Here is a 225,012-nt window from a genome sequence, read left to right as displayed (position 1 = left end):
CCTGAACACACCGATTCCATATTCTACTAACAGTCATTGGATCTCAACCAAGGCGAGCAGCAATGTCGTGATATGATAAACCGCAATCACAATAGGCTACAATACGACGTTTATCAACGTCGGAAACGTGGTGGTACGTATTTCTCCTCCTTACACGAGGCATCACAACAAAGTTTCACCAGGTAACGCTGGTCAACTGCTGTTTGTGTATAAGAAATTGGTTGGAAACTTTCCTCATGTCAGCTCATTGTAGGTGTCCCCACAGGCGCAAACCTCGTGTGAATGCTCTGAAAAGCTAACCATTTGCATATCACAGCAACTTCTTCCTGTCAGTTAAATTTCGCGTCTGTAGCACGTCATCTTCGTGGTGTAGCAATTTTAATGGCCAGTAGTGTATTATTTCAAATGGTTCCCCACCGGGTGCTACAGGTGTCTAAAATGTGTTTTAAGAATCTTAAATTTCTCATTCAACTACATAACAAATATTACACGTATTGCTATGACATAGTTCTGTAAGATTTGTTGACATTTTTGAAAATGCAGTTGGATCAGACGCGACGCAAAAAATTTCTGTAATTAGTATTTTTTGCTTTAGGGCAACCGAATTTATTGATTTGGTATGGTTTTTGCCGTATTGCTATAAGTCGAAATCAGTTTGGTCATGGGCTACCATACTACGAGGTAGGAGTGGCCCAGATATGGTGTCTGTTGAGTGGGCGGAGGTTACTATTTGTGCTGCTACTACCTCCATAGGCTGTCAGCGGTAGAATATTAGAATCAGTTTTCTGGGACCCATTCTATGGGGCTGACGTACATTCATCCTCTGGCCCACTCAGCAGAGTACATCCCTGGAGGTATCCTTGAGGTGGGTTTTGGGTCATAGATCTGTCTTTGGCCTCATTGCCTTCATTTATAACATCCCTGTTCTTTTTTTTCTTTCTGTTCCACCGGGAGTACCGCATATATCCTCCTCCCTTGCGCATTCTGTAATTTACGCCGCAGAAACCCTTCTCTCGCCAGTTTACTTACACCTATTATCACAGGATTGCTAGAGACATAACATACACGCCAATAGCTTTCACAGAAAGTTCAGGCAATCCTCGTTTATAATACTAAAAGGTGGTGAACTGTTGGGGGGGGGGGGGGGGGTTACGATTTTGTCCATGTACATTGGCCTGGCTGGACACAGAACGTCTCCAAGGTGGAACGCCAATGGCAGTTTTGCTACGTGTTCCGGTACCTGTTGGTTGAGCAATTATTTCGTGCTACAATATCCCAGCTCAGAGAAGTGAGGCAAGCAATGGAACAGTGCATACTGTGCCAAAGGAAGCAGTGTCACAGATGGAAAGATGTAGCTTAGCTTTTAGATAGTTCAAAGCTGTAATTTTTCCTTGTCATACAGATTCAATTCCACAGCAAACTGATAAACACCAACAAATTTACACAATGTTTTAACTTATTGTAATTGAAGGACCATTATAATCATAGTCAGAAAAAGGACTTTCTATTACTGGTAGAAAGTTTAAGTTATATAACAAGTTTTCAGGTTACAGCACAGGAGAAGTTGCATCTGAAAAGAAAAGTTCACCTTAAAAATAATATACAGTATCTGAATGTAGAATCAAAAAGCAGCAGTTCACAGTAACAGCAGTCATAATTTAAATACACTGTTGTTTCACGGAAGTTAAAAACATTTCAAGCTACAGTAAAATTAACCAGGCTTCTGCTGAGGAACATTGACAAACTTTCTTCACGCCACTCACAAATGAAAAGGAAATTGGGATTAATTATTGTGGTATGCTGTGTACAATTCACTGCACATTACACCATGGCTTGTGGAACACAAAGATAGGTTTGGTTGTAATCACATACGGTTATGCCTCACACTGGACATTGTCTTATGATGGTCGATTTTTTTACACAGAAGTCATCCATGGGTCTGGCTACCCTTTAATAGCAGTACTCACCACTGAGACTTCTGCATTTAATTAAAATCCTGATAACGCACTTCAGTAACCTCACTTATTGATGCTTGCTAGTGTATACACACTCTAGTACCCAGTTAAGAGTCCTGAAGAGATTTTATCACCAAAATTTAATTGGTAGTGGGTGGTATAGTTTCTGGTCACCAGACTGTGCACCAGTGTTCTGGATAGCACCCCAGAACTCTTCACAGTGCACATTGGTGTGCGAGTGACACTGTTGAAAATACATCAGCTGGAGAAGGATGAATGGCTCCTTGTTGCTACTAAGTTGTGGGTTATGAATTGGTACATTGCTTTGGGCTTTCCTTCCATTCTCACAGTAACAAACAATACTAATACATTAGAAACAAAACTTATCACAGTAAACCACACGATGTTGACACACTACTGACGTTCCATTAACATGTATTATGATGACACTTACAAACTTTCTTTGCTAAAAACTTATTGCATGGTTATCTCAGGACAACTGCAGTTCTGATATTACATTCTACTTAAAGATAAGTTTTTGCTTCACTATGTTCACTTGTTTGTCTGCCAGTCTCCCTAGCACATCCGGCATCCTTGTTCAGCATCTGACAAGAATGGTAATAACTAGCAGTGATTTTTTAACTCAATGTTAAGTATAATTTAAGTTATGTGAAAAGAGAACTTCACGGTGTCAACAAACTAATGAATCATATCAATTCATATCCATCATACAGTATGGGATCCAGAACACATGTTATACCTGAGTTAAATTACACCTAAAACACAAGCTGATTTAGTATTTACGATCTGGATAAAGGAAAAAGATTTCTGTTGAACTCATTTAAATCATAATAAACTTATTATATGTATGCTGGCAACTTCATGTGTGTGTTAACATACTTTTAATTGTCTAGTATATCAACAAAAACAATCAACTTTTGAAAATATAATGTAATTGGAACATAAAAAACTTATGCTCACCAAATGGCAGCAAGAGAAAAAACATATAAAGGAACTAAAATCTGCAAAAATTTGGAGCTAATGGCTTCTTCTTCTGGCAGAAGGATTGAAGGGGAAGGAAGAATGGTGAAGGAGGATGACTGGTGAACCTTAAGAAATGGGGAGAGTTCAAAAGAGTCATCCAGAACCCCATGTCAGGGGAGGCATCCCATCAGTAAGTCTCTTATCAGGCTACAGTTTGGTGTATCAACTCCTTTATTAATCTATTCCTTTCTACAAACGGAACATTCTGAAAACATCTCAATCAGAAGCATTTAACAATCATCGCATATAACGTGACTCATGGTCCATGATCTTTTTGAAGAATCAGAAATATGCCAACACTTCCTCGTACTTGTACAAGGAAAAGAACTAGAACTTTCATCTTGATTCTGCAACATTGCTGCTGCCTTTATTTCACCTAAGAAGTAACTTCATGCACAATCTCTATAATGATGCTCAACGTACCAAGTGAAACTGCTTTTCCAGTCTACTTTGGACATACAATGTGTCACAATTTGTTATACATCTTTACTTTATTATTAAACAATGTAATAGTTAAAACTTCATTAACAATGTGAGTGTGACTGGTAAGTATTGTCGGAAAGCCAGTAACTTGAAGCAAACAACATAATAAGATGAACCATAAAAGGAGAACAAGAAAAATGTTCTCTGTAAAAATGGGTCTTGATCCTTTAACTTCAGCACCAAGTGGACCTTGATCATTTTTCACAAGTGCATCAACACTTCAGCACAGACTTTCAGGCATCTAGATCATTTTTACAAAAAACAAACTCATTGTAGTACTGACATTCCTCTATAAGATGGTGGTATTAACCAAATTTCAAGTATTGATGGACCTTTATCATTATTCCCATGTACCCTTCAAATCTATTAATTTATGAATATATTTCACTGGTTAGGTTGTATCTAATACTATACTGCACAGCCACCAAGCTGCGCAACAGTTTATCACTTTGGTATGCCTGTATTTTAGGTGTGTAATGATTTATGTTTTTCATTAGATATATCAAATTAAATGTACCTTTCAAAATACATGATGAAGTTTTTTGTAACATCCTGTGTTTCATTCACATTTTCTGAGTAAGAATTTATAACCATACCTACCTGCACAGTGAATGGCTGTTTTTCCCAATACTATTGATTACATTAAATCCAGGATTTGCCACTATCACATTTAAATTATAAAAATGTTGGTTCTTTCTTCTCATTTTATTAAATCAACAAAAACTGTTTATATTTTCATACACCTACAAGAATAATAATACGAACATTGCACCAAGATTTTTTGCTATTATCTGCACATTAATGTTTTTGACATATTAAAATGGTATCGAATAATTTGTATAACGGTTAAATATACACTAAAATACAGTTTTCTTTTCTTCTTGTAAACTCATACTAAAATTTTTGTAAAAGGATGTGTAATATGCTGCAGTCTTCCATTGCATTGACATTATAGGACAGAAAATTTACATTTACAAAAGTGTTACACAATTGTTACTGAAATTATTTGACTCAAAAATATGAAAACAAGTGCCCAAGTAGATCTGTATTCACTGAAAATTACTTCATTGTCACTACCATTATTGCAACCACTTCCACATGCAGCAACACTGGTCTACAGACGTAAAGAACTTATCAATTTCATTACAAATGTAAATGCATACAAATTTCTTTTTCAGTATAAGAGACCAGTACTTTAGCAATAATAGCAAAGGCAATTAAACCCTTCTTGTTTTCCTCTTAGAAATAATATCAAAATTTTGTTAAGTATTAATTAGTACAAAATTACTTGATACAGGTATTTTCCAAATTCAAGCATCCAACCACGATTTCAAGAAGGGTAAAATGGTGTGTAATGTTTTCAGCACATTTTGAAACCATTTGCATTTCTAATTGTATTTGCTTAACAGACTTACAATTTCATGCATAAGAATACACTCACTGTAAAAACAAATCAGTTTGAAATGAGGGTGCATTATTTTATATTTAAGTCAGATCTTTTTCCACACAGTCTCAACATCAAAGTTTGAAGGCAATATGACAATTGTGTGTTACTCAAGAAACATTTTGCAAAGTAGGTGAAGAATTATAACCCTGTAAGAAACATCAGAGGATGTTATATAAAGACGCATAGAAGTGTCAGATACTAAACAGATTTTTATACAACTTGCATCATGGAATTCCCATTTCAGTAACTTTTTAAGGAAAATTTTCCATCTTTCCTCTCCTTACATCACAAAATGAAAAAAATAACAATTTACAAAAAGTTTTTTTTGTATTTATTGTGAATAGGAAACTGACTGTTACAGCTGAGAATGTTAAAAATGATAATATCCTTATAAAGACAATTTTGTACATTTTGACAAATAGGTGAAATTAGATAAATGTCCTACAGTCATTTATTTGAAGTTCCATTATGTAGCTCAGTAATAGTCTGTTGATTGTGCTCCATAAGTTAAGTTTCACAGTGAGGAATTTCATGTAAAAACAACCAGTTTACACAAAGCCTAACTCCTGACTGACTTGCCAAAATGGTCCGCTTCGACAAGTACAAGCATAAGAACAAAATTCTATATGGCCCCATTTGCTTTTTTCAGTAGTTTGTAAAGTCCTCAACTTGCCTAGTCAGTTGACAATATGGAAAGCGATAAGTTATGAATCTTTTTCATAATTCAAGTGCCATTGTTCACATAGTAAAAATGTAAATATTGTTTTAGGAAAGTATTGTCAGCCACATAATTTCTGATATTTAGAAATTAATTCTGGTTTAATTGTAAGTTAAGGCCTGTATCCTCTTCATATTTTTGTGGTAATGCAAATAAGCAAGATAAACACAAGCGAAAAGCTACAATGCTTATTCAAGATGTACAAATTACCAAATATAAAAAGCACTGCAGCAAGCCTATCAAATCACACTGTGTGTAATGGGCAGTGTATAATTATTGTGCCACGTTCCAGTAAAATAGGGAGCACTACAGAACCATCAATGCAACTCTCATGTGGTCTGTCATGCACAGCAATAATTTATCCTGAACACATGCAGCACAATTAATATATAGAGAAAGAGAGAGGTGGGGGGACCAAGTATGATGAAGATGAGATTTGCTTACTCTGGACAATAGAGGGAGCTCTTGTTGTGAATAACAATGAATATAACTTTGCAGCCAATGAAGGATGGCCATGTCATAGGCTGGAAGGGAGCAGTTACTGCCATTCAGTAGTCTTGACAGTAAGTGTCCAAAATGGGACAAGCTCACTGGGCTGCTGCTTCAAAATTGTGCCCTCTTCCAATGTGATGTGCAATACAGTCACAGTGAAATGCACACTGTCATGACATTAACTTCAGATAGGTAAGCACAGATTTATGAAACTCAACTGAGAGCTTTTACGTGTAAAAAATGTGTATTGCAACAAGGGAAAATGTGGCAGGTACTTCAGCTAACCACAGTCAAACCACTACTACTTTCACAAAGTACCAATCAAACAATTAATCATCATCTTGTCATAAGGCTGTTTCCTTCTCTTCTAGCAATATCAGCATAAGAGAAAATAATAAAAAGGTAATTAGGTTAGAGTTAACATCCCATCAACATCTAAGTCATTACAGATACTTACAATAAGGCAAAAATCAAGCATGAAACAAGTTCTGCCTAGCTGGAGGAATAATCCTGATATTTCGTTGAAGTGATTCAGGAAAACATGGAACTCTAATCTGAAAATCTCAGCTGGGTGTTTAATCTCACTTCTGAATATAATGTTCTACATTAATCACTGCACCTTTTACCAAAGGGTAAGACAGAACATCCATCTGTACATATATTGTCCACAGATAAATTTGCCCTACCCACTCTCCAACCACAAAATCTCGTCATTGATGCGCGCTCCTGCGATACTGTCCCAAACAAATGTAGCATACTGGCTTTCATGGGTGGAATTAAGGTTTTTGAATTTGTAACTGCAATAATAACTTATAAGATGGAAAAAAATTAATCATTTCTTTCAAGAAGCCTGAGATCTGTACCATCACTTTTGTGTTATTGTAATTCATTTATGAATAGAGTACATTGCAGTCATCAATAATTATCTGCAAAAGGCTTGCTTAGTGACTGCATTCATAGCAGTGGCCCTTAACAATTTATACTGCCACAGATGCAATAAATCCTATAAATATTCACCCAAAGTTTCTTTCTACATCACGTTCCACTTTCTTGAACCCTTCCTTTCCTCCTTTTGATAGATGAAGGATATACATTTGTAACATCAGTGTATCTACGGGCTTCCATTCCCTTTGTACATGTCAGTTTACTGTTACCTGGTAAAACTACTCTTTTATCCTTATATACTTAAAAATTCTGACGTTGTATTATACACATTAAGAGTGAAGTCAAAAAGACGCTTCCTCAGACTAATGTTTTAACAACTGCATAGAATAAAACACTTCAATAATTAAGAATTTAAATCTCTGCACTTGCCATGAAAGTCTTTGTTATCCAACAGGAAACTAATGTATGTTTTAATTTCGCACAAACAATTAGGATTAACATGCTATCAGAGCTTAAAGTAGCATCAAGCAAGCATAGGAACAAAAAGAAGCACTATACACGATAAATTTCAAAAATAGGCTACTGTTAATGAAGTGATGGACACAGTGCTCCTGATGGCTCACAAAGCTCAAAATGCACTGTTACAGACGAGGTAACTGACAAGAGAACCTCCCCATCACACCCCCTCAGATTTAGTTATAAGTTGGCACAGTGGACAGGCCTCGAAAAACTGAACGCAGATCAGTCGAGAAAACAGGAAGAAGTTGTGTGGAACTACGAAAAAAATAAGCAAAATATACAAACTGAGTAGTCCATACGCAAGATAGGCAACATCAAGGAGAGTGTGAGCTCAGGAGCGCCGTGGTCCCGTGGTCAGCGTGAGCAGCTGCGGAACGAGAGGTCCTTGGTTCAAGTCTTCCCTCGAGTGAAAAGTTTACTTACTTTATTTTCACAAAGTTATGACGTTCACTGACTTATCTGTTCACTGTAATAAGTTTAGTGTCTGTGTTTTGCGACCGCACCGCAAAACCGTGCGATTAGTAGACGAAATGACGTGCCTCTCCAATGGGAACCAAAAACATTTGATCGCAAGGTCATAGGTCAACCGATTCCTCCACAGGAAAACACGTCTGATATATTCTATACGACATTGATGACGGCATGCTGCGTCGTGTGTTCCGATGTTTGTTTAGTTGTAGGATCCCCATACTACGGCGCAATCACCTCGCATCGGACGGACGGACAGATAACAACTGTCTGAAAATAAAAAAATAAACTTTTCACTTGAGGGGAGACATGAACCAAGGACCTCAAGTTCCGTAGCTGCTCACACTAACCACGGGACCATGGCGCTCCTGAGCCCACACTCTCCTTGATGTTGCCTATCTTGCACGTCGACTACTCAGTTTGTATATTTTGCTTATTTTTTTCATAGTTTCACACAACTACTTCCTGTTTTCTCGGTTGATCTGAGTTCAGTTTTTCAAGGGCTATCCACTGTGCTAACTTATAACTAAATCTGAGGGGGGTGCGATGGGGAGGTTCCCTTGTGAGAAGGGAAGGATATTCAATTGATTGGCAACAGTGAATTGAGAATTTTTTGGTGACCAGGGAGAGAACATAATTTGGTATTTTGAGGTACCACTACTGAACTGTAACAACATCAATTCTTGTATAAACTGCTTCTTAAGTAATAGTTTTGACAATGCTGTAGAATTATCATTCACTCCAAGGGAACATATTAGATGATTTCCTTTTTAATGCCTAAGATAGTATCTACTTCTGCCAGACTCTCAGAGCCAAACCCTGTCTGAACATGTACCAGAATGCTATGCCATAGTACTAGATTCATTAAGGCTGAATTTTCACATAATGTTTTTCATAACACAAATGTAAACTGTCAGTGATAATAATTTATATATCAGTCTCCAATATCAGAATGTTTTTCCAGAAAAAAAAAAAAAAAAACAATCCTTGTTCTACAAGACAGATGTAACCGCTTGCTAAAAAGACATTGTACTGCCACTTCCCACAACCCTTACTTAAATCACAAAACTTATTTTCTTATGATACAGTATGTTGCCAGTCTGTGAACAGAAGGGCAGAATTTCAGATATAACATTCATAAGAAACTCATTATTGCAGATGTTATCACTGACAATCATTTATAATAAAACGAAGCTACACTATATGCATTGGTTTGAAGTCACTAGCTCTCTTGCATCACAATCTTGAATAATGCTATCATAAGCTTCTCAAACAATCCACAAAACACACACACAAATAAGACTGCAAGGTTTTCAATTGGAGTAGAATGACGTGTGTGTGGACAGACACACACACACACACACACACACACACACACACACACACACAAAGAGAGAGAGAGAGAGAGAGAGAGAGAGAGAGAGAGAGAGAGAGAGAAAAGGAAAAGGAGAAGAAGAAGAAGGAAAGAGACTGTGGAAGGCACATGTGGATAATGTGGAAAAGTGCAACTTCTTGGTTTCCCAAGATTCACCACCTGTCTTAAAGGGTAAATCATATGCCAGTGCAGCTAAATGGTGCCTTACAAAACAATGTTAAGTTCCTAAAAGCCATGAATACTGTGTACTTTTTGTAATTCTATCTGGGCATTTTACCATGTAGTGTGTTGCACATGCTAGTTAAATTATGGCATTATAGAATGAAACTGTTGGCTTTACTCTTAGAGATAGTAAACAGAGTGTTGCTTTATAGTTAAATTGAGGGTACAAATCTGACGGTGGTTAATACAATGTAAGAGTGGATTAACGTAATTGATCATCTCTGTTTATGTATTATTACAAAATGGTTTGTAATTTTCAGATAAACTTTATGTAAAATTTTATGAAGTAAGAACTTTTATTAAGTTAGTTTTTTATGGCCACGGTAAAGGAAGCTCACATTTAAATCCATTTTTATTGTCTTCAGCATTACATGGATGCAGTACAATTGGAAACTTGGCATATGGTTGGAAACATTGTGAAACCAGTTTCTTTACGAAATCATTGTGTAATAGCCTGAGGTAACTCAGTTTAGAACAAATGTGGTTCTGCATTGCAAAAGAAATAAGCCAGTGAAAATGGGGTACTGACTGCAGAGCATTTGTCAAGTTATGAAGTGATAGTGACATTTACAATGAAATACGTCAACACCTGTAAGCAGCTAAGGGTGTTCATTTCATTGTAATTTCATTCTAGCAAGCTGCATGGTCACCGATGGTATCTGTTCTTTCGGACATGTCTGAAAGAACAGATACCATCTTAGTATATAGATAGTGACATTGTAACACATTAATCCTTTTACAAAATTTGTTACTATGACAAGAAATTTCCCAAAAAGAATGGTATGCACATGGAGTTACATGTTTAATTCTGGTAATGTGAAGATTTTTCTTATCACTTCTTTTGGGAAGGAAGGTTCGGAAAAAGAGACAAATCAGCCTACGAAGCCAAATGAGGAGTATTTTGATTATGTATGCCAGTGCATTTGCATATTTAATGAAAATAATACAGAACTTCAGTGCCTTGGATTCAGTAGGCAGCTGAACTACATTTATAATAAATACATTACAGTACATAAAAATGAATATTTCTTGGCTTGTGCAGAAATCACACATCGAATTATTAAGCTCTGTATCAAAATGAACAATTAATCATACTTAATAAAAGAGGATGTATATCATACCTAGCAGCCTTGATTTCAGTTAAGGACTTTGAAGTAGCTCTAAGTGCAATGATTGTTACAGCCATTATCGCAGTTAAATGACTCATTTTTAACCAAGACCTTATAGTTTCCCTTATTTTCCCCATACAAACACAATAAGAATCACAATCACAGGCTCACAATTATGGAGAGGATTGGATTAGGTGAACAAGTACAATGAAATCACAGAAGGAGATGCCAGGAAGAGCATGCATTAATCAAAAACACATCTGATGAACAATGTAACTGCACGGAAAAAATTTAACACATGCAAAGATATAAGTATGTCAAAATTTGCTAATGAGAAACAAACAGAAATAAAGAATTTCACACTTTCTAGAAGTGACTAGTGAGTTAGGACTTTTTTGTCATTTGTTTGAGTGTTGTGTAAGGTTAAGCAACATAGGTTTCCAATTAAAATGATATTTCCATCTCTGTACCGATTACCAGCAAACAGAGAAATAGTTTGTTTCATTAAAAAATTAACAGCATGCTTGTAGTTTAGCACTAGTTTACATATCTGTTGGCAAGCTACTCTTTATAAGCTACAGAACAACATCTGCTCTAGGTCATTACTAAGCATTATCTGAGGCTTGGGAAAGTTCCAGAATTATTTTTTGTTGTAATACTTTGTGTGTCTTACATTGTGTTGTTCTCCTAATGAAAAACAGGAGCCAAATCTTTACGAAAAATGACATGAACTTCAACCTGATAACACACTTCCATCAATAAGGTTTATAACAACAACTGAAGTTTATAACAATTCAAATTCTGCACATCTGATTCACCAGTGGTTGAAGAGGTGCAGAGAGGATAAAGGGTGGGAAGGATTTAAACTGCAGAATAATCAAAGGTTCACAAAAGCAAGCAAGTCATAATTCAGTGTATATCTGTTTACAAATTGAAGTTCAGCTGCGTTAGGGGGCTGAATGTTCTTTACAGTATCAATCTGATAAAACTCAATTATTTTAACTGTAAAACAGGCTAATATTTTAAATTTCTCAGCCTGTAAATAGATGATAACTATTTGTTGTGCGAGTAACTATTCATTATAAAAGTAAGCTAACTGAAGGAACTACAGATCTATGCTAATGTTTCAGTAAGGGAAATTGTAACAAGCAATTTTTGTCTACAGTACACACACTTCAACTCACACTGTATTTTATGAAAAATTACATTTTATCTCCATATCGTTCACACCTTTCTAAAACATGTTAACATCGCAAGAAGTTCACAGCTGTATGTTACTTTATTTTGTATGTTACACTAATACTGGTAGTTCTATGAACACATCACTCTAAGTGCAATTAATAATACTAGAAAATGTCAAACTACACAGTTCATTATGGAATAAACCATGCGTTTAAGACATTTCAACAATGTCTTTGTCTGGACAACATGTGCAAGGCACTCCTGTACTGGTATTGTGAGATATGTTGGTGTCGCTGGTGGACAAGCGCACATGAGAAATTGAAGTTCTATAACAAAGATAAAACATTCCGAACTGCTTCACACTTTGCTGCTGGCTACAGAGCAATGAAGTTACATTTAATATTAAAGCCAAGATTATTTAGAGGCAATAATGCATCTATTTATCTGCATCAAACCATTGCTTCAGTATAGCAGATTATGAGTAAAAGGGAAATTAAAACTTCTTTATTGGTTTCTGACAACTTCATATTCTCATGTGCATCATGCAGTGACATTTACTTTTTTTACAAAAGTGAATAAAAATTTACAAAATAACATAAATTCATATTATCACATCGTTACTCTTTAAAGAGTTAGTTGCATGTTAAAAATGTACAAAATTATTACAAAATCCTATAAGATCAAGTAAAAACTATTTTCACATGATCCTAAGGCCTCTGTTAGGCGGCAGTAAAGAAGCAACACCAAATGTGAGAATGCAGAATTATAACTCTGACATTGTCTCACGAATATCTTTCAACATCTTTTGGACACAATACACAATGTTATAAAATTTACATTTACAATTATTTTCTGGCAGGTAAAATGTCACTGGTATACAAAGTAATCTACAGCATCCATGACAAGGATGTACTTTAAAAGTACAGTCATATGACACACACAATTCACAAATTTACAACATTTAATGCACACAATTAATAGATTTAAAATGGACAGGTGTTTCTCTGACCAATTCACATTCACCACTAACGATGTACACAGATCGCAAAACTAATGTACTCTATATAATCGACACTTGGCAGTAATGCTACATAGCTTCAGATTTAAGTCTGATGCCGGCAACACGAAAGCGATATAAAACAAATAATGGTCATTCCAGATCACACAGTTTATATCACAAATAAGTGGTAGTCATTGCCCAATATCCAGGTAATGACTATGAACTGGACGGCTGGGGGGGTTATATCCCCAATTGCTGCTGGGAATTGTTTCCTCACACCTGTACTACCAGGACGGATCCCCAGGCGCATTCAGCCTGACTGCCAAAGACATTCACATTCTCTGCAGCCGAGAATAAAGCTAGCAGCAAACTGCTACTGGCTATACTAACTGCAGGTAACTAACTTAAAAGCCGTATAAATCTCTCAGAGATTCAAAACTGGTAGTAAGATAGCCCTCTCTTTTCTCATGTGAATTATAACACTATTTCACTGACAGACATATCAACCCAGAAGCAATAGGGTGGCACACACTTTAGAGGCAGCTACCCTAGAGGTAGTGGCAAATTGTTACGTAACATAAAGTATAAATATTTTGTATCAAATTACGAATAGTATATCTCAAAGGTACAATCTCACACCACTTCAGATTACTCTGTCTACAGTGAATATAAGTACAACATTTATCTTACTCCAAGCACCTCACCTCTGAAATTCTTCTAAAGGTTTGACAAGGCCTTCGCTATAAGCTCGATGAACACTCTCACAAACAAATCTATACTGGGCCTGCAAAGAAATGATAAACAAAAACAGTTTGTTTCATTTGAGCAACTGATATTTGCTTGCAAGGAAAAAAATCTTCATATAGAAGTAGAATTTACAAATTAATGACTACAAAGAGGAAAGGAAGACTGGGAAATTAGTAGCAGCACTATAGTAACTGGAAACAAAAGCAAATCTCTGCATACTGGCCCTGATGGGCCAATCAGGACCAACGGATCCCCGTGTGTCCTCTGCCAATGGCATCACTGCATGCAGTATGGAGAGGCATAGAGTCCGCACACCACTTTCCCGACCATTATCGGCTTTCTTGACCTTGGTGCCACTACTTCTCATTCAAGTACCTCCTCAATTGTTCTCACAAAGCAGAGGGAATCCCATATCAGTCCTCCCACTAACAGAAAACCCCTGGCAGAACCAGGAATCAAACCTGGGTCCTCAGCATAGCAGCCAGACATACAAACCACTGAGCTATGAGATGCACATAATAACTGGAAGATGGACATTAAACAACAGTTATTGCAATCATGTAATTTCCTAATCAGTTCTCTACACATGAAATGTATATAAACAGTGCAACAGGGTAATATGCCGGTTATTTAACAATAAGATTTAAATGTATGTTTATATTTGAATCCAAGTAACTAAATATACTTTTAGAAGTTGGAAAACACACACACACACACACACACACACACACCTACCTTCCTAGTGGAGATGTTGAAGAACCAAGCTCAGCTATCAAACCTGGCAAATTCGTTTGTGTGAAAATAGTTTTTTCTCTAGTCACGATATTTGAACTTATTATAGTCCATTATAGTACCACAAACAATCCTAGCATTGTACTAAATGCTTCAGTTAGTGATACTACCCCTTACAAGATTGACTGGACTGCAGGATAGCATTTGAGACCAGTCATCAACAGTATGAGCTATGTCGCACAACCTGCCCAAAATCATTAGGTTACAAAATAAGATCTACTCAGCACTAACATTCTCCATAGTTCACAGTACTCTTTCACCTCAGATTACATGTCTCATTTGGGCTTAACTCAGCTTCCTGTGAAGGTCAGTCAAGAACCTCTATTGTAGCCTGCTCAGAAAATCCAGAGACCTCATGTGTACTTGTGCAAATAATATGGAACTGGATCACAACTAGATAACATCACACGCTCAACTACATAAAAATCTAATAACTTCGAGAGTACAGATCAATATTACAAAGAATGCCAGCTTCTACAGACGGTGTCTACTGACCACCTGAGCACAAGATAGAACCGAGAACATTCCACGCCTATGGAGAAATGTGAAGTGGGTAAAAACGAGGCTCCTGAATATCTAGCCACAATCAGCTTCACTTGATTGTTGCCAATCACTGGTACAAAATCAAATTACATTATATGGACCAGATTCACAGCAGTTAAATGTTCAAGCTGAGGGAGGCCCTGTAATGGGATGGGGCAGTTGGAATGATATGGGACCCCTGATATGTCTAGAAAAGATTCTGACAGGTCACATGTACATAAGCATCCTGTTTGATCATCTGTATCCATTTATCTCCATTGTGCATTCCGATGGACTTAGGCAATTCCTGCAGGACACATCCAGAATTGCTACAGAGTGGCTCCAGGAACACTATTCCAAGTATAAATACTTCCACTGGCCACCAAACTCCCTAGACGTGAACATTATTGAGCACATCTGGGGATGCCTTGCCATGTGCTGTTCGTAACAGATCTCCACCCCCTTGTACTCGTACAGATTTATGGACCGCCCCACAGGATTCATGGTGTCAGTTTCCTCCAGCACTACTTCAGACATTAGTCAAGTCCATGCCCGTCATGTTGCAGCACTTCTGTGAGCTCGCAGAGGCCCTACACGATATTAGGCTGTGTGTGTGTGTGTGTGTGTGTGTGTGTGTGTGTGTGTGTGTGTGTGTGTGGTGGTGGTTGTTGTTGGGATGTTTAAGGGGGACTAAACAGCAAAGGTCATCAGTCCCCCATTCCAAAAACAGGCGAGCCGAAAATTTGCGGAGCAGGTAAAAACCAAAGGGGGGGAGGAGACTCCCCCCCAGGCACTAAAAGAACACAAATGCAGCAACAAACACTACAGACAAGAAGAGTACAGATGAACACCAGACAGAAAGAAACAGAAGAAAAGAAGATGGCCGGAGACTGGTTGACTGACCACGAGAACAAAAAAAGAGGGAAAGAGTCAACCATCCGACTACACACCAAAACAGCAACAAATTTTGAGAGACGCGAGGACAAAAGACACAGAAAGGGAAAGGTGCAGGACCTCCCTAAATAGAACCATAAAAAGGACTACCACGGATAAAATTTAAAACGTCATCAGCCATGGAGGCATTGTCGCATAAAACCAAAGGCAAATTGCCCGGGAGATTAAAAGACTGCTGGAGGGTGCGCAGTCGGTGACACTCCAACAAAATGTGGGCGACCGTCAGCCGGGACCCACACCGACACAGGGGGGGATCCTCCTGACACAAAAGATGGCCATGCATCAGGTAGGTATGGCCGATGCGGAGCCGACACAGGATGACTGAGTCCCTGCGAGAAGCCCGCAGGGAGGAGCGCCACACATTGGTCGTCTCCTTAACAGCCCGCAGTTTATTCGGGGATGTCATGCCACGCCACTCAGCAGTCCACATCCCAAGCACCTTACGGCGTAACACCAACTGCTGATCGCGAGCCGTGAGGCCAATCTCCAAAGCTGGGGCGTCGATCGCCCCTTTGGCCAGCCTGTCAACACGTTCGTTCCCCAGTATGCCAATGTGACCTGGCGTCCAAACAAAGACCATCGAACGACCAGAACGGGTAATGGCGGAAACAGACTCCTGAATAGAGGACACCAGAGGAGAAGAGGTATAGCAGCGGTCGATGGCCTGGAGGCCACTCAGGGAGTCACTGCAGATGACGATGGACGTACCTGAGCAGGAACGCATATGCTCAAGAGCGCGCAATATGGCCACCAGCTCTGCAGTAAAAATACTGCAGCCAGCCGGCAAGGAGCGCTGTTCAACATGGGCAGCGTGAGCAAAAGTGTAGGCAGTGCGACCATCAACCAGGGAACCATCAGTGTAGACAGTCTCACAGCCCGAAAATGAGGCGAGGAGCGCAAGAAAACGGCGACGGAGGGCCACAGGCGGAACCAAGTCCTTGGGTCCCTGTGCCAAGTCCAGACGGACGGACGGACGGCCAGGGCAAACACCAGGGAGGCGTAGGTGCACGGACCGGGAAGGGAGGCAGAAGAGGGAATGACCCCAGTTCCGACAGCAGGGACTGGACGCAGACAGCTATGGAAAGCCCAGACCTAGGTCGCCTTTCGGGCAGATGGAGAACCATGGCAGGGAAAATCAGGCGACGATTGGGATGGCCCGGCGAGCAATGCACTTGGACAGCATAGTCGGCAAGCAGTCGATGGCGGCGAATCCGCAGCGGGGGAACCCCGGCCTCCACCAGTAGACTATCCATGGCGCTCGTACGAAAAGCGCCAGTTGCAAGCCGTACCCCACAGTGGTGTATGGGGTCTAACAACGTCAACACGGAGGGTGATGCAGACCCATAGGCCAGGCTCCCATAATCAAGCCTGGACTGCACAAGGGCCCTGTACAATTGCAACAGCGTGCAGCAATCCGCACCCCAAGATATGTGGCTCAGGCAGCGGAGGGCGTTGAGGTGCCGCCAGCACTTTTGCTTCAGCTGAGTAATATGAGGAACCCATGTGAGCCGAGCATCAAAGACAAGTCCTAAGAAGCCGCATGTGTCCACCGCTTCAAGCAGGTGGCCGTTGAGGTAAAGTTCAGGAGGAGTGTGTACTGTCCGACGCCTGCAGAAGTGCATAACTCGAGTCTTGGCTGCAGAGAACTGAAAAGCATGAGTCAGAGCCCATGATGCTGCCTTGCGAACGGCTACTTGCAGCCTGCGTTCGGCGACTCCCGTAGTCGTGGAGCAGAAGTCATCGGCATACAAAGAAGGAGACACCGACGACCCCACGGCTGCAGCCAGACCATTAATGGCCACTAGAAATAAAGAGACTCTCAACACCGAGCCCTGCAGGACCCCATTTTCCTGTGTATAAGAGGAACTAGAGGTGGCACCAACTTGCACCCGGAAAGAGCAGCGCAATAAAAAGGTTTGAAGAAAATCCAGGAGCCGACCACGAAGACCCCACTCATGCAACGTAGCAAGGATGTGATGCATCCATGTGGTGTCATACGCCATCCGCAGATCAAAAAAGACAGCAACGAGATGCTGACGTCGGGCAAAGGCCGTACGGATAGCAGATTACAGCCGCACCAAATTGTCCGCTGCAGACCAGCCCCGACAGAAGCCACCCTGGGATGGAGCGAGGAGACTGCGCGACTCAAGGACCCAACACAAACGCCGCCCCACCATATGTTCGAGCAATTTGCACAAAACATTGGTGAGGGTAATGGGACGATAGCTGTCCACTGACAGTGGGTCCGCACCGGGCTTCAAGATGGGGACAATAACACCCTCTCGCCATTGCGACGGAAACACACCCTCGCTCCAAATGCAATTAAAGATGGTGAGGATGTGTCTCTGGCAGTCCCTGGAGAGATGTTTCAGCATCTGTGCATGGATGCAGTCTGGTCCTGGTGCCGTATCAGGGCAATCGGCGAGGGCAGCGAGGAATTCCCTCTCGCTGAAAGGAGCATTGTATTTTTCAGAACGACGCGTGTGGAATGATAATGGCGTCTGCTCGGCTCGCTCCTTTAGATAGCGAAAGGCGGGGGGATAAGTTGCAGTTGCAGAGCTCTTAGCAAAGTGCGCAGCAAGGCGTTCAGCAATGGCGACAGCGTCCGTGCAGACAGAGCCGTCCAAGGAGATCCCAGGGACACCCATAGGGGTCTGGTATCCATAAATCCGCCAGATCCGGGACCACACAAGCGAGGGGGAGACACGGGAGCCCAAGGATGAGACATACCTCTCCCAGCACTCCTGCTTACGCCGTGCAATAAGACGACGGACCAAGGCACGGAGCCTCTTAAAGACGATGAGGGTCTCTAGAGACGGGTGCCGCCTATGACGCTGGAGGGCCCGCCTACGGTCACGAATAGCCTCAGCAATCTCCGGCGACCACTAGGGTACAGCCTTCCTCCGAGGGAGTCCAGAAGAGCGGGGGATGGCAGCCTCTGCCGCCGAAATGATTGACGTGGTTAAGACACGGACCACCTCGTCAATGTCACCCTGTGGGGGAGACTCGATGGTTGCAGCGGAAGTAAAAGCCGGCCAGTCAGCCCTGTGGAGAGCCCAGCGGGGCAGGCGCCCAGAAGAATGACACTGGGGCAGTGACAAATAGATGGGAAAATGGTCACTACCACACAGGTCAGGATGCACTCTCCAGTGGAGGGATGGGACAAGTCCGGGGCTGCAAAGAGAGAGATCGATGGCCGAGAACGAGCCATGGGCCACACTGAAATGCGTGGGAGCACCGGTGTTCAAGAGGCTAAGGTCGAGCTGAGCCAACAAATGCTCCACGGCACGACCGCGGTCATCGGAGCCAGTCCCACCCCATAGAGGGCTGCGGGCATTGAAATCGCCTAGTAACAAGAAAGGTGGCGGCAATTGGGCCAGCAGCGCAGGCAGCTCATGCTGCGCGACATCACCATCCGGTGGAAGGTAAAGACTGCAGACGGTAATAGCCTGTGGCGTCCACACCCTAATAGTGACAGCCTCTAAAGCCGTTTGTAGAGGGACAGACTCGCTGTGAAGAGAGTTAAGGACATAGATGCAGACGCCACCAGACACCCTTGCATAAGCTGCTCGGTTCTTATAATAACCCCGATAGCCACGGAGGGCGGGGGTTCGCATTGCTGGAAACCAAGTTTCCTGCAGAGAAAAGGATGAAGGCCGATAAGTTGTCGGAGCTCAGCTAGATGGTGGAAGAAACCGCTGCAGTTCCACTGGAGGATGTTATTGCCCATGTCTGAGAGAGGCGTGACGGGACTTGGAAGGCAGATTACGCCGCTGGGTCACCTGCTACCTCCAACTGAGCACCGGTGCTAGCGCTATCCATGGCGTCTGAGGGACCGGTGAGATCGAGGTCCTCAGCGGATGCCACAATCTCCACCTCGTCCTCAGATGCAGAGCCTGTAGGAAGCGGTGGGACGGGTGCCACTGCAATGTCGGTATTCTTGGGGACTTTCTTCTGCTTCTGTTTCTGTTTCTCGCATTGTGCCTTCGGTGGGTCAGGCTTGGAGGGCTTCACAGGGTCAGTCTCAGGGACGGACGACGACCGTGAGGCCCTACGACCAGGGACTGGTGGTTGTTTGAGCCACTTGCGGGTGTCTGCTGTGCCGCTGGTCGGAAATTGCGAAGGGAGGTCCCCAAGGGACCCCTTCCTTGCGAGAGGAGCCGAAGAAGTCTTACGCTTCTCCGGCTGGGAAGGGGGAACTGATGTCCCCGAGTGTTGGGGGGGTGTTGCTCCTGAAGTAGATGGAGCAGAAGCAACAGGTTGTGAAGGGCCCCCCACAAGCAAGGGGGCTGGTGGATTCTGACCGATCTTAGAGTCGATTCGGGACGATGGGAGAACCGTCGTGGCAGCAGCGGCGTAAGTTGACGTCATTGCCACAGGATGGAGCCGCTCATATTTCCGCCCAGCCTCGGGGTATGTCAGGCGGTCCAGGGTCTTATATTCCATTATCTTCCTTTCTTTCTGGAATATCCTACAGTCCGGCGAGCAGGGGGAATGCTGTTCTCCGCAGTTAACACAGATAGGAGGCGTGGCACATGGAGTACTGGGATGCGAAGGATGTCCACAATCCCGACACGTGATGCTGGAAGTACAGTGAGATGACATGTGCCTGAACTTCCAGCATTTAAAACACCGCATCGGAGGAGGGATATATGGCTTGACATCACAACGGTAAACCATCACCTTAACCTTTTCGGGTAAGATGTCACCCTCAAAGGCCAAGATGAAGGCACCTGATTATCCGTCGGACCCCGATGGACGCGTCGGACGAAGTGAACACCTCGTCGTTCTAGGTTGGCGCGTAGTTCATCGTCGGACTGCAGAAGAAGATCCCTGTGGAATATAATACCCTGGACCATGTTGAGACTCTTATGGGGCGTGATGCTAACTGAAACATCCCCCAACTTGTCACGAGCGAGCAACCTCCGTGACTGGGCAGAGGAAGCTGTTTTGATGAGAACTGACCCAGAGCACATTTTGGACAAGCCCTCCACCTCCCCAAACCTGTCCTCTAAATGCTCCACAAAAAACTGAGGCTAGGTTGGCATAAAAGATTCACCATCAACCCGCGTACAGACAAGGTACTTGGGTGAATAATATCCACTGCTGTCTTTAGTCATGCGTTCCTCCCATGGAGTGGCTAGGGAGGGAAATGATCTTTGATTGTATTGCTTGCCGTTGAGGTTAGACCTCGATCGCTTAGAGACTGCTGGTGGAGGCCCACCAGCGAGAGATGATGTACCACGCTTCATTGCGGGTCATCCGCCCTGATGCCACCCACTCCGACCAGGGGCTCTCCCCACGGGCGCCACCCAGCCGCAGCAAAGACCACCTGGCAGGATGGCCTTTGCCGGGAGTCCCGATGCCCCAGAGGGATAGGCATCTACTCCTCGGCATACGTGGGGAGGTAGCAGCTCAGGCATCAGCAGTGCGATCCCTGTGTAGTCAGGGGGCTACCACCAAGAGGGTACATGATGACCCCACCACAACGGACCGGCTACCGTGCTGGATGTCGGGTGTCAAATATCCATATGTGTCATGAGTGCGAAGATGGAAGTGGATAATGGAGGGCATGTATGCCACCCGGAACACACTGCAGCTGACGCGGCCAAATGCTCGGTGTAAGGCCAACTCCATGACCAAATCGGTTGTGCCAGATCTGAGGGCAAGATGGATATAGACTGCACCACGTAAGGCGTCCTTCCCCAAATGGTACGCACTAACAGAAAATTTTGAAATCGAGTGGTCAAACCCCTTAGGGGACCATCACATTAAGGCCGAAAAGTTTGAGACTCCTTTTAGTCACCTCTTACGACAGGCAGGAATACCGCGGGCCATTTCTTACGCCCGGACCAGCAGGGTGTGTGTGTGTGTGTGTGTGTGTGTGTGTGTGTGTGTGTGTGTGTGTGTGTGTGTGTGTGTGCGCGCGCGCGCGCGCGCGCGCGTAAAAAATAAAAACTAGGAACCCATTAACAACCATAGGCCCTGTTTACACTTTTAGCGTAGTGCAGACACACTAATTGCACTGTGAAGTCTGAGGCCTGCAAACGAAAATGATGGATCTTACAATTTAGGCATTACTTTCAATTACATTTCTGCAGATTCTTTGTATTAACTGACAGTATATATTTGGCAATGTTTGTACCACAAAAACCAAACATAGTTTTTGTTAATGAGATGAATTTTCAAGGAAATTGAGTAAAGAGAATCTTCCCTGATTCACTTTGAACTCTGGAATGCCAGGTGATAGGCCTGCACACGGTCATTGAGCTACAGGAAGAATGCTATACAATGTCAAGCGTAAGTGGAAATAGATGGAGGGGAGGGGGGCGGGGGGTGGAGAGAGAGAGAGAGAGAGAGAGAGAGAGAGAGAGAGAGAGAGAGAGAGAGAGAGAGACTTGAAAAGATACATATCTATATCTTGTTGTTTTGGAGGATGAGACCAGACAGCGAGGTCATCGGTCTCCTACGATTAGGAAAGGATGGGGAAGGAAGTCAGCCGTGCCCTCTCAAAGGAACCATCTCGGCATTTGCCTGGAGTGATTTAGGGAAATCACGGAAATCCTAAATCAATATGGCCGGACACGGGACTGAACCGTCGTACTCCCGAATGCAAGTCCAGTGTGCTAGCCACTGCGCCACATCGTTAGTATAAGGGCTACAAGGTATGGAGTGGTATTTATAACAGGTGGAGGCAATCTTTATTCTTCTCAACAGTGATGTTATCTATTCTGTAGCAGTAATATCCCCCTTCACTAAAGAGTGAAAGTTTTCCTTGTAAACATCAAACACAAGGGCCATACCCAATGTAAAGTGCATCAAAAAGAATATTCACTAAAGAAAACTAAAATTATGAGATGGCCAAGAGGCCAGTATTGCTGATACACACATGTAAAAGTACAAACACTATGAAGTTTCAAGAACTAACAGTTCGGGAAGGTCAAAAGGGGAGGATAGGTCACTCAGACCCTAGGATGAGGCAGATCCACCTGTTGTGAGCACAAGAGACCCTTTACTTTACTGCAACCCATTATTTTTACACTGAAGAGCCTAAGAAACTGGTACAGCTGCCTAATATCCTGTAGGGCTCCTGTGCGCACAACAGAAGTGCCACAACACAGCGTGGCATGGACTCTAATAGTGTCTGAAGTAGTACTGGAGGGAACTGACACCATGAATCCTCCAGGGTTGTCCATAAACCTAAAGAGTATGAGGAGGTGGAGATCTCTTCTGAACAGCACACTGCAAGGCATCTCCGATATGATCAATAATGTTCATGTCTGGGGAGTGTGGTGGCCAGCAGAAGTGTTTACACTCAGAAGAGTGTTCCTGGAGCCACTCTGTAGCAATTCTGGATGTGTGGGATGTCGCATTGTCCTGCTGGAATTGCCCAAGTTCCTCAGAATGCAGAATGAACATGAATGGGTGCAGATGACCAGACACAATGCTTTTGCACATTTCACCTGTCAGTCATATCTAGACGTATCAGGGGTTCCATATCACTCCAACTGCACACACCCCACACCATTACATAGGCTACACCAGCTTGAACAGTCCCCAGCTGACATGCACAGTCCATGGATTCATGTGGTTATCTCCATACCCGTACACATCCATCCGCTCGATACAATTTGAATTTTCCAGCCGCAGTGATGTCGGAGATTTGATGTTTTACTGGATTCCTGATATTCACATTACAATCGTGAAATGGTTGTACGAGAAAATCCCCACTTCATCATTACGTCGGAGAGGCTGTATCCTATCACTCATGCGCCTACAATAACACCACGTTCAAACTCACTTCAATCTTGATAATCTGCTACTGTAGCAACAGTAACCAATCTAACAATTGCGCCAGACACTCATTGTCTTATGGAGGCATTGCTGACTGCAGTGCCGTATTCTGCCTGTTTACACATCTCTGTATCTGAATACGCATGCCTATACAAGTTTCTTTGGCATTTCAGTGTATTTCACCCAAGTAATTGGGACACATTTAACAAAATCAAGTTATTTGAAAGGGCTACATGCTGACAAAATGCATGATGAGCAACTGCAGCTCCACAGACTTAAAATAACATATGGACACCTCTCAAGCAGAGATTTCTGACTTGGCAACAGTACTCACCCCACATCCAACCCCAGAACAGTAAAACAGAAATGGATGCAGGGTCACATTATCTTCTATGTATGAATCAAATTCAGATAAGTCTGAAATTTTTAATACTGCACACAGTGTTATCGTCTCCTGGCGGAGCCTTAACCCTACAGAGCATATCACTAGTTGGTAGAATGGGATGTGTCAGCAGCAGCTGCCTGTTGAAGTATAGAAGGGAAATAAAACACCTCCTCTGCTGGACCAAAAAAGCTAGGTAGAAAACTACAACAACAAATCCAGCTTCAATAGGCCTAGCAAACCAGTAGTGGATAAAATACACAGTTTCAAACATGGAACAAGTCTGAGAAACAATGGATATAAAGGCTGATACAGTTATTCCCAAGGATTAATATTTAGCACAGTGAACATACAGGGGAAACGGGAGGGGGGGGGGGGGGGTGTGCTGGACTTTAGGATCAGGAGGAGACTGGATATTCTAGCTTTGTCAGGAATCAGGTGGAAGGTTAAAGGCAGTAAGGAACTGAAGAGTCGGTATACGCTGTACTAGAATGGGAATGAGGAAAACTGAGGACATGCAGTGGCAGAGGAACACTGAAAGAGGAGATGACGAGAATATGTGACAGAATGATTGTCGTCACAGGTAAAGTGAAAGGAAATGGAAATTCTTCAAGTACATGCACAGACAACTGGCTGGACAGATCACGATATTGGCAGACCTAAATGCACATACTGACAAGGAAAGACAAGAGTATAAGGAAGTTTTAGAAATGGCACGATGGGGAAGGAAAAATGAGGGAGAATGAAAACTGTTAGATTTTGTAAAAGGAATGGACTAGCAGGCCGCAATACCTGGTTTAAGGATGAAAGTCATAACGTAACGTGGTACAGCAATCAATTTGTTGAATAAATGTGTGGTAGACTGCATAATATGTGAACAGAACACAGGACAGTCACTGATGTCAAGGTAACACCTTCCAAAGCCCTAGATGGCAACCAGTATCTTTTTGCAGTAAATGTTGTAAGTATTAAAGAGGAGAAAGGAGGGTGGGGTGGGCAGAAGACAGAACAGAATGTTAAGGATGCGCAAATTGAAAGAAGTGAAATGCAAAGAAAATTTCAGACAACAGTAAAGAGCAACTTACAACAGGACGAAAAGCAGACAGCAGAGGAGGATTGGGAAGGTTCAAAACAAAGATTATGGAATCAGCAGAAAAAGTGTGCAGAAGAACCAGAGATTAAGAAACAAGGAAGTTGCACAGAAAAAAGCACTCTGTATATGGTTTCAACAGAGAATACAGAAAACAAGAAAGGAATACACTGAGAAGAAGGTGGAAGGGGAAAAAGAAGAAACGATGGAAGACAACATTATTAGTAAAGCCTGCAACAATTTGAATGATTTTTTTTATTGCGATTCAAAAAGCTGATAAGTCAGAAAAAATAGTCATTAGATGTTAATGGAGCTGCTTTATTTTCATAACGCTTTTTGGGCATAGCCCATCATCAGATGACCTGCTAAATATTTTATGCCATAGTTTGGATAAAAAAATTTGATACATTCAGTCATGCAGTTGTTAATAGCATTAGATGTGGGTTCCGTGACAGTATTTAAATAAGCCAAATGGAAACGGACCATGAAAGAAGGAAAAGATCTGGACTGGCGAACAGTAGGGAAATAAGGGAGGACCACAATGACTGGAAAAATGGAATCATACTGTCAATTTTTAAGAAGAGTTGCAGGAAACTGTCAGAATTAAAGGGATATTACACTGACGTGTCATGCTATCAAGGAATCTGGCAAGGTCTTGGAAAAGAGAGTATGGAAGATGATAGGAAGACAGAGAGGTAGACAACAAAGGCTGTCAGTGGATCTACTTTTTACCATAAGGCAGCTGCGAGAGATACATTAAAAATATGATAAGGACTTAGTATTGTTGTTCCTGGATATTGAGAAGGCATGTGATAGTGTGAGGAGAGGCACGATTTGGAAAACCATTCAGGAAAGGCAAATTTGAAGACTATGAGAAGAATGAAGGAGATGTGTGAGGTGTGTAAAAGTAAGAGAAGGGATGACAAACTGGTTAGAAAAGAAAATTGGGCTGAAGCAATGGAGTGCACAACCCCCCTGTACTTTTCACCACCATTAAGGATGGCATAATGGCGTGAGCGGCACAGAATGAAAATATGACAGCAATGGTGTTTGTAGATGATGGAATAGTGTGCGGAAATGGAGAGGCAGAGGTATAAGAAAGGCCAAATGTATCAGTGGTGGGACATTATGGATTGAAATTTAATGCAAAGAAGTGTAAATTGAGGGTGTCAATGACAAATGAGATGATAGTAGTAATGGATATAAATATTAGAGGCCAAGTACTAAAGAAAGTGGGAAGTTTGAAGTACCTGAAGAACACAATTGATAACAGTGGGAGCAATGATTGGAGATTAAACGAAGTGGAAAGCAAGTACACGAGTTCCTGTGGAGTATATGAAGCCCAGTATGGAGTAAGGATACACTGCCAAAAATTAAGTAAATTCTATACTAAGCATGTTCTTCTCCAATATTCACATATGCAACAACAACATTGATTTTGTTTAGGCTTACAAGATGAAATTTCAAATATGCAGAATAGGACATACTAGAATGGATAGAATAAGGAGTTGGACAGAGAGAGAAATAGTGAAAGAGGACCCCATGCAAGATACCATAGAATAGACAAGATTAAAATGCAAAGGGCATGTTAAAGGAGTGTGAGCCAGCAATATACCGAGACAGGCTCATGAAATGACAATAGGAGGCAAGAGATCTAGATGAAGACCAATAGATAGATGGATCATTTGGATGAAGGACTGTGTGAAGGTGAGAACTGGGAAAGAGTGCAGAAACAATTTGGGGGGGGGGGGGGGAGATTAAGTTCTAAACTGATCCCGTCAAGAGTGTGGGAACTGTGGATGATGTACTACAGTCACAAAGACTGCTTTGGATTGATCAAGAAACTCTCACCCTGTAACATCATGTGACCAGAAGACATATGGAATCCCTTCAAGAACACGTTGCGGTACTGTGATAGATATGAAGCCTCAGAGCAGGGCAGAATCTGCATCAGTAGCTTATCAACTGTATACATATCGTACATGTTTATTTTTGCGGTATTCTTACATATTTCTGAATAGAGATGAGCAGTAGCTGATTATGTAATAGTTTATAGTTGTGCTATTTACTTTTGTGGTTAAGAGTTTGCATATTTTTTGATTGCTTGCGTTCAGTGAGTTTAATTTTTTCCTTTACTGTTGCATCACTTGCAGTTCAGACAATAACTGATCAAAGATGGATAGGGACTGTGTCTGACGTGCAATGATGCTGGGGTAATTTACCACTGTCATCCTTGGTTCCTGCAGGCAGCTGGCCGACTTGGTGAACATAGTTTGCCTCACCCGTAGGGTGGAAGCAGAGCTATCATTCTGCAGTAGCATTACCAAAACCAATCATGATCCTCTGGTTTGGAGCAGAGCGGAAGATATAAACCAGAGGCTCAAAACGATTCTGCCCTCTGCTGTCGGGTGGAGAACTGTCGTGTTCTCCTTAGTAGGTCAGACATGAACTACAAGCAGGATGTATATGTGACTGTAGGCTTTCCCAGCGTAAACTATTGATGAAGGTTTCTCGGGTCTCCAGCCAGATAGTAGCGTTGATATCTCGCGACATTTTGGGAAGTGTCATACTACCCTTCTTCTGGCGAAGTGTCAAGATTCGCGGAGAGCGGGCTATTTATATGCGCGGTCAACCCCCCTCCACTAGACCTCGGGTGGTTGCAGTGGACCAGCAGCGTGCGCGCGGTGGTGGGGATGGCGGGCGCCCCCGGCGGCCGCGTTCGGTGCTCGGTGTAAGCATTCTGTCTGCGTCCGCAGCGGAGGACGTTGACGGGCACGCTCCCGACTGATTGCCGCTATCGCAGGGTTCCATGCTGCGCTGAGTTGGTATCCCTCATCTCTATTGATCAGATTGTCGGTAATCCTTATTTCTATGGATTCTTTGATAACGCTTTCCCAAAAGCCAGATGCTCGGTACAGTACCTTCGTGTTTTCGAAGTTGAAGGTGTGTTCTTCATTGATGCTGTGTTCTGCTGCGGCCCACCCGCAGCTGCTCAAACGAATCTAATGTAAACAGCTGCCACCCACATCACACTCATCGGAAGAAATTTGTTGTTAGGAAGCATTGCATAGTCTTCTTAAAGCCTTTGAGACCCTTTGCTGTTGGCAAACGCTTGTAAGAGTACTGTGTTTTGTTGTTGTATATGGCACATTTCTTTTGCGACTTAAGTTTTATTTTCGTTTTTTTCCCTCTAGTTCATTTTTTGTTGCTGCAGTATTATTCTGCATAAGCAGGATACAGTAATATCCTTGGTAGAGTATTGGTTTGTACCAGTAAAAATTACAAAAATTTAATTGAAAACTAAAACAATGAAAAATTCCCGGAATTCTAAAAAATTCCCGGGTTTTTCCCAGATCTCCCAGTTGTCCTGGGTCGTATACACCCTGTATTAAACCTGGTAGCATGTCAGCAGATAACTGAACTTTCGATGTATAAACATTTCAGACACCACACTGAGATCATTTGCAAAATAAATAGAAGTTCTGATCACTCATCATTCACTGTGAAATAATCAAAATTGTGACCTACAACTCAGTAGTTGAATCCATTAAACCGACTACGAGAAACATTGAGCCCGTGACTGCAACTGAAAATTTTCAAAGTTCATTACACGCAACAGTTCACACTTTTTTTTCCAATTTGCAAGAAACATTCAGCAAATCCGAAATAGTGTCCACAAGATCTACTGCATAAATATTTCTAAGCCTATGAAAACTGTTGAAGCCAAAAAACATGGTGCCATTCGAAACTTCAACACTGAGAGAGCGACTGCTAGGTCACATTTACACTAAGTTCTAGTGACTGTATGCATATACTACTTCAACAAGTGCATATGTAAGACTGCTCTTAGCAATATGGCCACTTCTAACTGTTGGTGCAAAACTTTAAAGTAGTATTCATTGTCATTTTGCTACTCGCAATATATTATCTGATTATATCAGACAAATCATGTTTAGGTGTTGATTACTGTGTAATCAGTAAATATACTGTTTTCATTAACATTATCAGTGAATTATTCTTTATGAACTTACACACACTGCCAAATGACTTTTTAACAAATAAGAACTACACCCAGACTTATTACTACCATATGTATTATATTAGAACCTGAGGAATTCACCGAGTTTTATGCTGTGTTCTCAGTTTTCAACTGGGCCGTTTGGTTTAGGAGTTACATGTTATTGTGACTGATAAGAAGAAGGGGAAAAAATTAGCATTACTCTTAATTAATGTCTTAACTTAAGGCAGTTCACATAGCTGCAGACAGTTACTGCTATTTTGATATCTTATTTCATGCTGTCATGATAACTATTGTTTTTTTTTTTTTTTCAACTTATATTGACTTAAATTAGTGATTGGTCATCAGAATCAACTTTCTGGTTATTCAAATTATGATCATAAAAACAGAAAAAAGAAACAAGTGCTGTCAAAGAATGCTGCATGAGGTAGGCAGTTCCAGCTCAAGAGCTCACTTGGGGGCAGCCGAGCAACAGCAGGTAGAGATAGACAAGAATGAGGAAACTGCTCACATGTAGCCAGTCCACACTTTGTACACAAGAGTACTGGCTTGTGAAATGACCAAGACTTAGCAAATGCAATTGTAACAGGATGTGTTTAACTGAAAAATTCTACCAAGCAATAAATGCTAACATTTTATTACATTTGTGAAACACATTTCTTTTCAGTCAAAAGTGACAAAAATTCTGCTATTGACCTCTGGTCTGGATAGTCTAGTTAAATGTGGTGCACAGTGATCTGTACACAAAGAGCACCCACATATCGAATGGTCCTCTTGCCGGAGCAAGATGCCATGCATCAAAGGGCTGTGCCCTGTATGAAGAACCTCATCCTCTCTGTGCGGTGAAGAGGAAGTACACCGCGGGCACGTTGTGAGCTTTACCAGATGCAGCTTAATGTCTGTCACTCCAGTCATTCTTCTTCCCACCTATGTGTGACTCTGTATCTCAACAGTTAAGTGATAGCAAGTACAGCTGGGGCACACTGAACTAATTGAGGGCCATGACATGCCTCCTTGGCAGCTGCATCTGCCATTTCATTTCCTGCAATACCCATGTACAATTTCATCCAGCAGAAAGACACCTTCTTACCCAGCCTTTGTAGTTGGAGAAGGCTATCCTGGAAATTCTGGACTACTTTATCTGTCGGGGATAAGTGTTGTAAAGAATGAAGGGAACTCAGGGAATCTGAACAGACAAGGAATTTAGCACTCTAAACATGTCTCATCTGCTTCAGTGCCTGGAAGGTCATGTAAAATTCTGTGTTGAAGACAGTAAAGTCTTCAAATCCTGAGGACACAATCAGATAAAACAGAGCAATCAACAGCGTCCCCTGTTTAGACCTATATGTAAACACAGCCAAAAGTTGGGGTGTTCACTTCAAATGTCATAAATAAATGTACTAAAAACACATGCAGGAGTTCAACCTCTCCTGTGTTGCATTAAATCAAAAATTACTCTGGGTTTCAGCAGCAAGCAGCATGGCAGGTGGCTGAAACCCCAAATTTGGTGTGCCACTTTATTCACACCAAGGGACTTCAGCACACAATTTGCACAGATCCCAAATGGCCTCGTTGCCTATCGATGTATGGTAAAGGGCATTATACAGCTGGACAAGCAATGGTGTGACATGATGGTGAATTGGGAGTAGTGAGAAACTTCCAGGTCTGACGCACCATTAGGAGCTGCCACCCGACGGTAAGTGGTGATTCATCAGCCTCAGCACAAACTGGGGTTAAGGCTTGTCCTGTAATCGCCCATGACCAGTCTAATCCCCTAATGGTGTATAGGGTCAATGATCTTCATGTAAGACTGTCTCGCTAACCCGTACACTGTGCACCCATAGTCCAGTCGCGATCACATGAAGCCCCTATAAATCAGGGGCAGACATGCCATGTCCACTGCCCAAGACCTGTGGCTAAGGCACTTCAAAATATTCAGCACATTCTGGGCCCTGGTCTTTATGTCCTTGAGGCGTGGTAAACGCAACAGTTTGGGGGTCAAAAATGAGGCCCAAAAACCTCAGACAGTTTTCAAAAGGGGGAATCGTGTTCCAGGTATATCAAAAAGCAACCCTCTTCACTGCAAATTGCTTCTGATAACTCACTGCTAAATGCTGCAGTACTTGAGGAAGAGCAGAAGACCACAAAATCATCCACAAATAATGAGCACCGGACACGACTCCTTACTGTGGATGTTATACTGTTAACAGCTATGGCAAAATACAGCTCTGTGGAACACCACTCTCCCGCACAAAACTATCTGGAACACCACTCTCCCACACAAAACTATCTCTCAACATATCACCAACTCTGTACCTAAACAGGTATATTGACAGAAAGGACTGAATAAAGATGGGGTAATGTCCATGAATGCCCCATTGACGTAGCTGACTGAGAATACTGGGCCTCCAAGTAGTGTCATACGCCTTATGATGTCAAATAGTACATATACACAATGCTGATTATGGAGGAAAGCCTGCTTGATTTCTGCTGCCTCTAGCAGGGTCAGGTTCTTGACAGTAGATTGACATCTCCTGAATTCACACAGACAGTGGGTAAGAAGCTTGCTGGTCTCTAATAGTCAAACTAGACAACAGTTGAAAATGCACTCTAGGGTATTTCCAACATAGCTCATTAAGGCGATGCTAACCACTCAGACTTGTCTGGTCCTTTCCTGTTAGAGGAGAGGTATCAAAAAACTGCCTCTCACCACAAGTTGGGAAATTGACCTGTCAACCATATTGAATTAAAACATTGTAAGAGGAGTTTCTTTGACACAGTTTGCAAGTGCTGCAGCATGCTGCACCAGATATGGTCATGACCAGGTGCCATACCATGAGCATCAGACAGTCTACTTGGCAACAGTTCAATATGAAGGAGCAGAGCCTCCCCAGTGTATTCAGGAAATCAGGATGAATGCTGTCCTTTGCTTTCATATCTTTCTTTACAAAATACATAATCACTGCTCCAATCTCTATTTTTTTCCATTTTCGCAAATCACTACACAGGAACAACAGCACGTCACCGCCACAGCTCTCTTCCAAGAACACTGACGTGGCACATGTTTACAGGCAACAGCCCACTGAATATCACTTTAACAACTCGTTGCACTAGTGTTGACCTCTCGTGGCGATTCCGAGAACTTTTCAAACCACCCTCGTATACTGAGCAAAGCAGTAATCCTCTAACACACATGAATTTCAACAGCAACTTTTTGCAGGTCAGTAGCTAGGAAAGGTGAGCGAGGGAGTAGTGTGCATTATTGATAAATATGGTAACCACTCCCTGGGCTCTTTCCCCAGTCAGGTCATGTTTGTGATAGAGGGTACAGCCCCATAGTAAAGGAGCATCAGATGCTTTACAATGACTTTCCTGCAAACACAGGCACAGGGGACAGGGGACTTTTCTGTTGTAGGAGTTCCAATTCCTCCACATGTGTCCTGAACCCATCAGTGTTTTGCTGCTGTAGAAGTGCTCTCTGAATTCCATGCTGGGGGTTGCTTTTGTTACAGCTGTACTTCTCACCAAATGCTGGTCGCCAGTGCTTAAGAGACGGTGTTCTGACTGAAATGCAATACCTATCTGATTTTGAAAAAAACTATTAGGTGAAGAAATTAGATGTTTGTACATCTTACAGTCTCATATCTTCACTCAGTAAAAATGTGAATTTCTCTTTGTTATCCATCATACATACTGCACTGCATCAAATTAAGTATAGCACAGCAAGAGAGCTTACAGAGGTGAAAATGCACTATGTAAACTTTGTGTATAGATTTTAGCTCATACATTGCAGTGCATGAAGTGTGGATAAGCTATCAAAATTTTATTTATAACTGAGAGCAGAAAAATCTCTCATTTCATTCTTGAGTTATCGTATTTTTTATCTGACAGGCAGCCGCAGGCAGCACACCCATTCACATTCTTGTGAATCGCAAATCATTGCAAATGAGGCACATATGTTGCATGATAAATACTCGAGACTGTTTCATTCTTCAAGGTATGGAATTTGAAGGTACAAAAACATGAATATAATTCGGGAGTTCGTAAAACACCTGTGTCAATATCAGGTGATATTATTGAGAAATCGTGGTTACTTGGTAGGCAATTATGTTTAAGTTTGGTCATTAGGGTTAGTTCAAGTATACAATTCTAGGTTTGTTGAGTCTGGAGTTTTTGTTGGAGGTCCTCCTGGGGTGTTGTGTGGTGGAGAAATACCGTCTTACAATGAGCCCGTCTTACAATGAGCACCATAGAACCCATCCATGATGAAGTTCCACAAGATGGTCAATGCTGACCTAAGAGTGTTGAATGAAATAAAGAAGGATTCTATCAAGAGCCTTGAAACAGTTCAGTCATGCTAATATTACTAATGAGTTGTAACTTAAGTTGCGAATTCAAGCATTTTTGAAATGTTGCAAATAAAACCAGATAATCTTCCAGAACAGTTGAATTTTTGTTCTTTGTAAAAAGCAATTTTCAGAAGGAACTTCTGGAAGAAGTTGGAAGTTCTGCTAGCTGAAGTTTTACCTTCAGCTTTCAAGATTGTGAAATCCTCCCATGTGGTGAACATGGGTCTTTGATAAAAGAGAAGGGCAATATGGAAATGATGTCTTGAAATGACACTGTAAGACAATAATATTACACAGGAACATGTGTGTGGCAGCCTTTCAAGAGGTGACTGCATTAGTAACGGAACTGATAGAATTGATAATGGCAGTGGAAATTTAGTAAAAACAGAACAAGTGTTAAAAAGTAGAAGAAAGTGATACAACTCTCAAACAAGCATGATGCAGGTGCATTGATACCAGTAACAGTGTTGCAGTATTAGTAACTGTGCAACATTATTAGTTAAGGTTACAACAACTGCATATTACACGGTGAATTATTTGCCTGAACACTGAGTACGAGTTGACCAGAAGAAAAAAAATTTGGCACTAAATACACAAAGTTTCACATGGCAACAGCAATAGAGTTCCCAGGCAAATAAACAAAAAGGTAAACCATTCATACAACATACTGAGAAGGGTTTATGCAAGATTAATTCACTGGACACAACTGAGAAATCTTCCAAAAGATTATTTTCACAACAATAAATATTATAATTGCATTATTTAGTGTGACTGCTGTCAAACCAAATTGGTGATTTTGAATTTGCCAAATTGGCACTATAATACACTATTACAGTGACAATAAATGACTGGTACATTTAGCAGGGGTTATACCTTGACCAAAAGGCATTACTACAGAAAAGCAACCAGACACAGTAGCAGCAGCCAACCTCCTCACCAGAGGTAGCACAGCCAAACCCAGAGGTAGCAGCACACCCCCATAACAGGATGCAGCCGGATGCTGTAGCAGCAGCCCACAATGCCACCAATGAGGGGCAGTGTTACAAGACAGCAGCCACCACCGTTGACACTAGTAAGTTGTCCGGTTGGTCATACAATGTTTTGTGGTGAATAATAGGAAACTTTATTGTGAGTGCTTATTAGTGTCTCGCATACGAAGTGGCAGTAACAAACCATAAAATCATTAACTGTATCAGATTTATTGCACAAAGGAAGAGCACTTGCCATGTTTAAGAATAAGTAACAAAATTTTTGAATAACCTATTTCAGACTTAAGCGTGTACATCCATAATTGTTATTAACAGGTTCTGGAGCAAAGCTGGCTCAAATGGAAAATCAGTTAGCAATTGAAGCTTATATGGATAATTTAATGTGCAAATTTACTCAAATGAATACTAGATTCAACCAGATTGATGAAGCAATGTTCCAAATCAAGAGAAGGATGGATAGGTTAGATCATCGGCTGGACATTGGATTCAAGCATATTGCAGAAATTGACACCCAAGTAGAAAGAGTATAGTATAAACTAGAAAGCAAGCTAGAACATATGCATGCCATTCACTTGATGGAAAACAAACACATTCAACATACTAATGTGTTAGCAGGAGAATTTACTTCACAAACAAACTATGACATCACACTTACTGCCCTGCCGCCGTTGGATAAGCAGCTGCAGCAGCAAGTCGTATACTCCTAGCTCACTCATTTGTTACATAGTTTAATTCTTAATTTCTTCGCGTGTTTTTGGTACTTGCATTGTTTAATTCATAAATTTCAGGCGTATTATAGTATTTGAGAGTTGTAGCATTGCGTTTTAGTACCTGAATAGCGTAAAATCGCGTAGTCTTCTTCCGCCGCCGAGCAGTGTGTCAGCAGTGCGCAAGTAGCAGCATTACTGCATTTACTAGGCAATCTTGTATTTTAATAACCGTTTAAATTTTGTCAATTTGTATGCACTCTCTGTAGATTAGTTCAGACGTTCTTTGCACAAAAGTTTTTAGCATGGATAGGGACTGCAACTGCTGTGTTCGGATGCAGGCTGAGTTGGCATCACTTCGCTCCCAGCTTCAGGCAGTGTTGGCTTCGGTCACACAGCTTGAGGCTGTTGCCAATGGGCATCACTGTGGGGGTCCGGATGGGGGTTTGTCGGGGGCGGCCAGCTCGTCCCACGCATCCCCCGATCGGACTAAGACTGTGGTTGCCCGGGATACTGCCCGCATTGAGGCTGATCCCTCACCTGTGGTAGAGTGGGAGGTCCTCTCAAGGTGTGGCAGGGGGCGAAAGACATTCCGGAGGGCTGAACGGAAGGCCTCTCCAGTTTGTCTGACGAACCGGTTTCAGGCTCTGTCTCAGGCTGATACTGATCTTCGGCCTGACATGGCTGCTTGTCCTGTTCCAGAGGTTGCCCCTCAGTCTGCAAGATCCGGGCGGTCGCAGAGGGTGGGCTTACTGGTAGTTGGGAGCTCCAACGTCAGGTGCGTAATGGGGCCCCTTAGGGAAATGGCAGCAAGAGAGGGGAAGAAAACCAATGTGCACTCCGTGTGCATACCGGGGGGAGTCTTCCAGATGTGGAAAGGGTCCTTCTGGATGCCATGAAGGGTACAGGGTGCACCCATCTGCAGGTGGTCGCTCATGTCGGCACCAATGATGTGTGTCGCTATGGATCGGAGGAAATCCTCTCTGGCTTCCGGCGGCTATCTGATTTGGTGAAGACTGCCAGTCTCGCTAGCGGGATGAAAGCAGAGCTCACCATCTGCAGCATCGTCGACAGGACTGACTGCAGACATTTGGTACAGAGCCGAGTGGAGGGTCTGAATCAGAGGCTGAGACGGTTCTGCGACCATGTGGGCTGCAGATTCCTCGACTTGCGCCATAGGGTGGTGGGGTTTCGGGTTCCGCTGGATAGGTCAGGAGTCCACTACACGCAACAAGCGGCTACACGGGTAGCAGGGGTTGTGTGGCGTGGGCTGGGCGGTCTTTTAGGTTAGATGGCCTTGGGCAAGTACAGAAAGGGCAGCAGCCTCAACGGGTGCGGGGCAAAGTCAGGACATGTGGGGACCAAGCAGCAATCGGTATTGTAATTGTAAACTGTCGAAGCTGCGTTGGTAAAGTACCGGAACTTCAAGCGCTGATAGAAAGCACCGAAGCTGAAATCGTTATAGGTACAGAAAGCTGGCTGAAGCCAGAGATAAATTCTGCTGAAATTTTTACAAAGGTACAGACAGTGTTTAGAAAGGATAGATTGCATGCAACCGGTGGTGGAGTGTTCGTCACTGTTAGTAGTAGTTTATCCTGTAGTGAAGTAGAAGTGGATAGTTCCTGTGAATTATTATGGGTGGAGGTTACACTAAACAACCGAGCTAGGTTAATAATTGGCTCCTTTTACCGACCTCCCGACTCAGCAGCATTAGTGGCAGAACAACTGAGAGAAAATTTGGAATACATTTCACATAAATTTTCTCAGCATGTTATAGTCTTAGGTGGAGATTTCAATTTACCAGATATAGACTGGGACACTCAGATGTTTAGGACGGGTGGTAGGGACAGAGCATCGAGTGACATTATACTGAGTGCACTATCCAAAAGTTACCTTGAGCAATTAAACAGAGAACCGACTCTTGGAGATAACATCTTGGACCTACTGATAACAAACAGACCCGAACTTTTCGACTCTGTGTGTGCAGAACAGGGAATCAGTGATCATAAGGCCGTTGCAGCATCCCTGAATATGGAAGTTAATAGGAATATAAAAAAAGGGAGGAAGGTTTATCTGTTTAGCAAGAGTAATAGAAGGCAGATTTCAGACTACCTAACAGACCAAAATGAAAATTTCTGTTCCGACACTGACAATGCTGAGTGTTTATGGAAAAAGTTCAAGGCAATCGTAAAATGCGTTTTAGACAGGTACATGCCGAGTAAAACTGTGAGGGACGGGAAAAACCCACCGTGGTACAACAACAAAGTTAGGAAACTACTGCAAAAGCAAAGAGAGCTTCACTCCAAGTTTAAACGCAGCCAAAACCTCTCAGACAAACAGAAGCTGAACGATGTCAAAGTTAGCGTAAGGAGGGCTATGCGTGAAGCGTTCAGCGAATTCGAAAGTAAAATTCTATGTACCGACTTGACAGAAAATCCTAGGAAGTTCTGGTCTTACGTTAAATCAGTAAGTGGCTCGAAACAGCATATCCAGACACTCCGGGATGATGATGGCATTGAAACAGAGGATGACACGCGTAAAGCTGAAATACTAAACACTTTTTTCAAAGCTGTTTCACAGAGGAAGACCGCACTGCAGTTCCTTCTCTAAATCCTCGCACAAACGAAAAAATGGCTGACATCGAAATAAGTGTCCAAGGAATAGAAAAGCAACTGGAATCACTCAACAGAGGAAAGTCCACTGGACCTGACGGGATACCAATTCAATTCTACACAGAGTACGCGAAAGAACTTCCCCCCTTCTAACAGCCGTGTACCGCAAGTCTCTAGAGGAACGGAGGGTTCCAAATGATTGGAAAAGAGCACAGGTAGTCCCAGTCTTCAAGAAGGGTCGTCGAGCAGATGCACAAAACTATAGACCTATATCTCTGACGTCGATCTGTTGTAGAATTTTAGAACATGTTTTTTGCTCGAGTATCATGTCGTTTTTGGAAACCCAGAATCTACTATGTAGGAATCAACATGGATTCCAGAAACAGCGATCGTGTGAGACCCAACTCGCTTTATTTGTTCATGAGACCCAGAAAATATTAGATACAGGCTCCCAGGTAGATGCTATTTTTCTTGACTTCCGGAAGGCGTTCGATACAGGTCCGCACTGTCGCCTGATAAACAAAGTAGAGCCTACGGAATATCAGACCAGCTGTGTGGCTGGATTGAAGAGTTTTTAGCAAACAGAACACAGCATGTTGTTATCAATGGAGAGACGTCTACAGACGTTAAAGTAACCTCTGGCGTGCCACAGGGGAGTGTTATGGGACCATTGCTTTTCACAATATATATAAATGACCTAGTAGATAGTGTCGGAAGTTCCATGCGGCTTTTCGCGGATGATGCTGTAGTATACAGAGAAGTTGCAGCATTAGAAAATTGTAGCGAAATGCAGGAAAATCTGCAGCGGATAGGCACTTGGTGCAGGGAGTGGCAACTGTCCCTTAACATAGACAAATGTAATGTATTGCGAATACATAGAAAGAAGGATCCGTTATTGTATGATTATATGATAGCAGAACAAACACTGGTAGCAGTTACTTCTGTAAAATATCTGGGAGTATGCGTGCGGAACGATTTGAAGTGGAATGATCATATAAAATTAATTGTTGGTAAGGTGGGTACAAGGTTGAGATTCATTGGGAGAGTGCTTAGAAAATGTAGTCCATCAATAAAGGAGGTGGCTTACAAAACACTCGTTCGACCTATACTTGAGTATTGCTCATCAGTGTGGAATCCGTACCAGGTCGGGTTGACTGAGGAGATAGAGAAGATCCAAAGAAGATCGGCGCGTTTCGTCACAGGGTTATTTGGTAACCGTGATAGCGTTACGGAGATGTTTAATAAACTTCAGCGGCAGACTGTGCAAGAGAGGCACTCTGCTTCGTGGTGTAGCTTGCTTGCCAGGTTTCGAGAGGGTGCGTTTCTGGATGAGGTATCGAATATATTGCTTCCCCCTACTTATACCTCCCGAGGAGATCACGAATGTAAAATTAGAGAGATTAGAGCGTGCTCGGAGGCTTTCAGACAGTCGTTCTTCCCGTGAACCATACACGACTGGAACAGGAAAGGGAGGTAATGACAGTGGCACGTAAAGTGCCTTCCGCCACACACCGTTGGGTGGCTTGCGGAGTATAAGTATAAATGTAGATGTAGATGTAGAAGATTGATAGTTGAAGCTACAGTATAACATAACACTACGAACCACACGATAAATAAAGAAACCAGACTAGATCAAGTGGACACTGATAAATAATTTCACCTCCTCACTAAATGGTAAGATAAGTAGTGATAGCAGAGGAACTGATCTTTATAAAGATTTGTTAGCTAATATGTTAATATCTTCTGTTATCGCTATAAATTTACGTCTTTCTATTGCTACTGAAAACCTACCATCATCTGTAACTACTGATACATTACTAACATCTGTTACTACTAATAAGGTACTATCTGCTGTTACTAATGTAAGTTACCATCATACATAACTGTTGCACAAGTTGAGGTATAAACCTCATTGCATAATGATGAACATGGGAGTTCTTTTATGCACTACTCACACAGCAATATTTACTTACACTTTGAATATATCAGACATGAGATAAGCAAACCATTAGAGGATTTAATATTTTGGCACAAGGAAGTGTATGATGCAGATAAAGGAACATTATTTTAAGATTATGTTTACTATTATAAGCAAAATAATGACAACATACAGCCCATGTCATAATAATAAGCAGCCGTTACTTTAAGAATGTAGATTTCAGATAACAGCATACAGTTTAGCGTCTATCGGTTTTGGGAGTTCTTAGCCTAGGGAATATGGACACAAACACTTGTCATAAGTTACCATTTTAAGATGTTGCTTCTTTATTATATCAGAAGCTTGTAAGATTTCATTCCAAGAGGAATACATTTATTGAAATTGTATGGACGACATGTAATTATGCTCTAGTAACTACACTTAGTCCCAAATTACCACAATTATTCAATTATGGGGAGGGGGGGGCAGATGTGATGGTACGAAGACACAAATTGATAATTCAACAACAAAAACAATTTTTTACAGAATAATTGAATTGGATAGATAAAAAAATCTACTTTCCAACTGGCGGCAGAACACACAAACATAAAAGAAGGTTGTCATTGAGCAAGCTTTCAAAGCCAGTGGCGGCTCCTTCAGGGAGAAGGGTTGAAGGGGAAGGAAGAGGGATGAAGGAAATGAACTGGAGAGGTCTAGGAAAAGGGATAGATTTCAGGAAAGTCGCCCAGAACCGGGGTCAGAGGAGACTTACCATATGCAATTACAAGGAAAGACTGATTGTTGGGGACTGCCTTGGAAGAGATTTGAAAACCTGAGAGCTTATAGGTGGAAGACAGGGTACTATGCGGGATATAGGTTACTGTTTAAACATCATGTGTGAGTTAATAAGAGTAAAAAGCTAAGTGCATTGAATGTAACAGAGGTGGGCGGAGCAGTGAAAAATAGACAATGAAGGATGCCGAAAACTAAAATGGAGCGAAGAAAATAGTTACTGTGAAGAAATATTGAGAGGGAAGAAACCAGAACCAAGGACATGTTGTAGTGCTAGTTCCCACCTCCTGAGTTCTGAGAAACTGATGTCTGTGGGAAGAATCCAGATGGCGAGTGTGGTGAAACATGCGCCGAGGTCGTGACTGTCATGTTGTCGAGCAAGCTTTGCAACAGGATATTGCATGTTGCCAGTATACACCCTCTCTATGCCCATTCATCCCAATTGATGATTTAGTGGTAGTCATGCGGATGTAAAAGGCAAAATAGTATTTACATAACAACAACTGGTACATGATGTGTCGTTTCACAGGTGGCTCTCCTTTTGATAGTATTTGTTTTGCCAGTTACAGGGCTGCTATAGGTGGTGGTAGGAGGGTGCATACGGCAAGTATTGCAGCAAGGACAGTCACAGGATTAGGAGCCATAGAGTGGGGAGATGAGTGCAGAATGAGCATAGGGTCGGACAAGAATATTGTGGAGATTGGGAGGGTGATGAAAAGCTATTCTAGGTGTGGTGGGCAAAATTTCAGACAGGATGTATCTCATTTCAAGGCATGATCTTAGGAAGTCATGGCCCTGTCGATGCAGCTGATTAACACATTACAGACAAGGAAAATACTGGGTCATCAATTGTGTGCTCCGAAGCTGTTTTTTGGAGGGATTAGCAGTATCAGGATTGGATGTGACGGCCCAGGAAATTTGCTTTTTAACTAGGCTGGCAGGGTTACTATGTGCATTGACGGCTGGGGTGAGAATGTATTGTATTGCTGTAAGGAATCTGCATCCGAACAAATACGTTTGCCTCAGATGCCACGGCTGTATGGGAGGGGACATTTGACATGGAAAGGATGACAACTGTGAAAATGTAAGTAAGGACGAGATCAACATCAAGGAAAGTGGCACGGGATTCAGAATAGGACCATGTGAAATTTAACCGGGAGAAGGTATTCAGAGATTCCAGGAATTTTAACAGGTCAGTCTCAGCATGAGTCAATATGGTAAAAATGTCATCAACGTATCTAAACCAAAGCAGGGGCTGATGATTTATGGATCCCAGGAAAGGCCCCTCAAAGTGACCCATGAAAAGGTTGGCGTAGGAAAGAGCCATCCTTTCCCATGGCTGTACCCTGATCTGTTTGTGTGTCTGCCGCTAAAAGGTGAAGTGGTAGTTGGTAAGTATAAAGTTGTATAAATAAGTAAGTATAAAGTTATATTTTTCCTACGTGGAATGTTTCCCTCTATTATATCTAAAAACAAAGATGATGTGACTTACCAAATGAAAGTGCTGGCAGGTCGACAGACACACAAACAAACACAAACATACACACAGAATTCAAGCTTTCGCAACAAACTGTTGCCTCATCAGGAAAGAGGGAAGGAGAGGGAAAGACGAAAGGATGTGGGTTTTAAGGGAGAGGGTAAGGAGTCATTCCAATCCCGGGAGCGGAAAGACTTACCTTAAGGGGAAAAAAGGACGGGTATACACTCGCACACACACACATATCCATCCACACATATACAGACACAAACAGACATATTTAATAATGTCTGCTTGTGTCTGTATATGTGTGGATGGATATGTGTGTGTGTGCGCGCGCGAGTGTATACCCGTCCTTTTTTCCCCTTAAGGTAAGTCTTTCCGCTCCCGGGATTGGAATGACTCCTTACCCTCTCCCTTAAAACCCACATCCTTTCGTCTTTCCCTCTCCTTCCCTCTTTCCTGATGAGGCAACAGTTTGTTGTGAAAGCTTGAATTCTGTGTGTATGTTTGTGTTTGTTTGTGTGTCTGTCGACCTGCCAGCACTTTCATTTGGTAAGTCACATCATCTTTGTTTTTAGATATAAGTAAGTATAAAGTTGTATAAATAAGTAAGTATAAAGTTTTTACCATATTGACTCATTGTGAGGCTGACCAGCTAAAATTCCTGGTATCTCTGAATGCATTGTTACTTTCAATGCATTCAACTTTTCACTCTCATTAACTCACACATGATATTTAAACAGTAATCTCTGTCCTGTAACTTACCCTGTCTTCCACCTTTAGGCTCTCAGCTTTTCAAATCTCTTCCAATACAGTCCCCAACAATCAGTCTTTCCCTGTAATCCCGTGCTTAAGTCTCCTCTGACCTGCATTTCTGGGTTATTTTCCTGACATCTACCCCTTTTCCTAGACCTCCCCAGTCCTTTTACCTCATTCACCCCTCTTCTTTCCCCTTCAACCGTTCTGCCTGAAGGAGGAGCCGCTGGCTCCAAGAGCTTGCCTAATTACAACCTTCTTTTATGTGTGTGTTGTGCCACCGAATGGTGAGTAGATTTTTTATCTATCCATCCAATTAAGTTATTGTCAAGAATTAATAATTCAAACAATGGATTAATAACAATAATAATAATATAACAGAATTAATAATTCATAAAACATCTGTCCAAGCAATAGATGATTAAATCATGGTATTTGGTAGGCAATTAAGTTTAGGTTGTTATTACGGTTGGTTAGAGTATTAAACCAAGTCTGGGTTCATTGTATTTGGACTTTTTGTCAGAGGTGTTCCAAGGATATTGTGCGAGAAAGAATCTCATCATGAAACCAAATCATCAAAGATAGTCACAGAGTCTACAGTGCCATGCGTTGCACCATGGAGCCCCTTCATGAAGAAGTTCCATGACAATGGTCAATGCTGACCTAACAGTAAAGGAGAGTTCTGTCAATAGCGATGGAACAGTTCAGTCGTACCTGTATTACTAAAGATTTCGAACTTGAGTTGTGTATCTAACTCTCTCTGTAATCTCGCAAATAAAGCCAGATAATCATCCAGAGCAGTTGAATAGTTGTTCTTTGTAAAAAGCAATTTTCAGAAAGAACCTCTGGAAGGAGTGGGGAAATTTGCCAGCTGAAGGTAAATGTGTGCATCAAGAAGACAGGAGCCTTGCAAGAAGTAACTCATCCACACCAGAGAGATGTCAGCAGCTCAGGACGTATAAAGACATCTGTAGCACTGCAGGAAAACCCAAGCAGTGCACATAATCCACAGTAGAAAAGGGGTTAAGTTTCAATACTGTGGGAGCCATTTATCATGGAGGTTGCACTATCATCCATTCTTTCTGACAGATGGGGGTGCCCACAAGGCTCAGTCTTGGTGCGAGATGAGTGCCCCAGACCAACATAAAGGTCCACTGGTCCAACAGACTAATTGTGAGAGACATCAGGTAGGACATCAACATCATCACACTGTTTACTTTGCTCTCCGTCAGCAGTTGACACTTTACCTTTGATTTTTTGGCCTGGGGAGGCCTCTGAGCTATAACTACGGCCGTGGAAGCGGCAGCAATGGACAGTGGACCAGAATGAACCTTTTGATGGCAACCAAGGCCTTTCCTGATGTGCTGGGAGAAGTTATGGGCTTTGAAATAACTACAGCAGCCAAGTGCATTGACAAACACAAACACTAGTGCTGACACCAGAAACCTCTGTTTGTGTAGCAGCATTGGTTTTCTGAACAGGCTCTGTAAGTGCTGAAGCGAACGAGGTAGTGAATGTGGAAGACAGCACGGTCTTACAGCTCTACACCTTTTTGTCCTCACAAAATGGACTGTGCTGCCAATGGCCTTGCTACAGTAGTAACACCGGTTCCCGCCAGATCACCGAAGTTAAGCTGTCAGGCTGGGCTACCACTTGGATGGGTGACGATCCGGTCTGCCGAGCACTGTTGGCAAGTATGGTGCACTCAGCCCTTGTGAGGCAAACTGAGGAGCTACTTAATTGACAAGTAGCGGCTCCAGTCTCAGAAACTGACATATGGCGGGGCGAGTGGTGTGCTGACCACATACCCCTCCATATCCACATGCAGTGACGCCTGTGGGCTGAGGATGACACGGCAGCCAGTCGGTACCATTGGACCTCCATGGCCCATTTGGGAGATGTTCTCTCTCTCTCTCTTTTGTACAGAAAATGGATTGTGCTACATAGTTTTGAGTTCTTTGTGTCTTCCGTTCTTTAAGATATACGCTGCAATTCCTACTCCAGACAGGGTGACCCCAGAGCAATTCACACTCTTCAAAGGAGGTGAACAAACGACTCCTTGGTGAATGGCCTTACCACATTTGTCACAAGTGGCTTCTCCCTTACATCTGCAAGAAGCGTGCTCAAAGCTCTTGCATGCACTCACATTTAAAACAGCTTATTGGACTGGGGATATAGGGGCAAACATTTAAATGAATTAAACCTGCCCTGACATACTCTGGTATCTTCGTGCTAATGGAAGTGAGAATGAATGAGTAATTTGATCAGACAACCATTCCACCCTTTTCATGATATTCCATACATCAACAAAGCCCATTCAACATTCAGTTCTTCTTTGGTAATGTCCACCAGATCCCTGCATGACAACACCTTTGGTTTAGTTCAAGGTGGTGCGGAGCTCACTTTCAATGGCATATTCCCAAGACTTTTTGTTTTCTCCAGTTTTGTCACTGCGTGCAGTTTTTGACCAATAATGTCCCATTGTGCAACCAGTTGACAGACTTCAATATACCTTCTACGTCCTCTACGCTATCTGGAATGTAAAAAAAGGGGGAACTTTCTCAAAGCTTCCATCCTTTTGTTTAACTATTAAAAATACACTCTGATCTGCAGCATGCATTCTGTTACCAAATGTCGTAGTGACCCCTTATCAGTTAGTTGGCCCACACAACAGACAAGCAAGTTGCCGGCCCTTTATTAGTTAGAGGGCCTGCACAACAGAAAAGCAAGATGGGTTGCTGACCTCCTTTCAAGACCTCAGATCGAGACATCGCCAGTGGATGTAAACAATAACAGGCTTTCCGCATAAACATGGAACTACTTCGTGAAAAGCCCTGTGGCAGTGATCCACCAATTGGAACTCAAGTGACTGCATGTGGCACTCCGCCGAATCGGCATTATAAGCATGCCAGGAGACTCAGACCTGCAGTGTGTACCTACAGCTAGAACAGCTCCAGCCAATACTTACACCAGCTCTAGCATGGTATACATTCACTGTAGCATTCAGTAGAATGTTGTACCTTTGTAATTCCTATAGTAGTATTTTGGTCATTATTTTCTTTTCATTGTTTTGTACTCTTATCTTGTTTTGCAACCACAAGAATTGATGAGTTTCTTATTGTTCTTGCATTTGGGAATTAGTGCATGCCATGAAGGCTTTTTTTTATTATAATAAAGTGTGTTCAAAGTAGATTGTTAGTTTTTTCCTGCTGACCGCAGGTCACTACACTAAAGACTAAAATACCCTGAATAAATCCAGGACTCTTCACATGAGGCTTCTCGAGAAATAGGTGTTGATACCTAACAGCGGCACATCCATTCCATTCGAAGGCGGAGAAAAAAATTTTGACACTACAATTTGTAGAACACCATGCCCTAGACAACAGTCTGGATTTCTGCCTGCTTGGTGCACTGCCACCTTAGTGAAGAACTAAAATGAGCATGAGACAATATATCTTAAACTGTGGTATTACTTTTATTTTCATTGTAAACACTTTGGAGGTGCTGGAAGGTATTAAATTGGCAAGATCAAGTAACTCTTAATTCTCTGGTGTTAATAAGTGTCTTGCATACCACAGTACCAAATACAATAGGAGATATCGGAATGTGAAGTAAATTATTACTTTCTAAAGAAAAGCTATAATGAAAACAAAAAATTGATAATCTCAGCAACAGAAGTTCTACACAGTTACGCAATCTATTAACTTAACAGAAACTGATATTTTTAGTTTCTTACCGCTGTTTGTATCATCATCCCACGTTGATCTCTCATAGCTCGTACAATATCAAGAGGATAAACTGGTTCATTAGCTTCAATGAGGCACATTGCAGTTTCCATGAGAATAAGAACTCCAGTACGACCTATCCCAGCAGAGCAATGGACAATGGTGGGCTCAACCATTCCAGTCCGAGCTTTGCGCACACGCATTGTGAACTCCAGGAACTGAGTGGGATCCTCAGGAACACCATGGTCTGGCCATGCCAAGTACTGCATGTGGCTGATGTGCCGCTCCTCTTCAGTCTGTTGCCAAGTAGTTTCAGTACACAATGATCTATTTCAAAATCATTTATATTCTAAACTAAGTGAGGAACGACATTTTATATTACTCAACATAATGAATTCAGTAATGGAAAACTGTATACGAAATATAAAAATACAATGTCTGGGTGCCTGTCTCATCACCAAATGACTGCCAAATCTTTCCTCTATCATTATTATCAGCATCTTTATTCCATGTAAAAGATTATGCAATTCATATTTGTCTGGTTCAGTTCCTTATCAAATACTTATAAGCATTCTAAATTTGTTTGTTAAGTAATCTAAATACGTTTTATTGCAGGAAAGAACCTTCTAAGGATACATCATAACTCCCTTAATTGCAAAAATTAATATTACAAAAATTATGCACTCTTAAATTACAGCTAGTAATTCCAACTGAGTAAGCATTGTGCATGTGTGTGCAAATGTGTTTTACTTCTATACGGTGATGTAGGTTTAGGTCTCAGTTATCACAACCTGCAGCCATTCACCCTGGTGAGCCCTTGTTTGTGAGTAATCAACAACGTAAATTTCGAAATTTTGCATGATATTCTATGGCTGTGATTATGAAGTATGTAGTACATCAGTTGCACAGCATAATGTTTAAGGTTTTGGCCTCCTATGCAAAAGGTGGTCAGCACAAAACTCATTGGCTGCTATCTGTTTTTATTTTTAAATCCTTATCAAAATGACTTAGTTCATTATTTTTATTCAATTAACTGGGTTAGATGTAATTTTTTGATTTCTATTCCTGTATCACATCATGGTATTAACTTTTTCAATTGCTCATTTTTTCTTCTTTTCATTTTTTCCACTTGGAACCTTTGCCCGTGTTAATTTAATTCTTTCTTATTTACCTATCATAATATTTATTTAAATATTTGAAACTGCCGATGTATCGGTTAAAAAACAAAAGTATGAATTATTCATACCGACTGTGCAATGGTGTCGAAAATGTATGTTTCCTTACAGTATGTACATTTTTTGAATTGCACTATGGACAAAGAAACACATATGAAGATTCATACAAAAGAAATGATTTTAAATAAAACAAAATTAGTAACGCAAAGAATGAGTGATGAACGCAGAGAATGAGTGCAATTACATGGTCAAAAATATAGGGTAATAAAATGGTAGAAATGAAATCTAAAGATTTAAAAATACAAAATTTAGACAGCACCCAATGGGTTTCAAACTGACAACCTTTTGCATGGGAGGCGGACACCTTAATCATTATGCTATGCAACCGATCTGCTAAAATTTACGTTTTCACAGCTATAGAACATCAAGCATAATTCCAGTTTTTTTCCTCCTTTAATTACTAACAAACGAGGGCTCACCAGGTTGAATGGCTGCAGGGAGCAGTCCTTGCATCCTTAACCTTCGCAACTGTAAAGACGATTTCAAAAAGTCTATCACACCACTAGGGACCTCTCCCTTTTAATGGGGAAGTCCTTCACACCAGCAACACCACCATTATCTCCAGTAGACAAGCCCTCTCACCTGATTGGTACACAAGGCAAAATAGTGCAGACTCTGCCACTTCCTCATTGACATCTCAACCTGACACTATTGTTGCTAGTGTACTGCTGACTTGGATTTTCCAATGGCAGCTATTTGGGTCAGCACTTAAACCTGATAATGACATTGTAATTCCCCACGACTTCCCTCATTAAATTTCTGAGAGTGACAATTGTGCTGTTCATAATGACCTGCTTGTTACTGGTTGCACTGTTACTTCTTGTATAACATATTTCTGCAATAACTGGCAACTGAGCCAGGAAAGTTGCAACCACAGGTTATGGAATTCTGTGCATTTGCAACATTAGTTGATATGGACTCTGCTTTGCTGAAGTACTTGGAACGGCAGGCTGAACAACTTTAGCAAATCTAGGCACAACAGGAGCAGTTGCCTAGGCATTATATGGAATTACTACATCAACAGCTGCCTCAGGAACTGGTGCCATGGAGCAGCATGTCCCAGCCTGCATTCCCACTCTTCCCCAAGACATGGGATGTTTTTAACTAGAAGATTCACTGGCAGCACCAGCATTTTGCTGCACTCAAGGTTAACAACCGAAATCCTCAGATAGTGTTTTAACCATGGTTAGATTGCAGTTTGCTTTAGGAACAAACTTCCTTATTGATAGACCCCAATATATGGAATCCATAGCCTGCCACGGAAACACTTTTAGTGAAAGTGCCATGTCATGTTAGACCACCAGCATAAAAAAAAAATAGCCAAGAAATCTTATTTAACCCTCCAGCTGCAGGCAATGTGGATATGTGCATTCAGCACTATTATTTTCGGACAAGTTCACAAGCCCAATGACTTTTGCATTGGATGTAATTTCTCCTGTTTTCACGTCTGAAGTCTCAGTATTCCTGTTGAATACCTTGCTTTTGCTCTGGATCATCCTACACTACAATTTTCCTGTCAAATCTTTTTCTGTTGCTCCAGAACTATGGAAAGTCACCAGAGGTTAAAGGGTTAATGTGGGCAACTGACATTTGCAACCTCAGCCAAGAGGGTAGTTTTCACTGTAAACAATCCTATGCAGAGTGCCTCATTCATGGAATGATTACCTGATTTGCTCTGACAAGGTAATCTGCCACAAAGCATTCTTTTCTGCCAAATCTACTTTCGAATAAGAGTTGTCAATAGCACATGCATTTGAATTAATTATGACCAGAAGTTAGCATTTACAGCTCCCTAAAAATGTAGCAACAGTTCAGGTTTCACAATGTCTGAGTTCAGTTCTTTTCACAGATTCCTCCTCTAATTTAGCACAGTAGCATCTACACACTGCTAGCTCAGGTTTTACCTTCATAACAGAACTGTTTTACACATCATGTCAGAACAGACAGCAGCAGCATTACTCGATAGCCAACAACTGAGTTTTTGGCTTAGATGACTTCTTGTTTTTTTATTTACAATTTACAATTTTGCAAATAATCCCTTTTCAGCCTACAAGTACCCTCTTGAAACAATTGTAAGACCTTTTTTCCACTGGGTCAGGGTTGAGAAAAATTCTAAATGATTCCTTTAATATCTAAGACCCTGACAACTTTTCCTTGCATAGTCCGCTCCAACTTTTTGGAAGTATGAAATCTGAGCTAGACCAGCCTGAACAAGAATATGTTATCAAACCAAGCACGCCAAGAAAGGCGGCACACTGTTGGTTATCATCGAGAAACCCAAACAAACTACCCCTCTCCCCCTGGTGACTTCGAAGCAACTATCAATACAAGCCTGTAGGTGAAAGCTCTTCAAGACCGATCTAACCAATGCATACTTACAAATACCTCTTGATAAAGGTTCACAGTGTTGGAAATGATCAACACACCCTTCAGCCTTACCATTTCTAACAATTAGTATTCAATATTATTAGCACCCATGGATTGTTGCAATATATCTTAAGCAACTCGGCCTGTTTCTTCATGTATCAAGTATATATTTTTAGCCCCCACTCACAACTAGCCTATACCACAGAACTTCTGTCCTCCTCTAAGAAAATAAATTATTGTGCAAAATTCCAGCCACACCTTCAAATGGATCGCTAGTCACACTTTAACTATTTTGGGTCTATTGCAACATAGTAAATAAAAGGAGATCATGTCACAGCACCTACAATTATGAGATTCACTTTTCACCAACCAGTGAACCCACAAATGTTGACACAATGTCACATCTCTTTGTTGCTCCGTTCTCTGCATTCAAGCAGCTTGACAAAAGTTTGTTCGTATTTCAACACCAAGTAAGTTTTCTCATCACTATGGCAAAGATAGTACAGGAAATTAAATAGAATGGCATTCTACTGCAGGTCTTGTGGTTCCTGCCTCATCAAAAGCTCACATGGGTGATATGTGTCATCTCAGGCATAGGTCGTGTTTGTACTTTTTGTATGCTGAAGCCATATCTTTTTCATTTATTTTTCAAGCATAGTAAACTATGGTGTCTATTGGCACAGGTCCATCTGCAATGTCTGAAAAGCAATTTCTGTGCTTGGCTTGTTTGCATTTCTCCACTTGGCAAGAAATATTCTCTTTCACCCAAAACACTGTCCCTACTAACAATCAGAAGTAATTATGCCAACAGCACCTTTCCTTATCCATTCTTTTGCATCTTTTATTTAATATTCATACAAATCAAACTGGATTCTGCCTTACGGATTCCTTCTATTGGTCTTGATGATCCCACAGTATTTTTATTCTGGCCTTCCTCAAACATGGTAACTCATTTAATTCTGTTCATGAACATAGACTGAAAAATTTTCTACCAAATTTAAGTACAGATTATAGGGTAACACATTCAATGCATCTGACATGCACTCACTTTCACATTAAGATATCCTACTATTGTGCTGCCACTGAAGCAACTGGCTAACAAGTGAATGGACAAATTTACTTTACCTCAAGATTGGTGAGTCGAAATTCTCTGAATATGAAGCTGCCTGTAGGTTCAGTCTCCTCTCGTGTACATGTGATGTGTAGATGAGATAATTCCAAAGTTTGTGTTAGGGCAGGCCAGTATTTGTGACACTTTATGCGACCCCGTTCCACAACTGGAGTTACCATTACAATTAGAGTGCTCTGAGCTTCCACAACCATCTGCCAAAAATCAGCAACTGTTCCTGGCAAAGGACCTGAAAGAAATAGCTATATTTAGTTGGTATTTAATGAGACATGCTCATTGTGATTCTCAACTTTCCTATAGTGTGTGAACTGGAGCCAATACATTTATTCTATACTCTGAAACAAACAAACAACAGATAAACAAAAAATTCAGAAATACAACTGAATAAGAATCAATTTTTTGCTGAGCACCTACTTACTTATATAAACAGATGCTTCTACTGATTCAAATGTACAATTTTGCTGATCATATTTTACATTTACTACAATAAACATACTTTTGGTTGACACCATAGAATATAAATTTTGTCATGATACATGCAAGGTAAAATGATCTAAGTCTGTCCACAAAGGTAATCCAAACACCACATCGAAGACTGCAAGGGTACAAGCTCAGGCAACAGTTTTGTGCTCCCAAAATCCACACAGTGGTACAGTAGTTAGTGAGGGTCAATATATTTTATGAACAAAGGGAACTTTTATTTATTTATTTATTTTTTCATCTTCGGTGACAGCTGTCTATTCAAAAAGAACACTACGCATAATCTAAACAGTTAGCCTGACACTCGAATACAGGAGTTCCAGTAATGGAATTTTTCAGTTACAGGCATATAATTTGAAGTTGGGTCCACTAGCAAACTTCTACAGTGAACTAAATGTCCCTATCTTCTGTAAATGAAAGTGAGGTAAAAAATCATCTGTAATTGACACACTGGCCAATAGGCCAACATATTTAAAATTGGTGTGTTTGAAAATGGTTTGGAATACCATCCATGAAGAAATACAAGACAACAATGGCAGCAGGCATGGTTCAAAATTACATACTTAGCATTGTTAGTGGAACTTCAAACACATTTTCATAGCTACAAATTCTTAGACCCTATCGACAAGGAAACTAGCATTCCAGAATTAATGACTATGTAAAACAATTTCAGAGAATTTTTGAACGGACTCTACGAATCTCTCAGGCTGGATCACAATTTTTATGTTATTGTATTCCGTAGTATTTCCTGTCAGAATTAAAGGGGTCCCAAAGCTCTTGTTTTTTCTTTCAAAAATGAGCATCGATATGACTCACATAATTTTACTTTTCTAATCTTATTTTGTCTGTCCTAGGTAGCATATGACCCAGTCAAAATGACTAAGTGGGCTTTTGCAGACAAAAACTGTATTCAACTGAAGAAAGATATCAAAATGAAGTATACCTCTTATCAAAATTTCTCATATTTCATCGTCATTGCTCAAAATGTTTCCTGTTGGAAGAAAACACCACCACGTATTGGGGGGGGGGGGGGGGTTTCTTTCATGTTCTCTTCAAGTGTTCTTCACACTAATCACTTACGATAACAAAAATGAATGTTATGTGATACAGAATGTTTCCCTCATACACCACCAACCAACTACAATTTTGTTTAGATTCAATTTACTTAAAAAGCGCCATTACAGGTTCCTAATTTAAAAATTCATCATCACAGAGAGAATTTGGTTTATCAAAACACATGACCATACCATGTTATTACAAGGCAGCATGAAGGAAAACAGGTCTACTAATACTCAGGCACTGAGAGAAAGCACACACATTTCTCACTGCCAATCCTTATGAAATGTTGTGGTGCAAAACTGAATGAAATCTGGTTGACAGTGTGTGACACTACAATACGACAGCTGGAGGCAGCCAGTGCGAGCCATCTAGCGGCAAAAAGGTGACGCTAAGCAGTAGTATTAATATAAAATAACATCAAGAGAGGGCAGCAGGGAATGGAGACAGCCACAGAGAGGAATCTAGCGCCTTAAAAGAGAAATGGTACTGCTAGCCTTACCCGGGGACAGTACATCCCCCTTTGAAAATGTAAATAGTGTGTAAGGAAAATAGATAATAAGTAAATGAGTAAAAATAATAATTAAGATGTACTGATGGAAGAAAACTAGATCAAAGTAAATAGACTATCAGTAAATGAACCAGTAATTTTACAAGAATAACAAGACAAAGAGGGGATGGAGGCACTGTTCAGCAGTGGAGAAAAACACTAACAAAGCTAAACAAGAAGAAATACAAGTCGCTGATGCAAACTGAGGTATCTGCTACAGAAGTCAATTACTCTAAACAATGCTCAATGCTTCATTATTCATGGCATTCACTGTTCAAAATTATCAATTTTGCTCTCTGTTATCTTTGCTAAAGGAAGCATAAATGGTACAGCCAAATAAACACATAACAAACATTCATTATCTTCTAGGCTATTATGATTTATATCAGTTACAATATCTGAAAATACAATGTAAATGGATACGTAAAAAAAAAAAAAAAACCGGTCACCATGCGGTGACAGGAAAAGTATTAAAAGTTTGGAAGCTTATAGAACCAGTGACTCCTCCTTCCAGCAGAAGGGTTTAAGAGGAAGGGAGTGGGTAGCAGAAAAGAACTGGTCAGTTTTAGGAAAAGAGGTAGAGTTTGGAAAAAGTCACCCAGAACCCTTGGCCACAGGAGGCTTACCAGACGGTACGAGGAGGACAGACCTCCCTTCTCATACCGTCCAGTAATTTTCCCCCGACTCAGGGTTCTGGGCAAATTCTTCTGGACTCTACCCCTTTTCCTAAACCTCACCAGTCCTTTTCCGTCACCCCTCTTCATTCCCCTTCAACCCTTCTACCAGAAGAAGGAACCACTGCCTCCAAAAACTTGCAAACTTTAATAACTTTTGTATGCGTGTGCTCCTCCCATTGCTTGGTGAGTATTTTTTATCTGTCCAATTACATTATAGTTACAATATCCAGTTTCACTTCTTTGAACATGAAGAGTGAAATTCCGAAGTGGGTCAAGAGTGAATAATTTAATGGCTTGACTTTAGAAAAGGTATAGAGGTGTGAAAATTACAAGACTCAGAACAAAAAGTTTTATATTTTCTAGCTCTCCATACTCTAGAATCATTGACTCACATGATACTGGGAACTTCACTCAATTTAATGTATGCGGCAACCTTTAACTTCATTACTGGTAGCACTATGCGGTAAACACTTTGCAGCCCTGCTTAAACAGATAATTGTTTTTTTAGTGGTGCTGATTTCATGGTTGTTGCTATTTTAGGGAGAGTTTAATTTGTTTGGAAGATGCTCTGTGTGTGTTTTATCTTAAATTCATAATAAAATGTGTGTATATTCGTATTTTGGCTGTACAACACAAAACTGCCAACACAATGTCCTGAAGCATGAAGAAGTTCGTTACCGCTTGCCGCGTATCCTCATGTGAGAGGAACTGTTGAAAACTTCAACACTTTTTTTTTTAAGGGACCAAACGTGTGACATTCAGATGGCTAGAGATCGGGGCTACAGGGCTGGCACTCTAGTGTCCCCCACTTGAGGCTCTCCTTCCAGATTGACTGGTGTCTTTTGTCAAATCACTACCAGCATCACCATATCTATATTTCTTCATTATTTCATTATCTTGTTTGCCAGTTTTTTAATGATCCAGAGAAGAGACCCTTTGCGAAGAAAAGTTGTTACTGTATTCAAAAACTGTACACAGCATTTTTCAGGCAGCAAAGCAAGGCCTTAACTTCAGTCATGTACGATAAGGGAAATGTGGATGCAAGAGCAAATAGACCGCATGACATCACTGCAAACTTATTCAGATGACCAAAGACAACAGAAAAGCTACCAGTCAAGATTTGAAGAAGGCCCCAGAGAAGTATGGAGTGGTTTTTTTTTTTTTATTTTTTTTTTAGGGCGCAAAACTGCTATGGTCATTAGCGCCCAGCCCGTGACTTAGGAAACAGTAAAAAAACGAAATTGAAAACCAGCAGCAATGGGAACAAAGTCATAAAATTGGAGAAACTAAAAGCAGAAGGAATGCTTAAAACTCCACTACAGAAAGGGGTTGGTTGTCCCCAAAAAAGGCTTCAAATGACTGACGTCATTTCACTGTCACTAATAAACTGGAGAATGCGGTTGGCTGAGCGCGTGTCATCTGCTAAAATCGACGATAAATCAGGCGATAGCTGTAGACGGGAGCGTAACGGATTAAAATAGGGGCATTCAATTAAAAGGTGTCTTACCGTCCACAGCTGAGAGCAGTGGGGACAGAGTGGGGGAGGATCGCCGCTTAAAAGATGTCGATGGCTAAAAAGACAGTGCCCTATCCGGAGTCTGGCTAAAATTACCTCCTCCCGACGACGCGTTCGGGAGGAAGAGGTCCAAGTGCAAGGAAGGGCTTTCACTTCCCGCAATTTATTATGGGGAAGTGTTGACCAATGCGCATGCCATAAATGAGCAACTTTTCGACATAAACCGCTCCGTAGATCGGTAAAGGGAAGCGACTGAATAGCTGGCCGAGGAAGAGAGACTGCAGCCTTGGCCGCTATATCGGCCGCCTCATTCCCACAGATACCAGCGTGTCCCGGGAGCCAGAGGAACGCCACCGAGACGCCCCCCAGGTGGAGCAAGCGCAGACAGTCCTGAATCCGGTGGACCAGAGGGTGCACAGGGTAAAGAGCTTGGAGACTGAGGAGAGAGCTGAGAGAATCTGAGCAGATGACATACTGTATCCGCCGATGGCGGCGGATGTAGTGGGCAGCCTGGAGAACAGCGTAAAGCTCCGCAGTATACACCGAACACTGGTCGGGAAGCCGAAATTGATTTGGGGTGTCGCCAACAATATAGGCACTCCCTACACCTAACGATGTTTTCGAGCCGTCGGTGTAAATAAATGTGGCGTCCGTCATTTGTGCACATAGAGCAGCAAATGCCCGACGATAAACAAGTGTAGGGGTACCATCCTTGGGAAATCGACAAAGGTCACGGAGCAGGCAGATCCGGGGACGGAGCCAAGGCGGTGCTGTACCCCAAGTTGTCAAGAAGGTTTTATGAAAGCGGAAGGAAAGAGAATGGAGCAGTTGACGGAAGCGGACTCCCGGGGGTAGTAGGGAGGAGGAGCGGCCTGCATACCCTACATCAAAGGACGCGTCGAAGAAAAGGTCATGGGCCGGATTAGCAGGCATGGAAGATAGATGGCTAGCGTAACGACTTAGAAGGACTGCTCGCCGATTGGACAGCGGAGGTTCAGCAGTCTCAGCATAAAGGCTTTCCACAGGGCTAGTGTAAAAAGCTCCAGACACTAAACGTAATCCACGGTGGTGGATAGAGTCGAGACGCCGAAGAATAGACGGCCGAGCAGAGGAGTAGACTATGCTTCCATAATCCAATTTCGAGCGCACTAAGGCGCGATAGAGGCGGAGAAGGACCACTCGGTCCGCTCCCCAGGATGTACCATTCAGGACACGGAGGGTGTTAAGCGATCGCAGACAGCGAGCCGAAAGATAGGAAACGTGGGAGGACCAGCACAGTTTTCTGTCAAACATAAGACCCAAGAATTTAGCGACGTCTGAAAACGGAAGGTGGACGGGTCCTAGATGTAAGGAGGGTGGAAGAAACTCCTTACGTCGCCAAAAATTAACACAAACGGTCTTACTGGGAGAGAAACGGAAGCCTGTTTCGATGCTCCAAGAGTGGAGGCGATCGAGACATCCTTGAAGACGTCGTTCAAGAAGGCTGGTCCGTTGAGAGCTGTAGTAGATCGCAAAATCATCCACAAAGAGGGAGCCCGAGACATCAGGAAGGAGACAATCCATAATTGGATTTATAGCGATGGCAAACAGTACAACACTCAGCACGGAGCCCTGGGGTACCCCGTTTTCTTGGGAGAAAGTGCGGGAGAGGGTAGTGTTCACCCGCACCCTAAATGTGCGCTCTGCCATAAATTCGCGAAGAAAAAGGGGCAGCCGGCCTCGAAAGCCCCAAGAGAACAGTGTGCGGAGGATGCCTGTCCTCCAACAGGTATCGTATGCTCTCTCCAGATCAAAAAATATTGCTACCGTTTGGCGTTTCCGGAGAAAATTGTTCACGATATAAGTGGAGAGAGCAACAAGATGGTCAACTGCAGATCGATGCTTTCGGAATCCGCATTGAGCAGGTGTTAAAAGACTGCGGGATTCCAGCCACCACGCTAAACGGTAATTCACCATACGCTCCAAAACCTTACAGACACTACTCGTGAGAGAAATGGGGCGATAGCTAGAGGGGAGATGTTTGTCCTTTCCAGGTTTCGGAACAGGAACGACGATAGCTTCCCGCCATCGTCTGGGAAAAGTACTGTCGGTCCAAATTCGATTATAAAGGCGAAGGAGGTAATGCAGCAACATTTGGACGTGGATACCATCCGGTCCTGGGGCGGAGGAGCGAGAAGAAGAGAGTGCATGTTGGAGTTCCCGCAAGGAGAAAAAAGTATTGTAGCTTTCGCGATTTTGAGAGGAGAAAGCAAGATGTCGCACTTCCGCTGCACGTTTCTTCGGGAGAAACGCTGGCGGGTAATTTGAAGAGCTCGAAATCTCGGCAAAGTGCTGACCCAACGAGTTAGAAATTGCGACAGGGTCCACTAAAGTGTCATGCGCGACAGTGAGCCCAGAGACCGGGGAGAAACTAGGCGCGCCTGAGAACCGTCGAAGCCAACTCCAAACTTCCGAGGAGGGAGTGAAGGTGTTAAATGAGCTAATAAAGAATTTCCAGCTTGCCTTCTTGCTATCGCGGATGACACGACGGCATCGCGCTCGGAGCTGCTTATAGCGGATACAGTTGGTCAAAGTAGGATGGTGGCGACAAACGCGGAGAGCACGTCGCCGCTCACGTAGTGCATCACGGCATGCCTCATTCCACCAAGGAACTGGGGGGCGCCGGGGCAATTCGGAGGTGCGTGGTATTGAATGTTCCGCAGCTGCAAGAATAACGTCGGTAATATGTGTGACCTCATCGTCGACGCTGGGAAAGGGACGGTTATCGAATGTCGCTAGAGACGAAAAAAGTGTCCAATCGGCTTGGGCAAACTTCCAGCGTCGCGGGCGCATATATGGCTGTTGAGGCTGCAGTCTAAGGACACATGGAAAGTGGTCACTCGAGTGTGTATCATCAAGGGCGAACCATTCGAAGCGCCGAGCTAGCGGAACAGTACCGACCGCAAGGTCCAAATGAGATAAATTTGTCGTGGAGGCAGACAAAAACGTAGGGACCCCAGTGTTGAGGCAAACTAGATCTGCTTGGTGGAAGACGTCTAGCAATAGTGAGCCACGTGGACAAGGATGTGGAGATCCCCAAAGCGGGTGGTGGGCATTGAAGTCCCCAACCAGCAAATATGGGGGTGGAAGCTGACCAAGAAGATGAAGGAGATCTGCTCGTGCCATTGGTGTGGACGATGGAATGTATACAGTACAAAGAGAGAACGTGTATCCGGAAAGGGAAAGACGGACGGCGACAGCTTGGAAGGAAGTGTTTAAATGGATTGGGTGATAATGGAGAGTTTCATGGAGAAGAATCATGAGTCCTCCATGTGCTGGAGTGCCTTCAACAGAGGGGAGATCATATCGGACGGACTGAAAATGAGGGAGAACAAAGCGGTCGTGGGGACGCAGCTTTGTTTCCTGAAGACAGAAGATGACCGGCAAGTAGGATTGTAAGAGGATCGACAATTCATCCCGATTAGCTCGAATACCGCGGATATTCCAGTGGATAATGGACATAGGGTGAACAGAAAATGGAGGAATGTGACCAAGGTCGCTGTCAACTCAACGACTGCTCTGAGCTTGCGACCGACAGCATGGAATGGCAGTCAGCCGAAGGCAGAAGATCCTGATCCATAGGTTGGTCAGGAGCAGCTCCTGCCACCAGCGACCGGCCGGTTGATCGGCCGCCAGCAGTGCGCCTCGGCGACACAGAAGACGGCCGAGGGCGACTTCCGCCAGGTGGTGCTGTAGATGGGACACGCCTTGGCGGAGAAGGAGAGGAAGTGGGTTTCTTTGTAGCCTTCTTCGAAGTATGATGTTTAGAGGAAGGAGGAACCGATGGTTGGGAAGTTGCCGTACGTAAAAACTCTTCACGAGTATGCTCTTTTTTCGAAGACTTGGCGTCCGACTTTTGGGCTCGAGATTTAGCAGAACCCGACGAAGGGTGAGCCATAGAGTGGGCAGGCGAAAGTGGTGAGGTTGAACGGGCGATCTTTGCGCTGGCCGATCTGACGACCGTGGTACTAAAGGTGAGGTCGCAAGTCTGCGTGGCCACCTCCTTTGTTGGCCGATGAGAAGCAAGGACAGCGCTGTATTTTCCTTTCTGAGGCACGGTGGGCTTTCGACTGGCGAATAATTTTCGAGCAGCAAAGGTCGACACCTTTTCCTTCACTCTTATTTCCTGGATGAGTTTTTCGTCCTTAAAAAACGGGGCAATCTCGAGAGGAAGCAGCGTGGTCACCCATACAGTTGATGCAGCGAGGGGATGGAGGTGGACAAGCACCCTCATGGGCATCCTTGCCACACGTAACACATTTGGCCGGATTGGAACAGGACTGGCTGGTGTGATTGAACCGCTGGCATCGATAGCAACGCGTAGGGTTTGGGACGTAAGGGCGAACGGAAATTATCTCATAGCCTGCTTTGATTTTCGATGGGAGTTGAACTTTGTCAAATGTCAAGAAGACAGTGTGGGTTGGAATGATGTTCGTGTCAACCCTTTTCATAACTCTATGAACAGCCATTATGCCCTGGTCAGACAGGTAATGCTGAATTTCTTCGTCAGACAATCCATCGAGGGAGCGTGTACAAACGACTCCACGCGAGGAATTTAAGGTACGGTGCGGTTCCACCCGGACAGGGAAGGTGTGGAGCAGAGAAGTACGCAGCAATTTTTGTGCCTGGAGGGCACTGTGTGTTTCTAACAACAGGGTGCCATTCCGTAATCTGGAACAAGACTTTACTGGACCTGCAATTGCGTCGACACCTTTCTGAATAATGAAAGGGTTGACCGTGGAGAAGTCGTGACCTTCGTCAGACCGAGAAACAACAAGGAACTGTGGCAACGATGGAAGAACCGTCTGTGGCTGAGACTCGGTGAACTTACGTTTGTGAACAGACATAGTGGAAGGTGAGGAAACCATTGCGGAAGAATCCCCCATGATTACCGGCGTCTCCGATGGCGCGCTCCTCCCTTGTGGGGGCCCTCACTGAGGGCACACCCGCCTTAGGTGATTGTTCACACCTCAGGTCACACCTCCCGACAAACGGACGGAGGGACCAATCGGCACTTTCGGAAGGTATCAGCTCGGGTAATCACCCCTCCCTGGGCCTGGCCGTTACCAGGGGGTACGTACGTGTCCTACCTGTCTACCCGGGGCGGGGAATTACGCGTTACCCCGTCACCGGCTACGCATGGAAGTGCGTGGGTCGGCCTTCAGACACGCACAGGGAGGAAAAAAGAGAAAGGGAAAGGAAAGAAGAGAGGTCTCAAACGCCGCAGCGGAGAAAAGGGTAGAGAGAAGAGGTAAGGAAAAGAGAAGGACAAGGAAGGATGAAGACTTACAAGTAAGGAAGGCGAAGAATGTAGTATATTTACAAGCGTCCGTCTCTGGACGTAGGCACAAACCAGAACCCCAGAAGGGGAGAAAGGGAAAGAAATAGCCAGAGGTGAGGGGGGGGGGGGGGGGCGAAGATGGGGGATGGGGAAGGATGCGGAAAGGGAAGGTATGCAGCCCGGAAAGGAAGGAAGGCCACATCAGCTCGGGGTCCCGTGCTCGCTACGCACGTATCCACAAAAGAGTTGTGGATCCCCTGGGGGAGGAGTGGTTGTGCCTCCATGGTTTTCAGGCATATTAGCAGAGAATTAATTAGTTACTCACTTAGGTAAAGCAATGAGAAAACTTTTCCATGGATTGGAAAAAGCTCACACATGAAACTTATGCAGAATCTATAGGCAATTGCCAAGCAAAAGTTGAGGAACAGTAACATTTCAACAAAGTAGCAACTCATCATGCAACTTATCCAAATTCGGGCATCATGGTGAAGGTATCATAACTTCATGCTCATGACTTATACAAAACATGCCAAAGCACGTAGAACTGCTCATGATGATTAAAGGCCTGAACACAATTTCTACTGTATTGTTCAATTGATTAAAAATTGCTCTTAAACTATAAAAAGAGTTAATTTTAAGAAAAAAATTTTTCACATCTCTGAAACACTTCCACATATAATATGGATCATGCACTATCCTAAAGTGTACTACTTTCACATACCTCAATGAATAAAAACGGAACCTTTTCAGGAACAAGTAGAAGTACGAAGATGAAACTGATGTCAAATACTAAGGTCTGTGGTCCTTTGGTGATGTAAAGATTGAGCCATTTATGTTGTCCTCGATGGCAAGTGTTCAAAGACAAGGGTACCATCAAGAGTGCCAAGGGAAGTGTGGTAGGACCATTCTTATTATCTGTACACACAAATTATTGACAGATGGGGTGAGCAGCACTTAACAGCTGTTTGCTGGTGATGCTATGGTGTATGGTAAGGTGTCGTTCAGTGGTTGTAGGAGTCAACAAGATTACATAGCCACAATTTCTAGTTGGTGTGATTAAATTCCAGCTTGTTCTAAACGTAGAAAGATGTACGTTAATGCAGATGAATAGTGTTCGAATACAGCACTAGTAAGTTGCTGCTTGATAGAGCCCCTTCAAATCAATATCTTGGTGCAACTCTGCAAAGCAATATGAAATGGAATGAACATGTCAGATTGGTAGTACATTGGACAAATGCTCGACTTGGTTCTATTGAAAGAATTCTGGAAAAATGTGGCTCATTTGTAAAGGTGACAGCATGTATAATGCTAGTGTGACCCATTATTGAATATTGCTCGAGTGTTTGGGATCCCCACCACGTTAGATTAAAGGAAGACATGGACACAGTTCAGCACTTTGCTGATTGGTTTGTTACTGGTAGGTTTGATCAGAATGCAGATATTATGGAGTTTCTTCATGAACTCAATTACGAATGCCTGGAGGGAAGACGACACACTTTTCACAATATGAGACACTATTGAGGAAATTGAGATAAACCAGCATTAGAGGCTAACTGCAGAGTGATTCTACTGCTGATAATGTACATTTTGCGTAAGGCCCACAAAAGATAAGATGCGAGAATTTAGGGCACATACAAAGTGTTTTAGACAGTCGTTTTTCCCTCTCTCTATTTGCAAGTGGAACAGGAAAGGACATTACTTGTAGTATGTGGTACCCTTCGCCATGTAGGGAATAGTGACTTTCAAGATATGGATGTAGATGTAGATATTTTGATATTCGCAAATTCACTCATCAAAACCTATATATCAACTATCTACACAAATAATTACGTTTGTACGGAACCCTCGGAGCATAAGTATTAAAGCCTACTTGCACTTTGATACCTCCCTCCCCCCCTTTCTGACTGTATCTAACTAAGAGTGAAATCTATATCTAAAAACAAAGATGATGTGACTTACCATACGAAAGCGCTGGCAGGTTGATAGACACACAAACAAACACATACACACAAAATTCAAGCTTTCGCAACCAACGGTTGCTCATTGTCACATTTTTGAAGGGACTACAGCATTCAAACAACATAATAAGGAAAATGAACTACCAAAGAACACTTAGTGGTATCAATTTGAGTTTTTTCATCAGTGAAAATGTAGAATTAATGGTACCCTATTAGGGGAACTTGTGCTCTCTAAATGTCATACTTCATGCCATGCTATCTCAATAAATTATAGTTCAAAATGAGCCTCTTTGGGAACACGTTCAGAACATCCACCCAGCAATTCTCAAAATTGTGTGTTAATATACAAGTAGCAAAAATGTGTTAAATGTGGTGACATTGGCTAAATCCAATGTGTTGGATGCGTGCATTTCTGTCATTGGCCAACTGGAATCCACGAAAGTCACATGATGTCAGAGTGTAGCCTCTAGTGTCCAAAATACAAGTCTGGCCCATGATGTAGGAAAAATAATAATACACTAAACTGCAATTTCAGTAACATTTCTCAATACACATTAATGTCATTCTTTTTTTGCCACTCCATTAGTGAATCACAAATGGTAATAGAACAGGGGTTGCCATTTTAACAAACTATTGGTGTATTGTACATCTTAGCCAAACTATGCCATAATGTAGTACAATACAACACATAGTTCTGTCTTAATAGAGGTTTGAAGAATATAGCAACAGCTGACACTTTATTCTGTCCTAATTTTAGTACAATATTGTCTATCTCATTTAATATGTTCAACAACTTAAAAACTCAACACACATCGCTCAACTGTGTCCATTGCTTCAAAAGCTTTTGATATTGTAAGAACTGGCAAAGGTTATGGTTCATCCTCGTCTTCAATTTCTTCATGTTTCTCTCATTTATTCTAACAAGACTTCATCAGTTGTCGCAGACTGACTGACCTCAACACCTTTGTCGCATTCAACATATGCATAAAAGGTAAGGTAGCTATTATTTTCTTCTTGCCCATTATTTACTGCTACTGTTCAGCTGAAATTCCTTTGTTTTTTGGTGTGATATCTTCTGCAAGTATCTGATGAAAGCTAGCATTCTTGAAGTAGTTTTTGACTGTTTTCTTGCACTGAATCCCAGACATTTTTTACAAAATGCATACCACCCAAGATTTTTACCTTTTTCATTGTAGTATTATGACATTGTTTTGTAATACACTGGTCAAAGGTCTGAAGGTGGTTTGTGCAGTTGGGAGGAAGAAACACTACACTTATCTTAGGTACATATGATATATCTTGGGGATGCACTGCTCATTGGTCAATGAACAGGATGGTTTTTGTAACACCAGGAACACAAGAACTGTTTGAAAAAAGTTGATGTTACCCATAATTTCACATTTGATGTATATTTACCTGAAAATATATGCAACTTTTTAAAGCATTGTGAACTTTTTACCTTTCCAATTATTAGTGGAACAAACCATTCTGTTTCACTTTCATTGTTTCACAGCAACATAATAAGACAGATAGCTTCTCTTTATTAAATCTTATACTGTGTCTTTTCACTCCTCTGAAGTTATGTCAGGTATAAGGTGAAAGAAAAAGCCCTTTTCCTCTGCATTAAAAACATCACTGGTGCTGTACCTTCCTATGACTGTTCAGTCATGGAAAAATACTCTCCATCAGTCTCAATGTTTACACTTCCAGTCTAATTCTGAAGACATTTATACATTATGTTGGTTCTTGAAACTTTCTATCCAACTACTGGATGCTTTGAAATTTGTGGAGTCCCATATTTTGTGCCAAATATACCACTATAGCACAAACCACAGTAGCATTAATTTAAGTACTCTAAGCACAATGTTCTTCTATCAAAAGCATTAATTTAAGTATTCTAAGCACAACGTCCCCCCATGAACCATGGACCTTGCCGTTGGTGGGGAGGCTTGCGTGCCTCAGCGATACAGATGGCCATACCGTAGGTGCAACCGCAACGGAGGGGTATCTGTTGAGAGGCCAGACAAACATGTGGTTCCTGAAGAGGGGCAGCAGCCTTTTCAGTAGTTGCAGGGGCAACAGTCTGGATGAGTGACTGGTCTGGCCTTGTAACATTAACCAAAACGGCCTTGCTGTGCTGGTACTGCGAACGGCTGAAAGCAAGGGGAAACTACAGCCGTAATTTTTCCCGAGGAAATGCAGCTTTACTGTATGATTAAATGATGATGGCGTCCTCTTGGGTAAAATATTCCGGAGGTAAAATAGTCCCCCATTCGGATCTCCGGGCGGGGACTACTCAAGAGGACGTCGTTATCAGGAGAAAGAAAACTGGCGTTCTACGGATCGGAGCGTGGAATGTCAGATCCCTTAATCGGGCAGGTAGGTTAGAAAATTTAAAAAGGGAAATGGATAGGTTACAGTTAGATATAGTGGGAATTAGTGAAGTTCGGTGGCAGGAGGAACAAGACTTTTGGTCAGGTGATTACAGGGTTATAAATACAAAATCAAATAGGGGTAATGCAGGAGTAGGTTTAATAATGAATAAAAAAATAGGAGTGCGGGTTAGCTACTACAAACAGCATAGTGAACGCATTATTGTGGCCAAGATAGACACAAAGCCCATGCCTACTACAGTAGTACAAGTTTATATGCCAACTAGCTCTGCAGATGAAGAAATATATGAAATGTATGACGAGATAAAAGAAATTATTCAGGTAGTGAAGGGAGACAAAAATTTAATAGTCATGGGTGACTGGAATTCGAGAGTAGGAAAAGGGAGAGAAGGAAACATAGTAGATGAATATGGATTGGGGGGAAGAAATGAAAGAGGAAGCCGCCTTGTAGAATTTTGCACAGAGCATGATTTAATCATAGCTAACACTTGGTTCAAGAATCAGAAAAGAAGGTTGTATACCTGGAAGAATCCTGGAGATACTAAAAGGTATCAGATAGATTATATAATGGTAAGACAGAGATTTAGGAACCAGGTTTTAAATTGTAAGGCATTTCCAGGGGCAGATGTGGATTCTGACCACAATCTATTGGTTATGAACTGCAGATTGAAACTGAAGAAACTGAAGAAACTGCAAAAAGGTGGGAATTTAAGGAGATGGGACCTGGATAAACTGAAAGAACCAGAGGTTGTAGAGAGTTTCAGGGAGAGCATAAGGGAACAATTGACAGGAATGGGGGAAAGAAATACAGTAGAAGAAGAATGGGTAGCTCTGAGGGATGAAGTAGTGACGGCAGCAGACGATCAAGTAGGTAAAAAGATGAGGGCTAATAGCAATCCTTGGGTAACAGAAGAAATATTGAATTTAATTGATGAAAGGAGAAAATATAAAAATGCAGTAAATGAAGCAGGCAAAAAGGAATACAAACGTCTCAAAAATGAGATCGACAGGAAGTGCAATATGGCTAAGCAGGGATGGCTAGAGGACAAATGTAAGGATGTAGAGGCTTGTCTCACTAGGGGTAAGATAGATACTGCCTACAGGAAAATTAAAGAGACCTTTGGAGAAAAGAGAACCACATGTATGAATATCAAGAGCTCAGATGGAAACCCAGTTCAAAGCAAAGAAGGGAAAGCAGAAAGGTGGAAGGTAGAGGGTCTATACAAGGGCGATGTGCTTGAGGACAATATTATGGAAATGGAAGAGGATGTAGATGAAGACGAAATGGGAGATAAGATACTGCGTGAAGAGTTTGACAGAGCACTGAAAGACCTGAGTCGAAACAAGGCCCCGGGAGTAGACAACATTCCATTAGAACTACTGATGGCCTTGGGAGAGCCAGTCATGACAAAACTCTACCATCTGGTGAGCAAGATGTATGAGACAGGCGAAATACCGACAGACTTCCAGAAGAATATAATAATTCCAATCCCAAAGAAAGCAGGTGTTGACAGATGTGAAAATTACTGAACTATCAGTTTAATAAGTCACAGCTGCAAAATACTAACGTGAATTCTTTACAGACGAATGGAAAAACTGGTAGAAGCGGACCTCGGGGAAGATCAGTTTGGATTCCGTAGAAATGTTGGAACACGTGAGGCAATACTAACCTTACGACTTATCTTAGAAGAAAGATTAAGGAAAGGCAAACCTACGTTTCTAGCATTTGTAGACTTAGAGAAAGCTTTTGACAATGTTAACTGGAATACTCTCTTTCAAATTCTGAAGGTGGCAGGGGTAAAATACAGGGAGCGAAAGGCTATTTACAATTTGTACAGAAACCAGATGGCAGTTATAAGAGTCGAGGGGCATGAAAGGGAAGCAGTGGTTGGGAAAGGAGTGAGACAGGGTTGTAGCCTCTCCCCTATGTTATTCAATCTGTATATTGAGCAAGCAGTAAAGGAAACAAAAGAAAAATTCGGAGTAGGTATTAAAATTCATGGAGAAGTAAAAACTTTGAGGTTCGCTGATGACATTGTAATTCTGTCAGAGACAGCAAAGGACTTGGAAGAGCAGTTGAACGGAATGGACAGTGTCTTGAAAGGAGGATATAAGATGAACATCAACAAAAGCAAAACAAGGATAATGGAATGTAGTCAAATTAAATCGGGTGATGCTGAGGGTATTAGATTAGGAAATGAGACACTTAAAGTAGTAAAGGAGTTTTGCTATTTACGGAGTAAAATAACTGACTATGGTCGAAGTAGAGAGGATATAAAAAGTAGACTGGCAATGGCAAGGAAATTGTTTATGAAGAAGAGAAATTTGTTAACATCGAGTATAGATTTAAGTGTCAGGAAGTCGTTTCTGAAAGTATTTGTATGGAGTGTAGCCATGTATGGAAGTGAAACATGGATGATAACTAGTTTGGACAAGAAGAGAATAGAAGCTTTCGAAATGTGGTGCTACAGAAGAATGCTGAAGATAAGGTGGGTAGATCACGTAACTAATGAGGAGGTATTGAATAGGATTGGGGAGAAGAGAAGTTTGTGGCACAACTTGACTAGAAGAAGGGATCGGTTGGTAGGACATGTTTTGAGGCATCAAGGGATCACAAATTTAGCATTGGAGGGCAGCGTGGAGGGTAAAAATCGTAGAGGAAGACTAAGAGATGAATACACGAAGCAGATTCAGAAGGATGTACGTTGCAGTAGGTACTGGGAGATTAAGAAGCTTGCACAGGATAGAACAGCATGAAGAGCTGCATCAAACCAGTCTCAGAACTGAAGACAACAACAACAACAACCAACAACAACAACAACAACAATGTTGTTCTATCCACTTCAACAGCAGTTTTCCCCACTTCGAGAAACTGACAGTCGCACAATCCTCCTTCCAAATGTGCTGCTTCATTTACTTCTCAGATCTCCACTATTACATTCATTGTTGATTGGAAGAATGTTCAGTTTAAGCGCAATATCAACACGCTTCACGTGTGAATTTTTGCCCACTTCCTGAATAATGTTTCACTTTTCTTTTGTTAACTGTCTCACTGCATTTTTGTTCATGACATGTAAACCATTCAACACAAAACAATCATGGACTGAGAGTCAGTCAAACACTAAACACGAACGAAGAACACCAATGACTGAGCTATACACCAATAAACATTCAGTTTATCGTCTGGCCACCACAACTTCGCTCCACCCTCCGATCGATACTTGGTGGAAGTCTACTGCCACCTTCATTAACTACTTCCACACATCATAACTACCATAGCAGACAATCTGTGTAATGCATAAAGCTGCCAGCACTGAACAGCACCGTCTTCCTGCATTCTTCCACACCCTGGAGATGCAAATGTCCAGCACCCACCACTCCCAGAACTCCTGGTGGCAAAAATTGCAGCCAAACAGTACTGATAGCGCAAAAATTGAAAGTGCCAAATGGGGAGGGAAAATGTACAAACAAGTCATTTTAACAAGCATTTAATGCAATTGGGACTGGGACTTCCAAAAATGGAGGTACTTTGCAGGAAAATGCTGTAATGAGGGAAGTATTAATGCAATTCCACTGTATGCACATTACTGAATTGTCATTTGATTTTAAAAACTTAGTTTTTAGAATTTTATCTGTACTCAGCTCTGTTTAGCCCAACATGCTCATCCTCTACTGCTCCTGCTCCCTGTAACACCCCCCCCCCCCCCCCGCCCCAGAACAAATGAGAAGTGATAAAACACAACATATTATTGAAGGAGAAAATGGTGATAATATTCAAATTGTATGACCTTCACCATAGGTGGACTCCAGATCAGAGGCAAAAAGAGGAGTTTGAAGAGGAATTAAAGAAGGCTGTTGTGCCTAATTCACCATGCCGGTGGATGTCTTCTGCTGCCACATGCTGAGACAAGTTAGCACCAGCACCCTGAGACAACACGCCGTACTGGGCACTGATGACTATCATCATATTAATTCTGTTAAATAAATCTTATTGTTATTTTCACTGCCTATATGATTCCACAACAGCTGAGGCACTGGTTCATCATACCTGCTGCCCTGTCTACCATCCTGCACGATCATCTTGGCCTGTAACTAGGTCGATAAGACTAGGTATTCCTGACCCCATTTCCGCTTCTAGCACTTTCTCCGAATAATTTGGTCTGAATTTTGAAAAAAAGCCTTATTAAGCTGACAGTCTGGTAATATTCGCACCTGTCAGAACCTGCTTTATTTGGGATGGCATTATTACATTCTTTTTTTAATTCTGAGGTTATTTTGCATGTCTCATATCTTGTACACTGGGTGAAACAGTTTTGTAATGAGTGGCTTTCCCAAGAATCTTAGCATTTCTGTGGGACTGTTGTCTACTTCAGGGGTCTTGTTTCAAGTTGGGTCCTTCAGTGTCTTGTCAAATTTTATTGCAGTTAAGATCTCCTATCTCATATTCATTTACTACCTCTTACATTTCTATAAGCTATGTCTCTTTTCTCCAGAGGTCCCTTTAATTTTCCTATAGGCAGCATGAATCTTTCCACCAGTCAAGCTGGCTTCTAGAGCCTTATATCTGTCTTTCAGCCACAGCTTCTTAGACATTTTGTACTTTTCTGGCAATCATTTATCAGAAGTCTGTACTCCCATTTGTCCACTTAATTTTTATATTTGCTTCTTTCATCAATAAAATTCAATATCTGTATGTGTTTATCCAAGGACTTCTACTAGGACTTACCTTTCTAGTTGATCCCTGCCAGCCCCCCCCCCCCCAAAAAAAAAAAAAAAAAAAATTCACCCGATCATTGCCTAATGCCCCATTTCAAACTATCAACACCTCTTGTTCCGTCTCCTTCCATGTTTATCTTGGCTATGATGTGTTCACTGGTAGCTTACACGCATTACTATTTTCCCATTCATCTTCAGTCCTACTTCTGCAATACCCCTCCTTGATTTTGTATTTGTAACCCTGTATCCCCCTGAAAAACAGAAGCCATGTTTTTCCTTCCACCACACTTCACTAATTCCTACAATATTTGAATTGCTCAAATCAACCAGTTTCTTGACCATCTGAAAAGGAGATCAATAGTACAAATGTCACTTCCATCAATGCTTTATGACCTGTCAATGATACAAAGAAGGAGATCTACTTTACCCCACAGTGAGCAAGCAATATATGAGCTCAACATACTACCTAACAAATCGCCTGGCATCTCTTTCAAGCCCTTTGGTACGTAAATGTGAAGATCACATTCAGAATTCAAAGGATTTTATGTGACAACTAAAGAACCTGTGGCGTAAGCCAAGCAATTTATTAGAGATTTTGGATATGACCCCTTTGTTCACAGTTAATCTGGAAAAGGACATGTTACATCTTTTCAAGGAAGTGCTTCCCTCAACTTACTTTTTATTTAATGACCAATATTTTGAGCAAACTGGCAGTCTTGCTATGGGTTGCCCTCTAATTTTTTATTGAAGACTTCAAGGATAAAGCACTTCATCAGGCAGTTTTGAAACCTAAAGGTTTTTGGAGGTATGTATAGAATACCCTTGTGGTACGGCCATAAGGGTCAGCAACACTTCTTCCATTTTTAGAACCTCTTTACGCCCTTGAGCGACTGCTCCACCATGGAAGTGCAGAAAAATGGAAGCCTCCCGATCCTGGATGTCAGAGTTCTTAGAAAAGATGACGGCTCCTTGGGTTACAGTGTGTTTCATAAACATACACAGACCGACCTGTATCTACGAGGCACTTGCTGTCATCACCCAATGCAGTGGTATATTACATACTCTAATACATAGGGCTCGAGTTATCTTAGATCCTAAGAGCTTATCAGAAGAGCTTATCCATCTCTGCTCTGTGTTTGTCCAGAACTGGTATTTGCAATGCATTTTGACTAGCAAGCACTAAACCTCAAGAGCAATCAGAAGAAATGGGGTACTTCATGATTATTTTTTTTTCTACCCTATGTTATTCAAACAACATTGAATAAATTGTGTCTTCTGCCCTAAACTGTTACTGCAAATGACCTATGTCTACAGAGATCAAAAATACATAAAATTCTGTAACTCTGTGGAAAATCTTACACAGGCCAGATACACTGCACTGTTAAAGACAGACGTGATGAATGTAGACATCACACCAGATGGAGCAGCCAGAAAAAATCTGCTATTGCTGATCACTGTCCTATGTGAGGAGAGAGATAAAAACCAATCCGAGATAAAACTGCATTCTCTTTCACCCAATCTCACCCATGATCACCGGCACAATCACATCACAATGGAAAATGCCTTTAGAAGTGTTCTCATGTTCTAAAACTGCTATGTAAAACTCAGGAATATGAGATGAAAACTAAAACAGAGTCACGTGAATGTGTGGCTGGCTGATCACTTACCAAAAACACAGATGTTATGCAGTGAATTCAGAACAGCGAGGAACTTACATGCCTGACCCACCAGGAGCGGCGGCGGCTGCCGGATGGCGAGAGTAGCGGTTCCCCTGCCCTAACACAGACTGGGTATAGGACTGGTCCTGAAATCACCCATGGCCAGCCTAATCCCCTCCAAGTAGACCGTGACAATAATCTTCAGATAAGAAGGCCTGTTGACCCACACACTGTGCACCCATAGTCTAGCCGCCATCACATGAAATTCCTATAAAACTGGACCAGATGCACCCTGTCCACTCCCCAAGACCTGTGGCTAACGCATTTTAAGTTGTGCGGTGTCTTCTGGGTCCTTGCATTCAGGTATGGGAACCATGACAGATTGTACTCAAAAAATAAGGTCTAGAAACCTCACCGAGACTTTAAAATGTAGAATAGTGTCCCTCTGCAAATCAGGTCTACAGAAATGTGACGACAATGATTAAAATGAACAAAACAACACATGAATGAAACAATATAAAAACACACACACACACACACTTATCAGCAGAAAGCTGAAAACACACCTTTACAGCCCACTCCTCTCACCTCTGCACTGTAACTGCAACTGACACATCATCACTGTAGCAGCACTGGAGTAGGAACAGAAAACTGCATTGTACAGCACTCCTTACACAGATATGATACTGTTTATGGCTATGACAAAGAAGATAACACTTAAAACACTGCCCTGAGAACACCATTGTCCTGCTCATCACAATTCGATAACAAGCATTTAAATAGGAAAGACCTTATGAATGTGGGCAGGTAGTAGGAAAGCCCCACTGGTGGAACTGCCCTGGAAAACTGTTGACTCCAAGCAGTGTCATATGCTTTATTGATATCAAAAGAATATACCAAGACAGTGATGTTTATGTATGAAGGTCGGCTGATTAGACACCTCAGGTAGCCAACAGTAGGTCTAAATCCCCTGAATCCACACAGAGCAATTAAGGAGCTGCCCAGTCTCTAAACATCTAGACCATATGTTTGTTAACCATTAGTTCCAGGGTCTTTCCTACACATTTCATTAAGGATACAAGGTACTTATAATAATAATAATAATAATAATAATAATAATAATAATAAAATAAAAAAAAATATTTAGATTTTTCCACCGTTTATGACTATTAATTCCTATAGTCTTTTCCTGATTACAATATATAACATTATAAGGTTTCAAATGAAAAACGACCTATAGATACCAAATTTTAAAGTTACAGTCATGTATGCCGCAAAGCCCCCTTTATTTCTGTTAATGAAACCAGTATTATTTCAAAAAGAACCGTGAACTTTCGGTTTCCAGCGATTATACTTATGATACATTGTATATGTCGGTAACAGTGCAGGTTTCTAGTGTCTGTAAATGATTATCTTTGCTAGTATTTAATTTTTTTCGCTGATGCAGTTTGTTCACGTGTTACTGAATGTTTGTTGCCCAAGTGCTACATATATTTGTGCGAGTACATATCCTTTACTGTGCAATAAATATAAACTATGCTACACATCAAGAAATTCAATAAAAGGAAATTCCGTGGTAACCAGTTCACAAACAAAGCAAGCAACACTTTTGAAAGTGACCTGTGTATCAGACCTTCAGAGAAGAAACTCCCACATGGCAAGCCTCCTGTTGATTCAAATTTCTGTGTTAACAATGATGCTGTTTAAAGTGGACTTGTTGCTGTTGATGTGGGTATCTCATCTTCTCTGATAAAGGAAGTGGCGAAATGTAAACAACGTGATGGTGTAGGCTGTCTGGAAATAACTGAACAATGAAGTAGCAGGTAGGGTTTAGTGTCAAAATTAGTTGTTCTGTGTAGATCCTGCAAATCTATCTCAAAAATGACTTCGAACAGTGTGCATAATTCATATGATGTGAATTTGAAGTTAGTGTATGCAATGTGTGCAATAGAAAAAGGAAAAAAAGTCTGCTCAAACATTTTGTGGCTTGATGGACCTTCCTCCTCCTCCCAGTAGGTTCAGCAAGTACATAAAAATACTTTTAGGTGCCCTGGTGGTTGGGTCTAAAGCATCAATTAAATGTGCAGTAGAAGAAACTGTAAATATTAGTGGAACCAAGGACATTGCTGTTCCACTTGATGGGATATGGCAACGTTGAGGACATCTTTCCTTGAATGGTGTTGTAAGTGCTACTTCTCTGGAGAATGGAAAAGTAGTTGATGTTGAGTGCAAGTACTGCCACACCTGCCTTGATAACACTGAAGGACATATTGAACATCAGTGTTCTAAGAATTATTATGGTTACAGTGCAGGTATGCAGTGTGATGGAGCTCTAAAAATATTTCAGAGGTCAGTGCCCATTTATAACGTTAGATACACAAAGTACCTAGGCGATGGGGACTCTAAAGCTTTCAATAAAATTAACGAGTTCAATGTTTATGGTGATACCTTGGTAATGAAACAGGAGTGTTGTGGACATGTGCAAAAGAGGATGGGTGCTAGATTGAGGAAGCTACAAAGAGAAATGAAAGGGAAGTTGCTATCTAATGGAAAATCTCTGTCTGTCCTGAAATAGACCTACTTCTGAGTTGTTATGGGCTGGCCATTAGACGAACTGCACCTCTGAATAATGATACAGCAATGAGAATAGCTGTATGGACCACCTACTTTCATAAGTTGTCCACAGATGACCACCCTCTTCACAGATTTTGCCCTAAAGGAGCAGATTCATGGTGTGGTTACCAAAAAGCAAAAGAAAGTGGTCAAATATACCGTCATAAGCATTTTCTTCCAGAGCCTGTTATGAATGAAATAAAATCAATTTTTAGAGACCTGAGTGACCCTGTTTTCCTTAGTAAATGTCTTCATGGGGGCACTCAGAATACAAATGAAAGTTTCAACCATTGCATGTGGGAAAGATTACCCAAGAATGTTTTTGTAGGTCTAAATACATTAAAAGTTGGTGTACTAGATGCAGTGCTATGTTTAAATGATGGAGTGATAGGAAGGTTGGAAGACCTAAGAAATTTAGACATAAAATGTGGTTCTAAAATGGAAGATCAATTGCCTGCATGTGACAGACAATGGGTGCATGAAGCTGAAAGATTCACTCTTCTAGTTACCAAAGAAGCAATAAGTGCTAATAGGAATGCCAAGAGGAAGCGTGAAGATGATGAAATGCTGCAGGATGAAGACTATGCTTCAGGAATGTTCTGAGGCACAGTTTAATTGGACTAACATCTTCATTCGCAATTTCCCGCAAGTTGTATTTTTCAGAATTCAGGTACAAATATTTTCTAAAGTTTATAAAGCATTGCTCTAATTTTTTTCTGTAACTTGCAACAGTCTATACTTATGGTAGACCTTGCTTTATGGCAGAATCAACTGAATTATAGAAAAAGAACATTTTTATTAGGAAAAAAATTTATAAAAATTGAAATGTAAGATGTGGTATTTTTTATCCTTGTAATATATATAATGGGTGGAATTCAATAGGTCTAGTACCTCAGCCATCAAGTCATGCATATCTGGCAAAAATTTGTTCTCCTTCAAATGTATAACATTGGATTAAATGGTATCTCAATTTGAGGAAGCATTCTGTAAAAAGAAATTGCATCAATTTCTTTGTAATTTTTTAATAACCTTAATCAGGTTCAAATATTTTCAAAATACTTCTAATTTGTTTAGAAAATGTGCTGCATTACCTGACATCAACAAAAAATCTGTAAAACATATACATTATAAACAGTGCCTGGAAGAAATAGGTGTTGATTTTTACATAATATTGAGCCACAAAAGTACCCTGTATCCTTAAGCCTACACTCCGGTACCTACTGGGACGTTTGGTCCTTACCTGGTTTGACAAGAGGTGTCAAAACTGCCTCTTTCAATGGGTTGGGAAAGTGGCCTATCTGCCATTGTGTTGTTGTGGTCTTCAGTCCTGAGACTGGTTTGATGCAGCTCTCCATGCTACTCTATCCTGTGCAAGCTTCTTCATATCCCAGTACTTACTGCAACCTACATACTTCTGAATCTGCTTAGTGTATTCATCTCTTGGTCTCCCTCTACGATTTTTACCCTCCACGCTGCCCTCCAATGCTAAATTTGTGATCCCTTGATGCCTCAGAACAGGTCCTACCAACCGGTCCCTTCTTCTTGTCAAGTTGTGCCACAAACTCCTCTTCTCTCTAATTATACTCACTTCCTCCTCAATACGCATCTAATCTTCAGCATTCTTCTGTAGCACCACATTTCAAAAGCTTCTACTCTCTTCTTGTCCAAACTATTTATCGTCCATGTTTCACTTCCATACATGGCTACACTCCATACAAATACTTTCAGAAACGACTTCCTGACACTTAAAGCTATACTCGATGTTAAATTTCTCTTCTTCAGAAACGCTTTCCTTGCCATTGCCAGTCTACATTTTATATCCTCTCTACTTCGACCATCAGTTATTCTGCTCCCCAAATAGCAAAACTCCTTTACTACTTTAAGTGTCTCATTTCCTAATCTAATTCCCTCAGCATCACCCGACCTAATTCGACTGCATTCCATTATCCTCGTTTTGCTTTTGTTGATGTTCATCTTGTATCCTCCTTTCATGACACTGTCCATTCCGTTCAACTGCTCTGCCAACTCCTTTGCTGTCTCTGACAGAATTACAATGTCATCGGCGAACCTCAAAGTTTTTATATCTTATCCATGGAGTTTAATACCTACTCCAAATTTTTCTTTTGTTTCCTTTAATGCTTGCTCAATATACAGATTGAATAACATCGGGGAGAGGGTAAAACCCCGTCTTACTCCCTTCCCAACCACTGCTTTCCTTTCATGTCCCACGATTCTTATAACTGCCATCTGGTTTCTGTACAAATTGTAAATAGCCTTTCGCTCCCTGTATTTTACCCCTGTCACCTTCAGAATTTGAAAGAGAATATTCCAGTCAACATTGTCAAAAGCTTTCTCTAAGTCTACAAATGCTATAAACGTAGGTTTGCCTTTCCGTAATCTTTCTTCTAAGATAAGTCGTAAGGTCAGTATTGCCTCATGTGTTCCAGTATTTCTATGGAATCCAAACTGATCTTCCCCAAGGTCAGCTTCTACAAGTTTTTCCATTCGCCTGTAAAGAATTCGCGTTAGTATTTTGCAGCTGTGGCTTATTAAACTGATTGTTCGGTAATTTTCACATCTGTCAACACCTGCTTTCTTTGGGATTGGAATTATTATATTCTTCTTGAAGTCTGAGGGAATTTCGCCTGTCTCATACATCTTGCTCACCAGGTGGTAGAGTTTTGTCAGGACTGGCTCTCCCAAGGCCGTCAGTAGTTCTAATGGAATGTTGTCTACTCCCGGGGCCTTGTTTCAACTCTGGTCTTTCAGCGCTCTGTCAAACTCTTCATGCAGTATTGTATCTCCCATTTCATCTTCATCTACATTCTCTTCCATTTCCAGAATATAGGTCCTCAAGTACATCGCCCTTGTATAGACCCTCTATATACTCCTTCCACCTTTCTGCTTTCCCTTCTTTGCTCTGAACTGGGTTTCCATCTGAGCTCTTGATATTCATACAAGTGGTTCTCTTTTCTCCAAAGGTCTCTTTAATTTTCCTGTAGGCAGTATCTATCTTACCCCTAGTGAGAAAAGCCTCTACATCCTTACATTTATCCTCTAACCATCCCTGCTTAGCCATTTTGCACTTCCTGTCGATCTCATTCTTGAGACGTTTGTATTCCTTTTTGCCTGCTTCATCTTCTGCATTTTTATATTTTCTCCTTTCATCAATTAAATTCAATATTTCTTCTATTACCCGAGGATTTCTATTAGCCCTCGTCTTTTTACCTACTTGATCCTCTGCTGCCTTCACTACTTCATCCCTCATAGCTACCCATTCTTCTTCTACTGTATTTCTTTCCCCCCATTCCTGTCAATTGTTCCCTTATGCTGCCCCTCAAACTCTGTACAACCTCTGGTTTAATCAGTTTGTCCAGGTCCCATCTCCTTAAATTCCCACCTTTTTGCAGTTACTTCAGTTTTAACCTTGTAGTATTTCCAGGATTCTTCCATGTGTACAACCTTCTTTTATGGTTCTTGAACCAAGTGTTAGCTATGATTAAGTTATTCTCTGTGTAAAATTCTACCGGACGGCTTCCTCTTTCATTTCTTTCCCCCAATCCATATTCACCTACTATGTTTCCTTCTCTCCCTTTTCCTACTCTCGAATTCCAGTCACCCATGACTATTAAATTTTCGTCTCCCTTCACTACCTGAATAATTTCTTTTATCTCATCATACATTTCATCAATTTTTTCATCATCTGCAGAGCTAGTTGGCATATAAACTTATACTACTGTAGTAGGTGTGGGCTTTGTGTCTTTCTTGGACACAATAATGCGTTCACTATGCTGTTTGTAGTAGCTTACCCGCAGTCCTAACTTTTTATTCATTATTAAAACTACTCCTGCATTGCCCCTATTTGATTTTGTATTTGTAACCCTGTATTCACCTGACCAAAAGTCTTGTTCCTCCCGCCACCGAACTTCACTAATTCCCACTATATCTAACTTTAACCTATCCATTTCCCTTTTTAAATTTTCTAACCTACCTCCCCGATTAAGGGATCTGACATTCCACACTCTGATCCGCGGAACGCCAGTTTTCTTTCTCCTGATAACGACGTCCTCTTGAGTAGTCCCCACCGGATGTCCGAATGGGGGACTATTTTACCTCCAGAATATTTTACCCAAGAGGACGCCATCATCATTTAACCATACAGTAAAGCTGCACGCCCTCGGGAAAAATTACGGCTGTAGTTTCCCCTTGCTTTCAGCCGTTCGCAGTACCAGCACAGCAAGGCCGTTTTGGTTAGTGTTACAAGGCCAGATCAGTCAATCATCCAGACTGTTGCCCCTGCAACTACTGAAAAGGCTGCTGCCGCTCTTCAGGAACCACACGTTTGTCTGGCCTCTCAACAGATACCTCTCCATTGTGGTTGCACCTACGGTACGGCCATCTGTATCGCTGAGGCACGCAAGCCTCCCCACCAACGGCAAGGTCCATGGTTCATATCAAATTAAAATATCTGAGGAGAATTTCATTTGATGTTGCTGCCGAACATTGAAACAAGCTGTACTGTGTGTAGTCTTGATCGGATGTATCATCACGGGCCTCAGGCAGTGACAAATCCTGCTCCCACATGGAGGAATGGCAGTTCTAAGACTCAGAATTGTTGGATATGGTCGTGCAGTAGCAGCAAAATGCCAGATCCTGGCTGGCAATGACAACCATCATTGCAAATCGCTCTGCCATCATCTGGCCAATGTCCCGAGCATTGTTTGGAGACAACTTTGTTTCAGCACTGCTGCTACAGTTAAACGACTGTTTACCGGAAATCAACCTAATGGATTCTTATACTTCTGTAAAACAAGTGGAACAGTTGACAGACCCCAGAAACACTTGCCATGATCTTTTCTTGACCCACATTACTGAGCGGCACTCATCACACCACCAAGGTACAGGCTGCCTCAGGTACAGGTTACCTCCTAAGATGACCTGAGGACTTTGGGATGGATAAGTCAATGCCATGGTGGATCACTTGTGTGATGGGGTCCACCCATTCCTGGACGCTCGGTGTTCAAAAACAGCTAGCTTGCTGAACGATGGGAAGTGGTCACTGGAATGAAGGTCATCAGTTACTCCCACAGACCAGAGTCTGCAAGGGAAAGAGCGGAAAGAGAGGTCAATGGCTGAGGAGAACACAGCAGCCAAGAAATGAGTAGGATTGCCGGTGTTGAGCACAGCTCCTGAGACAAGAAACTCTCCAAAACTCAACCCCTAGAGCGAGTTGAGTTCGAGTCCCACAAAACATTATGGACATTGAAGCCACCCAGCAGGAGGAATGGGTGGAGGAGTTGTCTGACAAGGCCCATGAGAGATTCAGAATCTATCGCATCCTATGGAGGTAAATACAGTGAGCAGATACTGATCTTCTGACCCACACAAACTTTAACTGCTACTGTTTGTAAGTTAGTAACCAAGAAGACACCTGAGGAGTGGTGTAAGTTATTGATGAACACAGTAACACTGCCCTTTGCTCTTTCCCCAGGCAGTGGAGGGTACAGCCCCTTAGCATTGGGGTGTCAGTAGCTTTAAAATGTGTTACCTGTAAACACAAGCACAGGGGATGTGCCTGCACTAGGAGTTTCAGTTCCTCTACATAAGTCCTGAATCCACTCATGTTCCACTGTAGTATTGGAGCCATTTATCATGGGCCTTGCACTTTCACCCCGTCTCTACGTCAGGATACGGAGCCTGCAATAGACAGAGGTTCGGTCTTGGGACAAGATGATTGCCCTGGTCAGACTTCACATCAACTGGATTCTGAAGCAGAAACAGTAGAACTGTCAGGTCTAATGACATTGACCTTGTTCAACTGTGTTTTTGTGTCTGGTGGAAGCTTCTCGTTTGCTTTTTTGGCCTAGAAAGGCTTCATAGGATCTACCGCAGCAATGTTAGAAGCAGTGCTGGATTGTTTATCACACTCTGCCTTAAGAGGTGCCAGAAGCTCTGTAAAGTTGGCAACTGTGTCTTTACATGATGTTCTTGGGGCTGGGGGGGGGGGGGGGCTATGGGCTCTGAAACAACTGCAGCTTTACACATGCATTGACAACCAGAGGTGGTAGTGCTGACACTAATAACCCCCTTTTGTGTAGAGGCATTGGCTGTTGGAATATGATTTTTAAAGGATGAAGTGAAAGATTTTGTGAATGTGGGAGATTGCATAGCCTTACAGATCTTTTTGGCTTCACAAATTGGGAAATGTCTCATTGTTGTCAACGGTTGTATCTTTCATTATACAAGGAAGACACGGCAGTCCCTACTCCATACACAATGATCCTGAGAGCAATTGACACACTTCAGGGCAGATGAAGAACCAACTCCTTCGTGAGTGGCCTTACCACATTTGCCACAAGTGGCTTTGCCATTGCAACTGAGAACAGTATGCCCATAGTGCTGGTATTGTAAAAGCTCACTGGGCTGGGTGGAGGAAATCTGCCTTTACGTGTAAGTTTCATGCTGTTGAAAGTAAGAATAAATGAGTCTGATTTGGCCTGATCACCGTCCACCCTTCTCATTACATTTCACATCAACAACCCTTCTTGGGTTCATTCAGCTTTCAGTTCCTCTTTTGGAATACCTACCAGATCTCTGCGTCACAACTCCTTTGCTGTAGTTCAAGGTGTTAAGGCACTTTATTTTAATGTCATTCCCTGAAGCATCTTGCTTTCTAGAAGTTCTTTATTTGTTGGGAACTAACATTTAAACCAACACTGTTCCATTTCACAATTGCTTGGCTGATTTCAAAGTGCCAGCGATGTCATCTAAACCTTTTAGAATATAGAAAGTGGAAATTTTCATGAGGCTGCCCTCTTTCCCATTTACAATCAAAAATCCCTCTTTCCTTTTTATAATCCAAAATATCCAGCATGAGATTTTCACTCTGCAGCGGAGTGTGCACTGATATGAAACTTCCTGGCAGATTAAAACTGTGTGCCGGACCGAGACTCGAACTCGGGACCTTTGCTTTTCGCGGGCAAGTGCTCTACCAACTGAGCTATCCAAGCACGACTCACGCCCCGTCCTCACAGCTTCACTTCTGCCAGTATCTCGTCTCCTACCTTCCAAACTTTACAGAAGCTCTCCTGCAAACCCTGCAGAACTAGCACTCCTGAAAGAAAGGATATTGTGGCACACAGTTTTAATCTGCCAGGAAGTTTCATATCAATGTGGTGGGGGAGCACCACTTAACAAATGGCGATGGCTGAAGAGACAGTGTCCAATACACAACCTAGTTAAAATTACAACAAGAGGGATGAGAGGAGGTCATCCAAGCCACTGGGAGAGGCTTAATAACCCGGAGCTGGTTCCCATGAAGAGAGGACCAGTGGTGATGCCAAAGGGTCAGCACCTGGTGACAGAAGGCAACACAAGAGACCATCGGAGGTTATGTAAGAACTACCAGGCAGAGGTATGAGGACTGCAGCCTTGGCAGCAGTTTCAGCACCCTTGTTTCCTGTCAGACTGACGTGACCAGGAATCCACATAAATATCACAGTGGATCCATCAAGTGTGAGCAAGTGACAGTTATCCTGGACCCGTTGCATTAAGGGGTGGACAGTGTGCAGCAAACAGGGCTTTGTAGCGCACTGAGAATCAGACTAGACGATTCAATTGAAAAGCCTGTGCTGCTGGATGTACTGCATGGCCTGATACAGGGTGAAGAGCTCTGTTGTAAATACTGAGCAGTGTTCTGGAAGCTAATACTGAAAAATGTTGGTGCTCATGATGAAGGTCCACCCAACACCACGGTCAGTCAGAGAGCATTAGTGTACACAAGCGTACTAATGTGGAATCCCATGTGAATGTCATGAAACTTAAGGTGATACAGCAAGACTGGAGTAGCGTCCTTAGGAAGCAAATGAAGGCCAAGGTGAACACAGACCGCCGTGTGGAGCCAAGGTGGTGAAGGATTCAAACCCACTGGAAAAGCTGCATGAAATTAAGCTGCTGGAGCAAAAACTGAAAGCAAACTCCAGGAGGTATCAAAGAGGGATGCGCCCCATACTGGCGATCAAAGGAGTCATAAAAGAAGGAGGCATAGGATGGGTGGCCACACATGGCAGACTCACAGTATGCATATCTTCCAAGGTGAAAGTCATGGCATTAGGACAGTGGTAGTTCAGCAATTTCTGCATACAGACTCTCAACCAGGCTAGTGTAAAAGGCACCAGTGGCCAAACAGATGCCACGATGGTGTGTACTACTGAGATGGCACAAGAGGGACGGACTTGAAAATGCACAAATGAAACACCCATAGTCTTGCTTCGAACAGACAAGGGACTGGTACAAATGGAGGAGCGTGGTTCGATCTGCTGCTCAGGTAGTACCACTGAGGACACGTAGGACACAGACACATACAGCGGGCTGCCATGTAAGACACGTGGAAGGACCAAGGGAGTTTCCTATGGGGCGTAAGCCCCAGCAATTTCATAGATTCAATGAACGGAACAGCAACAGGCCCAAGATGTAAAGACAGTGGAAGAAGCCAATTGTGCCGCCAGAAATTCATAAAGGTTTTGACAGTAGAAAAATAAAAAACCACTGTCGAAGTTCCATGAGCAAAGATGATCGAGACATCGCTGAAGATGCCGCTCAATGAGAAAAGTTAATGGAGAACTGCAATAGATCACAAAATTGTCAACACAAAGGGAGTTGGAGATGCCCAGCAGGAGACAGGCCATTATGGGGTTAATGACAATAACAAAGAGAAAAATGCTCAGGATGGAACCCTGAGGCACACCATTTTCCTGGATAAAGTTGACCGGCGTAGGATCCACACACACCTTGGAAACTCGGTCTTTTAAAAATTCTTGAAGGAAACGGACCATGTGGCCACAGAAGTCCCACGTGTGTAGAGTATGAAGGATACCAGCCCTCCAGCAGGTGTCACAGGCTTTCTCCAAATCGAAAACCATTCATGACATGGGTGGACAAAGTGAAGAGGTGGTCAACTGCAAAACGCCGTGCTCGAAATCCACACTGTGCAACAGTTAGTAAATAGTGAGGCTCGAGTCACCACACCAGCTGGGCAAGAATCATATGTTCCATCACCTTGCAACTTCAGCTGGTGAGAGAAATGGGGCAGTAGCTAGAAGGAATGTGTTTGCCCTTACCGGGCTTAGTTATGGGTATGACAGTGGCTTCATACCAACGTCTGGGAAACATACCCTCTACCTAGATGCAGTTGTATGTATTAAGCAGAAAGTGTTTGCCTGCAAGGTGCTGCAACATCTGAATGTTAATGGCGTCTAGCACTGGGGTGGTGATTGGTATGAAGTGAGAGCGTAATCCAGCTCCCTCATAGCAAAGGCCACATAGTAGCACTTCTGAGCTCAGAAAGTTATCACCTGAGCTGCTTGCAGTTGTTTTCGATGGAGGAAAGCAGGCTGATAGTGGAAGGAGCTCAAAATCTTCACAAAAGGGCAGCCCAAGATGGAGATAGCAACAGGGTCCAAGATGGCATTGTCTGGTACTGTCAGGCCGGAAACTGGGGAATGGATCTTGGTCCCAGAAAGACGTCTGAGGGTGGCCCACATGAAAAAAGAGGGAGTGTAGCTGTCAAAAGAACTAGTGAATGAAATCCATCTAGCTTCTTTGCTGTCCCAAAGAAAAAGACACTCCGCATGCACCTGTTTATAATGAATGCAGCTTGCCTTCATAGGATGATGGTTAAAAACACAGAGCACATCTCCATGTGTGAATTGCATAGCAGCGCACCTCAGTCCACCAAGGGACCGGGACATATTGTGGTAAAGAGGAAGTGTGAGGAATAGAATCCCCTTGGTGTCTGGGTTTTTCTAGCAAGACTGCACATAAATCAGGACACCACAACAGTAATGCATCAGTAGCATCTGATGAAGACAAGCAGTCATCTCGTGGAAATATTGTGCAGTTTAAAGAACACTATCTGACTTAATGCCCAGGATCCAGTCAAGCAGTTATTACACAGGGGAAGCATCAACAACATAACTGGTTTTTCACTGATTTAGTCAGTCTGACATAGACGATAAGAGGGTCTAGCCGCATATGCATTACATGGCAATGAAGTTGATTAGTTTCTTGGTAAATTTACTGGCTAATCTATGCTACTGAAGTAATTCACCAGATAGAAGGGCTATTTCCATGCAAGGCCTGCTGCATCAAGCACGATACCCATAAAATTCTCTCTGTGGTATGTTTAAGGTCTTTAACTGTATTCTTTGTTGACAGGAAAGTATTCCCTCTTTTCTTTTATCTTCTACAAAGGGAAGAAACTCAGCTTCAAGTTCAAGATATTTCTCAGATTTTGTTCCTCTGTAGGATACCCTTGACACAGCAGTTTGCAGCTTATTTTCCAATGCAATACAACGTCACTCATTAGACTGTCCAAACCATACTTTTTGCCACAGCTTCTCTGTTATGTGTACTCTTCATGTAAACAACATTGGAGTTTAAAACTGGCATTTCAAGTGCTCTGGATTCCAAGATTCCTTGACATTCTTTCAATGTTAACACTCATTGGTAAAGATTTGTATGCATAACATTGTATGGACATATATGAAAAGGCTAAAGTTTCAAAATTACAACAACAAATATGTATGTTCTTACCTTGTGTTGCAATATATCTATTAATTATACCAGATCCAGGAATTTCCATATTAACATAGTTGGCATTTATGTAATCACCAGTGGTCCCACCTTGTAAAATTACCCTTGTTGCATCGTCTGCAAGCAGTAAAATATTCAAGATATGTAACTTAAATTACACAATCTACATAATATTTTTTATATTCTACTGTTGCCAACAGAAAGAATGGATGAAAGATTCAGCGATATAAAGAAAATTCACAATGCGGGTTTAACCAAATAACTCTCACTGTTAACATATTTATCACAAATTCAATTAACTGAAGATTTCCTACAACAAAGTAAATTCAATTCACATTTTATGTTTCAAATGGCTTTGTTTAAATCTTTATATAGCTACAAGTGGAATAAGTGAAACAATGTATCACAAAATGGTTTGAAATAGATGAAATACCTGTAAAAGTTGTGCATGTATGAGTAAACCTTCACTAGTTGAACATTTTAACTTTTTGATGTCACATTCACTAAACTTACATCACTCGTCAATGGTCATAGAAATATCCAATGTTACACACATTCATCTTCCATCACTCAAATTTACAGTACAAAATCATAATAAAAAGAAGGATAATACTGATGTGAGATAGTTTTCTGAAATAATGTAAGAACTGGGATGAAAGATACCATGTAGAACAGGATAGGTAACTGCTAACCAAATGGACATGCCGGGCAGCAGGTGCTTGCAGCTGAATGTCGATAAAAGAAAAGTGAGATGTAGAATGGGGAGCAATAGGACAGGTTCAGAGTTATGAAAGATCATGCTGTGCTGCAACAGGTAGCTGCAAGAGGGAGCAAATTAGAGAGTAAAGAGACAGGAGACAAAGATTCAAAGGAGGGAGCAGGGAGTACTGTAGAATGGAGAAGAAACATGGGGAAGTGAGATCCTGGTGAGAAAGACAGGGAGGTGGGATATGGTGAGAAGGGGGAGGGGAGGGAAGGGGAGAGACAACAAGGTTAGAGGAGAGGAGAGGAGAGGAGAGGAGAGGAGAGGAGAGGAGAGGAGAGGAGAGGAGAGGAGAGGAGAGGAGAGGAGAGGAGAGGAGAGGAGAGGAGAGGAGAGGAGAGGAGAGGAGAGGAGAGGAGAGGAGAGGAGAGGAGAGGAGAGGAGAGGAGAGGAGAGGAGAGGAGAGGAGAGGAGAGGAGAGGAACTAATTGAGATTACAATGGGAACAAAAGGTTTGTTACAAGATAAGGTCCCACATGCACAATACGGAAAAGATAATAGTGATGAGAAGAATTCTAATGGCAAGGATTGTGAACCAGCCATTGAAATCAAACTTACATGGTGAAATATCACGGTATCTATTTTTGTTTACATTTTCTTGTTTCCTGGATTCATTTGTTGTCAAACCAGGCTTTTTCCTGTACAACTGCTCAAACTGTGCTATGAGAGCTCCACTTGCAAGTCCATCGGCAAGTAGCAGCATGGATTCAGCCAATGCATCAGCCTGGTCTATTCCATTTGTATGTGGTCGATCAGGAACATACTGATATGGAGGTTCCTCGATATCCTGAGCTTCATAAACCGCTAAAAAAATAGTTCAGTTAAAAGTCAGTACAATTAGTATTAGTATAAAGAAGCACAAAAATTTATTACTGAACATAAATATTTTTGTGTCAGTAATTTCTGAGAACACTTCTCACAGAGATGGACTAAAAACAGTCTTGACTACAATAAAATATTTGCAATGGTAACTGGTTTGTCAGAATTTAGCTCTTCAGATCATTTACACCATGATGGTAGGAAATGGCGGCAAACAGAGTAGCTGTCGCAGCTCCACGAACGTCAACTGCTATGAGCAGTTCTGACCAAAACCAATTACAAATGTAAATAAATATTGTATTGTGGCCAAGACCATTTTTAACCTATTTTTGAAGTATTTTGGAGTCACACTGAATTCACCAAAGAACAGCTGAAAAAAATGCTATCTTCTCCAATTGCAAATACCGCTTCTAAACTGACAGACTGTAGTTACTAAATCCAAATCAAAACAGATAACCTAAATTAAAATAAAGAAGCATTATCTATGAATTTCTTTCTAAAACACTACAGGAGCATGGATATCTGTTGAAAACTTGTACAACACTTTGTGCCAGAAGAAATATAAATTTCCCTCAATGTGAGGAAATGAGGAAGCTCATTAACAGCCTGCTAATAACAAGTGCCCTAGAAATGGAGCACAAGCTACAATACAACTATGACATGAACAGAAATAGGCCACATCCTTTTCAAAAATCATTTTGGCCTTCCTCCTTGGAGCAATTTAGAAAAACTGCAGAAAATTCAAATCTGAATGTCCAGATGGATATTTGAACAGCACTCCTTAATGAATGGGAAACAAGCGTCAGAACCATGGCACCATCCCACTCAGTTCTACTTTCTAGACAAGAAGAAACGTCTTAATTAGCCTAAATCTGGTTGTCATTTCAAACCCACGTATAGCTTTTTTACCTATTCTAAGTGCCCTAATGTTCAAGTGATAGGTGTTAGCAGACTTTAATCAAATACTGTATCTGTGCTCATAATTACTAACCTTAACCTCCACACAGTAGTTTAATATTTTAACAGTAGGAACACAAAATCAGTGTCAAACATCAGTATCTTTAATTTTAAATTTTTGTAAAAAAAGTCTAGCCTCTGAGGCCTGTATGAGCTGTGCTTGCGTGAATATGTGTGTGTGTGTGTGTGTGTGTGTGTGTGTGTGTGTGTGTGTGTGTCTGTCATCAACTTTAGAAGATCTTTTGTCTGGAAACTAAAATGTATAGCAGTCTTTTTGTTATGCCTGCCTACAACTCAAGATCTCCGTTATATGAGCAGTAGCAATCTATCCTTTTTATAATCATGTTTAAAATATTAGCATTACATACATGTTAATTTATGAAGAAAATTCAGTTCCTTCTATACAAAACATGTAGATTTGAGCAACGTGAGGTGATGAACATTATATTTCAAAAGTGCTCTGGACTATTATGAGCTACAACCCTTTTTTTTATAAATAATAAAAAAAAAGAAGCAAAGAAATACAACCCACAGACTCCCAAAAATGAAAATGCCAGTTACACCATGTTGGATCCTACTTTCACTGGAACTGTGCAGGCAATATACTCAAGTATTGTTTGGAGGCATTTCTCAGTGTGAATATGGTGGTAGTTATTGGGCAATTACCTTTCTGTAACAATTAGTGGGAAAGACTTCCCACAGCTTTGCAACACTACTGAAGCAGCTGATTAAGTCCATAAACTATCACCCTCATTTGCTCTTTCATATTGTTCATTGCACGCTTGAATACACAACTGCAAGGCTGTGGCACTCCAGGAGGCTGCTGACATTCCCACTGTGTAGACACACTAGCAGAGAAACAACACTTGTCATTCTGCTATAGGACGAAGTATCTTATGGTTTACTTACTTTTTTTTCAAATTTGTGTCATGAGCCCTCAAACCTGTTATATGATTAACGCAGCTCCAGCTAGCATGTCCGTCCAAAGAGCAGCTAGCTGCACACACACACACACACACACACACACACACACACACACACACACACAACTGTGCACAAGCGCAAACACGCACACACGTGGGCAGCGGTGGACCAACAGCTTACATGTGGGCAATCTTAAAGCTGGGCCATAGCTTATGTGATCACACTCTGCTGGCCAAGTGCCCAAGGGGCAGAGGTGGCTAAGCAGCATGTGCATGCACAGAATACATGCACTATGGCTGTCTGGCAGGTAGACTAAACTACTTCTGCCTGTCAGTGAGCAAGACTATGGGTAAGCACCAGCACCCTCCCTCGTGGGGCAGTGTTAGAAAAGCCTAATATAAACACATACATATGCATAGAAGTGATATTGTAAAAATTACAAATCCTCTATGCAGCCATCCTACACTTGCTGACAAATGCTCTGGAGATCAATGGTATTTGGTATGCTTTTTTTTCTAATCACATGAGAATATTCATGTGAGAACACTCAGGAAAGTTCCATTTTTCTTCTTCTTTTCTTATCCACAAATGACACGTTTTCCTGTACCCTCCAACCTATTAAGTGATTTGCATGTTGCTGTTGTCACACCACCACCACCACAGTAACAGGCATTTTCTGAGTTATGTATTATGTCTTAGTTCTCCATTCTATACTCCCACTAAATTTCTGACCAGCCAATTTCATTCAATACTGAAGTGTGCGAACTTGCACTTAAATCATCTCGTGGGGGTTTGAACTGTAGTTGTGCAGAGTTCATATGTTTAATAGTTGCATAAGTTAGTGACTTGATACAATCTGTTGCAATTGTGTACCCCTAGCTGTTTTGCTTGCAGAAGATAGCCTGTTACACTGTTGCCTTTGTTAGTACCCATTGTATTATTCATTTTCCAAACAAATCTCACAGGGATAGTCAGTCCTTCAGTATCATTTTGAATACAGAAAGGTGCCACTACCTCTCAAGTATCAACTTACCTTTTAGTGCTAATGAGTACATTATGACATACAAGATGCATCCTGTTACAGATTTTAGATGCTATATTTATACTCTGCAAATCCGTGAGAAGCAAATGGCAAAGAGTATTTCTCATTGTACCATGTATCGGACTTCTTCCCGTTCCAGTCCTGCACAGAGGGCAGAAAGGACGACTAAAATGTCTTTATGTGAGGAGTAATTAACCTACTCTTGCCTTCACAGTTCCTATGGAAATCATACACAGAGGGCTGTAGTATACTCCACACTGGTTCTTGAAACTTGCAAATTAGGTTTTTACGGTATAGTTGTCTATTTGCAAGCATCTATCAATTCAGAGTTTTCAGCGCTTCTATTATGCTCTCCTGTGGGTCAAACAAACCTGTGACGATTTGTACTGTTAGTGTAACTTGGTACAGGTCCAACACACTTGAGTAATATTCTGGGTTTGGTTATGTGAATGATTCGTAAGGAGTCTCCTTTTTACAATGAATGCATTTTTCCAGCATCCTACCAATGAACCAAACTCTGCCACTTGTTATACCTATGACTGAGCCTTCGTGTTCATTCTATTTCTCATACCCACAAACTGTTACACCCAGATATTAATATGAATTTCATAATTTCAATTGAGACTCATTCATACTGGAACCATAGCATAGATTTTTGTATTTTGTGGAGTGCTCAATGTTACATTCCTGAACATTAAATGTAAGTTGCTAACCTTTGCACAACTTTTGAAATATTATCAAGATTTCACTGGATGTCTGAAATTATACATACAAATTTTCCTTCAAAGCAGTCCCGTATCAGGCTATAGCCCACCACCCACATTTGGTGCTAGATCTGGACCACATTAGCAACACGAATAATTCATAAATTCTACAATCCATTCATGACAACAGATAATCGTTACACCATTCCTCAATCGGCACAGTTCATAATGGACCCATGAATTCAGCTGACAGTTCAAAAAAAAGCATCCAGTTGTTCATAAACAGCAGTAAAGAAACCAAGTTCCCACAATGGCCACTTTCCCTATCTGTGTATACTGGTGGGAGTTACACATTGCCCTAACTCTTGAAATAAGAAAGACATTATGAACAATATTACATAATCACAAACTAACTGTTTATGTATGAACAGAAACAAGTGGTTGCATTTATTTAACTCACCACTAGGTTTTACAGTCAGTATCAGTTCTCCAGAAGCAGAATCTCTTGTTTCGCGGATCAAATTAACTACCTGTTCATGTAACATACCACTGATGTTTTGGCCATTAATGAAGAGTACCTACAAGGAAATAAATAGAAAATTTATATAAATTTCACACTTACATCAACTTTTAGTTATAGCTAAAAACAAATCAACATAGCAAGTCTCCAACTCCTCAAGAGTAAACAAAATTTCTATGCAGCATACAAGAGACATTGAAGCTTGGTGGCGCACAATCTGGGAGACTTAAGTCATTGTACAGTGCCCGAAATTTGCAATTAATTTATTACTTATATTAAGAGAGAGAAATAAAGAAACTATTTTATAGCTAATTTTTAAACACTACTATGTAGAAAAATCCATTGACCCGTTTCTATGAACAATTCTGTTTAACACACTTTTTATAAGCAAGAAAATGTTATCACAAAATAGACTGCCAACTGATTATTTACCCTGAAAGTACTTACACACTTCTGTTAATATTCAGGAATTATTTTCCTTAACTGTCTTTCATTTATAATATTTAAAAAAGGAACATGTAATACCATGACAGAGGTGATACAAATGTACACCCAGTATGTACACATTCCAGACACATTAATGTGATCACTGCCTATGGTTGACATCAATGTGCAATAACCATTGACAGACGGCTCGGGGCAGCACTAGCAGTGAAATGTGTATAAAGTGAGAAACAGTGAAGACATTGTCATAATGCAGAAACGGAGTGATTTATATGATGTCCAAATGGACATGATCATTGGCTTTTTGCCAAGAATTGAAGTATTTCCAAAATGGCTATGTTTATGAACTGTGCATGTGCCACCATGGTTAAAGTACATCTTGCATGGCAAAATGGCACTATGCCAAACTGGTGCCAAGGCAACTGTGATGCACTACACACCATATATGACAGGGGGCTGACGATGGCTGTGGCAATGCATATAGGCATACAGACGGGTAACTGTGGAGCAACTGACCACCCAGATGAACCAACCATGTCTCCTCAACAACATTTCAGTGAACACTGCAGTGTGTGGGCTCCTGCAACAGGCACTTGATCCATGCATCCATGGTGACTACTGTTTATTGGTGACCAAGAATGGAATTTTCAAGCCAGGACCACAACTGGATATCTACTGCGTGGCGACAGGTGACCTTTTCAGATGAATTATGATTTATGCTCCATCAGACACATTGCCATTGGAGGGCACAAAATGAAAAGCCTGAAAACAAACACCCTGCAACAAGTGAGGAAATGATGTGGTCTGGGGAATGTTTCGTAGTATTCATTGGAATGATCTCATCACTATGGAAGGTACAGTGCATCAACCCAACTATGCATCTATCCTTGGGGCCCATGTCCTTCCCTATAGGAAGTTTGTTTTTTCTCAGCTTGATTGCATCTACTAACAGGACAATGCAATGTATCTCTCAGCTCACAGCATATATGAGTGGTTAAAGAGCACCAGGATGAGTTTACTGTACTCTCCTGCTCACTAAACTTGTCAGATTTAAAACCAATCAAGAATTTGTGGGACCATCTGGTTTGATAGAGTCATGCCATGAATCTTCAACCACGAAATCTAGCCCAGCTGGCTACAGCACCGGGGTTGCCATGGCTCCATGTGCCTGTCGGAACCTTCCATAACCTCACTGACACACTTTCTGTACTTGTGTTTACACAAGATTCTCATATTTTAAATGAATAATTAAAATTTGCTGAATATTATGAGTAACATCAGTCAAAGACTTTAAAATGTAACAGGTTACTGGTTTTATAAAGTGAAGAAATTCTGTCATTTGCAATTTGCACAGGGGCAATGCAGTCCAGCTACTGGGCTATCTACACTCCCCTCCTTCCTCCTGCCTTCCTTATCTTTATAGTACTATTAAGTATTATAAACTATTGTTGCACAGAACTTCAGATGAGAAGCTACTTTTGCCCATATGATGCTTAGGTGCCTAGTAAGAGATTAAACTTTATTTTGAAGCAATTTATTTTGAAAGAAAACAAACTACTGAGTAGTAGTATGTTCTTTCCTAGTGTGATCAACTTTTATTCTGTAGAATTTCTTCAATCTACTTGCCAGAGGTTATCTCAAAGTATGAACATACTCACCAACTAAATATAACTGCTTGCAGAAGTGGTCAACAGAAATCATTTAAACTTGGAAGCTACACACCACATCAAACATCCCTCTGATTAATGTTTGGCGTTTCTCTCAGTATTTTGCCAATGCATAACATGACACACAGTTGACAGTTAAAAGCTAATTAAGAAGGTTGCATTAGGGTGTTCTGATTTACCATTTTATAACATTGTGCACACAAATAGAGAACTCTGCTGTCACAACAAGATGCTACCAGCAATGTGCAAGAAAATAGTTTGCACACTCACGCAATTACGTGGCGCAAGGATGTGGACAACCACCTCACACTACAAGGAGAGGGTTTATGTATTTTCTGACATTTGCAGGCAACCATAATTGCTACAACCAATGAGTTCCACTTTCTCTCTGTGACAAGGTAGCTATATATTTACTACTGGAAGTAATGTGGATAGCATTAATATGTAAAAATATGTGATTTACTTTTGCATAATTCATTATCACCACCAGTTTTCACTATGTGCAGTTTGACAATAATCGCAACATACTCTGGTACCTCGCGCCGTGAAATTTGAATCCGCACCAGACGTCATGGACATCGAAGACCCATAGAGGTCTCTGCACCATCGCGCCGTAAGCTGTGGCGGCACGTACCTCCTGGTCTGCATTTAGTGTGAGGGCGCCACAACGGAACACGTGGTCCCAGCGGCCAATAGCGGCGCCCACGATAGCGTACTTAAGTGCCTGCCTCGCGCTGAGCCAGCGAGACTAATCTCGCGTACGTCTGTTTATAACTCGCTTCGTGCTAGACAGCTTACTTCCTTGTTCTGTGTACGAGTGGACGTGTTTGTTTCCTTGTGACTCCATTGTTCGATTGCGTTGTATTTGTTCTTCCCTTCCTTGGTCGTGTCTGTCCTCTCCCGTTGCGTTGATGTTCGCGGGCCTCTACGCGGGTCCCACCGCACTTTCCATCATTGGTACCCCGTGACCATCCTGGTCGCAGTTACAACATTTTGGCGACGAGGTAAAAGGTGGTCGTTGTTGGTATGGAGGCGAAGTTCTCCTGTCTGCTGGAGCAACAGCAGCAGCTCATGCAGCAGCAGCAGCTCCAGTTAGACATCTTACAAAAGTTGCTGCAGTTGATAACGGACAAAGTTGATGCCGGGATGTGTTACCGCACCGGCTACAGAGTTCTCGGGTGTCCGATGCTTTCCCGCGCCCGCCATCGTTTCCACCCTTTAATGATGCTAAAGAGGACTGGGAAACCTACTTACAACGGCTGAAACAACATTTCACGGCTTTTCAAGCCAAGGACGACTCCTTGCAGCGGTCGTTGTTTTTGTCTCTGGCCTCTCCCGACACGTTCTTTCTTCTCCGCAAGTTGGCACCGTTGTCCGATCCTGTGGTCCTGTCTTTCCAGGAGATCTGCCTTTTGCTGACATCCCAACGCTACCATGTAGTTGCCTCTCGGCTGGAGTTCCACCAGTAACATAAACAGCCTGGTCAATTGTGTCGTTCCTGGGTCACGGACTTTCAGGCTCTCAGCCGTCGATGCGATTTTACATGCACAAATCAGCAGTGTAAGGCTTCGTATGCGGACTCCCTGAACCGGGATGTGGTGGTTCAGCTGGCTCCCGACCCTGAGGCCCATACTGCGGCGTTTAAACTCGACAACCCCTCCTTGGAACAGATTCTCTGCATTGCCCACTCCTTTGAAATTGCTCAAGCGGCTAACGAGCGTCTTATGGTGCAACCACAGGTGGCAGCGATCGCGGCGTCATGGCGCGACATCAACGTGGCCCAGTCGACAGGGGCCTCAAGATAACGTCCATGATCTGCAATCGGTCGTCCCAAACGATGACCCATCAGCGCGGAAGCTTTTACTCAAACTCTGCATTTTCACAAAGGATGTCAGTTTTCAGGCCGACACTGGGGCCAGCGTCTCCCTGATTAATATGGCAACACATACACAGCTGGGCTCTCCTGCGTTGTCGCCTCCCTCTCGCCATTTGGTCGCCTACGGAGACGGTTCCATTCCCCTTCGTGGGCAGTTCGTCATCCAGGCGACGTACAAGCATGTTCCACGGCTCCTTACCCTCTTTGTCATCGACCATCCATTGGCTTCGAATATTTTTGGCCTGGATGCGTTTCAACTGTTTGGCTTTTCAATTTCCGATGAAGTTAAGGTCGTTTCCACGGCTGTTCCCTTTCAGGACTTTGATGATCTGTGCTCCGATTTTGCGTCTTTGTTTGCACCGCATCTCGGATGTGCTTCCGGCTTTCAGGCGCACATCACCCTACAGCCGGATGCACAGCCTCGCTTTTTCCGGGCCCGGCCCCTTCCGGTGGCCTTACAGCCAGAAGTCAAGCAGGAACTTGATCGGCTCCAGGCCGCTGGCGTGCTGGAACCTGTAACTTACAATACATGGGCAACACCATTGGTGGTCATACAGAAACCCAATGGGTCCCTTCGGCTGTGTGGGGACTTGAGCGCTACAGCCAATGCTCAGTCCCTCGTTGACACTTACCCCATTCCCCAACAGGAAGACCCTCTTGCCAAGCTTGCCGGGGGAGAGTATTTTTCCAAGATCGACCTGGCTGAAGCATACCACCAGTTGCCCTTGGATGCTGAATCTCAGAACACCATGGTTATCAACACGCCTTTCAGATTGTATAAGTACAAGTGCCTTCCCTTTGGTGTCTCTTCGGCGCCGGCCATTTTCCAGCGATCCCTGGAGCAGCTTACACAGCCTATCCCTGCATGTGTGAATTATCTGGATGACATCTTAGTCACCGGGCGTTCCCACCAGGAACATTTGCAAAACCTCAGCGCCTTATTTCACGCTCTGCAGTCTGCTGGTCTACGCTGTCAGCTGGACAAGTGTTTTTTCCAACCGGAAGTGGAATACTTAGGCCACTGGCTTAGCAAAGATGGCATTCGCCCTTCGGGTCATAACGTCGCAGCCATCGAGGCCCTTCCTCGTCCAAAGGACTTATCTGAACTGCAGGTGTTTTTGGGCAAGGTTACTTATTACTTAAAGTTCTTGCCCCATGCTGCCTCCATTGCTCAACCCCTCAATCACTTGCGTCGCAAAGGGGTACCTTTTGTTTGGACTCCTGCCTGTGACCAGGCTTTTCTCCGTTTAAAGGTGATGCTGAAGTCCGCCCCTTGCCTTACTCCCTTCTCTCTGGACCGCCCCTTGGTTGTGGCAGCTGATGCGTCAGCATACGGCACTGGGTCCGTCCTCGCGCACTGGGATGCCGATGGCTCCGAACAGCCCATCGCTTATGCCCCTAAGACGTTGACCCCAGCACAACGGAACTACTTCCAGATTGAAAAGGAGGCCCTGGCGATCGTGTTCACCGTCCAGAAATTTCACACCTATCTCTTTGGGGCAAAGTTCACCCTCCTGACGGACCATAAACCCTTGGTTACACTTTTCGGATCCCACTCTCACCTTCCCGAGTAGACGGCTCAACGTCTCCAGCGCTGGGCATTGTTTTTACGTAATTACGCTTACACCATCCGGTATAAGCTCACCGCCCACCATACTAATGCAGACACTTTGTCACATCTCCCAGCAGGCCCTGATCCTGCCTTTGACCAACAGGAGGTCCTCTGCTCCGATTCCACCCACCGGGATGCGCTGGACAGTCTACCTCTTATTGCTGCTGACGTTGCTGCAGCTACCCGCTGCGACCCTGTCTTGCGGCAAGTTCTCAACTACGTGGCCCACAGGTGGCCATCCTATGTTACTCGTCGGATGCAGTCCGATTTCAGCGCCTGGCGCCACCTGTCCCACAGGCTCTCCGTGGTCAATGATGTCCTCCTGTTGGCCACAGAGTCGGATGCTCACCGGGTGGTCATCCCTCTGGAATTGCGGCTTCGAGTGCTCAGTTTGTTACACCGCGGGCACTGGGTTATGTCCCGTATGAAAGTTTTGGCTCGCCGGCATGTGTATTGGCCCGGCATCGATGGCGATATTGAGCGCCTGGTCCGTGGGTGTACTGTCTGTGCGCGTCACCAGGCAAGCCCTCCTCAGTCGTTTGCACCCTGGCCTGTGCCTCGCCGGCCCTGCGATCACATCCATATCGATTTTGTGGGCCCGTTTTTGGGGTCCATGTGGTTACTCAAGGAAGAAGGAATAGGATGATAGAGCATCTGTTAACAGATCAGGGGACAACATCCATGGTACTAGAGGGGGGCTATGGCAGGTACAAACTGAAAAGGAAAACAGATTGGAATACACTCAGCAAATAATAGAGGACTTAGGTTGCAAATGCTACTCTGAGATGGAAAGGTTGGCACAGGACATGAATTCCTGGTGGGCCACATCAAACCAGTCAGTAGACTGATGACTCAAAAAATAATCTGCACAGACTTTCAAAAAGTCATAGTAAAGTGCTTGGCAGAATTTATTTCTTACCAGTGACAGTTGATCAATTTTTTTTTGTTTCATTAACAAACAGAAAAACATTAAAAGTTAGAAGAAACACATCATGAAACTAATTCTATTTATCGTTATCTTACAGGAAAAATAAATACAGAAGATAAAACAATCTTTAATCCTAAATGAAATACTAGTTATCTGAATATATCCGGTTGTCTTGTCACTTTTCTTTTAGCAACCCTCATTTAAGTTGCTCAACCATCTATATGGCAATCTAACGTGTTGTTGGTTGTTACATCACACCTCTGAATTCACTCTACTGGCCACCTTCTCAAGAAATCACAGGATGCATATGAAACGTAACTGATAACTACATTAATAAAGTTGTAATTTCACTTACCTACAAGGTACAAACTCTACAGACATTTACCATAATTACATAACAAAATTTTTTGAAAGTTTGAAAGATATAGACTAGACTTCAAAGCAAACTGCAAAAAATTCTCTTATTAATCCACAAGTAAATTCATTATCTAGCAAAATAATCAATCTGTACTGCACAGTTAAAATCATTTTAGGCTTCTGCATGCCATACAAGAATAGTGAAGAAGGTTAACATTGATGAAATTCCATATGACATACCTGATCTCCCTCATTCAGTTTTGGACAGCATCTGTCAGCTGGTGTATTAGGAACCACTCTGGATACAACAATTGGCATATTTAAATTGGCACCTCCTTTAACATTGAACCCAAATCTTCCTTGTTCATCAGGTGTAATTCTTATAACAACCAGACCTTCTTCAGAAATCTAAGAATAAAATATTGCAAACTTAATATCTTTCTTCAGGTAGTCATTTTATACTTCCAATAAATACTTAAATCCATAGTCCAGACTGAAATTACATGCAACTAAATCCAGAAATACTCACCACCCAGCAGCAGACAAAAAAAAAACTCTACATTTATGAGATTAACAAAAACTAATATGGAGCCTAAGATTCCTCATTTTTTAAGAGCAGGGAACAACTGTTCATTTCTATTTCACCCAGTTTCATTGCATCTAAGTTGACTTATTAACATTAGTTAACTTTCTTAGTGTGGATTTCTTCTGAAGAGCTCTGAAGGCGAGTTGGCGCTTGTCTCATACAACACAAATACTTCAAGAATGTGTCTAGATAACTTGATGGGTCTCTACTTCCAATTCCAGACTGTCTCGTTTAAGTTACCTAGTAATGAAATTTATGAATTTGGTAGTGCCTCAGACTCAATTTTCGTCATTATCACACAGGGGAACTGTGAGAAGTTACAGAAGAAAGCAACTGAATAAACAGCAAGTGAAAAGGATGTCACAAAAAAATAATAATAATAATAATAATAATATCAGTAAAGCTATAATTATCCAAAAGGTAATGTCAACTGCTGGAGATGAAGTATGCAACTCAATATTTTCCAATAAAATTACTTGATCTCAACAGGCTGATAGTAGCCTTCCACGCAAGTAACTTCAATAGAGTGTATCTGCAGGTTTCGTGTACTGTACTTCAAAAAGTATGGAGGTGGTTTAAAAAATGAAATACATTTTAAAATAAATTAATAAAAAACTATGACATACATTTACACTTGAGTTAAGGACATGTGAGGCACTCTTTTACCACCTCTTAGCAGCTGCTCAGGGTGGGGTAAATATAGTGCTGCAATCTGTACCCAGAGAAAATGTCACTATTCCCCTCAAAATGAATAAAATAAACTCTCTGGGCATGCTGACTTCAAGTAACATTCTTCACAGTCCGCACTGCATGTCAAACCTTTTACTTTTCATCATTGGCACAAATTTGATGCTCACTAAAACTGCCACCACAGTTATCAATTCTTAACAACATACAAAAGGTACATTGCTGACATACCATTGACTAAGGTAAATGTAACTGTGCCCTTACTACAAATTATTTCCATCATACTCAAGTTTGTCTGGAAAATCCTAGGCTGCAATTGTGTTTTAAAAACAATGGAGCCAATAGTTTGAAGAAATCAAAAAACTAACTATAATTAGCACATTCTGATAAATAAGAGATCCGACATTAGAGACCAGATACAGTCAACTGCAAATTACCAGAGATATTTTTTGTTAATAAAAACATGACATATCTGAATTAGAATTTGCCCATAACTTGCTGCTGTTTCTGGCAATATATTGTGTATTGGGGATCTTGTCAGTGGTTGATGAAAGTAACATTTCATTTTACCTCTTTTGCAGTGCTATAAAGTAGATACAAAGTATCAAAAGAACAAAGCAGATACGAAGTATCGAAAGAACACAAAACTCCTGATATTTAAAAAATTAGGAATATTAAAGAAAATAATTGAAATATTGCAAGGACATTACCACAACAAACAGAACAATCCAATGTTGAACCATTCTGCATGAGTCACAAAAATATAATATTATGAAATTACATATACCACAGTAAAAGTTAAGTGATTGTTACATAAAATATTTTAAATCAGTCAGGGTAGAGAATACTGTTCAAGTTACATTAAGTAAGTCTTATTTGTCTACTTTCATTTGTTTCAGCACATCTGCATTGTTATTGCAGAACCTGAATATTTGCATCAGCATCGGAGCACCACAACACGAGTAACGAGAAAGTTACCTGACTGGGAATGAGGTTTTGTGTCAGGTGGAGTGGGTGAGAGGAACATGGAGGAGGAGGAGGAGGGACTCAAGAAAGGACAGATGGAGGCTGGAAGAGACAAACAGCAAGTGAACTGGACAACAATTTTGCACCAGATAGCTCCACCAACTCTGACAAGCCAGAGTTAAGTGTTACCTGATACATGAAGTTCAATTCAATGATATGTAGGAACGCCTAGCTCACAAATCTTTTTATTTCACAGATTTTGAAATCAGCAGCAGCTTCAAGTCTGTGTTATAAAATACATATATCAGATACACACAATGTACTTTGGAAATGAAACAAGAAATGATGACTTACAAAGTTATGCATAGAAATATAACATCATATATCTGAAAACAAAGACGATGTGACCCACCGAACGAAAGCGCTGGCAGGTTGATACACACACAAACAAACACAAACACACACACAAAACTCAAGCCCTCGCAACAAACCGCCGCCCCACCAGGAAAGAGGGAAGGAGAGGGAAAGACGAAAGGATGTGGGTTTTAAGGGAGAGGGTAAGGAGTCATTCCAATCCCAGGAGCGGAAAGACTTACCTTAGGGGGAAAAAAGGACGGGTATACACTCGCACACACACACATATCCATCCACACATATACACCCCTTTTTTAAATCTGCAGCCAGAGATGGGAACTTTAAGTGTGAGGCCTTTGGGGGTAATGCCAAATGTCAGACAAGCCTGAGAAAATAGAATATGGGAGCGTAATCTGGCTAGGGCGAAGGCATGTTTGCGGAGGGAATGTAAATAAAACTTAATGGGGTCGTTGTGGGGGTGTTGTGAGGGTGACATGGTATTAGAAGGTGGAAAGTGTAACATGAGGCTGAAATGAAAATGAAAATATATGGGTAGAGATAAAGGTGAACTGGAAAGTAACTGGAGATCTGGTGTGAAAAAAGGCGAGAAGGTGTTGGTTACAGCTGGGCTATGTTGGACTTGGGTTGGTAGACAACGATGTGCACAAAGGTTAGGTGGTTGTGTTGCCGCCAAAACACGTTAAAGGACGGAGAAATTCGGGAAGATTTCGAAAAAACTGCGTGTAATATATTAAAAGGAGTGGTTTTGTGGTGGCAGATTATGAAAATGAGGCTAACAATTGTCTGACGAAGAAATAATGACGTTAAAACCTGTGGGAAGCGGATAAAAATTATCAGTGATGTGTGGAAAACAGAAATGGAAATAAAGCGAAAGTTATTAGAACTAGCCGAAATGGTTGTTTAAAAGGTGAAAGGAACTGTTTGTGAACTAGAAATGGTGGATTTTATAGCGGCGGTAGTGTTGAAAGCGGCCAAAAAATTTTTTTGGTTATGGTTTGGAAGTGGGTTACGTATTATTGAGTATATATAGGCGGGATAAAATTGTATGGCAGATTACGGTAAAAAGGAGAAGGTGAATACAAAGTGAAACTACTGGCAAAAACAGAAAGAGAAAATAAGACGACAGAAAAGATTTCGAAATGCATCAGTGACAATAACAAACGTAATTGTTGGGTTCAAATTACTGATATCAATATAACAGAGGGAAACATTCCACGTGGGAAAAATATATCTAAAAGCAAAGACGATGTGACCCACCGAATGAAAGCGCTGGCAGGTCGATAGACACACAAACAAACACAAACACACACACAAAACTCAAGCCCTCGCAACAAATCACCGCCCCACCAGGAAAGAGAGGGAAAGACGAAAGGATGTGGGTTTTAAGGGAGAGGGTAAGGAGTCATTCCAATCCCGGGACCGGAAAGACTTACCTTAGGGGGGAAAAAAGGACGGGTATACACTCGCGCACACACACAAACAAACACACACACACACACACACACACACACACACACACACACATATCCATCCACAGGAAGATATTGAAGTAAGTATACCCTTTTTTTTTTCTGTGGAACAATTTACTGTTCATGGAAATCGAAAGCTCTTGAAAGGCAAGTACAGTTATGTAATACCTGTTAATGTTTAGACAAACTTTTGCAAAAAGTATCCAGGAATTTTGCTAAAATTGAAAAGCAAGGTAGCTGAAGTAATCTACTTCAGTGTAAAGTCTGCCAAGTGGAGCACTCGTGGCAGGCTCCACAGCCACATGAAGTCTTTCGACTGTTTCTTGTTTCCATGAAATCTTTTCATTGAAACAAAAGTACTTAACACACATTTGAAATAATTTTCCCATGCCATTTATGGTAAAGTGGAAGTCAACATTCAGTTTCATTAACAACAATAATATCTGACCCAAAACCTATTCTGCATAACATAGGAGCAAGAGAAGATTCATTTTATCCTAGTAGTGTAGGCCTATCTCTGTGTGACATACAATGATGGAGCCTGACCTGACACCCCCAATGGCGAAGTTTACACCACAGTAGCTGTTTCTGACCAACTTGCCTTTCAAGTTTAGCACATTTCTTGGATAATTCTGCAAGACGTTTTAACACTTTGCCGTCCGGAGACACCACAGTGATGTCATGCGCGAAATAGCGGTCAACAGCCGGCGGCACCACAGTGGTGTCGTGCAGGAAATATCAGACAACTGTCGGCGACACCACAGTGGTGTTGGGTGCATAGTATCACTCAGTGGCTGGCAAAACCTAAGTGGTATTGTGAGCATAGTATCACGCAGCGGCCGGCGACAGCACTTTAGTATCTTTTGCATTCTGTTGGTGTTTTGTTTCGGTAACAATAAGTTATGCACATCAACAAGTTTTTTGTTTTTAAAGTACTTGTGCCCTTTCATCTTGGCAGATAAAAGAGACGATACAATTATTTATGGTGAATGTGTGGACGTCTTGTCTGACGTTATGGACGACTTGGCCGATTGGGAAGAGGTTGGTTGGTTGTTTGGGGGAAGAGACCAAACAGCGAGGTTATCGGTCTCATAGGGTTAGGGAAGGATGGGGAAGGAAGTCGGCCGTGCCCTTTCAAAGGAACCATCCCGGCATTTGCCTGGAGCGATTTAGGGAAATCACGGAAAACCTAAATCAGGATGGTCGGACGCGGGATTGAACCGTCGTCCTTCCGATTGGGAAGAGGACATTGGATATCAAAAAAATGAAACTGAAGCAGAATCATCGCAAGATAGTCCACAAAGAATTCAGCGAACACTACAGTTGCCAACTGATTCGGATGAATCACACTAGGAAGACAGTGCAATGTGGTCAGACGTTTATTTACCAAGGACCAATTATAAATTTGAAGGATCTCTGGGTCCAAACATATTTCCCAAAGATACACAGAGGTTGACGATGTCTTAGAATCATATACTGGTAATGATCTATTTGAATAGATTAGTAACAAAACCAACAAGTACTACAGTCTAAATTACAATAGAAGAAAACTGGATTTTAAAAAATGCCAAATTTGTCGACATTACGGGACTCGAACTTAGAAAATGGTTTGGGCTTGCTATCCTTACGGGAAGTGTAAAAAAAAGCAAGGATCGATGATTACTGGTCAACGAATCCATTGATGGACACACCAATATTTCGCAAAACGATGTCCCGCAACCGATTCAGACAAATATTATCATTTGTACATTTTTCTGACAACAACAAACCGGATAATGCTGATTGGCTTTTGAAAGTGCAATTTGTAATTGATAATTTTTCCAAAAAGTTTAAAGAAACTTTTAATCTAAGACAAAACACCTCAACTGATGAAAGAATGATACCGTGGTGTGGACAGTTAAATTTTAAAGTTTATAATCTGTCGAAAATAACAAAATATGGTATAATCATTCAGATGCTGTGTGATTCTAGTACGGGATACATTTCCTCATTCAAGACATATTCCAGGGCTGGACAGCCTTTAGCAAAAACAGTGATGGAACTATTGACACCTTCTTATGGATAATTATTATAACAGTGCAGAACTTGCAGAGACGTTACTTGAATAGAAAATACGAGTTTGTGGAATGATAAGACAAAATAGAGGAATTCCGGAAAAATTAAAATGCGCAAAAATCAATGTGTTTGAATTTTGTCATCAAGGGTAAGGTGAAGTACTCGCACAGGTATGGAGAGCTTCGAAAACTAAAATGATATAAATGGTCTCTACAATACATAACGCCACTTTAACTGACACTCAAAGAAAATGTAGAAAAACTAATTACACAATTAAAAAAACCATGAAAGTATATTAGACTACAACAAATACATGAAAGGAGTGGATTGGGCAGACCAATATTTGAGTTATCACCCTCTATACAGAAGAACTATGAAATGGTCAAAAAAGGTTTGCACGTACCTCTTTAATTGCACATTATTTAATGCATTCCATACATGTCAATATTTCATTACAGAACACAAGCGTCTCCGATTTCACAATTTTTTATGGATAGTGTCCGATTCGTAGATAAAAAACCATGTACTTGCTTCTGAGCAAAACTTGGAGGTTGCCAGTACATCGCGTATGTCTCATCATGATCTGGTTGACAGAATTTCTGGTCAAATAAAGCAACACCAACTAATACTTATTTCTGTAACGAATACATGAAAACGAAGAAACTGCCATGTGTGTTCCAAAAACAAAAAAAGAACCACAACCAACTTAATATGCAAGTCTTGTGGAGTTGTGTTACATCTTGGAGACTGTTTTGCTGTGTTATCATATGAAAGAGAAATACTTAGTACCGAAGACACTGCAAATACACAAATATATGCAACAAACGAATTTTGTATTTATTTACAAATGCATATCTTCGAAGTTTCATGAAATAAGGGGAACAGGGTTGAGAACTTATGAGAACTAATTATGAGATTAGTAAAACGTAACAATTTATAATCTCCCGATAATGTCAATAACTGCCGGCGACAAGCCAAGTAATACGAATTAGCACTGCCGGCGCCAAACAAGACGTGCAGACGGCAAAGTGTTAATAACAATGTTAAACAGCGTTACATCATAGTTCGATCTTTTCAAGAGCTTTTGAATGCCATTAAAAATTATATCATTCCATTTAAAAAATATTCCTTCTATATCAAGGTTGGTTAGAGATTAAATTAGTATTAGCTACACAACAAATTAAGTGCCTCTCTGCCTACTATAATTTGCCAAATTGCTGCTTTAATGTCTTGACGCATTCACAAAATTATACAATTCAAGTTTTAGATGATTTACGTTGTATACTTTATGTTACATTTGTAAGTATAAATCTGTACATCCATTCCTTGTTTCGAAGTATATTAGTGTGTGGCTGATTTGTGTATTTTATAGCACTGACCTTAAGACGATTTTGAAATATATCATGAATATGGCATAAAAAGATCTGCATCGAGGCATTCCCACAAATCACTGGGTGCCAATCTGCGATGGCCACTTGTCTCTGCAAAGAGTTTCTTTCTTATATCATGAATGCATAGGTGTAATTTCACTTAGGTGGGAGGTACGGCAGCATGGCTAGTGTAAACTGAGGCCACAAGCAATACGAGATAGAAAGATGAGCTGTAAGAATTCACATCTACACAATTCAGACAAACTGTCAAAAAGAGGAGGGGGGAGGAGGGAGGGAGCGAGAAAGAGGTGATCCAAAGATTAGCATCCTGTGCTCAGTGACATATTTTGCCAATGGCTGGACAACTTGGCTCCTGGCAAGTTTGGTAATGGTTATTAATGTGTTGGATAGCTAGGGATGTGACTTCTTTCAAAGGTGGCCTTGCCTCTAACATAGCAGGTTGTACCTGTGACAGGACTATTCATTTATCTCAATACAACAACACTTCATTACTTTCTTAACAAGACTTATCTAATCCCATCCCAATAGAGAAAAAGAACAGTTGTAACTAATTGCTGTAAGACTTGTATTCATGCAACAAAAGAAACAGCAGTATTTTCTTCGAATGGATGCATTGAACCTGCTGGTTGGGTAGTGATCAGCAAGACAAATAGCTTACAAATAGCTACTAGCCAGTTCCAAATGCATTATAAATCAGTTCCAAAGCACTGTGTACATTACAATAAAAGTCTTAATATATTTTCCTTATTCCAGAGTGATGCATTACCTTCCGAATTTAAGTACTTCCTTTTTAAATAACAGAAAGTCAAACTTCTGAAACTTTTCACAATTTTCATCTGTTGTTGTTGTAGTCTTCAGTCCCGAGACTGGTTTGATGCAGCTCTCCACGCCACTCTATCCTGTGCAAGCTTCTCCATCTCCCAGTACCTACCGCAACCTACATCCTTCTGAATCTGCTTCGTGTATTTATCTCTTGGTTTCCCTCTATGATTTTTACCCTCCACGCTGCCCTCCAGTACTAAATTGATGATCCCTTGATGTCTCAGAACATGTCCTACCAACTGATCCCTTCTTCTGGTCAAGTTGTGCCACAAACTTATCTTCTCCCCAATTCTATTCAATACTTCCTCATTAGTTATGTGATCTACCCATCTAATTTTCAGCATTCTTCTGTAGCACCACATTTCAAAAGCTTCTATTCTCTTCTTGTCCAAACTATTTACCGTCCATGTTTCACTTCCATACATGGCTACACTCCATACAAATACTTTCAGAAATGACTTCCTGGCACTTAAATCTATACTCGATGTTGACAAATTTCTCTTCTTCAGAAACGCTTTCCTTGCCATTGCCAGTCTGCATTTTATATCCGCTCTACTTCAGCAATCAAAAGTTATTTTGCTCCCCAAATACCAAAACTCCTTTACTACTTTAAGTGTCTCTTTTCCTAATCTAATTCCCTCAGCATCACCCGACTTAATTCGACTACATTCCGTTATCCTTGTTTTGCTTTTGTTGATGTTCATCTTATATCCTCCTTTCAAGACACTATCCATTCCATTCAACTGCTCTTCCAAGTCCTTTGCTGTCTCTGACAGAATTACAATGTCATCAGCGAACCTCAAAGTTTTTATTTCTTCTCCATGGATTTTAATACCTACTCCGAACTTTTCTTTCGTTTCCTTTACTGCTTGCTCAATATACAGATTGAATAACATCGGGGATAGGCTACAACCCTGTCTCACTCCCTTCCCAACCAATGCTTCCCTTTGATGTCCCTCGACTCTTAACTGCCATCTGGTTTCTGTACAGATTGTAAGTAGCCTTTCGCTCCCTGTATTTTACCCCTGCCACCTTCATCTGTTAATGGATTATAAATCAGCGTGGGTAAGTAGATATAATATCTCAAAGAGAAATCAAAATCACACATAATAAATAACACAATTCACTACAATTAAAATGCCATGTACGAGATATAATCAATATTGCAAAGGACAATGTCGTCGTCGTCTACAGAGGTAAGAATTAGGTTTGTTTGTAATGGATTCCAATACATTAATTAAAATCTCTCTATCTATATCATTTAGTCAGTCTCTACTCTGAACTATTTATCTCTGTTGCATTTATGTTAGCTAATAACTATTTATTAATTTGCTAGTGCCTCAGATTCAGTTTTCATCATATCACACAGGGGAACTGTGAGAAGTTACAGAAGAAAGCAATTGATAATTCTAACAGCAAGTGAAATGGATGTCACAATAAAATTCACTACAACAACAAATATCCAAAAGGTTACTTGAAATGGGGAAGATGAAGTATGCAATTCAAAATGATCCACCAAAATAACTTGATGGCTCAACAAGCTGAAAGTAGCCCTCCATTTAAATAATTTCAGTAAATCATTTTAATTGCATATTTCTACTGTGCTTGAGAGAGTATAGTGATGGTATAAAAATGAGAAATATATTTTGAAAATCAATTAATAATAAACTGTAACATACATTTACACTTGAGTTAGGGATATGTATGGCACTGTTTTTATCACCACTTAGTAGCTTCTCAGAGTGAGCTAAACATTGTGCCAAATGCTGTACCCAGAGAAAATTTCATTCTACTCTCCTCTCTGAGAATAAAATTAACTCACTGGGCATGCTGACTTCAAGCAACATTCTTCACAGCCCACACTGCATGTCAAACCTTTTACTTTTCATCACTGGCACAAGTCAGATATTCACCAAAATTGCTAACAGTAGTCCATACTCAGCTACATATAAAAGAAGCATTGATGATATATATATATATATATATATATATATATATATATATATATATATGGATCAGAAAGTAAATGAAACTGCATGTCACTAAAAATTCTTGGGTATTAAAAAACCGCTTCACCACTTCAGCTGTATTTAGTCCTTTATTATTGGATCACTACCAGTTTCGTGGTCTTAAGAGCCATATCTTCAAGTGAACATCTGTATAACAATAAATCCAGAAGGAATAACAATCCTGACAAATACTGGCATGGTAAATTATTTTAACTTAAAAAATTAAATAATATTAAAATCTTTTACATGAGAATATCAATACTCACATAACTAAAACATTAGAGCGGAAAAGCTCAGAACTTTGAACTCAACATTTATTGTCCTTCAGAACAAAACACTGCTCAACGACAGTGTGTCATAGAATAAAACAGCCGAATTCCAATATAGCTGTTGGGTCCTACACAAATCATACTATAGTGATCCAATGGTAAGGCAAAAATAAATGAAAAACTGCTAAGACTTAATTTTGGGACAGAAAGAAAAACCAAGAAGTGGTTGCCCCAAAATTGAGGCATGTTCAATTTGAACCAAACACATAAATAGCTATTTCCAGAAAAGCAGAACCTAAATACCCCACTTACAGCTTCTCCGATCGATACAGAATCATAAACAGGGGACGCAGCCACATGCTGTGTCATACTGACGGCAGGAAAGTAAACAACTTGCCTGTGGACGGCTCACGAATGAACTGAGGATGTGCCGGCCCGACCAAATGGTTGGGGGTCTTTTGGGTGATACAGTAATGGTGAATGATAACAAGGAATATTGGTGAAAAATGTAATTTTTTTTTTTTTGAAAAACCACCTGTGGAATAACAATATGACACTGACAACTGACTTTTTTTTTTCTTAATAACACCCATCATAAAAGAAGATTGTATACATGGAAGAAGCCTGGAGATACTGACAGGTTTCAGATAGATTATATAATGGTAAGACAAGAGATTTAGGAACCAGGTTTTAAATTCTACGACATTTCCAGGGGCAGATGTGGACTCTGACCACAATCTACTGGTTATGAACTGTAGATTAAAACTGAAGAAACTGCAAAAAGATGGAAATTTAACGAGATTGGACCTGGACAAACTGATTAAACCAGAGGTTGTACAGAGTTTCAGGGACAGCGTAAGGGAACAATTGACAGGAATGGGGGAACGAAATACAGTAGAAGAAGAATGGGTAGCTCTGAGGGATGAAGTAGTGAAGGCAGCAGAGGATCAAGTAGGTAAAAAGACGAAGGCTAGTAGAAATCCTTGGGTAACACAAGAAATATTGAATTTAATTGATGAAAGAAGAAAATATAAAAATGCAATAAATGAAGCAGGAAAGAAGGAATACAAATGTCTCAAAAATGAGATAAACAGGAAGTGCAAAATGGCTAAGCAGGGATGGCTAGAGGACAAATGTAAGGATGTAGAGGCTTATCTCACTAGGGGTAAGATAGATACTGCCTACAGGAAAATTAAAGAGACCTTTGGAGAAAAGAGAACCACATGTATGAATATCAAGAGCTCAGATGGAAACCCAGTTCAAAGCAAAGAAGGGAAAGCAGAAAGGTGGAAGCACTATATAGAGTGTCTATAAAAGGGCGATGTACTTCAGGGCAATATTATGGAAATGGAAGAGGATGTAGATGAAGATGAAATGGGAGATATGATACTGCGTAAAGAGTTTGACGGAGCACTGGAAGACCTAAGTCGAAACAAGGCCCCGGGATTTAACAACATTTCTTGGGAGAGCCAGTTCTGACAAAACTCTACCATCTGGTGAGGAAAATGTATGAGACAGGCGAAATACCCTCAGACTTCAAGAAGAATATAATAATTCCAATCCCAAAGATAGCAGGTGTTGACAGATGTGAAAATTACTGAACTATCAGTGTAATACGTCATGGCTGCAAAATACTAATGTGAATTCTTTACAGACGAATGTAAAAATTTGTAGAAGCTGACCTTGGGGAAGATCAGTTTGGATTCCGTACAGATATTAGAACACGTGAGACAATACTGATCCTACGACTTATCTTAGAAGCTAGATTAAGAAAAGGCAAACCTACGTTTCTAGCATTTGTAGACTTACAGAAAGCTTTTCACAACGTTGACAAAATCCTCTTTCAAATTCTGAAGGTGGCAGGGGTCAAATACAGGGAGCGAAAGGCTATCTACAATTTGTACAGAAATCAGATGGCAGTTATAAGAGTCGAGGGATATCAAAGGGAAGCAGTGGTTGGGAAGGGAATGAGACAGGGGTGTAGCCTTTCCCCTATGTTATTCAATCTGTATATTGAGCAAGCAGTAAAGGAAACAAAAGAAAAATTCGGAGTAGGTATTAAAATCCATGGAGAAGAAATAAAAACTTTGAGGTTCGCCGATGACATTGTAATTCTGTCAGAGACAGCAAAGGACTTGGAAGAGCAGTTGAACGGAATGGACAGTGTCATGAAAGGAGGATACAAGATGAACATCAACAAAAGCAAAACGAGGATAATGGAATGCAGTCGAATTAGGTCGGGTGATGCTGAGGGAATTAGATTAGGAAATGAGACACTTAAAGTAGTAAAGGAGTTTTGCTATTTGGGAAGCAGAATAACTGATGGTCGAAGTAGAGAGGACATAAAATGCCGACTGGCAACGGCAAGGAAAGCGTTCCTGAAGAAGAGAAATTTGTTAACATCGAGTACAGATTTAAGTGTCAGGAAATCGTTTCTGAAAGTATTTGCATGGAATGTAGCCATGTATGGAAGTGAAACATGGACGGTAAATAGTTTGGACAAGAAGAGAATAGAAGCTTTCGAAATGTGGTGCTACAGAAGAATGCTGAAGATTAGATGGGTAGATCACATAACTAATGAGGAGGTGTTGAATAGAATTGGGGAGAAGAGGAATTTGTGGCACAACTTGACTAGAAGAAGGGATCGGTTGGTAGGACATGTTCTGAGGCATCAAGGGATCACAAATTTAGTATTGGAGGGCAGCGAGGAGGGTAAAAATCGTAGAGGGAGACCTAGAGATAAATACACTAAGCAGATTCAGAAGGATGTATGTTGCAGTAGTTACTGGGAGATGAGGAAGCTTGCACAGGATAGAGTAGCATGGAGAGCTGCATCAAACCAGTCTCAGGGCTGAAGACCACAGTAACAACAATAACACCCATAAGTTATGCTAAAGCTAGAGCATGTAATGACGTAAAAGAGGATCATCATATGCATATATTACAATAACAAACCAGATCTGCTGGCAGGATCCACTGAATCAACCTTAAAACTAAAAGACTTCAAGAACCTTAAAGTTATAAAAATTGTTCCTAAAAATGTGTTAAAAAATTCTTCACTTTGACCATGAAAAGCATCCAAGGCTGTAGTGAATTTGTTACTTATTAAGAGTACATGAAACTTCAAAAAAAAAAAATTTAGTTTGGAGAAACAGTAAGGACAGTTTTCAGGTTCTGCCTTTCCATCAATGGCAATTTATTTGAGAGGTTTGATGTTACAACATCCCTCCATTTCACGGCAACCACTTCTTGGTTTTTCATTCAAGTCCAAAATTAGGTCTTAATTGTTTTTCATTTATTTTCAAGTTACCAATGGATCACTATAGTATGATCCAACCGCTATATTGGAATTGGCTGTTTTATTCTGTAACACACCACCTTTAGTGGTTTTCTGTTCTGACAGACATCAAATATTGGGTACAAAGTTCCGAGCTTTTCTGATCTAATGTTTTAATTATGTGAGCACTAATGTTTTGATACTCTAATGTAAAATTTTTTAATATTTTTAATTTTTTTTTAAATCTTAAAATAATTTACCTAACCAGTGTACATCTTATGGTTGTTATTCCTTCTCGATTTATTGTTATGCAGATGTTTACCTGAAGGTGTGGCTCTTAAGACCATGAAACTGGCAGTGATACAATAATAAAGGACTAAATACAGCTGAAGTGGTTTATTAATACCCAAGATGACTATTCAGAGCTGTGGTTGCCCTACCTACAAGATTGTTTCACTACAAATTATTTCCATCATAGCCAAGTTCAGCTGGAAAATCTTACGCTGCCATTGTTTAAAATAATGGTGCCAATAGTTTGAAGAAATCAGAAAAATAACAAATAATCAGCTCATTCTGGTAAATAGAGATTATGCACTCTACAGTGCAAATTACCAGAAAGATTTGTTGTTGATAGAAGTATGACACATTTGAATTGGTATTTGGCCATAACATGCTGCTGCTTCTAGCAATATATTATGTGTTGGAGATATTGCATATGATTGACTAAAATAACATACGCCACTTTACCTCTGATGTTTGCTGTTTCATTTGTGTATATTAACAGAGTTGTTCATTTAGTTTTTTGTTATAACTGTCTTGGTAGTTCCCAAAATGAGACAAGTGTCTTTAAACATTGGAAGTAGATGCAAAGTATTAAAAGAACACAACTTCTATATTTAAAAATTAAAGGAAATAAATAAAATCAAAGATAATCTAGAAATATCAAAATGACTAGTCCAGTGCACCTATTTTGCAAGGGTCAGAACTGGCAGTGTTATGAAATTGCATACACCATGACAGATGTCAACAGAAAACAGTATGCACACTAGATTTCGAGTATTAGCTCTTTTTCAGCAATAGCACACAGACACCCAAACACTTACTCAAGTGCCCACTGAATATTTGCATCAGCATTGGAATACCACAGAATGAACAAGAAGAAATTTATAGAGAAGTGGTGACCACTGAGACTACAGCAACAACAATGTACTAGGACCCTAACAAGCCACTGCTGGGTTTTTAGTATCAAGCTGAAAAACATAAATCTTGAAAAAAAAAAAAAAAAAAAAAAAAAAACCCACACACACACACACACACACACACACACACACACACACACACACACAGTGTTATAAAAAGTGCAACTGGAAAACTGGGTATATCATAACATAAATGCATTATATAAGAGGAAATACAGTGACAATCAAGGACCTAGAGAATGTAATAAGCAATAGTTATTAAAATAAACTGGTACTGTACAGTAATGACAGGTTTTATTACGCCAAGAGAACACAAACAAAGAATATTACACTGCTCCCCTTGGAACTTGCACTTAATTGTAACTTCCAGCTTAATTCGCATACAAATACAAAAGCACAAGTAATACTATACAGTCAGTGGAAATTAGTTTCAGAGGCCAACAACAAAATCTACAATACAAACTAAGGCAGAGTTGTGAGTCAACATCTAGTTGATAGCAAACACTGTTAACAAATTAGGTGAACAAATGTTAGGCAGCCCGCACAAAAGCCGAAACTGTAACGATGGACCCCTCCCACCCCAGTTTCTTCTCTTTGCACATCAGTAAGTATTGTATGTATGAAGACCAAGATTATCAGGTACAACAAGCCAATGTTCGTTAATTGTTATGGTCTTAAATCAAGCTTCAAACTGATAACTGTTATCCTTCATCATTTGGTTTCCATTTTCATCTTTGTTGTTATCAGCTGAAGAAGCAAGCCAACCTATACAGTTTTTTTATTTGTTTAAATTAAATATAATACTTGATTATGTCTTTTGGTTCATTGGAATAAAAAAGTAAGGAACACACAGTTCTTTCAATTTATATAGTTGGTTGGTTTAATGATTAAAGGGGCAAACTACGAGGTCATCAGTCACTCCCACCTGCAACAGGTAAGTCGAAGAAACTACACACCAAATAAAGGCCTAGTGCATGAAACCCAAGGAACGAAAACCCCAAGGTCTACCCAAGGTCAACGAAGCCTATATAAAGGAAAAAGAAATGGGGGTAAAAGAAAAAAGTGGGCAAAGTGCCACATCCAGGGAGCAGCTGGAGGCCTCCAAAGGCAGACTGTGATGGGAGCCATACTGCCCACCACTTACCACAGGCACCCCACCCAGCAATACTAAGAAAAGACTAGCAAAATGGACAGTGCAAGAGAAGCACAGGAAAACAGAGGAAGAACACCAAGTCAAACAGAATATGCAAGAGGAGGGACAGAAGCAAACGAGCAGGTAAGGTGAGGGCTGGGGCGGATCACCAAGCCCAGACTGCCGGTGCCCATTCAGGGCAGACGACACAACACAATGTCCCACCAACCCCTTTATGCGCCAACAAGGCTGAGGTGCCATACCTTAGAGGGAGTGGTAAAAACCCATTCACAAATAAAATGCAAAACCAGGTCATCCACTGATGCATTGTCCACTAACATCAGGAGTTGTGAGTCAGGAAGGTTAAGAGTCCGTTGCACTATCGCTAAGGTTAGGACAGTCCAACAAAATGTGGACTGCCATCAAATGGGCATCACAACAACAGTTTGGTGAATCCAGTCAATGGAGGAGATCACCATGGGTCAGCCGAGTATGTCTGATACAGAGCTCACAAAGGACAATGAGTTTTTGTGAGAGGCCCGCATGGAGGTCCTCCACAAAGTCATTACCTACTTCATTGCCCGTAGTTGGTTCAGCAATGTCAGAGTATGCCATTCTGTATTCCTAATTCTTAGAACTTTCGAAGGTCCAATTCTGGGATACTGATTTCAAGAAGCTGCTCACTGGTAGCAAGTTTGGCCAGCATGTCAGTGAGTTCATCCCCCAGGATCCCAAAGTGACACAGGTCCCACACACAGACCACCAAGTGGGAATCCTGGATAGTCAGGACCAAGGAATGGCAAGGGTAACAACGGTGAAGAGCTTGTAAACTGCTGAAAAATACATGAGGAAGGACTCACTGATGCAGGAAAGGATATGCTCAAGAGCACAAGAGATGGTTAACAGTGCCAACTACGCAGTGGAAACACTGCAGCCATCCGACAAGGAGCAGAGTGTGTTGCATCCTGCACGGACATAAGCAAAGCCAGTGTGACCAGCAACCATTGAGCTATTAGTATAGACTACTTCTGAGCCCCGAAACATGCCAAGAATGAAGAAGAACTGGTGGCTGTGGATTTCAGGATGACCAGAGTTACTCGGACCTTGCAATGAGTCATGACAGAGGTTGGATGGAGCGTGTCCACAAAGTTGTAGACGAAAAGGCCCTGAGAAGAGGTGCAAGAGGGGAAAGCTGGAGTTTAGAAAACAGGGAATCGATGTGCATGGCAATTGTAACCTCAGACCTGGAGACCTGGGCTACCACTGCAGGCAGATCTTTGTAACTAGAAAGACGAGACCACAGTAGCACCGGGGAGCAACATATGCGTAACATACATAAGCGATCGACTGTTGTCAGTGCAAAACTCACAATGGTGGAACCCCTGCCTCCACAAGGAGGCTGATCATGGGGCTAGTCCAGAATGCACCAGCAGCCAGTCCTACTCCACAATGATACATCGGATCCAGCATCTGTAATGTCAAAGGTGACACTGAGCTGTATGCAAGACTCATGTCATCTAGACGGGACTGCATAAATGCTGTGTAGAGCCCTATCGGAGTAGAGTGGTCCTCACCCCAGTTGGTGTTTCTGAGGTATCAGAAAGCATTGAGGTGTGACAACATGTCCGCTGTAGTTTACAACGATAGGGAAGCTTTCTCAACCACACATCACAGACCAGTCCCTATAAGAATGATGAGAGTCCACTAGATTGAGGGACTGGCTATCGAGGTACAGATCTGGATGCGCGTTAATGACAAATGTGTAACGCAGGTCTTGGCAGCTGAAAAATGGAAGCAATGAATGAGAGCCCAAGAGTACAATCGGCATATAGTTCCCTGCAGTCTGTGTCCAACAACGATCATCACAGATGAACAAAAATAAATGCAAAAATCATCAGCATACAAAAAGGGGGATACCACAGGCCCCACAGCCACCACAAGACCATTGACAGCCGCTAAAAAGAGGGGGACACTCAAAAAGAGAACCCTGTGGAACCCCACTCTCCTGCAGAATGGAAGTGCTATGGGAGGTGTCAATCTGTAACTGGAAAGTGTGCCATCAAAGAAAATTCCAGATAAAAATTGAGAGCACGCCAGAGAGGCACTAATCGTGTAAGGTGGCAAGGATGTGGTGGCACCATGTGGTGTCATAAGCTTTGGGCAGATCAAAGAAGGCTGCAACAAGGCGTTGAACCAAGACAAAAGCCATTTGAATAGCAGACTCCAGGTGACCTAAATTATCTACAGTAGAGTGGCCTTGGCGAAAACAACCCTGGGTTGAAGTCAAAAGGTCCTGGAATTCAAGGATCCAATACAGCCTTCCACCATACATTCAAGTAACATGCAAAGGCTACTGGTTAAACTGACTGGACGATAGCTCAGCGTGTGAAGATGTGGTTTACCTAATTTAAAAACTGGAATAATGACACTTTCTCACAATTGGGAAGGGAATTAGCCCTCACTTTAGACATTGTCATAAAAGGCAAGTATATGACATTGGTTAGCCACCGATAAGTACAGGAGCAGTGTCCGGGCAGAGAGCAAGGTTTCTGGCAAATTCCCAGTTGCCCAGTTGGCATTGTAAGGCTCCAAGCAGTGTTGCTGTTGTTGTGGTCTTCAGTCCTGAGACTGGTTTGATGCAGCTCTCCATGCTACTCTATCCTGTGCAAGCTTCTTCATCTCCCAGTACCTACTGCAACCTACATCCTTCTGAATCTGCTTAGTGTATTCATCTCCTGGTCTCCCCCTACGATTTTTACCCTCCACACTGCCCTCCAGTACTAAATTGGTGATCCCTTGATGCCTCAGAACATGTCCTACCAACCGATCCCTTCTTCTGGTCAAGTTGTGCCACAAACTCCTCCTCAATCCTATTCAGTACCTCCTCATTAGTTATGTGATCTACCCATCTAATCTTCAGCATTCTTCTGTAGCACCACATTTCAAAAGCTTCTATTCTCTTCTTGTCCAAACTATTTACCGTCCATGTTTCACTTCCATACATGGCTACACTCCATACAAATACTTTCAGAAATGACTTCCTGACACTTAAATCTATACTCGATGTTAAATTTCTCTTCTTCAGAAACGCTTTCCTTGCCATTGCCAGTCTACATTTTATATCCTCTCTACTTCGACCATCATCAGTTATTTTGCTCCCCAAATAGCAAAACTCCTTTACTACTTTAAGTGTCTCATTTCCTAATCTAATACCCTCAACATCACCCGACTTAATTCGACTACATTCCATTATCCTCGTTTTGCTTTTGTTGATGTTCAGCTTATATCCTCCCTTCAAGACACCATCCATTCCGTTCAACTGTTCTTCCAAGTCCTTTGCTGTCTCTGACAGAATTACAATGTCATCGGCGAACCTCAAAGTTTTTATTTGTTCTCCATGGCTTTTAATACCTACTCCGAACTTTTCTTTCGTTTCCTTTACTGCTTGCTCAATATACAGATTGAATAACATCGGGGATAGGCTACAACCCTGTCTCACTCCCTTCCCAACCAATGCTTCCCTTTGATGTCCCTCGACTCTTAACTGCCATCTGGTTTCTGTACAGATTGTAAATAGCCTTTCGCTCCCTGTATTTTACCCCTGCCACCTTTAGAATTTGAAAGAGAGTATTCCAGTCAACATTGTCAAAAGCTTTCTCTAAGTCTACAAATGCTAGAAATGTAGGTTTGCCTTTCCTTAATCTTTCTTCTAAGATAATTCGTAGTGTCAGTATTGCCTCACGTGTTCCAGTATTTCTACGGAATCCAAACTGATCTTCCCCGAGGTCGGCTTCTACTAGTTTTTCCATTCGTCTGTAAAGAATTCGCGTTAGTATTTTGCAGCTGTGACTTATTAAACTGATAGTTCGGTAATTCTCACATCTGTCAACACCTGCTTTCTTTGGGATTGGAATTATTATATTCTTCTTGAAATCTGAGGGTATTTCGCCTTGCTCATCAGATGGTAGAGTTTTGTCAGGACTGGCTCTCCCAAGGCCGTCAGTAGTTCCAATGGAATGTTGTCTACTCCGGGGGCCTTGTTTCGACTCAGGTCTTTCAGTGCTCTGTCAAACTCTTCACACAGTATCGTATCTCCCATTTCATCTTCATCTACATCCTCTTCCATTTCCATAATATTGTCCTCCAAGCAGTGGGGAATGAAAAATAAAGGGAGTCATTCCATGTGATGTTTGAGAAGACTGAACTGAAATGTTATATTCTTCTGCAATCTCTCTGACAGTCAGTCTTTCAGTGGCACGCACAATTTTGTTCATGTTCCTAACAAGCAATTTTACAGGTTCCACAGTGGGACAATCTTCTGTTGGGGAAAACCTGAGGAAGAAGGAATTGCTGAAGTAGTTGCTGAAAGAATGTAATCGATCAGACTCCATACAGGCTCGTCAATGCCGTCACGGTGGTGGAGCAGTTGGGATGGCAGCCGAAGAAAAGGCATCCCACTCTGCATTAGCAAAGGCTCACATGGGAGGGTGTCCAGGCGAGTAATGCTGAAGAAAAGGTAAGACAATCAGAAAATGATTGTGTTGCACAAATCACCATTAACTCCCCATTGAACAGATGAGCTAAGAAGGGAAGATCAATGGCCAAAAAAGTTCCACATGCCACACTAAAGCGTTTGGGTGCTCCAGTGTACGTCCTGCCAGCAGGCCTTCAACAATCCTTCATCAAACAGCGGTCATAGTGGAACCAAATAGAGTGTTACGGGTGTAAAAATCCACAAGGAAAAGGGAGGGAGCTTCCAAAGGAGAGCAAGAAGAGCAGGAAACATAGGAGGGAGGAGATGACAACTGCATATTGTTACTGCTGAGTCTAAATGGGTCTGAAAGGCCACTGCTTCCAGCACAGTATGAAGAGCTAACAAAGTCCATGTGGACCAACAGACAGACGCCACAGGATGCTTGCAAAGGACCAACCCAGTTCTGGCAGAAGGCCTGGAAACCACAAATAGTCAGCAAATGAGTATCCACAGAACGAGATTCCTGCAGTAAAACACAAGCTACAGAATAGAGAGGAGGAAGAAGAGACTGCAATTCTGAAAGGTGATGATAGTAACTATTACAGTTCCACTGGAGAGTAGTACAAGAGGCTAGATGGAGGTCAAACAGGCCAGAATCGATCATTGTGCCGAGTCAGTGTCTGTCACCAGTAAGGATAGACGACATCCATGAGATGGCAGCACTGTACGCAGCACAGAACTTGAGTGACAGTGACGTGACTGAGGACTGTTTTTGATACTTAAAATGGTGATGTTTCCATTATAAGAACAGCATGTAAACATTAGTTTTCTCCATTTGCAGAGTCTGACACCTATTGAAATTCATTGCCAGTTGAATGAGTCACCTGTCCAATGATGAAAATTTTTGGCCAATGCATATACAATAGAAATGCTAGTCCCACACTGATAACTTTTAATACCCAGATTTTACAAGAAATAATCCGGTATATCTTTCATTCCTGACATTCTAGCATGTGATAAAAGTTAGCTATGTGCTCTATAACACACTGTAACAGTAGAAAGATAAAAAGACATATTTCATATTGCCAAAGACAGTCTTACATGTATGTTAAGTAGAATGTATTAAGATAAGTATCGACACTACACACACAGAGAGAGAGAGAGAGAGAGAGAGAGAGAGAGAGAGAGAGAGAGAGAGAGAGATACCTGTGATTGTGTATCTACATATCCAGGTATTTCATACACTCCAGTGCTCACACTTCGATCGGTTTCAGGCTCATCATCTACATAACTCAATGTACGGCTGGCTGAGAGAGGTGAGAAGTGAGGTCTTTCTTCAGTGCGATCAATAAATCCACCCTCACTGAAAAAAATTATATTCAGTTTTTAATGTCTGAATTATATTTTCCTATTCTACTTCCATGATCAAAGGTACTTACTCATCTGAAGGGTGGGAGGCTTCACCCCACGCCCTGCGTGGTTCTCTAGCACCCAAAGAGGTTACTTTGTTATCGTATGAACGAGAAGGTCGTGTAGAAGGAATAAGTTTTGATTTCTCTTCAGCAATTACTGGCGCAGGGACTGTTTGGCGAATAAGCCGCTTGCTGGGAGAAGACCTGCAACAGTACATAATATCTCAATTTTCAAGTGACAAAAATTCTACAGTGTCTAAGGGCCACTGCAAGAGTGTGGCATTGTTCTTGTTAATACAGAGGCATATTACTGAATGGAGTACAGTTTTATCAAAAAATTTATTAAAATTTGAAAATAGTGAATGAAAACAATGTACAAAAGTGATAGGAGGATTCCAATCAACTGCAGACAATTAGTGGGTGTGTCACAGGCACAGAAGGCTCACATGAAGACCCCTTTTAAGCTTTTGTTTTCCTAATAACTTTAGTCACACACACCTATCTTTTTCTTTTTAAGTGACAACACTATTACAACAAACAGCTATCATAAAACAACTGCAACAATAAAACCAGCGAAAACTCTTTCACTTTCATACAGAAATGGCTCTATGTGAACATTTAAAATCACAACAAAAAGCATAAAACATGTTATTACTGTACCTGATAAAATGTCTTTCAAGCCTGGCTCTGTGTCTTCCTTCTTCTATTGTCTGGAATTCTGTGCGGCCAGAATATGTGAATTTAGAGCCAAGGGATAGGTGAAACCTTCTGGTTCGAGTCTGTGGTGAATGCAGCCTAAAGAACGTGTGATACTCAACACACGATTTCCATAAATTTTTTGATGATCGGTACGTTGTCATATTGAAACCCAACAGGGTATCATAATCCTCAGACTGTAACAAAGATGACATTAAATACTAAAATATGCCTTTTTCTTTACGATATTATTTCACTAATTATTAACCAATAGAAACAAATTTAACGTGTTTATATAAGGGCACTACTTTTTTTAAAATTACAAATGACTTACTGGCTCCCTTCGAAGTTGGATGAAGAATTGCTTCCGTTTGAAAGATATCTTAACTATCTTGGACCATGAAAAAATGTTAATTCTTATTCCATTGTGGAATACTACAAGTCCTAAAGATGTAACTCCAAGCTGTATATCTTTATTTGTTGAATCCTGTGCACACCATCGAAAAGCAGTCAGAGACAGGATATAAAAGCAGATTTATTAATACATCTAATATATTTCTTATTTGAAACACTATTACACACAAAAACAAATATGTAACTTCTTCACAGATGAACCTCAGAGTGTGCTAAATCTACACTCCTGGAAATGGAAAAAAGAACACATTGACACCGGTGTGTCAGACCCACCATACTTGCTCCGGACACTGCGAGAGGGCTGTACAAGCAATGATCACACGCACGGCACAGCGGACACACCAGGAACCGCGGTGTTGGCCGTCGAATGGCGCTAGCTGCGCAGCATTTGTGCACCGCCGCCGTCAGTGTCAGCCAGTTTGCCGTGGCATACGGTGCTCCATCGCAGTCTTTAACACTGGTAGCATGCCGCGACAGCGTGGACGTGAACCGTATGTGCAGTTGACGGACTTTGAGCGAGGGCGTATAGTGGGCATGCGGGAGGCCGGGTGGACGTACCGCCGAATTGCTCAACACGTGGGGCGTGAGGTCTCAACAGTACATCGATGTTGTCGCCAGTGGTCGGCGGAGGGTGCACGTGCCCGTCGACCTGGGACCGGACCGCAGCAACGGACGGATGCACGCCAAGACCGTAGGATCCTACGCAGTGCCGTAGGGGACCGCACCGCCACTTCCCAGCAAATTAGGGACACTGTTGCTCCTGGGGTATCGGCGAGGACCATTCGCAACCGTCTCCATGAAGCTGGGCTACGGTCCCGCACACCGTTAGGCCGTCTTCCGCTTACGCCCCAACATCGTGCAGCCCGCCTCCAGTGGTGTCCCGACAGGCGTGAATGGAGGGACGAATGGAGACGTGTCGTCTTCAGCGATGAGAGTCGCTTCTGCCTTGGTGCCAATGATGGTCGTATGCGTGTTTGGCGCCGTGCAGGTGAGCGCCACAATCAGGACTGCATACGACCGAGGCACACAGGGCCAACACCCGGCATCATGGTGTGGGGAGCGATCTCCTACACTGGCCGTACACCACTGGTGATCGTCGAGGGGACACTGAATAGTGCACGGTACATCCAAACTGTCATCGAACCCATCGTTCTACCATTCCTAGACCGGCAAGGGAACTTGCTGTTCCAACAGGACAATGCACGTCCGCATGTATCCCGTGCCACCCAACGTGCTCTACAAGGTGTAAGTCAACTACCCTGGCCAGCAAGATCTCCGGATCTGTCCCCCATTGAGCATGTTTGGGACTGAATGAAGCGTCGTCTCACGCGGTCTGCATGTCCAGCACGAACGCTGGTCCAACTAAGGCGCCAGGTGGAAATGGTATGGCAAGCCGTTCCACAGGACTACATCCAGCATCTCTATGATCGTCTCCATGGGAGAATAGCAGCCTGCATTGCTGCGAAAGGTGGATATACACTGTACTAGTGCCGACATTGTGCATGCTCTGTTGCCTGTGTCTATGTGCCTGTGGTTCTGTCAGTGTGATCAAGTGATGTATCTGACCCCAGGAATGTGTCAATAAAGTTTCCCCTTCCTGGGACAATGAATTCACGGTGTTCTTATTTCAATTTCCAGGAGTGTATATTAGAAAAGATCATTTATTGATGTATATCATTATGGTACAGAATTAGTAAAATATCAAAGCTCAATGAAATGAGCAAGGACAATTAACAGTAATAGCACAAAATATATTGAAAATACTTCACAAGAGACAGACTTGGGCATCGTAAACAAAAAAATAAATAAATAAATAAAAACCACCACCACCACAACAACAACAACAACAACAACCACCTCGATGTAATGCGCAACAAATTCCTGAAATTATCTGACTCCTGCCTAAACCAGTTGACAATGACATCTGCAAGGTCTCTAAACTTTAACTGAAGTTTCATAGTATGTAAGTTTTCAAACAAAATATGACACAAAAACTTCTTGGAACACATGCTTTGTTTAAAAACAGGTTAAAATGGAACTACACCCTAATCTCTCCGAGATACAAGAAAATCCAACATCCTCCTGGCCATCAGTCTACAACTTTCATGATATGAGCAGTCACGAGTTTAAAAAAAAATCCCTTTTTCCCAAATCCCTGATGATTAAAGGACAGACATTTATATATAATTTGTATTTAAGAAATCTACTCCATATGTGTGTTAGTGAAAAATGTATGCAATCATGTGCAAGTCTTAACAAGTGTTCTGAAAAATGACGCACACCATCTGTCTTCAAGACTCTTGAAACATACAGGTACATTAATGACATATGAGAAATAAGTCAGCAGCTTTAAATGTTCTTGATTATTGCAAACATTATAACACATTCCATCTTTCACACCTGCACAACGGAACTGACACACAGCCTGATGTCTACATTATCTTTCAATAGTGCCACACTGCAAGAAGACTTTAGTGATATATCAAATTTATAAGAAATAAACCCAAGCTTTTTGTGAGCCATCAAATGACACTGATATGATACAAAAGAATGCCTGATTGTGCACGTTAAACATTCTCTGCTAGTACGACTGTTAGTGTGAAGGAACACCAATTTTCCATCCAGTTGCTCAGCCAATTCTCTAACAGACTTGGAAAAAAAAACTCAATTTTATATAAATGTATTTTTAAGTTTCCCCTATAAATTCATCAGTTTCAGTTGAAAACCATCCAACCATCGTCAAGGAATGCTGATGACAATTCGGGACTGAGCACACGTCGGAGATAGCAAGAATAAGGAAGGAAATAAGATCCGTTCTTTTCAGTAGAACTATCCTGACATTTCAACTGATTCAATACAAAACACCACACACAAGCTCACAGTGATGCTCAGGCAGAGTTTTTAACCCAGCTTTTCCTGAATGCTACTCCAACATGCTAACCAATGTCCTACCTCACTCAGTATCAAAAAACAAAATAATGATGTCCTAACTGCACATTCCTTATGAAAAATATCAAGCCTGTATTTTCTGGCCAGTTCAGTAGTACAGAATCCCAAAGATCTTAATGCTTTCATTACAGGAGCAATATGGTATTTCACCATTTGAGAGAATCACTACAGGGAATAAAAAACTGGCCTTAGAAACTAAGTGGAATCAAATAGTGACAGCTTCATCAATTGCAACAGACAGCTCCCACCAACCAAATGTAATCTGGTTTTCTTTCTTTCACTGATTGCTGTATCTGCATCACAGCAGAACATGACAGTACATCTCCTCCTCAAGAAAAAGAAAGTGAATTTGATGTCTTCAATATTATACTTACTCTAGCACGATGCAAGTCCACACCATACATATCCAACCTCTTTGCATGTTCAAGGAAGTTGAATTCAGCATCGGCTGGTGACTGGCGCCTTTTGGAGAAACACAGTAAGCATTATAAAAATCGTGATAAAAACATAGCACTAAAAATGAGACTGGCTTTAAAAAATTGTAAAACACTGAGAAATAATGACAGTAATAGTAAGTATAAAAGACTCTGATGAACTTTTAGGCGAAAGTAAACCTCTTATACCAACATCAACACTTATTTTGCGTATAATGATAATCACTTTTTTTGAGGGAAGGAAAACAAAGTACCAACCAGCAAACAACAAATCGGAGTATGAACCATCAACACTTTCACAGAAAATATATCAAATTCAATTGATGCATTGTTTCTTCACGCACAGCCCTCCTCCCCCTTAAGTGTGGGATACTTGGGAATATATGCATACATGAACCTAACTTGACATCCGGCTCTTTTTTGAATAATTGGTTGCAGCACCAGAGAAGCCATAGTTATGGTCCCAAGCACAACCCATACTGAGCAACTGGATGTAGAGCTTGTAGTTGAGACCTGCATGGATGTGTAGAGGCATTGTGTAACCATGGTTGTCATATGCTATCCAAAGATGGTGACAGCATAGTCGTTCACTCTCTCAATTGACACCTTGCTGCATTTAGCATTTTGCAAGGTGTTTAACACATTGTTTCCACATTGCACCGCTTGGAAACGTCCAGCGTATCAGGGGTGACAAGGGGACTAAATCAGTGTAGAGCACAACACAGGAGCAGTCCACCACTGCTCTGCATGAAAAAACTGCATGTTCATCATGGTGCAAAGCATGTGGCTATTGGTGCTTTGTGACATGTTTCTAAATTTGCTGTATCAATGGTGGTAGTTCCACCTGATCGGGCAAAGGTGCAGGTGTGAGGTAGTCAGCCAGAATCCTCAGTGGCTTCCCACAAACCATTTCAGCCAACAATGAATCACATGTCAGATTTATAAGCCATCTGTAGTTCTGAAAGGACCAGAGGTAGTGCTTCCATCCAGGTCTCTTGATGACACTTGTGAGTGCCCTTTAAAGTTCCATACCATCTTTCAACCATCCCACCGCTGACAGGATGATAACTTTTGGTGAGGTGGCACTGGAAACTGCACAGAAACATTCCATGCAGGAAAATTATATCCAAAAACAAAGATGATGTGACTTACCATACGAAAGCACTGGCAGGTCAATACACACACAAACAAACACAATCATACACACAAAATTCTAGCTTTCGCAATCAACGGTTGCTTCATCAGGAAAGAGGGACGGAGAGGGAATGACAAAAGGATGTGGGTTTTAAGGTGATTTACCAACTGACCTGCCTACACTGTGAAGCTTTCTATGTGGGAATGACCAGCAACAAACTGTCCATTCACATGAATGGACACAGGCAGACAGTGTTTGTTGGTAATGAGGATCACCCTGTGGCTAAACATGCCTTGGTGCACGGCCAGCACATCATGGCACAGTGTTACACCGTCCGGGTTATCTGGATACTTCCCACTAACACCAACCTGTCAGAACTCCAGAGATGGTAACTTGCCCTTCAGTATATCCTCTCTTCTCATTATCCGCCAGGCCTCAACCTCCGCTAATTTCAAGTTGCCGCCGCTCATACCTCACCTGTCTTTCAATAACATCTTTATGTGGGTTTTAAGGGAGAGGGTAAGGAGTCATTCCAATCCCGGGAGCGGAAAGACTTACCTTAGGGGGAACAAAGGACGGGTATACACTCGCGCACACACACACACACACACACACATATCCATTCACACATATACAGACACAAGCAGACATATTCAAAGACGAAGAGTTTGGGCAGAGATGTCAGTCGAGGCGGAAGTGCAGAGGCAAAGATGTTGAATGACAGGTGAGGTATGAGTGGCGGCAACTTGAAATTAGCGGAGATTGAGGCCTGGTTGGTAACGGGAAGAGAGGATATATTGAAGAGCAAGTTCCCATCTCCGGAGTTCGGATAGGTTGGTGTTAGTGGGAAGTATCCAGATAACCCGGACGGTGTAACACTGTGCCAAGATGTGCTGGCCGTGCACCAAGGCATGTTTAGCCACAGGGTGATCCTCATTACCAACAAACACTGTCTGCCTGTGTCCATACATGCGAATGGACAGTTTGTTGCTGGTCATTCCCACATAGAATGCATCACAGTGTAGGCAGGTCAGTTGGTAAATTACGTGGGTGCTTTCACACGTGGCTCTGCCTTTGATTGTGTACACCTTCCGGGTTACAGGACTGGAGTAGGTGGTGGTGAGAGGGTGCATGGGACAGGTTTTACACCGGGGGCGGTTACAAGGGTAGGAGCCAGAGGGTAGGGAAGGTGGTTTGGGGATTTCATAGGGATGAACTAACAGGTTACGAAGGTTAGGTGGACAGCGGAAAGACACTCTTGGTGGAGTGGGGAGGATTTCATGAAGGATGGATCTCATTTCAGGGCAGGATTTGAGGAAGTCGTATCCCTGCTGGAGAGCCACATTCAGAGTCTGGTCCAGTCCCGGAAAGTATCCTGTCACAAGTGGGGCACTTTTGTGGTTCTTCTGTGGGAGGTTCTGGGTTTGAGGGGATGAGGAAGTGGCTCTGGTTATTTGCTTCTGTACCAGGTCGGGAGGGTAGTTGCGGGATGCGAAAGCTGTTTTCAGGTTGTTGGTGTAATGGTTCAGGGATTCCGGACTGGAGCAGATTTGTTTGCCACGAAGACCTAGGCTGTAGGGAAGGGACTATTTGATGTGGAATGGGTGGCAACTGTCATAATGGAGGTGCTGTTGCTTGTTGGTGGGTTTGATGTGGACGGACGTGTGAAGCTGGCCATTGGACAGATGGAGGTCAACGTCAAGGAAAGTGGCGTGGGATTTTGAGTAGGACCAGGTGAATCTGATGGAACCAAAGGAGTTGAGGTTGGAGAGGAAATTCTGGAGTTCTTCTTCACTCTGAGTCCAGATCATGAAGATGTCATTAATAAATCTGTACCAAACTTTGGGTTGGCAGGCCTGGGTAACCAAGAAGGCTTCCTCCAAGCGACCCATGAATAGGTTGGCGTACGAGGGGGCCATCCTGGTACCCATGACTGTTCCCTTTAATTGTTGGTATGTCTGGCCTTCAAAAGTGAAGAAGTTTTACATCAGCATGAAGCTGGCTAAGGTAATGAGGAAAGAGGTTTTAGGTAGGGTGGCAGGTGATCGGCGTGAAAGGAAGTGCTCCATCGCAGCGAGGCCCTGGACGTGCGGAATATTTGTGTATAAGGAAGTGGCATCAATGGTTACAAGGATGGTTTCCGGGGGTAACAGATTGGGTAAGGATTCCAGGCGTTCGAGAAAGTGGTTGGTGTCTTTGATGAAGGATGGGAGACTGCATGTAATGGGTTGAAGGTGTTGATCTACGTAGGCAGAGATACGTTCTGTGGGGGCTTGGTAACCAGCTACAATGGGGCGGCCGGGATGATTGGGTTTGTGAATTTTAGGAAGAAGGTAGAAGGTAGAAGGTAGGGGTGCGGGGAATTTTAGGAAGAAGGTAGAAGGTAGGCGTGCGGGGCGTCGGTGGGGTCAGGAGGTTGATGGAGTCAGGTGAAAGGTTTTGCAGGGGGGCTAAGGTTCTGAGGACTCCTTGAAGCTCCGCCTGGACTTTGGGAATGGGATTACCTTGGCAAACTTTGTATGTGGTGTTGTCTGAAAGCTGACGCAGTCCCTCAGCCACATACTCCCGACAATCAAGTACCACGGTCGTGGAACCCTTGTCCGCCGGAAGAATGACGATGGATCGGTCAGCCTTCAGATCACGTATAGCCTGGACTTCAGCAGTGGTGATGTTGGGAGTATGATTAAGGTTTTTTTAAGAAGGATTGAGATGCAAGGCTGGAAGTCAGAAATTCCTGGAAGGTTTGGAGAGGGTGGTTTTGAGGAAGAGGAGGTGAGTCCCGCTGTGACAGAGGACGGAACTGTTCCAGGCAGGGTTCAATTTGGATAGTGTCTTGGGGGGTTGGATCATTAGGAGTAGGATTAGGATCATTTTTCTTCGTGGAAAAGTGATATTTCCAGCAGAGAGTACGAGTGTAGGACAGTAAATCTTTGACGAGGACTGTTTGGTTGAATCTGGGAGTGGGGCTGAAGGTGAGGCCTTTGGATAGGACAGAGGTTTCGGATTGGGAGAGAGGTTTGGAGGAAAGGTTAACTACTGAATTAGGGTATTGTGGTTCCAGATTGTGTTGATTGGAATTGAGGTTTTTGAGGGAGTGGAGCTGGAAGTGGGAGATTGAGTAGATGGGAGAGACTGGGTTTGTGTGCAATGAGAGCAGGTTGAGGTTTGCTGGAAAGGTTGTGAAGGATGAGTGAGTTGCCTTTCCGGAGGTGCGAAACCAGGAGATTGGATAGTTTTTTGAGGTGGAGGGTGGCATGCTGTTCTAATTTGCGGTTGGCCTGTAGGAGGATGCTCTGAACAGCCGGTGTGGATGTGGGAGAGGAAAGATTGAGGACTTTTATTAAGGATAGGAGTTGACGGGTGTGTTCATTGGCCGAGTTGATGTGTAGGTGACGTCTGTCCACCCACATTATGACAGCTGCCACCCATTCCACATCAAACAGTCCCTTCCCTACAGCCTAGGTCTTCGTGGCAAACAAATCTGCTCCAGTCCGGAATCCCTGAACCATTACACCAACAACCTGAAAACAGCTTTCGCATCCCGCAACTACCCTCCCGACCTGGTACAGAAGCAAATAACCAGAGCCACTTCCTCATCCCCTCAAAACCAGAACCTCCCACAGAAGAACCACAAAAGTGCCCCACTTGTGACAGGATACTTTCCGGGACTGGACCAGACTCTGAATGTGGCTCTCCAGCAGGGATACGACTTCCTCAAAACCTGCCCTGAAATGAGATCCATCCTTCATGAAATCCTCCCCACTCCACCAAGAGTGTCTTTCCGCCATCCACCTAACCTTCGTAACCTGTTAGTTCATCCCTATGAAATCCCCAAACCACCTTCCCTACCCTCTGGCTCCTACCCTTGTAACCGCCCCCGGTGTAAAACCTGTCCCATGCACCCTCCCACCACCACATACTCCAGTCCTGTAACCCGGAAGGTGTACACAATCAAAGGCAGAGCCACGTGTGAAAGCACCCACGTAATTTACCAACTGACCTGCCTACACTGTGAAGCTTTCTATGTGGGAATGACCAGCAACAAACTGTCCATTCACATGAATGGACACAGGCAGACAGTGTTTGTTGGTAATGAGGATCACCCTGTGGCTAAACATGCCTTGGTGCACGGCCAGCACATCTTGGCACAGTGTTACACCGTCCGGGTTATCTGGATACTTCCCACTAACACCAACCTATCCGAACTCCGGAGATGCCGCCACTCATACCTCACCTGTCATTCAACAACATCTTTGCCTCTGCACTTCCGCCTCAACTGACATCTCTGCCCAAACTCTTCGTCTTTGAATATGTCTGCTTATGTCTGTATATGTGTGGATGGATATGTGTGTGTGCGCGCGCGAGTGTATACCCGTCCTTTTTTTTCCCCTAAGGTAAGTCTTTCCGCTCCCGGGATTGGAGTGACTCCTTACCCTCTCCCTTAAAACCCACATCCTTTCATCTTCCCCTCTCCTTCCCTCTTTCCTGACGAAGCAACCGTTGGTTGCGAAAGCTGAATTTTGTGTGTATGTTTGTGTTTGTTTGTGTGTCTATTGACCTGCCAGAGAGGGAAACATTCCACGTGGGAAAAATATATCTAAAAATAAAGATGCTGTTACTTACCAAACGAAAGCGTTGGTATGTTGATAGGATTTGTGTGTGTGTTTGTGTGTTTTTTATTGTCTCCTATCAACATACCAACACTTTCGTTTGGTAAGTACAGCATATATATGTTGAAAAGATTGGACTCAAATTGCTGGTCCTGGTCTGATGTAATACGAAGAAGAGAGCCAAAGCATGCTAACCAATCTGTAATGAATGTTTTTGCAAACATCTCAGCCGATACGTCAGTAGTATAGCTGCTGCCCATCTGTCTACTGCTGTCATTGGATACTTGTTACCTTCTGAAGACAGTAGAGGGCCCACACATGTTTATGTTTAAGTGACCAAACCTCACTAGAAACTGGGGATACATCCATACCTGCACCAAAACAGTATCCCACCTTGCATTGCCAACACTGAAGGCACAAGCAAGCCCAGACGAGAGCATCATTTTTTACTGATGGCCACACAACATGGTCGGTTAATAATTTAGTCATAGCATTTCACCTGAATGTGCCAAGTTGTAGACACTTTTCAAAATTGCAATGAAATGTATGGTGGTCACTTCCAATTTGAGACATCACACCAGATTTTTTGAACTGCCACCTAACACCTTGACTTGCTTCAGCCTCAGCCCAACGTAAAGATCATTTAGTAGAAGTTGCAGTTGTTGATCGATCGCTTGGGCCATAGCGAGATTGTTGTAATTCAAAACGTTACCCAAACTGCAAATGTGATAAAAGTAGTCAGCCACTATGACTATGTCCATGGTAAACTGACAGACAGATTCAGTGTGCCTGAATTGACAAGGGGAATATTTATCACTGACATTTGAAAAGCTGATATGATAAACCAAATTGCCTTAGTATAGATCATCACAGACGGGCTTCAATTTGAGGGTGAAAATAGCTGATGTTCTCATAAGCTGCCAGAAGTTCCTTATTATGGGCATTCCATTTGTTTCATCCTGGATGTAAGTTTTTTGGGAGGGGGAGAAAAAAAACCCACTTAACAGTTGCCGATGTTTGTTGACTTTTTGGTATACAGTGGCACAAATTTCATTTTGGCTGGTGTCTATATCAATGGTAAATCATTTGGATAGTACAGGGTAGGCAAGCAGCACTGTCTTCACAAGACTCGCCTCTAGGTCATGGAAAGTTTTATCCATTTCTGGAGTCCATTTAGAATTCATCAGCACTTTGTGCTGTGAGCAGGGACTGCATTTCTCTGAGCTGCTTGAATAGTTGCTGTCGCCAGAAGATGACAGCAATAAAAAAGATTCACTATGACCAGAAAAATCAATTTTTGATTATTCCTTGGCTCCAGAAAGTCACATAAAATGGATTACTTCTCTGGTAGTGGGTAAGTGTCACGAGCCAAGATCCTATGGCCAAGAAAGGTTATTTCAATTTCACTTGTGACACACTTATCCTAATTTAACACAATGCCATGGCAATCATACTTCGTGAACATGTCTCGTGTAAATGAGTGTTAGACGAGAAAGGCCACTGTTTTTGGTATATCATTAGGCTCTTGCAGAACATGGTTGTAAGGCCTCATGACCATCAAGAATAGTGGAAACATCTACACCTACCACAACATGTGCAAGTTCTTGGATATTAGTTATGGCATACTTATCTGGAACAGTTCTGGGATTCAATACGCACAGTCACTGCAAGGATGGCAAGAGCCACCCTTCTCACAGACCATGTACAGAGGAGATGCCCATGAATTGTTGGAGGGACATATGACTCCCAACTGAAGCATTTCTTCAGATGTTCTGGTGCAATCCTGTAGGCGCACTGTGAAACAGGTGGACCTGGGATCCTACGTACATAGTGCACAGTATTGTTCTTACCACCACACTATAGTGTAAATCTCTATGGGCATCGACAAAAATTCTACACTATGCAGAATATTAGTCTCCTAAGAGAACTGTGTAACTACGTCAACTCTTCTCGGCATGCTACCAGTAGGATGGCCCTGAGTGCCAATCACTTTGTGACTGTCAATCCCATTTATTAGGCATGTGTTTGTCAATGAGCACAAAATGTGGAATAAAATCAGCACCTAACATAAGCTCAAAGATGTTAGTAACCACAGAGGTCCTATTTAAATGGGAAGCAAACCATATATCAATCATTAGATCTTTGTGGCCTTGAGTAGGGTAATAGTAGTTTACAGCTATTAAAATGAAGAGAATCATCAGACACTACATCAGTTATGCACAGGGCAGGGAGTGTGCTGATCTCTGGGCAGTTGTTAATCAAGCAAACCAGAAATTTTGTTCGAAATATATATGTAACTACTAAACACATCAAAAAAAGTTTTGCATCACGCCAGTTCCCAAAACTCCTGAAGATAGACATTGACCATGGATATTGTATCACATACACAGTCCCTTTGAATGTTCAGAGATGTCACTATACCCACCCAAAGATGTAAACAAACACGCATGAGCAGCGCCTATTTGACGGAGTTGGTCCAACAGCTAATCAGTTCCACTCATTCCACCCGGAAGAAGGTACACGGCTCATGTTGTCTGTAGTTCAGCTGTGCCTAGACGGTCAATACCGTGGTTCAATCGTGTCCGCATTGTTACTTTGTGCCAGGAAGGGCTCTCAACAAGGAAACTGTACAGGTGTCTCGGAGTGAACCAAAGCGATGTTTTTCAGACATGGAGATACAGAGGGACAGGATCTGTCTATGACATGTTTCGCTCAGGCTGCCCAAGGGCTATTGGCTATTACTGCATTGGATGACCGCTACCTACGGATTATGGCTCAGAGGAACCCCGACAGCAACGCCATCCTGTTGAAGGAAGGATTTCGTGCAGCCACAGAATGATGTGTTATGACTCAAACTGTGTGCAATAGGCTGCATGACGCCAATTTCACTCCCGACGTCCATGGCGAGGTCTATCTTTGCAACCACGACGCCAAGCAGCGCAGAACAGATGCGCCCAACAAAATGCCGAATGGACCACTCAGGATTGGCATCACGTTCTCTTCACTGAGTGTCACATATGCCTTCAACCAGACAATTGTTGGAGATGTGTTTGGAGGCAACCCGGTCAGGCTGAACGCCTTAGACACACTGTCCAGCGAGCGCAGCAAGGTGGAGGTTCCCTGATGTTTTGGGGTGGCATCAGTGGGGCTGACGTACTCCACTGGTGGTCATGGAAGGCACCGTAACGGCTGTACGACACGTGAATGCCATCCTCCGACCGTAGTGCAACCATATCGGCAGCATATTGGTGAGGCATTCGCCTTCATGGATGACAATTCACACCCCCATCATGCACAACTCGTGAATGACTTCCTTCAGGATAATGACATTGCTCGACTAGAGGTGCCATCATGTTCTCCAGACATGAATCCTAATGGACATGCCTGGGATAGGGTGGCAAGGGCTGTTTATGGACAATGTGACCCACTGACCATTCTGATGGATCTACGCCGAATCACCACTGAGGAGTGGGGCAATCTGGACCAACAATGTCTTTATGAACTTGTGGGTAGTATGCCACGACGAATACGTGCTACTGGGTATTAGAGGTACCAGTGTTTACAGCAATCTGGACCACCACTTCTGAAGATCTCACTGTATGATGGTACAACATACAATGTGTGGGTTTCGTGAGCAATAATAAGTGCAGACATATGTTTATGTTGATCTCTATTCCAATTTTCTGTACAGGTTCTGGAACCGAGGTGATGCAAAACTTTTTTTTTATGTAGGTCATTCCATCTCAAATCAACTAACAGTCTGAACCTTGATAGCTCAGATTTGGATGAATATCTTTTTTTTTTTTTTTTTTTTTTTTCAAGTAATGTACCCACTAACACTAGTTTAAATTTGAAATTTCAAATTTTTCTGACCTTTGGTTTTTGAGTTTCAAGTGTTTAAAAACCAAAAAACCTTCATTTTTGATCAATCAATGATTGTTTTAAAATGCTGTAGCTCAAAAGTTATACAACCTAGAGAGCTCAAAATTGCACCATTGTTTTCCTCTAAAAATTCCCTTCAATTTGATACGTAACATGACTATGCTACCTAAATTTGAAAATTTTAAGCTATTCCAAAAAAACATTTTTTGAAATTTCCGAAATACTTACCCTCTGATTTTTTTAATAAAAATTGTATGTGTTGTCCAGTCTAACTGACTACATGCATGCAAAATTTCAAGATGGGATCTCAATGGGTTCTTGTATAAAATAATATTTTACTACTGCAATACACACTAGTCAGGTGAAAAGCAGACTATTTCTAACAAACTTAAATTATTATGTTAGCCTTTTTATGCATTACCCTCTTATTGTTTGTTAATTCATTAAATGATATTTTAATGCGAGAATAAAATATATAAAGAAAATAATAACTTACGAATCTTACGATTTTGTATGACATTCACTTTTTATTATAAAAAAAACGTGATATTTTCATATAGGGACCAGGCTCTAGTTTTGGCCACTATCCCACTTATGGCCACCTTGATGTAACGGGGAAGCTACACTGCATTCTTTCATCATATACACTCCTGGAAATTGAAATAAGAACACCGTGAATTCATTGCCCCAGGAAGGGGAAACTTTATTGACACATTCCTGGGGTCAGATACATCACATGATCACACTGACAGAACCACAGGCACATAGACACAGGCAACAGAGCATGCACAATGTCGGCACTAGTACAGTGTATATCCACCTTTCGCAGCAATGCAGGCTGCTATTCTCCCATGGAGACGATCGTAGAGATGCTGGATGTAGTCCTGTGGAACGGCTTGCCATGCCATTTCCACCTGGCGCCTCAGTTGGACCAGCGTTCGTACTGGACGTGCAGACCGCGTGGGACGACGCTTCATCCAGTCCCAAACATGCTCAATGGGGGACAGATCCGGAGATCTTGCTGGCCAGGGTAGTTGACTTACACCTTCTAGAGCATGTTGGGTGGCACGGGATACATGCGGACGTGCATTGTCCTGTTGGAACAGCAAGTTCCCTTGCCGGTCTAGGAATGGTAGAACGATGGGTTCGATGACAGTTTGGATGTACCGTGCACTATTCAGTGTCCCCTCGACGATCACCAGTGGTGTACGGCCAGTGTAGGAGATCGCTCCCCACACCATGATGCCGGGTGTTGGCCCTGTGTGCCTCGGTCGTATGCAGTCCTGATTGTGGCGCTCACCTGCACGGCGCCAAACACGCATACGACCATCATTGGCACCAAGGCAGAAGCGACTCTCATCGCTGAAGACGACACGTCTCTATTCGTCCCTCCATTCACGCCTGTCGCAACACCACTGGAGGCGGGCTGCACGATGTTGGGGCGTGAGCGGAAGACGGCCTAACGGTGTGCGGGACCGTAGCCCAGCTTCATGGAGACGGTTGCGAATGGTCCTCGCCAATACCCCAGGAGCAACAGTGTCCCTAATTTGCTGGGAAGTGGCGGTGCGGTCCCCTACGGCACTGCGTAGGATCCTACGGTCTTGGCGTGCATCCGTGCGTCGCTGTGGTCCGGTCCCAGGTCGACGGGCACGTGCACCTTCCGCCGACCACTGGCGACAACATCGATGTACTGTGGAGACCTCACGCCCCACGTGTTGAGCAATTCGGCGGTACGTCCACCCGGCCTCCCGCATGCCCACTATACGCCCTCGCTCAAAGTCCGTCAACTGCACATACGGTTCACGTCCACGCTGTCGCGGCATGCTACCAGTGTTAAAGACTGCGATGGAGCTCCGTATGCCACGGCAAACTGGCTGACACTGACGGCGGCGGTGCACAAATGCTGCGCAGCTAGCGCCATTCGACGGCCAACACCGCGGTTCCTGGTGTGTCCGCTGTGCCGTGCGTGTGATCATTGCTTGTACAGCCCTCTCGCAGTGTCCGGAGCAAGTATGGTGGGTCTGACACACCGGTGTCAATGTGTTCTTTTTTCCATTTCCAGGAGTGTATTATAAACGGGAGGGAAAACTAAAACATCTGCAGTATGTCTTCACATCAGACTGCCTGAAACATAATGCAGTCACTTTCTATATATTCCTGAAAAAACTGCTAGAAATCATAAACCAAAACTTGCCTTTTGCACTTAAAATGATAACTTACTTTTCTGATGGCAGCACTGCACATTATAAAAATAAGGAAGACTTCCTTAATATGTGTTTGCATAAAACTGATTTTAAGTTGAGGCAGAGTGGGAGTTCTTTGCAACATCCCATGGCAAGAGCGCATGCGATGGCCTTGGCGGGACTGTTAAGCGGCTAGCTGCTAAAGCCAGCTTACGAAGGCCATATGACCAACAAATCTTAACACCCAAATCACTTCATGTATTTGCCGTGGAAAACATAAAAACTTTGACTTTGAATATTGCACAACAGAGGACTACGAACTGACCAAAGAATACGTACTTCCTCGGTTTAGTGACTCAAAAGCGATTGTGGTAACACAAAAGTTTCACTCATATAAACTCTGCACAGAGAGTCAAATTACTGTCAAGCCTTATCATTTTAGTCTAGATGAGTCTCTTGAATATGTGACAATACTGAACCAAATAACACCATCACATATGGAAAATATTACTGCTGGTTTTGTGACAGTAGCATATGACGGCTCTTGGTGGCTAGGATGCATTGAAGAAAAATACAATGACATGTACCGAATAAATTTTTTACACCCAAAGGGTCTAGCCCAGTCTTTTTACTATCCACAACCCAGAGATATATTAGATGTTCCAGGAAATACTCTTTACCAAGCAGTGAATCCGCCAACAGCTACGGGAAGAACCTACACTTTAAGTGCTAAAGAAATGAAGTTGTCTTCTCTTGCTTTGGAAAAATATCTTAAAAGATCATAAAAGAAGCACGTTTAAATTATGTTACACCTACCCTCACTAAACACTAAGTTGTATAGATACCATATGCATTAACTTTGTAAATACCAATTGGTATTAGAAATACAGTTCTATCCATGCAGATATCAACAAGTTAATCTTTTTCCCAAGTGAAATTACTTATATGTCAATTTCTAATATAAGGAACATGTTGTAAATGATTACAAATAAGAGGGTAATGTTGCATAAAAAGGCTAACATAATAATTTAAGTTTGTTAGAAATAGTCTATTTTTCACCTCACTAGTGTGTATTGCGGTAGTAAAATATTATTTTATACAAGAACCCATTGAGATCCCATCTTGAAATTTTGCATGCATGCAGTCAGACTGGACAACACATATAATTTTTATAAAGAAATCCAAGGGTACATATTTTGGAAATTTCAAAACATTTTTTTTTTTGGAATAGTTTAAAATTTTCAGATTTAGGTAGCACAGTCATGTTACATATCAAATTGAAGGGAATTTTTAGAGGAAAACAATGGTGCAATTTTCAGCTCTCTAGGTTGTATAGTATTTGAGCTACAGCATTTTAAAACAATCATCAATTGATCAAAAACAGTATTTTTATTTATAAACCCTTGAAACTCAAAAGCCAAAGATCAAAAAAATTTGAAATCTCAAATTTAAACTAGTGTTAGTGGGTACATTAAATGGAAAAAAAAATCATCCAAATCTGAGGGGTCATGGTTCAAATCGTGCCGTACAATTGGTTGATTTGACATGGAATGACCCATGTGTTTGCAACAAATGCCAGAGGTAGTAATGGTCGAGTTATATGACCAGGTGCTATACTGTTATAAATGGTTTATTTGCCACTGTCCTGCTGTCAGTAACCAGTTGTGGGTCTACACTCTTTTCCCTGGTGGTGCTGTTTGTAGGTGTGGCAATCTGTCACACCTAATCCAAACTGGTCTCAGTATTTGAGTAACCGCATGGCTTTGTGCACTTCGCAGCTTGAGATATAAAACATCTATGATACCAGAAGATGTTAGTCAAGTTAGCTCAGTACTTGCTGCAATCTTGAAGAACAGAAGAACATCGTGAATGTTACCTTTTATTAGGGCCAGTCAGCAGCTGCAACACTTAAAAATGCTTGGTCATCATCTCACCCATGACACACAGACTTCTGATTTATTTGGATAAGCTCACCGAGTGTTGGTACAAGGCGACAGTGCACTGAGCAGTCATGTCTTTGGGTGAGCACGGTGTTTGTGAGCTGTGTTTAGTGAAACATTGGCAGCTGCCGCTGAACCGCAGTCACCATAGCAGTGGAATCTAGCACTGCACACAGCCTATCGACAACTTGCAATAACTTATGTAAACATTGTCCTCCATGCACAATCGAAGCTAGCTGTATCTGTGGAGGCAGCTGCTGGTGCCAGACATGTAACAAGTCATCAGAAACCACACTGCTGTCAACCATAGCAGGTAAATGTCTTCAAAATTCCAATGGGATTTTGCCTTCACATTTTTCATGGTACAGCTTGTTTTTAAGCGTTTAGTCAGGGAGTTTAGTTTAATGAGCAACTAAATACGTTCTGAGAGTATGGTAGACTCATTGTTGAGTGGGTGTCCAAAGCTAAAGTGGTCACTCACTGGTCCAAGTTTCTGTGTAAATTACTCGTGGTCTTCAGTAGCCTGTTATGTGCGAAAATGCTTTCCAGAACCACAAACCATATTTCAGATTGGGCAGGCATAAACAACATGGCTGAGAAGGAAGAATCACACAAGCCTGTGGGCGGGAAGTCTGATGTGAGTGGTCACAATGTGGATGAGAACATTGGAACCAGTAACCTAGTTATGTCTATATTTGATGTCGCTTTTCGGCATAGCAGGGTTACGCAACACGGATGATTGTATTTAGCTCGAGTTCGGATTTACTGATTACACTGAGTTCATTGATTGCTGTACAGTCGAAAGAAGCTCTTAGATCTTTATCTCTTGCTGCATTTTGCTGCCAATGGTGTGAAACAGTTTATGCATGTCCTCCATGTCAAAATCTCATTTCGCAGGACACAGAAAATACTTGTATACCGTGAAATTAATCTTCTATCGGTGTCACCAATTATGTAGGCATAATTAATACCTGTATACAAATATCATTGTTAATTCTGTAATTTTTGTAACTTCGTGGCGTGTTAACACATTTCTTTCCTTTCCTCAGTATAAGTGATCATCATAATGATGGGAATAAAGGGAAGAAATGTGTTAACACGCCACGAAGTTACAAATATCCTGATACTGATACCTTCCCTGTAAGTTTAAAATGGGGAAAAAAGAGAATCCATGACTGACACACACACACACACACACACACACACACACACACACACACACACACACACACACACACACACACAGAGAGAGAGAGAGAGAGAGAGAGGAGGGGGGGGGGGGGACAGTGGAAGGTAAGATCAGGCTCATCAAAAAACATTGAAGGCAATTAAAAATTAGTGTGAGGTTCAGCATCAATGCTATATACAAGGTGATAAAAACATACAGAGATTTGCACTAATACAACCCCCCCCCAACCCCCCCCCCCCCCCAAAAAAATGAGACGCCAAGGATATGGTCAAAGACATTAAAGTCACCTTGTAGACAAGTATTATGTTAGGTCAGGAATTTCTTTTACTGCACTTACATGTGTTGCCATTAATCTCAAATGACATCATAATGGCCCATTTGTCAAAACAACATTTTTAGTGAATCACAGGAAAACAAAAACAGTTCCATTACTGAAATTACATCAAATTTATGTGTTTACAAACTTAAGGAAGGATGACAGAATTGCTTCAGCATGTCTCATAATAAACTGCTTGTACAGAGAGACTTCAAACAGGGCTGTCGACCCACATTCTTGTATGTAGTCCAATGTGTTGACTGAGTAATCAAAATATTAACCCAGCAAAATGAAGTTTGCAAACACCTCAATAGGTAGAAACAATACATATGATTAAACATTCTTTAACACATTTATCAAAATGTAATGGTATTAATCTATGATGCAACTAAATCATGGGCAACAAAATCATACACAAAGACATCCTCACTTTGAAGCATTTGGCTAATTCAACTACAGAATTAAAAATTTGACCAGCATTTACCAACACAGAACTGAACAATGAATGGAATTTCTGAAATTTTCGAATCATGAAATCCCCCCCCTCCCCCCCCCCCCCCCTCTCTCTCTCTCTCTCTCTCTCTCTCTCTCTCTCTCTCTCTCTCTCTCTCTCTCTCTGTGTGTGTGTGTGTGTGTGTGTGTGTGTGTGTGTGTGTGTGTGTGTGTGTTTTATACTGGTTGTGCTTACTTTTATACAGTGTCCGAAACAACAGGAATAGAATTTTAAATTATTTCACCAGTGTTTTGAGAAAAACTGGTAATTACATAATTTCCAGATGCGGTTGGCACATGTGATAAAGATTAGCAAATTCTATGATATTTGACAGAATTTCGAAGTCAATGAGAAGATTGTGGACAGAGGATACTGGTGAGGCTATTTCAGAAGGAGTAATCACAATGCATAAGATTAATTGCGTAAATTGCACTTACAGTGTCGGCATCTCTTGCATTGTGTGCTGGTGGAAATTTGCTGATGCTGCTTGACAGCAATCGGGTGACAGTGTATGGTAGCCAATGAGAACTGCTGATTCTAATGACTTTTGGCAGAAAATATGAATCGATTACATTTGTTCTCAGACCAAGAGTATGACTTACTGATCCGTTTATTATGACTTTTAAAATACTATTTTGTACATAGTATAGTCACAAGTAAAACAAGTACACTGTAAATATTTAAGAATATTCAAAACCATTTCTTACTAAAGAAAAGCTCTTATGAATTAATGGGATTCACAGTGAAAGAAGACTCTCCAAGCTGCTTTCACAATTTTGTAGCCCTATAGTGGGAACACTACTCGTTTTGCACCATTACAGGTACATCCTCAGGTGAAGCACTGTTAATTAAAATTAATTTTCTAAATAAGGTTTTATAAAAATGAAAATAATTTAATATATCTAAAAACAAAGATGATGTGACTTACCGAACGAAAGCGCTGGCAGGTCGATAGACACACAAACAAACACCTATCGACCTGCCAGCGCTTTCGTTCGGTAAGTCACATCATCTTTGTTTTTAGATATATTTTTCCCACGTGGAATGTTTCCCTCTATTATATTGATAAAATAATTTAATAAAATTTCTTAAGAATATTTGTCAAACATGCATTACCTAAACAAGTTTTTAATTTTTTTTTAAAAAAAAACCTTCACTCACATGATAGCCTTCAAATAATCAGAAGATACGATGTCTCATGATTGTTGTAAATCAAAAATGGTAATCCATTATAGGCTGTCATTAATGGTAAAATTGGCATTAACCATCAGCAGGTGAATGTCAGACTGGACACACAGAGCCACAAGATCTAGCATAAAAAAATAATTGCAGCCATTACAATTTATGCCTGAAGCACGTAAAAAAATTTTTGAACAATGTTTATGGTCTGTGAAGTTTGTGATTTCTTCAAATGTAAATAGTACCACCTACCCAAAGTACTAAATCATTGAAGGATCACTCACAATTAAGCAAATGTGAAAATGGCAACAGCTTGTCATGCCAAAGCTATGGATCGGTAACTGGCAGTGGTGCACAAGAAGCTCATATTGGCAAATAATTTATACAAAGTTTGAAAACACAAATCATGCAATTTCCTGTGGTGGAAAATATGAACATCAATGAACCTATGGTAAAGAATTACTTGCAGTATATGTGGCCAACCAATATCGTAACCTACTGGTTCCATGTCTGCAACAGCGAACACCTGTTATAGGAATGTGTTTAATTACTTTTTGCTTTTATCAAGGTATCTCTGCAAAAGAACCTCGGTTAGTAATGTCACTTTCATTTTTTGGCACTTGCCGTAGGTCTACCATAACTGTCAGCCAGATATACTGCACTGGTAGCTTGCCAAAGATTTGCTCCTTTTCATATTTTTTCATTACAGATAATCCCATGATTTGTGGTGTCAGACTCTGAATAAATGTTTGCCAATGTGAGCTTCTAAACACCACCAACTACCAGTCCCTTGCAATAGCACAACAAACCACCCCGTTTTCATTTCTGCTTAATGATCCTTAATTGCTTTTGTATTTTTGGTAAGTGTTATTTACTTCTGTAAAACCCAGAAAAATTACATACCAAAAACACTGTACAAAAATTTTTTACATACTTTAGCAATAAATTTTTATGCCTGTAATTATATTTTTTATATTACATCTTGTCATCTCATGTGTCCAGTTTGGCATTCACCAATGGGTGGTGGTGGTTAATGCCAACTGTACTACAGACAGTAACCTATGAGGGATTAAAACTTTTTATTTACAAATGAACTATGGGACACCGTAGCTTCCCAACTGGTTAAGGACTATCATGTGAGTAAAATTAAAAAATTCAAAAAATGCATATTTAACAAAAAATTTTGGAAGTTTACAAAAAAATTCCTTTTATAAAATCTTATTTTACAAACTGCATTTTAATTAACAGTGGACCACCTGATGATGCACTTTTAAGGGAGCAAAACTGGTAATGTTCCCACTAAAGGGTTACAGAGTAGCTAAAGCGGTTCGAATCCTATTAATTCACATGACCTTTTTAGTAAAAAATTGTTTTGAAGATTCTTAAATATTAAAAGGATGAATTTTAAAGTTTTTTTATTGATTTTAATATTTATTTGGCAAATGGAAAAAAAAAACTAGATGTGCTGACAGACTGAGCTGTAGCTACGCTCAAAGCCATTATGTTAGGATGTGACAGTCTGCTCCAGTCAGCGAAGCTAACTAATTTGAATGGAAGGAAATTAGATGTGCTGACAGACCTAGGTTAGATTGTAATGTGACGATTTCCTTGCGAGAAGGTGAAGTCAACGAACTCAAAATGAAAATACGATTGCCATAATAGACTGATGTTTAGTGTAGCCCAAGATGTACATTCGTCATTGCAAAATCCTATTTGTATATCTTACTTCTGATTTTGCCAAAATTTGCAACAGTGGGATTAAATTCTAACCTACTAGAATAAAATATCAGATAATTTTATTTATGAACCATCGAAAATTATGAACAGGCATTTTGAACTGCTTGCAACAACTGACTCAATTCTTCGTATTCTGTTCTCATTGTTCATCATACGAGTTGTTAACCTCAGCATGCAATGCACCTGCCACCAACATCACAAGCACACTTTTACTAATAAATTAAAATCTGTAGCGCCTCAAGACTAAAACACTCCATTTTTAAAGGTTCACTTTGATGATAATATGCTGAAAACTTGCATTTACATACTTGTGTAATTTATGTAGCTCTGTGATTTTCTTTTCCATCTCTTCTGTTTGACCAGGTATCAACTGTAGCCCAGAAAGATATCCAGGAAGGTGTTCATCAGGTTGATAGTCGCCCAGCTCAGCTGCAAAAAGCATAAAATCATTCTTGTGTGTGTCTCCAGAATAGGAAGTAGCGAAGTTAGTTAGATAGTTTCATGTTAAATGGTTCCTTTGCACAACAAATCATTATGATGTGGAGTGAGTCATTTTATGTGCACAATGGAAATTAATTTTTTAATGCTGCTCTATCCTGAACATTTATATGCAAGTTAGTAATTCCTACCTACAGCCTTTGTTTACCAGTAAGAGGAAAAATAGCTGTGAACTATACAGACTGCCTGAATACGATATTAATTTATTACCCACAATATACCCTCACCTTCATTATAGCTGTTGATCCGTGAAGCAGAATAGCAGCTTGACATTTCGTTAAAAGAACAAGATGTAGTTGTAGCAGCTAGCAACTGAAATTATCTAACTTGGCAAAAAGAAAATGTAATAAGAGAAATTTCTGATGTTCAGACAGAAAAACTGGGAAATAATAAAATATATTTCACGAGTAGTGCCCTATGCTCAGAACTACAGTCCATCCTGTATTTTCCATTGGTTTACTTTCATTTAGGAAGTACACCATTTTCCATCATCTACATTACATTCTGGTCATTACTGTCCTACTTACCTGTATAGGACACTAAATGTCACATTAAACAAGTTTCTTACCGGAATCTGAGCTTAATCCTTGAATCTCACAGTATGCCAGGACAAAGCAAAATTAATGACAGTTGCCTACAGAAAATGTAGTCCGACTGCAATCAGCAGTAGATGACATTTAAATTTTGCTTTTATGTGCATAAAATTGTCATGGAATCATAAAAATGTTAGGCAAATGCACACCTTAAAGACAACCATATTTTGGTAGTCCTGCAACAGTACCAGGTTTTGACTACCTCAATGTGGTCTGGAGCCAACACAAGTAATGGTATCACAAAGACTCATCTGAACACTGCACAAGTGTATAACTGATTACACTGGTATCATTGGATACACCGGGAGTGTGCTCAACAGTTGGTCAAGCTCAGCTCACTTGTGAATGACATCTAATTCTATGTTATAGGTAGACACACTGCATAAACTAAATGAAATAGATGTATGTAGAGATTATATGACATTTTCTGTTACTTGATTGAGCACCTCTTGGTGGCTCTGAAGCAGGCAGCATTATTGGGTCACTGAAAGTAAACTTGTAAGAACAATACAATAATCAGCCAGTTGGCCAACATCATAAATATATCGGGTTTGTTAGAAATGCAATTTTATCTGCTTTCGACTCCTGTTGATAAGGTTATCAACTTTAAACTATCCACCACCATGCAATAGTCTGTTATGTATAAATTTTAAGATCCCGATAGCCCACATTTGATGTAAATTAACTGAACTGTGTAAAGTTTACTTAATATCTACAGTAAAATAGTACACAGCCTCCTGTTGCCAATAGTTTTAATTAGTATTGGCCAAAAGGAAGCCACTGTGAACATCATCCTCCATACAGTTTACATCTTACCCCGTAAGACTTTTCTTTTCACCTATCTTGAAATTAGAGCTCTTAGACAACTGTTTTGTATCAGACTAATAGAGGCAGATGAATTTCTGACGACAGACTGATGAAATCCAGTCTTTCCAATGGTTTGATGCAGCCTGCCACAGATTCCTTTCCTACACCAACATCCATCTCAGAATAGCACCCAGTTTCCTCAGCAACCGGCCACAAGTACAGTTTAAAAAAGTCTACTTTATTCAACTCCTACCGGTTTCAAATTTTTACAGACCAACCTTCAAGTGGCTTCTTATAGTTTACCTTTCTTTCCCACTGGAGTCTTCTTTTGTGTTGGTTACTGATGTGATGCACTAAGATAAGATTTTTCATTCACAATACAGTAAAGTTATGGTACATTTTTTCTACCTTCATAGAATCATTTCATGAATGTTTCCATGAAGATAAAAAACCCTAACTTTATAGTATCGTGAATGAAAAATCTTTTGTTTGTCTAGTGCACCACACCAGTGACTAGTACTGAACAAAGATCCAGCAGAAAAAAAGGAAAGCTATAACAAGCCATCTGAAGGTGGACTTGTAAAATCCAAAACTGGTAATAGTTTGAGTTAAATAACCCTTTCAAAGCCACACTTCTACCTGGTTGCTGCATAAACTATAAAACTTACAAATCAATTCTCTTTTTTCTGTAAGCAGTTTCAATGAAACATAGCAATACTCAGTAGTTATTACAATTCTTCATCTCCGTTTTTTAAGATAGGAATGACAACTGATTTAGTCAAGCTCTCAGGCACCAGATCATATTTAAAACGTATAGGAATCATTTGCATACAGACTTGCTTACATAATATAACAGCTCTTGATTGATTTATCATATTTGATGGACTCTTAAGACACTTTTTTCTTCAAAAAATTGCGTCCAAAATTCAGGTGCTTCTTATACTCTAAATTAATTTCAAAATGTCCAGTGTTTGATTTAAAATTCCCACCAGTCTTAAAAATAGCCATATATTCAATGCTGCAGGAAACCTATCTGTCTGGCAACACTGGATTCAACTGGTAGCAGCAGTGCACCAATACAATGAACGCGAGTTGCGGGGATTCATAAGTTTGCTAACACTGTTTGCCTCCTGCCCCAATGTCACAAACCCAGAACACTGTCTAGCCTATGACGTGTCACTGCAGTCTAAGGTGCCAGTGATCTTGAATTTAAAGTGATTTGTGTTATCGGTAACAGTACACATTTTTTTAGTAGCAAGTTTCCGTATTAGAAAAGAAATAAAAGTTATTCATATGATTTGGGTTTAAATTAGAAGTAATGGCATATGCAGAAGAATATGGAAACAGAGCAGCTGAGTGGCAGAAAAAACCATTTGCGATTGGTGCACTAGCAAAGAAGAAGAAGAAAATGAAGTCCAAATGTGTAAACACAGGACTGAATGCAAAATGCCAAAACTAAAAGATGACATATTGAAGTGGATTAGAGGCCACTGTCAAAATGGCATTAGAATTAATATAAAAAGATTCAAATACACACTCATAACCTAGTGCTGCAGTGTCATGGACTTAACATGCAAATCAGAACTAAAATATCTCACAAAATGCCACAAGGGTATGAAGAGAAAATATTATTTTTCCATTGCTTTATTATTCAGCATCGAAAGAAAACCAGTGTCTAACTAAGACAAATAGCCAATATGAACAAAATTCCTCCAACATTCGATGCGCCAAGTAACAGAACTATTGCCGTGAAAGGTGATAAAACTGTAACTATAATAAGTGAATATGAAAAAAAAATGCACCACACTGTTGTCCTTTCATGTTGTGCTAACTATACTACACTTAACCAATGATCATTTTTAAGTACAAAACAATGCCAAAACCTTCTGAAATACTGCCAGGTGGTGGTGGTGTTCATGTACATGACAACGGTTTGGAGGGACAAGAGTGGTATGAAATTATGGATTAACAGAGTGTTTGTGAGAAGAAAAGGTGCTTTACTGAAGAAGAGTTCTCTTCTTGTGCTGGATCAGTTTAGTAGTCATCTGAAAAATTCTGTGAATGAGAAATTGAGACAGGAAAATACAGAGCTTGCTGTTATTCTGGGAGGACATACTCCACAGTTGCAACCTCTTGATGTCTCGATAAATAAACAATTTAAAGGATATATGAGAGAGGAATGGAACAAATGGATGAAACCCAACATGAAATCAAACTGAAGGGAGCTTTAAAACAATCTACTATCAAAAAACAAAAATAATTATTGACAGTATAATGTAAATGGTTAGACAAAAAATTCTACTCACCAAATGGTGGCACGAGAATACATACACAAGGTTTAACTTTTACCAGCTTTCGGAGCCATTGCCGCCTCCTGGTAGAAGAGTTGAAGGGAAAGACTGATTTTTGGAGACACTCTCCTCATCCTGTCCAGTAAGTCTCCCCTGACACGTGGTTCTGGGTGACTTTTATGAACTGTACCCCCTTTCCTCAACCTCTTCATTCCTTTTCCTTCACCCTTCTTCCTTCTCCTTCAATTCTCCTGACAGGTGAAGCAGCCACTGGCTCTCAAAGCTTGTAAAAGTTAAACCTTCTTTTGTGTGCATTTCCTGCCGCCGCTTGGTAAGTAGATCTTTTATCTACCTATCTACTATCAGACAAATGTGTCGGTGGATAGTCAAGTCATCGCCTGGGGTGAGAGAAGGCACTATTGTAAGATCTTCGAGAAGTGCGGCATATGTAATGCTCTCAATAACAGTGAAGACCATCTCACATACGAAATGGAAGAAGAAGTAGTTCAGATGACAATTTTCAGGGACTTTAAAAAGTCAGTTTGGTTTTATAAATGAAGATTTTTTTTGGTCTGGCTTTGTAATCAAATGTTAATTTTTTTTTAATTATTTAAAAGTTAAGGTGCGTCTTCTAGTCTGTAGCATCTTATAGTCCATAAAATATGGTAATCTTCTTTGGGGGACTCAATTTTTATTTCATTTAGTACATCATTCAGTTCACAATTAGGAAATGGCGTCTCTTTAATAGTTCCTTGTGATTTGGATTGTAAAAGATTCATGTTTGAAACCATAGATTCTGAAAGTACTCCAACCATTTAGGTAAAGAGATGGGCTTAATTTTCACATTCTCTTTTATGAATAATGGCTGAACAACTGTAGTCATTAGTAATGACTTAGTTTAGAACATGCATTAAATTCACTCTCTACCAACATTCATTAGTTGCCAAAGACAATAGAAATTAGTCTATTTCTTTTTATAATTGGTATATTTTTAAGACCAATTTCTTGATGACCTGTCCTTTCTTCCTCATATTATTCCAATTTTCTGCTGTATACTGTAGGAGCATAACTTAGAATTAAATTTCATGTCTACCTGCAGTTATTGAATATTTAAATTCAAATGATCGCCTTTGCAATCAGATGTTTTTGACTGTTCCTTGTCCTCCCAATTCTTATTTATGAAAAGAGAAACAACACAAAGTTCTTGGAGGGAATCAATGGAAAGAAACCTTACGATATCAATTAAGAGAAACATGACTGCCCTGACAAGGGAATAAGGAAATTGACAGTGTAAAACGTCAGTTTTTCGAGAATGCTTTTTCCATGAAATATGTAAAAGGGTAAGATAAACAGAAATTAGAACATAAGTTATGAGGAAAATATACTGAGAATCCTGAACAGTACAAATACACTGAAATTAAACCACGAATTTGGAAGTAGAAAGGAAGACACAATGAACATCTCCCTTGAACAACAGTACATATACTAAACAATTAACTATGGATTTGTGTGTTTGGGTGTAGGTAATTCAGTTTCACTCCCCTTTTTCTTTCTCCTCACCAACAAATTTAATAATGCTAACAACAAACAAATATATCCTTACATGAGGACGATTTCTGCAATCGCTGCACTGTAAGGTAGGAGACTACTTTCAATTAAAGCATTCCTATACTTTATCAAGTAATAAACCTTTAATCTGGTAGACTCAACACTTGCATCTACTCTACTGGCAGAAGTTGATGGGGCAAGCTGATACTAGAATGTAGTGTTTTATTTAAATTGCTATATCACAGAAAATTACTTGTCAAAATTTAATGAAATTTCCATGAATTGTTAATAATAAATCTTTAGTATATTTAAAACAGGAAGGTAGATTTGAGTTTAAACTCCTGCCGACAGCGAAGTCATTGGAGCACAGTTAAGATTACGAAATGATTGAGAAGGAAATCATCAATGCCCTTTGCAAAGGAATCACCCAGCCATTTGCCTGGAGTAATTTTAGGAAACCACAGAAAACCTAACTCTTAATGGTCGGACAGGGATTTGAACCATCGTCCTCCCAAATGGGAGTTCGGTGTGCTAACCACTTTGCTCAGTTACACCTGAAACATATGTGATCGCATAAAATGAACTAATGTGGTATACCAGGTGATCAAAAAGTCAGTATAAATTTGAAAACTTAACAAACCACGGAATAATGTTGATAGACAGGTAAAAAATAACACACATGCTTGGAATGACATGAGGTTTTATTGGCCTCCAAGGTCCCCAGACCTCAGTCCATGCGATTATTGGCTTTGGGGTTACCTGAAGTCGCAAGTGTATCGTGATCGACCGACATCTCTAGGGATGCTGAAAGATAACATCCGACACCAATGCCTCACCATGCTTTACAGTGCTGTTCACAACATTATTCCTTGACTACAGCTATTGTTGAGGAATGATGGTGGACATATTGAGCATTTCCTGTAAAGAACATCATATGTGCTTTGTCTTACTTTGTTATGCTAATTATTGCTATTCTGAGCAGATGAAGCACCATCTGTCAGACATTTTTTTAACTTTTGTATTTTTTTGGTTCTAGTAAAACCCCATGTCATTCCAAGAATGTGTGTCAATTTGTACCTCTCTATCTACATTATTTCGTGATTTATTCAGTTTTCAAATTTATACTGACTTTTTGATCACCTGGTACTTGAAAGCAATCTTCAAAACAAAGTACTACACTGCAGTCTCTTCTTGCAAGTTTCCAGCAGTTTGGGTACAACGAAAAGCTTGAAATTTATACATCACCTTTTCACTGACTTGATACACAATGAAAGCATTGTGCTCTGTATTCTTTAACAGCCTTCTAATTGTATTCATATGCCAATTTATAATTTTTTGTTTCTTTCCATGAAGAGAGTTTGCAGTTACTGATTTCTTTCAATTGGCTCACTTTACAACAAAGATCTTAACATAAGTATTTCTCTGTACTGTGGTTCCAAGCCTGAAGGAAAAAGTTAGTTCCCACTGTGGCCGAGTCCTCATTTTGCTTTGTATTCCTACGGTTTGAGGTAAAGAAAGTACATTATACAAAGCCACATTAACACAAAGAAAAGCAGTTTAAAATATGTTTTCAATATCTACCCATTTCCAAGTTAAAAAAAAACTCAAGACATACACTATTTATCAATCAGGATGCCTACAAAAATTTATAGTACCAATGTTATAGAGATGAGGCTCTTTCCCCAACACACATTTTTTGTGGGCAGGTTTAGAGGCCTAACTAAATTTAGCCTCTTCTGTTGTTTAACACACTCATTCTCCATTCTTATTGCTACATTCTCTCTTTCTTACAATCTTTTATTCCTATGTATTGTCTGCACAATCCTAGGATCAACTTCGTAAGATGTATTGTGGATAAATTTATTTGCTCATTTATTTCTGCTTGCCAATCATCACTATTTCAACATTACATGACCATGTTGTTGTTGATATTCAGCTATTCATTACTAGCTGAGAAACTAAATTAGTTTCAATTATTTATTGAACCAATCTTCATTTTCTACAACTATGGGCTTTTTATTTAATTTTATACACTGTTTGAATACTTAACCACTACTTAACTGCAATAACTTACACTGAACAATGTAACTGGCGAGAAGACATGCAGTGCTTGGTGGTAGCTGTAATCGTCCCTGAAGAATGTCCTGGCGAACTTGAAGAAAAAAATGGTAACGTGTGTACTCCTCCTGTAACTTGCTAGGATCTGATACGTAGAACTTAACACGAAAGTAGAAGTTTCCATCTGCAAGCAGTATGAAAATTCACATCAGAAAACTTGTCTAGTCAAGGGCAAACATCAAAGATTTACTACTTGTAATTATTAATATTTCTACTTGCAACAAAATCCAATCATCTTTAGTGTCAACTAAATATGCAGCAACTAATAAAACCAATTCTTATATGCATCCTCATGCCAGTCACTGTTTACCATCCTCATAGTCACAGACAACAATAACCAAATCAGTCTAATACACTTACTAGAATGAGTACCAGTAGACCAAGCTGACATCATGTGAAACATTGACTTTGGAGCATTAGTACACATTGTCACTGTACAGCAACCAGTGTGTTACTTATGAGATGGTTTAGGAGGTGGTTTAGCACCAGATGAAGCTTGACAAATAGGACCAAGACACTTTCTTACTCAAAATCTTGTCTAATTTCCTATTTTTGATGGATAATAAAATATTTACAGTCTTAGTTTCATTGATTTATTGAAGTCCAGGAACGGTATTTTTTGTGTCCTCTTAAGCCTTTCACACTGGCTTGCTTCCATAAAATATTCTCAGTTTACAGGCTGCACCATTTCAAATAAAACACTCGAGCTTTCGACAGCTGTCTCCGCCATCAAATCAGGAGTTGAAATTACTGACTGTCTAGATTAGCACAGTGTTTTGTTCACATAAATGTAAAGGCAGTGTCTGAAAGCTTCCAGAAAGAACTGGAGTTGCACAAGTTGGGCAGCTCTGAACATGTGCATTAAATGCTGAAACTCAGTCTCTACACGGTCATTGTCAGAAATAATCTTTGCCATTTGTACACAAGAAAGTGGTACTGAAAATGTTAGTACACAGGAGAAAGATTATTTCTGACGACGACCATCAAGAGTCTTAATTTCAGCATTTGAAGCACTTGTTCAGAGAAAATGGTTAAAGCATGTGAGAAATTGTTAAAGCTTTTAAGTGCCAGCAATGAAAGATGCTTCGTGAGTCAACAGAAGAAGCCAAGCCAGCTGAATTTTTTCTATACTGTTGAACAAGATAGGGTGCATGCTGAAGATACAAGGACTGAGACAAGTGTTCTGGCCTGCCTCCAAGATAAGAGATAAGTTACATCTCGTTAAAGACAACACAGCTCTTCGAGAGCCTGGTATGTGTGGTATTTCCTGTGGATGTGGTAGTATTTATGGTAGTACTTACATAGGTCAAACCATTTGCACTGTTGTCTTATCATTGTGCAGAGCATTCACGACATATCCAATAAAGTAACAACGCCTAGAAAATGGGCATAAAAACAATTTGGAAAAAAAAGGACTCAAACAATAGAATTCTGGAATCTGTTATTAAAGAAGTTACCAAAATCAGAATGAACAGCAACAATTTTAACAGAGACCAATGGTACACACTTAGTAGGGCATGGAGATGGGCTTTGGATATTGAGTGAAAGCAAAGACACAGGCTTGACACTTGCAGAGATGCAGGAGCATCAATTTCAAACATGGCACCGACTGCTCGCACCCCATGTCACTCAGTCCTGTAGTGGGAAAGAGCCACTAGGATGTGCCCAACTTGCCATCCATGCATTTGCCGCTCTGGCCCTCTCTGAAAGGATTCAGACACTGCCACACAAGTAGAACACCATGCCAGCCCCGGCAGTCAGTGATTTCAACTGATGGTAATGATTATTATGATGATGAATATGATGAATATGATGATGAATATGATGATGAATATGATGATGAATATGATGATGAATATGATGATGAATATGATGATGAATATGATGATGAATATGATGATGAATATGATGATGAATATGATGATGATGATGATGATGATGATGAAAATGATGAAAATGATGAAAATGATGAATATGATGAATATGATGAATATGATGAATATGATGAAGATGAAGATGAATGTGATGATGAAGATGAAGATGAATGTGATGATGAAGATGAAGATGAATGTGATGATGAAGATGAAGATGAATGTGATGATGAAGATGAAGATGAATGTGATGATGAAGATGAAGATGAATGTGATGATGAAGATGAAGATGAATGTGATGATGAAGATGAATGTGATGATGAAGATGAATGTGATGATGAAGATGAATGTGATGATGAAGATGAATGTGATGATGAAGATGAATGTGATGATGAAGATGAATGTGGTGGTGGTGATGAAGATGAATATGACGATGAATATGATGAAGATGAATATGACGATGAATATGATGAAGATGAATATGATGATGAAGATGTGATGATGATGAAGATGAATGTGATGATGAAGATGAAGATTAATGTGATGATGAAGATGAAGATTAATGTGATGATGAAGATGAAGATTAATGTGATGATGAAGATGAAGATTAATGTGATGATGATGAATGTGATGAGGAAGATGAATGTGATGATGAAGATGAATGTGATGATGAATATGAAGATGAATGATGATGATGAATGTGATGAGGAAGATGAATGTGGTGATGATGAAGATGAATGTGGTGATGATGAAGATGAATGTGGTGATGATGAAGATGAATGTGGTGATGATGAAGATGAATGTGATGATGATGATGAAGATGAATATGATGATGATGAAGATGAATATGATGATGATGAAGTTGAATATGATGATGATGAAGATGAATATGATGATGATGAAGATGAATATGATGATGAAGATGAATATGATGATGAAGATGAATATGATGATGAAGATGAATATGATGATGAAGATGAATATGATGATGAAGATGGGGACAGCTGTCGAAAGCTCGAGTGTTTATTATGATGAAAATGATGAAAATGATGAAAATGATGAATATGATGAATATGATGAAAATGATGAAAATGATGAAAATGATGAAAATGATGAAAATGATGAAAATGATGAAAATGATGAATATGATGAATATGATGAATATGATGAAAATGATGAATATGATGAATATGATGAAAATGATGAATATGATGAATATGATGAATATGATGAATATGATGAAGATGAATATGATGAATATGATGAAGATGAATGTGATGATGAAGAGGAAGATGAATGTGATGATGAAGATGAAGATGAATGTGATGATGAAGATGAAGATTAATGTGATGATGAAGATGAAGATTAATGTGATGATGAAGATGAAGATTAATGTGATGATGAAGATGAAGATTAATGTGATGATGAAGATGAAGATTAATGTGATGATGAAGATGAAGATGAATGTGATGATGATGATGAATGTGATGATGAGGATGAATGTGGTGATGATGAAGATGAATGTGGTGATGATGAAGATGAATGTGATGATGATGAAGATGAATGTGATGATGATGAAGATGAATGTGATGATGATGAAGATGAATGTGATGATGATGAAGATGAATGTGATGATGATGAAGATGAATGTGATGATGATGATGATGAAGATGAATGTGATGATGATGAAGATGAATATGATGATGATGAAGATGAATATGATGATGAAGAAGATGAATATGATGATGAAGATGAATATGATGATGAAGATGAATATGATGATGAAGATGAATATGATGATGAAGATGGGGACAGCTGTCGAAAGCTCGAGTGTTTATTCAAAATGACCAGCTTGTAAACCGAGAAGATTTTATTGCTGTTAGTTTTTTGAGCATCAGTTTACTGACTGGTTTGATGTGGCCCACCACAACTTCCCACCCCTTCATCACAGATTAGCACTTAAAACCCAACGTCCTCAATTATTTGTTGAATACATTGCAATCTGTCTTCTCCCAGAGTTTTTACTTTCTATAGTTCCCTATAGTACTATGGAAGTTATTTCCTGCAGTCTTAACACATGTCCTATCATCCTGTCCCTTCTTGATGTCAATTTTTTCCACATTTTTTGTGATTATGTTTTGGATCTATTCATCCCTTACCAGTCAACCTAATTTCAACATCCTACTAATTTTCAAAATCCTTTTTTAATTTTACTGTACACATCAAACAGTCTGATTCCCTTCTTTCCCTTTTTTCTCAAAGTCCATGATTCATTTCGATACAATGTTGTGCTCCACATACACATTCTCAAGAACCGATTCCTCACATAATGTCCGATGTTTGACGAGAATACACTCCTTTCAGCCAGGAACATCTCCTTTGCCTGTGCTAGTCTGTCTCTTATGTCCGTCTTGCTTTGTCTGTCATGGGTTAGTTTTCTTCCAACATAGCCGAATTCCTTCACTTCATCTACTTCATGATCATCAATTTTGATATTAAACTTCTCGTTATTCTCATTTCTCCTACTTCTCATTACTTTCGTCTTTCTTCAGTTTACTCTGAATCTACATTCTGTGCTCAGGAATTGTTCGTACCATTCATTTCGCCCCGTAATTCGTCCTCACTTTCACTGAAAGATACTGACGTCATCAGCAAATCTTGTCATTGGTATCCTTTCACCCTGAATTTTTATGCCACTCTTAAACCTTTGTTTATTTACATCATTGCTTCTTCTATGTGTAGATTGAAGAGTAGAGGTGAAAGACTACAGCCTTATCGTACACCCTTTTTAAACCAAGCACTTTGGTCTTGGTCTTGCTCTTACACTCATATCGTTCCATCTTGGTTCCTGTGTGTATTGCACATTATCCGTCTTTCTCTGTAGCTCACACCCATTTTTCTTAAACTTTCAGACATCATGCATCATTTTACATTGTCAAATGATTTTACTAGGTCGACAAATCCTAAGACAATGTCTTGATTTTTCTGAAGTCTTGCTTCCTTTATCAAGTGTTTGTTACACTTTCCTATAGCCAAACTGATCATCCTCTAACATATCCTTAATTTTGTTTTCCATTCTTTGTGTATTTTTCTCATCAGTAACATGGATTTATGAGCTGGTACTGGTAACTGTAGATGTGTAGATGATATTTTTCCAAAGTCTGATGGTACATCTATAGAGTCATGATTCCACACACCAATGTGAATAGTTACTTGGTTGCTATTTCCCCAATGATATTACAAATTCTGAAGGGATATCATCTGCAGCTACCATTTATTTGATCACCAGTCCTCCAAATCTCTGTCAAACTGACTGTTAACAGTTAACCCCTATGTCTTTGAAATTGACTTCTATTTCTTTTTATATCACATAAACAAGAAGTTTCTGGCCCTCCCACAGATTTTCCACCTTTTTACTCTCTCCTTTGCGTTTAACAGCAGTATTTCTCCTATGCCGTTAACATTGACACCTTGCTTTTAATTTCACTGGAGACTGTTATGACTTTACTATACGCTGAATCTGCTCTTCAGACTGTTTCTTTTTCAATTTCTTCACATTTTGCCTGTAGCCATTTCACCTTAGTTTCCTTGCACTTTTAACATTACAAGTAGCTGGTTTGATTGCCACAAGACAGACTAAATCTGACAGGTCGGCTGAGAGCTGGCGTGGATGTATGTTGGGGTGACCAGCTGACAAACAGACTGTGACAGGTGAGCTGAGTACAGGTAAAGGCAGCTAAAAAGCCATGACGCCCAGCAGGCATCCGGGTTTTCTCAGGCGGAAAGAGGGCTGTGTTCCAGTGGCATGGTTGCAGGATAACCTAAGATGGAGGGGCCTATGACTTAGAATGTCATCACTACCGTAATTTTAATAAAAATATGTGAAATACCTTATAAACACACTAGAAAGAAACCAATGACATGTTTGGAACCAAAATAATGGGATAATCTCACTAAACATAAATCCATATTTGAAGCTTTAATAGTTAAAAATTATTATTATTACTGTTATTGTTTATAACAACTCTTAACAACTGAACCCATCACAAAAGTCACTTAGGACACACTGATGAAAGAGGTATAATCACAGCAATATAATGAATAGATCACTTTTCTAAGTAAACAAACATGCAAAAATGTTATAAAAAATTTAGTTTATTTATGTTGAAAGTACCATAACTATGGAATCCTTCACAGAGAAACAAATGATCTTATCAGCATGAGTTCCCTTCTTTAATGATCTGATAACTTTCGATGTATATTTACACTACTGGCCATTAAAATTGCTACACCACGAAGATGACGTGCTACAGACGCGAAATTTAATCAACAGGAAGAAGATGCTGTGATATGAAAATGATAAGCTTTTCAGAGCATTCACACAAGGTTGGTGCCGGTGGCGACATACAACTTGCTGACATGAGGAAAGTTTCCAACCGATTTCTCATACAAAAACAGTAGTTGACCGGTGTTGCCTGGTAAAACGTTGTGATGCCTCGTGTAAGGAGGAGCAATGCATACCATCACCTTTCAGACTTTGATAAACGTCAGATTGTAGCCTATCGCGATTGTGGTTTATCGTAGCGCGACATTGCTGCTTGCGTTGGTCAAGATCCAATGACTGTTAGTAGAATACGGAATAGGTGGATTCAGGAAGGCAATACGGAACGCCGCGCTGGATCCCAACGGCCTCGTATCACTAGCAGTCGAGATGACTGGCATATTATCCGCATGGCTGTAACAGCTCGTGCAGCCATGTCTCGATCCCTGAGTCAACAGATGTAGACGTTTGCAAGACAACAACCATCTGCACGAACAGTTCGACGACGTTTGCAGCAGAATGGACTATCAGCTCTGAGACCACGGCTGCGGTTACCCTTGACACTGCATCATAGACAGGAGCGCCTGCGATGGTGTACTCAACGACAAACCTGGGTGCACGAATGGCAAAACGTCATTTTTTCGGATGAATCCAGGTTCTGTTTACAGCATCATGATGGTCGCATCCGTGTTTGGCGACATCGCGGTGAACGCACATTGGAAGCGTGTATTTGTCATCGCCACACTGGTGTATCACCTGGCGTGATGGTATGGGGTGCCATTGGTTACACATCTCACTCACCTCTTGTTCGCATTGACGGCACTTAAAACCTTGGACGTTACATTTCAGATGTGTTACAACCTGTGGCTCTACCCTTCATTCGATCCCTGCAAAACCCTACATTTCAGCAGGATAATGCACAACTGCATGTTGCAGGTCCTGTACGGGCTATTCTGGATACAGAAAATGTTCAACTGCTGCCCTGGCCAGCACATTCTCCAGATCTCTCACCAACCGAAAACATCTGGTCAATGGTGGCCGAGCAACTGGCTCGTCATAATATGCCAGTCACTACTCTTGATGAACTGTGGTATCATGTTGAAGCTGCATGGGCAGCTGTACCTGTACACGCCATCCAAGCTCTGTTTGACTCAATGCCCAGGCGTATCAAGGTCGTTATTACAACCAGAGATGGTTGTTCTGGGTACTGATTTCTCAGGATCTATGCACCCAAATAGCGTGAAAATATAATCACATGTCAGTTCTAGTATAATATATTTGTCCAATGAACACCTGTTTATCATCTGCATTTCCTCTTGGTGTAGCAATTTTAATGGCCAGTAGTGTAATTATATTTGGGATTTATAAAATAGGTCAAGTCAATGTTTTGACTTGAGTGCTGGGTGCCAATTTATATCTTCACGATTTATTCAAAGCTGCTAAAGTAAAGCACAAGTAACTTTATTAAGAGATCGCAAACTGACCGCAGAGACCTTCTATAAGTTTTATCACTAGTATTTACATGAAATGATAATGAAAATTATGAATAGTGGTCAGGACAAAAGTATCTACACTGAACTGAGGAATAGTCATGTGACAACCTCTAAAGAAGTGTGCAGGGCAGAGTTCATGGTTTTTTGTCTGTTGTCTTGGGTCTGCAGTTTCTGGGGAGGTATTTCTGTCTTTGTTTCATCTGGAGTTGGTAAAGTTTTGGGCGTGAAGTGAAACTTAGCATAATCTTGGGCATGTGCAATAGTTTGTAAATCTCAAGACTCTGATTTGAATCTACAGGCAGTTTAGTTAGTGACAAGATCACAGATGAATGACTTTAGTTTCTACTGTATGTCACTGCAGTTGTGGATTTGAAAGGGCTAGTGGTTTAATGGATTTATGTTGTGATGGACTAATTGATTTAGTTGGAACAGCATTGATGACCATGAGATTTAGATTCACTGGGGATGATAAAGCTTATGCTAACAAATGTTGAGAGTGAGTTTCGGTTTTCTGGAGTTCATTGCACCGATGTACGTAATTATTTATTGCATTCTGTTGGTTGTAAAAGCTATGGTTGCACAAAATACTTCCAAATTTTGCACTGCTGACACATACTAACAACTAGTTATCCATTGAGTTGTTTTATGTGGCCACCATTCACATACAATGTGCATTTCTGAAAAATAAAATGGATTTACATCAAAGTTGATATCAGTCTATTTTGAGCAACATTGTTATCCTTTGGGATTTCAACTAACAGATTCAAGTTCTGTTCCTCTTTTATTAAATTATTCGCTAATGTGTCTTGCTGCTTGTGTAAGGTATTCATATAAATATTTTTATGTTAAGCTGTTGGGCTAAAGAGTGTTTCACATCGATGCACACTCCACTGCAGAGCGAAAAATCCATTCTATTAACGGACCCAATTTTTTCCAAAAGCTGAACTGGTGTTATGTCACTGATGCAATTTTATCGAGAAATGCTGTTATTAAATTGAATATTACTTTCTTGATTAGATACAGCTGGGCATGTGGAAACATGAGGATGAATTCTGACATCATGACTGTTTGCCTTTTTAACAATGGGATTAAAGCCATTAGAACTTCACGGAAACATCCTCTGCTTATTAAGCTGTTAATCACGTGACATGTAGGCTAACAATCTCCACAGAAATATTCATTTTAAAAAATTTAAATACTGTCAACTCCAGATGAGAAAAATGATGTTGTGGGCTCTTATGATTTTAATACCTATTGTTCAGTTATTGGGATCAGGAAAAAGACCTGTCTTATGTTGGGAAAAGTTCTGTATGATTCTACTGATACAATGATTCCTGATGAGAGATCATAAGCTATCTTTGACAACAGCAAGTTAAACAGTTCATTCAACTGTTTTGCATATGAAATTCTTGTTTAATTTAGCTGAAAGTATTCTGGTGAGCCTGTCTGATCGATTTCTACAGTAACTCTGACAAGGGCTTTACACATCATTTGGGTTAACAATAAACCCATAGTTTGAGACTGCTTTGCTTCTGATATGACATTGTTGAGGGACCTTATTTTTATAGTTCTTAAAGTATCTTTGGAAATTTGGATTACTGTTAGTTCCACTCCGTGTCTTACACAGGAAGTGATTATTCTGTTCGCAGTCCATCCTTTGTAGCCACCGTTTCTCACAGGTTGTTCTGTGTGTCTTGTGAAAGGAAGGCTATGTTAAAATAGTGGCAGATTCCCAACAATTATTTTTGCTTTCCTCCAAGTATCACCCTCACAAACAATTTACCAGGTCCCATTCCCTAGGTGTTTTACTATACGGCACCTAATTAACATTAAGCTGTTGATACATCTAATGTACGTGTTCTGCGGCAATGGGGTTTGTTTATCCTGTATATGTGGTTTTAAGGATGATGTCTTCACAGTCAGAAAGCCCACTGGACAAGTGCCACAAAGTGAGCTCTTGTGTAGACACAGGATTAATAGATATGGCTTCAATTAAGCTGCAGGATGTAGGTGTTACAATCATATGCAAATTGATCATGTTCCATATAGAGAATGTACTCAATAGATTATTTCAGTCAACGGAGTCACTTAACTCAGCTATAAAGTTTACATTAACATCCCCACACAATATAACTGTGTTGCAGTAGGTTATGTAGAAGTTCACAACTTGCTCCAATTTATCCTAAAATGCTGACAAATTACGACCTGGTGCCCTGTAGAAAGATTTGGTTTTGTTGCCTAATCTCTGGAACATAATGCTCAAAGTGTTTCCCAACATTTATGTAGGCAATTAGTTTTTTTATTTGTGTGTGTGTGTGTGTGTGTGTGTGTGTGTGTGTGTGTTTATTTTAACCAAACTGGGTAGCTTCCCTACCAAACATCAAGCAGCCACCAATTCTGCTGAAAGTTCTGCTATAGTATGAGCCAATATTATAATTTGTAATATGAGTTACTGTAAGCTAACCAGCTTTAAGTCAATGTTCCATACTGCACAAACATATACATTCTTAAGTTCACTTAAGCAGTACTTCTGGATTTCCAGAATTTACTTTTTACAGATTGTACATTTTGATAGAAAATACAGAGAGATGCGTCAGTTGACTCTTTAGCGCATTTAGGTTCAGGAGTTGTTTCACATTTAATAACAGTGTAACCACTTTGCTATCAGCAATGCTTTGTGGGCACATTAATGTGGATAGTAACTCTTGCTTAATAGTTTTCATTGGATAGAGTCACAGGCAGTTCTGATTATTAATACTCTAGATTTTCCTGTACTTCCCTGTATTACTTGTAGAAAAAATATCTCTTAATATCCTGTTGGACTTCCTTTTGCCTGGTGTAATGCATCAACTCGATGTGGCATGGACTCAACAAGTGGTTGGTAGTTGTAGAAATACTGAGCCATGTTGCCTATACAGCCATCCGTAACAGCGAACGTGTTACCAGTGCAGGATTTTGTGCACAAACTGCCCTCTTAATTATGCCCCATAAACGTTTGGTGGGATTCATTTTGGGCAACCTGGGTGGCCAAATCAAGTCACTTTAACTGTCCAGAATTTTCTGACATGGCATATTGGCATCCATGAAAGTTTCATTGTTGTTTGGGAGCTTAAGTCCATGAATGGTTGCAAATGGTCTCCAGGTAAGTGAAACCATCAGCACACTCTTGACACTGTTGATATTGGAGTATTGAATTCCCAAATTATTTCTGAAATGGAATATCCAATGCATCTAGCTCCAACTACCAGTCTGCGTTCGAAGACTTAAGTCCCATTGTGTGACCATAACATTGTCAGAAACCTTTTCACATGAATCACCTGAGTACAAATGAAAGCTCCACCAATACACTGCCCTTTTACACCTGGTATATGTGATACTATCGCCATTTGTATATGTGCACATCACTATCTCCCAACTTGTCACCTCAGTGTAATAAATGCACAAATGATTCTTTCCAAGACCACTGAAGTGAAGCCCAAGGTGTGTGTGAAGGCCTGGTCCAAAATTATTTGAATCTACAGAAGTAACATTTTTGCATTAGTTGCAGGTTTTTGAGAAACAAATACTCGTATTTTTACTTTTTGATTTACACAAGATTCTGTCTTCAAGGTCATAATTATGTGATACAGCAAATATTAAATCTGTATGCATATATTTACTTAGACACAGTTTCAATTCAAGTGATGCCTTCCCTGTCTTTCTGTTTGTGCAATGAACGAATAAATCAATGAATATGGATGAATAATTGATAACCAAAAATAATGGCAATATAATACAATGTGTGGAACAGAAAAGCTGGAACAAGAACAACTGACGTAGCCAACAATAAAATTTTGGCAGCTTCTTCAAGGAGCACAAAGCAGAAAAACAAAAAAGAAGTATTTATTATCGTCGGCTGGGAAATACATCTCCAACTGGAGACAAAAAGCTTCAGGTTAATAGTCACATGCAAAAACAAATTATTAAGAGCCAAAATGCTAATAACATTCCATCATACATAGCAAACTTACTTCCATTTTTTTTTATATATATATATATATATATTCTAGCTCACTTTTCCTCTCAAAGGTACTACTTCTATAGTCTGAAAGCACACGAGTTTTACTCCTGACTACAACATCTCTCAGGCCTACCCTAGCTGTCCATGTTCCACATTTCAAACTCTGGTACATAAGGCGGCCTCCTTCTACACCACACGTGAGTTCAACTGCTTTCTAGCCTTTGATACTTTTTAACAACAGTACATAAATTTTAATACTCACTGTTTCTTATTTGCTTCTTCACTGGCTTTGAAGGATCAAGCCAACGCTATAAAGGAAATGTTTCTATTAGTGACTTCTTATTTTTGCTTTGTGTAATTTACTGTCTAAAAACATATAAAACAGCTTTGAGTATTACAAGTGGCATTTTACTTATTCATAATTGCAGCGATCAGTCACTATTTATATAACAACTTATTTTATTATTCTTTACTGGTTTCATGTCCATCCACAGGAGGTGCACAGCTAGGTGTTATACAAACAAATCACAGATCTAAAGTACTTGTTCTCAACACTCACTCACATTTTCTTCTTCCTTTCCACAAATGTGGCTATGAAGATATATAAACGTGTGTGTGTGTGTGTGTGTGTGTGTGTGTGTGTGTGTGTGTGTGTGTGTGTGTGTGTGTCACAGCTGTCAATGTGGAGGTAATTTTTTTGTTAATGGATTTAGTATAGACAGAAATTTTTATGGAATGATAAGTGATGTGGACAGTATGGTGAGCAGAACACCACTGAAGATTATATGGGTAGATAAAGGAATTAGTGAAGAAGAACTGAAATGAACCAGAGTGAAAATAAATTTATGGCACAACTTGACTAAAAAGAATGAATTGGTTGAAAGCACATATACTGCGACACCGAAGAATAGTTAATTTGGTAATGGAGTGAAAGTTGGGGAGAGATTGTAAGTAAAGAGACTAAGGCCTAATTACAGCAAGCAAGTTCAAATGCAAGTAGAGTGCTGCAGTTATGCATAACTTATGAGACTTACGCAGTATAATTAGCATGAAGAGTTCCACAAAACCAATCTTTAGTTTAGATATAATGACAATAAGTTATGCGAGGTCAATGTCACGGTAGGTGACACTTGCAATAGGCCAAAAGAAACAAATTCATCAGAACATTCATTCTTGGCCAATTGTCTCACTTTTACTTCTACACCATAATTCAACCACACTGGAATCAAAACATCATTTTCCATCACTATATATCTACATTAGAACTATTTCTTTTGGCAATTCATTACAATGACCACCAAAATCCCAATGTCAATATCAGATTTGTCTTGTACCATTTTTTAACTCCATCAACCAACTCCTAGAAATCTTGCACAATTTCCCCACCTTTAAACCTGCCTCACTTTCGATCCCTCTGTCCTCTCCAATTATGCTATTTTAATAATTGTTGAAACAGCTGTCATGCTCAGGTCCACAACCAATCCCAAACAAATCATACTTCTTGCAGGCAAATACTCCATCACAATTGCCAGGAAGACCAGTGATACATGGTGACTCCTCTTCATTAACTGTCAAATATTTCCTCGCTACATTTATTTGGCAGTTGCTGAAGAGTAGGTTGTGCACAACATTCATTTCGCATTCATTAAAAAAAATTACAATGGTGATATCAGGCATATTTTGGTGTATCTTCTTCCTCTGTCTCAACTTTTTTAGCATTAAACACAAATATTGTAACTGTCACTTAGATATACTAAAATGAATTATGAGAGATTACAAATTCATAATATGTTTTCCCTTCTAGTAAACTTTCTTATCTTTGTTAAGAGTTATCTTTGTGAATGTCCTTACCACAAGATCAGAGTTGCTGGGTGTTGGTGCTGCTCCATTTTCAGAATACTGGAGACCAAAATAATCCTTCTCAATAAGCTCTAGATGTTGAAAAACCAGATCAAGGAGAACATGACCTTTCGATCGCTTCTGAAATGAAATTAAAAAACAGTAAAAATAAATTCTCTATTGTGAAAATATACATACTCAAAATGTTCCTGAAATTTATTACATAAACAGAAATACCAACCAGGAATTTTTTAAAGAAAAATCAACAAAAGAATATTTTGTAAGAGTGATGATACAGGGTGGTATGCACACCACATTCAATGATATATGTTACTCCTAATGGAGAGGGCAGCGGTTGCACATAAAACTATGTTACGGTTTGGGTTCAGTCATTATATGGAGAGAATATGCAACAGATTTTTATCACTTTTTTGAGAATAGCTATTTATGCCTTTACTTCGAAATATTTGTTACACAACAGCTACACTTTCTATTCACATTGCATAAAACTTCAACATTTGATTACTGAGAAGAATAGGAAAGAAAAGAAGAAAATATCTTTACAGGAATGTTTAAAACAATACAGCATCAAATATGAATTGATTTGAAACCATTTTCCTCAGGCAACTGAATGAGCACTCCAGTAACCACCTCTCAAGAGTTTTCTAATTTACTGGTAGTCTGCTCCCCCCTTAAAGTATCAATATTCATCAATAACCATCCCACCACCAGAGGCCGCTTCTTCCTTAGGAACTCCTCGCAGTATTCAGATCAAGCCTTGGTGACCTTTTACATTTACCACATCATGTGAAACTCCCTCCCAAAGTTCTATCAAACCCAGAACCACAACAGACTCCGGCTGCTGCCAGACATACCTCGCCATCGACCTCAAGCTGCTTCAAGGACATGCTGCAGTCATCTCAGTGTTTCATCTGCCACACCACTAATGGCCTGGAAAAATGCAAGACAGCTCTCTCACCGAAGTCCGCCTGCCAGTTCCTTTTGTCACAGGCCAACCACAATTTTAAACACTCTGAGAATTTTGAAACTGATAATAGGCAAATTATAATCTGTAAATTGTATTTTAATACCTATGGTCCAAATGCACTTTTGTTTCTAAAAGTAAATAAGTAAATATTGGTGACTAATCTCCTCACATTCTTGTGGCTGGTGCTCCTAATCCTTTTACATATTAATTTCCCAAATTAGTGAGACACAATACTCAATATACCCAATATTTTGGGGAGTGGGGGGAGAGGTGGGGGGGGGGGGGGGCGAGGAATCGCATTTGTACGAAGGTTGGAACTTAAATAGTGGCAACTATTTATTCACAACCGATACAAAAGCTTTACATGTTTGCACCTGTTACTGTCCTTCAAAGTAGTCACCAGCGTTGTGTAGAACCCGTTGCCAGTGATGTGGAAGGCGTAGTATACAGTTAGCAGAGCCTGTTCTGTTGATGGTGCGAATGGAGCGGTCTACTGCCTGTCAAATCTCTGGAACAGTTCTGAAGCAAATGCCACAGGGTGGTTCCTTCACCTTCGGGATCAAATCAAAGTCACAAGGACTGAAGTCCGGGGAGTATGGTGGATGGTACAGTACTTCCCAGTCCCATAGACCGAACAGAGCAGCCACAGCTTGCACTGTATGCACCCGTACATTGTCGCGCAAACTGATGGGTGGGTTGCGCAGAAAGTGTCGCCGTTTCTTTCACAAAGCTGGTCGCAGGTGATGCTCCAAAAATGAACAGTAATACTGTGCACTGACAGTCTGCCGCGGAGGAACGTAATGCGTTAGGATAACACCATCACAGTCGTACACGAGGATCATCTTAACTTCAAGCTGCAGAGCAGTTGAGTTGCATTTTGGCCCTCCACCAACAGAAAAAAACATCCACAATTGGCTGACTAGTAAAGGAGAACTGAAAACCGAGGAAGACTAAATGAAGAAATCGGGGACTGGAGGCAAAATGGCCAAAACTAGAAGACGACAACTCTCAAGGATTTTTGTTTTTATAAACTAAGATATTTTCTTTTAGTCTGGCTTTGCAGTCTAATAATAAAAATCGTAATTTTTTTTTTAACATAACTGCATAAAAATTATGGTATGTCCTATAGTCTACAGCATCATAGTACGTAAAATACAATAGGTGTCCTTTGTGTATTGGTGACCATCTGTGTTTCTATTATTCGAAAATCATATAAAACAGTATCATTAGAGATTGATCTCTTAATGCACAGCTCTTATTCCTGCCGTGGCAGTTTGTAACCCTCACCCAACACATTAAGCATAACAGACATCAATGTGTGAAGCACGTGTGGTATGTTATCAGTATGTATCACTACCACATAGGAGGAAAAACAAACAGAAGATACACAGGAACCAAACAAATCAAATATGATAAAACGTGGGCTGAAGTGTGGCATAAATGCCACAATGACACTATACAGAGGAAGCAAATATTGGTAGGTCCTGCTACATTGAGCAGATTGTAAGTTAAGGAAATACATGTCACTATTCACACGTGGGGGGGGGGGGGGGGGGGGGACTTATCTTGCGAAAATACAGTCACTGTAAGACACACAGTTAGCAATTGATGTGTTCACTTGGATGACGCTTCTTAAAGATTTGCAGAATGCTATTTGTTACATGCAGAATGATCAATGAAGTGTCTGATGGTAGTTTCTGTGATAGTTGGGAAAATAAAGCTTCAGCCCTCATATCTAGATGTGAAATTTAACTCGCTACCTCCTAACAACATTGATGTCAGCCATGGAAGCTAAAAAATAGTTCTATCATGAAAAATACCAACAGTTTCTCTCAAGTTAACTACGATCCATGTCAATTTTATGTTTAAAAAAAGCCCACCTATGTTGCACTGCATAATCACACCAGTGTCCTCTAATACTCACACCAATGATGAGTGTCATATTTTCATTCACACTTTTAGGATAGTATATAGGGTGTTACAAACAGGTACAGCCAAACTTTCAGGAAACATTCCTCACACACAAAGAAAGAAAATATGTTACGTGGACATGTGTCCGGAAACGCTTAATTTCCATGTTAGAGCTCATTTTATTTCTTCTCTTCGAATCACATTAATCATGGAATGGAAACACACAGCAATAGAACGTACCAGCGTGACTTCAAACACTTTGTTATAGGAAATGTTCAAAATGTCCTCCGTTAGCGAGGTTACATGCACCCCCCTCTGTCGCATGGAATCCCTGATGTGCTGATGCAGCCCTGGAGAATGGCGTATTGTATCACAGCCGTCCACAATACGAGCACGAAGAGTCTCTACATTTGGTACCGGGGTTGCGTAGACAAGAGCTTTCAAATGCCCTCATAAATGAAAGTCAAGAGGGTTGAGGTCAAGAGAGAGTGGAGGCCATGGAATTGGTCCGCCTCTACCAATCCATCGGTCACCAAATCTTTTGTTGAGAAGCGTACGAACACTTCGACTGAAATGTGCAGGAGCTCAATCGTGCATGTACCACATGTTGTGTCGTATTTGTAAAGGCACATGTTCTAGCAGCACAGGTAGAGTATCCCGTATGAAATCATGATAACGTGCTCCATTGAGCTTAGGTGGAAAAACATGGGGCCCAATCAAGACATCACCAACAATGCCTGCCCAAACGTTCACAGAAAATCTGTGTTGATGACGTGATTGCACAATTGCGTGCGGATTCTCGTCAGCCCACACATGTTGGTTGTGAAAATTTACAATCTGATCACGTTGGAATGAAGCCTCTTCCGTAAAAAGAACATTTGCATTGAAATGAGGATTGACACATTGTTGGATGAACCATTCGCAGAAGTGTACCCGTGGAGGTCAATCAGCTGCTGATAGTGCCTGCACACGCTGTACATGGTACGGAAACAAATGGTTCTCCCGTAGCACTCTCCATATAGTGACGTGGTCAATGTTACCTGACACTGACACTACGGTTATCGTCAACTGCACGAAGAATTGACTCGTCCATTGCACGTGTCTTCGTCGTTCTAGGTCTTCCCCAGTCGCGAGTCATAGGCTGGAATGTTCCGTGCTCCCTAAGACGTCGATCAATTGCTTCAAACGTCTTCCTGTCGGGACACCTTCGTTCTGGAAATCTGTCTCGATACAAACGTACTGCGCCACAGCTATTGCCCCGTGCTAATCCATACATCAAATGGGCATCTGCCAATTCCGCATTTGTAAACATTGCACTGACTGCAAAACCACGTTCGTGATGAACCTGTTGATGCTACGTACTGATGTGCTTAATGCTAGTACTGTAGAGCATATCCGTCAATTGGGCCAACTGGCGGTGAATCGAGGAAGTACAGTACATACTGACGAAACTAAAATGAGCTCTAACATGGAAATTAAGTGTTTCCAGACACATGGCCATATAACATCTTTTCTTTATTTGTGTGTGAGGAATGTTTCCTGAAAGTTTGGCGTACCTTTTTGAAACACCCTGTATAATCTTTTACGTACTAGACCAGTACAGTGGTGCAAAGTCTGAAAATTGACAAGTAATTGGCTAAACAACTCTATTTACAAGAACAACACCAAAAATAAATACCTCAATTTGGAAACAATGTTGAGTATCATCCAGAAATACCACTGTAGCACTAAGGGTCTTGAGGCGCCTATCACGAGCCAGCTCTGAAGCTCGCACATTGTATGTGCCACTTGATCCACTAAATGCACGCCGTGAAACACTTTCAATCATTGTACCAAATCAGCCAGCCTCCCAAAGCTGTTCAGCATCCTGGAACAAAAATTTTTATGAAATAAGAAATGTTCAGGATTTCTATCACTCTTATATGGAGTTAGCAATGCTCTTAAACTATTCATGAAGGAAATATGAATATCCGGCATTCCCAGGGAAATGTTATAGGTCGTCTATTGTTCCTGACCTTTATTAATGATATAGCAGACAATCTGAGTAGCCTTATTAGATTGTTTGCAGATGACTGTCATTTACCATCTTGTAAAATCATCAGATGACCAAAACTAATTGCAAAATGATTTAGATACGATATCTGTATGGCGCAAAAAGTGGCAATTGACCCCGAATAAAGAAAAGTGTGCAGTTATTCACATGAGTACTAAAAGAAATCCACTAAATTCCGATTACATGATAACTCGCACAAATCTGAAGGCTGTAAATTCAACTAAATACTTAGTGATTACAATTACAAATAACCTAAATTGGAACAATCACATAGATAATTTTGTGGGTAGAGCAAACCAAAGACTGCGATTCATTGGCAGAACACTTAGATCTAAGTCAGCCTGTCCACCCTATTCTGGAATATTGCTGTGCTGTGGGGAATCCGCATCAGGTGGGACTGACGGATGACATCGAAAAGTACAAAGAAGGGCAGCTCATTTTGTGTTATCGCGAAATAGGGGAGATAGTGCCAACGACATGATGTGTGAATTGGAGTGACAATCATTAAAACAAAGGCCTTTTTTATTGCGACGAGATCTTCTCGTGAAATTTCAAACACCAGTTTTCTTCTCCGATTGTGAAAACATTCTGTTGGCACCCACCTACATAGGGAAAAATGATCATGACAATAATGTATGAGAAATCAGGGCTCGCACAGAAAAATTTAAGTGCTCGTTTTCTAGCTCAAGAGTGGAATGGTAGAGAGACAGCTTGAGGGTGGTTCATTGAACCCTCTGCCAAGCACTTTATTGTGAATAGCAGAGTAATCATGTAGATGTAGATAAATAAAAATAAATAGCTGTTTTCTCTCCCAACTTGATTCAGCAATCAAGCAGCAACCATTACACCTACAATTGCTTCCATTTACTTCTGAACTTGCAATAACAGTTACATTTCTTGCTTTTAATTTACGGATTTACTAGAAAAATTTTACAGATCAGAATCTCCAAACCTCATTTGGTCTCTGTCTGGGTCTTCTGCTAAGATAGTTTCATTAGTGTGATGATAGTTTCATTAGTGTGAAGAACTGGTCTCTCCACAAAGTGCTGCCAGATCCATTCCATGAAGTTGTCATTGGTGAGATGTTTAACCAAAGAGGTCTACTTGGACAGAGCTGACACTGAATTTCGATTGGTGCTCTGTTACATGCACCTGAGTATTTTTTCACAGACTTTACCTCTTAGTTGGAGAGAGAAGGAACCAGAACTGACACTGTTCACTAACTGCAATACTGGATAACCCTCATGCAACGCATTGACAACATTAACACAGAAAGCTTTTAGATATTCTCTAATAATGAACTGGACTTGCTTGATATGATAAAATCAAATATAAATTAAAAAAACAACAATAGCAACTGCATCAAACTAAATGTTACAGCAAAACTAAATAAAGAAAGAAAGAGACACCACAGTTTAATACTGCACAACTCAGCTTTAATTAAAAAAAGGACAAGGAACTGGTTTATCAGTAACTAGCTAGGTCTTTTTTTAGAGAGGCCCCTCCAAGAAGTCACCATAATTCATTTAGTGACAGAATACCTAGGTATTAATGGCAAAAGGTGGACCTTAACTGGACTACTCCCAAATGAAACTGACACATAACCATCAACCTATTCCTGTCAATACATTCACTTGAGTTTCGTAGATCTAGCAATAGCTAGTAATGAAAGTCGCACGGATTGTAACTATGCTGCGGAGAGACTAAAATTAAGGCTGAATGTGAGAGCTGAAGGTAGCACACAGAATAGCCCAGATAAAAAAAGCACTTTGGAAATCAAGTAACTATCAAACCTAACCCCATGACAAGAATGCAGACATTTATATAATTGAGGAGAGTGGTGCTCAGAATGATTCATTAACCATATACACAAATGCTGAAAATTCTTACTAACAACGGAGAATGAGTAGGCTAATTTCTACTGGATCACAAACCCACCCCCCACTATTCAGTTACCGAAGACACACAAAGATCTCTCTTACAATTATTAGGGCCTTAATATTTAGGTACTGTGTCATAGAGTAAAGCAAGGGTTAACTAAAGTCATTAAATTTCTGAAGGGCGTGTACATTTTAATGATGAGGGCATCCCTCTCAATTAAAATATCCCACAGCTAAAACAGGTCCCAACAATCGAATCCATGGGCAGGGATTACTCAGGAAGATTTTGTTACCAGAAAAACACAGATCTAGCTTTCTAAGGAGTGAAGTTCCAATGCTAGATCCCTTAATCGTGTAGGTGAGTTAGAAAACTTTAAAGAGAAATGGATAGTTTTAAGTCATGTACAGTGAGAATTAGTGGGTGCAGCAGCAGAAGAACAGAATTTCTGGTCAGGTGGTAATGTGTGGTAATGCAGAAGTAATTCTAACAATGAATAAAGAAATAAGTATGTAAGAGAACCACTGTGAATAACACATGGTGGATTACTTCAGCCAGGATAGAGACAAAGCCATGATTCATCACAGTACAAAATGCTTGACAAGGTAAATGAAAATTTACACTACACTGAGATCTGATCATGTAATTGTGGTGGTGATCACAGTTCAATAATGGGAAAAGGAAAAGAAGACATGTACAATAACAAGGACTACAGTAGGGGAGCACAGGACCAAAGTGGAAGCAGCATGTAGATTTTGCACAGAACATTATTTAATCACTGCAAACAGTTTGGAATCACAAAAGAATTTTGTATATGGGGAAGAGACCCAAAGACACGGAAGGTTTCAAACAGATTAAATAAAGGTAAGAGATATTTAGAAACCTATTGCAAACCAATGTTTCCAGGGGCAAATGTGACCTCTAATCATAATTTATTTGTTATGAAATGCAGAGCTGAATAAATTGCAAAAGAGTAGAAAATTAAGCAGACGGGTATTGGATAGGATGAAATAATCAGAGTTTGCTGCTGAGAGATCATTATGCAATAACTAACCAAAATAACAGGAGAAAGGAATAAAATAGAAAATGAATTTGTTGCTTCAAGTGATAAAACAGTAACAGCAATGGAGGAAAATCTAGCAAAAAGACGAGGTCCAGAAGAAATCCCTGAATAACACAGGAGATACCAAATGTACCTAATGAAACTAAAATACAGAAAAAGGTACGACATGAAGCAGAAAAATGGAAAAATATTTGTATGAAAATGAGGCTAACAGATCATATAAAATGGGGAGCAGGAATGGCTAGAGGAGAAATGCGAAGCTGCAGAAACACAAATGACTACTGGAAAAGTAGATGGCACTTAGGCCGTGTCCTATGTGAGCGACAGAAGCGAGTGCCAGCGCACGACAGCTTCAGGCGACAAAACACAACCGCAGGTGTGGTTACGGAGGTGTCCTACATGAGCGACATCTGTGTCGCTGCCTGTCTCCCGCTGCAACTGGCGACGTTTGAATTAAAACATGTTTGAATCTTGTCGCTGCAGCACGCACGACACAGAGCGATAGCCACGTGTCTTCTTAGCAAAGCAGCGGAGCAGACGTGATGGCAGCTATGAATTACTTAACATCCGATTTTAAGAAAAATATTCAGTGAAAAAATTTGATTCTTCCGCAACCTATAGCTTGATATCCTTCAATGATAAAGGTCAGAATTTATTTTCATTATTCATCATCGTTACTGTGCAGCACGCAATAGAGCACACGGCTGAACGAAACTTTTAAGAATTTGCAGAGGAAAATCAAATTGTGTAGACCTTCCATATAGTTTATTTAAGGCCATACATTATTGCATATGAAATGTAACCAATATATCTAAATTGTATTTAAAGTTGAGACCGGAATAATATCCCTTTTCATTCTTGAGATATTGGTTCCTATATCCATGGATGGGTCTCACGCGGCGCGTCCGAACCTTTCCTGCGCTTCAGGAATCAAGTGGTCATAAAAATTGCCGTATCTCATAAAAGGTTCAAGATATCGAAACAACGAATTTTGAAAATGAGAGCACGCAGAAAGGACTATTTTGTCATATGATTAACAGTCGATACGTTTTTGTAAACATGTGAGCAGAGCGAAAACAAGACTCCCTATAGCTTACACCATGAGGTTTTGTCCAAATTTTCATAGCCAAACAAAGGGAGAGAAACAGGTAAAATGATCAGCACGAGGTCTAGTTTTGGATGAAAATATTTAACTACTTTAAAGCAATCGGGGTAATGAACAAAAACTTAATAAGCTGAGGAAAAATTGAAATATTTCACGAAAAGATGCTGTAAATGAAGTGTAAAAAATGTCATCTGTTCAAGGCCTAGCTATTTTGCATACAAAAAGATACATTGGTGTGGTATTTAAATGTCAAAAAGGCTTCCTTCGAATCAAGTATGTTAGGAAGGCAAATGAGGAATCAGTAAGATCATGCTTTCTGAATAAAACTTGAATTTCGAAAGTGGAAGAAAGCAGTCAAATATTTTATGAAATGATTTGTGTAAAAGAAATAAGTAGATCAGAGAAACATCCTATGTGCCTTTGAAAGATGCTCGAAATCATGAACAGAAAATGAGGTCCACCAAATGCTTCCCTAATATTTTTTATTTCATACTTTTAGACAAATCATTACACAAAACATTTGACTTTCTTTTCAAAAATTTTGTAAGCTTTACTTTTACAGACTATTTAGAGTAACAAAACGCTTGGCCTAACACTGACTGTTGATGAATTACATTTGCAACGTCAAATATCTAAAATTTCATGGTTCATTGTAATTTATTAGCAATTGAATGTGTGTGATATACTGGGTTAGGTGTGAAGATGAAGTTCTTTGGTAAGACCTTAAAAATATACTTAGCGATGCAGTGTAAACAGTATATATGAAACTTAGTATACAGAATTGTAACTGAGTCAGTAAAAATACATGAACGGCCTGGAATTGAACCCAGGACCTTTTCTTCACACAAAAATTATGTACCAATCACGCTACCGCTACACCACAGCTAGCTCCTGATCGTTCACATCACTCTGTGTACTTATATTTGGATTCAGCATAGTAGTCATGTAATACTCATTCCTCCACATTTATTGGCTGTTAAAAGTTCTTGATCATGTAAAAAACCATTCGTATTTAATTTATTCATGAGATAGTCGATTACTCCTCTGCTCATTCACGTGTATTCGAAGAACTTGTCTGGTGATCTTCGTAGTTGACGATACTTGTGAAATTCTCCATGGAGATTCCTCCCTTTGTAAATTTCAGGCACAGCATTACTTTTCGCTTTATTTTCTTAGGTAAAAATAATTCTGTAGCCTTACTATCCAGCTACAGTATTCTACAGGTTAAGGACGCCATATTATAGAAACAGCTGGTTGGCTCTAAGCAGCCATCTTGTAGCACGACATAGTCGCTCGCACGCAGGACACCCAAGGTTTTCACCTGATGTTGCTGGAGTGTCGTGTATCCAGAAATCACCCGCTGTCGCTCGCTTCTGTCACTCACGTAGGACACGGCCTTATAGTAAAATTAATGAAACCTTCGCAGGAAACAGAAACATTAGTATGGATATCAAGAGATCAGACAGCACGCCAACACCAAGCAAAGAAGGGAAGGCTGAAAAGTGGAATGAATGTGCAGAATGGTTACACAAAGGAAAGAACATTTAAGGCAATATCTTTGAAAGGAAAAGGAAGTAGAGAAACACGAGATGCTGATGCAAGAAGAATTTCACATAGCTCATTAAGATCCTAGTCGAAAAAAGGCAACTAATAAGAGTTCACAACACCCAACTACAATCTTTGAGACACAGAACCATGAGAGAAGTGTTACAGCTGCTGCGTGCAATATATGAAGCTTCTATAAGAGTGTAATAATCCCAAAACAAATGAAACCATGTACTAACAGGTGTGAGTACTACAGCTCTCATCAGTTTAATAAAGATAGTAAAATACTAACACAAATTATCTACAGAAACTTGAAACTATCTGGAGAAGCTGACCACAGAGAAGATCAGATTGAGTTCCAGAGACTCATAGATATGCACAAAGCAGCACTACCCATGACTTAGCTAAGAAAATCAGAAGAAGAAATGAAAATCCACATAGTAACATTTCCACATTTAAAAACAAACAGTGACAATGTTAACTGAAATATGCTCTTTTGAATTCTAAGATGTCATGAATAAAATACAGGGAGCAATACGTGATCTTCAGTTTCAACAGAAACTTGGCTGCATTTCTGAGAGTCAAATGAAATGAAAGGGAGGATATAGTTGAAAAAGGAATAACCTAGTTTTGTAGTAACCCCTATGTTACTCAGTCTGTACACAAAGCACTAATGAACACTTAAAATTTTTTGAGAAATCAAACCCACCTTGCATGTGTACAAGCACAATAATGCAAAATGAAATGACACAGAGAATTCACCATTGGCTACTACTGCACTATACCATTACTTGACAGTAAAGACTGGCACTCCCATTCCAAGGTCCTCAGAATGGACTCTGAGGTCTAGAGAACTGTAGCTCACAGACAGTGTGTGGAAAATAATTTGTTTTCTTTTCATTGAAAATCACTATTTAATGGTATGTAAATATATTTCTAAAAATTTACACACACAATTTCAAACGTATTATTCCAGAGGGGGAGAAAGAACACTGCAAGTGATACATAATAATGTATCTTATTCTTGAAAATCAGTCTTTTTAATTAGGTGGCACTTACACTCATTATAACTCTGAAGCAGCTGCAGCAATTCCCAAAAACCTGAAACAAAAATGCAAAATTGAGACAGTCTAAGTGTGAGGGGAGAGCGGGTTGGGAGCAGTCAAAATCATTCACCAAATATTAGATCTAGAAACTGCTGCTATCAGTGGAAGAACGTACAATAATGAAAATGTGTAGGACCTATAGTTAAAACAAAATCATTCTGCACGATATGGACTAGCTGAAAGCTCACAGAGCTCAACATAGTGAGATTTGGGATTAGTCTGCTACAGTATACCAATACCAGACACTAAAGACTAGGACAAGTAACATTGTTTATTCAAAGCAAGGAGAAGGTATTACAGTAATGAAATTTTTTCAAAGGTGATCACATAAAGACTCACCTTTTATATGGCACAAAACAGCCTGCACTTCGAGAAAGTACACCTGAATCTTCAAAGAAGAATACTTTTAACCACAAATTACTTGAAATCTTCAATACTGTTTCGGCAATTTGCAACCAAACTGTCTCCTTCCCAGCTACCCTGGAGGTTGAGCTACGCTGCAGTTAAGTATATTGCTACTAAGATTTTGTATTCTCCAGTGAACTGCAGACCTGGCAGGATGGCTTGCACGCCTCAGTGATACATATTGTCATATACTGTAGGTGCAACCCGAACAGAGGGATATTTGTTCAGATGACAAACAAATGTGTGGTTCTGTAAGAGGGGCAGACCCCCTTTCAGTAGATGGAGGGGAAACATCTTGGATTTTTTTTTCCAGCACAAAAACAACTATGGTTATATGTGCCCATGTCAGAACCGTAGAACACAAAGGAAGAAAGGGGTTAAAAATGACTAAATGTTAGGCCCCACTGAAGGAAGGGAAGACAGCTAAAACCAGGGACTTGGATAAAATTCCATAAAATACGACAAACAGAGGTCCTGAACTAACGATTAAATGTGCTTTTCCATATTGATACAACAGATGAAAAGTAAAACACAGTCAACAGCTATAACGGTTGATAATTCAGACGGCAAACATAAATGAAAATGTTAAGTGGTGAAAAATGGGCAGTCCACCACAAAATGGCAAACCGTCAAAGATTGTGGGCAATGAGCACAAAGTGATGGGGGAGCACCACTTAACATATGACAATAGCTAAAGAGACAGTGCCCAATATTCAACCTACCTAAAATGATCTCCTGGCAAGAAAGATGAGAGAAGGTTGTCCAAGCCATTGAGAGAGGTTTAATTCCCCAGAGCTTGTTTCCATGAATGGAGGACCAGAGGTAATGCCAAAGTGACACCACCTGCTGACAAACAGCCCCACAAACATCATCAAAGGGAATGGAAGGACTACTGGGACAAAGTACGAGGACTGCAGCCTTGGCGGCAGCGTCAGCAGCCTCGTTTCCTGTCAGACTGCTGTGACCAGGAATCCACATAAACATCACAGTGGCTCCATCAAGTGTGAGCAAGTGGCAGCTTTCCTGAACCCGTTGCATTAAGGGATAGACAGTGTGCAATACACAGAGGCTTTGAAGGGCACAGAGAGAGTCTGAGCAGATGACGCAATTGAAAAGCCTGTGTCGCCGGATGTACTGCGTGGCCTGATACAGGGCAAAGAGCTCTGCCATAAATACTGAGCAGTGTTCCGGAAGCCGATAGCGAAAAACGTCGATGCCAATGATGAAGGCACACCCAACAGAACAGTCACTCCGAGAGCCATTAGTGTACACAAAGGTACTATTGAGAATTCCATGCAAATGTCGTGAAACAACAAAACTTGCAATAGAGCGAGGCTGGAATAGTGTCCTTAGGAAGCAAAAGAAGGCCAAGGTGAAAATGTTCCGCTGCGTGGACCCAAGGTGGTGAAGGGTTCACACCTATCGCAAAAGTGGCAGATAGTGTGAAATTAAGCTGCCGAAGCAAGAGCCGAAAACTAACTCCAGGAGGTAACAGAGAAGACGGACGCGCCCCACACTGGCGATCAAAGGAGTCATCAAAGAAGGAGGCATAGGATGGGTGGCTAGGGAGCCTGCTGAGGAGAAAGTCACAGCCATATGACAGCAGCAGTTCGGGAGCATCTGCATACAGACTCTCAACCACGTTAGTGTAAAAGGCAGCAGTGGCCAACCGGATGCCACGATGGTGGATAGTATTGAGATGAGGTAACAGGGTCGGACGTAGAGATGCATAAACAGAACAGCCATAGTCTAGTTTTGAACTGATAATGGACTGGTACAAATAGAGGAGGGTGATCTGATCCACTCCCCACAAAGTACCACTGAGGACACACAGGACTTTTGAGGGAATGCATACAGCAGGCAGCCAGGTAAGACTCGTGGGAGGACCAAGAAAGTTTCGTATCGAGCATGGCTCCAGGAAATACATAGTTTCAATGAACGAAAGAGTAACAGGTCCTAGATGTAAAGACAGTTGAAGAAACAAATTGCACTGACAGAAATTTATACAAACTGTTTGTTCACTGGAAAAGCAAAACCCATTGTTAATGCTCAATGAGTAAAGATGATCGAGACATTTCTGATGAAGATGCCGTTCAAGGAGACAATCTGTGGAGAACTGCAATAGATCACAAAATGGTCAACGAAAAGGGAGCTGGCAATGCATGGCAGGAGACAGGCAATCAGACGGTTAGTGGTAATAGCAAAGAGGACGACACTCAGGACAGAACCCTGAAGCACACTGTTTTCCTGGATAAAGGTTTCCAACAAGGTGGAACCCAAATATACTTTGAAAACTCGGTCTTTCAAAAATTTCTGAAAGAAATGTATCATGCGGCCATGGAAGCCCCACATGTAGGAAGCACTGAATACCAGTCCTCCAGCATGTATCCTAGGCTTTCTCCAAACTGAATGGGGGGGGGGGGGGGGGGGGAGCCACAGTCTGAAATTTTGCAGAAAATCATTCATGACATGGGTTGAAAAAGTGACTGAGATGGTCAACTGCACAGCGGTGCACTCTAAATCCACACTGTGCAGCGGTTAATAAATTAAAAGATTTGAGTCACCATACAAGCTGGGCATCAATCATATGTTTCATCATCTTGCAAACACAGCTGGTGAGAGAAATGGGGTGATAACTAGAAGGAAGGTGTTTGCCCTTATCGGGCTCGGGTATGGGTATGACAGTGGCTTCACGTCAGAACCTAGGAAACGTGCCCTCTGCCCAGATGCAACTGTAGATATGAAGGAGACAGTTCTTTCCCCCAAGGGAAAGGTTCTGCAACATCTGAAAGTGAACATCATCCATTCCTGGGGTGGAGACGTCGGAAGTTGGCCCACACAACGGAAGATGAATGGAACTGTTAAAAGAACTAGTAAAGGTAATCTAGCTAGCTTTCTTGCTATCCTGAAAAACATGGCAACATTGCATGTAACTGTTTTATAACGAACAGTTTGCCATCGTAGAATGACGATAAAAAATGCGGAGATCACATCTCCACACGTGAATTGTGTAGCGGCACGCCTCAGTCCACCAAGAGTCGAGGACACAGCAAAGTAAAGAGTAAGTGTCAACAGAGAGGAGTAAAGCTTCCAATCAGCCTTAGGAAGCTGCCATTTGGGTGTGCACATAGGTGGGGTAGGAGTCAGCAAATGGATAGCACAGGGGAAATGGTCACTTGAGTACGTGTCACAGAGAACGGACCACTCAAGCTGGACAGTGCAGAAGGAGAGGTCCAACTGGGAACAGGTGCACATGGAGTCTGAAAGGAATGTGGGTTCTCCCATGTTAAGGCAGATGAGGTTACATTAATTGAGAAGGTCAGCCAAGAGGGCACCTCTCAGACAGGTTCTGGGAGAACCCCAAAGCGGCTGGTGCATATCAAAGTCGCTGAGCAGCAAAAAGGGGTGAGGCAGTTGCCCAATAAGATGGAGGGAGTGCTGCCCTGGTGACACCAAATGATGGAAGGATGTAACCGGTACAAAGGGAAAAGGTCAAGTGAGGAAAGAAAATGCGGACTGGAACAGCTAGAAGCCAGGTAGTCAGGGAGATGGGTTGACTATGAACATCATCCTTGATGGGTAGCATGATTCTCCCATGAGATGGGATGCTGGCCTCAGGGGCAGGAGGGGGAATGGGGGAGGGAGGTGAAGGTCAAAGTGGTCGCGAGGATGCAATTTTGTTTCCTGGAGGCAGAGAACAAGCAGACACTGCAATTCCAAGAGCAGCCATAAGTCTACATCTGCATCTACATTTATACTCTGCAAGCCACCCAACGGTGTGTGGCGGAGGGCACTTTACGTGCCACTGTCATTACCTCCCTTTCCCGTTACAGTCACGTATGGTTCGCGGGAAGAACGACTGCCGGAAAGCCTCCGTACATGCTCGAATCTCTCTAATTTTACATTCGTAATCTCCTCGGGAGGTATAAGTAGGGGGAAGCAATATATTCGATACCTCATCCAGAAACGCACCCTCTCGAAACCTGGACAGCAAGCTACACCACGATGCAGAGTGCCTCTCTTGCAGAGTCTGCCACTTGAGTTTGCTAAACATCTCCGTAACGCTAACACGCTTACCAAATAACCCTGTGACGAAACACGCCGCTCTTCTTTGGATCTTTTCTATCTCCTCTGTCAACCTGACCTGGTACGGATCCCACACTGATGAGCAATACTGAAGTATAGGTCGAACGAGTGTTTCGTAAGCCACCTCCTTTGTTGCTGGACTACATTTTCTAAGGACTCTCCCAAAGAATCTCAGCCTGGCACCCGCCTTACCAACAATTAATTTTATATGATCATTCCACTTCACATCGTTCCGTATGCATACTCCCAGATATTTTACAGAAGTAACTGCTACCAGTGTTTGTTCCGCTACCATATAATCATACAATAAAGGATCCTTCTTTCTATGTATTTGCAATACATTACATTTGTCTATGTTAAGGGTCAGTTGCCACTCCCTGCACCAAGTGCCTATCCGCTGCAGATTTTCCTGCATTTCGCTGCAATTTTCTAATGTTGCAACTTCTCTGTATACTACAGCATCATCCACGAAAAGCCACATGGAACTTCCGACACTATCTTTGTTGGATCGAGGGGTTGTGAATGTTCAATTGGAGAAGAGTCATGAAGAGGAAAGGGGAAAGGGAAATAATAAAGGGGTGTCACCTCAGCAGCTCCTGAGGGCCAGGCTTCGAAGACACACTGCTACAGGGCACAGAGGCTGGAGGATCCTGCTCCATAATATCTACAGAAGCGTCAGCACGCTCCTTCTGTCTATCTCTGGAGTCCAGGGCAGAAAAACGGTTGGCAGTGTGCACCAGCAACATGGAGGTCACTCAGGTGAGGGTATCATGTGGCGACATGGTCGAAGAGGATCTTTGAGTCAGCAAAGGAGAAGACCATTTGCCTTTATTTGATTTCTTGGAGCCTTCCTTGTTGGCAGAGGAAGACTAACATGTCTGTCGGCTGGAGGGACATAAGAAGTCTTCGAAAGAGTATTTCTTCTGTCCTTTCCGGCCTGCCGATTGTGTAGCAGGTGACTTTGCCCCACGAGGCGAAAGTCTGTGGCTTCTTGTGCTGGTGCAAGTTGTCACCAGCACACTTGTCAGCAGAGATGTAGTACTAAGATCTATAGTAGGTGTTGGATACAGTGCGCCTATCACAAGAGAGGCCAGAGACACATCGACAAGCAACACACTGCCAACGCCCTCTAAACAGCATGTATTTAGGCTGCCACCGCTGATCGGAGGGCCTCAATGGCTCACTCATCAAGTTTGGCGTCTGTCAGTGCATTTCAGAGCGGACGCAGTTCACATCGCAAGTTACGACAGTACATAGCAACAAGATTAGTGTTTCTAGCAGGGCTTGCAGTGAGACTAAAGTTTTTAATAACAAGATTATTGATACTGTCTGCGAGAGGACTATTACTAATGAGCTTGTACCATAACACATGGGCTCCATTCAAGTTAAGTAAACATTCAATATAAATAAAGAACTGTGTTAATCCATGTGCATTTGTGTTGAAGAAAGAGGATACCAGCCACCTGCAACATCCTTTCCCTTGCTTCCTTGCAGTACAAGACTCTACAGTGGCAAAGATAATGGGTTTCAAACCCATGCATGCATAGCACCTCACTGCTTACAATGGACAGGAAATTCCAGTGCTTGGACTGTGTAGTTTGCCTGCCACTTACAAATCTCGCACTAGGACAGTGAATTTTACTGTGTTGAAATCAAAAGACAGTGAGAACATATTTGGTTTAGATACCTTTGATTTCTTTGGACTTAGCATCCAAGACAATGTAGTTTCGGTGACTGCTTTTAATCCAAAAGACAGTGTAGCTAGCTTTCTTAGAGAACTACCTGAGCTATTTTCAGACAGAATGGGAAAAGCTAATAACTTTGTAGCACATGTTACATTGAAAGACAATGCACAACCTAAGTTTTTCCGGGCCCGCCCTGTTCCAATTGCTTTAACCCTCCGGCGTGCACGCTGCAGCATACACACCACAAATTTTAGTTTTCTGAGTGTCCACTGGTTGGCGCTAGTTGTCGGTTTCCATGGTTTATAGTATGCAGTTTTCATCATAGATGGAGTGTGTGTAACCTCATTTGAAACCAGACCTGGCCATTGTTCTGTTGTAACAGCACTGTTAACTTCAGTTACACCTCTGCGGTGCAATTGCCACAACGTGCCTAGTCATGTAAGTATTTGTTCAACATTATATGCTTATGATTTGTTACACACATTTTCATCATTTATGCTTGTTTAGAATGTTAACTTACTGTTTTATGGGTATACTATATTTATTTCCTGGCAAAGTGATATTGTAAGGGATCCTGAAGAGATCCTACAAATTCTAGCAGAAATTTCGAAAGATGAGTTGATGTGAGATGAATCTAAAGAAAATTTTGATGGGGAAGAGAAAATTACTGTTGCTGACAACCACAGTAATGAATCAGAACAGTCTCAGGAAGAAGATGACAGTCAGGATTTTTCTTTGTTTAGGGTACTCAACTACTAAGGTCATTAGCGCCCAGTCACAAACATTAGTGCACTAATAGCGTAGAAAAATGCAAGGGGGCAACACCAGAAAGTACTTACAAAGACGCAGAGAAACAAAATAAAAGAGTTAGATCTTTTTGGACAAGTCCATCAATGTAATAAAACTAAGGACACGAGCAGCTGCTCGAGCGTCATCAGCTAAAAGTTCCTGTAAGGTAGACGGCAGACACAGGACAACATGAGAGTGAATAAAACGGGAAGGGCGTGAGGAGGTCGTCCAAGCCGTCAGGATCGGTTTGATAGCCCTAAGCTTATTTTCATGGAGAGCTAAGCCTCATGCCACAATGATGAAACGCGCCGACAAAGAACCCCACTAACATCAGTTGATGGGACACAAAAGGAAGTTGTCCGAGGCAGGAGGACAGCAGCCTTGGCCGCAGCATCAGCAGCTTTGTTCCCAGGCACATCAACGTGGCCAGGAATACACACACACACACACACACACACACACACACACACGAACACACACACACACAAACACACACACACACATACACACACAAAAAAGGGGGGGGGGACACGAGCACCGGTATCAGCTAGTGACTGAAGGGACCATTGAATTCGTTGCGTGAGAGGGTGGTCCAAATATGGGTCACAGAGACTCTGAATGGCGCTCAAAGAATCAGAGCAGATGGCATAGGGAGAATGACGATGGCGGCGGATATACTGAACGGCCTGATAGATAGCAAAAAACTCAGCTGTAAAGCTTGAACACTGGTCAAGGAGCCAGTATTGAAAGGCGTCATCCCCAACGACAAAGGCACACCCGACGCCAGCAGTAGTCTTGAAGCCATCTGTGTAAATAAAGATATTGCCAGCCTCGAACAAAGTTCAACAAACCTCGGTATATCGAATCCGCGGTCCTCTCCTTTGGGAGCGAGCTGAGTTCAAGGTGAATGCGAACCTGAGCCTGGAGCCAAGGTGGCGTCCAGCTCTCACCCACTCGAAAAGTTGTAGGGAGGGTAAAATCAAGTTGCTGAAGCAGGCGACAAAAACGAACTCCAGGAGGTAACAGGGCAGAGACATACGGGCCATATTGGCAGTCGAGAGAGTCGTCAAAGAAGGAGAAATATGACGGTTGGTTGGGCATTGACATCAGTCGGCAGGCGTACCGACAAAGCAACGTATCGCGCCGGTAGTTTAGCGGTAATTCGGCAGCTTCGGCATACAGACTCTCAACAGGGCTGGTGTAGAATGCTCCAGTCACCAGACATAACCCCCGATGGTGGATAGAGTTTAGACGGCGTAAGATGGACGGCCGGGCAGAATAGTAGACAAAGCTCCCATAATCCATCTTTAATTGGACAATGGACCAATATAAGCAAAGCAGGACCACTAGATCTGCTCCCCATGATGTACAGCTGAGAACACGGAGGACATTTAGGGAACGGGTACAACGAGCAGCCAAGTAAGACACATGTGTAGACCAGCAAAGTTTCCTGTCAAATGTAAGACCTAAAAATTTTGTTGTCTCTGTGAATGGGAGAGCAACGGTACCAAGATGTAGTAAGGATGGTGGAAGAATCTGTTTGCAATGCCAGAAGTTGATAAAGACCGTTTTCTCACACACACACAAAAAAAAAAAAAAAAAAAAAAGTGAAACCATTAGCGACACTCCAGGAATATAGACAGTCTAGACAACACTAAAGACAGTGCTCCAGGAGACATGTTCTCTGTGCGCTGCAGTAGATCGTAAATTCGTCCATGAAAAGGGAGTCTGAAACGTCAGCTGGAAGGCAATCCATTATTGGATTGATAGCTATGGCAGAAAGGGCCATGCTCAAAACGGAGCCCTGGGGCACCCCATTCTCCTGGCGAAAGGCATCTGACAAAACAGAACCCACACATACCCTGAACATTCAATCCATTAAAAACGCATTAATGAAAAGAGGGAGGCGACCGCAAAGGCCCCAAATGTGCATGGTGCGGAGAATGCCCACCCTCCAACAGGTGCCTTAAACCTTCTCCAAATCAAAGAACACAGCCACTGTCTGGCGCTTACACAAGAAGTTGTTCATAATGAAGGTCGACAAGGTAACTAGGTGGTCAACAGCAGAGCGGTGCCTATGAAAGCTACATTAGATATTAGTAAGGAGGCATCGAGATTCAAGGAGCCAAACCAATCGAGAATTTACCATGTGCTCCATCATCTTGCAGACGCAGCTGGTAAGGGAGATGGGGCGATAACTGGAAGGAAGGTGTTTGTCCTTTCCTGGTTTGGGTATGGGAACAACAATTGCTTCACACCAGCGTGTAGGAACATGTACTTCAGTCCAGATGCGATTATAGGCGCAAAGAAGAAAGCCTTTACCTGCAGGAGAAAGGTTCGTCAGCATCTGAATATGGATACTATCGGGCCCCAGAGAAGAGGATCGGAACCGGGCGAGTGCACTTTCGAGTTCCCGCGTGGTGAAGGTGGCATTGTAACTTTCACGATTGTAAGACTGGAAAGAAGGTGGCTGTGCCTCCTCTGCTTGTTTTCAGGGGAGGAAGGCAGGGTGGTAATGGACAGAGCTAGAAACCTCCGCGAAAAGCGGCCGAAGGCATTTGAGACATCCTCAGGATCCACAAGGACTTCATTTGCTACAGTCAGGCCAGAAATCGGGGAGTGGACCTTGGTGCCAGATAGCCAGCACAGGCCACCCCAGACAACCGAAGAAGGAGTAAAACTGTTGAATGAGCTGGTGAAAGCCACCCAGCAAGCCTTTTTGCTTTCTTTGATAACACGAAGACATTGTGCACCGAGTCATTTGTAACTGATACAGTTCGCCATCGTAGGGTGGTGTTGGAAGGTGCGTAAAGCACGTCGCCGAGCACGAATAGTGTTGCTGCATACTGTAGTCCACCAGCGGACTGGGACTCGATGTGGAGAAGAGGAAGTACGAGGGATGGAATATTCAATAGCAGTGAGAATAACATCCATGAGGTATGCGACCTGACTATCGCAGCTGGAGAAGTTTTGATCATGGAAGGTCACCAGGGAGGAGAAATGCCCCTGTCGGCTTTGGAGATGTTCCAGCTAGTGAAACGTGGAGAAGGGGTGTAATGCCGGAGATGGATTACGCAGGGGAAATGGTCGCTCGATTATGTGTCAGACGGAGCATACCACTCGAACCAACGTGCAAGTTGGATAGTGGATATTGAGAGGTCCAAGTGGGAATAGGTATGCGTTACGTCTGAAAGGAAAATAGGTGCACCGTTATTTAAGCAGACTAGATTGAGGTGGTTGAAAAGGTCTGCCAAGAGGGAGCCTCTCGGGCAGGATGCTGGAGAGCCCCAAAGGGGATGGTGGGCATTAAAGTCTCCAATCAACAAAAATGGTGTAGGAAGCTGAGCAATCTGTTGTATCATGTCTGCCCTAGTACAGGCAGATGAAGTGTAAACAGTACAAATGGAAAATGTGAAAGTGGGGAGAGTAATTCAGACGGCAACTGCCTGCAGATCTGTGTGCAATGTGATTGGATCATAGTAGACATCATTCCAGACCAGCAACATGACCCCTCTGTGAACCGGAATACCTGCCACAGGCGGTAGGTCTAAAAGCAGGGAGGTATAGTGTGCCAGGCCAATACGATCGCATTGGCGTAACTTCGTTTCTTGGAGACCTACGACAAGTGGGCACTGCATTCAAAGGAGCAATTTTAGTTCCTCTCGGTTGGACCGTATGCCGCGAATATTCCACTGAAGAAGTGCCATTATGAAAACGAACAGAAAAAGAAGAAACAAGAAAGGGTCACCTCAGTGGCCGCTGAGGGCCTGGCTTCGAGGGAGCACTGCTGCTGCAATCGATAGGTGGTGAGTCATGGTCCATCAACTCAACAGTTGCTTTTTTCTGTTATGGTTTTAGGGCGCAAAACTGCTACTGTCATTAGCGCCCGGTCTGTGACTTAGGAAAAGGTAAAAAAACGAAACTGGAAACCAGCAGCAATGGGAACGAAACTCAAAAAACTGGAGAAAATAAAAACAGAAGGAAAGCTTAAAAAACCACTAGAGAAAGGGGTTGGTTGTCCCCAAAAGGAGTGTCAAATGACTGACATCATCTCACTGGCACTAATAAACTTGAGAATGCAATCGGCTGAGAGCGTGTCATCTGCTAAAATGGAAGATATATCAGGCGACAGCTGTAGACGGGCACGTAACGCAGTAAAATAGGGACACCAAGAAAAAGGTGTCTTACCGCCCACAGCTGAGAGAAGTGGGGACAGAGTGGGGGAGGATCGCCACTAAAAGATATTGATGGCTAAAAGAACAGTGCCCAATCCGGAGTCTAGTTAAAATTACCTCCTCCCGACGACGCGTTTGGGAGGAAGAGGTCCAAGAACAGGGAAAAGCTTTCACGTCCCGCAATTTATTATGGGGAAGTGTCGACCAATGTGCGTGCCATAAAAGAGCAACACAACGACATAAAACACTCCGTAGATCGGCGAAGGGAATCGTGCGAATAGCTGGCCGAAGAAGAGAGACTGCAGCCTTGGCCGCTATCTCAGCCGCCTCATTTCCAAAGATACCAACGTGTCCTGGGATCCAGAGGAACACCACAGAGACGCCCCCGAAGTGGAGCAAGTGGAGGCAATCCTGAATCCGGTGGACCAGAGGGTGGACAGGGTAGAGAGCTTGGAGACTTAGGAGAGAGCTGAGAGAATCTGAACAGATAACATACTGAATCCGCTGATGGCGACAGATGTATTGGACAGCCTGGAGAACAGCGTAAAGCTCCGCAGTATAAACCAAACACTGGTCGGGAAGCCGAAATCTATTTGGGGTGTTGCCAACAATATAGGCACTCCCTACAGCAAACAATGTTTTTGAGCCATCAGTGTAAATAAATGTGGCTTCCTTCATTTGTGCACGTAGAGCAGCGAACGCCCGACGATAAACAAGTGAAGGGGCACCATCCTTGGGAAACTAACAAAGGTCACGGAGCAGGCAGGTCTGAGGATGGAGCCAAGGCGGTGCTGTACCCCAAGTTGTCAAGAAAGTTTTAGGAAAGCAGAAGGAAAGAGAATGGAGCAGTTGATGGAAGCGGCCTCCTGGTGGTAGTAGGGAGGAAGGGCGGCCTGCATACCCTAAATCCAAGGAGGCGTCAAAAAAAATGTCATGGGCCGGATTAGCAGGCATGGAAAGACAGTTGGCTAGCTTAACGACTCAGAAGGACTGCTCGCCGATTGGACAGCGGAGGTTCAGCAGTCTCAGCATAAAGGCTTTCCACAGGGCTGGTGTAAAAAGTTCCAGACACTAAACGTAATCCACGGTGGTGGATAGAGTTGAGACGCCGAAGAATAGACGGCCGAGCAGAGGAGTAAACTATGCTTCCATAGTCCAATTTCGAGCGCACTAAGGCGCGATAGAGGCGGAGAAGGACCACTCTGTCCACCCCCCCAGGAGGTACCATTCAGAGCACACAGGGTGTTGAGGGATCGCAGACAGCGAGCCGAAAGATAGGAAACGTGGGAGGACCAGGACAGTTTTCTGTCAAACATAAGACCCAAGAATTTAGCGACGTCCGAAAACGGAAGGTTGACAGGTCCTAGATGTAAGGAAGGTGGAAGAAACTCCATACGACGCAAAAAATTAACACAAACAGTCTTACTGGGAGAAAAGCGGAAGCCTGTTTCAATGCTCCAAGAGTGAAGGTGATCGAGACATCCTTGAAGACGTCATTCAAGAAGGCTGGTCCGTTGAGAGCTATAGTAGATCGCAAAATTGTCCACAAAGAGGGAGTCCGAGACATCAGGAAGGAGACAATCCATAATTGGATTTATGGCAATGGCAAACAGTATAACACTTAGCACGGAGCCCTGGGGTACCCCGTTTTCTTGGGAGAAAGTACGGGAGAGAGTAGTGTTCACCCGCACTCTAAATGTGCGCTCTGCCATAAATTCGCGAAGAAAAAGGGGCAGCCAACCTCGAAAGCCCCAAGAGAACAGTGTGAGGAGGATGCCTGTCCTCCAACAGGTATCATATGCTCTCTCCAGATCAAAAAATATTGCTACTGTTTGGCGTTTCCGGAGAAAATTGTTCATGATATAAGTGGAGAGAGCAACAAGATGGTAAAATGCAGAACGATGCTTTCGGAAACCGCATCGGGCAGGTGTTAAAAGACTGTGGGACTCCAGCCACCAAGTTAAACGGCAATTCACCATACGCTCCAAAACCTTACATACACTACACGTGAGAGAAATGGGGCGACAGCTAGAGGGGAGATGTTTGTCCTTTCCAGGTTTCGGAACAGGAACGACGATAGCTTCCCGCCATCGTCTTGGAAAAGTACTGTCGGTCCAAATTCGATTATAAAGGCGAAGGAGGTAACGCAGACTATGGGTTGATAAATGCAGCAACATTTGGATGTGGATACCATCTGGTCCTGGGGCGGAGGAGCGAGAAGAAGAGAGTGCATGTTGGAGTTACCGCATGGAGAAAACAGTATTATAGCTTTCGCGATTTTGAGAGAAGAAAGCAATAGGTTGCACTTCCGCTGCCCGTTTCTGCGGGAGGAAAGCTGGCGGGTAATTTGAAGAGCTCGAAATACCAGCAAAGTGTTGACCCAATGAGTTAGAAATTGCGACGGGGTCCACTAACGTATCACGCGTGACAGTGAGCCCAGAGACCGGGGAGAAACTAGGCGCGCCTGATAACCGTCGAATCCGACTCCAAACTTCCGAGGAGGGAGTTAAGGTGTTAAATGAGCTAGTAAAGAAGTCCCAGCTAGCCTTCTTGCTATCGCGGATGACGCGACGGCATTGCGCACGGAACTGCTTATAGCGCATACAGTTGGCCAAAGTAGGATGGTGTCTGAAAACGCGAAGAGCACGTCGCCACTCATGTATTGAGTCATGGCATGCTTCGTTCCACTAAGGAACCGGGGGGGCTCCGGGGCAATTCGGAGGGGCGAGGTATTGAACGTTCTGCAGCTGTAAGAATAACGTCTGTAATATGAGTGACCTCATTGTCTACGCTAGGAAAGTGACGGTCATCGAATGTCGCTAGAGACGAAAAGTGTCCAATCGGCTTGGGCAAACTTCCAGTGTCGTGGGAGCATATATGGAAGTTGTGGCTGCAATCGAAGGACACTTGAGTGTGTATCAGCAAGGGCGAACCAATTGGAAGCGCCGAGCTAGCGGAACAGTACCGACCGAAAGGGTCCCCCCAGTGTTGAGGCAAACAAGATCCGCTTGGTGGAAGACGTCTATCAATAGTGAGCCACGCGGACAAGGATGTGGAGATCCCCAAAGCGGGTGGTGGTCATTGAAGTCCCCAACCAGCAAATAGGGGGCTGGAAGCTGACCAAGAAGATGAAGGAGATCATCTCGTGCCATTGGTGTGGACGATGGAATGTATATAGTACAAAGAGAGAAGGTAAATCCAGAAAGGGAAAGACGGACAGCGAAGGCTTGGAAGGAAGTGTTTAAGGGGATTGGGTGATAATGGAGAGTATCATGGAGAAGAATCATGAGTCCTCCATGTGCTGGAGTGCCTTCAACAGAGGGGAGATCAAATCGGACTGACTGAAAATGGGGGAAAACAAAGCGGTCGTGCGGACACAGTTTTGTTTCCTGAAGACAGAAGATGACCGGCGAGTAGGATCATAAGAGGATCGACAATTCATCCCGATTGGCTCGAATGCCACGGATATTCCAATGGATAATGGACATAGGGTGGACAGAAAATGGAAGAATATGACCAAGGTTGTCCTCAACTCAACGACTGCTCAGAGCCGGCGACCGACAGCGTGGAACAGCATTCAGCCGAAAGCAGAAGATCCTGATCCATAAGTTGTTCGGGAGCAGCTCCTGCCACCCGCGATCAGCCGGTTGGTCGGCTGCCAGCAGTGTGCCTCGGCGACACAGAAGAGAAAGAGAAGAATGCGTTACATTTTCGAGTGTCCATCTCTGGACGTAGGCACAAAACATACTCCCAGAGGGGGAGAAAGGGAATGAAAGAGGTGGGGGTGGGGGGGAAGGATGCGGAAAAGGAAGGTATGCAGCCCGGAAAGGAAGGAAGGCCACATTAGCTCGGGGTCCCGTGCTCGCTACGCACGTATCCACAAAAGAGTTGTGGACCCCCTGGGGAGGACAACAGTTGCATCTGCTACCTTCCTGAGCTGGTCAGGAGGGGCAGCTTCCTCCACCGGTGAAAGGCCAGATGATCGGCTACCAGCGGTGCGGCCGGGCAAAACTGAAACAGCCGGAGACGCAGGAGAAGAAACGCGCCTCGGCAGAGATGGGGAAATCTTTTTCTATGAGCCTTCTTTGAAGAATTACAGTTTGTCAAAAGAACAGTTGATGGCTGTGAAGTTTGTGTACGCAAGAAATCTTCACGTGTCTGTTCTTTTTTGAAGGTCCGAGCATCTGATTTAGATGTCCTCGTCTTATCAGTAGCAGATGATGATGATTGAGCTTTAGGGTTGATGGGAGGAAGAGGAGATGTTGATCAGGCAATCTTAGCACTGGCCGATCTGACGACCAAATAGCTAAATGTTAGATCACATATCTGTGGAGCTACCTCCTTGGTAGGCCGAGGAGAGGCGAGAACGGTACTGTATTTACCTGCCGGAAGCACAGTGGACTTTCTGCTATTGAATAACTTGCAAGCAGCCGTGGTAGACACCTTCTCTTTCACTCGAATTTCCTGTATACTCTTCTCATCTTTGTAGACGGGGCAGTCGTGAGAGGAGGCAGCATGGTCGCCCGTACAGTTGATGCAACGAGGGGACGGAGGTGGACAGTCACCCTCATGGGCGTCCCTGCCACAGGTAACGCATTTAGCCGCACTTGAACAAGACTGGTTAAACCGCTGACATTGGTAACACCTTGTAGGGCTGGGTACATACCGCCGAACATAAATGATCTCATAACCCGCTTTAATTCGTGAAGGCAATTGCACATTGTCAGATGTCAGGAATATGGTTCGGGTTGGTATGAGGTCCTTGTTGACCCTTTTCACGACCCGATGGACGGCCGTCACTCTCTGATCAGAGAGGAAGACAGAATCTTCTCGAGTTAGTCCGTCGAGTGACCTGGTATATACCACGCAACGCGACGAATTCAAGGTGCAGTGGGCCTCCACCCGTACAGGAAATGTATGTAAGGGAGTGGCTCGAAGGAATAGTGGTCCTGGAAGGCGCTCTCTGTCTCCAACAGCAAGGTACCGTTGCGCAACCGAGTACAAGATTTCACTGGTCCTGCAATCACATCTACACCCTTCTGAATGACGAAACGGTTGACTGTTGTGGCCATTGCGGATGAATCCCCCATGTTTGCCAGCGTCTCCGATGGCGCGCTCCTTCCTTGTGGGGGACCTCTCAGAGGGCACTCCTGCCTTAGGTGATTGTTCACATCTCAGGGCACACCTCCTGAGAAACGGACGGAGGGACCAATTGGCACATTCGGAAGGTAACAGCTCAGGCAATCACCCCTCCCTGGGCCTGGCCTTTACCAGGGGGTATGTGCGTGCCTTACTTGTCTACCCAGGGCGGGAAATTACGCGTTACCCGTCACCGGCTACGCGTGCGAACGTGTGGGTCGGCCTTCAGACACGCACAGGGAGGAAAGAAGAGAGGAATGAGAGAAAGAGAGAGAGAGAGAGAGAGAGAGAGAGAGAGAGAGAGAGAGAGAGAACCTCAAACGCCGAAACGAAGAATAAGACACGAGAAAGAAGACAAGGAGAATATGGCAAGGAGGATGAGGCAGAGATAGAAGTAAGGGTATGAAAGCAAGGAGAAGAGTGAACATAGGGAAAGACCAATAGAGGAAGAAAGCGTGAGAATGGAGAAAAACAAGGGAAACAGGATCCTGGAATTTTGAAACATACATCTCCGGACGAAGGCTCGATACATTACTCCCAAGAAGAGGGAGTGTGAAGGGGAGGTAAGGGGGGTGGGGGAAGGATTGGGGACAAGGAGGGAAGGGGAAGGGCAGCCCGGAAAGGAAGGAGAACTGCACCAGGTTGGGGGCCCCGTGCTCGACACACACGTATCCACAAAAGAGTTGTGGACCCCCTGGGGGAGGGTTGTGGGGGGGGGGGGGACAGTCAGAAACAGCGTCACATGATGTTATGGAAGGTAACTATACATTTTATATTTGAAAAGACGGTGAAACTCTTTGGATTAGTCAGCCCCTAATTTCAGGGAAAACAAGTGGTAAAAACATTATCACAGCTTTGCCAGGCCCAAAAGAGATTGCCAGAAACGCACTTACACCTTCAGATGCATTTTATCTTTTTATCACTAAAAACAAGATAGACATCGTAGCTCATACCAACAGATGGATTGGGAAAAGCTGTAGTGACACCAACTACTCTAGAGCTTGCAATTGCAAAGGCACTTCTACAGAAGAAATTCATGCTCTTTTTGGTGCACTTTTTTTGATTGGTATAAAGAAAGAACATCATGCAAACTGCAGTGAACTGTGGACATCTGATGGTACTGGCATGTGTCTCTTACAATCGCTTTTCAGTTATAAACATCTCTGTTTTCTTCTTAGAGCAATTAGGTTTGACAATATTGAAACAAGAATTGAACGAAGGTCTACAGATAAACTGGCTCCTCTTTGTGAGTTTCACCAAGAATTTGCAAAAAGCTGTATTGCTTACTATTATGTCAGTGAATTTGTGGCAATTGATGAAATGCTGTAGGCTTTAAGAGGCCATTGTGGGTTTGTACAACACATTCCAAATAAGCCTGCGAAGTATGGTATCAAACTATATGCCCTTAGTGACGCAAAAACATTTTATATCCTCAATTTCAAAGTGTACTGTGGCAAACAGTGCACTGGGCCATACCTAAAATCAAATAAACCCGAAGACGTTGTCGAAAGGCTGGTAACTCCCACTGAGGGCATGAACAGGACTGTTACGACTGATAACTATTACACCAGTTATATTCTAGCTCAGAATCTACTAGATAAAATGTTAGCCACCATTGGCACTTTGGGGTAAAAAGGAAATTCCACCTGAATTTCAGGCTAGTAACACAAGGGAAAGCAAATCAACACTCAATAGCTTTCAGTACAATTTCTGTTTAGTCACTAAAAAAACAAAGCTGTGATCCTCCTCTATACGATGCATGATACAGTTGAAATTTACGTCAAAAGTGGGAAATCAGCAGTAAATTTGGACTATAACAGAACCAAGGGAGGAGTGGATACTGTGGAACGGATGCATGCACCATATACAACAGCCAGAATAACCAGGAGATAGCCGCTGGCACTGTTCTATCGACATCTTGATATTGCAGGAATAAATTTGATCATCATCTTTAGCCACAATAATCCAGACAATAAAGACAGATGGCAGGTTTCTCCAAAGAGCGAAATTAACGAACTTTCCGAAAGATATACAAATATTTCTTGAAAAGTTCAGAAAAGGAGGCCCAGTTCATGACGAACCTAAACCTGGAACACATCACATTTGTGGACGAAACAAAAATGTCAGGACGACGAAATTGTGCAACAATTGTGGAAACAATGTCTGCAAGAAGCTTTCCCATCAGAACATTGTGTGTTTCCCTTGCGATGCTAATGACAAGCAGATGGACATTAGTTCTGACTGAAGATGTTTATTTAAGTAACTTATTTTAATAGAGTTGACTGATTTTCTTATTTTACTTTTATCCAAAATAAATAATTAATGCAACGACATGCTGTTTTATTTCACTTTTTACCCTTTGGTTTACCTAAAAATGATAACAATGTGAGGACGAAATTGCAGTGTAAATGCCGCGGCACGCCCACTCGTGACATAAGATGGTTTTTTTTTTTTTTAGGCCGCAAAACTGCTATGGTCATTAGTGCCCGGTCCGTGACTTAGGAAACAGTAAAAAACGAAAATGGAAACCAGCAGCAATGGGAACGAAACTTAAAAAATTGGAGAAACTAAAAGCAGAAGGAAAGCTTAAAAATCCACAACAGAAAGGGGTTGGTTGTCCCCAAAAAAAGCTTCAAATGACTGACGTCATCTCACTAGCACTAATAAACTCGAGAACACGATCGGGCGAGCGTGTCATCTGCTATAATGGACGATATATCAGGCGAAAGCTGTAGACGGGTGAGGAACGCAGTAAAATAGGGGCACTCAATTAAAAGGTGTCTTACCATCCACAGCTGAGAGCAGTGGGGACAGAGTGGGGGAGGATCGCCGCTTAAAAGATGTCGATGGCTAAAAAGACAGTGCCCTATCCGGAGTCTAGTTAAAATTACCTCCTCCCGACGACGCGTTCGGGAGGAAGAGGTCCAAGCACAGGGAAGAGCTTTCACGTCCCGCAATTTATTATGGGGAAGTGTCGACCAATGTGCGTGCCATAAAAGAACAACACGACGACATAAAACACTCCGTAGATCGGCGAAGGGAATCGTGCGAATAGCTGGCCGAAGAAGAGAGACTGCAGCCTTGGCCGCTATATCGGCCGCCTCATTTCCAAAGATACCAACGTGTCCTGGGAGCCAGAGGAACACCACCGAGACGCCCCCCAGGTGGAGCAAGTGCAGACAGTCCTGAATCCGGTGGACCAGAGGGTGGACAGGGTAGAGAGCTTGGAGACTGAGGAGAGAGCTGAGAGAATCGGAACAGATAACATACTGTATCCGCTGATGGCGGCGGATGTATTGGACAGCCTGGAGAACAGCGTAAAGCTCCGCAGTATAAACCGAACACTGGTCGGGAAGCCGAAATCTGTTTGGGGTGTTGCCAACAATATAGGCACTCCCTACAGCAAACAATGTTTTTGAGCCATCAGTGTAAATAAATGTGGCTTCCTTCATTTGTGCACGTAGAGCAGCGAACGCTCGACGATAAACAAGTGAAGGGGCACCATCCTTGGGAAACTAACAAAGGTCACGGAGCAGGCAGGTCTGAGGATGGAGCCAAGGCGGTGCTGTACCCCAAGTTGTCAAGAAAGTTTTAGGAAAGCAGAAGGAAAGAGAATGGAGCAGTTGATGGAAGCGGCCTCCTGGTGGTAGTAGGGAGGAAGGGCGGCCTGCATACCCTAAATCCAAGGAGGCGTCAAAAAAAATGTCATGGGCCGGATTAGCAGGCATGGAAAGACAGTTGGCTAGCATAACGACTCAGAAGGACTGCTCGCCGATTGGACAGCGGAGGTTCAGCAGTCTCAGCATAAAGGCTTTCCACAGGGCTGGTGTAAAAAGCTCCAGACACTAAACGTAATCCATGGTGGTGTATAGAGTCGAGACGCCGAAGAATAGACAGCCGAGCAGAGGAGTAAACTATGCTTCCATAGTCCAATTTCGAGCGCACTAAGGCGCGATAGAGGCGGAGAAGGACCGCTCGGTCCGCTCCCCAGGAGGTACCATTCAGGACACACAGGGTGTTGAGGGATCGCAGACAGTGAGCCGAAAGACAGGAAACGTGGGAGGACCAGCACAGTTTACTGTCAAATGTAAGACCCAAGAATTTAGCGACGTCCGAAAACGGAAGGTTGACAGGTCCGAGATGTAAGTAGGGTGGAAGAAACTCCTTACGTCGCCAAAAATTAACACAAACAGTCTTACTGGGGTCCCCTAACTCCAACTTCAGAGCATTTTTGCTTAAGCTACAGAGGGTTCTTGATTCACTTTGTAGGAAGTACCAGAAAGTAGTTCTATGTGGTGACTTCAATATTAATTTTGTACATGATTGTGCAAGAAAAAGGATGTTGGTAGATCTCCTAAATTCATATGATCTGATGCAAACTGTGTTTTTTTCCAACTGGGGTGCAGGGGAACAGTAGCACAGTCATAGACAATATTTTTATTCATTCTTTATTACTAGACGGGCATTCTGTTAGTAAAAGGGTGAATGGCCTTTCAGACCATGATGCACAAATTTTAACACTAAAATGTTTTTGTACTCTAACCAATGTCGTATTTAATTACAAACTACATAGGAAAGTTAATCCAACAGCAATAGAGAGTTTTTCAAAACTTGTCAAGGAACAAGAGTGGCAAGATGTTTACAGTGCCGATAATATAGATGATAAATACAATGCTTTCCATAACACATTTCTCATGCTCTTTGAGAGTTGCTTTCCATTAGAACATTCTAAACGGGGTACTAGCAGTAATGGACAACCCGGTTGGCTGACTAGTGGGATAAGGATATCATGTAGAACAAAGCGGGAATTATATCAAAATGTTAGAAGTAGTCACAATCAAGCTACAGTAGCCCATTACAAACAGTATTGTAAGGTGCTTAAAAATGTTATTAGCAAGGCAAAAAGTATGTGGTATGCAAATAGAATAGCTAATTCACAGGATAAAATTAAAGCCATATGGTCAGTTGTGAAGGAAGTGTCTGGTCAGCACCACAAGGTTGACGATATGAAGTCAGTTTGCAGTAATAATATTTCTGTTACTGATAAATCAGATATATGTACAGTATTTAACAACCATTTTCTGAGCATTGCTGGTGAATTAAATAAAAATTTAGTATCTACAGGAAATCATATAAATTTCTTAGCAAATGCCTTTCCGAGATTGACGTCTGAAATACTCCTCTGTGATACAGACAAGAGGGAGATAGAGACAATAATCAAATCACAGAAGACTAAGGACTCTCATGGTTATGATGGAGTGTCTAGTAGAATATTAAAGTACTGTGCTGCACATGTTAGCCCTGTATTTAGCCATATTTGTAATTTTTCCTTTATGAATGGTCAGTTTCCTGAGCGATTAAAGTACTCAGTAGTAAAGCCACTTTATAAAAAGGGAGAAAGGGATAATGTAGATAATTTTAGACCTATTTCTATGCCATCAGTGTTTGCAAAAGTTATCGAAAAGGCTGTGTATGTAAGGTTAACTGATTATTTTATATCACACTATTTGCTATCAAATGTACAGTTCGGCTTTAGAAGTCGTTTGACAACTGAAAATGCTATATTCTCTTTTCTCTGTGAGGTACTGGATGGGCTAAACAAAAAGTTTCGAACGCTTGACGTATTTTTTGTTTTAACAAAGGCATTTGACTGTGTTGATCACACAATATTGCTCCAGAAGTTGGACCATTACGGAATAAGGGGAGTAGCTCACAATTGGATCACCTCTTACTTTAGCAACAGGCAGCAAAAGGTCATTATTCACAATGTTGATAACGGCTGTGATGTGGGATCTGAGTGGGGTACTGTCTAGTGGGGGGGGGGGGGGGGGGGTGCCCCAGGGATCAGTGTTGGGGCCACTCCTGTTCCTTATTTATATAAATGATATGCCCTCTAGTATTATGGGTAACTCTAAAATATTTCTGTTTGCCGATGACACTAGCTTGGTAGTAAAGGATGTTGTGTGCAACATTTACTCGGTTTCAAGTAGAGCAGTACATGACCTCAGTTCATGGCTTGTAGAAAATAAACTAATTAAATCACAGTAAGACTCAGTTTTTACAGTTCCTAACACACAATTTAACAAAACCTGACGTTTTAATCTCACAAAACGGGCATATGATTAGTGAAACTGAACAGTTCAAATTCCTAGGTGTTCGGATAGTAAGCTGTCGTGGAAAGCCCACGTTCAGGATCTTGTTCAAAGACTTAATACTGCCATTTTCACTATTCGAATGATATCGAAAGTGAGTGATATTTCGACACGTAAATTAGTCTACTTGGATTATTTTCATTCACTTATGACGTATGGTATTATGTTTTGGGGTAACTCTTCCCATTCTACAAGGATATTTTTGGCTCAGAAACGGGCGGTTCGGGCAATAAGTGGTGTGAGTTCACGAACCTCTTGTCGACCTCTTTTCACGAGTCTGGGTATTTTGACATTGGCCTCTCAATATGTATATTCCTTATTGTTGTTTCTTGTTACCAATATTAGTTTATTTCCAACAATAAGCAGCTTTCACTCGGTTAATACTCGGCAGAAATCAAACCTCCATTTGGATCGGACTTCCTTAACTCTTGTGCAAAAGGGTGTGCAGTATACTGCTGCATCCATTTTCAATAAGCTGCCACTCGAATTCAAAAATCTTAGCAGTAATCCACACGCTTTCAAATCGGAACTGAAGAGTTTCCTCATGGGTCACTCCTCCTATTCTGTCGAGGAGTTCCTTGAAAAATTAAGATGATTCACATTGTATTGCTGATAGCGTTTGCTTAAACTTATGGACTGATTTTCTTTCAGGTTCATGAACATTTATTTTTATCTGTTATTACTTTTTATGTTGTAAGTTCATGTACTGACACGTTCCATGACCTTGGAGATTTGCTCCTCAATTTGGTCCTACGGAACTTGACATTTAAATAAATAAATAAATAAATAAATAAATAAACGGAAGGCGGTTTCGATGCTCCAAGAGTGGAGGCGATCGAGACATCATTGAAGACGTCGTTCAAGAAGGCTGGTCCGTTGAGAGCTGTTGTAGATCGCAAAATTGTCCACAAAGAGGGAGCCCGAGACATCAGGAAGGAGACAATCCATAATTGGATTTATGGCAATGGCAAACAGTACAACACTTAGCACAAGGCCTGGGGTGCCCCGTTTTCTTGGAAGAAAGTACGGGAGAGAGTAGTGTTCACCCGCACTCTAAATGTGCGCTCTGCCATAAATTCGCGAAGAAAAAGGGGCAGCCGACCTCGAAAGCCCCAAGAGATCAGTGTGCGGAGGATGCCTGTCCTCCAACAGGTATCATATGCTCTCTCCAGATCAAAAAATATTGCTAATGTTTGGCGTTTCTGGAGAAAATTGTTCATGATATAAGTGGAGAGAGCAACAAGATGGTCAACTGCAAAATGATGCTTTCGGAAACCGCATTGGGCAGGTGTTAAAAGACTGTGGGACTCCAGCCACCAAGCTAAACGGCAATTCACCATACGCTCCATAACCTTACATACACTACACGTGAGAGAAATGGGGCGATAGCTAGAGGGGAGATGTTTGTACTTTCCAGGTTTCGGAACAGGAACGACGATAGCTTCCCGCCATCGTCTTGGAAAAGTACTGTCGGTCCAAATTCGATTATAAAGGCGAAGGAGGTAACGCAGACTATGGGTTGATAAATGCAGCAACATTTGGATGTGGATACCATCCGGTCCTGGGGCGGAGGAGCGAGAAGAAGAGAGTGCATGTTGGAGTTCCCGCATGGAGAAAACAGTATTATAGCTTTCACGATTTTGAGAGAAGAAAGCAATAGGTTGCACTTCCGCTGCACGTTTCTGCGGGAGAAAAGCTGGAGGGTAATTTGAAGAGCTCGAAATACCAGCAAAGTGTTGACCCAATGAGTTAGAAATTGCGATGGGGTCCACTAACGTATCACGCGTGACAGTTAGCCCAGAGACCGGGGAGAAACTAGGCGCGCCTGATAACCGTCGAATCCGACTACAAACTTCCGAGGAGGGAGTGAAGGTGTTAAATGAGCTAATAAAGAATTTCCAGCTTGCCTTCTTGCTATCGCGGATGACGCGTCGGCATCGCGCACGGAACTGCTTATAGCGGATACAGTTGGCCAAAGTAGGATGGTGGCGGAAAACGCGAAGAGCACATCGCCGCTCACGTATTGCGTCATGGCATGCCTTGTTCCACCAAAGAACTGGGGGGCGCCGGGGCAATTCGGAGGTGCGTGGTATTGAACGTTCCGCAGCTGTAAGAATAACGTCTGTAATATGTGTGACCTCATCGTCGACGCTAGGAAAGCGACGGTCATCTAATGTCGTTAGAGACGAAAAAAGTGTCCAATCGGCTTGGGCAAACTTCCAGTGTCGCGGGCGCAAATATGGCAGTTGAGGCTGCAGTCGAAGGACACATGGAAAGTGGTTACTCGAGTGTGTATCATCAAGGATGAACCATTCGAAGTGCCGAGCTAGCGGAACAGTACCGACCGAAAGGTCCAAATGAGAGAAATTTGTCGTGGAGGCAGACAAAAATGTAGGGTCCCCAGTGCTGAGGCAAACTAGATCCGCTTGGTGGAAGACGTCTAGCAATAGTGAGCCACGTGGACAAGGATGTGGAGATCCCCAAAGCGGGTGGTGGGCACTGAAGTCCCCAACCAGCAAATAGGGGGGGTGGAAGCTGACCAAGAAGATGAAGGAGATCAGCTCGTGCCATTGGTGTGGATGATGGAATGCGTACAGTACAAAGAGAAAAGTTATATCCGGAAAGGGAAAGACGGACAGCGACAGCTTGGAAGGAAGTGTTTAAGGGGATTGGGTGATAATGGAGAGTATCATGGAGAAGAATCATGAGTCCTCCATGGGCTGGAGTGCCTTCAACAGAGGGAAGATCAAATCGGACGGACTGAAAATGGGGGAGAACAAAGCGGTCATGGGGACGCAGCTTTGTTTCCTGAAGACAGAAGATGACCAGCGAGTAGGATCGTAAGAGGATCGACAATTCATCCCGACTGGCTCAAATGCCGTAGATAATCCAATGGATAATGGACATAGAGTGAACAGAAAATGGAGGAATGTGACCAAGGTTGCCATCAACTCAACGACTGCTCAGAGCCGGCGACCGACAGCATGGAATGGCATTCAGCCAAAGGCAGAAGATCCTGATCCATAGGCTGTTCAGGAGCAGCTCCTGCCACCAGCGATCGGCCCGTTGATCGGCCGCCAGCAGTGCACCTCGGTGACACAGAAGACGGCCGAGGGCGATTTCCGCCAGGTGGTGCTGTAGATGAGACACGCCTCGGCGGAGAAGGAGATGAACTGGGTTTCTTATTAGCCTTCTTGGAAACATGATGTTTAGATGAAGGAAGAACCGATGGTTGTGAAGTTGGGGTACGTAAAAAATCTTCACTAGTATGCTCTTTTTTCAAAGTCTAGGTGTCTGACTTTTAGGCTCGAGATTTAGCAGAACCCGATGAAGGGTGAGCAATAGAGTGGGCAGGTGAAAGTGGTGAGGTTGAACGGGCGATCTTTGCGCTGGCCGATCTGATGACAGTGGCACTAAAGGTGAGGTCGCAAGTCTGCGTGGCCGCCTCCTTTGTTGGCCGAAGAGAAGCAAGGACAGTGCTGTATTTTCCTGTCTGAGGCACGGTGGGCTATCGACTGGCAAATAATTTTCGAGCAGCAAAGGTCGACACCTTTTCCTTCACTCTGATTTCCTGAATGAGCTTTTCGTCTTTAAAAATAGAGCAATCTCGAGACGAAGCAGCGTGGTCACCCATACAGTTGATGCAACGAGGGGATGGAGGTGGGTAAGCACCCTCATGGGCATCCTTGCCACACGTAACACATTTGGCCGGATTGGAACAGGACTGGCTGGTGTGATTGAACCGCTGACACCGATAGCAACGCATAGGGTTTGGGACGTAAGGGCGAACGGAAATTATCTCATAGCATGCTTTGATTTTTGATGGGAGTTGAACTTTGTCAAATGTCAAGAAGACAGTACGGGTTGGAACGATGTTCGTGTCAAACCTTTTCATGACTCGAACAGCCGTTACGCCCTGGTCAGACAGGTAGTGCTGAATTTCTTCGTTAGACAATCCGTCGAGGGAGCGTGTATAAACGACCCCACGTGAGGAATCTAAAGTGCGGTGCACTTCCACCCGGACAGGGAAGGTGTGTATCAATGAAGTACGCAGCAATTTTTGTGCCTGGAGGGCACTGACTGTTTCTAACAATAAGGTACCATTCCGTAATCTGGAACAAGACTTTACAGGACCTGCAATTGCGTCGACACCTTTCTGTATAATGAAAGGGTTGACCTTGGAGAAGTCATGACCTTCGTCAGACCGAGAAACAACAAGGAACTGCGGCAACGATGGAAGAACTGTCTGTGGCTGAGACTCAGTGAACTTACGCTTGTGAGCAGACATAGTGGAAGATGAGGAAACCATTGCAGAAGTATCCCCCATGATGACCGGCGTCTCCAATGGTGTGCTCCTCCCTTGTGGGGGCCCTCACTGAGGGGACTCCCGCCTTAGGTGATTGTTCACATCTCAGGTCACACCTCCCGACAAACGGACTGAGGGACCATCGGCACTTTCGGAAGTTATCAGCTCGGGTAATCACCCCTCCCTCGGCCTGGCCGTTACCAGGGGGTACGTACACTCCTGGAAATGGAAAAAAGAACACATTGACACCGGTGTGTCAGACCCACCATACTTGCTCCGGACACTGCGAGAGGGCTGTACAAGCAATGATCACACGCACGGCACAGCGGACACACCAGGAACCGCGGTGTTGGCCGTCGAATGGCGCTAGCTGCGCAGCATTTGTGCACCGCCGCCGTCAGTGTCAGCCAGTTTGCCGTGGCATACGGTGCTCCATCGCAGTCTTTAACACTGGTAGCATGCCGCGACAGCGTGGACGTGAACCGTATGTGCAGTTGACGGACTTTGAGCGAGGGCGTATAGTGGGCATGCGGGAGGCCGGGTGGACGTACCGCCGAATTGCTCAACACGTGGGGCGTGAGTTCTCCACAGTACATCGATGTTGTCGCCAGTGGTCGGCGGAAGGTGCACGTGCCCGTCGACCTGGGACCGGACCGCAGCGACGCACGGATGCACGCCAAGACTGTAGGATCCTACGCAGTGCCGTAGGGGACCGCACCGCCACTTCCCAGCAAATTAGGGACACTGTTGCTCCTGGGGTATTGGCGAGGACCATTCGCAACCGTCTCCATGAAGCTGGGCTACGGTCCCGCACACCGTTAGGCCGTCTTCCGCTCACGCCCCAACATCGTGCAGCCCGCCTCCAGTGGTGTCGCGACAGGCGTGAATGGAGGGACGAATGGAGACGTGTCGTCTTCAGCGATGAGAGTCGCTTCTGCCTTGGTGCCAATGATGGTCGTATGCGTGTTTGGCGCCGTGCAGGTGAGCGCCACAATCAGGACTGCATACGACCGAGGCACACAGGGCCAACACCCGGCATCATGGTGTGGGGAGCGATCTCCTACACTGGCCGTACACCACTGGTGATCGTCGAGGGGACACTGAATAGTGCACGGTACGTCCAAACCGTCATCGAACCCATCGTTCTACCATTCCTAGACCGGCAAGGGAACTTGCTGTTCCAACAGGACAATGCACGTCCGCATGTATCCCGTGCCACCCAACGTGCTCTAGAAGGTGTAAGTCAACTACCCTGGCCAGCAAGATCTCCGGATCTGTCCCCCATTGAGCATGTTTGGGACTGGATGAAGCGTCGTCTCACGCGGTCTGCACGTCCAGCACGAACGCTGGTCCAACTGAGGCGCCAGGTGGAAATGGCATGGCAAGCCGTTCCACAGGACTACATCCAGCATCTCTACGATCGTCTCCATGGGAGAATAGCAGCCTGCATTGCTGCGAAAGGTGGATATACACTGTACTAGTGCCGACATTGTGCATGCTCTGTTGCCTGTGTCTATGTGCCTGTGGTTCTGTCAGTGTGATCATGTGATGTATCTGACCCCAGGAATGTGTCAATAAAGTTTCCCCTTCCTGGGACAATGAATTCACGGTGTTCTTATTTCAATTTCCAGGAGTGTATGTGTCCTACCTGTCTACCCGGGGCGGGGAATTACGCATTACCCCGTCACTGGCTACGCACGAAAATGCGTGGGTCGGCCTTCAGACACGCACAGGGAGGAAGAAAGAGAAAGGGAAAAACAAAGAAAGGGAAAGGAAAGAAGAGAGGTCTCAAACGCCGCAGCGGAGAAAAGGGTAAAGAAAAGAGGTAGCGAAAAGAGAAGGACAAAGGAAGGATGAAGACATACAAGCAGAGAAGGCGAAGAATGCGTTACATTTACGAACGTCCGTCTCCGGACGTAGGCACAAACCATACTTCCAGAGGGGGAGAAAGGGAAGGAAAGAGCCAGAGGTGAGGGGAGGGTGGGTGAAGATGGGGGATAGGGAAGGATGCGGAAAAGGAAGGTATGCAGCCAGGAAAGGAAGGAGGGCCACATTAGCTCGGGGTCCCGTGCTCGCTACGCACGTATCCACAAAAGAGCTGTGGACCCCCTGGGGGGACATAAGAAGGCATGCCCAGCAGAGGGTTAAGAGAGAAAGTAGCCAGAATTGGAAGATAATGGTGTAATTGCTCCCGGCATAATCAGCATCACCTCAGGCAAGGGAGTTACGTTCACTGTCTTGGATGTTATTGAATTTTATGTATGTGAAAATTCAGGAGCACGTTGAAACACGCATTTTTTGTTTTCTCCAAAAAATTCCTGCTCCGAGATACAGGCCTCTGAAGATGACACTGCGAACACCATTTCGAAGATGTGAATTTCGGAAAAAAATGTTTAAATGCTGTATCTCTGTAACCGTTCTAGTTATTTTGTTTAGATTTTTTGTATTTGAAAGATAATTTATTTATGATTACAATGGTATCCTCCATTTGGACATATCTGTCAAAGTTCTTTTACTGTCAGATTTTGAATTTTCTTTAACTTTCAAGAGTATATATACCTTCACTGAAGTCTTTTCTTACTAATTTCTTTGTTACAATGTTTATTTCTAGCGTATTTGTTGCAGTTATTTCTTATCACTTACTTTGTAGCAGATATTTCTTACACTTTCTTGTAATTTCTTGTCAATTTCTTTGTCGTGACTGTTCATTGCAGGTTTCTGTATTATTGTTGTTCAGTGCTAATTGTATAGTGAAGAGGCTTCTAAGAAATCTGAGACATCCAGTAAGTTCTGTGATTTCGTGAGAAATCTGCCAGTTGACGCAGTTGCAGTGTGTTTTTCGGGAAAAGAACTGTTTGAAATGTTTTCTGACTGGGGCCACAGGAGAGTGAAATGTGCTGACTATTTGCATATCCATAAAAGAGTGACATATAAGACAAACAAAAAAACAGACTTTGTTCTGGTTAGGAGTAAGTGTTCTCATTTGAAGACTCTGTTTCAAAGTGAAGAAGATGTTTCCAGTGACAACTTTTTGTGTTCTAAATGTTTTGACAGAATAACAACAGTGATAGTATCTGAACAAGGTGAAGCCTTCCATGGTGCAGATGATGCAGATTTTGCATCATAGAGGAAGAATTAAATACCCTGAATCAATCAACTACAGAGGTAGGTGTTAGTCCTGTTAAGAAACTGTGGTCAGTGAAGTCAAGTTATAAGCTCTATGCATCAAGAAAGCGCAGAGATATTACTAAAGTTATGGATGAATGCACTACAGCAAAACTGACCACACTCTTCAAAGTAGAAATTCTAGAAGAAAATGAACCGAAGCACTCTGGCACCTCTTGCCCGGAATTTTTCACAAATATCAATTCAGCTGTTGAATACTGTGCATCCTACAGTGAAAAGGTGCAAGTTTTAATTATTATTCCAGAGAAATTTTCAAAGAAAACAATTTTGAACCACATTCCATCAGTATCAAAGTACATGGTACACAAATCAAGAAATGCGAGGTCTGTAAAAGGAGTCTTTGGAAGACCAGATCCCTATTATGGTTATCCTTGGAAGTAGCTAAAGTTCAAATAGTGCAGTCATTTTATCTGTCAGATAAATGGAACTGTTCTTGCCAGAGTGCCAACAAAAAAAGACACTATAACTGTAACAGTTGAAGGTCAAAAAGTTGTGAAAGTGACTCGCAGTATTAAATAAACTTTCCCAATTTGTAAGAGTAACTATACAACTTCACATATTGGAAGATCAAAATATTATGCACTACGACCTAAGTGGGTGTACGTTTCTGTGTTTACTGCGCGAATTTTGAACTTTGTGTGATAACTGAAGAACTTACTGGAGCATGTGACATATGACACCTCGTTTGGGCGTGTGAAGTCATTAGTAGTCTGTGACGTAAAGTAAGAGACTTGTTTGTTTCAAGAATATCATGACTGCCCTGGAAAGGGAGGACTGTCTTTACGGATACTTGGCGTGGAAGACTTATAGATAATTCTGCAGAAATTACATATGCGACATGGGAGGATAACAGACTAATTGCCTTTGACAGTTTCATTGATGAACTTGATAAATGGTCAGTGAAAGCAGTAATACACCAGCATCTGAAGAAATTGCAGCAACAACACATCGCAGAAGTGAAAGTGTGCACAGGACGAAGAACTATGTTTAATACCTTTACTGTGATTTTGCTGAAAACTGGTCTGTAATTCTCCTACAAGTAGTACAAGGGCGTCATCGGAGTAATGACCCGGTTTCAATTTTTACAGGAGTGACACATTTTCAAAACAAGACCACAAGTGTTGCAGTTATAAGTGTTGACACAGGACATGACTCAGCACATGCTTTGCTAGTAATGCGCAAAATTCTTCAACTGCAAACAGGGGCAGAGAAGATCATTATTACTTCTGATGAAGCTCCCAGTCATCTTAAAAATAGTTACCAGCTGTTTGAATTGAGTAAGTCACTTGTGCCAACTGACTGGGTATAGAGTGTTACTGGTCACGAGAAGGGGCCTTGTGGTGGTTTAGGAGGCCTGCTGAAGCACCATGCTACATAACAATCTTTCCAGACCAAATACAGCTGTGATTCAGAATGCTGAAGATTTTACAAGAGTCGTGAAATCTTACACATCCACAGCCCTCATTCTTTTGTCCAAAGAGGAAATTGTAGAATTCCATGAACAGAAAAAAGAAAAATGGTCCAAACAAACTACTAGGAATTCAGTAGAAACATTTTTGGACTCTTAAGTGATGGGCGAACTCATATTGGACGCACTTTAAAGAGCAAGAAAGAAGAAATTTTGTTTGTTCAGCCAACACCTCAGAAACAGCAGGATAATATTCAGATTCACAACCTGAAAAGGGAAATGTTTGTGGCATGTGTGTATGACTGACTGGTGGATTACCGAGATTATAGGCACCAGTTATGAGTTAAATGAAATTGTAGTGAATTTTATGCTACCAAATGGACCAGCTGCTGGATATAGGTTTCCAGCTGAAGGACAGCAACAACACCATCAGTGCTCACTTCCTCTTTACGATGTTTTGAAGATTGGAAGTGCTCCAGTTCCTATTGGTTCAACAGAAAGGCATCACTCTATATCAAAGGAAGATACTGAAACAGCGGAACACATTTTTAGTTCATTGACTGGTTAATTTCAGTACAAAATAGAGTGCACAGAAGTTGTATAAATCGAAACCTTTACGTCTTTGGACCTTTCACATACATTTTGGAACCATTTAAAATGCTTGAAAAATGAGCCGCTTACTCATCTTTCAAAACAAAAATTATGTTAAATAACGTTACGTTTTGATTTTTATGAGCCTGTTAAAATTCAAATCAAAATATTTTATGGATTGGCATTTTGGGAAAAAAAAAACAAATTATATAAAAGTTCAGAACTAAGCTAGTCAATGGGCAAGTCCTCTAGTTGTGTTGCCTATGCCTTCTGGTTGCATTCGCATGTGTGTTGACTTCAAGTCTACAGTCAAACACACAGCCAGAAGCTGACACTTATCCGTTACCTCGTCCTGTGGAGCTATACCACGACACGTAGCGTTGTCCTCCATACATTGCATAGAAGGTTTGCCAGAAGTACTTGTGTCGGACAACAGACCAAAGTTCACTCCATGTGATTCTTAGGAGTTCTGAGAATGAAATGGCATTTGTCATCTAAGTAGTGCTCTGTTTCACCCCCAGTCCAACGGAGAGGAAAAATGCGCTGTACGCACTTTTAAACAACAGATGGCCAAGCTTTGCATTACCCACACACAGGAACAGGTGCTACAACTCTTTCTCGCCTCCTATCACTCCCACCCATGGACCATCACGGCAGAACTTCTGCACGGTCGCTGCCATCAGACACTGCTTCACTTACTACACCACTGCAGCATCTGGCGTCGCTAATGGCCCCACAAGTATCGCTTTGCACCATGCAATCTTATTCATTTCAGGATTTATGGCAACTGTGGGCACTGGGAGAGAGGTGTGATCGAAGAACACACTGAATCTTATGTACATGATTGCAGGTCCCGACAGTTTGAAGCCAAATTTGAGCTTGCCATTTGCCCATGCATGATTCTGCTGCTTTTCTTCTCCCAGATTCACGGCTTCACAGTCACTCACTGGTGCCACCAGGGCACCCCAGGAGGAGCAGATGGATGATGTGCCCTCGTCATCGTCCCAGGACATGCCTTCAGGCCTGGATGGGTGGGTGCCCTGGCAGCAGTTTCCCGGAGGATGCTCCTGTTGCCTCACAAGCCAGATGGTGGGGTACGGTTGGGAGTACGCCTTCCTCCAGTCTCTACGTCCAGTGTTCTGCCTCCTTCCTTCCTCATTGTCATTCGCATCTTCCCAACACGAAAACAATGTGGAATTTTTTTAGGGGTTGGGGGGTGGGGTCGAGGGATGAGGAATGTGCTGGTATAAGCTGTCACCAGCACACCACTCAGCAAAGATGTAGTGCAAAGATCAATAGTAGGCACTAGATAAAGCACGCATATCATGAGAGAGGCCAGAGAGACATCAACAAGCAACACACCACCAATGCCCTTTCGACAGCATGTATTTGTATTTAGGCCACTGCTGCTAACTGGAGGGCCTCACTGACTGACTCACTCATCGAGTTTGGCATCTGACAGTACATTCGGTTTGTATCATGGAAAAAATGTGCTCTGAAGTACAATTGCAATTTGGATAAATCAAATGCTCTCAACTCAAAATTAATTAAAAACCAGTTATTAAAGGTGTGAGGGAAATAAAACTTGAACATTTGTTCTTGTTAAGTGCAAGTAAAACAGCTTCATAGTGAAACTTAATGTGATTCTTGGAAATTCACTGTGCCCAAATTGTTACTCAAAAATATTTATCATGATCCAGAACAGAATCACACATTCTTAATGGCATTTATATTCGTAATGAGGAAGCTATTAGCAAATGGGATCTGATGATTTGGTTAGACTAACCAGAAAATTAGTGAAAGAGCAAGGCATTCAACCACCTTTAGGAAAGAAGAAAGGAATAGGTATAAGCGAAGAAACAATGCAAAACTCAATTATGTTAACTACAAAGAGTTAGGGGCTATTAGATTTAATGGTCTGTGACACTAACGGTTATGACTGCATGATGAGTTTGTGTGATAAATGCCGTGGTAAAGAAACTGCTCTTTGATTGTTTAACAACTCTAAGGAGGAAATGTCCAACAATGTTACCTTCAGACAGTGGGGTCACAACCGACACAGCAGGAATGATAACAGTGGTTAAATCCCAGGAAGAGTACTTTGAATCTTTAATTGATAACTTAGAAAATCTCAGAAGTCACCACTATGTTTCTAACACGCAAAGCAAATTTTTGAAGCACAAAAAAGCATAACTTTACAAAACTGAATGCATAGTCCTAGCTGATTTTACAGAAAACTTTTCATCTGTGGTTCAGGATGAAATACAGCAGTATCACGGCATCAATGATCAGGCAACAGTGCACTTATTTGTTCTGTTCTTCAATAATGAGAAAGACGAAGTTTGCAGTTCTTCAATTTGCATTCTAACTACTTGGAGCACAGCACTTCAGTTGTACATGTGTTTCACATATAAGGAACAAATTATACGAATTAAAGGTTGCCCAAGGTTGAGAAGCTCATACACTTTTCAGATGGAAGTGAAGTCAATGCAAAAACAAAAAGAATTATCCAAATCTTTGCAACCACAAAGTAGACTTCACGTTGGAGGACGAATGACAGTTTTTTGCCCCTTGCCATGGTAAAAATGCCTGTGATTATGTAGGAGGTACCACAAAATATGAAGTGAGTAAAGCCAGCCTACAAAGAATGACCAAAGACCAAATTCTTACAACAGAGAACATACATCTGTTTTGCAAGAATAATATTAAATGCATCACTTATTTTCTCACCAAGGAAGAAGAGCCAGTTGTTCATATCACAACACTTCAAAGCAGATTTGAAAACTGTACAGCAATAGAAAGAACAAGGCAATTCCACAAATTCCTTGGCACTGCAGAGAACTTGGTTCAATGCTATGCACCACCAGAAACTGAAATTTACAAGGATCATTGTGTCAGTAAAATTACATGTCTTTCTTTAACACTGTATGACATAGTGGCATGTATGTATGATAGGCAATGGTGGCTTGCACAGGCTGAAAGAATAAGTTTAGAAAATAAGACGTTTTTGTGCATTTTTACCATACTGTTGACCCAAGAATATCATTCAAGAAATCTACCGGTGACAAAGTCTGAATACCAATGAAAAACTTATTGAGGAAGCTTTCAGTGCTTGAACTTAAAACAGCAACTGGGAGGTCTTATTGTATATCACAAAAGATGTCTGAAGGAATAGGTGTTCTTAACAGTCACCACTTGGATTAGGAAGCATTGCATCTCGAAAGTATGTTACCTGGAAATATTTATTTTAAATATGTCAAGATCACATAAATGTTTAGTTCAGCAATTTTTAAAGTTTTTGCATGTAATTCAGTACCTTAACTGCAATAATAATCGATTACATCTAGCAAAAATGAGAGTTCCACTCTGCAGCGGAGTGTGCACTGTTATGAAACTTTCTGGCAGATTAAAACTGTGTGCCGGACCGAGACTCGAACTCGGGACCATTGCCTTACGCAGGCAAGTGCTCTACCAAGAGTTTTGTCATTTCGACGTTATTGTAGTTTTTTCTGTTTGTTGTGTGTGAATTTTGGTAAATTGCTTTTTTTTATGTCTTTGGCAGGTATGGATATGACTGACAAGGTCAACAGTTTTTGGTTGTCGGCAATGATGGAGGGGACAGTGCGTTGTCTCTAATACAATTTCTTCAACTGTTCATATTTTTGGATGAAGTCGTGGAGTGTTCAGTATGTCATGAAGAAATGAGGCTTACTAAAGTTCTGGCGTCTCGGACCAGGGATGGCTGTATGTGTAGATGCCGTAAGGATAACAGGTCAAGGGAAGTGTTCGATTCCAATTTTGATGGTTTGCTGTGTTTTATGAGGTAGTGATGATTGTGGACGTGGTTGTAGTTTTGGGTTTTATGATTTGGTATCGGCAATTTCTGTTGACCTATGTAGGTCAAGGGAAGTGTTATTTGTGGGATCGGGAACTGATGTTGAGCTATATAAGCCAAGGGAAGTGTCCGATTCCAGAGGATGTGTTTAGTGGAATTTGGGGAGTTTTGTGTAGTGTGGTTTGGTATGGTGGCGTGTGTCTAAATTTGTTTATATTTACTTTGTCCCCACCAAAAAAAAACCAAAATCACCACACTTGTCCCGTTAGTTTCATTAGGTTTTTTGTGGAATGTGTCTGTGTGTTGGTTTTTCAATGTATTTTCGTATTTATGGTCATGTTTACGTAATGATGTCTTAGGCGCCATATTGGAGTCTTAGTGTATGGTCGTTTCCGCCATATTTGTGACGTCATGGGTCAAAGCAGACGGGTGGAATCAGACGCTTCTGTATTTCTGTTTATATAGTACTTTATAGGCATGCAAAATGTGGAAAAGTCAAAGTTTTATATTCAGTCCAACCAGAGATAACTAGCCCAAACTTAAAAAAATAAAATTTTTTAAATTTCAAAAATCTATAAAAAAATTAAGGAAACATTTGTCACTGTTCTTGCTCTATGTAAGGCTAGCAGTTTATGACATGTAACTAAAAAAAAAAAAAAAAAAAAAAAAAAAACACACCTCTCTGATAAATCACTCCTTGACTGTTATTTTAGAGTTTAAAAAGAGTCTTTTCTAAATTTTCTATACCAAACTTTGGAGATCTTTTGACTGTCTATTTTTGAATTTAGGGTATTTTAGGTAATAAACAATTTTGTAGAGGAGACTTTGCTTAAAACAATCACATCAATTGCAATACTGTAACCTAATCCAGTGCATAAATATTCAAATTAGCAATAATGTCTCCTAATTCAAAAATGTTGTGTGCTAACAAGTAAAAATGGCCACAAAAATTCAGTACTGGTGCATGGTAAAATCTTTTTAAAAACTGTTTTGAACTTCTCAATTATAGGGTAATCACATAAAAAAAAACAGAATTTTAAAAAATGGTCAAATAACTAACCTAATTTTTAATGGTTCACTTCACTTGGATTGACCCACACATTTATACGCCAATTAGCTCTGCAGACAAAGAAACTGAAGAAATGTATGACTAGATAAGAGGAATGATTCAAACAGTCAAGGGAGACAAAAATTCAATTGTGATGGAGGACTGGAATTCGATAGTAGGAGAAGGAAAAGGAAAAATAGTAGGCAAATATGGACTTGGGGTAAAGGGATGAAAGAGGAACCTGACTGGTAGAAGAATGTAACAATTCTAGTTCCAAATAAAGCAGGTACTGACAGGTGTGAACACTGTCTAACGAAGTTTCATAAGTCATGGCTGCAAAATACTAATATGAATACTTTACAGAAGAAGAAGAATGGAAAAACTGGTAGAAGCTGACCTCGGGGAAGATCAGTTTGGATTCCAGGGAAATGCAGGAACACAGGGGGCAATACTGATCCTATGACTTCTCTTACAAGATAGATTAAGTAAAGTCAAATGTGTGTTTATAGCATTTGCAGAGTTAACTTTTGACAATACTGACTAGAACACAATCTTTAAAATTCTGAAGCTAGCAGAGGGAAATACAGGGAGCAGAAAGCTATTTACCACTTGTACAGAAACGAGACAGCAGATGTACGAGTCAAAGGGCATGAAATGAAAGCAGTGATTGAGAAGGAAGTGAGACAGAGTTGTAGCCTATCACCATTGTGTCAGTCTGTATGTTGAGCAAGCAGTAAAGGAAACCACAGAAAAATTTGGAGTAGGATTTAAGGCTCAGAGAATAAATACCTTTGAGACTTGTCAGTGACATTGTAATTCTACCAGACAACAAAAGACTTTGAAGACCAGTTGAACAGAAAGGGTAGTATCTTGAAAGGAGGATGTAAGATGAACATAAAAAAAAGCAAAACAATGACGATGGAGTGTAATCGAATTAAATCTGGTGATGGTGAGGAAATGGGATTAGTAAACATGACACTTTCAAGTAAGAGATGAATTTTGCTATTTGAGCAGAAAAATAACTGAGTATACACAAAATAGGGAGGATATCAAATGGCATGAGAAGTGTTTCTCTAGAAGAGAAATGTGTTAAAACTTCATATAGATTTAAGTATGGGTGTATCGACTAATTAATGAGGAGGTACTGAAAATAATTGTGGAGACAAGATATTTGTGGCAGAGTTTGATTAAAGGAAGCAAGACACATTCTGAGATGTCAAGGTCTCACAAGTTTAATACTGGAGGGAAGTGCGTTTGTATGGTGCTGGTGGGGAGGGGGGAGGCAAAAACTGTAGAGGAAGAAATACCAACTTGTGAAATATTTAACACTAACGAATTTGAATGCAAAATGTTTTATTAGGCTGCCGATCAATAGAAACACAAAACTCTTAACGAATTTCTTGACGCAGAAGTACACAACACTTTTCTATGTTGTATATAAAACTGGGTCAAAAAGTGATTTTGTAGAAGGCATATGATAACGCCCCATTAAACAATCTTTGGAAGAAACAAAACAATGTTCACTTACAAGAGCTTATCACCAGTATCAGATCACATTAGTGGGCCCATAGGCAATGGGGATGAATACGAAAGACGAAAACAGGTATTTCTGACCCACTTTTAGTATGCTAACAGAATCAAATGCAACCAGTAAAAACTAGATTCTAGAGTTATAAAGACAAGACTGAGTGGTATCAATTTCAAACACTCAAAATACCTGAACTCTGAAAACAATAATTAGCACCACTGACAAACAACTGACCATTTTGTACTTGCAAACACCTGACCATTTTGTACATGCAGAGTAATGGGTCTCACACGCACTGTGACAGAAGGCTTTATCCAGAGGATAAAATTCTACAGCCTTGCATCTCACACTATCATAGAATCCTTCCTGTTCTCATTGTTTAAAAAAAAAAAACTTTAACCCTGCATGTAATATATCATTATTCTAACAATTTATGAGAGCCAAACAAAGGATCAACTTGAATGAGCTGCACACACTAGCAACGAACTTCTACATAAGAATACAGAACAATCCATGAAACCATTCCTCAATCCAACATGACAATATTTTCATAAAAATAATTGTAATAAAACTGTAGTAATGATAGGAATATGTCAGTGAAAGGAATTTAAAAAAAAAGTTTTTGACTGATATACTTGGCTGAGAGCATTAGCCTATATAATGCCGGAAGCAGAAGATCGCTAAAAGAAAGTGACATGCAGTGACTGGCACATCTGAAAATATGATGAACACCACCCACAAACCTTTATTATGGACCCTATTCTTATGCTCTACTTTGACATAATTTAAATAACTGGTAACCAGCTTTGTCCCAACACACTTATGTCAAACCCTATAGCCTAATAATACAATTTCACAGAAAGCAGTTTTTTACTGTCTTTACTCTGAACCCCTTTGAGTGTGTATGTGTATCTGTAAGTACGGCCTGTGTTACCAGAGATGGCATAGGACTTATAGGTGTAAGACAGCTGACTGAGCTGATAAAGACAAACTAGAAGTTAAATCGGGAGTGTGTCCACATACATCATTTCTTCGTCCACCTGCTTTCTATGTCAACCACATCACGCACTAATTAACAATCCTTACGGCAATAGTATAATATGTTCAAACAACCGGTTCCAGTGCAGCCTATAAATGAAAATGATTACACGAGAAACACTAATTAATAAGCTTACGTGCCATGTGTGAAACGAACATAATTCGCTCATGCGATCTGAACCTTAACACAAAATTCACATACATCAATTTAAACCGTGGCATATTTCACTCACCTTATACGCTACTTGCCTTGTATCTTCAAAGTCTTGCAAGCATCAAACGCTCAAGTCCACTCAACATTATGTGTTTCTTAAGGCTCGCCGCCGCCAGAAACGTTTCAGTTCACATTGTTCATGGGAGGGTAACGATTAATACTTTTATCTTCCAGAGACTTATCTATGACGCCACACTTCAATCTCCCAATTTTCAAATAATAAATACAACTTCTAAAGCGCATTTTAATGTTTGCATATGTCAATGAGCGATTTACTCATTTTAAAATATGAATGCACAACTGGATGAAGGAAGGGTAGATATTTTTATCACAGCTGTCCTGTGGCATTTGTCACTCGCCTGTAAATGGGTGAAAAGTCGATGAAAGTACACGCACATTTTCTTTCGTATCACCTGCTCACGATCACGACACCTGCACGCAATCTTCAACACAATACCTTGTTATTTACTTCATATCACAGCATACAAAATCACATTCTACCAACGCTGCCTCCATCACAGATACTTGACAAACAGTTCAGTCATCTCTGCATTCGCAACGCTGCCTCGATCGATTACTTCTCGTCAACAATTTGTTCCACTTGAGCTAAATTTTCTGTATAGAGTACAAATACATTGTATTCTGTTTCCGCTATACAATCACTAAGGCTGCACTTACGGTATAATTGTCATCCTCAGTGCAATCTAAACACGTAATATAGTTGTTCCGTAACTCGCCTTCTTACACAATTGCTGCACTAAATTTCCTCTACACATTTTCTTCACTAAAAATGTAAGTCGAAGCAACTTTCTTGATATAGTTGCTTAAAATTTCCTTTCTTCTCATAGTGCATTCATATAAAGATATATTATCAGTAGCTCCTATCGCTTTCCGAAGATTCGATGACTGTGTATGTAATGGACTCTTCAGTATGAATATCAAGGAACCTCGACAAAATTAAATAATTTCTCGCTAACAAAATTACTCTCTAAATTTTATAAGTTAGTTTTCTTTTTCTTCTTCCAGATTCACTTAAAGTGCCTTATACAGAAGCAAGACATCGGGGAAAGACTGAGTCTTCAGTAAAAAAAAATGGTTCAAATGGCTCTGAGCACTATGGGACTTAACATCTGAGGTCAGCAGTCCCCTAGAACTTAGAACTACTTAAACCTAACTAACCTAAGGACATCACACACATCCATGCCCGAGACAGGATTCGAACCTGCGACCGTAGCGGTCGCGCGGTTCCAGACTGAAGTGCCTAGAACCGCTCGGCCACTCCGGCCGGCCTTCAGTAAAATATTTCGTAACGTTTGCCCCATCTCGTTATAATTAATAACAGTGGTTACAATTCGAATCACTCATTTATGCAAATTTAGTTTTTGTCATTAGTTTGAAATTTCTGAAGATGCACGTTTATTTTGTAAATAAGCAAATTTCTTCTTAAATATATACTCGTAGTTACAAAACTTTTCTTTTAAGTAAGTCGTTCAGAATCATAATTCGTTCACCTCCTCGTTACCGATAATTGCTGTCCACTGAACTGCTTCAGTACAATGCACTATGAACTGAATCTTTTGACAGAAAGACGAATTCGAACATTTTCTTCTACATCACTTACAGAGTTAGTTATGAATAGAAATTATTTTATTTTTTACTTTTATAACAAAGAACAAAGGGGTCTTGACAATATTGCTGTGATCTTTCTCAGGGTCCTGGCCGCCTGTTAGTAGATCGCAGTGACCAGCACTGCGAATGTGTACCTCAAGTGAAAAGGACGGTATCCCGTTGCCTCCAATCCCGTTAATTCCAACTGAAACACATATAGACATATGTGCATACATTTAAAGGCAGTTGTACTACACATATGAAAACATTAATTTTTACCTGTCGTCACTCATGTATCAAAGACAGCAACGTTATCTGCGGTAATATGTGAAATAAAATGATCGTTTAGCACTTTGGTGCAGAAACCCCGTCTTCAGTTGTTCTTCCACCTGCTGCAAGTCCTCCTATTTAACGCCACTTCGGCTACTTGCACGTCGACGAAGAAGAGATGAAATGATGAAAGTGACATAAACAACCAGGCTCCAAGTGAAAAGAAATATCCAATCCCACTAGGAATCAAACCTGAGACCTCGCGATCTAGAGGCAGCGATGCTGACCACTAGACCACGAGCTGTGGACGCAGTAATCTGTAACACTACACAAGTGATAGATCTCTACGAAAACTGTCAAAGCTCGTACCATATTCCTATTAAATTCGATCACATTGGTAATTTATAAACAGTGTCTAAGTGTTTTGCTACGTACACATGTAACCTAACGATCTCAAAATGTGTCCAAGATGTCTCTTGATTATGAGAATGGTAATACACTGCTTTAGAAAATCATTAAATTTTGTTCCAAATTTTTGTCCTATGTATAATCACTTTCTTATGTGTTGATCACTTTAGATCTCAAAGTGTAACAACTGAAGAATTTAAGAGATGCAGCAAGCTTAGTTTAAAGTAAAGTATGTAATGTTCAGCAAAACATTACACCAGTGACAAAAGTCCAACTGAAACTGCCATTCTTGGGCACTGAATGAGTTAATTGCTGTATTGTAAACGGCTGGAAATCACACTGACTGCTGGAAAACGACTGTAATGGCCGGGCTTCAGAGATATATGTACCATAGGTATTAAAAGTACCTTAGCTATTACCCCCTACTGTGGACAATAATGTCTCCTCATCCAGAGATATGGGACATATCATTATTCGTCAAGTTGGTTGTGACTTTGGTGTCAGTGGCAGGTCTAGAGGGCTTGTACTAGGGAACCAGGGCACCTCCGGGTACTTCACCTTGCTCCCTAACTAACAGTTTTGAGGAGCAAGGTCAACGTGGCAGGGGGATCTGTTAATCATCGGTTGTTCAGGCAATAATGCTACCTCTTAGGGAAGTTGCAGTAAGTAATAGGAAGCCTCATCTTTGGCAGTAAATGAGCATGCCAGAAGGCATCATTCACCATCGTCAGAATACTAGATGGTGGTCATGTTTGGCGTGCTTACACAAAACACCATGACATTATTAACTTATAGTGATCCTGCTTATACAGAAAAGTATGCCATTTGGGCACACACTATGATGTCACACACACATTAGTAATGTAAGGGTGATGGTATGTAGCAAGAGTTTATTTGTTTAAATATCATGTTGTGGTTAATTAATTGTACTTACTTGTCTCCTACTGCTGGTGCTTCATGATGATCCTGTCACTTTGGTGAACAGAACAAGAATGGCACTGTCCACAAATATTCTATAGTAATAAATGTGGGAGGGGGAGCTTGATTCTTATTGGTCCAAAGAGAAAGGGGTGAGGGGAGGATTTTTTTGGGTGATAGGGGCCTGGCAGAGTTTTTCATATTTTGGCAGCCTCTTGTCAAGTTTCCAAGATACAAATAAACAGTAATGGAGGGATGTGATCATTTGTCAGTGTCCTTGCAGAAGGTATAAGCAGGAGTGTGTCTGGCTTTAAATATTTTTCGTTATGCCTTTTGCTGACACAATATGATTAACAAGTTGAGCAATATGGTAGTTTCATCTCTAGAACTACATTATCTTATTTGTTTCAGTTGTAAATATTTGTTATGTATTATTGGTTTTCTGGCATGTTCTACATCCTGGAGGACCTCCTCACTATGTATCAATTGGAATGAAAGTAAATCTAATATATTCTAATCTAACTGTGCCAAATCTCCCTAGGCTAACCTTACATAGGTGATGGACGCTGAAAGATTAGCAGATACAATCATGAAACAACCACAAAAAATGCAGAGCATTTGTTTCGTCATAACAATAGTTTATTTTTTGCACAGTGTCGTAGTTGGAGTAGATACTACTACTACTACTACTACGTGATCAGGCCCAGTGGACCGCACGCATCTACAAGTTTCCTCCTCCACTGTATTCTGCCCATTGCTGCTATCCGCCATTCGTCCACATCTATTGACATTTGTTTTAAATCTTCATTGAGTCCATCCCTCCAACGCTTCTTGGGTCTCCCTGGCGGTCTCTTTCCTGTAGGTGTGAAATCCAGGAGCTTCCGAGGCCACCTGTGATCCTCCATCCGGGCCACATGGCCAGCCCACTGCATTCGTTTGGCTTTGACAGCTCCTGCTATGTTGGGCTGCTGGTATAGTTCCTCAAGCTCTTGGTTGTATCTGATCCTCCATTCCCCTGTATCTGCATCCAGAACCGGACCGAAGATCTTCCGAAGCACTTTTCTCTCAAAGACAAGGAGCTTATCGAAGTCCTGTTTCCGGATACTCCATGTCTCACAGCCATATAGAACAACAGGCTGGATCAGGGTTTTGTACAGTCGAATCTTGAACTGTCTGGAGAGAGATTTGGACCGAAGCAGTTGTGCTAGGCTGTGGTAAGATCGGTTTCCTGCTTGTATTCTGGCATTGATCTCTGCTTCACATGACGAGTTCTCAGTGAAAAGTGCCCCTAGGTATTTGAATTCTTGCACTCTCTTGTAGGAATGGTCCCCAACCTGTAGTGATTGTAGATGATCAGCAGTCTGACAATGACCACGCGTCATAACGAGGTACTCTGTCTTAGCTTCGTTTATGTTTAGCCCAAATTTGCTGGCAGCCTCCTTTAGTGCTTTGGTCATTTGCTCCAACTCCTCTTCCGATCTAGAGAGTAAACAGATGTCGTCTGCATAGGCTAAGTATGCCAGTCTCTTTCCTTCGATTTCAATCCCTTCGTTCTCTTGGAAGGTCTCGCGTATGATCTTCTCGAGGGCAAAGTTGAACAGGATAGGGGACAACCCATCTCCTTGCCTGAGTCCTGTCACAATTTCAAATTCCTCGGTTACGCGATTTCCCATCTTCACCTTTGCATGTGTCTCGTTCAGACAGATCTTTATCAGATTGATGAGTTTCTCTGCTATGCCAAACTCCCTTAAACAGTTGAGCAGGCTCTTACGATGTATGCAATCATAGGCCTTCTTAAAATCAACGAATAAAATATGCAAATCTTTACCATATTCACCCAGTTTCTCACTGAGCTGCCGGAGACTGAAGATGTGATCTAGTGTTGACCGTCCTGGCCGGAAACCTCCCTGGTACTCCCCAATCACCGATTCTGCCACTGGCTGAATTCTATGTATGAGGCAATTGGACAGGATCTTATAGCAGACGTTAAGCAGGGCGATTCCTCGATAGTTGTCACATTTCAGTTTGTCGCCCTTCTTATGTATTGGACAAATCAGAGCTGTTTTCCATTCTCCTGGTAGTTCTTCTTTGGTCCATATTGCCTGTATCAGTCGGTGTATTTTTTCTGCAAGTTTCTCTCCTCCTGCCAGGATCATTTCAGCCTGTATTCCATCTTGACCTGGACTCTTATTCTGTTTAAGGTGTCTGATTCTGGTTTTTATCTCATCCAGGGTAGGTGGGGGATATTCTGCATCGGCTGTAATTGGGTACTGGAAATCAAACTGCAGTTCGGGTTCATCACAATTTAGCAGCTGTCGAAAGTACTCTTTCCATCTCTCAGCTATGTCCCTATCGTTCGTCAGGATCTTATCACGGAAATCTTTGACAAATTTCTGCTTGGCCTGGTGACCTTTGCAGAGGTACTTCACCCTCAGAAACATTTCCCTCGTCTTTTGTCCTCTGAAGTCTGTTTCTGTTTCAGTGATGATATTCCTTATGTATTTCCTCTTTGCTCTTCTCAGAATTGCTTGTGTAGTCTTTCAGACCTCCTCAAATTGTGATTTGGCCTGTGCCAGATTTGTCACCTTCAGTGATTTGTTCCTGGCTTCCTTTCTTCTTTCCAGGGCATCTGCACATTACTTTCCAAACCAGATCTTCTTGCCCACTGGGTTTCCCATGAGTGTTTCCTTTGCTGTATCCCTAACTCAGCTCTGGATGTTTCCCCACATAAGTTCGAGGTCCTGATTCGCGTCCACTTCACTGAGTGCTTCAAAGCAGTTACTAAGTTGCAACTGGTATCTGGTCTTCGTTGCCTCATCTTTTAGTTTCTCCACATGGTACCTTTCCACTCTTTTTAACTTAGGCCCCGTTCTTCCTTTACACTGTATGTTTAAATGGAGTAGATATTTGTGCAAAAATCAGTTAATATCTTAAATAACATTGGGATGTGGAGTGCTTACAGAAAAATGACCAATACTTTGGTGCTAATTGTGTTAATTAAGATATTTCAAAGCTGCGTTTTTGGACAGTTAACTATGGTAAAATTGGCTACAATTTTAAGTAGGGTAGCACAAATACACAATTCACCTAGAGGAGTGAATGGTGTAACGCTTTCCGACATTTTGTAGAATTTGAAATGAAAAAATCTAGTAACTCATAAAAACCCAATATAGGAATAATGTCCTGCTTTGTAATGAGTATGTTGGATTCTTTCTCCTTACTGGACCAGTTTGTCAAAATTATTAGCCATTTTGCAAAATATCCCATTATGTCATTGATTTACTGTGTTTAACCACACACTGTAACATCAGACTATCTTATGTTAATATGTAGGTTGGAACTTAAATAGTGGCAACACTGTTGTGGAGACACTATACAGTGGCATATACTATTGTCGCTGATAGCACACGTTGTTGACATACCTACCTTACCTCCGAGCAAATGGACTCGCCCGTTCCGCGTCACCGGCGTGCGCACAATCAAGGGACACACAGTCACTTGCGAGCGAGCGGTCTAATGTAATGGTGTCACTGTGTTTTCGAAACAGGAACAACGGAGTTGGATCAAAATTGAATGTGCCAGAGGTCGTACAGCACGACAGTGTCATCAAGGTCTTCAAGAGGCGTTCAGGGAATCGGCATTGCCATACAGAACAGTGGCACATTGGGTAAAAGCTTTCAATGAAGGTCGGCAAACTGTGGCAGACATGCATCGGGCAGGTCGTCCTAGCGTCTCTAAAGAAGAAGTGCGTGCTGTTGCCATGACAGTGATCGACGCCACACAATTCGTGAGCTCGCCCATGAGAACGGATTAGCGCAAACGACTGTGCTTCGCATCCTGAAGGAACGCCTGGGCATGCGAAAAATTGCATCACGATGGGTTCCGTATGACTTGACGGAAATGCGGAAATGGATGCGTTACGACGCTGCTCAGACGCACTTGGAGCCCTACGAGCGCAAAGGAGAGGCTTTCTTATGTCGTATCGTAACACTGAACGAGACATGGGCCACATCGTCCGAGCCACAAATGAAACGCCAATCCAACGAAAGGCGTCATTATGGGTCACCGCGGAAGTCAAAAGTGCGTCAGAGCCCCAGTATGGTGAAAGTTATGGTGATTCTTGTGTACAACTGTGGTGGTGTTATCCTAACGCTCCTCCATGACATACCGTCAAAGCCAAGTATTACTGTTCGTTTTTGGAGCATCGCTTGCGACCAGCTTTGCGAAAGAAGCGGCGACACTTTCTGTGCAATCCACCCATCATTTTGCACGACAATGCACGGGCGCATACAGAGCAAGCTGTGGCTGCTCTGTTCGGTCGATGGAACGGGGAAGTACTGTACTATCCACCATACTCCCCAGACTTAAGTTCTTGTGCCTTTGATTTGATTCCGAAGATGAAGGAACCACTCCATGGCATTCGCTGCAGAACTGTTCCAGAGATGCGACAGGCAGTAGACCGCTCCATTTGCACCATCAACAGAACAGGCCCTGCTAACGGTATACTACGCCTTCCACATCGCTGGCAACGTGTTCTACACAACGCTGGTGACTACTTTGATGGACAGTAACAGGTGCAAACATGTAACTCTTTTGTATCGGTTGTGAATAAATAGTTGCCACTATTTAAGTTCCAACCCGTGTATATAGAGCCATTCTGCGGAATATGCCATGAGGTCATTAATTTGTACACACACTGTAATGACATAGCATCTTACATTAATATTTTCCGCCATTTTACAGAATATGTCATAACAGCATTAATTTATGCATGCACTGTAATATCACGGTATCTTTCATTATGAACTATGGTAATATCGTTTTTAAGTAGAATAACTCTTATCACTACACCGTACAGAGCTCGAATCGCAAAACTCGCAAAAATTGAATTATTGTAAAAAACTAATTCATTCTTATTTACAACAAATACCCTAACCCCAGACAAAGCAGATTTTCTCAATTATGATGCACAAACCATTGACAGATGGAACCACATTATTGGAAAAGTAATTAATTTAATTCTTTATTATTATTATTTATAACAATAAATTATAATCCTGACTTCAGACAAACCTGATGCTCTCATTGTGGTGCACAGAACAAGAATGATGCTGCCCACACGTTTGCTCTATTAATCAAAGGGTAAGGGATGAGATAGAGCATGTTTCCTATTGGTCCAGGAGGACGAGAGAGAGGAGGGGGATGGAGTTCCGAAGGCGTTAGGGGAGGGGTTGCGGGTTGTGACCTTAAATAAAATTCCCTAAGTTGCCTTATTCTACCACTGAAGTCCATATCTTACATTATTAATAATGTGTTACTGGATGGTATCTCAGCCATAATTGGTAATACAACACTGCTTGTTCGTTACCCCATATGGACCTCGTCGACAAGTATGGCTGCAACCTGGCGATAGGTCCCATTCATTCAATGTTTTGGAGTGTCACAGCAATGTTATTCCTTGTGCCAAAAAGTGAGGAGCGAGCAGATCACGGATTGTAGTAACTGAGGGAACTCTGACAATACAGGGGCACATCATGTACATCCTGCATTCTCATGTGTTGCCTCTCATATGACATTATTGTTTTGCCATTTTTCACCAGGACAATGTTCGTCCACACATGGCAAGTGTTTCTGCGAACTGTCTATACGATGTTGAGGTGCTCTTACATGCAAAAACAGCCCCAAAACTGTTCCCAGTAGAACAAGTGTGGGACTAGGTGAGATGTCAACTCTGTCCCTATTCCAGTATCCAAGGAATCAATGACTAGCTACAAGGGTTTTGGACCAGCTTGTCTTAGGAAAAGGTGCAGTGACTTTCTGAGACCTGTTCCAATTGAATTAGTGCCTGAATCCTGGCCAGAGAAGGTGCAATGCCATACTGGTAGAAGGTCATATTGCCAAGTTCTTCAAAAGATTTTCTCGATTTTGTAACCATTGAAATAACATCACATGCACTCCCAAACATGAAGTTTCACTTCGTTTCCTCCTCCCCTTCTGGGTCCTTCACTCTTTTTTGTCAAACAGTGAATTTCCAACCCTGAGTTGACTGCTGAATTATCTGTTAGAACTGCTTAGAAGCAGTTTGCAGAGAAAGTATTTAGCCACATTTGATAGGATGCTTTGTAAGAAGGAAATATGTTTAATTTTTGATGGGAAAGAAAATCACCCACGCCGTTGTCTAATGAAATAAGCCGGTATCTTGCATTTGACAATTTGTGCAGTGTGGTGCCGTCTAGGTATACGTCACTGTCACTGAAAACGAAGCAAAAATCAGCTAAAATCTGAGTCATAGATTCTCCCTCAACATTCCAAAAACACAAACATAAATACAGGACTAAACAATTATCACATTGCGACAAAGATTAGCACACTGTGACAAATACATACCAAGTCTTGTCTCAACATTATTAGTATATGTTTTCACTTTAAGGATGCCTTAGACACGTTTGACACTATAGGATTATGTTATAGTCATACATATTTTACTCAGGCTTATTACCAGTAGTGTAGCACAG

General features: G+C 41.6%; 1 protein-coding gene and 1 non-coding gene across 4 annotated transcripts; both read right to left on the bottom strand.

The window, feature by feature from the left end:
• Positions 1–11,601: 11,601 nt before the first annotated feature.
• LOC126253310 (tyrosine-protein phosphatase non-receptor type 4) lies at positions 11,602–215,805 on the bottom strand. 3 transcript variants are annotated; one of them, XM_049954543.1, is made up of 20 exons: positions 215,751–215,795; positions 215,313–215,652; positions 175,662–175,703; positions 168,637–168,825; positions 164,072–164,200; positions 162,483–162,528; positions 150,492–150,659; positions 142,989–143,109; positions 123,957–124,044; positions 120,554–120,706; positions 120,184–120,416; positions 119,551–119,727; positions 119,318–119,474; positions 97,641–97,808; positions 90,457–90,574; positions 86,109–86,354; positions 84,788–84,904; positions 51,254–51,486; positions 46,538–46,822; positions 11,602–13,683 (listed from the first exon to the last, which is right to left on the bottom strand). In XM_049954543.1, exons 4-20 carry the CDS (start codon positions 168,784–168,786, stop codon positions 13,600–13,602), a joined length of 2,673 nt encoding a protein of 890 aa, XP_049810500.1. In that variant the 5' UTR covers positions 168,787–168,825; positions 175,662–175,703; positions 215,313–215,652; positions 215,751–215,795; the 3' UTR covers positions 11,602–13,599. The 3 variants fall into 3 exon arrangements, with proteins under 3 accessions (XP_049810500.1, XP_049810499.1, XP_049810501.1); XM_049954542.1 differs by having other exon boundaries at positions 215,313–215,805; XM_049954544.1 differs by lacking the exon at positions 175,662–175,703 and having other exon boundaries at positions 215,313–215,805.
• Trnar-gcg (transfer RNA arginine (anticodon GCG)) lies at positions 81,131–81,205 on the bottom strand. The gene has a single exon. It is a non-coding gene; the product is annotated as a tRNA-Arg (tRNA).
• Positions 215,806–225,012: the final 9,207 nt, after the last annotated feature.

The sequence above is a fragment of the Schistocerca nitens genome, chromosome 4, assembly GCF_023898315.1.
Source record: "Schistocerca nitens isolate TAMUIC-IGC-003100 chromosome 4, iqSchNite1.1, whole genome shotgun sequence".
NCBI classification, from domain to species: domain Eukaryota; kingdom Metazoa; phylum Arthropoda; class Insecta; order Orthoptera; family Acrididae; genus Schistocerca; species Schistocerca nitens.
The sequence above is the reverse complement of the archived record's forward strand: the minus strand, read 5'-3'. Positions and strand labels throughout refer to the sequence as shown.

Excerpts from the sequence above, each read along its gene's own strand:
- LOC126253310 (XM_049954542.1), bottom strand. The coding sequence starts at position 168,786 with ATGATTGAAAGTGTTTCACGGCGTGCATTTAGTGGATCAAGTGGCACA. Across the intron at positions 124,045-142,988 it reads GAGCTACATAAATTACACAA|GCGCCAGTCACCAGCCGATG; the intron begins GTATGTAAATGC and ends TTTCTCCAAAAG. Across the intron at positions 86,355-90,456 it reads ACTGACTGTAAAACCTAGTG|CGGTTTATGAAGCTCAGGAT; the intron begins GTGAGTTAAATA and ends CTATTTTTTTAG.